Source organism: Sporothrix brasiliensis (assembly GCF_000820605.1).
Source record: "Sporothrix brasiliensis 5110 chromosome Unknown Cont15, whole genome shotgun sequence".
In the NCBI taxonomy this organism is placed as follows: Eukaryota; Fungi; Ascomycota; class Sordariomycetes; order Ophiostomatales; family Ophiostomataceae; genus Sporothrix; species Sporothrix brasiliensis.
In genome coordinates, this window is record NW_024467134.1 from 2,080,006 (window position 1) to 2,349,948 (window position 269,943).

The 269,943-nt window shown below is 55.9% G+C and overlaps 74 protein-coding genes across 74 annotated transcripts; 44 read left to right on the plus strand and 30 right to left on the minus strand.

Annotated features, from left to right (window-relative positions):
• Positions 1-6,892: 6,892 nt before the first annotated feature.
• Positions 6,893-11,253, plus strand: SPBR_05497 (uncharacterized protein; the record flags this gene model as incomplete). Its single annotated transcript, XM_040763761.1, has 2 exons — positions 6,893-7,260; positions 7,365-11,253. 2 exons carry the CDS (start codon positions 6,893-6,895, stop codon positions 11,251-11,253), a joined length of 4,257 nt encoding a protein of 1,418 aa, XP_040622352.1.
• A 4,532-nt stretch (positions 11,254-15,785) lies between these two features.
• SPBR_05725 (siderophore iron transporter) lies at positions 15,786-17,768 on the plus strand (the record flags this gene model as incomplete). The annotated part of the gene is made up of 2 exons (XM_040763988.1): positions 15,786-15,974; positions 16,056-17,768. 2 exons carry the CDS (start codon positions 15,786-15,788, stop codon positions 17,766-17,768), a joined length of 1,902 nt encoding a protein of 633 aa, XP_040622353.1.
• A 1,032-nt stretch (positions 17,769-18,800) lies between these two features.
• Positions 18,801-19,891, minus strand: SPBR_06038 (uncharacterized protein; the record flags this gene model as incomplete). Its single annotated transcript, XM_040764300.1, has 3 exons — positions 18,801-18,872; positions 18,941-19,717; positions 19,808-19,891. The coding sequence occupies 3 exons, from the start codon at positions 19,889-19,891 to the stop codon at positions 18,801-18,803; spliced, it is 933 nt and encodes a 310-aa protein (XP_040622354.1).
• A 7,189-nt stretch (positions 19,892-27,080) lies between these two features.
• Positions 27,081-29,990, minus strand: SPBR_05592 (ribonucleoside-diphosphate reductase subunit M1; the record flags this gene model as incomplete). The annotated part of the gene is made up of 3 exons (XM_040763855.1): positions 27,081-27,124; positions 27,195-29,894; positions 29,972-29,990. The coding sequence occupies 3 exons, from the start codon at positions 29,988-29,990 to the stop codon at positions 27,081-27,083; spliced, it is 2,763 nt and encodes a 920-aa protein (XP_040622355.1).
• A 1,147-nt stretch (positions 29,991-31,137) lies between these two features.
• Positions 31,138-32,683, plus strand: SPBR_05880 (TatD DNase family protein; the record flags this gene model as incomplete). Its single annotated transcript, XM_040764143.1, has 3 exons — positions 31,138-31,236; positions 31,329-31,506; positions 31,578-32,683. The coding sequence occupies 3 exons, from the start codon at positions 31,138-31,140 to the stop codon at positions 32,681-32,683; spliced, it is 1,383 nt and encodes a 460-aa protein (XP_040622356.1).
• A 195-nt stretch (positions 32,684-32,878) lies between these two features.
• On the minus strand, positions 32,879-34,696 carry SPBR_05771 (central kinetochore subunit Mis15/CHL4; the record flags this gene model as incomplete). Its single annotated transcript, XM_040764034.1, has 1 exon — positions 32,879-34,696. The coding sequence occupies one exon, from the start codon at positions 34,694-34,696 to the stop codon at positions 32,879-32,881; it is 1,818 nt and encodes a 605-aa protein (XP_040622357.1).
• Positions 34,697-37,230: 2,534 nt separating this feature from the next.
• Positions 37,231-40,329, plus strand: SPBR_05575 (uncharacterized protein; the record flags this gene model as incomplete). The annotated part of the gene is made up of 1 exon (XM_040763838.1): positions 37,231-40,329. One exon carries the CDS (start codon positions 37,231-37,233, stop codon positions 40,327-40,329), a length of 3,099 nt encoding a protein of 1,032 aa, XP_040622358.1.
• Positions 40,330-41,169: 840 nt separating this feature from the next.
• Positions 41,170-44,694, plus strand: SPBR_05538 (uncharacterized protein; the record flags this gene model as incomplete). Its single annotated transcript, XM_040763801.1, has 2 exons — positions 41,170-42,847; positions 43,070-44,694. The coding sequence occupies 2 exons, from the start codon at positions 41,170-41,172 to the stop codon at positions 44,692-44,694; spliced, it is 3,303 nt and encodes a 1,100-aa protein (XP_040622359.1).
• Positions 44,695-45,343: 649 nt separating this feature from the next.
• On the minus strand, positions 45,344-46,691 carry SPBR_05938 (major facilitator superfamily transporter multidrug resistance; the record flags this gene model as incomplete). Its single annotated transcript, XM_040764201.1, has 2 exons — positions 45,344-45,621; positions 45,866-46,691. The coding sequence occupies 2 exons, from the start codon at positions 46,689-46,691 to the stop codon at positions 45,344-45,346; spliced, it is 1,104 nt and encodes a 367-aa protein (XP_040622360.1).
• An 8-nt stretch (positions 46,692-46,699) lies between these two features.
• On the minus strand, positions 46,700-47,318 carry SPBR_06205 (uncharacterized protein; the record flags this gene model as incomplete). Its single annotated transcript, XM_040764467.1, has 2 exons — positions 46,700-47,172; positions 47,231-47,318. 2 exons carry the CDS (start codon positions 47,316-47,318, stop codon positions 46,700-46,702), a joined length of 561 nt encoding a protein of 186 aa, XP_040622361.1.
• Positions 47,319-49,641: 2,323 nt separating this feature from the next.
• SPBR_06245 (uncharacterized protein) lies at positions 49,642-50,129 on the minus strand (the record flags this gene model as incomplete). Its single annotated transcript, XM_040764507.1, has 2 exons — positions 49,642-50,034; positions 50,115-50,129. 2 exons carry the CDS (start codon positions 50,127-50,129, stop codon positions 49,642-49,644), a joined length of 408 nt encoding a protein of 135 aa, XP_040622362.1.
• Positions 50,130-50,911: 782 nt separating this feature from the next.
• On the plus strand, positions 50,912-51,336 carry SPBR_06259 (uncharacterized protein; the record flags this gene model as incomplete). The annotated part of the gene is made up of 4 exons (XM_040764521.1): positions 50,912-51,007; positions 51,075-51,106; positions 51,167-51,248; positions 51,310-51,336. The coding sequence occupies 4 exons, from the start codon at positions 50,912-50,914 to the stop codon at positions 51,334-51,336; spliced, it is 237 nt and encodes a 78-aa protein (XP_040622363.1).
• Positions 51,337-52,790: 1,454 nt separating this feature from the next.
• SPBR_05839 (uncharacterized protein) lies at positions 52,791-54,419 on the plus strand (the record flags this gene model as incomplete). Its single annotated transcript, XM_040764102.1, has 3 exons — positions 52,791-52,981; positions 53,078-53,105; positions 53,184-54,419. The coding sequence occupies 3 exons, from the start codon at positions 52,791-52,793 to the stop codon at positions 54,417-54,419; spliced, it is 1,455 nt and encodes a 484-aa protein (XP_040622364.1).
• A 1,758-nt stretch (positions 54,420-56,177) lies between these two features.
• SPBR_05916 (uncharacterized protein) lies at positions 56,178-57,601 on the plus strand (the record flags this gene model as incomplete). The annotated part of the gene is made up of 3 exons (XM_040764179.1): positions 56,178-56,304; positions 56,366-56,544; positions 56,864-57,601. 3 exons carry the CDS (start codon positions 56,178-56,180, stop codon positions 57,599-57,601), a joined length of 1,044 nt encoding a protein of 347 aa, XP_040622365.1.
• Positions 57,602-58,744: 1,143 nt separating this feature from the next.
• On the plus strand, positions 58,745-59,545 carry SPBR_09220 (uncharacterized protein; the record flags this gene model as incomplete). Its single annotated transcript, XM_040767346.1, has 1 exon — positions 58,745-59,545. The coding sequence occupies one exon, from the start codon at positions 58,745-58,747 to the stop codon at positions 59,543-59,545; it is 801 nt and encodes a 266-aa protein (XP_040622366.1).
• Positions 59,546-59,844: 299 nt separating this feature from the next.
• Positions 59,845-60,759, minus strand: SPBR_09217 (uncharacterized protein; the record flags this gene model as incomplete). The annotated part of the gene is made up of 1 exon (XM_040767343.1): positions 59,845-60,759. One exon carries the CDS (start codon positions 60,757-60,759, stop codon positions 59,845-59,847), a length of 915 nt encoding a protein of 304 aa, XP_040622367.1.
• Positions 60,760-64,542: 3,783 nt separating this feature from the next.
• SPBR_05893 (uncharacterized protein) lies at positions 64,543-66,048 on the plus strand (the record flags this gene model as incomplete). The annotated part of the gene is made up of 2 exons (XM_040764156.1): positions 64,543-64,573; positions 64,619-66,048. The coding sequence occupies 2 exons, from the start codon at positions 64,543-64,545 to the stop codon at positions 66,046-66,048; spliced, it is 1,461 nt and encodes a 486-aa protein (XP_040622368.1).
• A 1,068-nt stretch (positions 66,049-67,116) lies between these two features.
• SPBR_05686 (ATP citrate (pro-S)-lyase) lies at positions 67,117-69,277 on the minus strand (the record flags this gene model as incomplete). The annotated part of the gene is made up of 2 exons (XM_040763949.1): positions 67,117-68,142; positions 68,837-69,277. 2 exons carry the CDS (start codon positions 69,275-69,277, stop codon positions 67,117-67,119), a joined length of 1,467 nt encoding a protein of 488 aa, XP_040622369.1.
• A 3,351-nt stretch (positions 69,278-72,628) lies between these two features.
• Positions 72,629-74,623, plus strand: SPBR_05723 (ATP citrate (pro-S)-lyase; the record flags this gene model as incomplete). The annotated part of the gene is made up of 1 exon (XM_040763986.1): positions 72,629-74,623. The coding sequence occupies one exon, from the start codon at positions 72,629-72,631 to the stop codon at positions 74,621-74,623; it is 1,995 nt and encodes a 664-aa protein (XP_040622370.1).
• A 384-nt stretch (positions 74,624-75,007) lies between these two features.
• SPBR_06049 (ubiquitin-like protein) lies at positions 75,008-76,079 on the plus strand (the record flags this gene model as incomplete). Its single annotated transcript, XM_040764311.1, has 2 exons — positions 75,008-75,017; positions 75,283-76,079. The coding sequence occupies 2 exons, from the start codon at positions 75,008-75,010 to the stop codon at positions 76,077-76,079; spliced, it is 807 nt and encodes a 268-aa protein (XP_040622371.1).
• A 1,210-nt stretch (positions 76,080-77,289) lies between these two features.
• Positions 77,290-78,147, plus strand: SPBR_06133 (mannose-P-dolichol utilization defect 1; the record flags this gene model as incomplete). The annotated part of the gene is made up of 1 exon (XM_040764395.1): positions 77,290-78,147. One exon carries the CDS (start codon positions 77,290-77,292, stop codon positions 78,145-78,147), a length of 858 nt encoding a protein of 285 aa, XP_040622372.1.
• Positions 78,148-80,569: 2,422 nt separating this feature from the next.
• SPBR_05792 (uncharacterized protein) lies at positions 80,570-82,315 on the plus strand (the record flags this gene model as incomplete). The annotated part of the gene is made up of 1 exon (XM_040764055.1): positions 80,570-82,315. One exon carries the CDS (start codon positions 80,570-80,572, stop codon positions 82,313-82,315), a length of 1,746 nt encoding a protein of 581 aa, XP_040622373.1.
• A 530-nt stretch (positions 82,316-82,845) lies between these two features.
• Positions 82,846-83,850, plus strand: SPBR_06074 (Mediator of RNA polymerase II transcription subunit 8; the record flags this gene model as incomplete). The annotated part of the gene is made up of 1 exon (XM_040764336.1): positions 82,846-83,850. The coding sequence occupies one exon, from the start codon at positions 82,846-82,848 to the stop codon at positions 83,848-83,850; it is 1,005 nt and encodes a 334-aa protein (XP_040622374.1).
• Positions 83,851-85,434: 1,584 nt separating this feature from the next.
• Positions 85,435-87,000, plus strand: SPBR_05872 (uncharacterized protein; the record flags this gene model as incomplete). The annotated part of the gene is made up of 1 exon (XM_040764135.1): positions 85,435-87,000. One exon carries the CDS (start codon positions 85,435-85,437, stop codon positions 86,998-87,000), a length of 1,566 nt encoding a protein of 521 aa, XP_040622375.1.
• A 988-nt stretch (positions 87,001-87,988) lies between these two features.
• Positions 87,989-90,201, minus strand: SPBR_05679 (uncharacterized protein; the record flags this gene model as incomplete). Its single annotated transcript, XM_040763942.1, has 3 exons — positions 87,989-88,537; positions 88,639-89,030; positions 89,127-90,201. 3 exons carry the CDS (start codon positions 90,199-90,201, stop codon positions 87,989-87,991), a joined length of 2,016 nt encoding a protein of 671 aa, XP_040622376.1.
• A 2,498-nt stretch (positions 90,202-92,699) lies between these two features.
• SPBR_05542 (uncharacterized protein) lies at positions 92,700-96,176 on the minus strand (the record flags this gene model as incomplete). Its single annotated transcript, XM_040763805.1, has 2 exons — positions 92,700-94,944; positions 95,044-96,176. 2 exons carry the CDS (start codon positions 96,174-96,176, stop codon positions 92,700-92,702), a joined length of 3,378 nt encoding a protein of 1,125 aa, XP_040622377.1.
• Positions 96,177-97,410: 1,234 nt separating this feature from the next.
• SPBR_05579 (uncharacterized protein) lies at positions 97,411-100,401 on the minus strand (the record flags this gene model as incomplete). The annotated part of the gene is made up of 3 exons (XM_040763842.1): positions 97,411-97,995; positions 98,048-100,133; positions 100,223-100,401. The coding sequence occupies 3 exons, from the start codon at positions 100,399-100,401 to the stop codon at positions 97,411-97,413; spliced, it is 2,850 nt and encodes a 949-aa protein (XP_040622378.1).
• Positions 100,402-100,956: 555 nt separating this feature from the next.
• On the plus strand, positions 100,957-102,018 carry SPBR_06053 (uncharacterized protein; the record flags this gene model as incomplete). The annotated part of the gene is made up of 1 exon (XM_040764315.1): positions 100,957-102,018. One exon carries the CDS (start codon positions 100,957-100,959, stop codon positions 102,016-102,018), a length of 1,062 nt encoding a protein of 353 aa, XP_040622379.1.
• A 669-nt stretch (positions 102,019-102,687) lies between these two features.
• Positions 102,688-103,821, plus strand: SPBR_06022 (uncharacterized protein; the record flags this gene model as incomplete). Its single annotated transcript, XM_040764284.1, has 3 exons — positions 102,688-102,756; positions 102,836-102,982; positions 103,060-103,821. The coding sequence occupies 3 exons, from the start codon at positions 102,688-102,690 to the stop codon at positions 103,819-103,821; spliced, it is 978 nt and encodes a 325-aa protein (XP_040622380.1).
• Positions 103,822-104,406: 585 nt separating this feature from the next.
• Positions 104,407-105,698, plus strand: SPBR_05958 (galactonate dehydratase; the record flags this gene model as incomplete). The annotated part of the gene is made up of 3 exons (XM_040764220.1): positions 104,407-104,692; positions 104,766-104,881; positions 104,967-105,698. 3 exons carry the CDS (start codon positions 104,407-104,409, stop codon positions 105,696-105,698), a joined length of 1,134 nt encoding a protein of 377 aa, XP_040622381.1.
• A 285-nt stretch (positions 105,699-105,983) lies between these two features.
• SPBR_05758 (uncharacterized protein) lies at positions 105,984-107,844 on the minus strand (the record flags this gene model as incomplete). The annotated part of the gene is made up of 2 exons (XM_040764021.1): positions 105,984-107,722; positions 107,814-107,844. 2 exons carry the CDS (start codon positions 107,842-107,844, stop codon positions 105,984-105,986), a joined length of 1,770 nt encoding a protein of 589 aa, XP_040622382.1.
• Positions 107,845-109,425: 1,581 nt separating this feature from the next.
• Positions 109,426-110,744, plus strand: SPBR_09208 (nuclear protein SNF4; the record flags this gene model as incomplete). The annotated part of the gene is made up of 2 exons (XM_040767334.1): positions 109,426-109,936; positions 110,074-110,744. The coding sequence occupies 2 exons, from the start codon at positions 109,426-109,428 to the stop codon at positions 110,742-110,744; spliced, it is 1,182 nt and encodes a 393-aa protein (XP_040622383.1).
• A 1,814-nt stretch (positions 110,745-112,558) lies between these two features.
• On the plus strand, positions 112,559-112,864 carry SPBR_06292 (uncharacterized protein; the record flags this gene model as incomplete). The annotated part of the gene is made up of 1 exon (XM_040764554.1): positions 112,559-112,864. One exon carries the CDS (start codon positions 112,559-112,561, stop codon positions 112,862-112,864), a length of 306 nt encoding a protein of 101 aa, XP_040622384.1.
• A 50-nt stretch (positions 112,865-112,914) lies between these two features.
• Positions 112,915-116,684, plus strand: SPBR_05522 (uncharacterized protein; the record flags this gene model as incomplete). The annotated part of the gene is made up of 2 exons (XM_040763786.1): positions 112,915-113,314; positions 113,374-116,684. The coding sequence occupies 2 exons, from the start codon at positions 112,915-112,917 to the stop codon at positions 116,682-116,684; spliced, it is 3,711 nt and encodes a 1,236-aa protein (XP_040622385.1).
• Positions 116,685-117,090: 406 nt separating this feature from the next.
• On the minus strand, positions 117,091-118,698 carry SPBR_05849 (mitochondrial large ribosomal subunit; the record flags this gene model as incomplete). Its single annotated transcript, XM_040764112.1, has 1 exon — positions 117,091-118,698. One exon carries the CDS (start codon positions 118,696-118,698, stop codon positions 117,091-117,093), a length of 1,608 nt encoding a protein of 535 aa, XP_040622386.1.
• Positions 118,699-119,180: 482 nt separating this feature from the next.
• Positions 119,181-120,446, plus strand: SPBR_05972 (60S ribosomal protein L4, mitochondrial precursor; the record flags this gene model as incomplete). Its single annotated transcript, XM_040764234.1, has 2 exons — positions 119,181-119,267; positions 119,373-120,446. The coding sequence occupies 2 exons, from the start codon at positions 119,181-119,183 to the stop codon at positions 120,444-120,446; spliced, it is 1,161 nt and encodes a 386-aa protein (XP_040622387.1).
• Positions 120,447-120,865: 419 nt separating this feature from the next.
• On the plus strand, positions 120,866-121,334 carry SPBR_06254 (replication factor A3; the record flags this gene model as incomplete). The annotated part of the gene is made up of 3 exons (XM_040764516.1): positions 120,866-121,015; positions 121,078-121,180; positions 121,264-121,334. 3 exons carry the CDS (start codon positions 120,866-120,868, stop codon positions 121,332-121,334), a joined length of 324 nt encoding a protein of 107 aa, XP_040622388.1.
• A 622-nt stretch (positions 121,335-121,956) lies between these two features.
• On the plus strand, positions 121,957-122,245 carry SPBR_09228 (uncharacterized protein; the record flags this gene model as incomplete). The annotated part of the gene is made up of 2 exons (XM_040767354.1): positions 121,957-122,013; positions 122,090-122,245. 2 exons carry the CDS (start codon positions 121,957-121,959, stop codon positions 122,243-122,245), a joined length of 213 nt encoding a protein of 70 aa, XP_040622389.1.
• Positions 122,246-122,552: 307 nt separating this feature from the next.
• SPBR_05515 (replication fork protection complex subunit Tof1/Swi1) lies at positions 122,553-126,472 on the minus strand (the record flags this gene model as incomplete). Its single annotated transcript, XM_040763779.1, has 2 exons — positions 122,553-126,293; positions 126,383-126,472. 2 exons carry the CDS (start codon positions 126,470-126,472, stop codon positions 122,553-122,555), a joined length of 3,831 nt encoding a protein of 1,276 aa, XP_040622390.1.
• Positions 126,473-126,526: 54 nt separating this feature from the next.
• SPBR_05517 (AFG3 family protein) lies at positions 126,527-130,400 on the plus strand (the record flags this gene model as incomplete). The annotated part of the gene is made up of 4 exons (XM_040763781.1): positions 126,527-126,698; positions 127,019-127,488; positions 127,547-129,563; positions 129,625-130,400. The coding sequence occupies 4 exons, from the start codon at positions 126,527-126,529 to the stop codon at positions 130,398-130,400; spliced, it is 3,435 nt and encodes a 1,144-aa protein (XP_040622391.1).
• Positions 130,401-132,828: 2,428 nt separating this feature from the next.
• Positions 132,829-134,418, plus strand: SPBR_05859 (Major Facilitator Superfamily protein; the record flags this gene model as incomplete). The annotated part of the gene is made up of 1 exon (XM_040764122.1): positions 132,829-134,418. The coding sequence occupies one exon, from the start codon at positions 132,829-132,831 to the stop codon at positions 134,416-134,418; it is 1,590 nt and encodes a 529-aa protein (XP_040622392.1).
• A 1,206-nt stretch (positions 134,419-135,624) lies between these two features.
• Positions 135,625-137,908, plus strand: SPBR_05672 (acetoacetyl-CoA synthetase; the record flags this gene model as incomplete). Its single annotated transcript, XM_040763935.1, has 2 exons — positions 135,625-135,800; positions 135,841-137,908. 2 exons carry the CDS (start codon positions 135,625-135,627, stop codon positions 137,906-137,908), a joined length of 2,244 nt encoding a protein of 747 aa, XP_040622393.1.
• Positions 137,909-138,227: 319 nt separating this feature from the next.
• SPBR_05623 (cell division protein) lies at positions 138,228-140,864 on the minus strand (the record flags this gene model as incomplete). The annotated part of the gene is made up of 1 exon (XM_040763886.1): positions 138,228-140,864. The coding sequence occupies one exon, from the start codon at positions 140,862-140,864 to the stop codon at positions 138,228-138,230; it is 2,637 nt and encodes an 878-aa protein (XP_040622394.1).
• Positions 140,865-141,539: 675 nt separating this feature from the next.
• On the minus strand, positions 141,540-142,409 carry SPBR_06126 (Nucleolar protein 16; the record flags this gene model as incomplete). Its single annotated transcript, XM_040764388.1, has 1 exon — positions 141,540-142,409. One exon carries the CDS (start codon positions 142,407-142,409, stop codon positions 141,540-141,542), a length of 870 nt encoding a protein of 289 aa, XP_040622395.1.
• A 437-nt stretch (positions 142,410-142,846) lies between these two features.
• SPBR_05899 (FAD dependent oxidoreductase superfamily) lies at positions 142,847-144,334 on the minus strand (the record flags this gene model as incomplete). Its single annotated transcript, XM_040764162.1, has 1 exon — positions 142,847-144,334. The coding sequence occupies one exon, from the start codon at positions 144,332-144,334 to the stop codon at positions 142,847-142,849; it is 1,488 nt and encodes a 495-aa protein (XP_040622396.1).
• Positions 144,335-146,139: 1,805 nt separating this feature from the next.
• Positions 146,140-146,792, plus strand: SPBR_06195 (glutathione peroxidase; the record flags this gene model as incomplete). The annotated part of the gene is made up of 2 exons (XM_040764457.1): positions 146,140-146,179; positions 146,266-146,792. The coding sequence occupies 2 exons, from the start codon at positions 146,140-146,142 to the stop codon at positions 146,790-146,792; spliced, it is 567 nt and encodes a 188-aa protein (XP_040622397.1).
• Positions 146,793-167,497: 20,705 nt separating this feature from the next.
• SPBR_05600 (fungal transcriptional regulatory protein) lies at positions 167,498-170,276 on the plus strand (the record flags this gene model as incomplete). Its single annotated transcript, XM_040763863.1, has 2 exons — positions 167,498-168,584; positions 168,694-170,276. 2 exons carry the CDS (start codon positions 167,498-167,500, stop codon positions 170,274-170,276), a joined length of 2,670 nt encoding a protein of 889 aa, XP_040622398.1.
• A 1,284-nt stretch (positions 170,277-171,560) lies between these two features.
• Positions 171,561-172,541, minus strand: SPBR_06086 (dihydrodipicolinate synthetase family protein; the record flags this gene model as incomplete). Its single annotated transcript, XM_040764348.1, has 1 exon — positions 171,561-172,541. The coding sequence occupies one exon, from the start codon at positions 172,539-172,541 to the stop codon at positions 171,561-171,563; it is 981 nt and encodes a 326-aa protein (XP_040622399.1).
• A 3,844-nt stretch (positions 172,542-176,385) lies between these two features.
• SPBR_05929 (NAD binding Rossmann fold oxidoreductase) lies at positions 176,386-177,763 on the plus strand (the record flags this gene model as incomplete). The annotated part of the gene is made up of 3 exons (XM_040764192.1): positions 176,386-176,409; positions 176,474-176,636; positions 176,700-177,763. The coding sequence occupies 3 exons, from the start codon at positions 176,386-176,388 to the stop codon at positions 177,761-177,763; spliced, it is 1,251 nt and encodes a 416-aa protein (XP_040622400.1).
• A 798-nt stretch (positions 177,764-178,561) lies between these two features.
• On the minus strand, positions 178,562-179,647 carry SPBR_06042 (chaperone-binding protein; the record flags this gene model as incomplete). Its single annotated transcript, XM_040764304.1, has 3 exons — positions 178,562-179,075; positions 179,166-179,386; positions 179,483-179,647. The coding sequence occupies 3 exons, from the start codon at positions 179,645-179,647 to the stop codon at positions 178,562-178,564; spliced, it is 900 nt and encodes a 299-aa protein (XP_040622401.1).
• Positions 179,648-182,083: 2,436 nt separating this feature from the next.
• Positions 182,084-183,877, plus strand: SPBR_05778 (MFS multidrug transporter; the record flags this gene model as incomplete). Its single annotated transcript, XM_040764041.1, has 1 exon — positions 182,084-183,877. One exon carries the CDS (start codon positions 182,084-182,086, stop codon positions 183,875-183,877), a length of 1,794 nt encoding a protein of 597 aa, XP_040622402.1.
• An 842-nt stretch (positions 183,878-184,719) lies between these two features.
• On the minus strand, positions 184,720-189,451 carry SPBR_05488 (gata transcription factor; the record flags this gene model as incomplete). Its single annotated transcript, XM_040763752.1, has 3 exons — positions 184,720-186,293; positions 186,388-189,219; positions 189,319-189,451. The coding sequence occupies 3 exons, from the start codon at positions 189,449-189,451 to the stop codon at positions 184,720-184,722; spliced, it is 4,539 nt and encodes a 1,512-aa protein (XP_040622403.1).
• A 2,342-nt stretch (positions 189,452-191,793) lies between these two features.
• On the minus strand, positions 191,794-193,332 carry SPBR_05882 (3-hydroxyisobutyryl-CoA hydrolase; the record flags this gene model as incomplete). Its single annotated transcript, XM_040764145.1, has 1 exon — positions 191,794-193,332. The coding sequence occupies one exon, from the start codon at positions 193,330-193,332 to the stop codon at positions 191,794-191,796; it is 1,539 nt and encodes a 512-aa protein (XP_040622404.1).
• A 748-nt stretch (positions 193,333-194,080) lies between these two features.
• On the minus strand, positions 194,081-195,898 carry SPBR_05772 (dihydroxyacetone kinase; the record flags this gene model as incomplete). The annotated part of the gene is made up of 1 exon (XM_040764035.1): positions 194,081-195,898. One exon carries the CDS (start codon positions 195,896-195,898, stop codon positions 194,081-194,083), a length of 1,818 nt encoding a protein of 605 aa, XP_040622405.1.
• A 966-nt stretch (positions 195,899-196,864) lies between these two features.
• SPBR_05909 (mannan endo-1,6-alpha-mannosidase) lies at positions 196,865-198,308 on the minus strand (the record flags this gene model as incomplete). Its single annotated transcript, XM_040764172.1, has 2 exons — positions 196,865-198,156; positions 198,221-198,308. 2 exons carry the CDS (start codon positions 198,306-198,308, stop codon positions 196,865-196,867), a joined length of 1,380 nt encoding a protein of 459 aa, XP_040622406.1.
• Positions 198,309-200,408: 2,100 nt separating this feature from the next.
• Positions 200,409-201,112, minus strand: SPBR_06181 (uncharacterized protein; the record flags this gene model as incomplete). Its single annotated transcript, XM_040764443.1, has 2 exons — positions 200,409-200,995; positions 201,100-201,112. The coding sequence occupies 2 exons, from the start codon at positions 201,110-201,112 to the stop codon at positions 200,409-200,411; spliced, it is 600 nt and encodes a 199-aa protein (XP_040622407.1).
• Positions 201,113-201,801: 689 nt separating this feature from the next.
• Positions 201,802-204,528, plus strand: SPBR_05609 (uncharacterized protein; the record flags this gene model as incomplete). Its single annotated transcript, XM_040763872.1, has 1 exon — positions 201,802-204,528. The coding sequence occupies one exon, from the start codon at positions 201,802-201,804 to the stop codon at positions 204,526-204,528; it is 2,727 nt and encodes a 908-aa protein (XP_040622408.1).
• A 4,281-nt stretch (positions 204,529-208,809) lies between these two features.
• Positions 208,810-210,261, plus strand: SPBR_05904 (mediator of RNA polymerase 2 transcription subunit 19; the record flags this gene model as incomplete). Its single annotated transcript, XM_040764167.1, has 3 exons — positions 208,810-209,230; positions 209,413-210,089; positions 210,184-210,261. The coding sequence occupies 3 exons, from the start codon at positions 208,810-208,812 to the stop codon at positions 210,259-210,261; spliced, it is 1,176 nt and encodes a 391-aa protein (XP_040622409.1).
• A 5,536-nt stretch (positions 210,262-215,797) lies between these two features.
• SPBR_05692 (uncharacterized protein) lies at positions 215,798-217,930 on the plus strand (the record flags this gene model as incomplete). Its single annotated transcript, XM_040763955.1, has 1 exon — positions 215,798-217,930. One exon carries the CDS (start codon positions 215,798-215,800, stop codon positions 217,928-217,930), a length of 2,133 nt encoding a protein of 710 aa, XP_040622410.1.
• Positions 217,931-222,217: 4,287 nt separating this feature from the next.
• Positions 222,218-225,660, plus strand: SPBR_05546 (uncharacterized protein; the record flags this gene model as incomplete). The annotated part of the gene is made up of 2 exons (XM_040763809.1): positions 222,218-222,579; positions 222,690-225,660. 2 exons carry the CDS (start codon positions 222,218-222,220, stop codon positions 225,658-225,660), a joined length of 3,333 nt encoding a protein of 1,110 aa, XP_040622411.1.
• A 1,324-nt stretch (positions 225,661-226,984) lies between these two features.
• On the minus strand, positions 226,985-228,787 carry SPBR_05776 (c6 zinc finger domain containing protein; the record flags this gene model as incomplete). The annotated part of the gene is made up of 5 exons (XM_040764039.1): positions 226,985-227,100; positions 227,171-227,689; positions 227,788-228,044; positions 228,114-228,548; positions 228,618-228,787. The coding sequence occupies 5 exons, from the start codon at positions 228,785-228,787 to the stop codon at positions 226,985-226,987; spliced, it is 1,497 nt and encodes a 498-aa protein (XP_040622412.1).
• A 3,626-nt stretch (positions 228,788-232,413) lies between these two features.
• SPBR_06061 (protein CWC15) lies at positions 232,414-233,458 on the minus strand (the record flags this gene model as incomplete). The annotated part of the gene is made up of 5 exons (XM_040764323.1): positions 232,414-232,467; positions 232,548-232,721; positions 232,784-233,216; positions 233,291-233,367; positions 233,426-233,458. 5 exons carry the CDS (start codon positions 233,456-233,458, stop codon positions 232,414-232,416), a joined length of 771 nt encoding a protein of 256 aa, XP_040622413.1.
• A 335-nt stretch (positions 233,459-233,793) lies between these two features.
• SPBR_06097 (exosome complex component RRP45) lies at positions 233,794-234,749 on the plus strand (the record flags this gene model as incomplete). Its single annotated transcript, XM_040764359.1, has 2 exons — positions 233,794-233,957; positions 234,032-234,749. The coding sequence occupies 2 exons, from the start codon at positions 233,794-233,796 to the stop codon at positions 234,747-234,749; spliced, it is 882 nt and encodes a 293-aa protein (XP_040622414.1).
• Positions 234,750-235,100: 351 nt separating this feature from the next.
• On the minus strand, positions 235,101-235,964 carry SPBR_06129 (uncharacterized protein; the record flags this gene model as incomplete). The annotated part of the gene is made up of 2 exons (XM_040764391.1): positions 235,101-235,846; positions 235,916-235,964. The coding sequence occupies 2 exons, from the start codon at positions 235,962-235,964 to the stop codon at positions 235,101-235,103; spliced, it is 795 nt and encodes a 264-aa protein (XP_040622415.1).
• Positions 235,965-238,397: 2,433 nt separating this feature from the next.
• Positions 238,398-238,988, plus strand: SPBR_06212 (uncharacterized protein; the record flags this gene model as incomplete). The annotated part of the gene is made up of 1 exon (XM_040764474.1): positions 238,398-238,988. One exon carries the CDS (start codon positions 238,398-238,400, stop codon positions 238,986-238,988), a length of 591 nt encoding a protein of 196 aa, XP_040622416.1.
• Positions 238,989-239,800: 812 nt separating this feature from the next.
• Positions 239,801-240,200, plus strand: SPBR_06266 (cell wall biogenesis protein Ecm15; the record flags this gene model as incomplete). Its single annotated transcript, XM_040764528.1, has 2 exons — positions 239,801-239,860; positions 239,928-240,200. The coding sequence occupies 2 exons, from the start codon at positions 239,801-239,803 to the stop codon at positions 240,198-240,200; spliced, it is 333 nt and encodes a 110-aa protein (XP_040622417.1).
• A 330-nt stretch (positions 240,201-240,530) lies between these two features.
• Positions 240,531-242,109, minus strand: SPBR_05865 (uncharacterized protein; the record flags this gene model as incomplete). Its single annotated transcript, XM_040764128.1, has 3 exons — positions 240,531-240,903; positions 241,010-241,913; positions 242,037-242,109. The coding sequence occupies 3 exons, from the start codon at positions 242,107-242,109 to the stop codon at positions 240,531-240,533; spliced, it is 1,350 nt and encodes a 449-aa protein (XP_040622418.1).
• Positions 242,110-242,863: 754 nt separating this feature from the next.
• On the plus strand, positions 242,864-244,759 carry SPBR_05745 (uncharacterized protein; the record flags this gene model as incomplete). The annotated part of the gene is made up of 1 exon (XM_040764008.1): positions 242,864-244,759. The coding sequence occupies one exon, from the start codon at positions 242,864-242,866 to the stop codon at positions 244,757-244,759; it is 1,896 nt and encodes a 631-aa protein (XP_040622419.1).
• Positions 244,760-245,721: 962 nt separating this feature from the next.
• Positions 245,722-246,903, plus strand: SPBR_05997 (epoxide hydrolase; the record flags this gene model as incomplete). Its single annotated transcript, XM_040764259.1, has 1 exon — positions 245,722-246,903. One exon carries the CDS (start codon positions 245,722-245,724, stop codon positions 246,901-246,903), a length of 1,182 nt encoding a protein of 393 aa, XP_040622420.1.
• Positions 246,904-247,483: 580 nt separating this feature from the next.
• On the minus strand, positions 247,484-248,116 carry SPBR_06201 (uncharacterized protein; the record flags this gene model as incomplete). The annotated part of the gene is made up of 2 exons (XM_040764463.1): positions 247,484-247,573; positions 247,961-248,116. The coding sequence occupies 2 exons, from the start codon at positions 248,114-248,116 to the stop codon at positions 247,484-247,486; spliced, it is 246 nt and encodes an 81-aa protein (XP_040622421.1).
• A 1,505-nt stretch (positions 248,117-249,621) lies between these two features.
• Positions 249,622-253,960, plus strand: SPBR_05499 (phospholipid-transporting ATPase; the record flags this gene model as incomplete). The annotated part of the gene is made up of 3 exons (XM_040763763.1): positions 249,622-252,984; positions 253,050-253,717; positions 253,786-253,960. The coding sequence occupies 3 exons, from the start codon at positions 249,622-249,624 to the stop codon at positions 253,958-253,960; spliced, it is 4,206 nt and encodes a 1,401-aa protein (XP_040622422.1).
• A 1,174-nt stretch (positions 253,961-255,134) lies between these two features.
• Positions 255,135-257,152, plus strand: SPBR_05717 (uncharacterized protein; the record flags this gene model as incomplete). The annotated part of the gene is made up of 2 exons (XM_040763980.1): positions 255,135-255,588; positions 255,726-257,152. 2 exons carry the CDS (start codon positions 255,135-255,137, stop codon positions 257,150-257,152), a joined length of 1,881 nt encoding a protein of 626 aa, XP_040622423.1.
• A 159-nt stretch (positions 257,153-257,311) lies between these two features.
• Positions 257,312-258,746, minus strand: SPBR_05914 (uncharacterized protein; the record flags this gene model as incomplete). Its single annotated transcript, XM_040764177.1, has 3 exons — positions 257,312-257,798; positions 257,867-257,976; positions 258,060-258,746. 3 exons carry the CDS (start codon positions 258,744-258,746, stop codon positions 257,312-257,314), a joined length of 1,284 nt encoding a protein of 427 aa, XP_040622424.1.
• Positions 258,747-267,901: 9,155 nt separating this feature from the next.
• Positions 267,902-269,051, plus strand: SPBR_06016 (uncharacterized protein; the record flags this gene model as incomplete). Its single annotated transcript, XM_040764278.1, has 3 exons — positions 267,902-268,152; positions 268,366-268,425; positions 268,511-269,051. 3 exons carry the CDS (start codon positions 267,902-267,904, stop codon positions 269,049-269,051), a joined length of 852 nt encoding a protein of 283 aa, XP_040622425.1.
• Positions 269,052-269,943: the final 892 nt, after the last annotated feature.

Consider the following 269,943-nt stretch of genomic DNA (forward strand, 5'->3'; position numbering starts at 1 on the left):
TGATCTGCATCTCGCCCGCATCTCGATGCATATTGTCGAAAAGAAAACCTTTTCTTTTTGGTCTCCAACGTCTGTGGCATCCCTGCGGGTACGGTATCTGGCATCTCTCCGTTTGGTTGGTGCCACGAGCACTGCAGGGTTGGGTGTTTTTTCTGTTTTGGTCTTTTTGATGGCCGTTGCATTCCGCAGGTTTTTCTGTCCTTTGTGTCATTCGCCCTGTCGTTCTTGGTACACAAGAGTCATATTTCCCGATGACAACACTCACCAAATCAAACAACGCATCGCAGTACGTCATAGTCAGAGACTGTCCTGTCGACTCCTGTCGCTGGCTGTCTGCGCTGAGAAGGCGATTGAAAGAACGGAATGTGAACGAGAAAGACAATAGGACTAAAAAGGAATCACAGTCATAAAGTCATATGTAAACAATGGACATACCCAGCCAGTAATTACCTTATAACAAAGCGCAGTGACGTAGGCCTGGATGTAGACCCCGAGGTCCCCTGCACTGGCGCACGCACCCTTGATTGTGTCTCAAAACCTTTATTGTTTGTCGTGGCTGGCCCGGGGTGTTGATGTCATCGACCATGTCTTGTGTTGCTTTTCTTGTTGTCTTCCTGTAGTCCTACTACCTGTCACGTTTCTTTCAGGCCTTTCATGTTTTTCCATCGGAGGTTAAACGTGAGACACTGGGCGGTGCTTCGAGTGGCATCGGAAAATGGAATGTGGAAAGCGAAAGTGGATGGCACGACAAAGAAAAATGATGCCACTTACAGAGGGTCTAGAGCCACTCGACTAGCCTTTCTTTCATTGCATCGGAGCCATCCCCAAACGGAATAAACGGCTGATGCATTAGACTGTGGCGCGGTCCGTTGACGGTCCTCTGGGTAGGTCAGTGGACAAAGAGAGAGAGAGCGCTGAGAAGGGAGCGGAGTAGTCAAGAAACAAGAGACCACGGCCTAAATGTGAGCCAAGCCAACTGAGACGAACGATTGGATGGGGACCCGTTCACGATACATTTTGCTTTTTCAACTCACAAAATTGGACGTCAAACCCAATTTTGGCTAAAGGGTCCCCGCTCCATGGACCGGTCCAGGCCTGTGACACACAATAAAATGGCCCGAGAAATGGGCGGCGTGCCGCAGATTGAGGGACTAGAGGGAAACCCGAGAAAAAGAAAAGGGAAAAGGGAAAAAGGAAAGAGGAAAGAGGAAAGAGGGAAAAGGAAGGAGAGGACGAAAGATGCAGCATGCAGAAGAAGAGAGCAAGAGGGAAAATGGACGCGTTGTATTGGCGACAACGACATGGGGACAACCCGACATGATGCATCGTGAAGTCTGGACTTGGGCCTGGACTCGGATGGCAACTGCGATGTGTAAAGGCTACTCGTAATCGCACAAGCGCGCGGCGCATGTCCACAGCAACCGATCAGGCCGCTATCCGTCGGCAGCATCCAGAGCGGAGAGCGGGTATATGCACCGGTCGTGGCGTGTCGTCGTACGTCGCAGCGGAGCGTGCCTCGATACGTTGTTCGTCGTTCTGGCTGCACCTCCAGCGAGCTTCTGACCAACCAGGGGATGCAGGCAGCCAGATCGAGAACGACAGGCGGCAGGACATTCGACGGGGCAGCCAACCGTGTTTGTGTTGGCCCCGGCGTCGTAGGAGGGACAAGGGCATCCAAGGTTGGGCACCAACCCCAACTTGACTGTTCGTCGACATCGACTCGTGTATTGTGAGACTCAATTTGGACTCAGATGCAACATGGACGCAAAAGGATCCAAAACCCGCCACATCCAGCACGGCTGACGGCAGAGGATTGTGGATCATCACCTGCTGTTGGTACTGGTTTCGGGTGTCTGTGGTGGTTCGTTGTCTTTCATCGCGGTCCTCGTGTTCCTAGCCCAGCCAACGTTATCCCAACAACCTTGCCAAAGGGCCGTTCCGGGAGGCTGGTGGTGATTGGGAGCAAGGGATAGGAACAGGCAGCACAAACAACACAGGCCACAATCTACGAATATTGTTCGCTGTTCCTCTTGACGTCTTCCTCTGTTGCTCTTCCTTGGGATGAGCGTCGTCTCCCTCGCCGGATGTTCACCTGCACACAATGGGCGTAGTCACCTTTCTTCGTCGCCGTGGTGTGCCATTTGCGGGGAAGGGTCGCGACGGTCGTGTCGGGCACGCGAGAGACGTACTGTTGAAGATGGAGAGTCTCGTCAAGTCTCAACTTTCTCCAGTCTTTTCTGGTTCCTCTGCTTGCTGCACACATGGGGAAGGAACCAGGTTTGCTTTCCCCTTGCTGTTTCCCATATTAACCCATGTCTGTTGTTTGGCTTTGATCGCTCTTTCCCCTGTGGTAAGGTACGATGCTTTCCAAAACAGAACGGCGTTCAATGTTTCGGCTGGTGGAGACTCAAACGGCAGGAGCAGAACTGAGAAACACAGTGTGGCACAGTGGACAATGGCTGTGGACAGTGCAAACCTCGTTCTCCACTATTCTCCGTCTCTGTAAGTGTAGGGTTACATCAGCTTTTGATTGGCCAGAGTGCACAAGGATGGAAGGGATTGGTGGGTCGTCCGCTGCTGCACGCCGCAGGGCCGACTTTTTTTTTCTTTTCTTTTTTCTTTTTTCTTTTTTCTTTTTTTGGTGAGAAGCGCGTTGAAAGAAGAGGAATCCTGCGACTCTGTATAGCATGCCTTTCGAGCCTTTCCACTTCATTAGCATCCTGGGCGCTCTGCAAAGTCCTGTGCTGTGCAATTTGCACAGCACCATTTCATATACGACGGAGAGCAGCAAAGCAATGTCCTACACCCTCTTTGAATAGAGCACAGCCGGGCTCGTCTCCTCAGTGCACCCACAACCGTCACTTGGTTTTGTTGAAATTGTCGCCACGCCGGCCGGGGGCTGGTCGCCGCCTCTCAACCTGGTCGTGTGTCTTGGTTGGGCCCTGCGAAGCGAGATATCCTGCCCTCCATCGCGCCCCCAGGATAGATTTGCGGCTGCCAGCGGTCTTGGGCGATCATCCTGGCAACAGGCAGGTCTGTGCGGAGGAGTTGAGAGTTGCATGATTACGTCGACCGGTCGCAGGTGTGGTCGTGAGCGGAGATGGGTTGTGAGAGCTCTCCTACAATTGCCATCGCCCACCTTGTACCGGCGTGATTTGGGCCAACCTCGTGCTCTTGTAGATGCTTTCTATGCAACATTCCGTACGGAGTGAGTACTGGACTTGTTTGTTCGCTCCTGCTTCTTACTCCCGCTCTCCGCTCCTCGAGACTCTAAACGATGTTCCTTCTTGTATGGTCATGGCTGGCCTTGCTTTCCTTTGCCCAGCTACTAGAGCTCACCACACACACCACACCAAGAAAACGAGGTGTGCCAAACGAGACAGCACCGAGAGCACCAAAAAGAACCCCTGCTAGCGTGTGACAGTTTGGACATTCAAGACATGCGAGATACAAGACAACTGCTGTCTAAAGGGACACAGCGGACGACCGAACACTGACGACCAGGCAGCGCAACAGGCGACAGGAGCCTTGTTTGGTGGAGGACACCACACACCACGCCGAGAGGTCTTCGACGGACGGCGCAAGTTCAGAAAGAAGGAGGGATCGACAAAGACAGACCACCAACGGACACTGGAATTCAGGCCAGGACAGATTAGGGGGTCGTTTTGTCTCCAGTGGTCTGCAGCGCCAAGACGAGCAGCCTTCTCCGATTCTGCTCTTTGTATTACGTGTACATTTTTTTTTTTTTTCAATTGTGCTGACCTTTCAGCTTTCTCCTTGAGAGGCTGAATCCAACCTGTCGCCGTTCGGGCCGGACGACGGCCTGCCGCACATCCCCTCGCTTCTTGTCCTGTTTCTTCCCTCGTTTTCATTTCTGGCACAATCTCGCTTGTCCTCTCTCGTCCCAACCTCACCGGCTGCATTGTCGTGTTCATGTCCTCGCGTTCATTGTTCTTTTGTCATACGATATTGTCCCAGAGGTAGTTTCTCACGAACGCTGACAAGGCATGAACCATGTGTTCTTGCTGTTATGACGTGGATTCCTTTCCTTTCGTTCTTTCGCAAATGCCTTTTTTGACCAACAGGGCGCCTAACCGCTTTCGCGTTTCTCTTTCAATGCTTCCATGCCCAAAGTCGACAACAAAGAGCTGTTGGAGCTTGGTACGCAGACAATGGGCGCCATCACAGAGCTCACCCAACATCAATGTCGCATGCAATTTGAAGGCAATCGATCCAACAAAGTGTCCCCAAAGCTGCTCCATTTTTGATGCAGTGAACCATTTGCAGGGGCGAGCAGCCATGACCCACTCCACATGTAATCGAAAGATACGCCGCCGTGGACCAATCACAGCTCCGATGCGCAAGTCAAAAGCGAGACACAATTGGCGCGATAAGCAAATGGTGTGCACCCTTTTGCAACTAGGCACAGGCCACCGTTGGATGATGGCCACAAGAAACTGCGACTAAGTAATAGCGTGTCTGTCGTACCTAAAAAGTATTTGTCCCTAAAAATGGCCTAGATGGCCAACATGTTTCCCTCTATAGGGCCTAAATGCAAATAACTGATGCGCACTTGCCCCAGCGAGGTTTGCGCCTGAGACGGTGGCGTACATGAACGCTAGCAGTACCTCTGCTGCCAGCCATTTTCCACGCATGCAACAGGTACCTCGTCTGTCCTGGTCGCTGAAGACCAGCCCATGCTTTCACACTTTTTGGCCCCGCCCACCACCCCTTGCTGCAAGATACGTTCTTTTGCCCTTTTTTCGATCAAAGAATTTGACAAGAGCACGAAGAGGTACCATCCCGCAGGGGTTTCTCTGGGTGGTACCTGCGCTTTCCGTTTTATGCTGCTGCTCCGTGCGCTTTTGGCTTTTGGCAAGTGGGTCCCCCACTGTTGAGCACGTTCCCTTTGACCTTTGCCCGCTCCTTCCCTTGTTTCTAATGGGTCGAGTCCCCCCTCTGGTCCCTCTTTTTTGCACCCCTCTTTCCCGACGAAGTCCTCGTACGAAGTAAATTGAGTACATTCGCACTTGCTCCGTGCGAAATTTACCTGTGCCAAGCCGCCCAGCGAACACCTTTTCGCAGGGAGCTCAGAAGCGAAAGCCAATGTGTTTCTAGAGTACGAGTACGAAGCGACTTTCTTTCCTTTCCCGCAAAGTACAGAAGTCCCTGCAACGGTGATTGTAACTGGGTACGCTGTGCCTACCTCGTATGTTTTCCTCCGACAGAGTGTAGGACTCCCGAAATGAAGGAACCAGGCAAATCGAGAAAGTGTGCCGCTCGCTCTTACCTCGCGTGCCTTCCTTCCATCTGATATGTGACAGACGACACACGACACAGACACCCAGCACAAGTTCGCACGGCGCTCCTTCCCGGAGATCTTCTACTCCGAGCGGTAGGCACCATTGCCCCTTTCGCTTCCCAGCATCTTTGCCTTCATCGTCTCACTCCTCTTCTTTGTATCATTTGCGGCGTCGTCTCTCCAACAACAAACCGCCCACGGCTCATCGATTCGGCGGCTCAAACATACAATACTCACACCTTTGGGAGTCTTACCCCTTGCACTCCGTACTGTAGAAGGCGTGGACGCCGCAATCGATACCCTCTCCGAAGCATCGTAAGATAGATGCTGTCGAGACCCGCCAAAGACGAAACAAGTCCTGGATGCATTCGCTACGCTGCATGTCTAGCACAAACTACACTACGGTGAAACTGCACACCATCCGTCAGTGCCAAGCCAGAAGCCGTCGTTGTCCGCCTTTCCCGCTGGGGTTTTCGCCTTCGGCTCTCTGGCCCAATTCTAGCAGAACACCACAACACCACAACACCACAACAGCACGCAAAAGCCCGTCGTCACTGTTCGCCGCTGTCGCCCGCTAACCCTCCATGGGAACTGGCTTATCCTGTCGAGCCTGTCCGATCCCCTGTCCATCGCTACGAAAGGCGAGTCAAGACGGCCAGCCTGTCAGCCAGCAGAGGACACTCCGCTAACGCCCACCGCCACGCCCACTAAGCCGCCACCAACCCGTCACCACTGCCCACCGGAAACCCGCTGGCACCATCCACTGGAGCCACTCCTCCGCTGCGTCCACTGCTCCTCCACTGTATCGTCTGAGCCTCTGGTCGCTACTTCCTCCCTGTTCCGTCTCCTTCTTTCGTCCCTCCTTCCCACCCTTTTTCGACTCTCTGGCCGATCTTTGAAGAAGAGGAAAGACCGGCCCAGGGCCTCCGACCAGAGCAAACAGGGAAAAGGGAAAGCAGAGAAAACAAAACCAAGCCTCACGATCTTTTTTCGCTTTCTCCTCTCCATATTCACTCCGTCTCTCTCCTTTTATTGGACTCCTCTCTTTTCTCGACTTTCCCTATCTCATTCCCCCTCGTCAAGAAATCAGGGTCCCCTCTTTTTTTTACCCTGTTTCCGGCCCGCGCAAAAACGAAAAACGACCCTGCGCTCTTTTTTACGCATAAACACTTCACGTTTCTCGTCCGTTCCCTTCCGGGTCCCTCGACCACTTTCGCACTCCCGTCATTTCTCTTCACCACGCACTCGACACGAGGAGATTACAAACTCGCAAGACTCGCAATCTCCCTACAAACCTTGGACTCGACTGGCGCCTTTTTCTCGTCCCGTCTTTCGTCTGACGGCGCTTTTTCTGTCTCACGTCGACGTCTCTCCCAGACGACCTCTTCCCACGAGACACCACGCCGCCGTCGCTCTCCCTCGCACCCGGCGGTTCTCGCGCCCGCATCGGCCCGCAAATGTCTCTGCACTGACGCTTCTCGACGCCGATGGGCGCTTTGCCCTAAATAACGTAAAACGACGATAACCATCCGCCTCGACCGCTTCTTCACCATCCCTCAACAACCCTCCTCCTGAGCCTCTCCTCTCTCTATGGAGCCCGAACACCCGCGGCCCTCGCGGCCGCACCACCACCCGCACCTCCTCAACCTCCTCCCCGTCACATCCGTCTCCTCGCCCTCCTCTCCACAGCCTGGCGCGGGCCTCCGCGCGACCGGCATCACACCCGCCTCCTCCCCGGGCGTCGTCAGCCCGCAGCAGCACTCCCACTCCTCGCCACACGTGCCCACCATGGCCTCCATGCTCTCGGCGACCTCTGCCTCGGCAGCACTGGCAGCCGCTGCCGGCAGCTCCTCCGCCTCGGCCACCGTCAATCCTCTCCCCGGCACAGCCGTCTCTACTCCACCCAGCGGCTTCTCACACGAGCACTCCCCCGGCACACCGCGGCAGCCCGTCCGAGAGTGAGTTCAACGACTCTCCTGTTCTTGCTATGCTGACTTGCCTGTTGCACAACTCTCTTTCCGCCAGCAACTAACTCTCATTTTCTTTTCTCCCTTTTTTTTAGAACGCACATTGCGACCGTTGACCGGGACTTCACTACCGGCCGGAAGACCATTAACGAATACCAAGTACTTGAAGAGATCGGCCGCGGCCAGCACGGCAAGGTCAAGCTGGCCCAGGACAGACGCGACCAGCGCATGGTCGCCATCAAGATCATCCCGCGCCTGTCCAAGACCCGCCGCCTCGGCAAAGTGTCCGCTGTCGACCCCCAGCAGAACACAAAGCGCGAAATCGCCATCCTCAAAAAGATCCGCCACGAGAACATTGTCGCCCTCCTCGAGGTCATCGACGACCCGGAGCTCCAAAAGATCTACATGGTCCTCGAATACGTCGAGCGCGGCGAGATGACCTGGCGCAAGAAGGGCCTGCCCAACATTTGCTACTTTGAACGCTACCGCTTTGAGCAGGGCGTCCACGGTCACGAGCTCGCCCCCGGCGAGTGCAACTGGCATGCCGTCCTCGAGCGCAAAGCCACCATCCGTGCCCTCAAAGACGCCCGCGCCAATGGCACGCCGCTCCCGGTCAACGAGTGGACCACCGTCTACCATGTATCCGCCGACGACGAGGACGGCCAGCCGCCCTGGTGGTACGTCCCCAGCACCGGCCTGGGCCCGGACGCCTCCCTGCTTGAGTCCCACCCCATCTCGCGCGCCACCTCCCGCGCGCCCTCGCGCATTGCCTCGTCCGCCTCGGTCGCCAGCGCACCCACGCGCCAGTCCTACTCCTCGGACGCCTCCCCGCTGTCATACATGGCCCAAGACGGCGGCGATCGTCACACCCTCAACTTCGTCGCCGACAACGACGACGAGGACGACGACGCTTTTGGCGGCGACGGCGGCTCGCAGACTCCCGGCCTCCTGCATCCAGCCAACGCCATGTCCAGCGCTCTCGATGGCAGCATGTTTGGCGCCTACGTGGACGACAGCAGCCGCCCGCGCCAGCGCTCGCCTAGCATTGCCGACTCCGTCATGTCGCATCTCTCCGGCATCGACTTCAACTCCATGGTCCACGACCCCTACGCCGACGACTTCTCCTATGTGCCCTGCTTCAACATCCACCAGGCCCGCATTGCCTTCCGCGACACCGTCCTGGGCCTGGAGTACCTGCACTACCACGGCGTCGTCCACCGCGACATCAAGCCGGCCAACTTGCTGTGGTCTAAAGGCTTCCACGTCAAGATCTCCGACTTTGGTGTCTCCTACTTTGGCCGCCCCATCCGCGACGGCGAGCCCGACGTCACGGTGTCGGAAGCCGAGGCCCGCAACTTTGACGACGACCGCGAGCTGTCCAAGACCGTCGGCACCCCGGCCTTCTTTGCCCCCGAGCTGTGCTACACCGACATCGACACGGAGCCACCGCGTGTCTCGGAACAAATCGACGTCTGGTCTCTCGGCGTCACCCTCTACTGCCTCCTCTACGCCCGCATCCCCTTCCTCGCCGAAGACGAGTTCTCCATGTTCCGCAAAATCGCCACCGAGGAGGCCTACATCCCAAAACGCCGCCTCAAGCCTGTCGGCATCTACACCGACCCCACCGGCTCCTCCCTCTACAGCCGGACCAACGTCCACCCCTACCGCAGCGACGCCGATCCCGAGTACGAGGAGATTAGCGACTCACTTCTCGATCTGCTGCGCAAGATGCTCATCAAAAACCCCGACAAGCGCATCCGCCTCAAAGACATCAAGCGCCACCCGTGGGTCACCGAGGACCTCCCCAACGTCGCTGCCTGGCTCAGCGACACCGACCCGGCCCGCGACCAGGACCGGACCATCCACGTCGACGAAGAGGAAATCGGCGACGCCGTCGTGCCTCTCAACTTTTTGCAGCGCGCGCGCTCTGCCGTCAAGCGCGCCGTCGACAAGGTCATGCACGCGCGACCCGAGCGTGACGAAAGTGCGGCCCCCTCGTCCACGCGCGCTCGCGCTGCCAGCTCCGCTGCGAGCAGCTCCCGTGCCGTGGCCGGCGACCAGGCCGCCGCGGCGTCGTCCCAGCCCATCAACATTCTCCCTGCCACCCTCCAGCACCACAACAGCACGGGCAGCCCCGGAAACAGCAACCACGGCCACGTCTTTGGTTTCGGCAGCCATGGCCACAGCCACAGTCACGGTCACATGCACTCGTACAGCCAGGGCCACCAGCCGGCCTCGTCGAGCCCGCTGGGCTTCCATCACTACCATACCGGCAACAATCCCCGCGACGCCCGCCGCAAGAGCCTGCACAAGGCCGAGGTCAATGATTACTTTGCCACCGTTACCCAACTACCACCCGTACCAGGCGCTCCCGGTACTACCACCGCCTCCGCCGCCACCGCGACCGATTCGCCCCGGCAAGACCACCCACTGGCCCAGAGCCAGACTGCAAGCCCGTATGCGTCGCCAGACGAGAGAACCCCCCACTCCGAGTTCCCTCCGTCGCAGCTGCAGCAGCTGACGTTGCCAGAGACGTCAGCAACCGAGCCGGCAGTACAACTCCCGCCCGCGATGCCCGCGATGCCCGTCGCCAGTACCAACACCGTCTACAACTACAACATCGACGGTTCTGGCGAAGCTAGCCCCGCCACGCCGCCGTCCCGCACCATGACCCGACACGTCCACTCCCGGTCCATCAGCAACGCCATCCTGAGCCGCGCGTCGATACTGCGCGACATCCAGACGATGCCCCCGACGCCTACAGCCGCCCTACCCTTGGACGCCTCCACCAGTGGCCGCCGCACACGTGAAGTCCGCTCGGCTTCGTCCGCTGACATCACCTTCAATGCCCGCACCCGCTCGGTCGACCGCGCCGGCATCGTCTTTGCCAACCCGGACAAACGTGCTGAAGCTCTCGTCGGGCTGAGCGTGGCGAATGCGCCTGGTAGCATGCGGCAACCGAGCCTGCACCTGTCGACGTCGACCGTTGGCTCAGACGAGACCGAGACTGAGACGCTGACACAGACGCAAACCCAGACCTTGGTCGAGCGTCCTGCCACGGCACACCGGGTCCAGGACATCGTCGCCAACGACATCACCACAGCTGTGGGCCGCGGTAAGTCCAACAGCCTGTCGGCGTTGCCAAACACAAACACGTCTGTGGATGCCTCTGCGGTGCCTTTGACCAACGCCGGACTGGACACAACTGCTGCGCCTACCTCTGCCACAACCACTTCGTCCAGCTCTGCGTCTCTCGAGGAGGGCTTCAACCAGACGCCCCTCACCAGCCCCAGTGAGAAGACCCACCACTCGTTCGTGCATAGCACGAACAGCACCACCAGCGCCGGCAGCAGCCAGCCGGGCCACCGCAAGGGAAGCTCCAACGCCATGATGACCATGGTTTTCCAGTCGGACCCGTCGCTACCCGCCCTGCTGAGCGGTGCCTCCTCGGTGTCGAATGATGTGGAAGGCGAGTTCCTCGGCAACCCCGGTGTCGTTGGTGGCCCCGGCGACGTCTCGGACTCGCTGACCCCGCCTGCCCTGCTGGGCAAAGAGCCGGCTGCCTTCCCACTCGGCCTCAAAGACCAGCAAGGCTGGGGCAGTGGTGGTGCCATCCCCGTGGAAATCGACAACACGGCTGCGACGGCCCGCGCTGCCGCCACGGGCCGGTCTACTTCGACGTCGTCCCGCACCCCATTAGCCACACCGGTCCGCGGCAACAGCCGTTGCTTCACCGACGAGGACGATGACAGCGACTCGGACGGAGGCATCATCATGATGGCGAAGGCCAAGAAGAAGGTAACTGCCTTTGGGCCTATGCCTGGTAGCGGCGGCTCTGGGTTCGCAGGCTCCGGTGGATTCTCGGGCTCTGGCAGCCGCACAACGCACATGGCCCGTCGCCGGGACACCAGTACGAGCATCGGCAGCACCGACACGGCCAAGAAGGTGGGCCTCGGCACGACCACCACGACCGGCGACAATTAACGTTGGTCGGACGTGGGCGACACTGAAATCTCATTGTCTTGTTTTTTCTCACACCGTGTCATTTACAAAGAACATGAAGTCAATTTTTGGACGGCAAGGTTGGGGGTACTTTTTCAGGGCAAAGCATTTTTCATGGGAATTTGGGGACTGGGTTTATGAAACGCACGAGAAAGATGCGAAAGACGCAAGAGACGAGAAAGACGAATGAAAAGAGGGAGGCATGCCTCCATTATACCCGCAGAAGCCCCGAGGCGGCTTTGCACTCAAGTGGGAGGAATTTTATATAAATATTTGTACAAACACCACAGCGTGTGCTTTCATTTCATCTTGTTGACCTTTCCTGGCCACAGGAGAAGCAGCAAGAGCAGACAGCGGATCTATTTTGTATGTATACGCGGGTGTGTTGTTTTGTGCATTGATGGGAGGCTTCTATTAGCATATTTTTGCGCATTTTCATTTGTTGAGCGCCTCTGTCGCCAACACATCTTTTAATAGATTTTGTGCATTTTCTTGGTTTATCTCTCTTTTCTGTCTCTTTGCTGTCTTACCTTGCCATACATCATGGTAGCCATCCCCTTCGCGGTTTTAGCACTCAATATACACAAGACTCTCCTCTTCTAGGGAGACAAGCCATTGTACATAAACAACATTTTTACTTGGCCTTTTCCTTTCTTTTCCAGTTTTCACATGTGGCGACCTTGATCCGGAGTTACACACCAACTCGTCCGCGCCCCATACGCTATTAAAATTTGCATACCCGTCCCCAGGCGTGGTGCAGAGGGGGGGTCAATCTGGCAAACGTGGTCCCAGTCTATCTTCATTGTCTTTTGTGAATGATGTATAGTCATACAGTCGAACCCGTCGTCGGCAAACATGAATGTTTGTATTCTCGTCTACTCCAGTTATTACGACCTACCGACATTGCTGCCGCCTAGGGATGACATATCACGTTCCAATAGACATGATACAAAGAGCTGGAAGACAAATGTTGGGCAATCTCCCGAGAACTCTCTTGCTTGCTGTTGGCCAGTTGGTCAACCTCCTTCCTCAGCTCCAAGCGCCAGAGTTACTCCGAATAATACTGGTAACTCTGAGCGAGTTCGTCCCAGTCTTTTTGATCGGCGGCAAGGCCGGAATGGCAACTGGTAGCGGCAAGGATGGCAGCCGTGCAAGCTTGGTGCTTGGACACATGATCTCGTGTCATCCCAATGTACCGGGATTGAAGAACCGTTCCAAATGGAGCACTTGCAATCCTTTGTGTTTGTGGATTTAGACCATCGAACCTTACCTAATGTACGGAGTACATGGCTAGAGCCGTCTTGCAGGCTGAGCACGCCGTTTTCTTCGTCTTTGGTCTGCGTTATCTCTGTACGGCGTACTTTGTAACCCCAAGAGAATAAAAGCCTTGCTCTTGAAATAAACGCCTCAACAAAAACAGGAACCACAAATATAACCTTCTACAACATAAGCCAGAGGAGGGTGGTACCATCCAATATAGCCTAGTATGTTCTTCTGGCCCTTGTTCGTTTTACATTCGTTTCTGCGGTTTCTCTGTGGGACTCGTGTGTGACAAACGCCTTGTTGCAAATGTCTCTAGAGTCGATTTGGAAAGTAATAGAGGGAAACGTCACGGCACATGGCCACCAATCATTAGGCATTCCCCTCGTTGGCTTTTCCAGCCAGCTACTCGACTCCCCAGTAGGCTCGTATGGTAATTACTTTCACAAGACGTTTCTACTTTCGTGGCTTGTAGTGTCTAGCTTCTTGGCGCCATGTGCTTTTCCATGTCCCGACGTCTGCAGGGTCCATTTTCCCCCCTGCTTACCGTTGCCCGCTGCGATTCGCAAGTCGCTACCATTTCTCTTCTAGAAAACGATATCGGCGCCGGTGGTCATTCTGAGAAGTGATGAGGTCGTGCACTCCAACTCCTACAACGGAGCTGACTATAATCCGATCTACCCGTCTATAGGCAGGACCTTGGAACATCTGCAAATGGTATCCATATCCGATTGGAAGCCGGATTAGCACTAAACACTTGCACCCATATGGGCTACCACGTTCGCATTATCACCGACCCGGCGTAAATGTCTTCGCTTTCGGCGGCGGACAAGAATCTCGCAGGGCCAAGTTGTGACGCGTTTTATTGTTGCCTCTTTTGGTAGTAGGTCGAAAACGAACGAGCCAATTTGCAGTGAGAGGCTCTGTTTCTTGACATTGTTCGCTAGTGTATTGTCTGTGTCTCTGGTGTCTGGTTTGTCTTCGTTCTCCATTGTGTCTTCAGCACAGACGCACGGGAGACCTTTTCCAGACAACGAAGAAACATACAATACCATTGGCTGGTGGGAAATGGACCCGCTTAAATGCAGCTTCCATCATTGGCGCCCACATTCCCTATTCAATCCACCCCCAGCTTCCAGGCGGAGAGGGAGAGAGGGTTCCGCTTTTACGTTGGGGTCGCCAAGTGTGGAGAAGAGGTTCCTTCCCGAAATAAATGTTGTGCGTGCCAAACCGCCAAATAAAAGGAGCTGTCTGTTGGTTCCGTAGAAGGAAGGAAAGGGCGACGGAAGGGGTGTTAGGGAGGAAACAGCGACGGTTGGCTGACGGAAGGAGCGATGCATAGTTTCACTGTCCAAAGAGTCCCTGTTGTTCTGAAGTGCCACTGCTCATGTGTCTGATCCGTTTACTCACGGTTTCCGGGCACTTTTTTCGTCACCTCCGGCGCCGAACACTGGCCCTCGTGCGGTCTATTCCAGTGAATTGTTGCAGGTGCTTTAGGCCCGTGAATACGCTGTGCCTGCCTAGTCAGACGGTCTCGTCCCAGGCTCATGGCCCCGTCGCACCTGCCCAAAAACGGTTGCAAAAAATTCGTAGCGACACGTCTGTTCCTTCCTTTTGTGTCGCAAGTTTCCGACAGTCGAATGGACCGCCAAGGACTTGACAGGCTCTTTATGTCTTCGAAGCAAAACCCCTGCAAGTCCTACAAGTTGGGGAAAGTAGGGGCTCGTTCTTGGAGGCTCTCGTGGGCGCCTTGGGAGAGAAACACGGACACGTTGGCCGGGCATGAATCCCAAAGAAAGCGTTTTCCACGAGGCCGGAGCTCAAGGGGACCTCAAAGGAAAGGGGCAGGTGCGCCGTTGCCAGATTTTAGAAACTAAACAAGGAAGGAAGGAGCAAACGAGGCACAGAAGGGCAAGAGGTCTTCTGCTGGGGAGCGAAGAGCAACCCCTTTTACTCCTTGTCAACAACAATGACGGAGTGCTCACGTACAACGTCGATGAACCCTATCTATTGCTCCAGACTCTTTGGAATCGACTCCAAAATGGCTCAAGAGGCCAGCTCCATTGTCTCCATCATTCTGACCATCAACCGCCTCGTTCCGCCCTTAACAACATGGCGCGTAGCCATTTCCGGCCAGGCGAACTAACTTAGCCAGCACACGACTTGTCACAACAGAAGACGACAAAACACATATCACAGCACATAGCTGCCTTGTGTGATGATGCTCTGCTAAGGCTACTTTGATTCGAACGGCAAGTGTCGCACAATCTGACCGTTTTAATACTAATATTGCTTTCTACCAACAGATCTCCCTGTTTTTCACGGCCCTTGTGGCTCTGGTCTGGCCAAGGCTTGGCTCTCTCCCACGGCCTTTTTTCTCTCGTCATTACGATCCCAGCCTAGCGACCTGCTCTAGCCCAACTAGCGTTCCAGGGTGGTTTGCAGAGGCCGCGTGTTGTCCAGTGAAAGGAGGGGAAGAGTGAAGGAGATACAGACGATACGACTGCAAAAGAAACAGAGAAGTCACCCTCCGAGACAACCTGGTTAATCTCATCCTTGGGGCTCGGGTCCGTGACAAGACCGTGCAGGGTACATGAGCTCGTGTCCCCAGAACATGGCTTTACCTCTTGGGGTTGATGCAACCAAAAAGGAGAAGGAACAAAGACAAATGGACAACAACGATACAAACGCCCCAATGCAATGACCAAGATTCATTCAAACAAGCGACTCTGCGCCCCGTCTTTTGGAGTAGAACTGGTCACGCTCGAAAACAGACGCCTTTTCAACCCGTCCTGTTTATCATCTTCCTCAGAATCGTCCCCAGATCCCGCCTCTATTGGTCCCTTCCTCCAACCCCGTACTCCATACGGATGCTCCATACTCCAGACCCCATGCTCTTACCTCATTCTCGTCCCCATCCTGTGTTTGTTTCGCCTCCCCCAGCCTTGTCTCTCGTAGAAGCCTCCCCTTTCTGTGTTTGTTGGTTTGCATTGACTACGCACACGGGTTTGTTTCTTTCTTTTGTGTTTGTTATCGTCTCTCGCAGGGATATACAGAATATAAGAACAAACTGCACACCCGTCCTATTCTGTTGTGCCGAGTGACGATCTTGTCCCTTTTCTTCTTTTGTATTTTCTCATCTCGTCCCCTTATTCGTTCTTGTCATTTAATTCATCCTCTCTTGCTTTGCATCTCGTTTCATCTTTGTTCTAACTTCTTCTTCCCATCCTTTTATTCCACCCTCCCCCCTCAAAATGTCGGCCGACAGAAACTCGGTCCACGATGGCAAGGTGGTCCACGAGCTCATCGACGGCCAGGATGTCGCCAAGGTCGCTCACATCGACGGCACCGTCGACTACATTGACGCCAATGCCGTCGGCGGTGACCTCGAGGACATGCCCAAGGGCTACTACTACAGTCCGGCTTTCCTGGGCACCATGGTGGTAAGTACAGACAGAGCGTGAGCTGTCGTCCAATCCACGCCACATCACCATTGCATCTTGCTTCTGCTGACACCTCCCAAGGCCATCTGCTGCGCTTCCATCTGCGCATATCTCGGTTGGGTGCTGCCCGCCAACACCCTGTCCCTCATCAACGCCGACCTGGGCAACTCTCCCGACATCAACTGGGTCGCCACCGTCTGGACGCTCGGCTCCTGCATCGGCTTCCTGCTTATCGGCCGTCTCTCCGACATCTTCGGCCGCAAGTGGATGGTCATGGGCACCACCGTCCTCTCGCTCGTCGGCTGCATCGTCGGCGCCGTCGCGAAGAATGTCAACACCCTCATCGGCGCCAATCTTCTCAACGGCCTCTCGGCCGCCGGCCAGCTGTCGTTTGGTATCACCCTTGGCGAGCTCGTCCCCAACAAGCACCGCGGCGTCGTCGTCACCATCTGCTTCCTCTCCAGTCTGCCGTTTGCCGTCTTCGGCCCCATCATCGCCCGCTCCTTCATCAACAACACTGCCGCTGGCTGGCGCTGGAGCTACTACATTGGCATCATTCTCAACGGCATCACCGCCATCCTCTTCTTCTTCCTCTACCACCCGCCCAGCTACACCCAACTTCATGTTGCCGGCAAGACCCGGTGGCAGGCTGTCAAAGAGATTGACTACGTTGGCATCTTCCTTTTTGTCGGCGGCTGCGTCCTCTTTCTCATCGGCCTGTCCTGGGGTGGCACCATCTATCCCTGGGCCAGCGTCCAGACTCTGTGCACCCTGCTCATTGGCTTTGCCACGATTGTTGCCTTTGTCATCTGGGAGGCCTACTTTTGCAAGGTCCAGCCCCTCATGCCGCCCCGTCTCTTCAAGAACAAGGGCTTCGTCGGCATTGTTATTGTCGCCACCATTGGCGCCATGATTTACTACTCCATGACCGTCCTCTGGCCCACCATTGTCGGCACCCTGTACACCACTGACAGCCTCCAGATTGGCTGGCAGTCGTCGGTCGTCGGCGGCGGCATTCTGCTCGGCCAGGTCCTCGGTGGTCTCGCGCTCGGCTACGTGCCCCGCGTCAAGACGCAGGCCGTCATTGCCTCTATCTGCGCCATGGCCTTTATCACTCCGCTTGCCTCCATCACCACCGGCACCCACAACATGTTCCTCGCCCTCGGCATTCTCGGTCTCGTCTCCATCGGCTACGTCGACAACATCACCTTCCCCGGTGTCACCCTTGTCCAGGAGTCCCAGGACATTGGCCTCGCCACTGGTGTCATGGGCTCCATCCGCGCGCTTGGCGGTGCCGTCGCCCAGGCCCTGTACGTCTCGGTGCTCAACAACAAGCTGACCACCAACATCCCCAAGTACGTCGGCCCCGCCGCCACCGAGGCTGGCTTGCCCGATTCTTCCCTGCCTGCACTGTACGCCGGCATCACTGCCGGCAATTTTTCTGCTGTCCCGGATATCACCCCCGCCGTCGAGGCCGCCGTCGGTGCCAGCCTCCCCACCGCCTATGCCGAGAGTTTCAAGATTGTTTTTTACTGCACCATCCCCTTTTCTGTCATTCTCATTGCCGCCGCCTTCCTGGTGCCCAACATGGAGCCGTACCTGCACCTCAACGTCGCCAAGAAGCTGCAGACCCGCGCCAACATCCAAGCCGCCGAGAAGAATGCCACCATTGACCAAGAGAAGGCAAATGTCGTGCAAGCCGAGACCGCCGCCTACGTCGAGGACGCTGCCTCCGCGGCCACCGTGCCGCTTGAATCGGTGGCTGTTCCTGCGGCGGCTGCCGAGCGGACGTAAACCGTTTTCTCTTTTTTGTTTCCTTATTTCCCCTGTCTTCGTTTTCTAAGTCTTCTGTTGGCAAATTTAAATTTACCGTAATGAAATGACAAAAGGATGCGTTTTCTCGTCCGAGATTAAGTCTTTTTTGTCCCATAGGATACCAGGGCATGCTTTTTCATAGTCCACTCAAACAAATATTTTTAATCTTTTTTACCTTGACTTTTTACTTTACTTGTCAGTGAGTAATCGCATCGGCGAAGAGATCACATGAAGGTTACTTTTACAAGTGAGAAATTTATACAAGACATCGCAGTATTCAGGACAAGATAAATAGGTCCAATATGAGAAGCTAGCAAAATATGTATCAATCATAAGTCTTGCCTAAAAAACAATCATACTTAGAAATTAATGTAGACTTTGAGTGTGTTATGACCCTTTAAGTCTTACAGTATGAAATCGTTTCGCCTCCTTTTCTTGTTTTGTTTTCTTTTCCAAAGTAAAACTTTTTGTACAGTTTCAAATCTGTGAATGACCTCGCTGTACGGAATACGTTAGTACCAAGAAGACCAACATCGGTTCTAATCACTAACTTTGAGCGCCCTTTCAGTACTGGTTTCCAAAAAAACTAGACGTTTACTTCACTGTGTAAATTTATTCCCACATCCACACACGGTTACTTGTATCCTTGCAATTGAGGACTGGTTTATTTACTTTTTTTAAGACGTTCGTATTATTCGTATTAACTTTCGGGGCCTCGCCGGGCACCCTGGGACTTTGGTATTGTGAAAATGAACGGAAGAAATGAAAAGGAAAAAGTCATCAAATCGAACGTCAAGCGGAGAAACTTATAAAAAAGAGACCATCCCGCCATCAAACACATTACATTCTCTCTCAACTGTTTTCTTTGTCTTGTCCACTGCCAATAGGTCTTACGACCAACTCAGTTTTATAATTGCGTTCGATGATTACACCCGCCTTTCCAGCGGGTGCAGCATGAATAGACCGTGGATGCTAACAATGTTTGCGCCAACTGAAAGTGCATTCGGCACATTACAGCAGGACGGCAGCAACACCGGCAGCAGCGGCCAGGATGCCAACGGGGGCAGCAGTAACGATGGGAGCCTAGAGAGGTTAGAAAGGCAGTTCAAAACATGATGCGCTGTAGCAATGGTGGAGAAGGGTGAACTCACGAAAGCCTTGCTGGAAGAGGTCGAGCCAGCAGCACCGCCAGCCTTGGAGGTGGCCGAGCTGCCAGCCTCACCGGCCTTGGAAGTAGCAGAGCTGCCAGCCTCGCCGGCCTTGGAGGTGGCCGAGCCGGCGGCACCGCCAGCACCGCCAGCACCACCAGTGCCGCTAGCACCGCCGGCACCACTGCCGCTAGCACCCGAGGCACCAGCGCCCGAGCCGGAAGCACCGCCGGCACCGCCGGCACCGCCAGCACCACCAGCACCACCAGTGCCCGAGGCAGAAGCACTCGTGCTAGTGGCGGTGGCGCTACCGCTGCCACCATTGCCAGCACCAGCGCCGCCAGTCTTGCCAGCGCCAGTTCCAGAGGCACCCGTAGTGGCAGAGCCACTCGAGCCACCGGCACCACCGCCGGCACCACCGCCGGCACCACCGCCGACACCACCAGCACCGCCACCGCCACCGGCGGCCGTGGTCGAGCCAGAGCCAGCGCCGCCGGTCTTAGTGGGCTCGCTGCCGCCGGTGGTGGTGCCAGTGTGGCCGCCAGCACCGCCAGCACCACCAGTAGTAGTGGTGGTCTGAACAACGACGCCAGCCGACGAGCAGAGGGAGACACCGTACTTGACAACCTCAGCGGCGTTGGAGTCGCTGCCGCAAGACTCGTACGAGCAGTCGCGGATGCCGAAGATGAAGTTCTCGTTGCTGCACAGGCACTTGTAGTCCGAAGACGAAGGGCAGCCCAGGGCGCTGCTCTGGCCGGCCATGTTGTTGATACAGGTGGTCTACACTGGGTGTTAGCGTTGAAGGAATTTTCGAAGACGGGCATATGTCCGGCCGTATGTCCATGTGGATTGACGAGGGTCAAAACATACACCGCAAGCAGGGAAGTTGGCGGGGAACTGAGCGTTCACGACCGCAGCAGCCACAACGGTGGCGAGGACAGCACGGGAAACCATTTTGGATAGAGGGTTCTGTAAGAAAAGAAGGTTAGTTTTGTGCAATTCATGTCAATGTACCGGACTCTTGGCTACCGTCCACAAGGTGAATGAATGCGAGCTGACTTTAGATTTAGTTGTGTGCGTGTGGCTTGCGCGCGAAGCTTTTCTGAAGGCGAAAATGGGTGTGAGAAAAGGGATAGAGTAAGACGAGGATAAGGTGAGGAAGGAAAGAGAAGAGAGAAAAAAAAAAGAAACATCAAGGGAAACAAGATTTCCAAGAAAAAGTTGGCAAGGGATCACCCGAGGTTGATATATATTCCCTCGCAAATTCTGGATATGAACCGACTCATTGACTGCAGGTCATGGGTTGAGTTCAACACAGAGCAAATATGGGGGCGTAATCAAGTGGCAGGACCCGCTCCATGACAGATCTGAGCTAAGCCCAACCGATCGTTCGACGAAAGAGTTCGGTATGATGAATAAAGTGAAGGTAAAGAAAAAAAAAAAAAGGGGGGGGGGGGGTGGGAAGAGAAAGAGGGTGGAGGAGAGTCGACTGCCAAGTGGAGAGAGACACTGGACGCGGACAAATAAAACAAAGCTAGGGAGTTGTGATGGTCTGAATGCAATTTCAAAAAAAGGACGGAGACGAAGCGGCGCGTCTTTCGTTGACCCTTTTTAAAATTGAAACTTTGGCGTACATGAATTTCGGTGTAAAATGGTTGGCTAGAGGTAGTTGCCCATGGTGAAGACGGTGGTATCGGAAAGAAAGTGAAAAGGAGACAAAGGGTAGAAAGGAGGCAATATGGAGAGCCAAAGAGACGGGAGAGAAGAGAGATGCCACCCAAGAGAAAACTGAGAGCATTGAATCTGCTTCTCCCGTCTGCCCCGTAGCATGCAAACACCCGTGGACGTGGGCCTTGTGGAAGCCAATGCAACAGACGATGTCTCACTTACAGAAAATCAGGTACCGTTGAAAGGTAGGCTGGACGGAATTGTCGTTGGAGACGAGATTGAGACTGGTCTTGGTAGGAGTTAGCGAGGAAAATGAGGGATGTTGACGATGATCAAAAGGAGACAAGAGGAGAGGGCAAGGCCTTTGCTGGAGGGAGGGAGAGAGGTAGCGAGGGATAGATATATTTGTGTTTTTTTTTTTTTCTTTCTTTTTCTGGTGATGGAATGGACCTGGGGCCTGGGGCCTTGGACCTTGGACAACGGGAGGGAGCCATAGGGACATGAGCTAAGACGACGGAAAAGTACATTTGGCATACGTCTTTGACAGACGGATTGCAAGACACAGCTGCCAGGACTCAGAGCGGGTTGTTGCTCAGCATGACGGCACGGAAGAGGGAAGAGGCAAAAAACAATATGTGCAAAGCAAGAGACTGGAACGACCAGGATGTGCTGTACGTACCTTACGCGAAGAGGAAAGTGGAGAAGATGGAGTATGTTTTGGTGCTGAAAAAAGGAAGCATGAAAGATGGAGAGAGAAGATGGAGAGAGAAGATGGAGAGAGAAGATGGAGAGAGAGAAAAGATGGAAAATATTTTGGAGCGAAGAAGATCAGGAAGAGATGGGTGACCGGAGAAAAAAAAGCTGGCAGGCGCGCGCGGGGAGGCGAAACGAAAGCATTACAAAACAGAAAGAGCGATCATGGACGCGTCAAAGACAGATACCACTACAAAATGGAAAGAGCGTCTGGTCAACAGATGGCAACTTGAGTAGCTCTGTGTTTTGGGAAGGTACGCGGGCTACGTGGGGAGCACAGAGTTTCCAAGCAGGGAAAGTGCGATGCATCGTGATTGGGGGGAGGGGGGGGGGCAAACCTGTCCGAGGAGAACAAGGAACAAGAGGGAAAGAACGAACAAACGACCTAAAGGGTAGCTCCATGACTGGTGCATACTTTTTCTTCTCTTTCTCTTTTTGGCTCATTGGTACTGGAGCCGGATCGTGATCAGACGACGCAGCAGGGAGCCAGAGAGAGAAGGAGACTCAGCAATGGACTTGTCTCTGTTCTAGCTGCCGATCGCAGTCCCCGACCACGCTAACCATGCGCGTTTGATGTGAAGGCACACTTGTCGTGCGAATGTAGGTGTATACAGAGACACAATGCACACAGCCGTTTGTTGGCAGGTGCAGCTGCTTGCGGATGAAGAAACGCGTCCGGCTGCGACAGATAGAGAGGCGAAACATGGCAGGAGCGGCCTCCGGTTCTTCCCCAAGAAGCCAAGCCACAGACACATATCTTGCGACTAAAGGAAGCTAAATCGTGGGCAGGATGGCCGTGTGTGCTGAATCGAGAGCTGCTGTCTGTCGTCTGTCGTCAGTGGCGCCTGCCGTGGTTGGTAGGAGGTAGGCACCGTAGGCAAGTGAGAAGGGTGGAGATGGCGGACTTCGAAGCTCAGATACTGCGGCCCCCCCTGTCAGTAAGATACAAGTAATTGAAGTAATTGCCTCGTCTGGGAAGCTTTGGACATCCAGCCACGGCCAGCCACCGGTCAATTGGCCTGCCATTGGCCTGCCAGTGCGTTCCGATGGAGTCATTGAAGTTCAATTGGCCGTGCGCATCAGCGCATCTATCCCGGATCGTTCTTTCCCTGGCCCAGTTTGCGCCTGCTCCGGGTATCGTCTGAGCTTCTGAGTTTTGAGCTGGACAGGGGTTTGTTGGGGTGACGAGCTAGGGGTGTTCGCCCCCCAGGTCAGGCCCCCATGCTCCTTCTGCAGGTGAGCTCCGCGCAAGATCCCAAGGCCGGAGGCCCAAAGGGTTAAAAAAAAACAAAAAAACACACACAAATCGAAAGAGATGGCGGACAAGAGTGGGTCTCTCCACTTTTTGGGGCCTGGCCTGGCCGCAACCATGCCCAAGACAGCCGGCTATGACGAAATGGGGCCTGAGCGGTGTGGTACATGCACCAAGCCGGTCTTAGCATTACGGAGGACCATGATGACCTGGCCAAAACAGCAAAACAGCAAAACAGCAAAACAGCAAAACAGCAAAACAGCAAAACAGCAAAACAGCAAAACAGCAAAACAGCAAAACAGCAAAACAGCAGCAGGCCAAATTGACCGTGTGCAAAAGCTATTGGTCGTCGAAACACATTCTCCATTCTCGAGAAAGCCAGAGTGCCAGAGAGCATCCCGGCTGCGAATGGTTCAGGATGACTTTGGATGATTTGGTCATTATGACATCGTTGGGGCGGCTTTCCGGACCGTTGGTCGGCTCGCCATGTCTTACTAGTTGCCCCCTGGTGCTGAGTGAGAGCCTTTCGCAAACGGTCCAGGCAGTCAGGAGATATCTCACCGGTCAACAGGCTAGATGGCGTCGCCATTGAGCTTCGATATGACAGCAAACTGTGTCGGTCTTCTCATCACGTGGCAGCATAAGAGGATTAACTAGAAGAGCTCTTTGGAGATGGGAACAAGAGGAGAGGTGCAAGGGCCACGTAGGATGTGGCACGTTCAGTGCACAGCGCCAGCAAGGTTCTAGACCGGACGCACGAGGCAATTACTGACCTGGGACGTGGAGGAGGCTGGTGATGGCTGACCTTATTCGGAGCCATCAACGTGGCTGTGATTGTCGACACGGACGACAGTAGCGGTCAAAATCACCGGACCCAACGATGGACCACCGATGGAGTCGGCAGGTAGTTGTTGTCACTGTTGGCATGAGGTGTACGGAACAAACCAGCTGAACAGAGCTGAAAGGAAAAAGGGTTAAATGCGACGGGAAAAGACCCGCCGAGCTGAAAAAAGCTGCGCAGACTGCACGTTCGGCTTTGGCTAGCGTGGGCCACCTGAACTACGATACCATCCCTGTGGCTGCGTCGTCTCTCTTCTGTCGCTGTTGCCGGGGCAGAAGCAATGCTCCGGTTTGCCGTAGTGCGTCGGTAGCATCTTACAACTGCGTTGTATTGCGGTCATACTACCACTCTCCCACTCTACGAAGTGCTCGCATTCAAGTTATCTCACGAAATAACAAAAAATGGGGACGGGGTTAGTCGATTGGGTTTCCCGCCGATATCTCCCACTGCAACCTCTGATCGAGCGGCCCAATCGCCGCTCGAACGGGGTGCAATCTCACGTCGCGCTGGGGAGACCCCTGTAGCGCAGCCAATAGGCGATGGCCAACAAGGGGACGAACCAAGAAAAGAAGACCCAAACAGGCTCCATTACAAGCATAATCCATAATCGCACTATGGGAGATGGAGAGCAGGCGCCGATCGTGGGTGGCCGGTCGCCAGTGGCCTGTCGCCCCCCTGCCATTTCCGGTGTGATTGGGCCTGGCCCGGTTGAAGGCACTGGCGGCCAGGCCCAACCTGCTTAACTGAATATGGCCTTTTTCGATGCTGCGTTCCTTTTCAGATTCATGTAGCCGTCGACCCGTCGTTGCCGTCCAGCACAACAACAAGGCCCACCAAGCACACCGCATCAAGAACAGGAAAAATCGCGCTGCTGCACGGGGTGCCGGGGGGGTTGTGGCTGCTGCTGCCATTGGTCCAGGCACGCCCAGCTACCTGTTCTCGTTGACTTTACTGGGTGTTTCTTGTGACGAGGAGCGCGGAGACGCAGACTCGCTGCAGGGGGATTTGGGGATTGGGGAAACTGTCTGAGTTGCGTTGGCGTTGGAGCTTGTCGACGTCGGCGAGTCATACATTCAGAATTAAGCAGGGGCGTTGTGCGGCCCACGACGTATTGCCTGCTTGCTTGCTTGGCCACAGGAACAGGGAAGGAACCAGCGCTTGCCACGGACCAAGAGACAGAACAGGGAAGGCACAGAAAACCTACTTCGTACGCTAGGCAGCCGACGATCGCTCCTGAACGAGCGTACTGTGTAAACAGTTGTCCCACACCCCTCCGGAAGACGATCGCTCTTGCAGTCTGCAAAGTGGAAAATGAACAAGGGCCGCTGTTGCAGGCACAGGCACAACGCCCCGAAGAGGAACTGTTGTGGTAGGAACGATCGACAAAGTATCGTTGTTCTCCCTGACCACCAACCGCAAGTCGACCTGTCGCGACCGCGAAATTGCGAAACTGGTGATGCCTTCATTGTTCACGCTCACGCTTCCCTTATTCTTTTCTTGACTGGCAGAAATTCCACTTGCCCTGTTTCGTATCTCGCCGTTTGCGTCCGGTGTCGACTCGGTCGTCTTTGCATTCCCTCCTCTCTTCTCTCTAAAGCCTTGCCCCTGTTCTTTATTCGCACGACAATCGACCTTCGTTTTACGATCTACTCCATTTCGTGCCAAGACAACAGCTCCCGCCAAGCGATTCTACTTCAGTCCATATTTTGTGCTGTGTTTCCACAAACTACTGCGTACAAACCAACAAGCTACTGACACACTGGTAGCGGAATCCTTGCCTCCATATGGTGCTCATCATCCTAATGCAATCGTATGTCGTACACAGTTGCAGCCTTGATAACACCACAACAACGGTTTCATGGCTGGTGGTGTCCTGTGGCTGCACAGGAAAAGTGCGAAGCGAGTTGGGTCCCTTCTCCCTTGACTGCAGCTATGTTCCTCTGCAATTTGTTTTCCTTTCCCTTTTCAGGCTGTTTTTTTTTTTTTTTTTTTTTTTTTTGACTCTCCTATGTCTTTCCTTTTTCTTCCGTTTGTCCTCTACCCGCCGCAGTTTGGAAATTGCTCGTCGAGGCCCCCTTTTTAAATCGGACGGCGTTGTGGAGTTCCCCATTTCTTTGTGTGTTAATAATTTTCTACTTTTGTCTCGCTGTGTAAAATTGCCATCGACGCAACCGGGTCCTTTCCATCGGGCTCCGGCACATGGATTGGAGACGATGCGGTAATGTAAATTTTATCAACTCGAAAACGCTTTAAAAGTCCATGGCGCCGGCACAAATCTACTTCGTAATAAGCATGAGATGAATGAGATTGTCCCCATATTATTCTGTATTTACGTTTGCGTTGACGATTTGGCCAGCCCTGACATCGGAATGCAATCCACAACACACGAGAACAAAGTGACCACAAAGAGTCGAGAACAAAGGAGCCAAGTCTTTCGCGATCGCAAGACCACCTTTGGCATGTCTTATGTTTATACCCACTTCCCACTTTTCCCATTCCCTCGTGATATTCTTTTTCCAAAATGCCAGTCGAGGCAATGAGGTAATGATGCGAGTCCGTTTCTTAAGCTTGCTTTGCTTTTGGGCCGGAAAGCGGTCTCTCCCTTCTCCCTCGATCCCCAGACGCGTCGTTTCCTCAGTTTTCTGGCGCGGAATTGGGAGACACAGGTTCAGAGGTCCCATCGTGGTCTTTATTGCATTGTCATGAAATGAGGCATCTGTGCGATGATGACAGTCTGAGAGCCAAGCGGTGTAAAATAAGAAAACAAGAGAAAAAGGCACGAGCGCAGGAGTCTCATCTCGTTCCCGAATGACAGACTATCTGCGTAAATACTTTGTGTCGGTCTGTACAACGCCGGGCCATTTTGCGGTGATTGCAGTGCCATGAGAAACTGTAAAAGTGAAACGACACAACATGAATTGCAAAGGCATGTTTGCCGATACGTTGGTTGATACGGCGTCCAATACTCCGTTACCAGACCAAACAAGACATATTCGAGTCATGTTTTATTGCCATACCACATCGAGACATTGTGAAAAAAGGAAGGAAAAAACCTAACAAACTGACATCGCTGACAAACGAAATGAGAGTCAAGTCACAGCAAATTGGTTAAAGTAAGAGGCAAATAGGGCATGGCAATTATGCTGTGAAAAACAGGCTGCAGTACAATATGCCAAAAAGAACAAAAAAGACAGCAGTAAACTCATAGCGCATCTTTCTTTCTATTCCGTCGTCTCTTCTGCCTTCCTTCTTTCTCGTCTGTGCAGTCCCAGACGGAAAGATGGCCAATTATTGCTCTCCCCGTAAACAAACCTCTCGCAAGGCCGAGGGGAGCATAGTGATAAAAAACAATTCCTTCATAACAAATAGTGTGTACCCGTGAAACAAAACAAAACAAAACATAAGAGAAATGGAAACATGGCAAAAAGGCAGATATGGGAAAAGTACCCCAAAAGATACAAATCGTTGTCACAGAAAGCACGTAAAGAGGCACATCACAGAAAAACAAACCCGAAAAACGGCAAACCAAATCACAGCAGATGCGGTGTTCGATGGTACAAATACAAGCCTCGAAGGAGTGCATCAGCACACACAGAACAGAGATCACAGATCATAGTAGAGCTCTCCGTCTAACCGCTGCACATGACGCAGGCCTCGGGGTTCTCAATGCTGCCTACAAGGTGGTTAGTAAACAGGCCACGGCAGTCAAGGCTTCATTACATGAGCGTGAACTTGAAACTTACAAGCAAGAACCGCGTCGGCGTAAATGTCGTGCTCGCGGTCCTGGGTGTCCTCGTCGCCGTCCTCGCTCTGCGGCTTCTTGCCGCTCAGCGCCGGGTCCGCCAGCTCCTCAATCTTGGGCTTGCCGGCCGGCTCCGTTGGCAGTGCCTTGGGGGACTCGCCCTCCTCAACGTCGGCCTTGAAGGGGATCGGCTTGGTCGGCGACGCAGCCACACGAGGAGCCGAAACCGGAGCGACAGGCGGCGGTGGCGTCGTGCTCGGCGTCGGGATGCCGTTATCAATACCGGTCGCCGGCGCACCGTTCTTAGTGCTGACACCGTTGGTGCGGCCGTTGCTGTACGAGGGCTGGGGCATGCCGCTCGACAACGACGTGGGGTACGTGCCGCTGGGCGGCGCGCGCTTCTTGGGCGCCAGAGCCGGGCGGTTCGTATTGGTATCAGCAACGCGCAACGCCTCCTGATCCACCGTGAACTGGATCGGCTGGGCAGCCGCCTGCGTGCGCAGGTAGTACATGCCCGTCTTGAGACCCAGCTTCCAGCCCGTAAAGTGCATGCTGGTGATCTTGCCCATTGTCGGCTCGCGCATGTGGATGTTGAGAGACTGCGACTGGTCAATGAACGCGCCGCGGTCGGCCGCCATCTGCACAATCGTGCGCTGCGAGATCTCCCACACCGTCTTGTACAGCGCCTTGGTCTCGGCGGGGATGTTGGGAATGTTTTGGATCGAACCACCCTCGGCAATGATGCGGTTCTTCATGTTGTCCGACCACAGACCCATGTCGACCAGGTCCTTGAGCAGCCACGGGTTCACGACCTGGAACTCGCCAGCCAGCACACGGCGCTGATAGATGTTGGACGTGTAGGGCTCGAAGCACTCGTTATTGCCCAGAATCTGCGACGTCGACGCCGTCGGCATGGGTGCCATCAGCAGACTGTTGCGGATACCGTGCTCCTTGATCTTCAGACGCAGCGCATCCCAGTCCCACAGGCCCGACGGCGTGACGTCCCACATGTCGAACTGAAGGATGCCCTGCGACACGGGGCTACCCTCGTACGACGAGTAGGGGCCCTCGATCTCCGCCAAGTCCGACGACGCCGTCAGGCAAGCGTGGTAGATCGTCTCAAAGATCTGCTTGTTGAGCTCGCGCGCCTCGGGCGACTCGAAGGGCATGCGCAGCGCCAAAAAGGCGTCTGCCAGACCCTGAACACCGACACCAATGGGACGGTGGCGCAGGTTGCTGTTCCGGGCCTCGGGCACGGGGTAGAAGTTGACGTCGATGATGCGGTTCAGGTTGCGCACAACGACCTGCGTCACCTCGTGCAGCTTCTTGAAGTCGTAGACCTCGTTGGTGTAGTCGACAAACGACGGCAGGGCCAGCGACGCCAGGTTGCACACAGCGACCTCATCGGGCGCAGAGTACTCAACAATCTCCGTGCACAGGTTGGAGCTGCGGATGGTGCCCAGGTTCTTCTGGTTGCTCTTGCGGTTGCAGTGGTCCTTGTACAGCATGAAGGGGTTGCCGGTCTCCGTCTGGGCCTCGAGAATGGCGTACCACAGCTTCTGGGCCTTGACGGTCTTGAGGCCACGGCCCTCTCTCTCGTACTTCTCGTACAGGGCCTCAAACTCCTCGCCGTAGCAGTCCGCCAGGCCGGGGCACTCGTTGGGGCACATGAGGGTCCACTCGCCGTTCTTCTCGACACGCTTCATGAACAAGTCCGGAATCCACAGAGCCAGGAACAGGTCGCGGGCGCGCACCTCCTCCTTGCCGTGGTTCTTGCGCAGGTCGAGGAACTCGAACACGTCGCCGTGCCACGGCTCGAGGTAGATGCAGAAGGCACCGGGGCGCTTGTTGCCGCCCTGGTCGACATAGCGGGCGGTGTTGTTGAACACACGCAGCATGGGAATGATGCCGTTGGACGTGCCGTTGGTGCCGGCAATGTAGGAGCCCGTGGCGCGGATGCGGTGGACGTTCAGGCCAATACCACCGGCCGTCTTGGAGATCATGGCGCACGTCTTGAGCGTGTCGTAGATGCCCTCAATGCTGTCGTCCTTGATGTCGACGAGGAAGCACGAGGACAGCTGGGCCTGCGGGGTGCCGGCGTTGAAGAGCGTCGGCGAGGCATGCGTGAAGAACTTGTTGGACATGTAGTTGTACGTCTCAATGACACGCTCAATGTTGTCGCCCCAGATGCCGACAGCCACACGCATGATCATGTGCTGAGGGCGCTCGACAATCTTGCCGTCGAGCTTGAGCAGATAGGAGCGCTCGAGGGTCTTGAACCCAAAGTACTGGTAGTTGAAGTCACGGTCGTAGACAATGGCCGAGTCAAAGTCTTCCTTGTGGCGCATGACGCACTCGTAGGTCGCCTGGTCGATCATGGGCGAGGCCTTTTGGTTGCGGGGGTTGACGTAGTGGTACAGGTCGCTGATGACCGTCGACCACTGTTTCTTGGTCTGTTTGTGGAGGTTGGACACGGCAATGCGCGCGGCCAGCACGGCATAGTCGGGATGGGTGACGGTCATGTAGGCGGCGGTCTCGGCAGCCAGATCGTCCAGCTGCACGGTGGTGACACCGCCGTAGACGCCCGAGATGACCTTCTGGGTGATGGCCACGGGGTCGACGTGGTCCATGTCCAGGCCGTAACACAGCCTCGAGACGCGGGCCGTGATCTTGTCGAACTGGACGCGCTCCTGGCGTCCATCTGGACGAGAGAAAGGCATGTCGTCAGCACGCTGGTCACGAATACAGTAGATGGGGACAGACACGGGGAGAACTCACCACGCTTGCGAACAAACATCGCGTGTTGTGTGTGTCTGCAAGAAGCCCTTTACAGGGGAGGAATGGAGAGAGGAAGATGCGGAGAAAACGACGACGACGTCGTTTGGGCTGCCTCTGATAGAGAGGCAGGGGAACGTGTGGATGCAGACAGCAGCTGCAGGAGTCAATTGGCAATGGGATGATGCAAGAGAGACGCGTCAAAGGAGATGGGATGTGGTGATGGTTGGGCCTGGAGAGGAAATGAGAGGAGGAGAGAAGGACGAGCAGAGGGCAGATGCAGAAGAAAAGTCGTGTACCGCGACGGCCACTTTAAATGCGCTACGCGATGACAGATGACTTAACGCGTCGATGGAAAAAGCGGGGCGTTGGTGGCGCGAGGAAAACAAAGACCCAGCAAAAGTTGAGGGCAGGCAGGATTAAGTAAGCTGAACAGTCGCCCTTTCCACAACAAGGCCTGTGCAACCCCTGACATCTCCCCGTCGTACCTGCCCTCGCTGCCCTCACTGGCCCGCCCCTCCCTCCACAGCGACGCGACAACAACGCGTTCACCGCGGAGCCTCCAAATGCCCCTCTTGCTCCATAATCAACGCTCTGCACACACTTTATGCTTTACAATCCAGTCGCAAGCAATCCGCCCGTCTTCCGAGACAACGCGCCTACACTGCACCGCTTACCTCCCAGGTCAATTGCATCCTGGAACGCAAGGCCGCCAGGCTGCAACTAGCCGCTTGCCCGTTTTGGTACCAATCGCCTGTGACTCGACCCGCTGGACGGCCTCAATCTCATTCACAGACTTTCTGGCCTCATCTCGGCGCCAGGATCACCATCGCAACCGTGACTCACGGGATGGCTTGAACTCATTACAGTGGTGAACAGCGACGTATTTATTCTGCGAGCCACCTCTTTGGCACTGCCTATTTGCTGGGGAATTCTCTTGGTCGGCAAGGTCAACATTCACGCATCCGCCGAAGACGGACAAACATTGCCACTTTTTATAGTCCAACACACCCCAGATGACATCCCTACCCAAGGGTTTGACAACGAGATTGGTTCCCACTTGGACGCGCCCCGCTCGCTTCAGCTTAGCAATACACACACCGCGTACACCAAAACACAAAACACCCGTACCTGTCGTGGGCCTTGTCCCAGCAACAGCCGCCCGAGCCATGTCCACTGCAGCGGATTCGGCCACAGTGCCAGCCCCGCCAGCAGCTTTGTCCAACGGCGTTCCACCTCGCCCGGACTACAGTCCCCGATATATTGACGTACGTGGCAGACATGCACAGAATTTATATCGGCTAGTGTGTTGTGTTGTCGTGGCAGTGTCACCGTGAATGGGTGCTGACAACATGGGTAGATTGGCATTAACCTTGCAGACCCCATCTTCCGCGGACGTTACCGCGGCAAGCAGCAGCATCCCGACGACCTTGCTGGCATTGTTCAGCGTGCTCGTGATGTCGGCTGCTCACGACTCATTGTCACCGGTTCCAGCTTCAAGAGCTCCCGTGACGCCTTGAAGCTAGCCGGGGGATTTCGTACGTCTTGCGCGTCCCTTGACGCCATGGACGTCACCATGTGCCTTGTAGCTACCTGCTAACAATTCCAGCCAACACTGTTTTTACAACGGCAGGCATCCATCCCTGCAGCAGCGCCATCTTTGAGCGGAGACATACACGACACCATGAGGTCGACGACGACGACGACACCGAGGAGCACACGCCCGTGTGCGGTCCCGACCCCACAAAACCACATGCAGAGGACAGCGACATCGACCTGGCCAAGTCGGCACAGCTCATCGAGGAGCTGCGCAAGCTTGTGCTGACGGCCGAACCCACGAATGCGTTGGTGGCGCTCGGCGAGATGGGCCTCGACTACGACCGGCTGCACTTTTGCTCGGCCAGCACACAGCGGCATGCCTTTGCCGCGCAGCTGGCCCTCGTGGCCGACCTCGCCGCGGCCGGTCACCCGCTGCCGCTCTTTTTGCACTCGCGCGCTGCCCATGCCGACTTCTTGCGTCTGCTAAAGGACCAGTTCGGGCCAACGCTCGAGAAGCTTCCGCGTGGCGGCGTCGTCCACAGCTTCACGGGCACGATGGCCGAGGCCCAGGAGATGATGGACCTTGGGCTGTACCTGGGCGTCAACGGGTGCAGTCTCAAGACGGTGGAGAACTGCGACGTGGTGCGCGCCATCCGTTTGGACCGGCTGATGCTCGAGACGGACGGGCCTTGGTGCGAGGTGCGGCCGACCCACGAGGGCTGGAAGTACCTGGTCAAGGTTGCAGAGGCGGCGCGAGCCAAGGCTGAGGAGGCCGAGGAGGCGCGGAAGGCTGCCGAAAAGGCCGCTGAGGATGCTGCACGGCAGGCGGCCGAGCAGGCGGCCCAGGAGGCAGCTGCAACTGCGACGGCCGACGGTAATGCCACGCCCGACGGGGCGGCTGCCGGCAATGGCCGGCCGCCCCGGCCGCCTCGGCAGAAGAAGCAGAACAACAACGCTGCGAATAACAACAGCAAGAAGAAGGAGCCGGTCGTGCCTGAGCGGTTCAAAGTAGTGAAGAAGGAAAAGTGGGTAGAGGGCGCCATGGTCAAGGGCCGCAACGAACCGTGCACCATTGAGCGCATCGCCACGATCGTGGCCGCAATCAAGGGCGTCCCCGTCGAGGAGGTATGCGAGGCGGCGTGGGCTAACACAGTCAAGGTGTTTGGTACCGCATAAGATGTTCGAGGTGTAGAATATAGAGGAGACATAGAAATATAGACCAGCATATCATTTTGGAAAAGAAGCAAGTTGGCATTATAACAGTTCACGCTTATCCAAACGCCGTGTGCGTATCTTCTACGACCATGAACCAGAACTACCAGAACAACCAGAACGCCATAAAACGCAGCCGTCAAACCATACAACACAACCTCAGGGCATTCCCGAGCCCTTGTGCCCACGTATGCGACCGTGCCGCACCGCACCCACCGTGACGCCCTCCTCGCCCGTCATCCAGCCCGGCATCTTCTCACCATCAATGACTCCCGCCTCCACCAACTGCCTGATGCCAGCAAAGACATGTGGTCCATGGAAGGTGAACGCCACGCGTGGTCGCCACGTTGACTCACTCGAGTCTCCTCCATTATCCCCCTCGTCATCCTGATTCTGACTCTGATCTTGATCCTGATCCTCGCCAGCCGCTCGTCTTGCTTCGTCTCGCTCTTTCGCCTCGTCTTCTTCGGCCTCCTCCTCGTCTCGAGCCAAGACCGCATCAATCTGACTGCGTCTACCGCCCTTGGATCGACGCCGGTCTGCCATTGGCGGTGGTGGAGGTGGGGCATCTGCATCCACATCCACTACCGGCTCGCCGTCTGTCTCGCCTGGCTCTTTCCGGTCGAAACGTCGTCCGCCTGGGAACGGGTCTTGCATGACGATATCGACACGTTCGACGCCGCAGCCGTCGCCCATCTTCGCCGACAGGCCAAACCGGGCCGCCGCAACGATCTTCCGCCGCTTCGCCTCCTGCCGACTGCGCTCCGTTCCGGGGGAGAGCGGTCGCTTGGTGCGACCCACCACGGTGGCTGTGCTTCTGCTGCTGCTGGCGCTCTTGTCACGGCCTCGCGTCCCCTCCAGCCGCGATGCGACCGATTCCGGCAGCGCCGTGCTCAGGGGCGACTCAATCGTCGTTTTCTCGTCTGCATAGATGCCCCAGCCGCCGCCGGCCGTGTTGGTGCGCCCGGCGCCGCGGCGCTGCAGCAGCTCGGCCAGGTTGCGTGTGGCCAGGTTGGTGGGTTTCAGCGCGTAGCGCTCGCGCGGCTGGGACAGCGCTTTGGGGATGGCCTCGACAACGAGGCTGCGCAGGGACGCGGCGCTGCCGCTGGCCCCGACGGCCGGAGCACCCGGCGCGCGCTCGCCCGCCGACGACTGGGCGCTGGAGAGGTAGACAAACGGCGACGCGTCGGGAAAGGCCACATAGACGGTGCGGGAGGCCTCGACAGTGGCGGGGCGGCTCTCACCATGGCCGGTCGATGGCCCTGCTGCGGTCAGCGACGTGTTGTAGGGCGAGTCGAGAATGAAAATGCGGAGCAGCAACAGTGGCAGGTGCCTGTGCCGGTCAAAGTTGTAGTGCACCTTGATGTCGGGCAAAATCTGGGCCTGCAAGTTCCGCAGGAAGGACGACGGGTGGAATCGCGGCACGACGAGCGAGGCCTTGTCGACGACGGCGGACGCCTCGCTGTTGGCGGTGTCGGTGTCGTTCGTGTTGCCGGTGCCGGCCCCGCCGGCCTCGGCCTTGGCCGTCAACGGCACCACCTGAAAGGCCGTCCACTTTTGGCTCGTCGGGTGGTCGTAGAGGTGCTGCAGGTCAGCCATGGCCAGCTGGTATAAACTGAGGCCATGCCGCCAGTCGCCCTCCAAGATGCGGTCGAGCACCTCGCGTTTCGAGCCCCTGCGCGCCTGTAGGTCGGTGTAGTGTTCTCGAAGTGCCTCGAGCGACGCTGCCGGTGGATAAAAGTCCCCATCACCGTCAATGTCGCCGTCGTCGTCGTCGTCGTCGTCTCCATCTGGATTCCGGTGTCGCAAATAGGGTGCCGTCAAGCTTTGGTTGCCTTCGTCGAGCCAGTCCAGTGCCAGCGACAGCAGCGCCGGCCGTGAGAGGCGGCCCAGCACACGCGTCACAGTAGCGTTGTTCGCGGCAATGCGCAGCGACGACGGCAGCCTGGACGTGATCGGAACGGAGATCGGAGCCATGGCAGTGTGTGTGGGCAGTGGCTGTCAAACAGACGGTGATGCCCTGCGTTTATGCGGCAGGTGCTCACCGCGCTGACGGACGCGGCTGGGCGGCTCCATGGCGAGTTGACGCGTCTTGATGGAAGTGGCAGAAAACAGGATTAAGTGGGGCGCGGGGCTTGTGTGCCATTGCCTCTTTGGGTAAAAGGCGGTGAGCGCTATTCTGTCTCCACTTTTTTTGCTTGATCCGAACCAGGCACATTGTGCTCAACGGAAGGTGCATCTCACCTGGGTACGACGTATAGCCGCTCTTCTTTCGCATGGCGGTACACCGTCAGACCGTATTCGTGCCAAAACCAGCGACCGCAGGAGATTGGGAAATGTGCCTCGTGCCCCATTAACCAAATCGCTCCCCAGCGCCAAGAACCACGTGGAGTTGGTTGTTGTCTTCCCATCTGATAAACGGGATCTGATAATCGTACGTGGAGACTCTGTTAAGGAACATAAAAGCGGGACCCATAATTCTTTTCGTTTGGTGACAGCTCGGAAGTCCGAGCCCCTGGCATATGCAGTTGAGTTGACTCATCGCTGTGAGTTGAGTGCAGTTCTACTTGGCACCAATGACGGCTGTCATTCTTACCTCCGAACGACGTTTCCGTTGATCCTGATAATCTGATAACGTCTCCTCACGGCCTCCTTCCGTGTTCAGTCGATGGGTGAAATAGGCGGGCAGGAGCCAATGGCCGTCAGCGTTGCACTCTTCTCCTTCCTTCGTCAACCAGGCGCTTGATCCCTTCCCTCCTTCCTTGTGCTGTCGACGACGCCAACCAGGCAGAAACGGAAAGTGTTATCCCAACAAGGAAAGTTCGTATACAAGAGCGGCTCAATGTCGGGACGGAGTTAAGCCGTCTCACGAGTCCACGGGGAAGGAACATGGTAATGGCAACAAGGTGCCACGGTAAGTCCGTCATAGTCGTGACTTTCATCCCTTGACGTTGACTGCGGACCTCCGATCGCAGACCACTGCCGCGTCACTATCGAGTGTCGTCATCGCTCTATGTTCGTTGTCACCGACAGCAACCCAGAAACGAGGCTTTGTCGCCAGGCTAGAACGGAGGCCCAAACAGCTTATACCGAGGTACTTGTTTTAAGAGTGTATAGCATTCGTTAACTATCATTTATATTTTATAATAGCTTCTAACAAATACCGACCTCTGATGTTTTGTATTCGATGTTTTCATTCAGCCACTCTTCTGAGATGTACGCTGGCTTTTGGATGTTCAATGTCCGCGGTACACGACAAGCTATATATATATTTCATGCAGAAGGCTAATCCCATCAAGCCAATTTGCTACCGACGTATTCGTGTTTATTATGAATAGCCTCCAAGCCCCCCAACATAGAGCCAACGAAGCGAGATATATTAGCTATTCATTCTTTTCGCCCGTCGTGGACTGCCAGGCCGCTTGTGCCCAATTGAAGGGATTACATATCTTACAAAGCACATTTACGGTGCTGCCCGTTTCACTGGGTTCCGTCAGCTGCAGTTCTCCGCAAGTTGAAGCCTTGGCGTCTCATGCTTATTTTTTCTTGTTTCTCAAAAGCAAAACAAAATAAAAGAACTTCACATCGACTCATCCCACTTACACCATTTTGCCGTCACAGCTTGAAGCCCTGGACACACTAAATGCCCTGAAAGACAGGCGCCAGCCTAACAAATACGCCCTGAAAAACTCACGACGGGTGCATTGGGTGGAGCTTTGTGGGTCATTATCGGCGTTACGAGCTTATTCCGAAGGGCGGCAATGGAAGGCATTTTTACGTAAGCCCTCTTGAAGAACACCTGCCGGGAACGGAGTAGGAAGTTGCTGGCGTGCGCGCATATCCTTGTGGCTGGCTAGGCGCTAGGCTGCCCAACAGCGCACGGAGTGCCCCGTAGGGGAAGGCGCCGCTCGTGCAGCGCTCGTTGCACCTGCCCCATTGGCACTACATGTCTGTCCGATGCAGAACAGGGTTTTTGTGCGGTCATTTCCGTTGCCACAATTGCGGTTCATGATGTTTTTTTCTTTTTGTTTTCTGTCAATTTGCGACGAACCTCGATTTTTTTGGTTTCTCCTCGACAATTCTGGTTTTCTCCTTTTATGTCTACCCTCATTCGTTGCATCTTCACATATACCACGCCGCCTCTGACCTCAGCGTCAATATCTTCATCTCAACATGGTCCATTGAATTGAACCCCCAATCTACGCAAATCCACACAACGATAACAGCGCCTCTAGCACCCTCACCTGGCACACAGGCAGAGCAACGCTTAGCGGGGGGTGCTTCTACGGCAATAGCAGATACACGCGAGCACGCGCAGGTCGAACAGGTCGACAGTCCGGGGGGCTACACAATCCACGCTGTGCGACCTCAGCCAGCGAACAGCAGCAGCCCTTGGACAGCGAGTCGGGCCACATCACGCCTCACCTGTTTCCTTTAACACGCCCGCCGGCCGCTTCTTACCACCTCCTTCACCGCAGCCACCCACGTCGCCTCGTCGTTCACAGACAGACATGCCACAAGCTGCTGCAGGGAAGAGACAGGGCTCCGAGCCGCCGAGCAGCCGCGGCTCGTCGCCGGACAGCGACCGCTCGCACGCCGACGACCACGACCGCGATCGCAGCGAGAGCCATCCCGGCGACGAACGGGGTGACCACCCACCGCGCAAGCGCCAGCGGGTGCGTCTGTCGTGCCTCGAATGTCGACGCCGCAAGCTCTCCTGCGACCGCGGCTTCCCCTGCGAACGCTGCATCAAGTCCGGCACGCCCGAGCGATGCACCTACGAGACCCGCCCCGGCCTTGCACCACCCGCCAAGAACGGCCTGTCGCAGGGCGCCCTCGCCAACTTTGAATCACGCATCTCTGCGTTGGCCGGCGGTTTGGGAGGCGGCCCCGGCGGGCATGGCGGCAGCGGTGGCATTAACAGCATAGGAGGCGGCGGAGTCGGCGGCAGCTACATGTCGGACACCGGCATTGTCCCTCCCTACCGCCGCGACTCGCACCGCTCAGGCTCCGGCCCGTCTTCGCTCGTAGATGGCGAGCGCATGCGCCGCCTTGAGCTCGAGGTTGCCCAGCTGAAGCAGCTGCTCGCATCTGCCGCCGGCGCCGCCAACAACGGCAACAACAAGCTGCTCCTGGCACCTTCCGACGGGAGTGCTACGTTGCACGACGACGACTCGCCGCAGGACAAGGAGGGCGGCCGGGGCGCGCCTTCGCCGCCCACTACCTTTGTTGAGACCATTTATGGCTCCGGCGGTGCGGCCGCCATGCAGGTCGGCGACGAGCTGCGCTTCTTCCGCGGCAAGGAGTTCAAGACGCGCTACTTTGGCCCGCACAACGCGTGCATGGCGTTTAGCGAGCTGACGGGTCTGTGCCCCTTCATGAAGGAGACCGCCGAGGAGTGGCTGCGCCCGCTGCACGTCCACCACCACCACAGCAAGGACCGCCTGAAGCGCAAGCAGGACCGCGAGGCGCGCTTCTTGAAGCCCGACCCCGAGCTCGAAGCCCTGCTGCCCGAGCGCACGGAAATGGACGTGCTGGTCAATATTTATTTGGACCAGTTCGAGCAGGTCCACCGCATCGTGCACATCCCCAGTTTCAAGCGCGACTACGCTCTGTTCTGGGAGCCCGGTCACGCGCGCACACCCGCCTTTACGGCGCTGCTGCTGTCCGTGATGTCCATCTCGAGCTGTCTGCGCGGCAACCCGACCGGCAAGTTTGTCGGCATGGTCTCGCAGTCGCACCACATGGCCGAGAAGTGGATCAACGCCTGCGATGCCTGGAACCAGCGCCAGAGCCAGAAGCACCGCAAGCTCGTCCACTACCAGATCGCCTGCCTTCTCTACCTGGCGAAGCGCGTCAACACCGTGAAGAAGAAGCGCTTCTGGAAGTCGTCCGGCGCCCTCACACAAGACGCGGTGTCCGTCGGCCTGCACCGCGAGCCCAGCCACATCCACGACTCCGTGTCGGTCTACAACCAAGAGATGCGCCGCCGCATCTGGGCCACCATCCAGGAGTTTGACATGCAGGCGTCCTTTGACCACGGCCTGCCCACGCTGCTGAGCGCCTTGCGCTTCGACGTCCACCCGCCACGCAACCTCGCCGACGAGGACTTTGACGAGGACACCACCGAGCTGCCCCAGTCGCGCCCCACCGACGAGTACACCTTTTCGTCCTACCAGCACCTGAGCCGCCAGAGCCTGCCGCTGCGTCTGCAGCTGAGCCGCGTGCTGACGGGACCGCCCGACGACTTGGACTACGACCAGGTCATCCGCTACACCAACGACATCACCCAGGAAATCGACGCGCTGCCGTCGTGGGATGTGCGTGCGATCGCGGCGGCCAGCGAGAATGAGGCGAACGACGGCAATGGAAAGGGAAATGACAACGGCAGCGGCAGCGGCAGCGGCCACGGCAACGGAAGCACGGCCAAGCTGACACCCCTGCTGGCCTACACCCTGCTGCATATCCAGCTGCGCCAGTACATCATTCCGCTGCACCAGCCCTACCTCAAGCTGCGCAAGACCAACTCCAAGTACCAGTACTCGGAAATCATCTACTACAATGCGGCGCGCGACATGGTCCTGTTGCACGACAAGCTCGCCGAGCAGGGCGTGCGCACGCTCAACTTTTTGCGCGAAGACGCCCTGACCCTGTCCATCAACCTGTGCAGTGTCACCATGCTGCAGTCGCGCGGCTCCACCAACATGATCATGGTCAACTCGCAGCACACCAAGAAGCTGCTCGAAAAGTGCCTGGCGATGAAGGAAGACCGTGTCCTGCGCTGTGGCAACAACGAGCCCTGGGGCTATTCGATCATGTGTGCCGCCACCGGTTTGCTGGAGGCGCATCTGGGTGACAAGACGCCCGAAGCCGCCAAGGCCTCGTCGGCCGAGCGCTTTGTGAACCTGCACTACAAGCTGCTGGCGCGGCAAGAACAGCCGCAGACGACGAATAGAGACGGTGTGCAAGGCCAGCAAGGCCAGCAAGGCCAGCAGGGCTCCAAGGATCCGCAGGAGGACCAGACCCCGCGGCAGGCTCTTCTTCAACAGCAGCCGCAGCCGCAGCAGCCGCAGCAGCCTGCCCAAGCCCAGCAACAACAACTCTCGCAACAGCCATCACTGCCATCACCACAGCAGCAGCGGAGAATGCCGCCGCCCCATATCCAGCAAGCACAGGCCATGCGGCAACAGCAAATGCTCCAGCAGCAGCAGCAGCAGCAGCAGCAGCAATCGACACCACCACCGCCGCACTCCAGCGGCGCCAATGGTGTGTCGGATCTCACAAAGGTACGTCGAACGCCCCCGACGCCGTCGCCGCCACCTTTCACTGTCTCTCGAGACCAGCCTGCTAACACCCGCCAGCAAATGACGCCTTTCCTCGCAATGACCCAGGCCTCCGCCACCCCCGGCGTCATCGATGCTGCGATGCCGGCGCCGCCCGCCGCCTGGTGGATGACCAACTTTGCCAACATGTCGAGCACCGCCAACCCCAACGCCGATCCCACCGCCCTCCAGGCCGCCCAGCAGGTCGTCAACCCAGACTTCAACTATGAACTGCTCGGCCTCAACCTCGGCGACCTCTGGGCCGATTACTCCTGGGAGGACATCTAAATTCGACGTGTTTCCGGTTTCGTTTCCTGTCTCAATAGTTATGCCATTTGTATCCTGCATCGCTTCTACCTACAACATTTACGATATCATGTTTGGAGTATGACCTTGTCGGCGCATCTTGTCTTGTCGCAGCGCCATGTCTACCTCGTCGTTTCATATCTCGTTGTACATACCCGGGCGCATTCTGTTTATAATTTGACATTCATTCATACATGATGACGTGTTGGCTCGATGACGTGACCTTTTGGCTTTCGTCGCTGTTTCCTTGATCGAGGCATAGTGACCTGCGTGTGCGTTTCGTATTTTGTGCTACGTTGGGAAGGAACGACCCAGCACAGCAGGCCAACCTCTCGTCTGGTTGGTGATCCGCCATGTCAGGGCAGGTGCGACTGTGTAAATCGGGAAGGAACGAGGCCGCCCTTGCCCTCTCGTACCTTCCAATCTTTCATTTCAACTGCTCGCCGCAAGTAGTTACCAAAAGCCACGCACAGCCTTGCCTCCTTCCTTTCCCACATCGCGATGCACCTTCCATCTCTGTTGCGCCTTCAACCACGTCCCATCGCCTTTGTTGTCTTGCCATGTTCGCCCATCACCCATCATGGGCTTCTGTCTCTGTTTACCCTCTTCGTCGCCTCACCTCTCACTCGCACAGCATCTTCCCTGATCAAACACTGCTTCTGTGCTTCGGTAGGACACGATCTTCTCTCGTCTCCCTTACCCACCGTCCTCTTTTTCCCTCCTAGTATCTTGACAGCAAAACTCCTTTTTTTCTTCCTTCATTCTGACCTTTTTGTCACAGCATCCTCTTCTCTTCTCCGGCTACCACGCACCCTTCTCAAAATGGGCCTCTGTTTCTGTAACCGGCACTCCATGGGCCTCTCGCCCGATGCCGAGCAGCGCCATCCGCTGCCGCTGTCTCTGTCCTCCCTGCCGGCTGCGCCGCGGCCCGCCAAGCTGGCCCGGCCGGTCCTTTCTGAGACAACCTTTCCTGTCCCACCGAGCACCCCTCCACCACCTCGTGCGTCATCCCGTCTGCATGCTGCACTCTCGCCGCGTCGGGGGGCCGGCCGCTGCCCCATCCCCAAGATTCCAGACTTTGAAGGCCTTGCCGACAGCGAAACCGACAGCGATGACGAGCTTTTGAGCCACGCACGGATGAGGGCCGCTGGCCTGGGTGCCACGCCCGTCCCCAGCACGCCGGTCAATTTGGGCTCTGGAGGTGCTTCTGGCGGCGTTGGTGGCTCAGACGGCGCAGGCATGAGCCCGCTCACCAGCCTCATCAGCCGCATTGGCATCATTGGACGGACCCCGCCCGCCCGGACTGCCAATCAGGGTCGCACACCCGAGTCTTCGTGCAGCACCGACGATCTCATCGCGGCCGCACGCCGTGCTGAAGTCCGCCGCCTGACTCAGAAAATGATCCAAGAAGAGCTGCAAAACGAGCAGCAGCAGCAGCAGCAGTTCTTGTATCTCCAGCAACAGCGTCAACAGCGTCAACAGTACCAAAAGTTCCAGCAACAGTACTATCACCAGGCACAGCCGCACCAGCCGCGCACCTACAAGAGATCCTCCATGTCCACCATCAAAGAAGACCCAGCGGACATCTCAAGTCTCGATTTAACCCATCCTCGCAATACTGTGGCAGTCATGGACGGCAGTGGGTACCGGACGTCTCTCGAGTTCGTATTCACGCAGAGCCGCGATGACCTGTCCGTCCCGCCCGCACTGTCCAACAAAGGCAAAGAGTCGGACACGTACCTCCTCCCAAAGCCGCCCATGCTGCCGCCCTCCGTCTCATCCAAGCACTTTGCATCGCAGGCCGGAAAAGCTGGTCTGCCGGAGGGACCCGGCGAACGTATTCAAGATCATGGAGGCGGTAATCTGGGCAAAGAATTCGGTGACTTCATATCAGCCTCCTTTGCGACTGATCCTTCGGCAAGACGCCCTCTTCCTGAAGGGGCCTTGTCTTTTGTACCGACCTCAACGCAAGCCACAGTGGCCGCTGGAGTAACGACTGGAACAACTGGGAAGACCGTGGCCTCCAGCACTCATGTGGCCGAACCAGGTCAGAAGAGCCTCCGCGTCAAGCACGTTGCATCAAATGGTGGTCCGGCCCAGAAGAATAGCAAGGACAAGATAAAGGGCCAACAAGATGACGCCGACATTTCTGAAACAGCACAGGCCGTATCGGACTCTCTCAGCTCTATGGATGAGGACGGCAGTATCCACGAAGCTCGTAAGGCCCGCATCGTCGTGTCCGGCCGAGCTCGCAATACTTCCAATTATATCGGTAGCACGGACGACGCCGTCGAAAAGGCCGAAGCGGATACCTTTATCGCCACGCATAAAGATTCCCCTCTTCTGACTGCCGTGGCCAGATTCAGGAAAAGCAGACGCAAGACCTCTGAGTCGTCGTATGTTAGTACTCTGGATCTTCCTCCGCCGCTCGTCAACGACTTGTCCAACTCAAACAACTCGGCTGCCGCTCAAGCCGAAACCATTGCCTCCAATGACGGTGGTGAGGCTGACACGCAGAGCCTTCCTCGTCGTAATGGATTTAAACGGCTTCCGTTGCTCTCCCTGGATCGTATGTTTTACGTCGACTGCTTCTGCCTTATCCCTTTTCCCTTCCCCGTCCCAGAACATATGTGACCAAAGCCCCCTAACTAGTATTCTCAGAGGGTACAATGCTAACTACGAACAGGTTTCACCTTCGGGCTCAGAAAATCTTCCAATTCAGCCCAGCAAGCTTCGGAGCTTTCATGCATTGAGCAAATCCCGCAATCGAAGTCGGTTGCGTCCGTCGACAAGACGGTCGCTGCCTCTGTTGCCTCGTCTGGTGCCCAGTTTGACAGTCAGCGCAAGGAGAACACCAACCATGACGATAAAGACTCCATCTCCACAAAGTCACAATACCATTCAATGTCGGGTGCCTCTCTCAAAAATGGTGTCAAGGAAAAGCCTGCTTCTCAGAGCGAACCAGCTTCCATGATGTATGGATCGTCCCGAGCCTCCGCCCGTGCGACTTCAACCGACATTGATAAAATGGCAAAGGAGTGGCACAGACAACTGCAAAATCTCGACCATAACAGTCCTCTTCGCAGTGGAGCCACTGCAACCACGCAGAGAAGAAGCATGTCAGACACCTATCCATTGAGCCACCAACAGTCAGGCTTCCGGGATCTACCGCCGCCGGCTTCTATCATGGGCCCTTGGAGTGACAACCAAGCTCATAACACCGGTGGAAAACCAGGCATCCGCCGCCAAGCGTCCTCGCTTCATGCGCAACAATTGTCTGACTCGTGGTGGGCAGAGCCGAGCTGGAAAGAGGGGCTCGAGAACAATAAAGCAACTGATCCAGTGAAGACAACGGGTCAAGGTGCCGTTCTTCCACCCTCCAAAGAAGATTCTGTCACTTTGCCTCGAGAGGCGGTGGGTAACGACGTCCAACCGCCGGAGCCTGAGCCATCCTACTCCAGAGTTTTCTCAAGTGGGATCGAGAAAGCCATCCTCGCCGGTATCAAGAAAGTCATGTACCGAAAGCAGATGTCAACGCCATCTCTCACCACCCTCACACCTGCCGCCGCCGTTTCAAGCCGATCCCTCGGCCCAGAACGCGCTACCGCAACTACTCATTCCAAGGCATCCAGCTTAAAACTTGAAAGGAGTACGCCCGAGTCTCGGGCCATGGGAACGTCAGAGGAGAAGATTGCTACTTCAGCTGCATCTGAGACGCCAGGCCTCAAGGACGAAGTTGTGATACAGGGCATTGATAGTATATTTGGTGTTTTGGTGGACATGGAAAGCAACCAGCGAACGATACCCACGACCCCCGTGAAACCTAAACAGGTAAATAATGCGGATGGTTGCGCTGCGCTACCAGAAAGCGACATCGCATCCCCGGAAACAGTGCCCTCCACACCCATTGCCAATGCATATGCAGAGATGCGAGCATATATTTCTGCCGTTCTCCCGAGCACGCCCGCCCCCAAATTCGAAGACCTGGAACTCCACAACAGCCCCTGCTCGTCGCACCAAGAGTACCAAGAGTACCAAGAGACCGCTTCCCATCAAAGCAGCGACGCCGTTCATGCTGTGGCACAGGCAAACGCTCAAGTCACAACTCAGAAGTCAGCGGACTCCATGTCCGTCAAGAGTGATTCGGCTCCGGTCAAGAAAGTAGCCGAGTTCGATACCGCATCGGCCAAATACATGACGTGGAGCGGGCATACTAAGCCGAAGACACCGTTACTGACGCGCACGGTTCAATCCGGTGACGACCTTGAAACCATCTTCCAGGGCAGGAAGGAGAACAGAAAGTCATTCCAAGGCCGCACTCTGCAACCAGCTTTGAAGCAGAACTAGTAACTAAGCACACGCACACGTACATTCTACGACACACTACAACAAATGCAAGCTGTTCCGGTTTCATCTACTCCACAAACCAGTGCTCTACTCTCGCGGGGAGAGTCCTCTTTTCCTTTCATGTTATCATCGTAACGCTCTAGTTTTATGCCACGTTTTACGTTCGGTCTGGGTGGCCGGTTTTCTGTGCACAGTTTTGAGGTCCTGGGTTGTTTTGGGGTTCTAATAGTATTTACTACCATGCCTCCATTGTATTTGGCTACAGATTTTTTCGAGGATGGAGACGGACTGGGTTGGCAAGAAGGCACAAGGATATCAACTTGCCAGTCACATATACGGCTAGAAGTCGGTTGAACTGCCATAGGATGCGTAAAATTAAGGTAGAATTAATGCAATAGTAAGTCGTCTCTATATGTCAGAAATTTCCATCGTAATGTAAATACACAGTGCGTCCGTCTTTTCTTGCGCTGATAAATATTCAAAATTCAATGTCTCATATCTTCCTCAGCCCAGCCTCATTCGAGGAGACATGGCTCCGGTAGCTATTATTTTGCCTCATATTTCGTCCTCATTGTCTTTACTGCTTCAATTCGCTTTGTGTTTGTTTGGATTTGGTTGATAAGCCAGAGCTCGAGCCTCGGTCGGTTGTTTACACGGTCTCCTTTTGCAGCTCGGGATTCATCGGCTGCTGTAGAGGTTGCCCCAGGCGCTGTTGTGCATGTAGAAGACGCCGCTGTCGCTGCTCCTCGACTTTCCGCTGCATCTCAACCTTGCGCTCGCGCAGGGCAATGCAAAACTTGCTGCCAGCCCGAATCTGCTCACCCTTCCAGATAAACACAAAAGGGATCGCACACATCAACAGGCTCAGGCCGCCCAAAAGACTGCAGGCACCGGGAATCGTCAGGCGCTTGAACATGGCCATGGCCGCTAGGGGCAATACGGTGGCAAGAAGGGACCGGCAGCACGAGGAGGCAGCATTGGCAGATGCCGCAAAGATTTCGTAGGCATCTATAGCGAGTTAGCAAGGTCCTCACTGTAGAGAGAGGCGAACGGAGCATACCGGTCAAGTAATTCAAAAGAGCAATAAAGATCACTAAACGGAAGAAGAACATACGTCGAGCGTTAGTTTATTATCAAGAAATTGAGAAATGTCCGGGTGGGGAGTACGCACACATGAATCCTAGGCCAAAGGGGATGCCAGCCAGCATGGGTGCCACGAAGGAGATGTCGGCCCTGGCTGTCCAGCCTAGCCAGAACAAGCTGATCACAAAGACGGGTCCACCAAGACAGGCCAGCGGCAGGCGGCGGTACTCCTCTTGCTTGGTCCAGGCCTCGCCACGGTCAATGGCGTTCAGCAAGTAGTTGTCGTAGGCGTAAAAGATGGATATCGACAGGAGGGTGCCGGCGCCAATGGCCAGAAAGATGAGGCCCTCGACGCCGGGACTGAACTTGTAGATATCCACAAAGACGAGGGGAAAGGCGGTAAAGGTCATGTAGAAGATGGCATACAAAAGGGCGAGGTAGATGCAGACACATGACACAATGAGCTCCGAGGCGATCATGCGCAGAGGGCGCGTCAGGACAATCGTGGCCAGTTCGCGCAGATTTTTCTTCTCAAGCTCGTGCGGCGCCACAATGTTGGCCTTGGGGTCCTCTTTGCGCATGCGGACGGCACGGCGCTTTAGCAGAATCGGCCCATACGTCTCGGGCAACAGTGCGAGCGGGACCAGGGACACACCAGCATAGATGAGTGCAATCCAGAAGGTCCAGCGCCAGCCAATGGTGGCCGAGCAGTAGCCAGAAATAATGGGGGCAAACAAGGGGCCGAAGACGGTCATGGCCATGAACATGGACATGGCGCGGCCGCGGGTGCGTGCCGAGCCAAAGACGTCAGCCAGAATGCCCGTGACAACGGCGATGGGGGCGCTGGCAAAGACGCCGGTGAGCAGGCGGAACACGAGGAAGCCGGCCCAGTTGGGTGCCAGGGCGCAGGCCATGGTCCAGATCATGAAGAAACAAACGTCACAAGAACCAGTGCGCGGCGGCCGTACTGCTCACTGAGCGGCGCCCACACGAGAGGCCCCAGAATGTAGCCGACCAGGTACGTCGACACGGGCAGCACCATTTGCGTGGACGACGTCACGCCCCACTCCTTCGCCATGTAGGGCACAGCGTTGCTAGGAAGCGCGCTGCCCATTGTGCTGTTGATGATGGACGTCATGGTTGTGATGAGGAGGATGATTTTCCGCGTCTTGGACCAGTTGTAGGGGTTCTCCGGGTCATTCTCCTCCCAGGCCACGATCAGGGTCTCGTTCTCGCTGTTGGACAGGCTCGGTGTCTGCTGGTTGTCTTCGGGCCTTTTGGTGCCGTCGTCGTCCAGCTGTATTCGTTCGCCGACGGTGTTGTCGGCTGCCTCCTCGCGGTACCGGTCTTTTGCGTCTTTCTCGTCAATGGCGCTGATGATCTGATAAAGGCCATCTATTTGTGTTAGCTACAACGCATACACCGAGGCAAAAAATTCTCTTTGCATACGTACCATGTTGCTGTATCCGATCGGTTTCATTCTGGCCGATTGCCTGCTTGTTCTGGTGAACTGCGGCTGTCGACGATGATTTGTCGTCCATTTTTGTCGAGTCATGCCCGTCCCCAGGCAGTGGGTAGTATTCCGTACGACCGAGGTCTGGTCGTTCCTTGTCCCAGGGCAATAGAATTCAAAGAATGGCTCCCACTTATAACAATGGAAATCAAAATGAAGCGAAGCAGAGACGGAATGGCGGTTCTCAGATATCAAGCAAAGGCCCAGCAAACGGAGTTGGATTTCCGACACACCTTGTGATTGTAACTTTCGAGCAAGCAGACCGTGTTGTGTTACTCGTCGAGGTCCAGTGCGACTATTCAATACAGGTGGGAAGTTTGAAAATGGAACAAGAGGAAAGGATCGTCAGATTGAAGGAAGTCAAGGACCGGAAGGTCCAATGAGAGAAGGCGACCGTGGAAAGAACAGAAAACATGGCAAGCGGAAAGAGCGAACAAGAGAAAAAACGAAGTAACGGAGATATGGGGGACCAGGCAATTGAGAAGGGAGGAACAACCGAGATAAAAACAGAAGGAAATAAACCGAGTCAAATTTCAAAAAGGAAGGAGCAAAGCAATGGGGAAACAACAAGGCGGCGAACGATACACAGCGACTAACACGCAGGATTATGGAGCATGCTACTCCATTTCCACAGTCTGTCGGTCATGTTCTTTTATGATTTTCATTGGGTGCAACCTCCGTAGTCTTGTTCTATGCTTGGGCACGGTGTCCTGCACCGGTCCCAGGACCAGAAGAAAAAGGCGTGCCCATCCAACCCCCCTCTTGCCCCGGAAATCGCAAATAACACGCCCAGTGCCTATGCCCGGCCCGGGAAGGAGCTCCACTTTTTGTGAAGGAACGCAACTGCGTCCACTCTTTAGGTGGTTTCCTGGCTCCGTAGACAGAGCACAATAGGCGAGGCCCCGGTCCCGGCTCTTCGTTTCGAGACTTGCTTCCGATTCCTCTACGAAGGCAACTACGACAGGGACCTTTATTCCGCGTCCGAGAAGGTGCGAGCAAGCACGGGTATGTACAACGGGGGCACCGCAAAGTCCACACATCAACCGGGCCCCGAACAAGACAAGATGTACGGTGTAGCAGCGGCGTGCATTGGTCACATCAGCATCGGAGTCGAAAATAAAGCGTGCAAGGTGGTCAGCGCGCCCCTCAAAATGGGCTCCGAAAATCGCCCGGTGCGGACCAGAACCACTCTCTGCTCGTCACATTAGGCGCGGCATAAGTGCGGCACTCTTGCGCGTGGCAAGCTGGAGACGTATTCATTGGAGGTAGCTGTGGACGATCGACATGCGACGAGAATGACTGGCGAAGAGCGTGCTTGGACACTGTGAGCTGTTGTACGACGCACGGAGTAATACAGAGAGACCTATCGACTGCCTTCAGAGCATTACCGAGAGACAATAATTGGAGAAGGAGGAGGTGGGCATCGGCCGTGTTAGCCGGAGGGAAGGAGCGATAGCGAACAGAATACAACACCCAAAGAGGCAATGGCTGCCGGGGGACATGCGGGCCGCAAGAACAAGGGCGGCAAGAAAAAGGGGAATCAGTGCAACAGTTGTCGCACGTTGTAGGATGTGTGTTATCTGACCACTTATTGAAAAGAAGGAATAATCAAGGACAAAATAGACCAAAAAGACAAAAAATGGCAAGCTTCACGACGTAAAGCCGTACGCCCAAATACATGGAAGTCCTTTGGCCGGGGTCGGGGCTAGAGTGGAGCACCAACAAAATGGACCCAAATCCAAAGTGGCCACAAGGACGGAAGGCGGGGGCGGATAGAGAATAAGAGAAGGAGCCAAGCACCAAAGCCGCCCGACAGGCTTGATCTCGCGGCTTCGCGTTTAAGAGTTTGGTGGAAAGGGCTAGACAAACAGACAAGATGGCCGTATGGCCGCAAGGTTGCAAAGAACGGTCGCAATGGTGGGCTCAGTCTCGGCCAGCTGGGCCCGTTTTTGTTGACACTTTCACCTCGTACGAATCATGGACGTAGACGACAATATAAGCTTCACAAAAGCTGATGTTTTCGGCTACAAAGCACAGGCGTCACAGACTGCAGTTGGTTCTGTTGAGTAGGCTTACACGTTTTGAACCGAGACCATTTCGCCCAAAAAAAAGACATGACAGACGAAGCCCGGAAACTGGAAACACAAAGCCATTATTTTCCACAAACAGACGGCGGCGACGCAAAGGACCATGCTTCAGAGCAAGTGCGTGGCTGTTGGTATAAAGGCTGCATTGAGATGCTAAGATGGAAACGCTGCAGGAAACAGACCCAAAATATACAAGAGAAAAGGGACGGCAAAGGTAAACGCGCAATAGAGGAAGAAAGGCGGCAAGCAACGGCCCGCCGCTTCTCACGTCTCCAGGTTGATGCTCCGGCCAAACCGTGCATACAGGTCCACCTTGAGCTGTGTCATATCCTCCCGCACCGAGCTCAATGACTCCTCCAGCGACCCAATCTCCTCCTCCATCTTGGTCGAGGACGCCTCGACCATCTTGAGCGCTTTTGCCGCCTTGACCTGGAAAAAGGCGTCGCCGACCTTGTACGGCACCTTGTCGTCCTCGTCGACCAGCTCCAGCTCTGTGCTGATGTCGTCCAGCTCCTCCTTGGCCTTGTTCTTCGCCTTGAGCTGCTCCTCCAGGTTCAGCTCGCGCTGGTGCAGCCGGCTGAACTTGTTGATCTTTTCCTGGTCCTCGCGGCGGACCTCGGCCTCGGGGCCCGCAGCCTCCTCGTCTTCTCTGCTGAGCTGGGCATGGTTAGCGGTGAAAAATAAGAAGAACCAAGTAGAGGGTCTGTGAGGACGTGGGGGCGGTGCAAGAGACTGACCATCCGCCGTTGCATGATGCACTTCCGTCGAGATGCTATAGGAATGCTGCAGGTGATGCAAACTGTTGTCACGTGTGCTGTGCACTGCGAAAGGTGCGCAAGAAATCCCGTATGGCGCGTATCGTTTTCGTCACAGCTCCGTGTATGATGAAAAGGTGTGCAGCAGCGTCGTCGTCGTTGCGTAATGAGGTGTCGTCGCGGTCGTACAGAATGGTGTCGTCGTGAATGGCAAGCTACAAGATCAGACCAAAGAAAAGGAGAAGCTTTTCACTCTTGGTGCTTGGACTGCCCCACCAAATGGCGCTGCAAGTTATGTGGGAGCGGGGCGCTGTAGGTAAGATACTGTTATCGACCAGATAGGCAAGCACCTATATGCCCTAAACCAAGCAAAGAGACAGCCGTATGTCAAACACAATCATACCACGTCGGTTGACACATATTATATTCAAACAACTACAACTCAATGCCAATTTATAGTCGGCGTTGCCCATCCTATTGTGACAATCCCCATTGGGCGGTACGATTGTCCTTGCACAGCAACCATTCTCCAAACTGTGGCTGCCAGCTTCCGCCACAAGTTGCCGCCTTGCCCCACCCTATTACCTAATGTTCAGTGCAGGCACGACGCGCCAAACGCGACTCCGCTTCTGAGTACAGGCGCCTAGTCAACATCTAACCCCAAACTGCGTGACGACAAACGGACGACAACAACACACGACGACCTCAATCACGAATCCGAACAACATCATCAACCGTCCAAAATTCTGTCAAAATACCCCTACTGCACACTAGCAGCAATGGCACCCGGACAGAAATTGTACCCGCGCGCGACGGTCAAGAAGATTGTCAAGGCGCACGCAAACACGAGCCTCAGCCGCAACGCCGATGTCCTTGTGAGTGATGCAATGCCGGACCAGCAAGCGAACTACAGCTAACAACTCTTATTTTCTCACTGTTCAGATCTTCCTCGACTATCTCCTCTTCATGCAGACGTATGTGATGGCAGCCTTCCCTGGTCCACACAAACAGGCACAGCCCAGCTAACAAGACAGCCTTGTCAAGGAAGCATCGATTGAGTCGAAGCGCGGCGGTGAGCGCGGCATCACGGCACGCAGCGTCAAGAAAGTGACGGCGGTAAGTCGCTTTTTGCACCATGTGGTCCAACATGTCGATGCGATATGCTAATTTTCTAAAGGACACTGTTCTCAAGTTCAAGGGTTGACGTGCGCAGGAGACCATGGCAATATCGACCGCGACCACGAACGCGACCACAACAGCAACGGCACATATTGGCATCAATACCCGCACCGTTCGAAACAAACGAGAATGCCTAGCAGAATCGGTATCAGATGACACCCGCCACCAACGGCCCGGCTCTGCGACAAATCGACCGTGCTCGACAATGCGTGGATTTTCGAACATTTGTCGAGGTGCTGCACACAACCCTGGCAAAAGCTTTCTAGAAGCAGCCGCATCGGCAATGCGCAGTTCACATTTCTGGGGAACGGTCCAAATACCGTCGGCGCGCAACGTCGAGACAAACCGTACTTTGGCGGACAAACCAAGATGGGGGTCAGTGTCGAATGGATTCTACAGCTGCGCACAGATCAGCCAGGCCTCCTCATAGGAAGGAGGCCAGATGGGAAACGTCCGGACCTTTTCGCTATCAAATTGTTTTGCACAAGAAGTTGCCAATGTCACGACAGCTGGACCCAGGTAGGGAGACCAAGCCAACAGAACGGGAACAAACAAACAAAAATATAAAAAAAGAAGTTAATACCAAGATGAACTTTCGCGCTCAATGCTGTGCAACCGTCGTTGTGTCGTGTCGTGTCGGTCGTTGCCTCAGGCCGTGGTATCCGGTGCAGCACCAAAGACCACGTCTCGTGCCCAGTTGCTCGTTTGCTGGTTGCTACTGTCCAGTCTTCGTTTGTGGGTACAGGGGGCTGTAGAACCAAACAGTGCCCGTAGAATCCTCCCAGGCACCACTAGCAGTGCTAGCTCCAGGCCCTGGCCCAGCTGCGCGCTGATTGGCCCAACAGGGAAGACAGTCGCGTGGGTAGAAGGCGACGGAAGGCAAGAGCGCACCAACGCACCTCTTCAACCTGCCTGCAGGAGGCAGAGACAAGCGGGTGGTTCCTGCCTTGTTGCGCTGGGGGATATCAAAACACCAAACGGTTTTTTTTCGAGTCACTCCCACGGCACAAAACAAGAAGGCACTGGTTTTCTTAGCTCACCAAACAAAAACACATCTCGAAATAATCAAAATTCAAGCATCTTCACTGACCTCTCCGTCGTCCACCACTCCAAAAGCATTCACAGCCTCACCCGCATTGCCAATTCCTGTGTTCTTTCCTTCTCCGTCCCGTACCCGATTTGTTTGGAGCAGCTATTTTAGGCCACGCACCCCATTCTTAGCTGTCCTGCGTCCTTTTCCCTCTTTTTCCTGTCTTCCTCTTCTTTCCTCTTCCTTTGTCCTACTTGTTTCTCCAATCTTTGCTTGCATCGTGCAGTCATACTCTGTTCGTCATTCTCCTCTTCATCTCCTTCGTCGACAACTTCTTGCGTCCAACGCTCTCGTCGTCGCTCCTCCAACCCTCGATCTTCGATACCAAACCCAATTCCCAAAACGAGGCTTGCCTGACCAAGCAACCAGCACAAACCCAATCAAACACAATGGCTGCGTCTGCTGTGCAAAATCCTGCGGCTCCTACCGACGCCAAGTCGGCCAAGAAGAAGAAGGCCAAGGCCAGCCGCACCGAGTCGCCTGCTCCGACCGCTTCGTCTGAGAAGGCTGTGTCGGTGGCACCCAATGACGCCAACGGCGATGACTCGGGCGAGCCTGCTTACCTGCGGGAGCTTTCCAAGTGCGTTCCAGTACCCTATCGAAGAAAACGGCTGCATGTCGGCGCCAGATGGCCCGAGGCGGCATGGGAATGCTAACATGTCTTTTTCAATTTCAGGAACATCCGCAACATCAACAAGAAGCTCGTAAGCTGACCTCAAGACTCCCCACAGACCCTCTAATCTGAACACATTTGCTCACCCAAACTCCTCTCTTTGCTGTAGATGAACGCGTCCAAAACCGATGGCCTGATTGCCGAGCACAAGGACAAGAGCCTTGACCAGCTCGTCGCCCAGAAGATTATCAACGCCGACCAAAAAGCCCAGATCCTCAAAAAGCCCTCCCTTCAGGCCCAGCTTGCCCAGCTCGAGGAGCAGCACAGCCAGTTTAAGAAGCTCGACTCGGAGTACCGCCAGCGCCTGGTCTCCGACAAGACCGAGGTCACCAAGGCCCTGACGGACAAGTTTGAGAAGGAGAAGGCCGATGCTGTGCGCGAGGCGTCTGCGGCAGCCGCTGCTGCCGCCGAAAAGAACCTGCACGACAGCCTCTTGACCGTGTCCCAGTTCCTCCGCCTCGCTGCTGCTCGCCGCGCCGACGACCAGAACCAGCAACAGGACGAGAACCTTGCCCTCGAGGGTGTGCTCTTGCAGGTGTACTCGGGCGACGAGAACGGTGTGGCCACCATGCTGAAGCTCGTCCAGGGCACCGACGAGACGACCAAGGGTGTTTCCAACGAGCCTCTGCAGACGACATTCGCCCAGGTAAAGGCTGCTGCCGCCGCTAACGCCGGCGCTCTGGTCGTGTCTGAGGCCTCGGAGGAGCCTGCGTCCGAGGCTCCCGCCGCCCAGGTCGGCTCCGACCCGACCCTCGTGCACGCCAGCCTGACCGAGATCGAGGCCGGCACCGATACCCCGCTCGTGGAGGCTGCGGGTCTCACCAACGGCCACACTGACGAGTCGGCCGATGCCGCCCCGGCCGCTCTTGCGAACGCCAATGTCGGCGACGATGCCGCGAACTCGGTGGCCGAGAACCAGTGGGATGCCACGAACGGCGCCAAGGACCTGACCATGTCACAGGAATGGGTGCAGGTGCCCCGCGACCTTGCCGAGACGGAGACCGGCATCGCTGCTACCACTGCCGCGGCCGGTAACACGCAGTCTTGGGCCGATGAGCAGCCCGACGTGGCCCCGCCGGCCGCTGCTCCGGCTGCGGCTACGCCGAACGCGGCTGCGGACGACGGTTTCCACCAGGTGCAGCGCCACAACCGTGGCCGTAGTGAGCGCGACGGCTTCCGTGGCGGTCGCGGTGGCGGATTCCGCGGTCGCGGCCGTGGCGGTGACGGTCGTGGCCGTGGCCGTGGTGGCCGTGGTCGTGGTGGCGGACCCGGTGGTGAGAATGGCGGCAGCGGCGGCAACGGCAGCAACTTCCATCGCGGCCCACGTCGCAACGAGGAGTCATAGGGTGGCTCTTGCGGCGGCTGTTATGGCTCCGGCATGAGCGAACCGCACTCTCAATGGTAGTCCCTGTTTCGATGGTTTGGCATCGAACAAACTCCAACCGCTTTTCCTCTTATCTCGAAGATTTTTATATCTCAGCCTTCGACTATACCCATTTCTATTTCTACCTATGCGGTGGGAACAACCAACAAAAACCACAAAGACTAAAACTACGACCGTACCCAGGCACACGCTGTCTTGCGAGCCTCGGTCCCATACTTTTCATAATCTTGTTCATCTAGCATTTGCTCGGCTTTCTCTGCGTGTTCTTTCTACTTAAACTTCTTTGATGTCCTTTGTACCATTTTCACCTTTTCGTCTTTTCACATTTACGCCTTTCCGCCTTTTTCTTTGCATTGCATTTTGAACGAGCGCATATCCACATCGGAAAGGGAAAACAAAAACGGAGGCCATCCACAATATCCACATATATTTGACGGCGGGAAGAAGAATGGAACGATGGGGACGGGAAGAGAAAAGGAACAGGAGGGTAGGAACAGTGAGCGGGGAAATTTGACGATTGAATGTCTTGTCAGTTTTATCTTGCATGGCGACATCTGGAAAACAGAAAAAAAAGAAAGGAAAAAAAATGTTGGCATGCGTGGGGTGTGTCATTTTATTATCATCACCATGATGCGGAGGAAGAACATAGAACGAAAAGGAAGAGAATGGGAAAGACAGCAGTCAGTGGACGGGGGGTGAACGCTTGAATAGGTCATCAAGGACCAGGACGGTAAACAAAAATACAAATAAAAATCTAAACAGCTTTCCAAAAGGGGGCTGGCCATATGAAAACTTGCAAGACTGGACCAAATGCCTTGTGAAGTCACTGCGAATGTGCTGTCTATGGTAATGATGTAACTGATAAAGTGCACGGATTATGATGGGCGTACAAAGGAGGCCTGTGCCTGTGTCTCAAAGCATTTGTGGGAGAACCGCATCCCGTGCTTTATTTGTTGATGTATACATACATGAAAATCAGGAAAACACAATGATAGAACGTGGGCCAGTCTTGTTTAATTTTTATATATATACGATCAAATGATATCTTCTCACTCTTTCTACAAAACTAACTCGATGAACGGTTCTTTTATTAAAGAAGACTTTTTCTATAATTTGTATCAAAGTGGTACTTAATTTTCTCCGTAGTTGAGCGCAAGATTACACACAGATCCAAACTGAGATTACCTCGTTGGATGGCCTCTTGACCTTGAGTGACAGCCCTTTCGGTTTGACATGTGTACGACAGAGTACCATTAGACTTTTTAGCGTTAGGCGGAGCAGCAACTTCGGACGATGACGTGTAGATGATTGTGAAGACAACAGAAATCCATGAATATGAATGATATAAGGGCCGCGGTCCTGTCTTTCTCGTTGGTGAGGACCGCTGCCAACAATGAGAAATTGTCGAGATACCGTCAACAATTTCCACGACAACTCCTTCGTTTCGGCCTCGTCCCTGAATTCAAAATGGCCAAACAGGGCCGTCTTCAAGATGCCTATTTCCTGATTTTACTGCCACTACTTTCCCTGTCGTTATTGTGTATTTCAGTATCAACAGCCAGCAAATTCGACAGAACATCTACACGCGCAATCAAAGTGGCCCAGGTGACCACGTCACCTTGGCCGTCATGTGCGGTAGGAACGAGCAAAAGTGTGAATATACGAACGAGACGCATTGCACACAAGCTAACCACTACCCAGACTATCTGTTTCGTGAAAATGGCCGAGGAGCTCGCACCGCCGATGACGGCTTTTCCACAACTTTGTGCTGCCAGCCAAAACCCATCGCTTGTCCAGGATATCGGAAGTTGCCTTCAATCGCACTGTTCCCCGGCGGATGCTCTAGGTGAGGCTCCCGTTTTTCTGTTGACGTCTTGCTCATACTGACACCGTCCGCGTTCCTTCAGACACCTTTCGTACGCTGTCTCGGCTTTGCCAATGGCCTACGCGGTCCCGCAAGGCCAGACTCGTGGCTCTATTTGCCATCCAGGTGCCGGCAGTTATCTGTCTTGCCCTGCGGCTGTTCGGGCGTATAAAGCAGGCAGCTAGGTTTGCCATCGATGACTATTTGGTGACGCTGCTGACGGTGAGTGGGAAGAGTCGCTTCTGCCGTTCTAGAGCTCTATGAAAGCTTGCTGGTGTTGACGTTGTCGCAGCCTGTCTTTATCGCGTTTCTGATCGTCGGCCAGTACGGCAAGTAGCACTGTCCTCTCTGCAACAAATGGGCTCGGGAAGCTCCAACTGTTTCTAACGTTGGTCTACTTCGCAGCCGCTGTAGTTGCATTTGGCGTCGACATATGGACTCTGCCGAACGACACGATTGTCCAAGCTATGCGAGTGAGTCTTGCACGTTCTGCTCCGGGGTGTTGACGTACGCATTTCGCGTTAAATAGAGCTGACCACAGGACGACCTCCGGCAGGCATTCTACGTTGACGAGATGCTGTACCTCGCCATCTTGACCTTGATTAAGCTGTCCCTCCTCTTCCTGTATCTCCGTGTGTTTGCACCCCAAGCACCACCGACCACACGTGATGCCCGCCGCTACAGAGGCCACTACCGCACGTTCCGCATCGCCGTATTTGTGCTCGCCGGGCTTGTGCTCCTGCCAAACATTATCTTCCTCGTTCTCGACGCCTTCCAGTGCCGCCCCGTCAGCACAGTCTGGGCACGGTGGACGTCATCGTCTGTCCCCCAGCACCAGCAGCGCGCCTGCCTCAATGTGCGTCTCTTGGCATACGTGGCTGCAGCGTTTAGCATCGCCCAGGATGCGGCCATCCTGCTGGTGCCCTGGCCGCTGTTGTGGCTGCTCCGACAAAGCCTGGTCCGGCCGTCGCCGGCGTCATCCGTCAGGACGTCTCCTGCCGCGACGGCTGCCATGGTCACGGCTTTTGCCATGTTTGGTCTCGGCGTCTTCGTGCTCGTCACCAGCTGCGTCCGTCTGCACTTTCTCGTGCACTTTGCCACGACCTCGCTGAACCCAACCTGGGACAACACCGACAGCCTCATCTGGTCCGGGCTCGAGGTGTCTGTGTCGGTGATTGTGATGAGCCTGCCCACAGTGCGGGTAATGGGCCAGCAGGCCTGGCGACACTGGTGGCCAAAGGGAAAAGCAAAGTCGAGGGCGAGGCAGAACGGGAGGTAGCCGTTGGTAAAGCGTGGCAGTCGGCGGCAGTTGGTGGTAGTCCTGCTGCGGCACAACCATTGTGCCGTATTTTGGGGTCATGGTTGGTGGCAGGCTTCAGACCGGCGACAGTAAGAGCTAGAAAACGAAGATCACCAGTGCTGCAATTATTTTGCGTCGGCGGGCGTTCCGGGACATCTCGGGCAGGGGAACTGCGGCGCACCTTGAGAAACGAGATTTGGAGGAGGAAAACGAGTAATACAAGAAGAAATTCTAATGGGTACACGACCACAAGAGCAATAGGATTGCATCGCAGGATCAACGCACGAGTCCTGGATGGAGTTGAACGACCCGGTTCCTGCCGCGCAGGGCCTCGATACTGCAGTCGGTGCAGTCGGCGGTGGTCTTACGAGGTGAACAGAAACGTCGTCATCATGAGTCCGGAATTCCGCAGAACAAATGTTTTGAAACCAAAGTCTGGCTAGAAAGTGGCGAGGAAGGAACGAACGGCATGGTGGGCTGGTCTTGCTGTTTACAGTACACTGGATGAGAACTGTGGTATTGCAGCGCTCTTGGGCGCTCTATTTTGCCCGAATCCCATTCGGCTGTTATTTGCATATTGACGCTGTTTTGCTGTAGAATTTCGTATGACAGATCTTTAATTCGTACGTTTGAACAAATTACCCACCTAATGCATGGCATTGTCACACCGTTTTTCTGATGTGATGTCAGCTTTGCTCTTCCATCGCACCTACCCTTTTTATAAGTTTGCTCCAAGTCAGATCGTCCCCACCACAAATGCTTACCACGTCAGAAATGGGAAAGCACCACGCCAAACCGACCCGCACCTCCCCAAAGCAGGTGCTATCCGTAAATCGTACCTCTGCCGAAAGAAGCAGTTCCACAACAGCTCCTTCCGATCTAAATACAAACACCATCGTCCCTGCTCGAACCGCATCCTCTTTCCCGTCTCATCCCTCCTACGTCTCGATTCTCTCAACATCACCAAGTCAATTATTGGATTCAATTGAGAGTCTGCCCTAGACCCCTTCACACCCCTTCACACCCCTTCACATCCCTTCACACCCCTTCACATCCCTTCACACCCCTTCTACATTCTTCTGTTTCTTCTCATTTTCTTCTTTCCTCTACCTACCCGCCACCATGGCGTCCATCGACGACAAGTCCAAGCAGGCGACCATGGCCCACATGAACCGCGAGCACACCCTTGACCTCGGCCTCTATCTGCGCTTCGTCAATGGCCTCTCTGCCAAGCAGCTCACCGCCGAGGGTGCGCCCGAGCTCGTCGACATTGACTTGAATGCCCTCTACATTCGCACGGCCACCACGGGCACCGTCCACGTCGTACCCTTCACCCCACCCATGACGTCCTGGGACGACCGCCGCCAGCGCATCATTGCCCTCGCCATGGATGCCCGCAAAGCCTTTGGCGTGCCTCTCCCAGAGCATAACGCGCGGCCTTCTTCTGCGTCTACTGCGTCTTCTTCGTCTTCGCCACCAACGGGCTCCCCTGCTGCCGCCACGAACGAGCCCGTCAGTTTCCAACTACCAGGTGTTGTCCAATTCCTCGTCATGTTTGGTGTGGTCCTCTACTTCGTCCTCTGCGGCCTTATGTATACTGGCCGCGACGAAACCACCTCCAACACCTGGGCCCGCGTCCTCGGCGCGGTCGGCGTCACCGAGCGCAACTTCATCTTTGGCGGCGCCGACGGCTTCCGCCTCATGCTGCACCTGACCGCCGTACCCATCCTGGCCATTCATATCGCCGAGGCCTGGTGGATGACCCGCACACGTCTCGCGTCCCGCGGCATGAAAGTGCTGTCGCAAGACGGATTGCTTTGGACGGGCCTGACCTTTCTGATCGGCTTCGGCTCGTTCTTGCACTTCGACCGCCTGGCGCGGCAGCAGGCGCGTGCGGCCGCAGGTGTCTCGAAGCAGATGTAAGGCTCTCAAGGAGCGATCCAATTGCATCCGAAGGTGACACAAAACGTGGATAGAGCTCCGGTTTGGCCATATCCGTCCTACAAACGTGCTGCTTCCTGTCTCCGTGGTGTCTGATTCTCTCAAAAGTGCCATCTTCCCTCCGTCTGTGTATCTCTCCATCTCCACGTCACATCTCATGCTTAACGTTATCCTCTGTACAAAATATGAATTTCTTGTTTTAGTTTATTGTTGAATGCACGTGCTATACCAAGACCACTACCGACGCTACTCCCCGTTTCAATCCACCCAGCATTTCACTTTTACAGATACATCAGCCAGCCGACTGCCGCCAGCAGCAGTGCCGACTCCAGCAGCGACGACTGGCGGCCCAGCAAGGCCGCTGCGCCACTGTTCTTCTTGGGTGCATTGGATTCCGTTGAGTTGCTCGCCACCGAAGCATTCACGGCCGCCGCAATGTTGGACGCCGTGGCCGCGTCGAGGCGTGCCGCGCACGGGTTCGGCGTGGGCCGCAGCGCCGGCAGCACTGCGCATGCCGGTGCCGTTCGGTTTTCGGTGCCATTCTTACCGTGCTTGCCGTGCTTTCCATGCCCGCTGCTGCTCTCAATCGTCGACACGTTCTGCACGGCTGTCACGTTGTATGTCACAGCCTCGTTGCTGCTTGCCGAGCACAAATCGTTGCTGGCGGCGTCCGCGGCAGCCGCGGCCACGAGGTCGGGCGGGGCTGCGTTTGTGTTGGTCGAGAACGAAACGATGCCGGCATCGGTGGCGCTGTCGTTGTCGCCGCCGTCGTCCTCCGCGCCGGGGGTCGACGAGCAGTTGCTCGCCAGAATGGCCCAGCTGATGGTCCAGTCTGTCGCCGTCGTGCCCTGCAGCTTGTCCGTGGCAAAGTGCCAATAGAACGTCGACGGCGCATTGGGCGCAAACGCCGCGGCGTGGCTGGCGTTGCTGGCGTCCAGTGCAGCCAGGTGTTCGAGATGGAAGAGCCCGCGCGACGAGTTGTGCAACAGCACTTCGATGAAGAGGTCGAGAGAGGCTGCGGCCGGCGCATTTTGCACGGCAAACACGACAGGGAACTTGGGTCCGGGGTGGAACGTGGAGCCGTTGCGGGGAAAGACAAGGTCGATTTCGACGGTGGCCGGGAATGTAGGGTCGGCGGCAGCCGGCGTGGCGAACTGGAGCATGGCGACACCCGCCATGATCGACGAGACCAGCATGCTTATGGAGCGCACTGGGAAAGCTTAGTAGCGGAGGGAACGATGTTGTAAGAAGAAGACAGTGGGCTTTGGTATTCGTTGAACTCCAATGTTTGGCGTTTGGACAAAACACAGGGAGAGGGCACAGGAGAGACGATGGACGTGAGACAAAAGACAATATATAGGCAAGAGAAGGAAGGAGGCAGCCTTGCCTATGAAGGCCAATCTCGCCGGCAACAATACCTCCTGCGTCTCCGCGAGAAGGATCAAAACAGGCATTAAGGCGGGAGGGTGCGGCGGCGGCACTGGCTAAAACGGGAAGACAAAACAATGCCCAATGATTGTCTCTCAGATGTTTATTCAGTAAGGGGCAGACTTGGTGCCGCCGCGGTGCGATGGCTGCGGCGTAGCGAGGCAGACGCAGCAGAATGGGACAAGCGAAGAGCAGACGAAAAGCATAGGAAGACGTCAAGGGACAAAAGCAGGGTACCCCATCACAAAGATCTCGTCTCCTGCACGGCACTTGGTTGGTTGGCAGTGCAGTTTGCAGTCCATGCCGGTCCAGACCTGGACTCTTCTGGCCAACATTATGCTTACCCGAGGATCAGGATCGCCATATATACGGTGCTGCGCAAAGAGGATTGCAGGGCCAAAGGCGCTTGCAGAGTTTCGGCTGATGTGGCTCAATGATAGTCTTCTTTCATGTTTATTGTGCAGGACGGAAGACGCCGCGTTGTGACTTTCTTTATGTTGTATTTTCCCTTTGTCGTTTGATTTTCTCACTCTTCGATCCTATTTAATCTATTCGGAGGTTTCATAGGGCGCAGCCTTCACTGCATTCCGTGTGGATCGAGACCAATCGTGCGCCACGGCCATGGCCGATCAAGGCGGCACAGCCAAAAGGGCAAAAAGAGACAAGGCAAACCGGGCCGGATAAAGGGCGGTGGTCACAATAGAAGGCGCATCTGATCGAAATATCCGAAAGTCGGGTATCGACTTGCACTCGTTACGTCCTGGAAAATGTGTATGTTTCAGCTCGGCAAACCAGGCACGACGAACGCGGAGCTCCATGCAATCGTCGGCTCCGGTCGTGGCCGTCGGGTGTGGCTTCTGAAGGAGAGACTCGCGATTTGTCTGAGACTCATTTCTTTTCAATGAATCGGGCTATTTATCTACCTTGGCTATGCTTGGCCATGCAACTATCGGGGCGATCGGCAGTTAATTTGTGCACTGCCTCTCTTGGAAGGTGCAACCCGAACATCAGCGGTAGGGACCCTGACTTTTTATATTGATCACCTTTGAATTGCATATGACACTGAATGGTCTGAACCATGGGATCACGGGCAGAAATACAGGCAGTGACCGTGACTACGCCGCTCTCATGTTGACACGTATGGAAGTCTCGCGATCTTTGTAGGACGTGTCGATATTCGAGTGAGATTAATCATCGTCATCAAAATATCTTGTTACTGTTGGTGTTGAAGTTTCTTCTTTTCTACTTATGCTACTGTCGCACTCCTTTATCTCTTTTGTCCTTGTTTTCGCCAACTTACCCTGGATGACTGCGTCTTACGACATACACATACATACTCCGTATTCAGAATGACAAGTGGAGATGCACCGACGTCGTTTGCTGTACTTCGTATGTACTCCGGAGGCGCGGTCGCACTTGCCCCTTTATTTGAAGAATCAACGGCCGCTAATTAGCTGCACAATATTGGCTTCCCTGCTGCCTTTCCTGTTTCGGACTAATCCCGTCAAACCAGGTACGACTGCCCCTCAACGTCAGGAATGGAGGGGCGTCAAATCCAAAATGGTTGGCTTTAACGCTCTTGCGCAACCTTTCAGTGGAGCCTCTGGGTAGACAGCGCTGTTTGTTGACACACGACAAAAGTGGGCCGTATTTTAGCGGAGCCGGTCGTGCCTTCCACCACCGCATCCAAAATTGCCCACAGATATCGTGAGATGCCTCATTTCCAGCCTCAAAATTAAAAAAAAAAAAAAAAAAAAAAAAAAAAAAAAAACAACAAGACCCGGAGTACGTCGTACTGCTGTATTGCACCTGGCAAAGTCACAGAACCCAATAGGAAAAATTCGAAACTGCCATATTGACTCCAGTCCTTCCCATCCCTTCTCAATTCTTGTGCGTCTTTTGGCCTCCTTATTTCGCTCCCATTCTGACGGCACACGATGCTTTTGTTCCATGGGACTTCCGTTGCATCGTACTCGACCCGGTAGATATGGAGCGCGCGTGTGCCAATGCGCCAATTCACCAATTCACCAATGTATGCCAATGTACGCCAATCCAGGCGACGTCGGGCACTCGTGTCCAGGAATGACGGCACACGCCACCTCGTGTAGTTCGTTTGGTCGGCCTTTGTGCTCGGCGCCGTGCTGCCGCGTGTCTCTCTTTCACCCTTTGTGTCTTGTGTCTCTGCGCCTTTGTCGCAGCGCCTGCCGTGCCGGTTGGCGTTGTTCGAATGTCTTGAGCTCCTTGTGCTTCACGTATGTCGTACTCTTTGTGCTTCTGCCGTTTGTTGTATTCTGTACCACAAACCTGTCAGTGGTGCATCGCACATCGCGCCCCCCTCTGTGTTCGTATCCGTGTGTGTATCCCATACGCACCACGTCGTATTCCCCTGGCTAGTTCTCCCTCTTTTCGAGTCCAAAACCACGGCCATTCCACAGGCCGATTTGCTTGATGACATGCCCCGGCGCGCCATTTGCCTCTTTTGCCTCGTGCTTTCTTGGTCCGTTCGCTCCTTCCCTTTTGTTCACCCCTAGCCGCTTTTGATACAATGCCGCCCCGTAGTTTCCACACTTGAGCCTCGACGCCCACGAAATTGTCCTTGGCTTGGGTTGCTTTTTGGTCTCTTGCGGCCCTTGGCTCGGTCGCTCTTTCCACAACAGCGTCTCGTATTGGCAAATGGGCAAGCACGCCCAGCACGCCCCTTCCCTCCCCTGAGACACACGTCAACGAGCCGCCGGCCACACTTTCCGTCTAGGTGTTACTGGGCATTGTTGCTCCTTCCTCGACGTCGCTTCCGTGCCTTCTCCTTCGTGCGCCTTTCGTGCGCCTTCCGTCTTTGTGGACCTGTGTACCTGTTTCGTCTTCTCATCTTTCCCCCGTCTCTTTGTCTTCGCTCTCTCTTTCTTTCGCTTCTCCCTCCCCCTTAATCATCACTCTTCTCTCACCAACTCTCTATCTTGAAACTGCCAGGACACCTTTGTGTTGTGTTCGTTGCAGCTTTCGTCCACTCATTCGTATTTTTGTTTTGTTTCAGTTCTTGTTCTTCCTTCTCTTCCCTTTCCTTCCGCAGGCCACCGTCGCCCATCTCGACACCTTTTCTCGCCAAAATCACGTCTCGCACAAAACAGAAAAAGTCGTCAACGTCATTTGCGTCTTCTTTGTCCACTCCTTTTCGAATCTTTTCATACGCCTATATCAGTTTGATCTGGTGTACTTTTTGTCTTGCTTTCTCTGCATCTGCCGCTCCTTCGTCGCCGACCGTCACTTTCTCTTCGCTTTTTCAGGACTTCACTTTCGCCTGTTTCTCCCAACATCGTCACCATGCGTGTAAGTTTGTGCTTTTTGTAGCATTTGTTTTCAATTGTAGCCCTGTTTTATTCTCTAGGCGACCATATTGCCCCCTTGAGCGGCCACAGTTTTGCCTATTGGGACGTGCCGAGATATAGATATTGGTTCCTTGTACCTGAGCCGGTCCTAGAGCGATCTCCGAAACAAAAACACCAACTACCAAAACGGCAAAAGGCAGATCACCCGAACATAAGGCACGGCGATCTATGCGCCATACGACCACCGTCTTTGTCGCCCGTGTTGCTTCAAAACCAAGATGCTAACGCTCCCAGCTGTCTGCAGCACTCGTCGCCCTCGGCGCGCAGATTGCTGCTGCCGTCGTCTCCCTGGAGGTCAAAGGCAGCGACTTTGTCAACCCCAAGACCGGCGACCGCTTCCAGGTCGTCGGTGTTGCCTACCAACCCGGTGGCTCGGCCGGCTACAACCCGGAGCTCGGCTTCGACCCCCTCAGCGACGGTGCCAAGTGCCTGCGCGATGCCGCCCTGATGCAGATTCTGGGCATCAACGCTATCCGCGTCTACAACCTGGATCCTAACCTGAACCATGATGAGTGCGCAAGCATCTTCAACGCCGCCGGCATGTACATGATGATCGACGTCAACTCGCCTCTTGTCGGCGAGTCGCTCGACGGCACCGCTCCCTGGACCACTTACACCTCAAGCTACCTGAACCGCACCTTTGCCATTGTCGAGGCCTTCCGCCACTACCCCAACACTCTGCTGTTCTTTGCCGGCAACGAGGTCATTGCTGATGCCTCCAGCGGTGCTATCGACCCTGCTTACGTCCGCGCAGTGACTCGTGACATCAAGAACTACATTGCCAAGCACTCCGACCGCGTCATCCCCGTCGGCTACTCGGCCGCCGATGTTCGCACCGTCCTTTTCGACTCCTGGAACTTCTTCCAGTGCGCGGAGAGCGGCGACGCCAACGACAACAGCCGTGCCGACATCTTTGCCCTCAACAGCTACAGCTGGTGCGGTGACAGCAGCTTCACCACCAGCGGCTACAACACGCTGGTTGCCGGCTTCACTGGCACCTCCATCCCCGTCTTCTTCTCCGAGTACGGTTGCAATGTTCCCGCGCCCCGTGTCTTCACCGAGGTCGGCACCATCTACAGCGACCAGATGATGCCCGTCTTCAGCGGCGGCGTCGTCTACGAGTACGCCAACGAGGTCTCAGACTTTGGTCTTGTCAACATCAGCTCCGACGGCTCCGTCGACATTCTCCAAGATTTCTACACCCTGCAGAACCAGTACGCCAAGGTCGACTTCAAGACCATCCAGTCCACCACGGCCAACAGCTCCGTCACGACCCCGCCTGTCTGCAGCTCTAAGCTCATCACGACAAAGGGCTTCGAGACCAACTTCACCCTGCCTGCCCTGCCCCCTGGTGCCGCCGCCATCCTGTCCAAGGGTGTGAGCCCCACCCCCAGCGGCAAGATCATCTCCATCTCCAACTGGAACGTCAACTACACCGTCCGCAACCCCAACGGCACCGTCCTCACCAACCTTGCCGTCAAGCCCCTGTCCAGCGACGCTGTCAACTTGCCCGGCAGTAACACTGCCTCGAGCACTGGCACCGCCACTTCTTCCTCGGGCAGCTCTTCCTCCTCTCCCAAGAAGAACGCTGGCCTTGGCCGCACCGATCTGATCTGGGCCCCCGCCGTCGCCCTTGGTGCCGCTCTGCCCGCTCTCTTTACTCTGCTCTTGTAACGGTGGTCACAATGATTCGACGACTAGGTTGTGTTGGTAGTGGTTGAAGTTAAGCTAGCGTGAGGGCAAGTTTCTTTTTCAGTGCCTTGGCTGTTTTGTGCCTGTTTTCCATTTTCAAACCCTGATCCTCCTTGCGTTGTGTTGCCTTTCGAGAAGTAACCTCACATTTTTCGCATCTGCGACGAACGATCGCTTTTCTCTCATATGTTTTTACGGTGCTCTTTTTATTTCCCTGCTCCCTTTTCTCGTCATTTTCATGTTATCCACTTTCTCTTGTGTCATTACTTTATATCCCCATTTCATTTTCTCTCTAGATCGTTGTCACAATCTGTGATGGATGTAATAGAAAAATCTTGCAACCTTTTAAGTCTCGTCTTTGCCCCGAAATGACTGGGTGTCTAACTAGAGAAAAGTATTGGCCACACGTTTGTCGATGCAGGTACTTATAACATACGACACAGCTGTAGACCTGGATAGGTTTTCCAGTGATGGGTAAAATGAAAAAGAATGCAGGCAGTTTTTGTAAAGAAAAAGACGTAAGTGGATAATACGCGCACATATATATACTCAACGTTCCTGTTTATTTATTATTTGTTATTTTTATTTGCTGCTATAATTCTTTTTTTTAAAAAAAAAAAAAAAAAAAAAAAAAAAAAAACTTAACCTCAATTCAAAGATGACATCGCAAGCTTTGTACGGAGTTCTTCTAAACATATTCAAAGCTGGACAGAAGGTGAAATAATGACACGAAAAGCTGCAGATCACGATAAAAAGAAAAAAAGCCAAGTACTGTTACGACTAGACCTCATATCCCTGGTCACATGTATCATAACACAACTCCAAGTAAACTCAACATTGCAAAATCGCATATGCCTCTTTTTGAATTGAAAACTCAGAACATAATACAAAGATTAAAGTCTAGTAGAAGCAGCGCCCACAGGACACATATCATGTCTCTTTTCTCTTCTTCATATTTTGCCATTGACCAAAGAAGTCAACTTCTCATACTCGGCACACACCCACACGCACACACACGCACTATTCGTCAAACACATAGCTGCTCACAGCTTAAGCCTTGAACTCCTCCAGCTTCGACTCCTCCCACCGGCCCGGGATCAGGGCCAGGGGAACAATGCCGGACACGTGCGTCTCGGGGCCGAAGATCTTGGCGTTCAGGCCAAGCTCCTGGGTCGCCGCCTTCATGTTCTTCAGGCCCTCTTGGTAGTTGGGACCAGCACGGCGCACCCAGATCTGCACGTTGTGCTCGTTCAGGGCCTTGGCGTACTCGCGCAGCGCCTTGATCACACCCTTGAATGTCGACGCCACGTTGGTGAAGTTGGCAATGCCACCACCGATGAACAGCACTTTGCCCTTGGGGCTCATTGGTGCGCGCAGCATCAGGTCAAGGACAGTGCGTGCGTAGTGGTACGTCTGCGACTCCGTCGGCGCACCCGAGTACTCGCCGTAGTTGGCCAGCTCATCGGCGAAGCCGGCAGAAGCAATGGCATCGGCGTAGACGACCGAGGCACCACCACCGGCAACCAGCGTCCAGATGCGGCCGTTGGCGTTCAGGACGGTCAGCTTCAGCGAGGCACCCGTCTTGGCGTCCAGCTCAGCAATGTACGCCTCCTCCTTGGTCATCTCACGGCCGAACGGCGCGGGGAACTCCATCGGCGGGCCGGCATCGATGTTGACGCCGGAGCCGGAGGGAGCAATGTTGGTCAGGCCAAGGGCAGCCGGCGAACGGGCAATGGCCCACTTCACACCGCACTCGAAATCGGCAGTCTGGTCCAGCTTGGCAGCCAGATCCAGGAAATGAACAGCGGCAGAGGTAGCATCCTCGTTGGGGATGACCACCAGGGGGTTGATTTCGAGGTAGGTGAACTGGCAGTCAACGTAGACAGCATATAAGCGGGTGATGAAGTCCACTAGTACGTTGTGCAGGCCCTTGGGGATGTGCTTGAGGAGGGTCGCGGCAATCTCCTCGTTCGACGGGTATTCAGACAGGTCGACGGGAATTAGCAACTTCTCGGCCTTTGCGTCGACATCACCAACGTCAACACCACCCTCGTGGGTGAAAAGGATCCAGTCGCCCTGTTGTGGTAGAAAGTAAGGTGTTAATACTCCATAATTTTATCCAGTTGTAAGTCGCCAATGGGCCAATTGTGTGGATCAGATAAGTAGGAGACAGGGGACGCAGTGGCTAAAAAGACGACTTGTAGCGGTGCAATGAAGAATCGGTAGGGGCGCAAAAACGGAGACCAAGTAATCTCAGCTTAGCCTCCGCTCGTCCGGAGTGCCAAAGTCTTCCCGAAAAAGAAAAAAAAATACACAAAAAACACCGGTGTCTTCAGCCATATAAGCAGAAGCGCCCGGAAAGCAGCCCGAGACAAAACAAAACTCTCCAGATTTTTTTGTTTTGCTTTCTTTCTTGCCCACTCGGGACATTGCATTTGTATATTGTCTCATACAGACAATAGAGCGTCGCCATACAAACCAGATTTTGATTTGTCGCTCGCCATTATTCGTTTCTTCTTTTCTTTGGACTTTTGCCAGTCTCCAAAACCGCACGATTGTGGCTTATGCAACCGACATTGCCAACTTTGGCTTCTTGTCTACCAGATTCCCCCGTCTCATCTCATCGCATCCAGTCGACCCTCAGTGGAATGAAGACAGAGCATGACTTTCTGGTAGACGTGTCTTTGTGGTGCGGAAAAAAGCAACGCATGAAACACTGAAAACACAGCAACCGCAAGAAAAGGGCAATGAAAGGGGATTGAGCACTCACATCACGGACGGAGTTGATGTTGATGTAGTACTCCTCGTTCTGCTTGTGCGGGACAAACGGCTCAACCAGGAAGTGCCGCAGGACACCCTCGGTGCTCTCGACCTTCTGGACCTTGCCGGCACGCTCAGCGACCCAGGCCTTGGCCTCGGCCCAGGGCTTGTTCAGGCACAGCAGACCGCTCTTCCCCCGTCTCTTGATGAGCTGATCGGGCTTTGCGACGAACTTTGCGCCGGCCTGCAGCAGCCACGGGTAGGTGACCTCGGCCTGGTCCAGGACGGACTCGACAGTGGCATCCTCCGGGAAGTGCAGCGATGCCAATCTCGGCGGCGGGTTGTGCGTCGTGGAGGCGGGCAGCGGCGAGGGCTTGATGACCTTGGCGCGCGTCAGGTGGTAGTTGAGGATGGCCTTGCCGTCGGCCTCGAAGATGGACTTGGCAGACATGCTGGGCTATGTTCTGTGTCTGGTCTATCTGCTTCTGGTGCGTCTCCTGTCTCTCCTCTGTCTTGTTCGCGTGCTTTGTGCGTTTCTGCTAGGTTTGCAGAGACGATCGACTTGGTTCGTTGTGCCTGTCACAAGTGGACGGCCAGAAGGATCAAAAGGTCAGTCATTGCGCTCATTGTTCGAGTTCGAGTTCCAGTTGGGCCAGCCTGGCCACACCGGGAGAACTGTGAAGCTGATCCTGACAAGATCCTGGGAAGCTGCTCTTTTGCGAGCGGCGAACATCTTCATTTTTTGGGGGGGCGCATTTCTAGCTGTTGCCAGTGCTGCAGCAGCTCGTCTGGATGGTACAACTCACCTTTGGGCAATTGAGCAACGTGGATCGTGGGGTGGAGATGAATTGGTTCTCGGATTTGTTCTTGCGCAAAGGGGAGGATAAACTGCAAAGAGATGCAAAGGAGAGAAAATTATTTACGTTCGAAGTCGATCTGAATTGCTCCTGCCGAAAACTATTGGCGTAGCTCGTTTTTGGAACGGAAAGGGGGGGCGGTTACTCTTTCCTTGGAGCAGGGCCAGAGTGGCAGAAGGAGGGGGGCTCGGGGGGGCAGCAGCACAGGCGAAAAGCGGTCGGCTTGCCTAGCAACGGTGTGCAAGGCCCCATCAGCTTGCGGAAAGGGAAATGGAAGGTACGCATCTCGGCGGAGTAACACGACTACTCCTTGTGGCTGCGACTACGAAATACAAGGTACGAATCCAGGAACCACCCAGAACAAAAAAAAAACGCGGGAAGCTTGGATGGGGCAACAGCGACCTGCGGCACGACAAAGAAAACCTCGCAGAAACAGAAAGAACGGTCGAGACGATAAAAAACCTTGGGGAAATCCTAAAGTGGCAGGGTTTCGCACTGCAGCTATCGGCGGTGTGCGACAGGAAGTACCTGTACATGGCAAGCGCTATTACCGAGTGCAGCTCTTGAGTTTTCCTCCTTTCCCTCCTGTTTTCCCTGGTCGCAAGGTGTTTTGGGTGACGCCCCAACGCTTGGGATCTCGGGCAGCCGTTGGGGTTATTTGCGCCTTCCCTAGTGGGGCAGGGGTACCTTCCAGCCTCCATTGGTGGTCAGCGATGGAGTCAGCGATGTAGTCAGCTCTCTGGCATGCGCCACCTCTTCCTGTCACGACCGAGTCTGGTGCGCCCCAATTCCTGCTGCTCCTACGTCGCTCGATGCTGGATGCCGGATTTCAACTGCCATTCTCGCCAGAGACTCCCAGGTGACCTCAACCGTGATGCGTGAGAAATGGGATGGGTCTGGAATATGGAGAGACTGTCGCTCTTGCCTTTCGGAGATCTCTTTGGGGACAACCGAGACAGCTCCAAAAGGGGCAACAGAAACACGAGGCAAGAGCGTAGGACTTTTCGACACCTGGCATCAGCGGCTTGCTAGTGCGACCGCCCCTCACCCAACAAATCAAAGTCTCCTTTGTTTTCTGGTCGCTCCGGTGGTTTTCTTATTTTTGCTTCGTACGGTCTCCACGGCGCATTTGCTTTTCATTGCTTTTCTCTCGATTGGGTTATGACGGCCTTTTCCCTGCTCTTGACATTGCTTTCGCCCGCAATTTTATGAGCACAAACTCGCTGGATCTCAGAGGACATGAGAGGACACTTTATCGCATTCCCCACCCTCGCTTGCCAAGTTGATTACACCTAAATTTAGTGGAAGTACACTAATATGACGGGCCCTGAAGAGCTTTCGTCCCAATTCAAGTCAATTCAAGGCAATACAACTTTACAGTATTACTTCTGTACCTTCGATTGCGCTGCCCGTCCCGGTTCTATTTTCGGTGCATTTCTCACCATTCTATCAGCCGCGGCCGCCCAGCCTCTTTTCTGGGTTGTCATTCTGTTCTATATTTGTCTAGGTTCATGAGTGGCCTTTGCCTGGATACGATACCCGAAAACAAGCTGTTTGCGTGTTCACTTACACGGCATGGACGGACGTTCTTGCTGTTTTTGCCATGGCAATGTCACGCGCCTCGGTTGACTGTGCACCTTCCTCGTCGATTCTCTCTCCGTTGCTGGGAAGGCGCATATTGCACTCACCGCCGCGTACCAGTACCTGTCGCAACCCCAATTTACTAGCGCGAAGTCCAAGGGTAGTACAGCTGGATCGGCTGTCCGTGCCATCGGTGACACGCACTGCGAGAGCCGCCTCAAAAGTCCTACGACTTGTCGAGGCGCTATGGGATCCCCAATTGCTTGCGAAATTCGGTCTCAGTGACCCCCCAATTCAACAAAAATCTCGGTGGGAACCCCCAACTCCCATGCCATATGCCATTTTTGCCTCCTGCGATTGAATTGGCGCGCTGCTGCAAAGACAGCACTTTGGCACTTGGGGAAGCAGAAGGAGGAACTCCGTGAGAAACTGAGTACAGATGGTCTCCGTGGCTTCCAATTTCGACACTGGTAGCAATGACGGGCAGTCGGCGGCCGTTCACCGATTGTTAGAACAGCGAATGGGTTGCCAGGGCTGCTGCGATTCAGGTAGTGGGGGGAGAGAGAATGCGAGGTACCGCTACTTTACTCGCCAGGGGCCAATTGCGACCCACACGGCACCTTCGCTCGCTGGAAGCCCCAATCCCTCCTGCACCACTCACTGCGACACAGGCACACCCGCGCCACCACAAATCCTAGCCGCAACCTCCCCCGAAAGAGCTCAGCAAAATGCACTACCCGCCAGCCGTTGCTCCCCCGTCGCTCTTTCTCCCTTGGGCTTGGCCCAATTCGACAAAGGTGCATGAGAGCAAACAGCCCGGCAGGTGTGCGCCCAAAAAAAGAGAAAAAGTTCTCCGAAGCAAGAAAGAGCGACCACCGAGCAGCTCCGTCGCTTCTTTCTCTCTTCTTTTACCCGCTTTGCTATCTACATTTTCCTTTTCATCCCCCAAACAATCACATCGCGAACTTTGATCGAACACTGAGTCGACAAGTCCAGACGAACACTTCGAGAGGAACACCGCGAGCACATATCCCTCGGACACCAAGGTACATAGCTCCAATTGAGCAGACACGTCTCTGCTGCCCCCCTCACCCTTTTGCCCCTTTCCTCGCCGTCTTCGCCCCAAGTGATTTCGAGCTTGCAGGACAGAAAAAGGAACCGGCAGCGTCGTTTCCTACTCTTGTTGGAAATCATTTTCTGTTCCCATGCTTGATTTCGACAGAAAGCGGCGTGTACACAAGCTTCCTGTCCCCGAAATTTCGTTGGCGTGGACGCTTCTTTGCCCACCGTTGCTCACACAAGTTTCTATTTAGCTTCTTCTCCTTGCGATACAAAGCACCGCAAACTTTCGCACAACCGCCACCATGCCTGCTGCCACTGCGCCCGCTGGCACCAACGGCACCAAGACGCCCGTTGGCCTGTCTGCCAATGACAACATCACTCGGTTTGCGGCGCCCAGCCGGCCGTTGAGCCCGCTCCCCGCCCATGCGCTCTTCAACGAGAAGACCCGCTGCTTCGTCTACGGTCTGCAGCCCCGTGCCGTGCAGGGCATGCTGGACTTTGACTTCATCTGCAAGCGCCCAACACCGTCCGTCGCTGGCATTATCTACACCTTTGGTGGCCAGTTCGTCAGCAAGATGTACTGGGGTACCAGCGAGACCCTCCTGCCCGTCTACCAGGAGGTCTCCAAGGCCATGGCCAAGCACCCCGACGTTGACGTCGTGGTCAACTTCGCCTCGTCCCGCAGTGTCTACAGCTCGACTCTTGAGCTGATGGAGAACCCCCAGATCCGCACCATCGCCATCATTGCCGAGGGCGTCCCGGAGCGGAGAGCTCGTGAGATTGCCCACATCGCCAAGAAGAAGGGCATCACCATCATTGGCCCCGCCACCGTCGGTGGCATCAAGCCCGGCTGCTTCAAGATTGGCAATACTGGTGGCATGATGGACAACATTGTCGCCTCCAAGCTGTACCGCAAGGGCTCTGTCGGTTACGTCTCCAAGTCGGGCGGCATGTCCAACGAGCTCAACAACATCATTTCCCAGAACACGGATGGAGTCTACGAGGGTGTGGCCATTGGCGGTGATCGCTATCCTGGCACCACCTTTATTGACCATCTGCTGCGCTACCAGGCCGACCCCGAGTGCAAGATTCTGCTACTGCTCGGTGAGGTCGGTGGTGTTGAGGAGTACAAGGTCATTGACGCCGTCAAGAAGGGCGTCATCACCAAGCCGATTGTCGCCTGGGCCATCGGCACGTGCGCGAGCATGTTCAAGACCGAGGTGCAGTTCGGCCACGCCGGTGCCTTTGCCAACTCCCAGCTGGAGACGGCTGCCACCAAGAACAAGACGATGCGGGAAGCCGGCTTCTTCGTTCCTGACACGTTCGAGGACATGCCCGCCCTCCTGAAGACCGTGTACGATAAGCTTGTCAAGGAGGGTACCATCAAGCCCAGCGCTGAGCCGATTGTGCCCAAGATCCCCATCGACTACTCGTGGGCGCAGGAGCTGGGTCTCATCCGCAAGCCCGCCGCCTTCATCTCCACGATCTCCGACGACCGTGGCCAGGAGCTGCTGTACGCTGGCATGCCCATTTCAGATGTGTTCAAGGAGGACATTGGCATCGGCGGTGTCATGTCGCTGCTGTGGTTCCGTCGTCGCCTGCCCGATTACGCTTCCAAGTTCCTGGAGATGGTGCTGATGCTGACGGCCGACCACGGTCCGGCTGTGTCGGGTGCCATGAACACCATTATCACCACGCGTGCCGGCAAGGACCTGATCAGCGCGCTGGTGTCGGGTCTGCTGACTATTGGCTCGCGATTCGGCGGTGCCCTGGACGGCGCCGCTGAGGAGTTCACGCGCGCCTTTGACAAGGGCCTGAGCCCCCGCGAGTTCGTCGACAGCATGCGCAAGGCGAACAAGCTGATTCCCGGTATCGGCCACCGTGTCAAGTCACGGAACAACCCGGATCTGCGTGTCGAGCTGGTGAAGCAGTACGTCACGGAGAAGTTCCCCAACCACAAGCTGCTCGACTACGCGCTGGCCGTCGAGTCGGTGACGACGTCGAAGAAGGACAACCTGATTCTCAACGTCGACGGCTGCGTCGCTGTCTGCTTCGTTGACCTGATGCGCAACTGCGGTGCGTTTAGCGCCGAGGAGGCCGAGGATTACCTGAAGATGGGTGTCTTGAACGGTCTGTTCGTTCTTGGCCGGAGTATCGGTCTGATTGCGCACTACCTCGACCAGAAGAGACTGCGCACCGGCCTGTACCGTCACCCTTGGGACGACATCACCTACCTGCTGCCGCAGCTCAATGCTGGCCCGCCGGGTGCCGAGGGCCGTGTGGAGGTGCAGATGTAAGGGTGAGAAACCGAAGGCGTGTACGTGTCAGTGTCAGGCGTTCTTTTTTTGCTGTACTCCTCCCGCTTCCCGCTTCCCTGTGGTGGCTTGGTTTTTTACGTTTTACGTCCTATTCTTTTCTCTTGCCTGTCGTTGTTTGTTCTGAAACTGCGCACGCCTAGTTGCGGAAGGGGGCAAAGAGCACACCACACAAAGAAAACGAAACACGGCCTCCTAAGAGAGCAAAAACGTTGTAATAGAATTTCCGGTATCTAGGTCGCAGTGCATTTTATGTGGAGGTCGACAAAGTGTTACGAGTAATATTAAGATGTCACCATTGTGTTTCATGCAACGACTTTTGGGTGATGAGAATGGCTGTGAAATTCAGACAGGCCGAAGTACAACATGGCGCGTGGTAAGTCGTATGAGGAGAGTGAGTTTGAGTTTTGATTACAATATGTCATGGGATGAAATGAAATCCTCACGTGACCGAATTATGTTTTGCGCTGAATTAAACTAGAGCTTGCTGCCCCACGCTAGCTCCAGCGCTCAACGCCAGCCTTCAGCCTTTTCGTTGCCTCGCGACGGCCCAGCGAGCTAACCTGGACGTTCCTTGACAACCATCCTTTCTTATTCCAACTCCCATTTGCACACAATCAACTACATTCATTTCATGGGAGATACGGAGACTTTGCGACCTCGGTCGCCCGACCCGGAGCGTCGAAAACGGCCCAGCCGCAGCCAGTCACCAGCCCGCGAGCGCAGCGATCGCTACGACAGGGACAGAAGCGGGCGCAACAACCGCGATCGCTACCGTGACAGCCCCCGTGACGACCACTACCGCGATCGGGACCGGGCTGACCGCTACGACCGGCGCGATCGGGGCAGAGACCGAGACGAGGACCGGGATGCGCCTTCGAGACAGGACGATGGTGGCAACGCCGACGTCGACGCAGACTATGGCAAGAGCTGGGCAGACGACCGGCCCAAGCCCAAGAAGCGGTCCGGTGGCGGGTTCAAAGTGAAGGAGAAGAAACGGGACAATGACGGCGAGGGCGAGGGCGATCGTGGAGTCGACCGTGGATTCGATCGCGGGTTTGACCGGCAGGAGCGCGACCGGTCGCCACGACGGGATCGCGACGGTCGAGATGGCGAAAAGAGCAAAGACAAGGCTACGTCGTCTGGCGGCAAGGACAAAGAAAAGAAGAAGAAAAAGCCACGGGCACCAGCTCCACCACCAGAGTTTATGATTGTGCACGTCAACGACCGCCTGGGATCCAAGACGGCGATCCCGTGTATGGGCTCGGACCTGATCCGGCAGTTCAAGGTGATGGTGGCAGCGCGGATCGGTCGGGACCCGAGTGAGATCATGCTGCGGCGGCAGGGTGAGCGGCCCTTCAAGGACCACTTGACGCTCGAAGACTATGGTGTCACCAACGGTGTGCAGCTCGACCTGGAGCTGGACACGGGAGACTAAGGGCCAAGGGAGAAGGTCGAAGCAGGATTTTGTTTGGCAACTTGGAGAACACATTGTATTTCGCGTTTTTGAGCATGAGGATACCAAATATACCACTGTGTCAAGACAAACACGAAGTCGTCTAGACTGTTCAGAGGTGCAGTTGACAGGGATCCAAAGGCAACCCGTAAAGAAGTCCCACAAACGACGTAAAACACCACGAGAAGAGGCATGTTATCGTGTCGTCTGCATCTTACATCTGGGATCAAAACGTCTGATTAATCGTCACTATTCTACGACTTTGCGCTGCTGCAGCCATGGGTCTTCGGGCGGCTGCTTCGGTGTGGGACGATCCTCGGGCGCCATTGCAGCATTCCACCCTCAACCTCCTTGTGTAGTCCCAGGATGTTCTGGGCCGTCCTTGTCAGGCATCTCCGGAATGGAGTCAACTTCGATGAGGAACACGTGTGTTATCCGCTGTGCTGTCAGTATGCCGGCTATGCCAGCGACGGCGAAGCGTGGGCAAAACTGCATGTGAGGCGGAAGTGGATTGCGCCAAAATGGGTTGGGCCCAAATCGCTTGAAGCATACTGTGGTGAAAGACGGACGGGAGAGACTTAGACGACTGCTTTTGAAGAGGAAAGTGCGCCTCGGGTGACGTCTACAGAGGAAGAGGAAGGAGGGAGGAAGGAGGTACTAGCTCTAGGCATTTATACAGCGGAGGCAATGTAAGGATCGCACCTCAATAACGCTGACATATAGCCTGAACAAAGGATTATTGAAACTCATCCTTTCTTAGATCAAGAGCTCGTTTTGTAATACGACATACGTACAACAAAGATTGATCCCCCAGTTGTACAGAAACCAAACGAGGCAGAAAACAAGCATAAGGGAGTCACATGACGTATCACGCGACCACGCATCACAAGAACTACGTCTGGGCGTTAAGAGTAGCTCGACGCGCCAGGGTGTCCCCAATACTTGGGCGCGCCGTCGGCAGCGACTTACGACACTTCCATCCAATTTGCGACGTAATTTACCAATTAGCCATCTGCACCACCCCGGTTTCCAAGATCCCAGATTCCGCCCGTCCACAGCTGTTCCTTGCGACCCGGAAATCTTGTCCTCTCGGCAGAGTGTCACCCTTTTGTTTACGACGACCCGACCCGTCTTCGAGCTCCGTTCTCCCATTCGACTGCTCGTCACCCAGACTACACGCCCAACTCCCACGATGGACTCCGTTCGGTCCCTTATCCAGCCGGTGACGCACAATCTGCCGGCGCCGATCCGCGATATTGGCGTCGGCCTGCTTGGCGACACCTGCTACAAGGCGCTCATTCTCGATGTCGACGAGACCAATGTCGACTGCATCAAGCTGGCCGTGTCCAAGGGCCTGGGCGTCGGCATCGTGGCCGCGTCGGCGGTCGTCAAGGTGCCCCAGATCCTGAACCTAGTGCGCTCGCGCTCGGCCGCCGGCGTCAGTTTCCTGTCGTATCTGCTCGAGACCACCAGCTACCTCGTGTCGCTGGCCTACAACGTTCGCAACGGCTTCCCGTTCAGCACCTACGGCGAGACGGCCTTCATCCTCGTGCAGAACATTGCCATTACGCTGCTCGTGCTGCACTACAGCGGGCGTGGCGCCGTGGCGGCGCTGCTGGCCGGCGTTCTCGCCGTGGCCGCCACGGCCCTCTTTGGCCTGGCCGAGGGCACCGCGCTGTCCGTTGACGCGACCCAGCTCGGCTACCTCCAGGCCGGCGCTGGCGCGCTCGGCGTGGCCAGCAAGATCCCGCAGATTGTGGCCATCTGGCAGGAGGGCGGCACAGGCCAGCTCAGCGCCTTTACCGTGTTCAACTACCTGGCCGGCTCGCTGTCGCGCATCTTCACGACGCTCCAGGAGGTCGACGACAAGCTGATCCTCTACAGCTTCGTGGCCGGCTTTGCGCTGAACGCGGTGCTGGCCGCGCAGATGGTGTACTACTGGAACGCGCCGTCCAAGTCGGGCGTCAAGACGGCGGGCAGCACGTCGTCCGCCTCGGCCACGCCGACCCCGTCCAAGAACAACAAGGGTAATAAGTCGTCGAAGAAGTGAGCGTGACGTGGGCGAGGGCTGTGGGCAGTGCGAGTTTTATCGGAGACCGGTAGACGGAAGACGGAAGTCGGAAGAGGGCCGAGAGATTCGGGGTTGGCTAATGCGGGGGTGCGAACAAGGAATGGACAACCGGGTACTGGGACATTAGACACAGGACGGGCCTGGACGGGAGAGGACTGGACTGGTCATTCATTCGTTATTGGCAGCAGGCGACACGGGCTCACCAAATTTTCCTATGTGTCATATTTATTGTACTTGTAATAAAAATGTGCTTTCGGGATTTGATATTGTTGCTCAACCTTCTTTCGCCGTGGACGCCGTCTGTTGTCTGACACGAAGTATCTAAAGGCATGCACAGAGTATGCAATGTCATACTGACGACGCCACGGCGTCCAACGGCATCAGCTGTTCTTATCCATCACCAGGCGAAGAGGGAATTATGGCTGGTTGCATATCTGCTTTCATATCCCCATGTGTACACCGGGCTGCGGTGAAAATCTTTTCGCTTCCACCCCTTCATACCCACAGGCTTAGCACATCCGACGGTTGTTACGTTAAATGAATCGTTCGCACCCAATGTCCGCGTCGATCGGTCTTCGAGTTGATGAGCAATGCTTGCAGGGCGACGGGAGACGAAGTGGGTGCCAGTCCGTGAATGGACCCTGGATCATACCTAGTTGAGTCTAGTTGGGCGACGTCGTGCACATTGCCAGAAAAGCCCCCGAGGAAATCATGTGGTTGCGATTGTGTTGGGGGAGTCTGTATTTCGTACGTCGCAACGGTCCGCAAACTTCTCCGGTTAGAACGGCGTTCATTTTTGTGTTCGCTCTGTCTTGGTGTGCGATTTGTCCAGGAAAGAGAGTGGCGGACCGCTCCTGCCCAGACCAGACCCGACAAGGAAATTGCTCACGGGCTGGTCGGCTCGGTCGCGTGTTCACATTTTTGCCCTGATCGCTCTTTTCTGGCGGTGGCTGTTTGGTCTGCTTGGCTGCCTGCCAATCTTTTCTTTGTTTTCTGTCACCGAAGCCAGTTTGGGCAATTTGCATCGCAAAATTTTGAAGTCCACGTGAGCTCTTTCCTTCGGTAGACGATCACTTCACCGTACGTTCTCTTCGGCGGCAACTGCGATCGCCATCAGTTGCTTCCTTCTGTTTGTGCCTCGTGATGTCCCAGTAGTACTATGTGTGGCTCTTTCCGTTCTCGCAGTTTTGCTGGCATCACCTTCTCTAGACAGTCTGCCCATGCCCCTCGTTCTCCACCTCGTTCCTGCCCGATACAGAAACCCCAACCGACTAAGACAACATAAACAAACCCTTGCATCTGGCAAACCCCAAACATCCCCTCCTTTTTATCACGACTCATACACACCAAATAACACGCTACACTGACTCGACTCTTTTTTTGCCCGCCACTTGCGTCCACAATGCTACTCTTTCCGAGCCTAAGGGGCCGCTGGCCAATCGTCGGACGTTCCGGGAGAGTTTAGCGTTCCAGCGATTCCTCGCAGCGAGCCTCCAGTGGGTTGTGGGACCCTGACAATCGGCCTCAGTGTCGTAACACCCCTTCTTTGTCGGCGTCTAGCCGCTCGTTGGCGTCCTTCTTGGTTTGTCCTTGAGTGTGTCACAGTACGTATTTATATCCGCCGCGCCGCATCCCTTGGGCCTTATTTTTTCCTGTCTTCCTCCTGCTAGTGTCGATTGCACCATCGCTACACCTACGATCCCGTCGACATTGCGTGCTTGTGATTACTTGTGGTGCAAGCTGCATTGTATTGCAAATTCGGATTTCTTGGACTATACGTTGCTTCCTGCAGCTTATTTGCTTTGTTGTTACATTCGTGTCGACGTCGTTGGTAGTTTCGTCAGACCTTTCGACGTCTATTACGAGTTCCATTTTTTGTGCATTCTGGGGCTCAGCGGTCAAGGGATTTGTGGTTGTGGCCAAAACGGAAAAAAGGGACAGGGAAAAGGTCTTGACATCTATTTTGTACAGATTACCTTTCCTTTCTTCTTCGTTTTCTTCTGTTTCTTGTTTCTGTATTACACATTCGCCCATCGTCTCCTTCCTATCCTTCTTCATCTATACGTCCCCCGCGTTATTCCATCACGTTATTTTTTGTACCGACGGCGGCAGACTCGCACCTCTTCCTTCTCTCACGCTCGCCTCTCACCAGTCTCACTCCTCTTGTTGCTTTCCGCATTGTTTTCTCGTTTCTTGTCTTGCCTGTTCACGTGTGGCTCAGTTCATACATTAAAGAAAAGAAAACATTTTATATTTCTGTCTTCGTGACAGCCTCGCTATTTTTATCGTTGTTCTCGTCTGACAGGAGGCAACGAGACAAGACTTGTTACTTACACAGGACACACCCACGCTCAACCTCAAACCCATACTCATACGCAACGACAGCGTTCGGGGAAACGCCATGGCCCCGGATCTCAACTCGATGCCTGCGTCGCCGGCCGTCGGCGCCACCGCACCCTCCGCCTCCGCGCCCGTCGCCTCGTCCACGGGCCCGCAGGCGCCGCCCAAGCCGACACGTAAGCAGCCCAACATTCTGTACGTCATGGCTGACCAGCTGGCAGCGCCCCAGCTGAAGATGTACAACCCGAACTCGCAAATCATCACGCCCAACCTGGACGCATTGGCAGCCAAGTCTGTCCAGTTCGATTCGGCCTACTGCCCGTCGCCCCTCTGCGCACCTTCGCGCATGAGTATGATCACTGGCCGCCTGCCCATGGGCATTGGCGCCTACGACAACGGCGCACAGATTGGCAGTGACATTCCGACATATGCGCACTACTTGCGCCTTCAAGGCTACCACACCGTACTCGCGGGCAAGATGCACTTTATTGGCGACCAGCTGCACGGTTACGAGACGCGGCTGACGAGCGATATCTACCCCGGCGACTTCGGCTGGGTCGTCAACTGGGACAAGCCGGACACGCGGCTCGAGTGGTACCACAACGCCAGCTCGATTGAGCAAGCCGGTGTTTGCGTGCGCAGCAACCAGCTGGACTATGACAATGAGGTCATGTACCGGTCGGAGCAGTACCTATATGACTATGTGCGGGCGGACCCGTCGACGCGCCGGCCGTTTTGTCTGACGGTTTCGCTAACGCACCCGCACGACCCCTATACCATCCACCGCAAGTTCTGGGACATGTACGAGGGCGTCGACATTGACATGCCCAAGGTCAACATCCCCAAGGAGGACCAGGACCCGCACAGCAAGCGTCTCCTCAAGGTGTGCGACCTGTGGGACAAGGAATTCACGGACGAGCAGGTCAAGCGCGCCAAGCGCGCCTACTACGGCGCTGTCAGCTATGTCGATGACTGTCTCGGCCGCCTGCTGGGCATCCTGAAGGACTGCGATCTGGCTGACGACACCATTGTTATTTTCAGCGGCGATCACGGTGACATGTTGGGCGAGCGCGGACTTTGGTATAAGATGTCGTACTTTGAATCTTCGGTGCGCGTGCCCTTCCTCATCCACCACCCTCCCGGCATCGGCGTCAACGGCGGCGAGGGGCAGGAGGCCAACGCCAACTCCATCAAGCCCCACCGTGTCTCGCAGAACGTGTCGACGCTCGACATTTTGCCGACCATGTGCGATCTCACGGGCGCCACGCCGCACCCGGACCTGCCGATGGACGGCCAGTCGCTGCTGCCGCATCTGCAGAACCGCGACGGCGGTCCGGACACCGTCATCGCCGAATACACGGGCGAGGGCACTGTGGCCCCGCTCATGATGATCCGCCGTGGCGCGTACAAGTTTGTCATCTGCCCGTCGGACGGCGTGCAGCTTTTCAACCTGCAGACCGATCCTGATGAGCTGATCGACCTCGCCAAGGCGCTGCAGAAGAAGACGGAGCTGGGTGCCGTGCTCACGGCGGAAGAGGAGGTAGCCCGGCAGGTTCTCACCGCGTTTGAGGCCGAGGCCGCCGAGCGCTGGGACATGGACGCCATCACCAAGGCGGTGCGCCAGTCGCAGCGCCAGCGGCAGCTGGTGTGGCCGGCGCTCAAGACGGGCAAGTTCACCAGCTGGGACTACGACCCGCACGACGACGGGCGCGAAAAGTACATTCGCTCGCACATGGACTTGGACGATCTGGAGCGCATGGCACGCTTCCCGCCGGTTGATCGGTGGGGCAAGGATGCACGTACGTAGGCTAATGACTGAGCTCTGAGGCCCAAAAGCAAGTTTGTCTGATCTGTCAACACTTTTGTCTCCTACCTTTTTATTACCTTTCTCGGCATGGCCTCTGCAATGTTGCCTTTCTTTCATTTTATCAAACGCGACACATGAGAAATGATTAGTTTAGTTACAAATTCAATCAAACAATTGTCATATAAATACTATATATGAAGGGAAATGCGAATGTTGTAAGCCATATATATGGGTGTACGACAGACGTTGGAGTAGTATGTCGTGGAACTGACGTTGCAAGGTGATGTTAGTGCAACGTCAGTGGTTGGTTGAGACGTGCTTGATGTTGGTGGTGGAGGCGCCCCACTATTTCGGCTCCTTCCCCACCCAGCGATGAATGGCCAATTCAGTGCTTCGTCGCGTAGCTTCCTTCTTCGGCTCAACTCTACACGACTCTACACGACTTTCCCTTACCCTCACGACTCTTTTCTCGCTACGATACCCTCCTCCACCCGCCTATTCCTCTAGTCCGCTACTCCTGCTTACCCACGATGGACTCCGACGACACGGCCCTCGGCCTCACACAAGAGGACCTCAAGGCCATCGACACGGTCCGTGCGCGGCTCTACCAGCTCACCAACAGCGTGCAGCGTCTCAAAGGCGATGTCCTCATGGGCGGCGGCCGCGGCGACGGCGTGGACTCGAGCCTGCTGCCGACACCCGAGTCCATCCAGGCATCGTCGTTTGTCCTCCAGCAGAATCTGGCGTCGCTCAACGAAGTGATGGCCCAGCATGCCGAGCTGTTCCGGCGCATCGTCGTGCACCCGGACCCCATGTACCCGGGCCGGACCGAGGAGCAAATACTGACGTCGCTGCTCCGCAAGAAGCTGGAGCCGGATGTGGAGCAGGTTGCGGAGCGGGCGCGCGAGACAGCGGCGGCGCGGGGCATTGGACGGACGAGTTTTGCCGAGTCGCTCGGGGCCAAAGGGCGGCGGCGAGGGCGGCGGCACGGCGGCATGGACGGCGACGAGGACGAGGACGAGGAAGATGAGGACGAGGAAGACGAGGAAGACGAGGAAGACGAAGACGGCGACGACTCGGACAACGACAACGGCCCGCGCGAGCCGTTTGGGCTGGGCGACGTGTGGTACGAGACGCGGCGGTGGTGCATGGACCGCCTGGGGCGGTTTATCCGCGAAGAGGCACCCGATGTGTACACGAAACAGGAGCGAGAGATGGGCGTGGAGAATGTGCGGACCGGGCTTCGGCGGTCGCTCGAGGAAGACGAGGACGAGGACGAGGACGACGACGAGGACGACGAGGACGAACCAAAGGGCGATGACGACGAGGTCATCATGATTGACGACGGTGCACCACCGACGAAACCGCAAACACAAGCAGCAGCACAAGCAACCCAGCAACCACCAGCGGGCCCGGCCGCGGAGCCTGAAGTGCTGCTGTGGCTGGCGGCGCGTGGCGACACAGACCTGCCGCGGTACGTTGAGATTGAGTCGCAGCGGGCAGCAGCAGCAGCGGCAGCCCAGCGACGAATGTGACGGAGAAGCAGTACGGAAGACGGGAAAAGGGCAGAAGACTACAGGCTGTACAAACAATACCCAATGATTCGATGTTCGAGTTGAACATGCAGTTTTCTTTACAACCGCTCTAACAGCTTACGACGTGTCTCCTCCCTCTGCTGGTGTCGTATTGTGTGGTTCATAAGTGCACCTGATTCGAATACCAAAAAGTCGTACTGGATGTAATCACGGAAAACCAAAAGACGTGTGTGAGTGCTGTGTTATAGGGCAGTTGCGTCAGATGCATAACGCATAATTATCGAAGGTACGACGACCGACGACGTGGGGACCTGTATTGGGAAGGAGTGCAAGTCGAGCCGATTTGAACTGCAGCGGACGTTGGGCGCGGCAGGCACTACCGGGCACTCTCAGGCACCTACTAAAACAAGACTTATATGGCTTCAATATGCTTGGAAAGAAACAAGCCGCATGTGCATGTAAGTTCGTTTGAGAGTGTCTCGCATACCGGCAAATTGAGATTAATGTATCTTGTTCCCGGCTTCGACAGTACCAGGCCGTCCGTCGTAGTTATCGGGTCTGCACCTTTGCTGGGAAGGGAGGCTTTCTTTCGTCCTCCGTAAATGATCAGACGTCGTGTGCTTGTGCTTTTTCTCCTCGGCCAAAGTCGCAGGCGCCCCCTTCCCGTTGGTCTTTTTCGCCTTGGTTCCAAGAATCTTCGGCATTGAACTTGTCAAATCGCTGATTGGGACTCTCACTGGAAAATGCTGTCAGCCCTGTTCTCGTGCGTGATGTCAGAAAGCAGTGCTTATTTGGCTCGCAATCCCTGGATCGGTCTTTCCTCGCCAGAGCGCCCAAGCGCACCTTCCTGCAACTTGACGAGACTTTGCACCTTCCTCAGCCGCATTGGGGGCAACTACTCGGACAATCTCGTCCCAGAATCTGACGCCAACCGCCATTCTGCCCCTTTTCTTCTCTCATCCACTTTGGTGAGATGACGCGCAAAACAAACCTCGCTACCAACGCGTGCGATCAGTCAACAGCCACCAGGCGTCTATCCAAATTCGATAGTTTGATTCCCCTCTTCGCCTCCACCACCTGCTTCCCCCATCTTCAGCCCAATGGACCCATACAGCACGGATGATGATTCTCACCCGCCACTGCTGATTGAAGAAAGTGACAAGTTGGCGTTAGACCCGTCTCTGGTCGTCTTTCGTCGAATCAGATTTGGTTTGGGATGACGGCCATGGACCTTAACCCGGTTCAGACTACCTGACGGGGTGTGAAGGGAGTGAGAAGTGTAAGAGTTGCAGTTTGGCGCAGGCGGCATAACTACATAACGGACAATTACGACGTGCAAAATGGAACGAGAAGACGTCAGACGACGACGACGACAATTCAAAGCGAGAACTTGGGAATCTCACTGTGCCGCTAAACAAATCAACAGCGCCCCAGTCGTGGCTCTTTCTTGCATGTTGCTCAATCATCTTTCTCGTACCCTCCCCCTTTCCCTTCCTTCTTTCAACAGCATCGTCTTGTTTTCTTCTGCCCATTGCTTTTTGCCCGATTTTCTCGCAGGCTTTTGTTTACACCCCGCACGACACAATGGGCGAAATGCTGTTTGCTAGTGCTGCCTATGCCGAGGAAACCCGGACTGGCGGCGGCCTCACAACGTCTCAAATTGTGACGTCGACGCCGTCAACTGCGTATAAGATTACTGCCGCTGGTGACGACTATGACGAGGCCACGGGAGTACGGGTGAAACGAAGCGCTTCTACCACACGACGGAAATCCCAGCCATGGAAGTCACCGGATGGGGACTACACGGGAGAGACGGACGTCAAAACACTGACTTCTCATGAAGCATCACTGCCTTCACATACTGAAGCAGACACGCAACCACAAGAGATTGGCAGCTCCTATACTAGGACACAGATATCACCAGCACCCTTGGTTTCGCAGGAACACGCGCCACTGCTCCACCTGCCCCTCGAAATCCGCCTTCAGATCTACCGTTGGGTTCTGCTGCTGAGCACGGTTGACCGAAAGCCAGGCTCGACGGCCACTGCAGCAACAACCACCAACGACTCTGCCATGTCCGTCTCGAGCACGCTCTTCCACTGTATGCCGCCCTACTTCTTCGACAGCCCGCAGCACTTTGGCCCGGGTGACGGTATCATGTTTATGAACATGTTTGCCAGCAACGAGCACCAAAGGCCGCTGCACTTTCGGCGGCTAAGACCGAAGCCGCCGACCAACGAGACCCCGCAAGAAGACCATCGAGACCAGAAGAGTACAGTCTTTGACGACGTCCCGTTGCTCGCCTCGTACCGCCCCGTTGGCCGTGCGTTGCCTGTCGGCCTGCTCGTCAGCTGCCGCCAGGTCTACCGCGAGGCCCGCACCATCGCCTTTGAGACGAGCGAGTTTGTGTTTGTGCGTCTCTTCTGCTCGGGCCTGTCGACTGCTCACTCCTTTATTGTGCTCGGTAGTCAGTCCTACCCGGGCAACGTAGGTGGCGGCATCCCGCTCCTGCAGCCCTGGCAGCGCGACTGCCTGCGCCACGTGCGGCTGGAGCTGGACGTGAGCGTTGCCGACATGGGCTGGACGGGACCCGAGCGGGATCCCAAGTATGTGGCGGCCGAGGGGTCGGACGCTTCGAAAGACGGGCCCAAGATCATGGATGGGCCCAAATGGCTCGCCCTCTGTGACGCCCTGGCCAACGGCCTGCACGGCATGCGCGTCCTCCTCAACATTACCGAGGAGCAGTACGACATGAACGCAGAGCGGGACGAGGGCACCAAAGAAGACGACGAGTACACGTACACTCCGGACGAGGCCGCTGCGGCTGCCCGCAGTGTCTTGGTCGAGGGGTTCACACGCCTTGCTGCCCTGCGCCAACTGGAGATTGAGCTTGCCTGGGTGCTGCGCGGCCGCTTCCGCAGCCGCGCCGCCAACTTGACCCCCGCTGCCGCGCGCGACAACCTCATGTGGTGTGCCGCCGTCGAGACGGCCATCCACGCGGCGAGACAGGCACGACTGGAGACGACAGCGGTATCTAGAGCATCAGAGTCGACGCGCCGCCCTGTGTTGACCAAAGTCGTCTGCGTGGAGCGCATCTACGACGAGGAGTTGGAAAAGGAAAGGGCTTTTGTAGAGGGTTCTGGCTTCTAAATTTTCTGGAACCTTGGGCTTACTCGGTGGTCATCATAATGTGTGCGTTTTTGTTATTATTATTATACGGGCAACATTCAGAGCGGGCATGTCTCCATTTAACTAGATTTGTTTTTTTACTCCCCGCGCTATAATTCACTTCATACGTTAAAGGATATCCATGCACCACATTAGTCTGGCAACAATAGACAAAGTTAAAAGGCAACGCTAATATCCATTGTGTCTAAAGCGTACACATGGCCCCCTGCCTTGTAATAAATCACCTACAAGGCCCAGGCTTTGCTCCCCCTGTCGATGAAGGATAGCACGTGAAGTCTGGGTCCTCAGTATGAGCCCAACGGCAGTCGAATGCAGTCAAAGCGGTGGAGAAGGAGAGAGAGCACACGCAATCGTGAAAGGGTAGCTTTTGCCATTCGTTTCGTCATTGTCGTCGTGTGTATACGCGATAACCAACCACAGAAAAAACAATATAGAAAGAAGAAGAGAAGAGTTGAACAACAAGAGAAGACAGCAGGAGGGTGTCATGGGAGACAGGGACAAGGAAAGATGTTTGACAACAACAGGAAACTTGGTTGGCCGAAGCCAAGACGGCAAACGCCCTTCTTATAACAGCTTCGTCTCTCTCCTTCAGCACGTACTGTCGAATCCACCTTCATGCTCTTCCTTTTGTCACCGCCCCGAAATAACCATGATTCGTTCTCTTCGAGCCGTAGCAAGAGAAGCCACAAGACAAAACAAAACGGGAACGAGCCAAAAAGTAGTATATGTATGTAAAAAGAAAACATGAAAAAAAAAACAACCCAAGAAAACCGCACCGCCAGACACCTCCAATGGGGCCAAAAATGATGGTAATGAAAGATGAAAGAGAGCAAGAATGTAAAACACAACCCATAAGAATGGATACTGCTTTTGACAAGGGCGCTTGGGTATGCAATGTTGCCTAGAGAGGTCAAATCGATATGCCAGTAAGAGTGGATGTCTTGCGCAACTATAACTCCTCTTCGTCCTCTTCCTTAAGCGGCGGTGCTGTTGTGGCCGAACCGGCTGCTGCTGGTGACGGTGACGTGCCGAGCGATCCACTCAAAGCGGCTCCCAGGCCCGATCCGCTTTGGCTGCCGGCCTGACCAGGTCGGTTGTATGCCGCCTCAGCCTTGGCCAGGATATCACCGAGTGCTGGTGGGAAGGCACCCGAATTGAAGACCGATCTTGGGTCGGCTTCGGAGCCCTCGGCTACACTGGCCCGGTGTCGCTTGAGCGGGCTGCCAATCACGGAGTCGTCTGGCAGGCTCTTGCCATACAGCGACCCTGAATTGGCCGATGTGCCGAGCACAGAACCGTCGCCTCCTGATACGCTGCCGCCTGCGCCGCCCGACACAGCCGAGGCGACGCCAGATGCTAGGCCCGAGGCGCTCGGCGTGGCACCGCTTCCCTCGGTCGGTGTCAGCTCGCCGCCAAAAGGCCCCGTGCTCGGCGATTTCCGGGCGGTGTTGGACGAAGCCGCTGCGCTGTCAGGGTCGACAGAGTGTTGCCGCTTGAGCTGGAGGGGTTGTTAGCAGGGACCCATTTACATTAATATGCTTACAGCCGAAAGGGGAAAAAAAAAAAAAAAAAAAAAAAAAAAAAAAAAAAAACTAAGACCCGAATGCGGTTGACACCGTCAGCCAGCTCACCCGAGAATTGGGCGTCCTCGGGCGCCAGCCTGTCTGACGACTTGCCACCATCCTTATCGTCGGCATCGTCCATCTTGCCCAGAATCTTGTCGTCGTCGTCATCGTCGTCGTCACTGTCTTCGTCCATGGTGTTCGTGGTGGCGTTTGTGTTTGCCACGCTGCCGTTCCGTTTGTGGCCCGTCTTCTTCTGGCGTGTAGGGTCGGCGTCGTTGTCGCGGAACGTCGAGAAGCCGACGGTGCCGGCTGTCTTGAGCGGACCAATACTGGAGAAGTCGAGCTGGGCAGACTTGCGCTTGGCGTCCGGGGCCGTCTGTTGCGCGCCCTTGGCGGACGGGATGATGCCCATTTTACTTAGTTGGCCTGGGCGGGACAGTTAGCAACATTGTCAAAATTTATACCACGGGGGGGCAATGTACACCGCAGGTCCGGTTTTTCGTTTTTGGTGGGTTGACGTACGCTCGCCGCGGTAGAAAAAGGTAAAGACGGCGTAGGGCTTGTCCGGGCCGTCGATGCCAGTCACGGTCTGTGTCGAGATGGTCTTGGGGTCGAGGGTCTTGGGCTTGGCGAAACTCGTCGTGTGCTCGACGTCGGCATCGACCCCGCTCCCGCCGTTGCCACCACCCTCGGCATCGTCATCATCGTGTGCGTCAAACTGTGGAGAGTACTCTCCCTTTTTGATCTCGCCGGAAGCCAGCACACGGAACATGGCGACCTTGATCTGGCCCGTCGCCTCGGGGAGCTCGTCGTCGGAAGATACAGAGTCGTCCGAAAGGTCGTCGTCCTCAAGCGCCTCGACAGGTGACTGCGCATCGGCGCCGCCGTACCGCAGGTCACGGCTCGTGCTGCTCTTTCGGCGATGGTTGCTCGTATTTGTGGAAGATCCATTCTGCTGCTGCTGCTGCTGCTGCTGCTTCTGCTGCAGCTCTTGCCTCCGCCGGCGCTTCTCGAAGCGCTGCCGTCTCTTTTCCAGCTTGGCCGCGGCGTCGTGTCCCTCAAGATCCAGGCCGTTAAGCCAGCGCTCGAGGCCGACTTCGCGGAACAGGAACTCGCGCTCAGCCAGGCCGCCGCCCTCTGTCTCAGGAACTTGGACCCAGCGGCTGTTAACCCATGTTTCTTCGCCAGGCCGCAACAACGTGGCCACTTCTTCCTTGGCGCGGCCGTCAAAGTAGATGTAGGCGGCAATGGTCTCGTTTTCGGAGTTGGTCATGGGGATGTAGGGGGTGACGATGCCGGCGAACTTGCTGTCGCTGCCGGACGAAGGCAGCTCGCCGACGACGTGTGGCTTGGGATAGGGGTTGGCATCGGAGGCCTTGGGCGTGGAGTATGGAATGGGCAGGCCCGGTGTGAGGAGGGTGATGGAGATTGCGAACTTGGCGGCCTCTGGTTTGCCGGAGTCGGTGGACAGCTGGGGCTGCGGGACGGGGATGTAGCTGTTGATGCGGGAGACACGCGACTGTTTCTGGATGCCGTGCTCGGGGAGCGGCGCACCATTTGCATGGATGCTGACCGCGATGCCCTTAAAGCAAGGCATCGTGGTGGACGGAGGGGGGGGGGATAGGGAGAACCTCGAGAGGATGGGCCCGAGAACAGAACTGGGCAATACAGCAGTTGATGTACGCTCTTGCTGCTGTGTATGAGTGTAGGGGATGCTGATGCTGGATGCCTGGAGATGAAGAGCAGCACGGAGTTGGGTAGAGGTCGAGTGATGCGGCCAATGGCGAGAAAACAAGGCCCAAGGAGAAATCGATACTGTGCGAATCAGAAAATAATAAATAAAATCGAGCTTCCTGGAGGTCGCTCGAGAAAAGATTCTTGCACGGCTGTGGCTGGTAAATTGGGACAGGAGAGTCTGCGTGGGTCTCTAGTGCGTGCTCAAGCTGCGTTGGTCGGCGTTGCGGCTAGGAAGCTCGGCTGGGCGGCATGGACGACCAGGGTTCGGTATTCGATGCTCACTAAGCTGTACGGCAACGATACAATAGCCACTGACGGTGCGATCGTGATCGTTGAGACAACGTGCTGTAGAAAGAATGTCGGGATAGGAGGCAAATGGAGACGAGGCCGTGGTTCGTGGGCCAGCAAAACTCGACGTTTGTTAGGGACCGGGGTGGTCTGCGACAGCGTCTCGAATCGTAGCGGTCGAGTCGAGGTTGGCGGGGCTGAGAGAAGACGCGAGGCAGAGACGAACCACGAAAACTCTCGAGCAAGATTGAGAGATGGAGTTGCTTGCAGCAACAAGGCGGAGAGCGGATTGCCGGTGAGGAGAAGGAGACTGCAAATTTCGGAGGGGAAGAATATTCGGCCTGCGTTTCCCCAGGGAAGTAGTGGAAGGAGGTGAGTCGAGGCGATCGTAGGAGGCTGGGGACTTCCTTCCGCCTGGAAACAATTTGCGCTTTGTTCCTTCTCTAATACCGGGCGTTCTGTCTGGAAGCTGATCCTGTTCCTTGTCTAGGAAAGGGCATTCGTGGCGTCATGCAGTCGTGCAGGAAAGAAAACAAACAAAAAAGGGAAAGAGCAAAGAGCCACAGATCGCAGGACTGGCTTGAAGACGTAAGTTACAGGGGCGCGGGACACGGTCAATGAGGGGCTTTTGGGCCAGCGAGGCAATGAGGCACCGGGGCACACCTAACGGCGTAATAAGGCGTCGACAACGGGGGCAAACTATGCAGCACGCGCGCAGCCGTTAGTGTGTGCGGGTGACTGTCGGAGCGCAGCTGGACAAGGACAACAAACAGCGAATCTTGGGACTAAAGTTTGGGGCGGTTAATGATGTGGCAGATCGTTGTCATGCAGCGTGGCTGCCGGATTTGGGACGTGCTTTGCTACTGTGACACGCACGTTCTTTCACGTTTGCTGTTCCTCTCAGATCTATTCTCATATCTATTGTTTGTTCCTGTGTTGTTCGTTGTCCCTGCCGTTCCATTGTTGCACTTTAGTTTATTCTCTTTAATTGTCATTAGCGGTTTCCCTACGCCAACCGGCCGTGACTTCTCCCTTCTAGGATGGCCACATGCTCCTGCTTTTGGGAGCGGGACTGTCGCGTCGTAATGCAGAGAGGCACCTTCCGAAGCTCGCAGTGAACGTCGTACCTGCCGGGGCTAAATCACTCGTAGGCAGCAGACACTCCTTTGACGAATATCACTTTCTATACGATACACGGCTTCTCCCGTCAGGAACAGACCTAGCAAGAGTAGCCATTCTTTTTTGTTTAATAAAAAAAGTCTGTTCCTGCGTGATCAGTAAGATATGGGTTGTATCAAAAGCACAAAAGCGAATGAAAAGTGATGGGGAAAAGGAATGTGCAGTTCTGGCGGTGAGCAAAAACATGGTCGCTCTTTCTAGTTTTGGCGTAATCACGCCAGCTACAGAGTGGGGGAGGGAAAGAGAAAGAGCATCTGCTCAACAAGTGAGGGGAGAGGGAGGTCGGTTGAGGAAAGTAGGAGCGAAAAGCATGAAAAGAAAATGGCGGGGATTTGACCAGGCAAGAGCGACCAGCAGCCAACAGCGCACATCAACAACAGGAAAAGCTCTGTGGTGGGGCATAGCTGGCGCCAGGGCTGGGACTGGACAAAAGCTTTGGCGGCAAGTGGAGTCCTGGCAAGGTGGAGCGGCAGGAACAAATGTGAAAGCAATTTTTGAAATTGGTGGTGTGGTTGCCGTTTGTTTTGCATAGTTGGTTCTCGGATGTACAGATGGGAAGGCACGCTGTCGCGTACATTGCTCTATCCGCACAATCTCGAGTCCCATGAGGTTGAGCGCGGTGTGACGAAACGATCACATTAGCAGGCATTGGGTGAGCCGGTGACAACGTGTGCCTACGAATTACACGAGGAAGACAATGAGGTCATAAACAGCACGGTGCATGCACAGTGCACGTGGCCTTCGCAGTGTGCGAGCTACGAAGTAAAGTTGTATGTCTTTTCGATAAGTCCAGTAGTCTCATATTCTAATATGCGAACTGTCTACGAGATACAGACTATTGTTCACTTGCTTCGAGGGAATACGCTACCTGCCCCGTCTCTTCGTAACACTTTACCACTGCGTCTTCCACCAGGACACCATCGTTGCTACCAGCCCGCTCCCAATGACGTCGAAGCCGGATTGCACGGTGGCACTCGCTGCCTCCGTCTTGTGCGTATCGAAAACAAGGCCTGCGCGTCCAGGCCGGTCGTTGTCGTACTTTCCAGTATAAAAATCAATGAGCTTGATGGCTGGGTTGCGGCGTGGGTCTGGGTCGGAGGCGCGAAGGCGAGCCACCCATTCGCGCTGCGGGACAATCTCAAATTCGAGGCCGGCGGCACGCAGAGCCGGAAGCAGGTCGTCGGTCCAGCGGAACACGTTGCGGTTCTGGACCTGGTAGACCGTGGACAGATCGACGGTGCCGCCGGTGTCGGCGTCGTCTTCTTCAGGCCGCCCCGTCAAGCCAGACAGCTCCAAGACCGCGCGTGCCATGGCATCGACAGGCATCCACGACGGCGTCTCATCCAATGCCGGCAGGGCGCCCGTGGTACGGGCGCTCTGGAAAATCAGCGGGATGGCCTCGGAGGTGTTCCAGATGCCACGCTCGGCGTCGCCAATGATCTGGCCCAGACGCAAGACCCGCGCGGTCATGCCGGTCTGCTCGGCGGCAGCACGCACAATATGCTCCGTGACGACCTTGGAGCGGGCATAGCCCATGGCCTGGGCGTGGTGGAGATTGGTAACGTATCCTTCGGAAATGGTGGCAGGGAGGGGCGCACCAGCGGCGGCCGAGATGGACGAACAGAAGAAGACACGGGCGGCTGGCCGCCCGCCGCCCACGTTTGAGAGGGCGACGTCGAGCAAATTGCGCGTGCCGCGGATGTGGTGGGACTCGAAACTGCGGACGCCGAGGCTGAAGTTGACGGCCCAGGCGGCGTGGACGACGGTGGTCAAGGTCTCGCGGAAATCGGCCAGCACCGTATCGTCAAGGCCGAGCGAGCCCTGGCTAAGATCGGCGGACAGACAGACAACGCGCTCGTCCCGTGGAAGCGGCGATAGGCCCTTGGCGACAAGTGTCACCTGGACACGCTCTTCGGCAGCGGCGCGTGACGGGGCCCGGACAAGACAGTAGACACGTGCCACCTGTTGTGCGTCCTTCTGGACGAGCTGATGCAGTATGTGTGCGCCCAGAGAGCCCGTGGCGCCGGTCAGTAGCACGGTCTGTGGACCGCCGTGACGTGTTTTGGTTGTTGTCGAGTCGAACTTGGCGAACGCTGAAAAGTCACTGTACTTGGCAATCAGCTCGTCCATGGCCTTGATCTCGCTGGTGTCGTTGCTGTCATGTTCGCCATTACTACCGGTCCGCAGCGCCACAAAGTGCTGGGCGAGCTGGCGGATGCTGGGCAGCTCAAAGACGACATTGTGGCCTGGCTTGCGGCCGCCGAGGTCGATCTCTCTCAAAATCTGGGCACGGGCCGTGATGGCCTGCAGACTGTCGACGCCAGCGTCAAACAGGTCTGTGTCGGCCTGCAGACGATCAGCAGGGACACCAAGAGCCTTGGTGAAGAGGTCGAGGAGGTATCTCTCGACCTCGGTCTCACTTAGAGTGAGGAGAGGCTTTGACGATGCGGTCACTTTTGCGCCGTCGCCGGCCGCACCCTCAAACCGGACGTATGCGGCCTCAATCTCAGCGGCAAAGCGCTGGTAAAAGGCGGCCCGGATCACAGTGCCCTTGTCGGTGCACGGATACTCAGTGTCAGCTGGCAGGATCGCGACCATCTCGCGCGAGATGCGACCAAACGCCTCAGTCTGCGCGTTGGTGGCCTCAATGGCGGGCATCAGCGCATCCAGCAGCAGCTTGTTGTTGCTCTCCGAGGCCAACGAGGCGGCCTTGTCGCTTGGCACGATCATGATGCCCGGAACGGCGCGACCGACACCAAAGACGACACACTCACGCACAAGACCGTGCTGGCGGATCTGGTGCTCGTAGGGGATGGGTAGGACCTTCTCACCGTTGAACAGAGTGACGCGATCGTCGATACGGCCGAGGTGCTTCCAGGCGTCGTGCATCGTCGGATGCTTGGCAAACAGGTCACGCGTGTGGAACGAGTTGGGCGGGTCGTCGCTATTGGACAAGACCTTGGACGGCAGGCCGTCGAGCACGACGCACTCGTAGGTTGTGTCGATGCCCTCGGCACCGGCACCCAACGGTACCATGCGCAAGAACGGCTTGGCTGACGGCACGGGTCGCATATACGCCCACTCCTTGTCCATCTCCGGGTCGCGGAAGGACGTCATTAACTGGCCCATTTCGGTACTGTCGGTCAGCGTCAGCGGGTTCGTTTGGGAAGGCAACTGAGCAGAAAAGACAAAAACAATAAAGGAGGACGAAGACATGCAAGGACGGAAAACGCACGCTCCGTAATGGCCCGCAAGGTAGACACCGGCAGCGACGAGCCGGTCGCCCAGCTCGTCTGGGCAGCTGCTGCCGCCGTACAGGACCAGCTTGAGCGCGCGCAGCGCGTCGATACCGCGCGGATCCTCGGCCATGAGCTTCAGCGCGTAGGGCACACAGTGTAGACTCTCGGGCGCGACGGTGCGCATCGACGCCACCAGCGTGCTGCCGGCAAGCGGCAGGTTGGCGTTGTAGAGGGCGGCGGCTTTGCCGGCACATAATGCGCGGAACAGCGTCGAGAGTCCGTGGTTGTGGAAGAGCGGCAGCGTAATAAAGGCGCGGTATGGAATACCGCTCTCGTAGTTGGCGAGACAGGCCGCGTGCGTTTGGAAGATGGGCTTGGGAAGGCCCGTCGAGCCGGATGAGTGGATGACAAAGGCAATCCGGGTTGCTAGACTGGCTGCCGGCATGGTTGCAAACGACGGCCAAGCGGCCTCGACCAGTGCGTGGTTGTCAGCAGCAGCCGCTGCTGCTGCCGTATCGGTCGGGGCGGACACCGTGGTGTACTGCCCGTACTCGCTGAGACTAAAGACAGAGACGGGACCATGCCCTTGGCCGTTTGCTGTTGACGCGGTAGCTGCAACTTCAACGGCCGCGGTCACATAATGAGGCGACACGATGATCTTAGTACACTGCGTCTTTTGCAGCAGGTTAACAATGGCCTCCGTGGCCAGCCTGTTCGACAGCAACAGCACAGCAAAACCCAACCGCGACAGTGCAAACATCGACACAACGTAGTCTACATTGGAAGGTGCCAGGAGTGCAACAACCTCGGCCTTTTGCGCACTTGGATGCTGCGGAACAACGCCAGACTGCAGATACAGACTGGCCGCGGCATCTGCATAGCGGTCAATGTCTCCGACCGTGTGATGAACGTAGTCGTCTTTGCCCCGCGGCGTGGCCGGGTAGGCAAAGAAAGGGGAATGAGGACCCTCCCTCACGCGGCGGACCAACAGATCGTTGACGACGCGTAGCGGCGGTGTCGGGGTCGAAGAGGATGCGTCGTTCTCGACGGCAGAACCCTCTGTGCGAAATTGGCTGTGCGGTGACAAGGGGCTGGCGGCCGACGACGAGACCGGAGCAGCAGTAGCCATCATTGAAGAGTGACGGGCGCGGATGGGTGCAATAAATGGTCTTGTGGACTGGTTGTGCAGAGTTGCTTTGGAGCAGACACGTGAAGAGAGGTGTAAAGAAATAAGTGAGATGAGAACAAGATGAAAGCAATATAAAAACAATGCGAATTATTGGAAGGGAGTAAAAATAATGAGTAGATGGGCCTTGGAGAAATACAGGGGCGAGATGCAAAGTCCAAATAGTAACTGAAACGCCGAGAATCAAGATGTCATGGGATGCCTTTCGTCGTCTGCGACATCCTGTTTGTTGTCCAATAAATGCAGACACAGATGGGCACGAAAGGTCCAGAAGTACTTCACAAAAACTCTTGCAGACACTCTGCACAGTCCTCGATGGCGCAGTATCTGTTGTGAGGAGGTGTCCAGGGAAGACGGTTGTGGGAATAAGTGGCCGTTGGCTTTTCCGATGCGTGTACCGTAGTAGTGGATGGATATTTTGGTGGGTTTTGCCGGAAAAGCAGCATCGTATTAGTGGGCGGGGCCAATGAACAACGCCAGTTTGACCTGCCACTGTCCTTTGTTGACTTTTGACTGAAAGAGGTATCTTTGAAAGATCACGGCCAAGCACGACCGCATTGTGCGTAGAAGACCACTTGTAAAGTTCAAACTAGCCGCAGAATAGTGACATTCTGCGACTTCTTAATATCCAACACGACCCAACACACTCACGGCGCCGCCGCTATACCAGTCTTTGGCGTCCTGGAAACATCTCAGGCGCTGTCCATCATATTTTTGTCGCGCTGACGGCTGGTCTGCCTCGACAGACAAGCGGATCGATCCTCGAATTCAAAACATGGGCAGTCGCGTCTGAAGCGTTCTTATACTGGCAACAGGCGACACCAGCACGGCAAGGTGACCGCACACTAATGGACATTTGTGCGTGCTTTTGAGAGCGGAGATGTGAAACGAGCAAGCCTGGCAGTTGCACTTTTCCGAGCTAAGGTGGGCATCGAGGCTACCAAGGGCACGAATGCGTCACTGGGCCGTTCAATGTATGTAGAGGCATCCAACGGTGAGGCAGTACCGGATCTAGATGCGGAGTGTGTGCTGGCTATTCTCAAAGACATCGTGTGGGCTATGTCCTTGATGAGCTGGTGAGGTAGATGATAAGTGGCAATCAAATCCAAAATGTAGATATAAACAAATAGAACGAGCAATAAATTCTTTTCTGGTTTTGTATTGTAGATCGTCGTGATCAACCTCGTAAATGGTGGTCTTCATCGGGCAACGAATCGAGTGGCCAGAAGCCTGACGACACCATGGAGTCAAAGCAACCCCAGCTTGTGACGTAGGCAAGAGAGTTGCTCGGGCTACCGTTCCAGTCGGCAAGATTGCCTGCGAGTCCGCCAATCAACCCACCGGCCAACGGCACAGCAGAGAGGTCGAGGGTTTGTGGTTGTAGCTGCTGTTGCTGTTGAGATTGAGAGCGAGGTTGCTGGGTATGGGGATGCTGTTCCTGGCGATGAATGCCTGACTGATCATTCGGCAGCTGATGGTTATTAAGATTGCTGTAGCTGATGCCGGTTGGAAGCCTTCCACTTTGGGCGTCCACAGCTGGCTGGAAAGCGTCTGTTTGCTGCAAAGTGACAAGTCGTAGCTCTTCGAGGACGAGCGAGTACCTTTGAGCCAGCGATCCGCTCTCAGCCAGGCGATCAATCTGGCCCTGGCATACGACGGCGGCGGCGAGGTAAACTGCGTACGTTTCCTGTGGTGCCGACTGATGCTGGATTACGTAGACGTAAACGACGACAACGGCCGAGAAGGCAAAGTACATTGTGAACTGCGTTTGTTAGTGTTAAGAGACGGACCAGGGTTTGAGGCAACAGACGTACCCAATAGGCTCGAAAAAGCTGGCCGTCCTGGAACAAATCGTCGACAATCTCGATAATGTGCATGGCCGCACCGACGCATTGCTGCATACTGGCCTGAGCCTGGCCTCGCACATCAGGGCCGCGTGCATCCGCTTGGAAAGAGCTGAAGTTATCGGGAGCTGAATTACTGCCACCACCACCATTGCCGACACCAGTGCCAACGCTGCTGCCACTCCCTCCTTGTCGGAGGTAGGCAAAGTTGCTCAACAAGATGGGGCGATGCGTCAGCAAAAGTGCATGCCAGTATGCGAGATTGAGGACATGGCGCTGCCTTTGAAAGATGGGGATTAGGAGAGATGCACTGACGCGGTCGGCGTCCAGGAAGCGGGCAAGGCTTGAATCGTGCTGTCGCCATGCTCGTAGGGCGTCTGTGTGCTTTTCGGTGAGGCTGGCCCGGGCCGTCGACGAGATAGGCCGGATAGCGTAGAGATCGCGTAGGATCAGGCTGACGATCTTGGATAGGCGGACATGGGCAACTGGTGCTAGCATGACAGACATCCCGCGAAGAGCGCCTCTGCCACCGCTCCCACCGCCTCCACTGCCATCGCTGCCACCCTCTGCCACATTCATTCCAAGGCCGATACCAACGCCCTGGTCAACACCCTGGCCCAGGGGTTGATTTCCTTTACTTAAACCAGCACTCGGTGTCGACCGCCAGATGATCTCGCCGTGCAGAATGTCACGGTCTTCGGCAATGGATGGCAGCTCTTGATCAATGTCTTCGTCGTGGAAGGTGCGTGGGCGGCCGAGGGCCGCACTCAAGTAGTTGTCGAGACTGTAGGCACACCAAAACGTGCGGCGACGGCACTCCACGTCAATCTGGCTGAGACCGCCGGCTGGATCGGCGCGGCGGTTGCGGTTGAGGCCAATGGCGAGCGCAAGATGGGCGGTGGTGCCAAACAAGCTCCAGCAGTGGTTGATACGGGACTGGGACAGCAGATAAAAACACTGGCATAAGCGGGCCTGGACACTGGCAAGACGGACTGCGCCTTTTTCTCGGGCGAGCTGCCGCTCGGCAGCGCAGTAGAAATGAGCACTGGAGTCCATGTCTGCGCTGACATCTGACGCGGGGAAATAATCGCGTGCCTGGGCGAAGACCATGAAGAGCACGGCGGCCTGAGCACGTCCATCTTCCCGGGTATCTCGGCCGTTGCCACCGTTGCCATCATTGCCATTGTTGTTGTTGCCCTTCCTAGTCGTGTTCGTTGTCATGCGACCTCGTGTGGCATAAAAGGTGGATAGCCAGGACTCGACCGTGGGCCGGTGTAAGAAGCGATGCGTAGGCACGGCAAAGTCAAAGTAGCGCGCAAGCAGAGCATTGGCCTCGGGTTGTGTTAGGAAGAGCAACGACGTGTCAGAGCCAGCGAATACATCTAGGTCGTCATGTCCCTGTGCAGTCGGCTGGAGTGGAGCATCGCCAAAGGTGAAGATGGATGATGATGGCTGTTGGAAGGAAACATTATCGCGGAGTTTCTTCTGTACGCGGAGAAGAAACGAGACTCCGGAGGCTGGGCCGACGTAGTGACCTTGAAGATCGGTCTGCAGAGGCTCTGGCGAAACGCGGGATGAAGCAGCCTGCACCTCCGCCGTCGGTGGAGGAGGAGGCGGTGTCGCCAGCGGGATTGCAGACCCCGGCACGGCGAGAGTACATGGGGATGCATCGCCTGGCCGCCGGGCCATCTCTGCGGCTGCGGCTGACAAGAACGACAGACCTTCGGGCGGCGGCTGGGTAGACTGCTGGGTCTGGCTCTGGCCGTGCTGTCCTTGCCCTTGCTGCTGTCCATGTTGCTGTCCATTCTGTGTCTCGTGTTGTTGTTGCAGCTGGCTCGTCGACTGGACACCGTCACCATTCGTATTATGGACGTCCGACCGCTCTATTGGCACGACGGGAGAGGCTAAGCCTCTATGCGATGTCGCCGGGACGGGCGACGTCGATGTTGATGGTGATTTGTCCGTTTGGGCCATCTGGGCCAGTGGAATCGACGGAAGTCGGCCACGGGCGTAGGACAGATCGTAGGTACATGTCGCCCCGGCATCGATGCAGTGCCTACATGGCCGTATACCTGTGCATCGGACCTTGCGTCTGGGGCTGTCAGCGTCCTGACCGTCGCCGTCGATATTCCTTCAGTCACTCACTTCTTGCATCGGTCACAAGCACGCGTCACGCGTTGCCGCAAGTCGTTGCCGTCTCTTTTCCGGCGCTTGGCTGTCGACCTGTTGTTATCCGGCTCCGAGTTGTGGACATTGGGATGCGGGACTTGAGAGACCCCTCTTGGGGGCGGTGCATCTACATCGGAACGCGGACTGGAATTCATGCCCCTTGTGAATCGTGGAGGTGTGGATAGTTTACTTATCGTGCCGTATCCGTGAATCTCTCTCGCAAAGTTTGCGGGTCGGAGGGCCTTGCCTTGGGTGCCCAGTGAGGCTGAGAGGGAAGGAAGCTGAACTGTGAAGAGCGAAACGGCAGGCGCAAACGTGCAGAAAAGTGGTGCTGTTGTAGAGGGAAAGCGCGATGGAGAGTGCATTTCCGAATTCGGAAAGTACTTTTCCGAAGGCCTTCCCCGCGGTAGCTCCCCACGATCGCACTAGCCGATCTCTTCGAAGATCGGCTGGGCAGATGGTTCGCCTATCGTTAACCCGAGAAGAGGACTCACAGGCCCACTGCATGGCCTGGTTGCTCCTTCTCCAGTGCGAAATGGTGCATGCTTGAAAGAAAGCCTTGAGGGAAGTGCAAATCACAAACTATTGCCGGTTTCCATTTAAATCTCGACTCACAAGTATTTGGTACGCCTCGTGACCGTTCACAATCCAAGCGCACGCTCAGTTTTACCCTTACCATCAACCTCAAGACTCCCACAACTGTTGTGACCATGGCCTCCAGCACGCTCGTCGACACGCCGGTGCCTGAGCGGCCGCCTTTCGACAGCCTGCCGCTCGACCCCAGCGGCCCTCCTGGCAACGCCTGGGGCCTGTACGGCGACGACGACCACCTCGGCGCACTCAACATGCTGACCCCGGCCGTCGTGGCCGCGGCGGCGCGCCAGGAAATCCAGACGGGCGAGCGTGTGTCGCTGGACTGGTCGCTTAACAAGCCGTCGCACCCGAGCTTTGGACGGCCGCCGTTCGAGTGGAAGCGTATTGTGAAGAAGGACGCGCACGGCCGCGACCGGACGGTCAACGACGACTACGTGGCGTTCAACACGCAAGGATCGAGCCAGTGGGACGGGTTCCGACACTACGGGTACCAGCAGGCCAAACGGTTCTACGGCAACGTGACGATGGACGAGCTCGAGGGTCGACCGGACGTGATTGGCATTGACGCGTGGGTGGACAAAGGCGGCATTGTCGGGCGCGGCGTGCTGCTGGACTACGCGGGGTACTGCAAGGCGCACAGCATTGACGCGCCGCCGTACGAGTCGACGGCGTTTACCGCTGAGGATCTGGACAAGGTGATTGCCTGGCAAAAGGGGCCCGAGCTGCAAAGCGGCGATATTTTGTTTATCCGGTCGGGCAGCACCGAGGCCTACGAGGCGATGACCACCCAAGAACAGCAGGCCATCCCCAAGCGGCCGGCAACCAACTTCATCGGCCTCGCCGCGACCAAGTCCAGCTTGCGGTGGCTGTGGGAGCACAATTTTGCGGCCGTGGCGGGCGACGCGTCGAGTTTTGAGCAGGCACCGCTGGCTGGGCCGCACGTGGTTCCGGGCCACACCGAGCTGAGCGCGGAAGACGAGGAGAAGATGAAGGGCGGCGGGCTGATCCACCAGTGGGTGCTGGCGGGCTGGGGGGTACCAATCGGGGAGATGTTTGACCTGGAGGCGCTGGCACGCAAGTGCGCGGAGAGGCAGCGATGGTCGTTCTTTGTGAGCAGCGTACCGCTCAAGGTGCCAGGCGGCGTGGCCAGTCCTCCGAACGCCATTGCCATCTTTTAGAGAGCGAGGCAGCAGATATGTACAGCAAATACAAAAGTGTTGAAGGAAGCCAAAAACGAGAAAGCTCTTCTTTATATGTCAAAATACAAAATGTAAATGTTCATCTAAAGTTTAATGTTTTATTTGTGGATTTCTAACGTAGTTTTCTGTATGACTTATACACCAAACTGTCCATCAGTCATATACCATGTAGATTTAAAAAGAGTATAAGTTATCGGCCCTTTATTCAAGTGTATTTTAAGCGCAGATACTCTGATATCGGGACAGCAGCTCGACGTAAAATGACTGGCAAAAGTGTGCGTTGAACGGACATGCAATTAAAGAAGCAACGGACGGAAAAGTGTACCCACTCACTCGGTCTTTCCCTGTCCGACGGCGGCACTAGCAACTTGGCTCCGTCGCGGTGTCGGAGCCTGCCCCATTTGCACCAAGGGCAAGAGCGTCATTTTCGGGTGTATATCTGGGGGAGAGCGGGGGGAGAGAGGGGCCCGAGGGGAAGGCACGATGGGAAGCTTTAATGAGGTGAATGAGCACAGTTTTGTCGCTGCCCCTGAATACAGTCACTCAAATCAACAAGGCAATTCAAACCGCAAACAATTCGCCAGCTCCAACTTACACCCAACAAAATCCACCCGCCTCTGCAAGATCGTCGGTAACAACCACACTGCAATGCCGCTCCAGACGTCCTTCAAGCTCAACTCGGGCTACGAAATCCCGGCGATTGGTCTGGGCACATGGGTAATGAGGTGTTCCAATCCGTCCCGCTCTGCAGCTTTCCAATATTCTCTCCAGCTGGCCAAATTCCTGACAAGTCTAGCAATCCGAGCCCAACGAAGTGAAGAACGCCGTCGAAGCGGCTCTGCGCGCCGGCTACCGCCACATTGACGGCGCTGCCGCCTACGGAAACGAGAAGGAGGTTGGCGACGGCATCAAGGCCTCGGGCGTCGACCGCAAGGATATTTTTGTGAGTTTTCCGATCCCCTCTCGACCGGTATCTCTACCTCTTCGGCGCTTCTTTCTGACACCCTTCCCAACATGCAGCTCACTAGCAAGCTCTGGAACACGCACCACGCGCCTTCGGACGTCGAGGTGGCGCTCGACAAGTCCCTGGCCGACCTGCAGACCGACTACCTCGACCTGTACCTGATCCATTGGCCTGTCGCCTTCCGCAACGTTGACAATGTCGAGCGGTTCCCCGTCAACGCCGAGACTGGGCAGATTGACGTCATTGACGTGCCCGTTGCCGACACCTGGAAGGCGCTCGAGGCCGTCGTGCGCTCGGGCAAGGTCCGCTCCATTGGCGTGTCCAACTTTACGCGCGAGCGCATCGAGAAGCTCTGGGAGACGGCCGAGATCCGCCCGGCCGTCAACCAGATCGAGGCGCACCCGTACCTGCAGCAGCCTGCATTCCTCAAGTGGCAGCACGACAACGGCATTGTGGTGCAGGCCTACAGCCCCATGGGCAACAACATCTACGGCAAGCCGCGCGCCATTGACGATCCCAAGGTCATTGCGCTGGCCCAGACGATTGGCCAGACGCCCGCCCAGATGCTCATCAGTTGGGCCGTGCAGCGCGGCACCGTGGTGCTGCCCAAGTCCGTGACGCCGAAGCGTATTCAGCAGAACCTCGAGGTCAAGGAGCTTCCGCAGAGCGCGCTCGACACGCTGGCCGCGCTCGACAGCCACTCACGCTACAACTTCCCCAAGCGTCTAGGTGTCAACATCTTTGGCGAGTGGAGCGAGGCCGACCTCAAGGCCGCTGTTAAGGAGTGGGTGGAGTCGCAGCGGAAGCTGAAGCAGTAACACGACGGGGTTGAACGACCACAGAACGGAGTGTCGGAAAATCTTCATAGAATATAGACGGTATTGTTTTTTTAAAAAAAATCACCAACAAAAAGCCTAGAAACACCAGACTTTCTTGTCCAGGCACTGATGCGTCGTCGCCGCGTCGTGTCATTTGCGCATTGGAGGCTGTTAGTAGGATAAGCAGGTTGGTTGTTTTTTAGTGGCATCTGTTGACCGGAAAAGCGTCGGAAAAGTACACCTTCCCAAAAGACCACAGCGGCGTGGCCGACCCCGCACGCGCCAGGAGCTCCGACAGTAGCCCGACAGTAGCCCGACAGCAGCTCCGACTCAGTCCCGACCCCAACTGCCGTTTTGCATGAACTACAGGACATCATTGCCCCGGATCGCCGACATCGTCCAATAGGGACCTTTGGCAGCTTCAAAACGTGTGGCTAAGTCCTATCGCATTTGTGCTCACCTTACAAAGATGCTCATCTGTGGCCCATCTTCTTCCGACAGCAAAACACTTCAAGCCGCAGGTAGCATCAATCATCACCGACTCCCTTCTACAGGTCAACCCACACATCCCACACAACCGACATCATGGGAAAGATCGCCACCATGGAGTGGTTCCGGGTACCGCCCCGCTGGCTGTTTGTCAAAATCACCGACGAGGCGGGCAATGTCGGCTGGGGCGAGGCATCACTCGAGGGCCACTCGCAGGCCGTCGAGGGCTGTCTTGATGCCTGGTTTGAGCGCTACAAGGGCATGGAGGCCGACGACATTGAGCACATCTGGCAGCTGTCATGGCGCACGAGCTTCTACCGGGGCGGGCCCGTCCTGATGAGCGCGCTCTCCGGCATCGACATTGCCCTGTGGGACCTGAAAGGTCAGTCGCTGTTGGGCCGTCCGCTCATCCTTTGTCTATTGTCGTTTCAGGACTGCCGTTGACACCTTGACAGCTCGAAAACTTGGCGTCCCGATCCACCAGCTGCTCGGCGGAAAGCTGCGCACCAAGCTGCGCGTCTACGCCTGGATCGGTGGCGATCGGCCGGACGACGTCGAGAAGCAAGCGCAAGTGACCCCCTTTTCCCCTCCTGCCCCACCCTTTTGAATGACGCCTTCGTGTTGCTAACATGAGGAGTACTGCTCGCCGTGACCAGGGATTCCGCGCCGTCAAGATGAATGGCACCGAAGACCTTGGCTGGCTCGACGCCCCCGCGGCCCTCGACGGCTGCGTCGCTCGTGTTCAGGCCGTCAAGAACTTGGGCATGGACGTCGGCGTCGACTTCCACGGCCGCGTCCACAAGCCCATGGCCAAGCAGCTCGCCAAGGCCCTCGAGCCCCATCGCCCCCTATTCATCGAAGAACCACTGCTGTCCGAGCACCCGACGGGCATCGAAGAGTTGAAGGCGCTGACGACCATCCCCATTGCCCTCGGCGAGCGCCTGCACAGCCGCTGGGACGTGCGCCCGCTGCTGCCACACGTTGATATTTTGCAGCCCGACGTCTGCCACGTCGGCGGCATCTCGGAGCTGCGCCGCATTGCCGCCCTGGCCGAGACGTACGACGTGGCCCTCGCGCCGCACTGTCCGCTGGGCCCCATTGCGCTGGCGGCGTGTGTGCAGGTCGACCTGGCGAGCCCCAATTTCGCCATCCAGGAGATGAGCCTGGGCATCCACTACAACGCGCAGAACGGGTCACAGCAGGACCTCACAAGCTACACGCACAACCCCGAGGTCTGGGCCGTCGAGGACGGCTTCATCCAGATGCCGACAGGGCCCGGGTTGGGCATTGAGATTGACGAGGAGCAGGTGCGCCGACTGGCCAAGGACGCCAAGCCCTGGCTAACGCCGGGCTTCATTGGACCCGGCGGTGAGATCCGTGAGTGGTGATCTGAACGAGGAAAGAAGAGGAAAAAACGGGAAAGAACAAGAATGCGTGTAGCAATATCATATTTGATCGGCTGTAAAGGACATGTACACATAGCGACAGTAGACAAGCAACGCAAAAGGATATTAGCTTAATATAATATGTAACCAAGGACACCAAGTCATAAGGTAAAAGAGAAAGCAACCAAACCAATAAACGGTAGTTCCTTTACAAGTTAGTCCACGGGACGCCCTAATACAAAAGACAAAACATGAAGACAGAAAACAAGCAAGCTAAAAGTAGACACGCTAGGTCGCCTTTTGCTGAATGTCGTTGACTGACTGCGACATTCTTTTCCTTGCTGGGCTGCCATGATCGCCCGAGGCTGTGCTGGTTGTCGACAAGTTGGACGCTTCTTTCTTGGGCGGCTTCTGCCGCACGGGAGTGCCATCTGCCGGGGGCGTGGAAGACCGTCCCGTAGCCCCGGCCGAGTCCTTGTTTTTATTCGACTTTTTCGGTGAAGCCGGGCTACTCGTACGCGACTGTGTCTGCGATTGCGGCTGCGGCTTGTTCTGTTTCCGCGAGGGCGACGGCGGAATAATGGGTTCGGCATCGCCTTCGTCATCATCGTAGTCGTCGTCATCGTCGTAGTCGTCGTTGAAATCGTCGTCGCCATCTTCGCCAGGCTCGTTGGTGATGCTCTTCCGGTTATTGATAGTCTTTCCGGAGGAAGGAGTCTTGTGTGAAGGAGCTGTGGGTGAGGCAGCCTTGTTGTCTTTGCTCTTGCCTTTGCTGTCGTCCTTGGTGCCCGTGCCGTCATCAGCGTGCTTGGTATCTTTGGCCACAGTAGAATCCTTTTCGGCCGGCTTCGTCGTAGTGACAGCCTCTGGAGGGATGGCTGCCAACTTAGACGTCTCCTTTCCAAAGCTAACATCTTCAGGCTCCTTCTTGATGCTCGGCGGTTCACTCTTGACACCAGAGTCACCAGCCTTTTTCTCGGGCGCTTGTTTCGCTTCCTTACCGCACCCTTCTTCCTTCTTGGGCTCGATTTGCTTGCTCGGTTTATGGCCTGGCGTCTCAGCAATGGATCTTGCGTTCGAATGGCCTCTATCGTATCCGTCATCGCCGCGGCTGGCGCCAAAGAAGATACCGAACGCAACAAATACGGCCAGCATAAACACCACTTCGATCAGCCACCATGTCGTCGTCAGCAGCAGGAACGAGAAGACCCGGTGGTGGTACATGAGCCAGCGCAGGCCACGCAGCTTGGCCGAAAACACAACCTCAGCACCGTACGTCTGCAGCTCGTGCTCTCCGCCCGTGCGGAGCTCGAGGTACAGCACCGCCGGCAGCACGGCGCTCGGGCCACCCGATCCAGAAAACGCCAGTGACTCTGCCATGGGGACGATAAGGCGAGTGCGGGAGGCGGCTTCCGGCGAGAAGAAATGCACCGGAAGCAGCGTGAGGCGCGTCGCCTGGGCCACCAGTGGATCCGTGTAGGCCATTAGGCCGGGGCGCGATGCAGCAAAGAGCAGACGTTTGCCGCCCGACTCGAGAAAGTCACGTGGGTTCGCGGGCGGAAGGCGTGTCGCGGTAGTGATGGCCGGCGATGCGCTGCTGACACTGCTGGCCGCCAGGGCGAGCTCGACCATGAAGTTGCCGACTTGGAGATTGTTGGGCGAGCGTGGCACCGAGAGCACCACAGACAGGTCGTACTCCTGGTCGGTCTTGAGGCCAAGACCACGAAGGTCGGCGAGCGCAAACGGATGGTGCGGGTGGGCGCCTTGCAGATGCTGCTGCAGCGCCGATTCGGCAGCAAAGAGACGACTGCCGGCTTTCGTACTGGCGGCTGAGGGCAGGGAGTGGGCCGAGGCGTATTGCAGGTGGACGGGCGCCGTGCGCACCTGATGCGGCACATATTCGCGGTAGAACCCCAGGTAGCCGAGGATAGCGATACCGTAGAGGATAGAGGATGTGACTGTCAGGAGCACCGCGTAGAAGTACGTACGCTGGGCGGTTTTGGACGTCACCGTCCGGTAGGCATCGCCTACAGTAGAGAGAATGGACTGCTTCGAGAGTGAAAAGTTAGCGCGGGCAAGAAAAACGAGCGCAGAGTACACTAGAAGCTGTAGGATGACTCCTGCCCGGGAGGTCGAAAAAGCTCACCATTTTAAAATCGCGTCCTAAAAGTGAAGCTCGAAAGCTCAGTTTGGCATGATCATCAAACAACACGGTTTGCGATAGGTGGGCACGAAGCGATTGGCAGTTGGTGAGATCAGCGGAAAAGTAGTGAGAAGCACAAAGTGAGCCGTTCCATTTATACGTCGGAACCGACTGGCAGGCTGAGCGAAGACCAGACAATAGGCGGGAGAGAGGGCGAAAAACCTGTTGGGAGAACGCGCATTGAAAGAAAGAGAGGGAGGGATGCACGACAACGGCGCAAGCTTGTGACTGTCACTAGTGCCAGATGGAAGGAACCAAGCTTCTGGAGTGGCAACTGGCAGGTGCAACGGGCGCTGGTAGTGGGTGGGGTGTCGTCATACAACAGGACGGGGTGGGCAGCTGATTGAGCCTGCCCTGCCCTACTTGCCCAGCACACCCAGTTCACATTCCCCAGCTGCCCAGCACCATCTTCGCGCCTTCCCTGTTCATTCCAAGAAACAGGCCGCGAAAGAATCCTTCCAAATTGTGTCGTTTTGAACAGTCGGAAAGGAATGACGGCAGGCGCGATCTCGATGGATGGCACGCTGTTTTGGCTGTATGCATAACAGCGAATGTGTTGAAACGGCTATGATTGAGGGAACAGCATCTGTGGGCTGCAATTACTCGTGAGGCTGCAGAAGGGTTTTTGCGGCGGGGCCTCTCTTCACGTAAACACTTGTCGTTCAGGTTGTTACCACGTGCGTTTACGTATATGCGATGCAAGCTGCCTTTTTGTCAATATATTAGAAGCTCTATTTTAACGGTGTATATGACCCAGTGCCTTCAACGAGCAGCGGTTGCACCTTCCCCCGTAGCATCTCGAGTTCTACTCCATACCATCGCCCAACGTAAGAACACGCGACCGTCAGTCACTCACAACAGCCAATTCGCAGCTCTCAAGTAAACTCGATAGTCACATTTGTGCAGTTTCTGTTTGGTTGGCGTGCTGCAGTGAACCGATAAGAGCCCGATAACAGCTTCAGTCTTGCATTGTCCGCCTTTCAGTGCGTTGTCGCCGCTTGTCACGCTAGCACGCTCGCCCCTTCCCCGCCAATCCCAATCGGCGGGTCTCAACCCACACCTCTTCATCTGGAAAGGCCGGCGGCTACTGGCCATTTCGTTAACCTGCCTTGTCCGCCGGTGCACTTTTTGCCCTTGATTCTCAGCCTCCCAGATCCCGGCCTCCCGCATTCAACCACCATCGGCCCTCCGCCACGCGACCCCGGCTTATCATCGCCACTGCATCGACGACCACGTTTTGTGCGCCCCCTCCGCTTACACCGCATTCGTTGCCCCACAGTCTCTTTTGCGTGGCTGTCAAGCGTCATTCACGTCCTCTCCACCCCGCCTTCGTCTCGCCAGCCTCGACAACAAACCCCTGCTCGACGACCAGATTGTGAACACCACGACTACGTACGGCCGCCGTCGTCTGTCTGGGCCTTTCTAGGTTATCACGGAAGCACCTCGGGCGCCACAGCCGGCAGCTCCCGTCGCAAACCTGTCTGCTCGGCCACAGCCTCCTCGCCGTTCTCGACACGTCTGCCACCGATGGCAGACGCCCAAGCTTCAGCAACGGCCGCGTCGCCTGCCGAGCACAGCCAGCCGGCGGAAGTACAACCACAGCAACAAACGTCAGCAGCGGCACCGGGTGCAGGAGTGGCCACACACGAACTGCCATTCGTCACACCATCGTCTTACCTGCGACCAAACCCTGATACCAGCGCACGCGCCATGGCCGATGCCCGGACGTACTCCGCGATAGATCGCGAACAGATGCAGGGCCTTGAGAACATCCGCGCGTTTCTCAAGATTCGGACAAGCTACGATGTCCTGCCGCTGTCGTTCCGTCTCATTGTCCTCGATACCGACCTTCTTATCCGCAAAAGCCTTACAATCCTCATCCAGAACAACATCGTGTCCGCGCCGCTGTGGGACTCACACAACTCGACCTTTGCAGGTCTGCTTACGAGCACAGATTTTATCAATGTCATCCAGTACTACTGCCAGTACCCGGACCGGCTCCACGACATTGACCAGTTCCGCCTGAGCGGATTACGAGGTATGACGCCAGTGCTTTTTTTTTAAAAAAAAANATATATATATATATATATATATTTTTTTTTTTTTAAAAAAGACCTATTGAAAAGCTGTACCTGAATCACTGTACCTGAATCAGACCCCTAACCGTGCCCACAGACATCGAAAAGGCCATTGGCGCACAACCGCTCGAGACCATTTCGGTGCACCCCATGAAGCCACTGTATGAAGCCTGCACCGAGATGCTCAAGACCCGCGCGCGGCGCATTCCGCTGGTGGACGTGGACGACGAGACCGGCCGCGAGATGGTTGTCAGCGTCATCACGCAGTATCGCATCCTCAAGTTCATCGCCGTGAACAACGAAAACAACACCGTCATGCTCAAGAAGCCAGTGCGCGAGATCGGCCTCGGCACCTACAGCAACCTGCAGACGGCGCACATGAGCGACTCCGTCCTCGACGTGATCCACGTCATGGTCGAGCACAACATCTCGGCCGTGCCCATTGTCGACGCCGACAACCGCGTGCTCAACGTCTTTGAGGCCGTCGACGTCATTCCCTGCATCAAGGGTGGCGTGTACGACGACTTGCAGTCGAGCGTCGGCGAGGCCCTGTCGAAGCGCGCCGAAGACTTTCCTGGCATCTACACGTGCAGCGAGGACGACCGGCTCGACTCCATCTTTGACACCGTTCGCAAATCGCGCGTCCACCGCCTTATTGTCATTGACGACGAAAGCCGCCTGCGGGGCATGATCTCGCTGTCCGACATCCTCAAGTACGTCCTGCTGTTCGGCGAAGAAAACGACACCGTCACGCCGGATGCAGTATAAATGTTTGGGCAGAAGGAACGGTCGATGGATGTAATGTGATGTGTGAATTGGTGTACGGCGTCTGGCGGTAGCTGCCTGGGACCTGAGAAAGGACGGGGCCCGGACAACTTGATCGGTCGACTGCTTTTCTCCTTGTACGTTCCCCTGTTGCCTTTCGATTTGCACAATGTCGACCGAGCACATGCCATTTTCTTCTCTTTTATATCCTTTTTTAGAGATTCTGGAGTATTTTGCCGCGGCTTCGCAATCTGTCATCATATTTCACAGCTTCTTCGCCCACCTCGATCTTGTGAATGTTACATTGGAGGTATCGTGTCTTCGGCCTCAATCCTGTGTGGTTTTACAAGCAGGACCACCTGCCTGTTGCAGCTGCCCGCATAATCGTCGTGACATCGATGTTGTGTCTGTAGCACGTGAGTTTGTATTTTTAGCCGACCAAACGCTCCTTCTGCCAAGTCTGTCATTTTGTCCTTGCCATTCTGCAGAAGTACGACGTAATTACTCCGTAATTACATGCTCTTGTCGTTCGCACCTTCCATGTTCTGCTCCGTCATCCTGTTGCTTCAGAATGAATCCTTTTCTGTGCTTCACGAGCCTCATTGGCTGCGTGCACAAATTTGGCGAGTCCGTATCGGATCTCATTTGCTGCTCATTTGCTGCTCGTACTCCGTACTTTGTGCTCAAGCGGAGTACCCGTTTCCTGGTCACTGCAATTTATCCTGCTCAGCCGCTTGCCTCCATTGTCGCGTGTTCTGACAAGCGAACGGGGGAGGAAGGAGCGAAGAGGGGGAATACGAGGTGGAGGTGGTGAATTGTCGTACAATGCGGCCGCTAGGAAAAGGAAAAAAAGGAGGCGAAAACATTAGCGTGTCTACAAAACGGAAGGAGCAATGGACACCTCAAAGGAAAGTGTCGAAAGTGTCGAAAGTGTCGAAAGTGTCGAAAGTGCCAAAAGTGTCAAAAGTGTCAAAAGTGTCAAAAGTGTCAAAAGTGCCAAAAGCGTCAAAAGCGTCAAAAGCGTCAAAAAAGCCTCGCCAACAAGAGCTAAATAGCGACCGGTCACTGCCCTTCCAACCGTACACCAGAACAGTCAACCAACACACTTGTACGAAATACTCTGTACGATATTCGACATACGACATACGCGGTAATACGTCGTCGCTTCCCGTCCGTGCGACATCAACAGCGCCGCCGCTACGCCGTAAATACATATAGGGCTCCTGCCCAGCGAGCAACCGCAAACACTCTACTGTGTACCCGAAATCGACAAAAGTAAACAAACCCACTTTTTTCGCATCCAGCCGCATCACAACACCAAAACAAACCCAATCCCTTCAGTCTGCATCTTTCCGCGCGACGCTGTGCTGACCAGCCTCGACTTCGGTTGCCATTTTGGCGTGTGCTTTACAGAAGTAGAGCTTGGCCCAATCGTCGAGCCCTTGTCTCGCTGCAACAGCCAAAACTTGACTGGAACCGACTGAGGCGTTCAGCCGTGTTTTGATCGCCCGCTAGTCCAAGCAGCCTCGATCGTCCTTTTGCTCTCCCATCCTTCTCACAACCCGTCCCGCATTCCACCTTTTCTCTCTAGTCTTCCCCATTCTTACCGTTTCTCCATTTCTAACCTTCCCCTCCCCCTTCCCCTTGCATTCCTCTCATCCGTTCCCACCACACCACTTCTTCTCTTAGCTTGCCTCTAATGCAACATGCAACGGCCCTTGACCCATGCTGGCCATGACCTGCATCGCCGACCGCCGAGCCCGACTTTTATGCGATCATCGTTATCAACAGCCGGACCTGCTGGCCCCGTAGCCACGATGGATGCATCTGGTCGGCAACCGTTTCCAGCATGGCCGCACTCTGTCTTTGGCGCCGACGACGACCGATCAGCCGACCGAGACCAGATGGACATCATGCCTGCCCGGCCGGCATACTACAGCGCCACACCGTCGTGGACCTCGAACGGCAGTGAGGCCGACGATCCGTTCACAAGCAACAGAGGAGACAGTTCTTCAATGCTACCGCGACAGAATCTGTTCCTCCACGAGTACAACCGGCTTGCAGAAAAGGTTCGCTTTGATTCCACAGTACAGGCTGCCGTGACTGTCACGAGCATCCGCTAACGATTTCTTACAGCGTGGTCTTCGACCACTATCCCACGCCGGAGACGAAGATGACCAAGACGGTTCAGTATGGCTTCTCTTTTATTTTCTGGGCTGTTAGGGCAGTACTAACAACGCAGATCGAACATGACAGCCAGACAGGCGACAGGCGCAACTGGTTTGCGCGAACGTTTGGAAAGCCTTCTGCACCGACATCAAGGCGGTCAAGCAGACACTCCATTGGCGGTGGAAAGCACAAGCGAAGCGATAGTGACCCGTCAAACCAGCTTCAGCCTGGATCTGGAAGCGGCTCCAAGTCTGACGTGCTGGACACGTTGAAGAACCAGTCACTCCGAACACTTGTCCGCACCTGTGGCAAAAGCTTCCTCTACCTCCCAACAGACTACGGCACTCGCTCCCTGATGCTGCCAACGTGCTTTCGCGCAGCTGCCCAGTACCTTGTCCAAAATGGTCGGTCGTACCTCTGACTTTCGTGTCTCCCTTTTGCATCCAGCCTAACTCGTCTGCAGGCCCAGAGACTCGCGGCATCTTCCGGATCTCTGGCTCTATGAGAGTCGTCAATGAGCTTTACGATTACTATTGTGTCAACCTCGACAATGACGACGACATTGCCGCGACCGTCCGATCGCCGAATCTGCCTTTCCACATCAAAGCCGGTGTGCACGACGTCGCCTCCATGTTCAAGCGCCTCCTGGCTGGCCTTCCCGGTGGAATCCTCGGCGACCTCCGACTCTTCGAAGCATTTGTTGAGATTATGAAATCGGATGGGCATGCCAGCAACGAGGTCGTGGAGTCTGGGAGGGCAGACCCGGGACAAATGAAGGCCCGTCTCATGGCTCTTGCCATTGGATCTGTCCCTGGACCGCTCCAGCGCGAGCTGATGTGCGCCGTATTCGGCCTGCTTTCTCTCATTGGACACTCTGCCGAGACGGCAGATCCTGCCCAAGCTGTCCAGGGGAGCTCCTTGCCTCGCTCCGAGTTGATGGGCTACGCAGCGCTGGGAATCATTTTCGGCCCGCTCTTGATGGGTGAGCTACTCGACGCGTACGCCCCGGAAGCCAGTCCTTCAAATGACTCAGGCACCACTGCGTCACCGTCTGGCGGTCCATCGGCTCACGGCACACCGTCTCCCCGGTCGAAAACAGATAAACGGCGCAAGAGCATGGCGTCTGACAAACAATCGCTGGCCAACCTCCCATCCACGTTGGACAAGATCCTTCTCGCCAACGATGTGGCGGAGATGCTCATCACAAACTGGCGCGCCATTGTCTACGAGATGAAGCACATGGGCATCATGAGGAAAGAGTCAATGCTGCAGCATCCACACCAGTTGGCAGCCCGTGCTGCGCAGCCTATGCCGCGGTCACTCCGTCCTTCTAGGTCCGAGACGTTCACTGACCATAATATGGGTGCAATGGTCCAGCAGGCCCCAGATCTGTATAGCGCAAATTTGCGCAAGACGCGCAGCGCCTCGAACACCCGAAACGCCATCTACGCAATGAGCGGGAAACAACCTCCCGTCAACAATGTTCCTCCACAGCGACCGTCAGACATGTCGTTTGAAGAGTTTGCAGCGCGCAAAAAGCTCAGAAATTACGCTTCCAACATGTCAATCGCTTCCGATTCTACCTACTCGGCAATCGAGCCGCAGCCCGTCAAGCCTTTGTCTCCACCAGTGGAGGATCCCTTTTACGTTCCGGGCTCCATCGCCATATCAACTCGTTCTGGTGCCGCCAAATTGACAAAACAGCGCCGGGCGAGTGGTGGATTCTCGTCTATTTTTGGAGGCGACAAGGCGGCGTCGTCGCCGACGAAGGACCTGCCAAAGGTAGCAAGAAAGGCAGTCAACGGCCACAGCGATGGCCGTTCTAGGACCTCGGAAGGGGACGACAACGTGGTCCCGCCGTCGAGTCTGTCGCTGAGCCCAACCAAGGTTCGAGGTGCTGTGCCACACCAGACAAGCGATTCCAGGAAAGCATCGGGGTCGCGTAGGAAAGCGACACCCACGCGGTCGCACCATACGATCGATGCTGTTGATGCCTGCCTGTCTGAACCTGCTGGGCGTGTTGGCATTGGAGGCACCCCGCAGTCAAAGACCGCCGCACTGATCGCCAAAATCATGAATACCAACAAGCCGCCACCAACACCAACACCGGTTAAAAGGGCCGACGGGACGACCGGTGACTTGTCTAGCCGCAAGCAGAAGGCCGTAAGGGCATCGCACGACACACCGAGAATCTTTGACTCAAAGTCTGCTGGCAACAGTCCGACCAAGACGCATGGACAGTGGGTGCGAGGAAACTCTTCACCAGCCATCAAGCCGGAGAACCGGCCTATCCAGTCCACTGCTATTGTTTCACCGACGCCTAGACGGCCATGGAAGGCACAGGCCAGTGCAACGGTCCTTGCCCATGGGCGTGAAAGTCCACCGTCGAGTAGGGTGAAAGGTCTACCGCCGCCGGCCACACGGCTGATGGACACTGCAGGAGCCGTGGGAAGGCAGTCGCCGAAGTCGCGATCCTACGGCACTGGAAAGCCTCCTTCGACGCCACAGAAAAAGCCTGTTCGTGAATTAGGAGCTACATCAGTGAAGGGCGTGAGTGTGGGACAAAAGAGCGAGGACAAGCAATCCAGGCACGCTACACAGGAGCAGCGTGCCATCGAACAGCTGGTCAACGACGCCACGTCGCCTCTCTCTGAGATAAAGAATGACGCCCGCAACATGACGCGAGCCAACTCGACCAGCTCTCGGGCGTCAAAACGGACACAGCCAGACAGGGTCCATGTGGAAGAGCCCAAGTCCCCTGCGGCTGGTAGCTCTGTGAAGGCGATGGCGGCAATGTTCGACACGGCAGCCTGGCAATCATCGGAATCGTTGCCCCTTCCTCTGACCAGCCCGCAGATGGCAAAGCCGCGCACGCCGAAGCGAGGCTCGGCTCTGTCCCAATACACGAGCAACACGTCGCCTTCCAAAACGGCAGAGTTTGTGACACCACCACACTCTACGGTGCAGCCAAGACAAGCAACTCTCGACAAGACGGAGGGCCGGGGAACCGACACGTCAGCATTGCAACGGACGGCTAGTGAGCGGAGACGGCTGCGGCTTACAAAGAGCGAGGGCAGGAACGGTCCTCTTGGTAAAGTCGGCCGGCTCGCCGCTACCGAGCGGAGAGAGCTGGCGCGGTCCGTGGACCGAAACGAAGTGAAAGCCGGTACAGGGCATCAGACACCATTCGGTATGGCAAAGGACAGTACAGCAAAGGTCTCTGGGAAGAAAACCACAGCACCACCACCGCCGGGCAACACGTCATTGCTCGCACGAGGCGGCACACCAGTACTGTCCCGCTCCAAAGGAAGACCAGTGTCAGTGGTGCTTTCGTCTGAATGTTCAGCTTCGGCGTTGGAACTGGAGCTGCAGCGCCTTTTGGACAGTAAAACGACCGAATGCAACACTTGGAAGACGAGGGCTCAGGCGGCCGAAGCCAAAGTGGCAGAGTTGGAACTGGCACTCGCCCGCACGAGTGTTACAGACGCGTCCAAGGTGGAATCGTTTACTTCAGTATCGGATCAGGGTGGAGACCTGTCGTGGTCATGGCAAGACTTGCTCCCGGAGACAGCCGCGATCCAGCGGGCACCAGAAAAGCTGGACATGTCGAGTATGGTGCGGGAGATTCGGGCCGACGGTGCAATGCCTGCACCGCTGAGCACGGTGTCCCGTCTGCGGAAGGATTTTGAGACGGATAACAACAACGGCTCGGAAACCAGCGGTGGATCGGGTGCGCATGGTCGGTTGATAAACAGGCGACTTCTGCCTTTTTAATGTACGATACGAGAATCATGTTTATAAAGAACGGGGAGGAGACAAAAGGGGGCAACAGGGAGGGTCAAGAGAAGCGAAGAACGGACAAAAGACGAAGAAGAGTGTACTTTGTATTCTAGAACATGATGATGGCTACGAATAATGATTCAAGTCCAAGTTACGCCCCATACATGCATGCAACCACGACAAACATGGCAATTCTCATACATAGATACACTTTGTAGAATGCTGGCTATCTTACACATGGCAGGCCGGACATGCTCGACGTGCCCGACGTGCTCGACATGCTGTTGAAAATAATAACTTTTGTATGCACAAACAACAGCCAAACGACCTTGCTCCAAATAGTAAAGAAATAAAGGTAAGAGTCTGTCCGTCGACCCGCTCCTCCCACATACTACCGGCCTTAACGCACAAACTTGCGGCGCGGGGTGGCAATGCGGTGGGTGTACTTCCACAGGTGGCGGTACTTGGGACCCTGGTGCTTGGCCTCCCAGCCGCGGGCTTTGCGCGGCGGCTTGAGCGACGGCAGGCGCGTGGCCTTGAGCTCGAGGTCGGCGCCGGGGACACCGAGGCGCTCCATGACGCCCTCGGTGCCGGCGTCCCACTGGGTGCGGAACAGCGTGCAGCCGACGACTGTCAGGTCGTGCTTGTCGACGAAGCTGCGGAGGGAAAAGTTGTCGCGGTTGGCCGTGGGCGACAACGACGAGGAAGAGGAGGAGTCGGCGCCAGCGGCAATGGCCGAGGCCGGGTCGCTCGCAAAGGCCTTTTGCAGCGCGGCGGTGTCGATGCGGCTGCTGTTCTTGTCAAAGGACTCGGCGTCGACGGGCGGCTGCTCGAGGACAAAGACGGCCAGGCGGTGCGGGGCAGAGCCCTTTTGCGCAAAGGCCGGCAGCCAGGGCAGGACGACCTGGCTGGCGGGGTCGAGGCGGGCCAGCGGGACCGAGGGGTCGGCGGGCGCGACGGGGATGTTGGTGGCCAGAAAGTGGACGCGGCGCGAGAAGCCGTCGGACGCCAGATCGGGCACATCGGGGTCGACGACGACGACGGACACCAGGCGGGTGCCGCGGTCAAAGACCTGGATGCGCAGGCGCGGCGTGACCTCGGAGATCAAGCTGTCGACGATGGCGCCGTGGGCGACCTTGTAGGTGCGGAAGAAGAGCTCGACGTCGGCGGACGGGTGGATCTGGCTGGGGGGCAGCAGATCGGGGGCCAGGTGGAACTGCTGGATGCGCTGCTGGATGAGCCGCAGGGGACGGCCGCGCCAGCGCTCCTGGGCGAGGTGGCGGTAGATGGGCTTGTTCATGTCGCCGAGGCCGTCCTCGAAGCGGCGCTTGACGAGCGGGTCGTTGATGTCGGCCAGGACCTTGAGGTGCTCGAGATGCTTGCGCAGGCTGCCCAGGCGCTTCTGCAGGTAGGCCGTGCCGCCGCGCGACGTGACCTTGGACGGGTCGCCGGCCGCCAGGACCTCTTCGAGCTTGCGGATCTTGGCCGTCTCGGCGGCAATCTGGCGCAGCTTCTCCTCGCGGTCCGCCCGCAGCACCTTGCGGGCCTCCTGGAAGCACTGGTACGGCATCAGCTCAAAGGGCACCGGCCCGCCGTCCTGGCCAGCAAGCGTGTCGTTGCCGGCCTTGGCACGGTTCAGTGCCGTGGCCGTCTGCAGGGCCGCACGTCGCCGCCGCGAGCCAACGGGCGGCGTGCCGCGGCGCATGAGCTCTCGCTCGGCCCAGGGCAGCGTGGTCAGATTGGGATCCTGCTGCCAGCCCTCGAGGTCTTCGAGTCGTTGTGGTGGCGGCGGGGGCGGTGTTGCTGAGGAGGACGAAGACGAAGAAGAAGTAGAGGAGGTGGTGGGAGCCAATTGGCGAGTCGATGTCGAGAAGAGAGCCGGCGTCGAGGACTGCGCGGCAGCAACAGCAGTGGCTGGTCGGAGGACGAGACTGACTTGCTCGCTGCGGCGGCCACGGGCCCGCAGGCATTGCACGAGCGGCCGTGCTGCCGGCGTGTACCGGGACATTGTGGAGGGGTGGCTGAGAACAGGCGGGGTGGCCGGTCCGTCGGTCTGGGTGGTGTCGTGTTGTGTTGGTGTGGTGCTGCTCTCAAAAAACAATGAAGCTATTCACAGCTCCCATAATTTACCACGCGACAATTTTTTCCGAGTGCAACGGGCAGGGGCTCCACAGCACCTTCCGCCCGCCAAAGTGAAGTACAGCGTGCGCACGTGATGTCCATTTATGGTAAGTTCGCTAAATCTGTGGGTTCTGATTGGCTAATGTCGAGCCCGCACCCGGGGACTGTGTCTGTGCGCTAGCGACTGTTTTTTCTCCCATCACGACCTCCAACCAGACATCAATCGAAGCTTCAGTTGTGCCCGTGCCATCATTGCCGTCGTCTGTCCTGCGCCCGCACCGACCCCCATACCCACCACTCTGGGCATTCGACATCACTCTCCTTGGACTGCTACGATCTCACTCGCCTGCTACCGCCTAGCGCCTCACAATGGCTGCACGGCGTGGAGCGCAGAGCCTCTCGGAGGCCTTTTATGGCCTGACGTTGAGCTCCCAGACCGGCCGCAGGGCTCTCGTGGTGCGTACTTCCTGACACCTGTATCGTCTGTTTTGCTTGAAAGCATCCTCCTAACACGTGCACCTCCAGCCTTGCTCCTCCGCTGCCTCCTCACCACCACAACAGCCTCGCGCGTTCTCGACATCACCATCACAAAACAAGCCTTTGGCGACAACACCGCGCTCCGCCTCGCCCGCCGCCTCCTCCTCCGCCTCCTCCTCTTCCTCTCATTCAAAGCGCATGCCGTCCTCGTTTGCGTCCACCGTCCCGCCGGCTGCCACGGCCCCGACCACCGTCCAGAGCATCACCGAGCGTACCGTCCCCGTCACTGTGTTTGCCTTCCCGAGCCTCGAGCCCCGCGCCCTCGAGCTCTGGCCCGCCCAGCACCTGCAGCTGCCCCTGCGCCGCGACCTGCTGCACTTGGCTGTCGTGTACGAGGGCGACAACACGCGCCAGGGCACGGCCTCGTCCAAGACCCGCTGGGACGTCCACGGCTCCCACCGCAAGATGCGCAGGCAAAAGGGATCGGGCATGGCGCGCGTCGGCACGCGCCAGTCGCCTCTGATACGCGGCGGTGGCAAGACCTTTGGCCCCCACCCGCGCGACTTTGGCACCGACCTCAACCGCAAGATGTACGATCGCGCCTGGCGGACCGCGCTGTCCTACCGCTACCGCCGCGGCGAGCTGATTGTGTGCGAGGACGGCCTGGAGCTGCCGCTGCCCGACGCCTTTTTGCGCCTGGCCCAGGCCGGCACGCTCGACCGCTCCCTCGAGGACGGCTTTGTCAAGCGCTATGTCCGCTCCCTCCTGAACGGCGAGATGGGCACGGCGTCCACGCGGTCGACGACGCCGCTGGTCGGCGGCACCAGTGATGTTGTCCCTGGCATTGCGGCAGCGGCCGGCACGGGCATCGGCAGCATCGGCCAGGCATGGGGCCGTCTGGCCGGCCGCACCACGTTCATCACGACCGACCGCCGCCCCAACCTGTTCACCAGCCTCGAGACCGCCGGCGAGGACGGCCGCGCGCTGGCCGTCGCCGACGTCGACGTCAAGGACCTGCTGGAGACGGGCCGCATTGTCGTCGAGCGCGCCGCGCTGCACGAGATGATTGATGCGCACCAGAGCGATCTGGTCAGCCGCATCTACATCCAGGGCGCAAAACCGAGCGGTCTGGCTACAGGTCAGACAGTCATTGGTTGAGTAGTTGAGGCGGACGATGAAAAAAAAGTACGAAAACAAAATTACCATGTACGAGTACGACTAGGACAGGATTCAAATTTAGTAAAGCATTTCCGTATTTTTGGAGCAAGTTACATATGCATATTCTTCAGAAGACTAGAAATCAATCCGCAACTTGTCGTGATACACCCAGTTTGGCCAACAGCCTTCCTATGTGGGCCTAATTGTTTCTCACACGTGATGCATCACGTGGTTTTAATTGAGAACGCGTCTTTCTACTGTAACGCGTCAAGCTCATCTGCCCCTCCAAACATTCCCAGCGACATCATCACTTCACAGCCCGCGTTCCGCACCGACGATACCGCTCCTTTGCTGGCATCCATCTTCGTTCTCCATAAACTCTCCCACGCGCCTTCTTCGCCCCACCACCCTTGCCCAAGATGGCCTCCATGGAAACGCCGAGGGTCTCGTGCTCGTACCTCAACAGCTACGTCAACCGCAACGTCCTTATTGTCGGCAAGGTGGTCCAGCTGCGCGGCGAGAGTGCTATTCTCGACGCCGATGGCCATATTACCGTCAACCTGAACCGGGTGCGTATGCAAGCGATCGATGGTGTGGCAGGAGCAAGTTCACCTACTAAATCCCTCCTTAGGAATCACATCTCGTTGGCGGCAATGCTGCTCAGATTGTCGGCAAGGTCATGCCTGACCTGTCGGTCAAGGTGCTGAGTGCACAAGATTTGGGCGTGGATGTCGGTACGTGCAGTGGCGATGTCTGCCGATCAGTATTCATGATTCACAATTGGATTGTCTGCTGACTTTCGCGATTATAATTATAGACCTCGATCTAGCGCAAAAGGTTGTCGAGATATCACAGGAGAACAAGGCCATTTTCGGCGGCGCCGCATGAGATGTCGACTGAGACATGGTGTTGAGACAAATGCCAACTCATACTGGATGACAACATGATACCTTGACCATATGGGAATGTGATGATGTGAATGTAAAACCATTAATTATTAAGCGCTTCGCAATAGGAGGGGTATTCATTACTTCATATATTTTGTGCTGCCGGTGACGACGTCGGAATGACGCTTTAAATGAGCTGTTTGTCGGATAACATGTATAGTGACAAAGGTGCATTGTGCGCAATATCACGGACTGCGTTTCCTAACACTTCTGCTGCCTCACGCTTAAATCTCACGGAGTCAATCATCATGAAACAGTTGATGGTAATGTGAAGCATTGCCTCTTACTCACGATAGACACCCGCCATTGACACTGCCGTTTCTTACCTCACGATTACTACGACAATGCACATTCACTACAGTCTGCCTCGTGTGCTACTTATTCACTACCTCCGATTCGTGTCTCACTTTTCTCAGAAACGACTATAAATGTCGGGCCCAGCCCGCTCCTCACCTCGACGATTTGGACTCGAAACCACAGATCAAACAACCAACACAACCAGACTATTTCCAGCTACAAACGGAATTACCCAAGCAACACCACCGCCAACAACAACCATCACAATGGCTCCCCCTAATCAAATGACCAGCGGTGACTCGTCGCGCATCCAGTCGAGCCAGGTCAGTCGAAAACCGTGTCCTTGGCATGTCTGTGTGCATCCAGTTTGTTGCTGACGATTCTTCTGCTTGTGAATAGGCCCGCAGTGGAAAGGACATGTCCTCGGGTGGATTTGCCGCGCGCGCCCAGTCTGCTGCGGCAACCAACACGAACAACGCCAATGCCGCAAACAGCGGCGGCAACATGGGCTCCACGGGCACCAAGGGCAGCGGCGCTGGCTCTGGCAAGAAGTAGATGGTCTGCCCATAAAGGCATGACCTTCCGGGGGGGAGACGTCGGAGCAACGCAAGGAGCACGGGGCGGAAACAAGGAGACTAAGAGAAGAGAGGCAGGAGACAGCAATGGATCGTGATTGGATTTCATTCTTTCTCACAGTCTATAAGAGTGAAAAATTACCATAAAATTTGACTAGCCGTGCCCAAACAGTGACCATTGATATATGCCAAACAGCGCGTCGCCATGAGAAAACAAACCAAGAACAAAACATACCCACATAGAGCCGCCACAGGTCATAACCCTTTCATGATATACGTGTCCCTCTCTACTCGTCATCACTGTCTGCAAGAAAGCCCGACTTGGCCCGCGCCGTCCGTTTCTTGCTGGCGACCGGAACATCGTCGTCAGCATCATCGTCCACGTTGTTCGCCCCATCGGCGTTGGTGTTGCCGTTGAGCTGGATCTGTCCGCCCGTCTTTTCAGACAAGACGGCAGGTGATGATACGTCCACGTCCATGGCGTCACCACTTTGACTGGCCACTGGGATTGGATTCTCGACTGCCGCCTGCTTCTTGTTGTCATCCTCATCCTCCTCGTCACTGCTGTCAACGAAGCCGGCATGCGGTCGTCTCCTTGGCGGCGCCTTCTTCTTGACGACGACCTCACCGGCATCGCCGTCAGCATCGTCCGTGCCCGACGCCACCTCGCTCGACTTTCTCCGCTTACGGCTTCGCCGGCCTGATGCTAGCAGGTCTTGCGAGGAGGCAAGGTCCAGGTCGCTGCTGTCATGGAGGTCATCGTCATCGGACAGCACGGTCGACGTGCGCTTGGCTTTGGTCGGCTTGCTCGGTGTGGTGGCCAAAGCATCGCTGTCGTCGCCCTTGCTCGACAGCAGACTCTGCTGCACAGCACGGTGGATCCGCTTCCTTGTCGCCTCCTCGCGCGCAAAGAACTCGCGGTCCTTCTCGTCGTCCGTCTCATCGTCGCTCGCGTGCACATACACGTCGCTCTTGATGCGCCGCGCCTTTTCGAGCTCCTTGGCTCGCCGCAGCCGCGCCCTCGCATCGAGTTCTTCTTCCGTCGGGCCCTCGAGCTCGTTGCCGTCCTCGTCCGTCTTTTTGCGGCGCCGCCGGATGGTTCTCCTTTTGCGGCCGCCATCCAGGCCGTCTTCGACGATGTTACGGGCCGTCGGACCGCCGGCCGGGAACAGCATCTCGTCGTCAATCCTGCCGTCCTCGTCGTCGCCGTCGTCGTCGTACACCGCCTTCTTGCGGGGCGCCGTCTTGCGCTTCAGCTGGTCCTCGGCCGACTGGTTGTTGTCAAAGGTCGGCGGGTCAAACTCGGCCCGGTTGATAAACTCGAGCGACTCCTCAAGCTCGCCGGCGGTGACGTGCGACGCGAAGATCCACGTCGAGTCAGGCGTCTCGTCGATCGAGGGCGCCAGGCGTTCCATGCCCACCAGCTGCATCAGGAGACGCAGATGCGAGTTCTTGAACATGGCCTTCTTGCAAGCGTCGTCGCTGGGTCGAATGCTAATGGTGGGGGCGTCACGCCTGACAACGGAAGCCGTAGAGGGTGTGTCGAGTGGGGTGGACTCGTCGCCGTCTGCTGCTGTGGCTGTCTCCGCCGCAGCGGCAGCAGTCGCGGCAGTCTCAGTCGCCTTCCACGCCCGCCGCTCGGCTGCGGCCATGCCAACCTGGTTCTTGATCCAGGTGAGCAGATCGTGGTGGTTTTTGTCCAAGAGAACGCCCACCAAGATGGCAATCTGGCGGTCCTTGTCCAGCTCCTCACGGAACTCGAGCAGCCCGCCAGGCTTCGGCGCGGACGACGACACCGTCTGTTTCTCGTAACCGTACTCGAGGAAGTGTGCCGTCCCAGCCGTCTTCGAGAACAGCATCTCAATGATCAACACGGGCCGCTCCTCAATCTTCTTGAAGCACTTGCGCAGAATCTGCCTCGAGAGCTCCTCCCAGTCACGGTACATGGCGTTCTGCCGGTCGAGAGGCTCGGGTCCCTTGATCATGTTGAAGAGCAGCCGAACAATGTCCACGCGGAAGAGCATGACGCTCATCTCCTGCTTGAAAGCCACGCGGTAGAAGAAGCGGTGCGCGCGCTTGAGCTGGGCGTCGCTGAGATCTCGGTAGTTGTGGAGGAGCTTGACAAATGTGTTGATGACGCCCTGCACCGCAAAGCGGGCGGAAAAGCGCTTGAAGTCAAAGTTGCGCTCTGTGCTTGTTTTTTGGGCGGCTGCCTCGTCGTCGGCGGACTCGTCATCGTCGTCATTCTGTGTGTCGGGGGCCAAGTGCTCGGCGTCACCGCCGTCCCCTGCAGCATCGCCAATGGCAGCCCGTGTGCTCGCCGCCGCCTTGGCTGCCTTCTTCTTTGTCCGGGTTCGCCGACGCGAGCGGACCTGGAGGTCTACGTTCTGCTTCGAATAGGCTTCGAGTATGCGCAAGTAGGTGTGCGCAAGTTCTGTACAGGCGTCGAGGTACTCGTAGCCCTGGTCCTTGAAGTTCTTGACAATGTTGGTGACGGCGTCGTGGGTCGTTTCTTCGTAAAAGAGACGGCTCAAAATGTTCTCGGCAATCTCCTCGTCGTCTTCGCTCTTGGACTCAGACATGTCTTGCACGGTCAGAAGAATCTGCGTGAAACAGCGCATCACCACCGTCAACTCGGGCCAGTCCTTGTCGTTGTTCGACCGGTCGAGGGCGCGCCCCAGGAAAATGAACATTTCTTGGTTCAGCACGCCGGCCACGAGGTTAAAGCTGCTGACCTCGTCCGTAGGAGGTTGAGTTGGATGGGCTTTCTCTTGGCCCCGCTGTGCCGTCTGGGCCGTTTGTGCCTTTTGCGCCTTTTGCGCCTTTTGCGCCTTTTGCGCCTTTTGCCGCATGCGCTCGGCCTCGAGGAACCACGACACCAGGTAGAAGAACTGAGCGCGGTGGTGGTGCTGGACGTGCGGGGCCTCACGGTCAATCGACTTGCGAATGTGCTGAAACAACGGGTTGAAGCCGGCGTCCAGAAACTCCTCGACAAACTTGCGCAGCTGAGCGTTGGCGCGCGCGTTGAGGGACACGGGCGCGCCAAGGCCGACGAGCTCCTGCTTCTCGTCGCGCTTGCGGCCTCGGCGGGGCGGCCGAAACTTCTTGCTGTTGTCCATTTTGCGTTCGCGGGCGGCAGAGCCCATCAGCGCGTCCTGGCCCGACAGCGTCGACATCTTGCCCTCGCCGCGGTCGACCCAGACCATGGTGCCGAAGCGGCTGTGGCGCGTGGGGCCGTTCTTGTTGAAGGCGTGCAGCATGGCCGTCTCCTTCTGCATCATGTCGGTCAGCTCGGAGGCCTTGGTGTGGTTGAGCTGCGTCGCGTCCATAAACAGCTTGGCGGTGTCGACGCGCTTGACGAGGTGGAAGATGACCTCCATGACGGTCGTGTCCTCTGTGCGGAAATCCTCGCCCATGTTGGAGGCCACGGTCAGCAGCACCAGAAAGATGTCCTGGTACGAAAAGGCGTCAATGGTGGTGGACCGCGAGATCTGTGACTCGTCGCCGTCATACTGGACGCCGGGCGGCGGCTCGATCATGGCGACATTGCGCAGGAAGAACAGAACCAGCTTGATCACGCCCTGGTCGCGCAACGAGCGGTCGCCGAGGGGGACAGCCATGGACGGCAGGGCCGCACGCACGGCCGTGTGCAGGATCTGGGCGCCGTCGTAGTTGACAATGGCGCGCTTGTAGGCCAGCTGGGCCAGCTGCAGCACGGGCAGGTGGCGGTGGTGGTTGACGGTCATGGTCTCGGGGTCCTTTTCGAGCGGCCAGGTCAACGGCGTGAGGATCTCGTAGCAGGCGAGGGCGACACGGGCACGGAAGCGCTGCAGGTTGGCGTTCTCGTGCCATGTGGCCAGAATGGCGAGCAGGTCGCCGCCGACCAGGTTCGTCTCGGCTAGGCAGCGGGCCACGTCCATGCGGTTGAGTTTCTGGTCGTAGAAGCGGATCCATTTCTTGATGTCGCGCAGGACGTCGAGGGCGTCGTCGCCCAGCTGGTACGTGCCATCTTCGTCGAAGCCGCCGAGCTGCCGCGTTGGTGAGAATGTTAGACCAATGACTGCCACAGGCTCCTGTCCGCCGGTGCCGCACACGCCCCCGCCCTCATCAAACATACCGCAGACACAAGACTCGTGATATGTGCTCGAACTTCGGGATGGACGACGTCCACCGGCTCCATGGTCTCGTTTGCTGCCGTGGCGTCCATTGTCGCCGAAGTGAAGAGAACCGCTTAGAGTCGGCGTCGGCTCTCAATGCTCGAATGGTCCGGCAACAGGGCGCAGGATCGTGGTTGTTGGCGGTGGTGATGCTGTTTGTGCGCTTCAATGGCACGAAGTACACAAAAAACAGCCACTTAATGCGCTTTACGCGGGCAGACGCGTCTGGCGCGTCGCTGCCACAAGGCCGTGAATTGTGGGGCTCCACTGTGTTGGGTGCGTCACCACACGTGCCATGCCATGTGACTTTTTGATGTTAGTCAGCAACGATCGGTGGGGCAGTGGCGGCCACCCAATGGCTCATAATCGTAATTTTTCCCACAGCCTAGAATCGATCACCACCACCACCTTGCCAGCATCCTCAGCCCACGACCCCAAGCAATCCCGGGCGAGCGACACACGCACAACACATCCGCGCCTCCCCTCACGCCTGACGTGACCGACAAGGCAGACACGGCGCGCTGCACGCCCGCACCCAATTGACCAGCAGCGTGAGCAGTCGCTCCGCTGAGCATTTTCGAGATTTCGGAGCCCAGCTTTCTTTCGGCTTCTGTTCCCTTCGAAAATCACGAGACCGTTTTCTCCGCCAAGGTCCGCGCCCGGCAACGCCACCTTTGGTTCGCTCAACACACCCGCATCCGGACTCCGACGCATCCTCGACACCGTCGACACCGTCGACACCGTCATCCATGCCCCTGTAGGCGAGCCGGTGCTTCCTGTGCTTCCGAATCCCCTCATCTTTTCTGTCGTCCGCCGCGGCTTCACGTCCTCATCTGCCTGTTCAGTCACAGGCAACAATGAGCAGCACGACACTGCTCCGGCTGCGGCCCTCGCCGTCGGCCTCATCGGCCACGACTGCAGCAACGCGGCTGGCGCTGGCACGTCGTTCGCCGAGCAGACAGCAGACGGCGTTTGTCCGGCTGCATTCATCCGCTCCGTCTCCCTCGTCCTCCTCCCCCCTTCGCCGGCTGGCGTCGGCCGCTGCCTCTGCCGCACCCAAGCCCCGGTGCATGCTCGCCTCTACACCGTTACGAGCTACGCTGTCTCCCAGCGCTGCCACACAGTCCGCGCTGCAGCAGTCGCTGCGATTCTACTCGGCCGGACCGACCCCGCCGCCGTCCAATGGCCGTCGGAAGAGAAAATCCGACAAGGAAGGGGAGTCGGCTGTGCCGAAGAGCGAGGAGAACAACGCGCCCACCGAGCAGGAGAAGCTCGCCGAGCAGGCTGACCGTCTCGAGGATGGTGGCAAGCTCGGCAGCGAACAGTCGCCCCAGGACAACCAGCAGCAGACGCAGCAGCCCCAGCAGTCGCAGACAGACGCCGAAGCATCGTCCGACAAGACCAGCCAACCGCCTGTGGAGGAGCGGCCCCTGCCGCCGAACTGGGTCCGCCTGAACGACGAGGAACTGGCCATCCTGTCGCGCATCCTGTCTTTTTCGCCGCCGTCGCGCCGCGACAGCATGCTCGAGGTCATTGAGGGTGTGCGTCGCTACGGTGCGCCCGTCGAGCTGCGTGAGCTGATTGCCAAGCAAAAAGCCGGCGGCCTCAGCCTGGCCGACGGCATGAAGGTCGTCAAGGTGGCGTTCAACATGGCCAAGCAGTTCTCGGACGACGAGGCCGGCATGCACTCCGCCAACCGCCCACCCAGCGACCCGGCCAACAAGGACAGCCAAAACGACCAGCACAATCAGCACGGCATGTTCAACTCCAACGACCCGCAGCAGCCCGGCTCGCACCAGCCGGGTGCGTCTGGTCAGCCGAACCTGAACAACGACGGTGGCAACAACAACAGCAACAACAACAACCAACAAGGCCAACACGGCCAGCAACAGGGCGGCAACAAGGGCGGCGACGGCAAAAAGGGCGGCCCCAAAAGTATATTCGAGGGCAACGACTGGGTCGGCTGGGCGCTCGGAGCGGCCATCTTCTACCCAATCTACTCCATCCTGTTCCCCGGCGGCCAGACGACCGAAATCACGTGGCAGGAGCTGCGGCGCAACTTTCTTGACCGCGGCCTTGTCGAGCGGCTGACGGTCACGGGCAAGCGCGTCCTTGTCGAGCTGAACCGCGAGGCCACGCAGTCCGCCTACCCCGACTCGGCCGCCGCCAACCCGTGGCAGCAGTACTACTTCTCCATCGGCTCGGTCGACAGCTTCGAGCGCCGCCTCGAAGAGGCCCAGGACGAGCTGCAGATCCCACCGTCCGAGCGCCTCCCCGTGAGCTACGCCTCAGAGGGCATGCTCGGCAGTCTGCTGATGGGCTTCGGTCCGTCGATCCTGCTGATCGGCCTCATGTACTGGTTGACGCGGCGCGGCGCCGGCGGCATGGGCGGCTCCAGCGGCATCTTTGGCTACGGCAAGAGCAAGGCCAAGCGCTTCAACCACGAGTCGGCCGTCAAGGTCAAGTTCTCGGACGTGGCCGGCATGGACGAGGCCAAGGTCGAGATCATGGAGTTTGTCAGCTTCCTCAAGCAGCCCGAGCGCTTCCAGCGCCTGGGCGCCAAGATTCCGCGCGGTGCCATCCTGGCCGGTCCGCCCGGTACTGGCAAGACGCTGCTGGCCAAGGCCACGGCCGGCGAGTCGGGCGTGCCCTTCTTCAGTGTGAGCGGTTCCGAGTTTGTGGAGATGTTTGTCGGCGTCGGTGCGTCGCGTGTGCGCGACCTGTTTGCCACGGCACGCAAGAGCGCGCCCTGCATTGTCTTCATCGACGAGATCGACGCCATTGGACGCTCGCGCGGCGACGGCAAGTTCAGCTCGGGCGGCAACGACGAGCGCGAGGCCACGCTCAACCAGATCCTGACGGAGATGGACGGTTTCAACACGTCGGAGCAGGTGGTCGTGCTGGCCGGCACGAACCGCCCCGACATCCTGGACAAGGCGCTCATGCGCCCCGGCCGCTTCGACCGTCACATCAACATTGACCGCCCCACGATGTCGGGCCGCCAGGACATCTTCCGTGTCTACCTGGCCAAGATTGTTACCAAGGAGGACATTGACTACCTGGTCGGCCGTCTGGCCGCGCTGACGCCGGGCTTTGCCGGTGCCGACATTGCCAACGCCGTGAACGAAGCTGCTCTCGTTGGTGAGTCTGTTTGTGTACTTTGTTGATCTTGTTTTCCCTTACTGACCATTCCACGCTTTAGCCGCCCGTGCCAATGCCGAGACGGTCGAGATGAAGCACTTTGAGCAGGCCATTGAGCGCGTCGTCGGTGGTCTCGAACGCAAGTCGCTGGTGCTCAACCCCCAAGAGAAGCGCACCGTCGCGTACCACGAGGCCGGCCACGCCATCTGCGGCTGGTACTTTGAGTATGCCGACCCGCTGCTCAAGGTCTCCATCATCCCCCGCGGCCAGGGCGCGCTGGGCTACGCGCAGTACCTGCCCGTCGGCGACGCCTACCTGATGAACGTCAAGCAGCTCATGGACCGCATGGCCATGACGCTCGGCGGCCGCATCTCGGAGGAGCTGCACTTTGACACGGTGACGACGGGCGCCAGCGACGACTTCAAAAAGGTCACGCGCATGGCCACGACCATGGTGACCGAGTGGGGCATGTCCGACAAGGTCGGCCCGCTGCACTTCCGCCAGGACGACCAGAACCAGTTCCAGAAGCCGTTTGCCGAGTCGACGGCGCAGACGATCGACGCCGAGGTGCGCCGCATCGTCGACGCCGCCTACAAGCAGTGCAAGGACCTGCTGACGGCCCGCAAGGCCGAAATTGGCCTCGTCGCCGAGGAGCTGCTGCGCAAGGAGATGCTGACGCGCGACGACCTCGTGCGCCTGCTGGGCCCGCGGCCGTTCCCCGACAAGGACGAGTTCTCAAAGTACTTTAACAACGACGCGCCGCCACCATTCCCGCCCTCCAACACCGACACAGATCTGGGCCCGGCCCCGGCCCCGGCCCCCGCGTTCAAGGGGTAGTCGGTCGTCGGCTGTCTTTGGATCCCTGTTTCATTGTGTTTGTTTCTGTCCTCCTTTTTGGTCATTTCTGTGTTAAAAAATCCCCATTCCTCTCTCCCTTTGTCTAAACTAAAACATACGGCATGCATACTGGGCCATGATCTCTTGATGGTTTTTTGTGTTGGACTTTTCATTCGGAGGTGGAGGCGTTTTCTTTGTTTTGCCATTGTTTTTTATGTTTTCTTATTTTTCTTATTTTTCGTCTTAAAAGCCACATCACAAAAAATAAGAAAATCACTTCCATCGGCATGACGGCAACGAGAGGAACGAGAGCATTGCAGCGCTTGTGTGTCTGGGTCGGTCGGGCAATGGGAAACGAATCCATGGACGAGAAGCACCCTACTCTATTCTTTTTTTGTTCCTGTTTAATTTCCCGCTCTTCTTCCTATTTTGGGCTTTCTGCTTCGTGTTTCTAATTTTAGATGGACAAAGCCAGATGGAAAGAAGACCTCTAATCAAGGACTTGGGGCAGTCGCCGGAAGCAAGACTGTAAATATGTACAATACGATATATACACTTCCAACGGTAAATAATGGTGCACTTCTGGTGTCCGTGAAACGACGACGTGTGCAACAAGCAATCTGTTGATAACGCATCACCACTGAGAGCGTCTCAATAATTATGTGCAAATGTGCCTTCAGCCTCACGTGTGAGTTTTGATAATTTGTCGTTCGGGTTTGAAAGGAAAGCGTTTGGCATGCAGCCGGGTTTTCTTTTTTTTTTTTTTTTTTTTTTTTTTTTTTTTTTTTCTTTTCTCCCCCATGACAACTCCAGCCGATTTCCGCCACATCCGTCAAAATAAGTCCCGCGTCTGTGCCGCTCACATGCATGTCACACTGCGTCTGGGCCAGGAAGGAGGTTGATCGCTGTTCCAATCACCATCTGCCGGCTGCTTTTGTCAGATAAAGGGATCGCCAAGTGAGGAGTATGTTGTAGCGAGCCAGTTTTCTCGGGGCCCCCATTCCCCCATTCCCCCTCCTCTTCTCTGACCACCCTGCCACCCTGCCACCGTGCCTTTCTCCGCACTTCTTACCTGCAGCTCCGTTGTCCCGCCTGGCTAGCCAAAATCGGGCAAAGCCACAACAGTAACTTACACCTGCTCGAGGATCCAGCCTTCCGCCAAAACATGCGCTGCTACCATAACAGGATATGGGGCAGGGGACTGTGTAAATGGTGACAGCAACGGTCGACTAGCCTCAACATCCCAACACTGCAAAGTCTTGTTGTTCCTCTTCCCCTCATTTGGCGAGCCGACCGCCCCTCGTGGGTTCGGGGTGACTAGCAGGGAATAATATGCCGACGAGAAATACCGGGGATGGCGAGGGGGTAAGTGGAGATGCCATGGTAGCAAGACGGAGCCTGAGACGGAGAACGGAGTAGCAGCTAAGAACGAGTTATGAAGCAACAGCCGCATAAGGAAAGAAAACAAAACGTGTGGAATTATGAATTAGAAAACCAAAGTAGCGCAGGCGAAATAAACAAAATAAGGAAAACAGAAGTAAAGACGGACAGAAAGAAAAGAACCGAGAAAGGTAAAAAAGAAAAAAAGAATGGAAGAAAAACAGAAAAGAAAAACAGAAAAGAAAGGAAAAAAAAGAGCAAAAAGAGGAAGGTCGAGCCCCTTCTGTTTCTCGCGTCCTCCATTTCTGGTTCAATGCAACAATGACCCATTCGCAAGCCCATATTTGGCAGGTATCGACAGAGAGCACGGTGCAACCTGCCCGTCTTCTTCGGCCCTGTTGGTTTTGCTGTCGTAGTATTGACGGCCGTTCCAGGAAACTGCCTCCAACTGCGGTGCGAGGATGGTGTCCATGATCGTCCGCCTGCCTGAGCTTCACCCGCTTCCACCTCCTCACTTGGCACACTGCTATTCTCTTGTCCCTCCACTTTCTTTTCTCCGGGTCCTATGATCGTCTCCGCATGCCGCAAGGACCGTGTGTGTCCTTGTCTACCAACTTTGTCGCTTGTTGTCCTTCCTATTCCGGGACTGACAAGACGGTTGCTGGTCGTGGAGTTGGGTCGCCGGGGCGTAAACTGGGGGGCGGGTGCCGTTGTGCCCCCTTCGTGCCTCCATCATGTAGAGTCGTGACTGGCCTGTGACTCTCAAATTAACACACAACGCATATTGTCGTGTGCGGTCCTTTCGCGGCATATCGCTTCCTGCGACCCACGCCGCGCCTCCCAGAGTCCCCCCTCACTTCATTCCTGCCCGTCAAAGCATATAGCCAAGCTTTTCGGCTGTCTTTCCGAGATTTTGTTTTTGGTCTGGGTTCCACCTGTTGTCATCTCGCAACTCTTTTTTGTTCTGTCCAAGACGCTCATCTTTCAAGAATCCTCACCCTCATTCCTCCAACTCACCAGACAGAACTTACCACCAGCGACCGACACAATGGCTGACAACAACACCGCTCGGGATGTTGAGAACGTCGATGCGGACAACGATCATGACCACGGCCATGACCCCATCGACGAAAAGTCGGCAGCCGAAGCCGTCAGGGCTGCCGGTGGACTCCGCACTGTGGACGCCGGCCTTGGTGCCGACCAGGTCGTGCTCGCCCTCGACAAGGAGCGCGAGGCACGCATCCTCCGCAAGATCGACTGGCACCTCGTGCCGCTGCTGTCCTTCCTCTACCTCATCGGCTATGTCGACCGCAGCAACATTGGCAACGCCAAGATCGCCGGCATGGCGGACGACCTCAAGCTGCAGGGCCTCATGTACAACACGGCGTTGACGCTCTTCTTTGTGCCGTACGGGCTGTTTGAGGTGCCGAGCAACATTGTCCTCAAACTCATCCGGCCGTCGATTTGGATCTCGGTGTTGCTGTTCTGCTGGGGCCTCGTCATGACGCTCATGGGCATCGTCAAGAGCGCTCAGGGCCTCTATGCGGCCCGCTTCTTTTTGGGCTTTGCCGAGGCCGGCTTCTTCCCTGCGTCGACCTTCTTGCTGACCATCTGGTACAAGCGGTACGAGGTCCAGACCCGCATGGCCGTCTTCTATGCCGCCGCTTCGCTTGCCGGCGCCTTTAGCGGTCTGCTGGCCTTTGCCATCCAGCACATGAAGGGCATTGCCGGGCTGGACGGCTGGAACTGGATTTTCATCTTGGAGGGCATCGTCCCCGTGATCATGTCATTTGTCGTTTGGAAGATCCTGCCCGACAGCCCCGAAACGGCCAAATTCCTGACCAACGAGGAGAAGGAGTTCATCATCAACCGCCTGGCGCTCGAGACCGGCACCGGCCGCGGCCGTGTCACCAACTCCGACCCCATCCGCTGGCACCACGTCGTCGAAGGCTTTTCTGATTGGCGCATCTGGTGCGGCGTCATCTGCTTCTGGGCCTGCACCATTGGCACGTACGGCTTCTCCTCCACAGCTCCCACCATTATCCTCCAGTTGGGCTACGAGAGCGCCAACGCCCAGCTCATGACCGTGCCCATCTATGTCTTTGCTCTGGTGTTGGTCATCCTCTTCGCCTGGGCCAGCGACCGCGTGCAGCAGCGCACGCCCTTTATCATGGCCGGCTTCGCTCTCGCGAGTGTCGGCCTCATCGCCGAGCTTGCCATTCCCCACCCACGCATGACCGGCGTCTCGTACTTTTTCTTGTACCTCATCGCCGGCGGCCTGTTCTCGCCCTTCATGTGTGTCGTCTGCCTCATCGGCAACAACTTGGCGCCCAGCAGCAAGCGTGCCGTCGGCCTGGCCGTCTTGATTTCCGTCGGCAATCTCGGCGGCATCTGCGGCAGCAACATCTTCTTGTCCAAGCAGGCGCCTCGCTACCAGGCCGGCTACGGCACCTGCCTGGGCATCTGCTTGGCCGGTATCATCGCTGCGTATGTGTTGCGGGTCGCCTATGCCCGCGAGAACGCCCGCCGTGATGCCATCGTTGAGGGTCAAACGGAGGAGCAAATTAACGCACAGTACACCGAGCAGCAACTGCTGGATCTGGGCGACCAGAATGTGTACTTCCGGTACACTCTGTAGGTGGGAGATGTAGCGAGGCTCCAGGAAACGGTCTGGTTAGGTCAAGGAGGACGGAATCGATCCGGAATGGACGAAGAATTGGTCAAGAGAACGGTCGAAGGGAGCATCACAACAGGTTCGACACATTGGAGGAAGGGCTGGCAATATGCTCAAGGGTGATCTGACGATGGGCCATGATGGCGAACATGTGAAAGGTCGGTCGTCAAAGGGGATGCATTGATAAGATAGTGCCGGAATACAAAGTTCTTCTGTTTATGTGGCTATTCGTAAAGAGTCTCGAGGATCAGAAGATGCAAATTTTGCATTGGGGAATACAGGCCAATAATGCTACGAAAAAGTTCTGGAAGAAGGGTTATTGCTCCTTCCAATTCCTGCACTCCCTCCTTCTTCAATTGGTAGTCTAGAAAATGAACGCATGACGAGGGAAGGAACGAATGAGATTTTGATTTTTGTCTCGGACACCGATTCCCATGCAATTGTGCGAACAAACGATACCGAGAGATGCCGGCAGAAACATAATTCAGACGTACGAAGTATGTCGTACATGCCAGACTGAAACCCGGCCTAGAGCTGTTACGTTTGTATTCTCCAGGCCGAGGTTCAGGTCAGGCCCACGTCCAAGTCCACACTTGTCGTGGGGAAAGAGTGGAAAAACCGATGCACTGTTGGAGAAAACCCGGGGGAAGTGCGATCAAGGCGCCTTCCCCTCTGCGACAATTCGGCATGCCGTAAACGGAAGGGTCGTAAAAAGAGGGCAAGGGCGACATGGATCCGAGAAGGAAAATGGGAAAGAGCAATCGCTTTTCAAAAGGAGGTGACCTTCCTGGAGGAATGCAAAAATTCAAAATGTGTAAAAGCCTCCTTTCCAAACAAAAACACAGTCTCTCCAACTGACTGCGACGATACGGATTCCCTCCCACTCTGTTTACTCAACTGCCGACAACGACAGATCAAGACCAATCTGCCGTCCGTCGTCAACAGCGTGCCCCGCAACCTCAGGCAGGAGTCCTCCCTGGGACGTCCTTCAGCTGTGGTGAAACCAACATCGCTGTCGTCCTTATCTCGCTTTGGTCGTCCAGTTTTTGTCTCTAAAGAAACTCCTGGGGTCCTCTCATTGTCTCCTAGCATTCTCCTCAGCTTCTCGAATCCCTTCTTTTTTCTCGAATCCGATCTTACTCTAAAACGGTGACCGCAGGTCGAGCAGCCATGGCTGTTTCACAGACCCAGGCGTTGCCGCGAAAGCTCTGGGAGCACCCTGATCCTACGAGTACGGAGATGTACAAGTTTCTGCAGAAGATCAACAGCAAGCATGCGTTACATCTCAAGGTTCGTGCCGCAAATCTACCAATTTCTCCCACCATCGGCTGGAAGCGTCGTATCGAGTAACTAATATGCGTGCCAGACGTTTTCCGAGCTCCACAGGTTCTCAGTTGAGCGCCGCTCCGACTTCTGGTCCATGCTCTTTGACGACGCCAACCTGATCCATGAGGGCACCTACCGTCGCGTCGTTGACGAGGCCCTGCCCATCGACGCCGTGCCGCGCTGGTTCGACGGCGTGCGCCTCAACTTTGCCGAGAACATGCTCTACACGCGCTCACGGGCCCCAGGCGCCAGTCCCAGCGCCACCACGACCGTTGGCAAGGAGGACGACCGCATCGCCGTCACCGAGGTTCGCGAGGGTGACGCCCGGGAGCATACGTGCCATGTGACGTGGAGCGAGCTGCGCCGTCGGGCCGCTCAGCTGGCTGCTGCCATGGCTACGCATGCCGGTGTGAAGCGCGGCGACCGTGTCGTTGTGGTTGGTGCCAACAGTGTCGAGACGTTGCTCGTGTGGCTGGCTACCTGCTGGCTCGGCGGCCTTTTCAGCAGCAGCTCGACGGACATGGGTGCCAGGGGCATTCTGCAGCGCACTGTGCAGGTCAACCCCAAGCTGCTGTTTATGGACGACGTGGCCGTCTACAACGGCAAGACGACGGACCTGCGCCCCAAGATGAAGCAGGTAGTGAGCGGCCTGCGTGCCGAATGCAGCGCCTTTGCGGGTGCCATTGCCATCCCGCGCTTCACAGATCCGCGGGACGTGACAGACCTAGATGCTACCCGCTGGACTGATTTTGTGGGCACGGCCGTGGACCTCCCGCCGCCGCCGTTTGCCCGTGTCGACTTTGCCGACCCATTCCTGATCTGCTTCTCGTCGGGCACCACCGGCACCCCCAAAGCCATTGTCCACTCTGTGGGCGGCCTGCTGATCAACTACTACAAAGAGGCCATCTTACATGAGGGGATGAGCCCAGACTCTGTCACGATGCAGTTTACCACTGTCGGCTGGATCATGTACGTCGCAACGGTCGGTGTGCTCGTTTTTGGCTGCCGCACTGTGCTGTACGACGGCTCACCCTTCCAGCCGGACCCAGCCGTCCTCGTCCGCCTCGCGGCTCGAGAGCGTGTCACAAAGCTCGGCCTTAGTCCCCGCTGGATGCTCGAGATGGTCCGCCACAACATTGCGCCCCGTGACATCGCCGACCTGTCTGCCCTCCGCGTCGTCACATGCACCGGCATGGTGCTCTCCCAGGAGCTGCAGAACTGGTTCTACGACACCGGCTTTGGGCCCAAGGTGCATCTAGCCAACATTTCGGGAGGTACTGACATTGCCGGCTGCTTCGGCATCTGCAACCCGCTGACGCCAGTGTATGTGGGAGGTGCCCAGGGCCAGAGTCTGGGTGTTGATGTGCGCCTGTTTGACACGACATCGGACGTCGAGAGCAAGGACTCCGCGTATTTCAAGGGTGTCCAAGTGCCCAGCGGCGAGCCCGGCGAACTCGTGGCGGTGAAAGCCTTCCCCAACATCCCCTGCTTCTTTTGGAACGACAAGGGCAGCGGCCGCGTCGAGATGGATGCCAAGGGCACCATGGTCCTGCGCACCGACCGTGCTGCTGCACCCGAGGGCTCGCGCTACCACGATGCCTATTTTGGCCGGTTCCGGCACGTCTGGGCCCATGGGGACTTCTGTTCGATCCACCCAGTCACTGGTGCTCTGGACTTTTTGGGCCGCGCCGACGGCGTGCTCAACCCGTCCGGCGTGCGATTCGGGTCGGCCGAGGTCTATGCCGTGCTCGAGCGCAACTTTTCCGACCGTGTGGCTGACTCGCTGTGTGTGGGCCAGCGACGGCCCGGCCGCGATGGCGATGAGTCGGTCCTTTTGTTCCTGCTGATGCGCCCCGGACAAATTCTGGACGCGAAACTGGAGACCGACGTCCGCGGCGCCATTGCACGCGACCTGTCGAAGCGTCATGTGCCCAAGTACATCTTCACAACGCCGGCCATCCCGACGACGATCAACATGAAAAAGGTCGAGCTGCCAGTCAAGCGCATTGTGTCGGGCGAGCGCATCACGCCGAGCGGTACGCTGGCAAACCCGGAAAGTCTCGACTACTTCTACCCTTTTGCCGAAATCGAGCAAGTCGTGGGCAAACAGTCCAAGGCGAAGCTGTAACGGGCTTGCGAATCGACGAGAGCAATCAATTTCCGCACCATATGCAGCCAATATAGCTTCATTTTGGGTTCATAAAATAAACTAGATATTATGTGATGTCCCTGTTTCCGTCGTGACCGCAATGCAATGTTGATTATCCCATGTTTCCTTTAGACGCCGGGTGTCCACATGTCGTCCGTTTCTTGTTCGTCGTAAATGCTCTTCCTGTCCATGCATGTCCTGTCGTAATGCTACCAAGTGATGCAACAGTAGCTCCCGCTCAAACAAAAGTCGTTATGGCATTAAACGCAGTACCCACCCCTGTATATGTGCGGCCCCATTATTCACCACCACCACCATCACCGTCGCCTGGATGTGCGCCAGATCCACCTCCACCCCTGGCAGCTGCCGCTTCATGTACTGCTCGCCGGGCCTCAGCAGCGGCCGAGCGCATCTGTCGCTGCTGCTGTGCCGACATATAGTGGCTGCGCGCCGCTCTCTGTTGCCGGTGCCGAACCGCCCCGTCGTTACCTTCGGAGGAGCCTGCTGCACCGTCAACACCCCCTGGATCGCCGCCCTCCATGATGCCCTCCATCAAGCCTGTGGAAGCGGATTCGTCACCATCACCTGTTGCGCCGAGGCTGTTCCCTTTTCCCTTGCTCTTTCGCTTTTGCTTCAGCCGGGTGGCGCGCGCTGCCGCCGCGGGCCCACCGCCGACGGCATCGACCAGTTGCTGCCGTGCTGCCAGGCGCTTTTGGAGCAGGTCGTTTTCGAAGCTGGCCGCCGTGGCCGCGTCCATATCGTCGTCCACGGCTGCCTCGAAACCGCCACCCAGGCCTTGGCCCATGTCTATATCATGGCCGAGGCTGTTTTCCTGGTCGTCTGTGCTGCCAGGCATGCCGCCGGAACCACCAGCACCAGCACCCGTGCCGAGACCGCCAGCTGAGCCGCTGTTACCGCCCGCAAGCTGCAGCACATTGTTACTGACTGACATCTCAAAGAGCGCCTTGTTAAGCAGATCGGTGGCAATGGGATCCTGCGGCCGAATGGCCAGCGCCTCGTGCAGCACGACAGCCGCCTCGTCTGGGCGGCCCCGCTCGAGCAGGATAAGGCCCTTGGCCGAAAAGACGGCCGAATTCTTGCCGCCCAGCCGCAGAACCTCGTCAAACTGGGCCAGAGCCTCGCGGAACAGCCGCATACGCCGGTAGGCATGACCGAGGTTGATGCGCGCACTAAGCCATGCCTGCGGGTCACAGTCCATGTCGTCGGCCACCTCGAGAGCCTTGCGGAACAGCGTGGCGGCGTCCTTGGCCCGGTCCTGGTGGTAGCACACGACACCCATCTCATTGAGCAGCAACGGGTCCTCACGGCACAGACTATAGGCCGTCTTCAAAAACTCCTCGGCCACGGTCATGTTGTTCATGGCGTGGTGCTGCATGCCCAAGAAGACTTGCGGCAGGTGCGTGCCCGTGAAGAGACGAGCGGCTGTCGAGTAGGCAGAGATAGCCTGGTCGTGCTCGCCCTCGGCGGCAAAGGTGTGCGCAAAACCGATCCACGCCGGGCCGTAGTGGGCATCCATCATGCTGGCCTTGCTAAAGTAGCGGCGCGCCTCGGCGATGCGGTCCGTGGCAAAGTAGTAGACGCCCACAGCCAACCATGTACAAGGCTCTTCGGGGTGCTGGTCGGCCAGGTCGTGGGCCACGAGGAACAGCACGTTTTTCATGCGCAGCTCAAAGAGACATGCCAGGTGCAGCGGGTAGGCGCCAAAGTTGTAACGATCCTCCTCGAGCACGGCACTCGTGAGGGCCAGCGCGTCTTCGTAGCGGCACTGTGTGTAGGCCAGGTCGGCACGTGCCAGCAGCAGGTCCGCGTTGTTGCCCAGGCGGTAGTGTGAGGCGAGGGACTCGGCCGCAGCTGCGAACGTTTCCGGGTTCCGGTACTTGGACAGGCGCGTGCTGTACAGCATCCGGGTGAAGTCGGCCGCCTCTTGGACGGTGTCTTCGGCGGATGTGCTGCCGTTTTCGCTGGCGGCGAGAGGGCTCATGGCAATGCTGTCAAAGTTGAGCGACTCGAGGAACTCCCACTCCTCGTCCGGTGCCATCAGCTGGTTCTTGGTGAGCTGTTGGAAGGCCTCAAAGCACTGCACATCGATGCGCACGGCGTCCTTGTAGCACTCCTTGGCTCGGTCAAAGACGTTTTGCTTGGCGTAGCAGATGCCGCGCAGGTAGCACATGCCTGCCTCGTAGCGCCGGTTAGATGCCTCAGCGGCAGCCACGGCTGCGGCGGCTGCGGCGGAGGCTGCTGCTGCTGCTTCTGCCGCCGCCGCTGCCGCAGCAGCAGCCGCTTCTGCCTCGATGCTGGCCTCGCGTTCCCTCCGCCGGCTCTCCAACGACGACCCAGCCCCAGCCCGGTCTCCTCGGTCTGGGGCACCACCAATGGACCGGCTGTTAGCATGGCCTTTTGCTGTTGTCGACGACTTGCTTCCTGCTCCAAATGCTGTTGACTTCTTGCCACCGTGGTTCCCTGGCGGGTTGGCTGGGCCGCTCCCTGCTCCTCGTTCGCTGCTAGGATTGATGTTGCTACTGCTGGCAGCAGTGTGCACCTTCTCGCCACCACCGCTGCCGCTGCCCGCAGCACCCGCTCCGCTCGGCGCTTTCCGCTTGTTCGCCGACGTCGGGATCAGGTGTGTCGGGTTTCGCTCGCCAAGGACAGCGAGCGCGTCGTCGAAGCGACTCTGCTTGATTAGGCAGTGGGCGGCGAGGTAGCGGCACGACGCGTTGCGGGCAATCAGGTCGGACTTGGACAACAGGGCCTGGGCACGGGTATAGTTGCCCATGGCAAAGTGAACCTGGGCGAGCCAAAAGGCATCTTCGTCGGCCCCCGTCAGGGCAAGGAGCTTGTCGCCGATGAAGATGGCCGAGTCGTACTGGGCTTTGTTGAGCGCGTCCTGGCGCCAGTCGCGCAGGAAAGGCTCCATGAGCGGTGGTCGTCGTCACGGAGGGGAGGTGTCGAAAGGTGTCAGGATATCAAATGTATGTAGAAGGCGTCGCGATGCGGCGAGAGCGACGTCGTGAGGGGAGTTGGTCGTGAGGTCAAAATTAACGTGGCGATAGACGGTTTGTTGACTTTTGGCGGCAAGCTTACTGATTTTGGGCAATGACGGCAGGCAAGAGTATCAATTGGCAACAGCGACGCGTCTCCACAGGCTCTGCAGTGTGCCTGCCGTTTGTGTTCGCTGGCATTTAGCGCCTTGCGACGCCGCTAACGGCGGCTGCACCTGCCACTACTCAGAGCGTCGAGCCTTGCGCGTTGTTTCATAAGAGGAAGGAGCACTCTCGTCGCATTCACAAAATAAAATATTTATAAATTTAATTAAAAAAAAAAAAAAAAAAAAAAAAAAAAAAAAAAAACCGTAACCACACGTTTACAACACAGAGTTGACAATGGTTTCAACGCAAAGAGTGCATAGACAATATGACTTGTAAATTTTTTCCAAAGAATTGTAAAATATGCACGGCCCTTGCCCGAGAAGAACAAATCTAGCCAACGAACAAGGGACACAATAACGCCTTGCGCCGCGTGAACTATGCAGGTGACAACAATGAAGACAGAATAATGAAATCGGGAGACAAACGGAACGCTTTTTGATCGCCTATACCTTCACACCCACAGCACCGCCCTCGGCCCGGAAGGTAGCCAGCCGCCGCCGAATGTCGTTGGCGGTCCGCTGGAAAGGATTGCGCCGGCGGTCAAAGGCCATGGCGGCCAGGGTCGAGTCGCTGGGATCAGTCTCGCCGTAGTGGTCAACGAGGGTCTGGAGCCAGGCGCGCTCGGCCTGGCTCTGGTGGCGGACGTGCTTGGGGCCGACGGGCCGGTTGGCAAGGTGCTCGAGGGCGGCCACGACGGGCGTCGCAGGCTTCCCTGTCGTATCGCCCGTCTTGCCCTTCTTTCCCTTCTTCGGCGCATCTTCGATGCCGCCCCACTCCTCGTATGTCGTGGCGGCGGCCTCGGCAGCCTCGGCCGCGTCGGCTTCCTCGTCGTCCTCGAGGTCGTTCAGCAGGTCGTTCAGGGGGTTGTGGGCGGGTGCGGCGTCGCCGAGGACACGCACGATGCGGCCACGGGCGTCGCGCTCGACACGGACTTCGCGGATGGTGTTCGAAGACGAAGAAACAGCGGAGGATGAGGCATTGGCAGGCGCTTTGCGCTTGTCGCCCAGAATCTCATTGGCCGTCTTGTTAAAGGGGTCGATGTAGTGCTCGATGCGGGCGTCGGTTTTGGAGTTGGCAGCGGCGCGCTCCTTGACGGCGTCGGTGCCCAGACGCTCGATACCACCAGTTGGGACCTTGAGGCGATTCATGAGGCCAAGCCGGCGGTAGTTTTGCGACAGAGTCTGTTCCTTGTCCCAGTTCTCAGCAATGATGGCGTTGCCCGTGGGGTTCACCGGGCGCCGGCGGTTGTTGGACTGCTTGACGACGGGCCGCGAGGACCGCGCCTTGCGTTTTTGGCGGACCGAACGACCCATTCTGTGTGCGGCGAGGTGGACGTTGATCGATAGGGAAGGAGGACAGTCGCCAAACGAAGCAAAGCGTGTGCGTGCCGAGTTGTTGATACGATAAATGTCTCGGTGGGCAGAAAAACGTATTGAAAGAGCAAAATTGGCGGATCCCGAACAGAAAGGCTGGCTCGCTCGCTCGCTCTCGCAATTTTTTTTGTTATCGCAGTGCTTATCGACACGTGGGGTTATCGATAAAGAATTGGGCCCACTTCCGCTGTATTAGTACGAAACAACGTGGAGAGTGCAGTATGATGTATGTCGTATTACTGTTGTAAATTAGGTTCAGACTACAGAATATGCTGTCGTCGCTCAATATGCACTAAATTTTGGCTGTAAGGAGTACATTGTATGCTATCTCGTCCTATTCGTATGCCGTCCGTTCGAGTGTTTTCTATCCAGTCCTCCTAGACTTTGAATTTTCGCGGATCGAATTTGGACACGTCGGCACTCGTGGCCTTGCCGTCCAGCAACATCTCGGCCATCAGGCACCCCGTCGCCGGACCGTTCTGGATTCCCCAGCACGTGTGGCCCGCGGCCACCCAGAGGCCGGGCGTATGCGTGGGGCCGATCAGCGGCGCCCGCTCGTCGCCGAAGCGGATGTGGCGCGGGAGGTAGCACGCTTGGGTGGCCTTGACGGGCGCCACAGCCAGCGCGGGGCTAATCGTGCTGACGTAGGCGACGAGATCGGCGCACTGCCGGTCGTCGACCTGGACCAGGTCGGCGGTGGCGGGTAGCGGCACGCTCGAGTCGGGCTCGCCGCAGGCATAGACTTCGCCAAAGGGGCGCGCATAGATTTCCGGGTCGACACGGCCCCGGTGGCGGCGGCGCTTCTGGCCGGCCTGCAGGCGGTACTCGGGTATGTAGGTCGAGGGCAGGCCGACGTCGGTGAAGACGGCGTAGGCAGAGACGTCAGCCTCCCAAACGACGCTGTGGGCGCGCAGGCCCTCGATTTTCGCTCGTGGCAGGACAACGCCGGTCCACGGCCCTGCGGCGACGACAACATCTGTGATGTCGTCGAGGGTCTGCGTTGTGTGGGAGGCGGTGCGATCACGGTACTCGACAGTGTGCTTTGCGGTCGCTCCATCGTCGCCTGTGGACGCAATCTTGGTCACGTGTGCATTGAGGCGGATGTCAACGCCGCGCTCGGCGGCCAGCGCGGCCATGGAAGTGGTAAAGTGGAAGGGATGGACCTGGGCGGTGTCGTAGGCACCAGGCACGCCCATCTGATCATAGGTCTGGACAACGGCCGGATCGATCCAGTCGAGGTCGGGTGGTAGCACCGTAGGGGACAGGAGACGGGCCGCGTGCTCGTCCTGCTTCGGCAGCTTCTCCCAGTCCTTTTGCGCTTCAGGCTGTGCCTCTGGCTGTGCCTCGGACTGTGCTTCGGTATTCGTCTTTGGTGCGTCCGTTATGTTCCTTTCGGGGGCCGCTTCTTTCGTATCAGCATCGCTGTTCTGTCCCTTGGTCTCTTTGGCCGCCGCGGTTTCAGCTGCTCGCCGGACCAAGTCGTCTTGGCTCACCTCCGCCTGAACGTGACCGCATCCAACCCGCCGGTAGCCCCAGCGCTGGGCGCCGCCATGCTCGTCGGCCAGCTCGCAGTGCAGGCGATAGGAGAGCGGGACAAGCTCTTCGGGGTAGGCCCAGAGACCCAGCAGCCCGCCGGCCTTGCCCGAGGCACCAGCAGCAATGGTGGGCGTGGCCTCCAGCAAGGTGATTTGGTGCTGGTCGCGGTCGTAGCGAGGGTGTCGCGTCAGAAAGTAGGCTGTCGTGGAACCAATGACGCCGCCGCCCACAATGACAATGTGTCGTCGCCGATCTTGTGGCGGCTGTGGCGGCTGTGGCAGTTGTGGCGTGCCGTCTGCAGGGGTGTCGACTGCTGTTGGGACGGCCATGTCGTCCTATTGACAGGCGAGTCGTCTGGACCAAGGACGTCCTGCAGTCGAGTCCTACTAGTAGTTCAGATTGTTAGTCGGTTCTGGACGTCTTGGGTCGTCTGCTGTTTGCTGGTCTCAGCACGTTGTACAGAGAGCGTCGTCGTGTAATTGACGTAGTCGGGTCGATGACGAAATGGGAGGGAAGACGTCAGCAAAGTGTGGGGAGTGGGTTTGAGGCGCGCAAGTGCCGGAGGCGGGCAAACGGGCGGGGATGTGCACCTAGAGCCTCGTCTGAGCTTACGAAGTATGACACGGGAAGGCGCGAGGGATGGAAGGCACCAGGGATGGAAGGCACCTATCGATCGCGGAACAGGAAGGCGCAAACCGTGTCGAACGGAAGGCTTTGATGTGGCAGAAGTCTGATGACTAACCCGTGACACTGCACAGCACAACATTGATTTCACATGGCTTGCAGGGCTGAAGTGAGCTAGACGCTCCCGACAAGATGATCACCTCTAGGGTATGCCCTTCAGGTCGGCCTGTATCAAGCGATGTTGCACACAGGTGCCTGAGTTGGCCGTTTGAACTTGACAGGGCATACGACAAATCATAGAACTGATCCAAAAATAAAATAAAAAATAAAATAAAATATAAAATAAAAAAACAATTACATTCCTCGGCTTGATTCCATAGCGACATCGCCGGCCACAGTACACGGCCGACGGAGCAATTCAGCGATCCGTTAAGCGAGCAAGTCAGACAGCCGCGGCTCGTCCAGCCACGCAACCCGATTCCAAATACCAAAATGTGGAACCACTGGAGCTCTTTCGATGCTTGACAGGATCGGGCCAATTGCTGTTCCATACATGAGAAACTACCCTGGATCACGTCACTGACGGTCGGACCTGTCACGTCCCGACAGCTTCAGGTGAGGGGCAACTCCGTGCTTCTCAGTGTTCTTGTCGGTCGTGCGAGTTTGTGTCGCCGCATTGTGTGTTAATAGCGTCGTCGTCGACTGAGTCGCAACATTTTGTTGAGTCGCTCCTGCTGAACATGTCATAGAACAACGCCGCTTCCAGCGCTTAGGTACGGAAATGCACAACGCTTCAAGGCCAGGATCTCTCCGCACACACAAGCTCCATCGCCACTTCCCAAACTCGGCAGAGAGGCGATGAAACACGTTGTGGCTCGCAACATCTGGAAGGAGCGACCGAGACAAAACGATAGCAGGACGGTCTCCCGGCCAAACAGGACACAGGAAGCCCACAATTGCTTGTCGTTTGGTATTATTCTTCAGCGATTTGGAAAAGGACAAGGCGCCCTCCGAGGAGCGATTTGCCTCCCTTCTTCCGTCGTCAAATTGGTGGCATGTGCGCCGCCCAACCGGGCTAGCTGGGAATAGTAGGATGCGAGGAAGGTGGACTAGCTGCTGGGTCCGCGATTGCCTCGTCCTGGCACGTAATTGTTCTCTACTTGGATGCGCAAAATAGGCAGTGGGGAAAGACAAGACACGGAAGGAAGGAGAGAAGACGACGAAGAGGAGAAAAAGGGAAAGAGCTGCCGGCGTCGCAATTCCACAGGGTCCGTCGCCAAGATTACTAAATATCGGAAGCGGGCCACAGGGGCAGGCGGCGAAAAAGGAAAAAGGGAAAAGTGTAAAAGAAAGTCGCTGCCCGCCATCATGTCGCAACCGTTTGTTTCGACTTGTCTTGCGACAAACCAAACCTACTCACTTGCACAACCGTCTGCTACCTACCAACTCTACATCTCCATATCTCCCGGCAACATTTTTATCGCCTCTGAACAACCATAGAAACACCACAATGGCCGGCAAGTCGTTTTACGATTTCAAGCCTCTCGACAGTAAGTACATTTGTTTTGTTATTTTGTTGTAGACCTCGCTTCGCGTTGGTCCTCTCTTTCGCGCGATGCTGACTCAACATACCCAGAGACCGGCAAGGAGCTTGACCTGCACAAATTCGAGGGCAAGGTCGTCCTGGTTGTCAACACGGCATCCAAGTGTGGCTTCACGCCGCAGTACGCCGGCCTCGAGAAGCTCTACAAGAGCCTGCGCGCCAGCTACGGCGACGAGGTTGAGTTCCTCGGGTTTCCGTGCAACCAGTTCGGCGGGCAAGAGCCGGGCTCCAACGACGACATCCAGAGCTTCTGCCAGATCAACTACGGCGTCTCGTTCCCCATCCTGTCCAAGATTGACGTCAACGGCGACGACGCGGCGCCGCTGTACAGCTGGCTCAAGGACTCCAAGTCGGGCCTGCTGGGCCTCAAGCGCATCAAGTGGAACTTTGAAAAGTTCCTGGTCGGCCGCGACGGCGCCGTCATTGAGCGCTGGGCCAGCACGACCAAGCCCGAGGCGCTGGAGAAGCCGATTGTCGATGCCCTGGGCGGCAAGCCCACGGCCGCCCCCACGAAGACGGAGGAGCCCGCCGCTGCCCCGGCCGCCACGGCAACGGCATGACTGTCCGGTGACGACAAGGGAAAGTTGTGAGACTTGCGGCGGGGCGCGGGGGGTGTATTAATAGGGGCGAGGTTGAACTTTCCCCTGGGGCCTAAAGAATGATACCAACCTTGGCATAATATTATCTGGCATTTCTTCTTGGATTGTTTGCCTTGCTTTCTCCACGGGGCGGCAGCGGTATGGAGAGCAATTGCGTCCGCGTTCGTCGACTGTGTTCTCTGGCTCGTAGTACGCTTCTTGGATACTACACCGCGTTTTTGTTTGTTTCAGGGTAGAGGAATGAACTAAGATTGTTCACTTCCCTTCCACCATCGTCTCACCATTTCGACGGATCTGAATCAGACTTGCTTACGTCCAATCCGGAGTTCAGCCATCGCGCTCCGGTGGAGCAGGATTTATTCAAGGGCCGATCCGCTGGGCCCTCCCACCGGTTGCATCCGCCGTGAGCTGAAGCAAGTCTGCGATTTATGGGTAGAGTTTTTGTAGGTGACACTATCAGGTGGTATGACAGGAATAGGCTCAGGTTATACTGACAACTCAGTGCCTCACAATGTCCCGTCAGTCGTGATACTTGCCTGCGGTGTCTCTTGACGCTCGATTTACCATGTGATTCAGCGCCTGGTTAGTTGATGTGAAGCAGTGGATTTTTGTACAATATTTTACACAGTACGTACGCGCGAAACCCTTCCCTTGTCTTCTTACATGGACAAATTTCTTCTTAAAAATGGAACTGCTATCTGGTTCTTGGAGGGCTGTGCTAATATCGTATTAAGCGGTAGATATCCCGGTATGCAAACGTTAATTAAAATTGACAATTCTTGTATTTTTTCAGCACATGTTTATTTACCTCATTTTTTTTATAAACAGGTTTCTATTTTTAACAAAGCCACACCTCTCATCATAACTTGCCTGCCTTTACAGGTCACGTCTCAACCCGGCCCTCGCCATGAAGGTTTGTTTAAGTGGATGCTTTCCTGTCGTGTCGTCGTGATAGAAAAATGGGTTTGAGATTCTACATCATGTTCACCTCTTCGACTGATTCTAATTTTGGAAGCCACCGTCGGTCTGCGGCACTGCTCTGGGGGTGTGCGCGATAAGAGACCCTTACGTATCCCGTTCTGTTACAAGGCCGTGTTTTATTTTTATCGGTGATCCTGCCGAGTAACGACTGGCCGAGACCACAGTCACCCTTCACGGGTAGCAATATCAATACGATTATGTAAATACGGCAAGGATGATGTGTTTGGACAGTTTGTGGGGAACATGCGAAACAAGTCGTCCCAATAAATTACGGTGCAAAATAGAAGCACCTCACGGGATGGTCATTGTCCATTCGGCACGGGACGGCAGCAGTCTGACGAGGTAGAAGGCAGAGTGCAGAGTGCAGCATGGGGGTCACGGGATTTACCAGCAGAGCCGTCGACTGTTCAATGCCAGCCAGCTCGGCTGGTTATCCGAGACGTAGAGGTGTGGGTGCAAAGTTGGATGTTGGATGGTGTGAGTTGAATATAATAAACAAATAAAATAAAGAATAAAGACATTTTTTTTTTTTAAAAAAAGACACAGAGCAACACAGTACAGCACAAACAGCCATTCTGGTATTTCCCGACACCGCCTTGGTTCATTTCTACATCGTATATTCTTTCAGCATAAATGAAGTTCCCTCCTCTACCAGGTTTCGCTGTTGGTCCTATGCCCACGCCCCTCCACAAAACAAGAATATAGCCTTCAACGTTGACAGAAATTGGCCGAGACCAGCAGCACAGCCTAGGGTCATAGAGCGCTGTCCACGTATGCACACCATCCGCGTGGCGGGAGAAATAGATTAAAATGACGACAGGACGGTCGTCTGGCAGAAACAGAAAAGGAAGCGGACAGAAACCGCTCAGCCAGGAGTGTGGGGTTTAATATAGCCGGAGAAGACGAGGAGAAGGACGAGGAAGAGGCATGTGACGCTGTAATGTTGGTCACGTTGGTCACGTTGGTCCTGTTCGCCGTACGTCGTCATTCTCTCTCTCTCTCTGCCTCGCTCTCTCTCCCTTATCTTGTTTAGATTGACCACCGCCTCGCGGTTTCTCTTCTCTCTATCCATGGCACCTTATTCGCCTGTTGCTGCCAGCTGCCAACGTCCCATGGCCCCTGTTGGCTGTCTCATCTGCTGTGCACTTGTGTGTGGTGCAAGTCTGTTGGTCACAGCAGGTCTGTTTTGCAGATGATGTCGTTCTTGTCGCTCTCCTCCGTCCGTATGTGATCAGAATACTGTCGTATTGCATGCGTTTCTTTTCTTTCCTCCTTTCCTATTCTTGCTCGACTCCATGCCACTGGTCGGAGAGGCACTTGGCCCAATATCCCGCTCCCTAATTGGGGGTCGGTGCGCCTCTCGTGATGTGCAAGGACTTTACAGTGTCGCCAACTCGCCGACGATATTGCCTCACGAGCCTTGATCCTTGCATCTCGTGGATGCTTTGCACAATCCAACAGGGTCTTTTGTAAAGTCATCTTGTATCGTCTTGTATCGTCCTCCTGATGGTTTCTTTCTCGTGTCCTTTTGCCGACGCGGCCGCCGGATCAGCAATATAATAGCCCACGCAGCCGAAATGACATCATTGTGCGTTGGTCGAGCACGCACCCCCAACGACCGCAATCTAGGCGATAAGGGAAAAGAAAACAAAGTCCCTCTTTGTACAAAATGTTGTACTTCTCTTCCCCCGGTGCAAGGCTGTGGGTTGCCATCGTGATGCTTGCCGCATGCATCGCACTTCTCAGAATGTCCGGGTCTTGTGCCGAGTTGCTCGTGTCCGGATGCCACTTGGTCCATGAATGTCCAACATTCGTCCGCTATGACGAGTGAAGCTGGCGTCATTGTCCTGCGCTTGTTTCTGGATTCGTCTTCGGCCCAGCGCTTGCCGGGCAATGTTGACAGGACGCGTAGCCTGGAAGCATCACCAACTTCGTCACCAACGATGTGGCCCGCTGAAATGGATCCTTCCGTGGCCGTTCCACCATATGTCCAGATCCCCTTCTCGTCAACCCTTTCGACGATATCCATAAGGCTCCAGGTGCTGGGACAGCAGATGGGGCGAATGCAGGCTAAGCGAGAGGCACAACACGGCCTAAGAATATATTGCCATTCTTTTTTCTTTTTCTTTTTTTTCTTCTTTTTTTGCTTTCCTTTCTCGCGCCCTGTCCATCTCCGTCACTGCCCGTCCCTGACCTCTCGCACAGGACGAGTGTACACGGCCCAGCCTCGAAGGCTCCTAGAAATCCTCCTGCAATCCTCTCCACTAGGCTGATGCAGAATAGATTAAATACGCAAGGGCGTGATGTCGGGCGTGAGAACGGGCATGATGGCGGGAGTGGTGTCGGGCAATATGCCATCAAGGGACGCCGAGTTGTAACCAGGAAACTCGTCCAGGGCGTCATGGCGTCATGGCGTCAGGGAGTTGCGGTGGCAACGCGTCAAGGCGTCGCTGGGAAAGGAAAGGAAACGTTTGGTTTGGTCCAAATAAAGTGCAGGAGTCAGCAATATACGATTTCCAGAGAACGCATAAAGACAGGACGACTGACGGTTGGACGACAACACGGGATGGGCAGGACGTGACCGGTCCGTTGCGTCGCTTCGCACTGCCTCGTTGTCCTTTGTCTTTGTCTTTCCAACTCGCGTCTTCAGTCTTCCGTCTTCCATCGTTTGTATCTCTCGCTTGAGTGCAGTTGGCTTCATTTATTTTTCTCCCGAAATGCGAAATGCGAAATGCGAAATGCAACCGCCGATGTTCGGCGGAGGCCCTTGCGCCCCTTTTCTCTCTGTCCTAAATCTCCTCTTCCCGATGCCCTCTGACCAGGACCGTGGGACTCTGCTGATCGATGGTGAAGCCGCTGTAAACAAAAGTACGAGGCGACGCGTGACGGGAGACGGCAATCTATTTCTCGCCACAGTTCCTGCCGCCGTCTGGTCATCTCCCGCTCTTCGTTTCGTTCCGGCGAGACCCTTTTTCTGCTTTTCTGTCTGGGGTAAACGAGCCGGGCCATGGGCTGGAGAGGGTCGAGCAGGACCCTGCACATTGTGGGAGGTTGTCTGGTCAGGATGAAGGCGTTTGTCGTTTGAGGCTCTGGTTTCTTTTGATTATCGTCAGCGGAAGGCAAAGACAGAAAGGCAGGGACAACGGCGAGAGGCAGAAAAAAAAACAGAAGCTGTGTTCGCAACAAAACAGAGACGGCTGTGCCGCAGGTTAAATACCCTTGACCTGCGTCTACTCTTTTCGCTCGTCATCGTCATCGTCCTGTTCTTTCTGTCGCCGCCGCCCCTTTGCGATCCTTCTCTCGATCGCTCGTCTACGCACGACATCGGGAGCATGAGACACTGCAGCTGAGGTAGTATTGTCCCATGGTATCATGGCCACACTGCTGTCCTCCTTGATAAGGTGCCGAGCTCCAGGACGATGAAAGACGCATGCCACGGTCTTCCCATGAGGGTAGACGAAGAGAAAATCAACAAAAAATGAAAAAGAATTAATATCAGAATCCCCCCACGACGAAGAGAGACGGTCATGACCTCAGCCACCTGTCAAAAGCCCTCAAGCCCTCAACCGCTCATCGTCAACCATGGCTCGACAGAAAAAAGTAGCATCAAGCAATCAAATCCGGGGCACGACGCATCACCACATACTCGTCGTGCGACATCCACAGGACCAAAGAGGAAGCCACAGAGGGAGGACCCATCCTTTTTGGGTGTCCCATACCCACCTTGAGCTTCTACCTTTTGCCTTTTGCCTTTTACCTTCTGCCTTCTGCCTTTTGCCTTCTGCCCCTTTGAACGTCTGCCAGTCCAATGGTTGCCTTGCCGTCCCATCCTGATCCTGTGCAGCCCCGGAGCAGCAGCTAGGCACATGTGATGAGACTGTGCGCCGTTGTGCATGCATACGACGTGCAGAGGTGCGCTGCAGCAACAAGCAAGATACCGACGGAACTGGACCAGGCTGGGCACTGGGCCTCTCAGCCTTTTTTTTTCTGCTTTGCCTTGTGGACATTGACCGTTGGATGGATCCCGCAAAGCCCTGAGCGGCACTTTCCCCGGCACTCTTCCGTAACCGTCGGCCCCCTTTGGCCACGGCGGGATGTGGACTCGAAGCGGAGCCTGGCTGGCTGCCTGTGTACGGAGTAAACCGTGTCTGACGTTGTCACGATGCCCGTGACATCCTCGGTCGTCCTTTGATTCTTTCTTGCATTGCTTGCTTAGTTGTCGATCGTCATGACCCTTGCTATCGCAGCCAAGAGTTTCGGTTTCCTCGAGTTTGCGCCTCGTGCTTTACCGAGGGTACTGACCGGTCAAGAGGAGATTTTGTCGAGCACGCTTCGTCGGTCGAGCCACGACAACGTCTACATCTTATTTACCCCCCTTTGTATGTCCTCCTGCCTTGTGGGGTGCTGCCAAACCAAATTGCGAGTGCGCCATGCGGACTGAGACTGCTTTGGTGTTTTGGATCTAGACCAGCAAAGGCAACTGGCAACTGGCAAAGTGGATGAAGAGTGGAGGCGTGTCGGTGGGCAAGGCGTGGAATATATACAAAGTACAAAGTGCGTTTGTTAATGAAAAAGTGTAATCTATTTGTGTGTGCGCGTGCAGCTGCAGACGAGGGCGTGCAATGTCTCATGCAGACCGTCGACGCATCGTACGTTTTGCGAGCTTCAAAGTACTTCGTACGGAGGAGTCCTTTGTATTTTGGGCTTTATCTCGTGTCTTCCCCGCAAAGATGCCTCTGTTTCGTCGACCCAGGCGATGCATTCACGCGAAATAGATAAACAAGGTCCATAAGTGAAAGGAGTGCGTAATGGAAACGAGATATGCAAAGGGGGTGACGAGATGATCTCCACCCTGGATGGCTCTCGTGTATCACTCACGAACATCACTCATTCGCCTCAACGGTGTCGACATCGAGCCTCGTATTGTGTCTGTTTGGTGGCATCAGCCAACAGGACAAAGGATCAAATGAACCAAGAGTAGCCTTCTCGCGTTGCCCTGTCCAAACTTTATTGTTTACCAACCGTCTCGTCCTGGGCCGTTGATTGGGTAGTATTGCCTGTAGGAAGGCTGAGCAGCATCCCGCAGCATCCCGTAGCATCCCTCCCACCGCAGCAGCCGTCTTCGACTCGTAATTGCCAGGTTCTGGACTAACTGCGGGATCAGAGCTCTGCGAGGGAGGATCCGTGAGGAGGTAATACGGAATACAGCCGCCGCTCTGGCCGTCCATCGTAAAGCAGACAGGGCAAACACAATCCTCAATCATACTCTGCATCTCACGCCCATCCCCGCGTCTGAAACACGTCTTTGTGTATCGTACTTCTCCCCTGGCATGTGAGCATGTGAAGCGACTATCGACAAGGCAGAGGCTGGCCAAAATGGGGAGCAGAGGCCACACGACTGAGGCAGAATGTATTCTGTACCCATACTGGACATCTTGGAGGTCATTGAAGAGGGGAAGGAGGCAAAGGTCAGGGCGTGCATCCTCCTCTACGCTGTACTTACACTCCCGTAAACGACAGACAACGTGTTTAGAGCGCGACGATCGGGATTACGCATTTGTATTATTTTATTTGGCGTTGTATAGTTTGTCTGGTCTTGCCCGGTCTTTTTCTGTTTCCTTATTTCAGTTATCAAATTTGCCCCATTTCAACCCCCGGTTGTTCCCTTACCGTTCTCCTGCCGTCCCGCTGCTCGTCCACAATTCGGATGGTTGTCCGGTGTCTGTTTTCCTTTTTTTTTTTTTTTTTTTTTTTTTTTTTTTTTTCTTCCTCTCCGTAAATCACAAGCACGGTTTATTCGTAGACATACAGTATCTCTTCAGCGATGGCCTGCTCTTCAGGAGGCAGTCTCCGGCACCGGTGCAATCGCTCCTCCGGCGTCCAATGCTAGGAACTCACTTGTATACTTTACTCGCGAAAGCCGTACTGTTCGAGGCATTTGCTTTCATATTGCAGAGTAGTTTTGAGTTGTTGTGTCTTCTCCAGCAGACTCGCTCCGCTTCACGTTTTCGTTTCTTTACGACCCTTTACGGCGCACTGACAATCCGTGTTCCCACGGTTGCATTGACCAAGAAGAGAACCACAGGTGGCAAAAGCCAGAGAGCAGCACAAAATTATGAGAAACAAAGGAATTAATTACGTCGTAGTCACAGAGTTCGTTGTACTAAACTACGACCTGTAAAACAGGTAGGAAACACTTGCTACGATGGACAGGCAGGAGAAAGACGAGGTCGAGATTGCCCATTTCATTGGCGGACTTTGTGTTTGCAAGGAGAATCCTCATAAAGGGGGGAACGGATCTCGGGGGGGGAAGTTCAGTGTCTAAGAAAAAAGACTGGTGGCTTCCGCTGGAGGGTTGTTCGGATTGACCAAAACGGGCGCCCGGCCGAGCCAGTCTGTCAGTGCACTGCAGAGACCAGCAGGGGTTGAATTAGTGGCCGCGGAGCTCAAGGAGGCCACTGACGCATACCAAAAAAAAAAACATGAAGAATAAAGACAAATAAAAACAAAAAGACACTAAAATAAGCCATATAAATTAAATCAAAATTTAAATACAAAATTGCTCTCTCCTCACCAAAAGGGGAATTGTGGAGATCATTGTAACGTTTCATGCGACGATAAAATCAGGTACTTTTTTATTTTGTGCGCGCGCACCCAGAGGACGAACACCCTGCACCGTCTGGTCCGATCTTTATCGTCTTTATCTTTGCGACATCAGCACCCAACACTCCCACCTCCGTTGTCAAGACAAAGTGAAGGACAATGGATCCATGTCAAGACCATACAAGATATATCGTATTTCGTATCTTGCACAATGCATCAGACGTCGTAGACAGATGCGGGCGACTGTTATCATCTTATCATTGCGTTTGAAAGCTGTGGAACGGCCAAAGTCAAGCGCATTACCCGGGCAGCATAGCCCTAAAACGATGGCAGCCCAAGGACAACAGACAACTTGCCAGGAACGACACTGCACCATCAATACGTAACAGAAAAAAAGAGATTCTAGCGTACGGAGTACTTTCTGTCACGGGCAGCTTGGCTGCTTGTTTCCTCATCCCAGACTTGGCCAAGTTGGGCCCGTTGGGGGCTGCTTGGGGTTGCTTTTGGCGTCACAGTGGCGTTGAACCGTTGCGACCGCCGGGAAAACTTGGTAGCAGGAAGCAGGAAGCAGAAAGGGAAGCAGGGAGGCTCGGACGCGCCAGAAAAGGCCCGAAACAAAGACGGGAGTCGGTGAGGGGAACCAAAGAGGAGGTGAAGACGAGAAGAGATGGGAGACAAGGCGACAAGGAGACAAGGAGAGGGAACGACGGCAAGATAAAAGATACAAATGGCGAGACGATAACAACACCACATCTCGTATCCGGAGGACCTTGAGTGCCATGGACAGCCTTCCACGTCGCACATCGCCTATTGCCGTTTATCCCTTTGCTGTTATCGCTTTCTCATGAACCGCAAACTGCAATGTGTCAAGAATGTGGACAAAATACATCTAGAGAACAGTACTTGAGCATCATTGGTTGCTCATTTCGCCGTTCCTTTTGTCCTCGGATATTCGAATCGCTGCCAATCACAACGCCGCTCGTCACGTTAAGAGCCGGGATTGTCACAAGCCACAAGATCAAGCGACATGGGCCTAGAAGCCATGGAATACGAAAAAGAAAAGACCCAAAGAGGAGAAACTCAAGAAAAGTGCAAAGTATGCACACATGAATGACCACGACAACGTACGTAAAGACAAAGCAAGAGACGAATGACCACTCCTGACTGGCCTTGGTTTCGGTGCAAAACTACCGGACAAAGGACGGACAGGTGTAAATAATAAAAGGCCCTCTCCAAGAAAGAAGGGTACAAGCAGGTACAGCGAGGTTTAGCGGGCCTTGGTAGCCCGACCTCCCCCTGGTCGTGTCCTCTTACTGGCGTTGGCTGTTGCAAAGAACTTGCAAGCGGGCAGTTCATCTATTGGCGCAATCAGACGGCGGCAACTTTTGGTCCTCCCTTCTGTGCCAAGGACGGAGAAAAAGAACAAGAGGAAGATCATCTGTCTGTAAAATGGCTGGGCCAAGACACAAAACGAGCAACGGCGGATGTTGGGATGGCGGTCTGAAGGGAGAGAAAACAGAAAAACGGAAAACCACACTCACAGTACTCTGGGGAAGCTGGGAAGGCCAAATAGGTTGCAAACAAGCACGGCACTTTGTCTCCGAGACAGAAGGTCTCAAGGTCAGTGCGACTCCATAGATATTTAGGGCTTGTTGCCTGCTGGCGTGTTGTACTGACTTGAAATGTCTTGTAGAACCTCGCCCTTGACGGAGTGCTCCGTGTACTTCATGCTTTCGAGGTCGATATTCCATTGTGTTTCGTACTGCAAGGTCTATGGAGTATATATTCCGTAATTAGCCCGCCGGTTCGTTTTGTCGGAGAATGTTTTTCGGAAGAGCCTTGGGGCCAGTGTCGTCGATCACTTGCGCTTATTTCTGCATCTGCATTTGCTTTTGCTTTTGCTGCTTGTGTCGTGCTCTGTTGTCGAGCTTGTCTCCCTCGTTTTTATGGGTCACCTCTCTTTGCCGCCGCAGCCAACTTCCTCAACGTCGCCTTGGACGGCACTGGCGGGAGAGAGAGGAGAGAGGGGACAAACGGATGAACAGACAGTCGACGTCCTTCCCTCCCCTCTTCGCGTCTCCTCTTGAGCCTCTGTCGTCCGTCTTTGCCCCGAGCGCTCCTGCCGACAGGGAAAAGGGACGAAATGCAGCGCCGTGCATTTGTCTCGATGACAAGGTGGTTGGGTATTTTGTTTTCCAGTCCTGTTGCGTTGGGTTGGGTGTACGACACATTTTCCCTCCCTCCCTCCATTTGAGATTAACCATGCATGCGTACCCGCACGCCACAGGCGCTCACACCCAGAGTCAGGGGGGACGGTGGATGGCGGATGACGGATGACGGAACGGTTGATGCCATCACATTGCGTCTTCGGATTTGCCCCTGTTTTTTGGTGTTTCTTTCTGTTTCTTTTCTGGCGTGACTCGTATTCCTCAGTCAAACGCATTCATCATGCCGGTGGCTCTCATTGAATTGGCAGCCTAAGTCGCATCCATCACCGACTTGAGTTTGCTCTGCGTGGAATGAACCGCAGACAATTGCGATTCTCGTGGAACAACGCCAAACGCCGAGAACCCCCCACTCATGCATATCTTGCGTCAACCGACAAGGGCTGGCCTGGCCGCGCCTGGTTTGGCCTGAGTGAGTGTTGTCCGATTGCGAGTGTGCCCTCTCTATTTCGTGTGAAAGTAAACAGACGGTATTTCGGAGACGTCGCATGTCTGGAAGGTTTGACGGCTGCTGGCTGCTGGCCGGCCCTGTCCTTTATCACCAGGTGCTCCTCAGTCAATGCCCTTTCTGAACGTCCCCCTCGATACACCCCTCCTCCCCTGGCTCCCTTGTCAAAACCAAGCCAACCAATGGGACGTGAGAGGAGACCGCCTTTAGTCAGTCGTCTTGCGACAGATCTGACCACCCACCTCCAAAAACAAGGACAGCACGCAAACAGCAGGCAAAAGCGGTGCTATTCCCCTCCCTTACTCTCATTGTGGTGACGTCCTCGAGATTCCGTGGAAGTCGAACCAGCCAACGCCTGATTCTGAGTTGTTGTCTCCCGCGCCCCGTCTTGAAATCATGAGACATAACTCATCCGTCATCCGTCATCCGTCATCCGTCATCAGATCGTCCTGTCAACAACGCGAGAGGCGAGATGGTAGGTGAGACGCCAAAAGTCTAAATCATAACTTCAGAGGCGGCGAGCGGCCGGACCGCCGGAACCGAAATCGTGAGACTGTGCACGCCATACATTTCTAATCCTATGCGGAGCAGTGCAGTTCCAAAACATCCGGCCAAGCCAGCCGGGCAGGCTGCAAAAGGACGATGTTTTCGCGATATTTTCCAGTTCTCACCGTCTCGAGTGAATGCTGCGGGTGAGTTTCTTGTATTCGCGCGGAGACACGCAAAAAGACAAGAAAGGTTCGACAGGCTAGGGCGAGACAAATCGACAAAGAGATATGCGGGTCAAGCAGCGACCACTAAGGAGGAATGGGGGGAGGGAAAAGCTTCCATGCAGACTTCTTCGGGCCTTCTAGCGCCCTAGTCGAGGGTGTGGGAAGAAAAAAATCGAAAGGATTGGATGGGAAAGATGGGCAGTCCTTGCACCAGTGGCGGCGGCGGCGGCGGTGACGGATTTTTCTGTTTTTTTTTCTGTTAGCTGTCCATGTCCACCCATGTACTTGTAATGCTGCATGATGAGATGATCTAGCGCTGAGGGGAGAACATAACAAAAGGAGACAAAATGACCGTCGGCCAGTAGAAATCCCAGATGAAATCCCGATCTCGAATGTTCGCCGTTTGGAATTGCAGGCACAAGATAAAAGAGCAGACCAAAAGATATGATGCTGGGCTTCCTATCGGCTGATTGAGCGGCGCTGGCCGGGACTTTCCTCTCTATCTCTCTCTTGCGTCGTTTTCGGGAAGTTTCTCTCCCTGGTCTAGCGATTGCAGCATCTTCGTTGGGCCTTGGGTCTAAGACTTTGGCCGCGAGGCTAAGTGGATTTGGGCAGCATCCGGAGCCGAATCTGATTCTTTTGGACCACTCCGTCGTCAGAGCGTCGCGACTGATACGAACTGCCAACAAAGCCATCGTCTTGTGTCCGGTCGAGTGTGTTTCTGCCTCGTAGAGTTTTTAACCAGACGTTGAACGACGGTGAGCTACAGGGAAAGGGGCCAAAAAAGAAATGAAAAAAGAGAAAGGAAAAAAGAAGGCACAAACAGAACTGAACAATGGACAAGATACAAGGCGGTGTTGAACAAAACAATGCTCAATGGTCTTTAGGCGGTAGCAAGGGCAGTTCGCATCAAAGCCTTGAACCCTGTCCGGTTCCCCACGTCTCGACAGGGGATGCAGTACTCACCTCTCTCATTCGTCAAGGTGTAGAGACGCGGACTAGGCTAGTGTGCGACCAATTCGTTTCCTTTCAACTGTTCTTTGTCCGGGTCCATCGAGCTACTGTAACAAGATGCAATTCCCAACATGCAAAGTGAAGTATATGGTCTTCATAAGAGAGGAGCATATAGGCGAAGCACATTGCTGAACGAGTTTACTTTCCCTATCCCTGGTCGCGATCGAGTGTGGTCGGTGTGGTCAGCGCACGGCGTTACTTGCAGAGTGCTTTGTTTAGGTCAGCGTCATGCAGGTTAACGTATTTGGTGTCCTTGGGTGCCGAGGCTCCTCTTCTGGGTTTGGCTTGTGAAGACAGTGAGACCATTTTTGCAAGGCTGCAAAACATAATCATCAAAAAAGTAATACGCCCCCACGATCAAAAGCTCAGACGCAAAGGTCAAGCAAAAGAAAGACCCATGCCGCTTGAGTGATTGAGATTCTGGCATCTGTTTTTCAGTCGAAAAAAAAGCACAGGCCGTGTTGTAGATGTCGATTCGGTGAAGAATGGGGGGAGTCAAAACATTGAAAAGGGGGGGTGTATGGGGACGCTTGTTCGAATAAACGCTTGAGTTGAAAGAGAATAGCCCCGGCAAACATGGTACAACGCACGTCCATTTCATTCGTACTTTCGTAGAGAACAAAGGTACCCAGCGGTACGTCGTACGTCGCACTCAGTCCTCTGTTTCTTGTCTGAAGTGGTCTAATGTACGGAACCGTTTAGCGTCTGAAGGGGGGCTCGTTGTGCACCGGCGAGACATGATCGACATTGGGACGAGCCTGACCCTGGTTCGAAGTTCTGAGTCGACGGCATTGAGAAAGCGAAATGAACGCCAAAGAACAACAAGTGGTGGTCGTTGAGGTGGATTGGCTGAGCCGAAGAAGAGTGATAATTACTGAATACAGTACAAGACATCGGGAATAAGCAAACATTAACTGGCGCAGTGTCGGACGGTCCGACAACACAAAGTTTGAAAGGACGGATACTTCACAGATGTTAACACAACGAACCGCGGAAAGTGAGGGGAAGCACAGCGGGGAGTAGGATGCCTTGTTCCACACGGCATCCACTTAAATGCAGAAGTGTCAGGGACGAGAGGAGCAACATACTTTTGAGAGGCACGAAGGGATAGGTCTGTATGAAGACGCATTTTCAATAGTGAAGCTAACCCGACAGTTGCTTTGATGGACGTGACGCTCTCCGAGCTTCGTCGTCAAGTGACCGAGTTGTTGTGCTCACCCCTCCCCGCTACACCTGATATGCCTTTGTTTCTGTTGTAATGGTGGCTTTGTGGTGTATCGGGGATCTCAGCTATCAGGGATCGCCACCAAAATTAAGAGGCACGGGACGAGAGCTGCAAACCCACCAAACCTTAAAACCAGGAATAGAAATAGGACCTGCTGATATGGGAAGATACACTCATGCCAAAGAGGATTGGCAATGGTGGGCCAAGGGACGGGTGAGGTCACACTCGCGAGGGCAGGCGAGAAGAGCAAGACTGCGAGCGGCTCAATTTTAGAAACTCTGAAGGCGGTCAATTTATTTATACAGGGTTGCGAGCGAAGATTGGGACGGATTTTGGTGATATGTCGACTGGCATATTGATGTGCTTCCCGTGTTGACTTTCTGAGTCCGAAACAGTGGTTTGTTGATAGTAACGTTCTTTTTATATCTTCAGATTCGATATCGCCAGTGCGTTTCCTTCTTTAATTAGAAGGTGGGTTGTCGTTATGGCCTCGCTTTGTGCCGCCCGCCCTCTTTGGCGTGTCGAACTGTGATGGAGATACCATGCCTTCAATCTTCGCGGGAGCACAGTATGGCGCAGCATGTAAAAGCGAACTGGCGAATAAGCTGGCTTTGGCTATACCTGCGAAATTCTGTCGACGATGTGTCACCGTCGATGATGATAAATGTGCGTCCTGCCTCATGCATGCACCATTTCGGCTTTTCGAGGCTTTTCAAGGCGTAAACGAATGCACTGTAGGGGATACGTGCCAAAACAGGACACCTGCAAAGCTAACAACAGACAACACACCGCCGAGAACACCATTCAACAACGCCCATCCTAGCTGTTCGGGGGCAGGATGGCGTCACATCTGCCAGGATGGAAGCGAAATGGAAGCAGAAAAGAACGATGCGGTGCAAAGGGTTATCTCCCTGTTTGTTGGCGTGCTTTCGAATGGGGCATAGGACATCGCGCTAGGGGATTTCAAGAAGGAGGAAAGAGATGCTGTGGAGGTTTTGTGGATGCTGGATGTGCCAAACCCAGCGAGCCCAGCCGGAAGTTCGTTGTAATCGAGCACCAACGGCTTTGCCAATGGGAAGCGCTGAACATGAGGCCGACCCATAATTGGCCTTTTTGGCCCTGGTTGCGACGGCGAACTTCCTTCTGCGATGTTCAAGTAGCTCGCGGGCGTGTAAATGGGAGCTGCATTAGTGCCATGCACCGCCATGCAGTAGCGCCCCCCTTTGCGTCCCCTCGCCAGCTGCAGCCCGAGCTTGTTTCTTTGCAATTGCGTCTCGTTGCGACTTGCGCCTACGACGTCAAAAATGCCCGATCTTGCAAGTATGCGTACTCCGTTGGGTGTCCAGTGGCACAGGAGAACTCATTTGTCTTTTAGCGGTCGTTAGACTGTGCTACAGCGCTCTCTTTTGGCCGCTATGCGTCTCCAACTTCCTTCTTAAGTAGCGGTCCTTGTTGCTGATCTTTTGTGTCCGTCGTCGTAGGTTGCGCGGGGTGGGTCATCGAGGTACTCCGTGGCCTTCATTCTCTTCACTGCAGTGTATCTTCTGATATATGTGTTGTTATATGCTGGTCAAGATGGAAAGACATGGTCGAAGAGAGAGGCCGTCCGCCGTTGCGCCAGGTCGTCGCCGCCCCAGCAGCAACGGCAGCAGTATGTTGTAGCAGCAGCAGGAGGAGCAGTGCGCCGTCTCCTTTCCAGGAGTGGTTCCCAAAACGGTGTCGGTGAAGCCAAAGCTTCTCCTACCAAGCAGCTTGTTTACCAGGCCAGCAGGTCTCGTAGGAAGGAAGAGAGGGAGAGGGTGCTAGCTCTTGAGCAAAATGAAAAGGACCAGCCAGGAATGTGGAACCGTCCTTCCAATCGACTGCATACTCCCCAGGGTAAATCACCTAGAAAGTGAGCGCGGTGGTGGAGGTCGCCCTGATATGGTATCTTTTCGCTGGTACACCCCAGCTAGCTCTTCGTCGTCTTTGCGTTTTCTTTTCTGCCTTCCATCTTGGGTGTAGTCCCGGCTGTTGATGTGTGAGGCTAGCGCAGTTTGGCTGATTGCGTGTGGGTAGCATCCAGCCGTTCTGCTTTGCCTTTGCACCCCCCCTCTTTCGTTTTGGCAGCTGTGCTTTTCATCCCAGAGCAACTAGCAAGCAGGCCGTCTTTGCCAGCGACTGGATTAGAGATGCGAGCTGAAGACCTTGGAGAAGCAGTCGAGGTATCGCGTAAACGACGCAGCCGAAGACATCGGGTTGAATAATCGATGGGACACACTCCGCATCTTCGAGGTCGGCTGCTAGACTGTGGTCAAAACAACCATGTGAAAGCGCTCTGACCAGCTGCTGGCCTGTGCTCAAGTCTACCAAAGACAAAAGCCGTGGAGCAACCAAAAAAAAAAGTCTCGAGTCCCTGAATAACAATATCAAGGTCTGGGATTGGTTGAAAGAGGATTGAGCAAGTCTGTCGTCAGTTGTAGGTAATTACCATTGTTCCGTGAAAACTTCAAAGATTGGTTAGCACTGCCTGTGAAAAGGGAACATCCCCAGCGACTGGCTACAGTCGTTACGAGAGGTATCTTATTGGCAAATGGTGGATGCTCCTGCTTTTGGGGCTCGTCTTTCACGGCGGCCTAGCCCAGTCGGTCAGGACTGCACCCCCCTTTTGGTTGTGGCAGGCCAAGACGCTGTAATCTGACATACATGAAAGAGACGTTGTTTACCTGCATTGTCGAGTTTCCGGCCACTGTGCTGCTTTCGCATTTTAGCGTTCTACTCCAGTGTCATTTGTTCGTTTTCAACTTTGGCAATTTAACCGAAATGTAACTGCGACACTACGTTGCGAGGCTGGAAGGCAAGTTGTGGGCGCTCAATGCAAGCTTTTAAAAAGAGTGAAAAAAGGACAGAAAAGTTTTGTGTTGAAGGGCCACTTACACGAAGGGATCTTTCTTCTTTTGGCTGGTCGGCGATCTTGGCAGGCTCAGATAGCAGGGCGACTTAAGGTTTGACGACCACTCATCCTGAGAGATGCCTCCTGAAGGCCCTGGCTTTGTCGTGGCCCCGAAGGATCGCAAAGGCCGCTTCGGCTTGTCTTTGTCGTGTCGTGACCGACCATACAGGATATGGGATTTGTCGATGGAATGCTATGCAATGAAGATGACACAGAGAACACTCTTTAGAGGCACTGGACTCTAGTGAGCGCCCACTTGGTTTAACGAAAACCTAGCCTATCCACTCTGGCTGGCACATCCTTTCTTCTTGTCCGACCGCTTGGGATTGTCCCCACAAAAAAAAAGATAAGAGGGAAAGAGTGAAGCATCGTGTAACTGCTCACCGCATCCCAAATCCAATGCTACATTGTGATTCACGCAGAGCAAAAGTACGCGGCGGGGCCAAGTCCAAACGACCTGGGGTCTTTGCGGCTTTTTCATCGGGCTTTCATCGCTGTCTGTGGTAAGATGCTGTACAGCTTCGTATAAGGCCGTTGCGTACGAGTGATAGCGGGCAACGACAACGTAGCAAGACAACGAAGTGCTTCGTTTCGGTCACTCACAGTCGGAGTTAGCCGGGGAGGAAGATGCCAAGCCCCAGATGAAGCTAGTATCCTGCGCCTGTGGCTTGATGCCAACGACCCAAAATCTTCCTTGCACAAAGGTGGCGTTATTGGCTGACTGGCATTCGTCGAACACGAGACACAAGACCCATAGAAGCCTGTGTAGAAAACCAAGGAAGCGCGGCTCGAAGCAACTTTGCCTGGTTGTCGTTAGGAATCTGGAATTCAGTCAGTTGTCCGATCCAGCAAAAGCCAATGGGATCGAGACAATGAACGACCCTAACCCGATCTTGTTGCAGTGACATCAGATCAACGACTAACCGAGAAGTGTCTTGTGTGGCTTGTGCATGTGCCGTGTTTTGTGAAATAGGAATTGTGTTTTTGTAATTTCTGGCGACAGACCAAAGAGGATATCGGGGCGGCGATATGCAATGTGTGCCTCGTCTTTAACAGCAGTGGGCGGTTCATATTCGTAGGTACGAATACGGCGCGAACTAAAAACTGACACTGTGAGAGTCGAGTTCAAACATCTTTATTCAGACCCAGCTATTTGCCGTCATATTTGCTTTTTGACGTTGTCATATTCGTGTGCACCGCAGTGCGCTGTGAGTGCCTCGGTTCGCTCTAACCGTCAGTAGCATTTGCTCGCGTGCCCCTGTGGCCAGGGTACTGGTAAAGAATTCACCGGAACCCTTCCTGGCGGTCATCGCAGCTCTTTGACAGCCTGCACAGGCGAGCTTAAATTAATAGGGGTTAGGTCAAATTAACGTTGCTCTGGACGCAGGGAATCCGTCAGCGGGAACGAGACATGGAGGAAACGAGCCTGGGAACAGAAAATCGACAGCCCACCGACTTACTTGGAGCGCCCACCCCACGTCTGCCTCAAATTGGACGGGTCCCGCGTCATCACTTTTGCTCTCATCCCAGCCCTCATTTTGGTGTTCGCATCCGACTGTTCACATGCTACCACATCGTCTGACAGCATGTTACCCCATTGATGACTCCCACTGGATGGGAAATATATTGCCTGCTGGTGGCTGTGTGGCGTCGCTGCCTATGAACAGGTCCTTGAGTCTTTGCCCTTCTCTTTTTGTACACAGTAACTCGTATTTTCGCCTTCGGCCGTTACGCCCACCCACCGAGCTTTCCGCACTCGAGCACTCGCCCAAGTGGAACCGAAAGTGTCGATACTCTAAAAGACTCGAATGGGATGAGAGGAGAGGTAGCGAGTGATGAGCGTCGCTCGAGTCCCACCGGATTGTCCGTCAATGCCGTCCGATGATTGGTTGTGTATTTCTGTTCGATGCGCGTCGTGTGTTTTGGCGGTTGGAGACGGACGCGATGTCGTTTTAGCCCCTCGTGACAGGAGCGAGTGCCGCGAGATCCAGGATTGGCTGCACCAGGCATTGCTGGTACGGCCCAAGTTCAGATGTATGAAATGAAGGACAAAGGTGGGAGACGCATCGTGTTGTGCAAGAATCTTACGGGGGAGCGCACCAGAGGTGCGTGCCCTTGCCCTTGCCTTGCGCAACACCGTAGCCCCTGCTGCGAAACGGGCTGACCTGAAATAAAAGGGCCGTCTATTTGGAGGAAGGCACTGCTCAGTAGGGAAATTGACAGGGTTGCCCTTTCCGCGTTGAATCTCGTCCAGTCCCAATATCCAGACAATGACGAACGCACGACATTGGGAAAGCGCCACGGGAGGAAAGAGCGAGCAGATTGGTTTGTGTAACTGCTGCTGTCTGAGGCGTTTGCCATGACGGCATCTCCGCGTGGCTGCGCCGTGAGGCAAGAGCGTCTGGAACAGCCGTCCGCATACGGAGAAGTACGTACCAGTCGTACTCCGTACTCCGTCGAGCACGATATAACGACTTGAAGCAATCGCATCTGGCATGTGCTTTCGCTATTATGCGGCCAATTTGGGCGCACAGATCAGCTACAGAGATTGTTTACGAGGGCATGGGGTAGGGGCCAAGCCTATGGCGCAAAGCCAGGAAGGCGCAAACTACGGTCCAGGATTGAGATATCTGGACGGGAAGCGGCGACGCAGCCTGTGTTTGTTGTTGCTTCACTCTTTCATCCGACACAATTTGAACCAAAACGCACAAAATGGAGTAGCCCATAAACAGGTCACGCTAAATCTGTATCAACCATCCTTAGTTTCCCCAAGGCAATTGTTGTCTCTTGCCGCCTCTCACCCTAGTCGACCCATCTCACTGTCCAACCCAACCAGACGGAAGCTACAAGCTGTCCGCCAACTGTACTTTGCCCCTCTCCGCGGTCAATCGCTTCGCACCATTCGAGCAAGAACGCACTTGCCATGAAGGCAACTTCCACTCTCTGTCTCGGCGCTCGTAGTAAAATTTTGCGCCTTTTCGGCAATGCCTGATATTATTCCACAAATATTACAGAACCTTGATTATAGAAACTCGCAGCTCCGGCGTTTCCAAAAGGTAGTAATTACTGGCCAGGAGACAGGTGTGGCCAGGTATCTATTTATCGCCAGTCTTCCGCTGTCCACCGCTTTTCCATCGTGCCTTCCCGAACGAGAACATCTTCGTCCACTTACACGGCAACCGCGCGCCTTGCTGTTTCCCCTTCATCTCCCTCCGTGTGTTCTCTCCCCCCACTTCCAGGTAAATCCTTCTTTCCTTTTCTTTCTTCTGCCCTCCTGCCCCTCTCTTCCAGACAAAGCAGCAAACTGCAGGCATCTTAACCACCCCGCCCCTAAACATAGAAAAACAGTTAAAAAAGAACAGAAAATAAAACCCACACCTTTTTGCGTGCGCTACATTAGCGTACCCCCCTCCCCCTGGCTGGGCCTGCGTACACCCCTCCCCCTTTCCTGGTGCTGTCGACTTTGTACCCCCTTGTACCCTCCCGGTGGATGTGCTGGAGGAAATGCAATGTGCTCTCTGAAGGCAAGCACGACCCAGAGATCACCTGCTGGACCTTTGCCCCATCCTCCCCAAACCTCACAGCACCAAACGCGGGCGGGTTTGTTGGCGCTCTCCTGCTCCTGCCTCCAAGTCTCTCTCTTGTTTCCTGGCTCCTTCTTTCTTTCGCCTTTTTAGCTTTTTATTAAAACAGGACCTCTCGTTCTTTCCTTGTTCGCGCAGTGCTCAGCTGCCCCCTTTTCCAACCATCACGCCTTCTCAATCTCGTTTCTTTTTGAGTCTCCTCATATATTTTTTGTTTATTCTCGTCACGCCTCTGGTCATAACTGCTACCCTGTACACACTCATGGGCTTTCTCGTCGTCGTCTCATACGCTCTTCATCCTTGACCGTCTCAACCCTCTGTCGAGCTTTGGGTCTTCTTGTTGCGTCCCGTGTCTTCGTTTCTGTCACGCATCCTACCCAACGGCTGCGTCGTCTTTACGATTTTTGCTTGTGCTCGGCGACACCCTCATCTTGCTCGTCGGCCTTCTCGTCCTTGGTCCTCACGCCTCTCGCCTTTGTCGTCATCCTGGCACCCTCCACGCTCTTTGCCTTGGCCCTCCCGGTTTCCTCCTCGTGCTCGCCCGTACATCTCGCATTTTGAAGTCATTTCTCCCTGCTATGGGCCGCCTCCGTTGCCATATTAATACCGCCCGTCTTCCCACGTCCCGACATATACGTCTTGTGAAGGCCGAGCCGCCAGACGATTTTTGAAAGCCGTTCTTGCAGCTTTTCAGGACGCCGACGACACTTGGAGCTCCAGATCTCAGCATCTCCGCCTCCTTTGTTCTGTCCTCTCTATTTCTTCTCTTTCTTTTTACTTCAAGACCCGACCTCCTCCCGCTCTTTCTACCCCTCTGCATCTCATCTACCCCTCTTCTCACTCCCTCCTATGTTCTCGTTGCTGAGTCCTCCCTCATCCCGATATCATCATCCAACTTTGTCTTCATCTTCATAGCATCTGTCTGCTCAGCTCTCGACACCATGACCGTCCCCATGAACGTCCAGCCTCCCAAGGCTGTTGAGGTCGCTGCCGCCGCTGCCTCTGCCGCCGCTGTGCGAAAGCGGAGACGGCGCACACCGGCTGGCGGTGCTGCTGACGATTGCTTCACCTGTTCCAAGAGGAATGTCAAATGTGACCGGAGACGGCCGTACTGCTCACAATGTCTGGAAGTGGGCAATGAGTGTTCAGGCTACAAGACCCAGCTTACTTGGGGCGTCGGTGTTGCCAGCCGTGGCAAGCTCCGTGGCTTGTCTCTGCCCATTGCAAAGGCACCGCCAGTGGCTCCCGGCTCAGGCAACCGCACGCCGACTAGCCTCAAGAAGGACTCGATTTCTTCGCCAGCACGCCAACGGTCTGAGTCCACCGCCGGCAGCATGAACTCGTGGATGGACCGAGAGGCCATGGCAGCAGCCGCTGTTCTTTCGTCCTCTGCCAACTCTGCAGTCTCGCCTCGGAGACACCACGCACATGACGATGGCGACCTCGCCTACGAACGGTCTCCCTCCGTGTCTCATGCCTCCTACTCGGGTTACGAGTACTCGCCCATGTCGGGCGACCATGCTGCTCCGACGTCCGGCTCTATGAATGTCAATGGCATGCCAGTTCAGGTGCCCATGTCCCAGCCGGACTGGGCTGCGGCGGCTGTGGCTTCACTCTCGCCCTTTTCTGGCAGTCTTCCGACCGAACCGCTTTCATACCACCCGAACCAGCACGCGAACCAACACCACCAGCACATGCAGGCACAGCAGCAGCACCTTTCTACATCCATCGACTCGCTGAGCGAGGTAGACTACGTGTCCCCGATCCACCACACACTTTCCCGCGAAGAGATTGCGTTTCTGCCGACTTCCACCGGCATGATGTACGACAGTCACCTGGCCGGAAACAACTCCCCGGTGCCTGAAAGCCCCATCGCGGCTATGATGATTGAGCAAAGGGCAGCTCCGACGTCGTGCCCTAGTCTCGTCTATGCTCCCTCCGAGCAGGACTCGAGCTTGACATCGTCGCACCCAGACAACTTGGACGTGAATCTCAGCGCCAAGCTTCTGCGGGAATGTGACTCGATGGGTGAGTTCTTCTACATGTATGCTCTTCCTCCGCTCCCACACGGGTCAACCGAGGAGCAGATGAGGTATTTTCCATTTAGAAAATTAGCCTGACCTCAAAACTAACCTAGATCTAGGGACTCCTTCGGACATGGACACCTTCAGTACGAGCGCTCATTCCACGAGCCAGTTCTGGGGTCCCTTTACTGAGGGCGAAACCTCGCCTCAAAACCAGGCGTCCGCGGTCGCTGGAGCCTGGCCGCCCATGATGGAGGACCAGAACACTGTGCCGGTGACCTCGGATCTGCTCGTGAAGATGCCTTTCTTTATGGACTACTACGAAAACACAATGTGCCCGTCCATGGTTTTCATTGACGGCCCGAACAACCCGTTCCGCTGTCACATTATGCAGCTTGCCCGCTCGAGCCGCAGCCTGCAGCATGCTATCTGTGCCCTGGCCTCTTGTAATCTGCGGATGAAGCGCAGGCTCAGCCTTGGACAGCACGGACGCGATCTTTCGGATACGTCGGACGATTCGACAACCCCCGAGGACCTTTCTGTCACCGAGGAATACCAACACCGCAACCTCGCCGTACACCTCTTGAACGAACAACTGAACGACCCCGTTAAGTCCCGCCACGATTCCGTTTTAGCCACCATACTTCTTCTTTGCCACTACCGCATGGCAGAGTCGGGCATTGCACGTTTCCACACGCATTTTGCGGGCGTCAAGAAGATTTTGAGCCTGCGCCGTTCATCGCCATTCCCGCCCTCTCGCGACTGTGCTTGGATGGAATCCGTTTTCACCTACTTTGATGCTATTTCCGCGAGCATCAACGACCGCGAAGGCCAGCTCAACACGTCATTTTATGGCGTTCTGCCCGACACCCAGCTCCTGTCACAGGGCGCAGAGAACCTGGTTGGTTGCGACCGCGAGTTGTTTCGGACCATCGTTAAGCTCGGGCGTCTCAACCTCCTTTCGCAAAACCGCCCTGTACAGGACCTCTTGAATCCCAGCGGCGGCGGCCATGGAAACGGCGCAATGGGCCGCCGTGGCTCCCGGACTCAAGGTTCGCGCCCTGACAGGTTCGTCAACGGTTTCGGGCCTACGCTGGAGGAAGAGGATATTCTGTTGCCTGTTTCCAACCCCACCCCCTCGTCTCTGAACGACCCTCGCATGTTGTTTTGGAGAGAGTGGAAGGAGGCACGTATTGCCCTCCAGTCGTGGGAGTTTGATCCCCAGCGCCTGATTGCCTCGCTGCAGGACTCGACGCCGACCAGCAGCACTCAGGTTCGCGACCTCGGCTCGCTTTCGGAAGCCTTCCGCTATGCTGCGCTCCTCTATACCGAGCGTCTCGCGAGCCCAAACGTGCCATCGGCACACAACAACTTCCGTAACTTGGTTAGCCAGGTCGTCTATTACGCCACGAGCCTCGAAGCCGGGTCGTCTGCCGAGAAGTTCTTGCTGTGGCCTCTTTTTGTCGCCGGAAGTGAGTGCGTCAACGAACTCCAACAAAACATTGTGCGCTCCAAATGCCGCGAGATCATGTCCCGTTCAGGTTACATGAACAACTTGGCCGCCCTCGACGTCCTGGAGCGCCTCTGGGCTAGCGAGTTCCAGGACCAGGACAACATCACCCACCGGCGGGGACCTTTCAACTGGGCTCGCTGCATTGGCGGTCCTGGCGTGGACGTCGAGTGGATCATGTTTTAAGGATACTTTCATCTATTCTCCAGGCGTGACTCAATGTCTTCTCTCAATCTTCCGCTATTTCGCTCTCCCGACCGCTTTCATCACTAATTCCCCCTTTCCTGAGGTGCTGATTCACGGCCTTCTATGTCAACCAGCTTATTGTATTTGTATGGGTTTGTTTCTATTCTGTTTCCCTTCCTATTTTGTTACGGGTCACATCATAATGGTAGGCAGGCTTGCCTTCCTAGTTATGTTTTGTTTCGGCGCTGCTTTTTGATTTCCTATTTTAAATTGGGTCCGCCACTGGTCTGGTTGGGGTGTTTTATTGCTTCTACGGGTATGATTTCCTTTTTTGCTTCTTCCTCCGCTTCTCTATTTGTGCGGTCTCATTCTGGGAACCTCGTGGGTTCTTCAAGGGCGGTAGAAAAAATCACTGGTTTTCTGGTCGCCATGGACGGGAAGATATGCACCAAACATAACACGCAACGCAACACACATATACGCTCGGGAAACACGATTCCTTCAGGGGTCATGAATATAACGACTTCTTTACGCCTCTCTCTATCAAACTACACGTACCATCTACCGTTTACCATCTACCATGTCCTTCGTTCTAGCAATTGCAATTAGCTCTGCAGAGACAGTTTACAACTCAATGCTCACGAAGAAAATCCCCCAAAAAAGGACTTTGTCTTTTGTGAAAGCCGATGTGATATGATGTTAGGCGGCCGATATTCTGAAAGAAAAATAAGAAGGCGATATGTAGTGGTGAGACTTCGCAGTGCTGCGAAAGTGGGGACACCTGCGAAAAGTTGCGTGTTAATGTCCCAAAAAGGAAAGAGGGCATATCAGGCCTGCGTTTGGGCTTTGCAAATGACATGGGCGCATAACAAGGTGAACGGGTCGCTTGGAGTGATGCCCTACAAATATTTCTTTATAAGCGACTTTTGCCTACTTGGAGATTTCTCTTTTGGAAATATTTCGCTCCGCGAGCTTTTTTTGCTTCCATTTTCAAAAATTCATCATGTACTACGGTGATAATCCAGTGTTGAACAGCGTCTGGGACAGGCCGTCCGTTTATACCGGTGAAAGGAGACCAGTCACAAGAAGCACATAAATACAAGTCAAAAGGCAGCCGGGTTGCAAACGGATCCCCCCACAAAAGGCAAAGAAATTCATAATATGTTAATAAATGCAAATTATCGCAATGCAATCCCACGGCAGTCCGTCCTCATCTATAAGAGGCCTGGACCAAGCCAGTCCTCGGCCATGTGTCTATGCTCCTTGGCACGCGTCGTTTCCTGTTTACAGAGACTTCTCCACGGCCATCACCTCGGCGATACCCTCTGCGATGGCGCTAACACGGACGTCGTCGATGCGCGGGAGCGGCCGGCGCGGGTAGCCGCCGTAGCCGAAGTACGACTGGATAGCTTGCTTGGTGCCGGCCACGGCGGCCTTGGTCAGGAACCAGTCACCGCGCGACAGCACCTTTTGCAGCGCAGCGGCCTTCTCGGTCTTGCCCTCGGCATACAGGTTCCATACGCGCGCGCACACTTTAGGCATGACGTTGGCACCGCCGGCAATAATACCGCTGCCACCGCTGACGAGCGTCTGCACGGTGAAGTCGCACATACCGCCAAAGGCCATGTAGCCCGAGCCCTCCGACGAAGGCGTCTTGGCGTTGGTCGCCAACGCCACACGGGTCAGCTTGCCCGTGTTGCCGCAGGTAAACTTGGTGCCGACGATGTTGCGGTGCTTGGCCAGGCGGATGAGCAGGTCTGAGTCCATGTCGATGCCAGACACGGCACCGGGGTAGTTGTACAGGACCAATGGCAAAGGGCTCGCGTCGGCGACATCGATAAAGTAGTTGTAGACGGCGTTTTCGTCCATCTGGGCGCGGAAGTACGAGGGGGGCAGAAGCAGGGTGTAGTCAGCACCGGCCGCCTGGGCCAAGCGGCTGAGCTCAACGGTGCCTTTGACGCTGCCCTCGGTTGCGCCAATGATTATGGGCGTGCTGTTGAAGCCCGCCGCATCCAGCGCCTCTCGGGTAGCCTTGGTAACGGCAAGCTTCTCCTCACGTGTGCAGTGAGCAGCCTCGCCGTTCGAGCCCATGGTCACGAGGCCGACCAGACCGTCACGAACCAGGCGCTCCGCGTGCTTCTTGATCGTAGGGATGTCGAGCTCCTCGGTCTCGGGGTCGAAAAAGGTCATCGTCGGCGCGTAGATACCGCACGGGAGCGGTCGCCGATGTTCGGTATGGCCGTTTGTGCCGTTGGTAGCCGACATTGTGAAGAATGTGAAGGGCGGAAAGCAGAAAAAGGAAGCCGAGGGTGCGAGACGAGCACGTGTAGAACGGAACAAGGGTATCAGATATGCAAGGGTGGTATGAAGCAGAAGAAAGGTACAGAGAGTGAACGAAAGAAACAAATAATTAAGATCCGAAAACAGAGAGAGCGTGAGAAGTAACAGGGAAAATGCCGAACAGTTATAAGTCAAGGGAATAAACCCGAAGAAAATCAGAGAGACAAAAAAAAAGAAAAGAAAAGAGGTGCTGGCCTTCGGTTCACTCTGTTCCAGTGTCCTAATAGTTTCCACGGTGGCTGACCGGAACACGCTTGTGGGAAACGCAGTGATGCAGGTTGGCTCGCAAGGTAATAGTCCGAGGGTTGGCGACTTTTTGCCCCGTGTGGGATTGGTTTCTCCTTCTTTTTCTTTGGCGTGCGCCGTCGCTATTTTGGCGTGCCTCTTGTCGCTCACTCTAGCAATTTGTGCATTTCCCCATACTACCCCTCTTTCCCCGGTTTTCTGACCGATGCCTTTATTTTCTTAACTGCCTGCTTTGACGCGTGTCTAGTGGTATCTTGTGGCATCTCATGGCTTTTCGTGGCATCTTGCGGAAACAAAAGGTGTGCTTTCTGCCTTGCTTCAGTTCTCGGCTTGCTGTGTTGGCCGAATAGAAAGGCTTCTATTTGGCGACAGGGTGCCAGGTGGCAGACCGTCTGTTTCCTGATACGACGCTCAACTTTTGAGTCTATGCCGCCGTTGTGTAGATGACGGCCATGTCCGTCTCTCACTGCAGGAAGAGGTCTCAAGGGGGGCCACGATATAGCCCGGGATGGTTGTGTTCTATATGATAATCGGCATGCGATACGCGAGGAGCATCCTCTCTTCCGTTTCTTTTCACTTGCATGCATTTCCTCGCCTGCACTTGATCTCGCGTCTCGCGTCTCACCGTAATCCTTTATGTCCTCGCCATGCTGCCGGTTCCTTGGCACGGGTCGCAATGTAGCAAGACGTGCAAGGTAGATACAGAGAGAACCATGACCAACACGGTCGTCGTCGTCATATGCGCCACCACTGCATCACGGCCGTCATAAAGCTCGTATATCCGGACGATAAGAGATCTCGGGGCTGGAACAATATAAAAATGTCATGGTCACGACGCTGTAGATAGAAAACAGTAATGGTGGTGGATGAAGTTGGTTCCTGTAATCAAAACATTACCCACGGCAGGCATGCAATATCAAACCCGCAGAATAATTTAGAGCGATGATCCCAAAATAAGAACGGGAAATGGACGCGGCCGCCGACGAAGCGGCACTGGGGCCGTGAAAGCGGTGTACGCTTCGACTCTTGGTGGTCGTAAAAATGTTGAGAGCGGGAAAGTTAGTACCAGTACGACAAATAAGCAGAAGACCAAGACAGGTTCATGGCATATTGGAAGTTGAGTCGGGGACAACAAAGCAAAAGAAGCATTCAAAAATGCGAAACAACCAAGAGTTACACATCCGAAAGCAATTGCTGTGCCCGTGACCTCAGTCTAGGGTGCAGCACAGGGGCCCCAGGATCAGCGGAGCTGCACAAGGCCGTTTTAGGACACCTATTTCCTTGGGGCCGTCGTTTAATGCGTCAATTTAGCTTTCTTCTCCTGCTGTATCGTCTGGTTGTGCTGCCATGCACACATCAAGGTGGGATCAGAGTTTGGGTGTACACCAATCCCCTCTGGACGGGTGCCGCAAATGCCACAAGAGAAACATATGGTGGATACGTAGCACTCACCCCATACGTTGCGCCATGTTTCTTGGGGCCAATGATATGTGAGAATTCGGATTGCCATCGGGACTTCATACCATTGCTTGTCGATTGCTTGTTCGGCATCCGGTATATTCTGCTCGTCCGGATGAAAGTTCTCCGGCGCGAGTCCGTGATCCCGACAGGTCCGTTTCGTATCAATCACTAGCAGGATTAAACAAGTATTTTGGACAGTTAGATTAGTAGGCTGAAAATAGGAAGCAATTTCTGACGTTGATGTTGATGTTGTAAGAGAACTTTCTCAAAAGGAAAAGGGGCAGACTGGAAGACTGCGGCTGTGCCTGGTGGTGCACAATCCGAGTCTGGTAGGCGCGGCCAGGTTGCGCCTTCCTCGACGCATTTGATTATGTGCAAGAGAACCACCACCGGTGCAACATAGGCAATTGCGTGTATCGGCAAGAGCGCGTAACTGAGGTGCATCTGCGATACCCGATGCTCCTTCCAGGTTTGCTTCTTTGCGATACGACACTAGAATCAAGCACGGCAGGAGCGCGTCTGGGCTACCCATCTTCATCTCCCATGTGCGTAACGAGTCGAGTGCGCACCTGCCAACTGCCTCAAACAACTCCCGCTGCTCCGGTACTCGGTGAGCGTTGGAGGGCAATGGAAAGAGGTTCTCGAAAATCCGTGCCATGCAAGGAGCGGCCATTAACACGGTCCGCCTATTGCGACTTACACGATGTAGGAATCGATGTGCGCTAGTGACGGAAAAACATGTTGGTGTATTTTTCCTCCAATCAGCAACAGTCACTGTCACCCACATTAAACCAAGGTGACAACACCACCAGCAAGCCCAAGTGCCATAGCGAAACCGCTTCTAAAGGGTATGGGCGTGTACATCGCCGTCAGTAAAGGCTCGTTGTCGATACTGTGCTTTTGTTGTTGGAGGTCGTTCGCACCTTCCGGCCGCCGAGGGTTCTAGCCTTCTGTTGTTTTACTCGAAGGACCGACAACTCCTTCCCAACTCAGCCAAAAGATGCACAGCACTGACTGCGGGGCAGCCTAACTGTCGGGCAACACTGCAGGAGAAAAACGTGGGGGCGGGGCATCGACAACCAGCACTGAGACCCGGCAGCGTCATGAGAATGCCGTGTAGGGTTCCTCCAAGTACAGATATTGCATTACAAAACATGCCATTATGATCTCTCCTTCCGCTTTTCGGTTTCTTGCATTCTGGCCTGATATAACTCTCTGGGAAAGAACGATGTACTTAGCTTGCCACACAACATGCACAAACGGCAGGTGCGCGCGCATCCTAGTCGGGCAAGAAAGCCCGACTATTCACGCTGATAAATGCCAACTGCCCCCCAAAGCTGGCAATGTAGATATAGACCAAAAAATAAGAAGTCTGGCCTGGCAGGTTTACAACTCCAAAATGCTGTACTGTAAGCGGCTATAAGAAAGCAAGTTCCGCCAGCAACGAACCCGTAATGAAGCGACGATGCTATACGGGAAGGCCACTGCTCCTTCCCTGAGCCCCTTGAAATATCCAGGAAAGAACTCGCGGAGGCAAGTCCCTGCTTCCTTCCTCGCAACACGCAAACAATGCAGTGAATTGGATGGCCAAAGTGTCGCTCTTGCCCTGACTAGCGAAGCAAGTCAACTGGCGGACGTCATTAGGCCGAAGCCTGAGCCAAGCGCCGTCTTTCCGCTCCTACAGCCGTCGTTCCTACCCCTCAAAACCATCTCCACCAAAGCTCCGCCAGCCTCCAAGCTTCTACCATTGTGTATTTTTCCGTCATCCGACACAAATCTGTAGCGGGAACGGTTTCTCCAATTGGCCTCTTGGTTTGTTGGAGAAGCCAAGCTCGCAGAGACCGCGAATCAAGTATGAAGTAGAGCCAGACCCGCAGCAAATCGACCGCACCTATAAGACAAAATCCGAGGGAAAATCGACCTGCATCGAGCGTCTTTCGAATCTTAACGGTTGCAAAGAAGCCCAGAGATACGAACTGCGACAGAAAAAAGTGTTTCCAAGGCTTCATTATACCCCGTGTTTTTGTCGTCTTTGTCCAATTCACCAACAGCAACCGAAATTATGGCCACTCTCAATGTTCTGATGGTACGTGGAGGACTGGGTGAAAAAAGCTTCAATCCGCTCCGCCATATACTAACAAGTTGCATAGGTCGGTACCGGCGAGTACACGACCGGCTTCGTCGGTGGCGGCGCCTCTGGCTCGGACAAGAAGGTCGGCGTGGTGGGTCTCAGCCTTTTCGACCTGCGTCGGCGCGGCAAGGTCGGCGATCTGTCCATGGTCGGCACGACAGGGTCCAAGTTCCCAGCCATTCGTGAGTTTTCTTGGGGTGCCACTCCTTGCCGCCTTGCTTGCCATACTAACAAGACTGCTGCAGGTGATCACCTGCAGAAGAACATTACCGAAGCGTACAACGGACTCGACACCTCCTTCACGTCGTACCCGGCCGAGGGCGTCCGGAATCCCGACGCCTACAAGGAAGCCATTGATGCGCTCAAGAAAGGCGACGCCATCACGATTTTCACTCCCGACCCGACGCACTTCCCCATTGCCCTCTACGCCATCGAGCGCGGCATCCATGTCATGATCACCAAGCCGGCCGTCATGACCCTCGAGCACCACGTGGCGCTGATCGACGCCGCACGGGAAAACGGCGTCTACGTCTACATTGAGCACCACAAGCGCTACGATCCGGCCTATGCCGATGCGCGCCACCGCGCGAAAAAGCTCGGCGACTTCAACTACTTTTACAGCTACATGTCGCAGCCCAAGTCGCAGCTCGAGACCTTCAAGGCCTGGGCGGGCGTCGAGTCTGACATCTCCTACTACCTCAACAGCCACCACATTGACATTTGCGACTCCATGGTCGCCCAGCTCGGCTACGCCCCCGTTGCCGTCACCGCGTCCGCCTCCACGGGCGTGGCTACGGCGCTCGGCTGCGCACCGCAGACCGAGGACACCATCACGCTGCTCGTGCGGTGGCAGCACAAGTCAGAGCCCGGAAAGAGCGCGACAGGCGTGTACACGGCGTCGTGGACGGCGCCGCAGCGCGCTGGCGTGCACTCGAACCAGTACTTCCACTACCTGGCCGAGAAGGGCGAGGTGCGCATCAACCAGGCGAAGCGCGGCTACGACGTGGCCGACGACAACGCAGGCCAGCTGATGTGGTACAACCCGTTCTACATGCAGTATGCGCCGGACGAGGACGGTAACTTTGCAGGCCAGTCGGGCTACGGCTACGTGTCCATGGAGAAGTTTGTGGACGGCTGCCGGGCGGTAAACGCGGGTACGGTCACGCCCGAGGGCCTGGACGCCAAGGCGCTGCCCACGCTGGCCAACACGATTGCAACGACGGCCATCCTGGAGGCCGGCCGGCGGAGCATAGACGAGCGCCGCGAGGTCGGCATCGCGACCGAAGGCGGCGTGTGGAAGCTGGTGTAATGAAAAAAAGAAAACCCGATTCCGGTGTCCTTGTGCTAAACCCCGCGTAGGACAGAACTGCGTATTATCTAAAATTTTGATTTTATAACCAAAGGTACTCGCGTATTGTTGGGATATTTTTTATATTGACTATTGCTGCACGACACAAACGTCTCCATCTCAAGCCGCTTGGCGTTGTCGCTGTGCCGCCACAATCGTACGACGACGGAATCAGTGGGCTAGACATTTTGGTGATCTCATGGTGGGCGGAAACAACCGTTATCAGATGCTTAAGTATTGTTCTATTTTATGCCTTTCAGAAAACGCTCCCGCACGCAATGGTATGCTCAGACAGCTTAAAAAAGATTTTTTTTTTTAAAAAAAAAAAAAAAAAAAAAAAAAAAAAAAAAGTAAATAGAAAATACTGGGCCAAGAAAACAATGCGACATACATGCAAAGACGTAAACAAAACATCGAATACCATAACAAGCTAGAGTAGATGGCCATCCTTTCCAAAAGATATCGCTTCTGCCCAGTAACCTCTAAGCCCTGTAAAAAAAAACGCCCACGACGAACAAGAAACGAAAGAGAGAAAAATGAAAAATGAATGGCAATACGCATCAACGTTGAAAAAAAGTGAGCTCTGGACGTTAAACAGTTCCATTTCGTGGGAAGAAAAGTGTGAAGACCATCGAACGAGTGAATAGGAACGCGAACGGGCCAAAGCTCCCGCATAAGTGTGGTCCGGTCGTTATCAATCTTCTCCGTTCTCAGTTCTCAGTCAGCATCACCATGTCTGGATCATAGCTCGTATCGCGTTTAGTGGTGATCGTAGTTGGCATCAGGAAAGTGCACGGGGCGGGTATCGTCGTAGGCATCGTGCACCGTGGGCGGCGCATAGCCCGAGTGGGCAGAGGTGCCTATTGACGCCGAGCTCGCAGCAGGGCGCAGGCCATGGTTGTCGTCAAAGGGGTTGTCAGAATGCGAGACATTGCCACCACCGTAGCTGCTGCCGCCACCACCCAGGTAGGTGGTGTCCATGTGGCTACCGGCGTTGGCGTAGCTGCTGCCACCCCCGCCGACCGTTGAGCCGCCGCCGTAGCCGCCCATGTCACTCTGGTAGTCGTTGTGATCGTAGTCGGGGTCCATGTTGTTGATGCGGGCGTAGGGTTCCTCGTCATGCGGGGCAGTCGAGAAGGCGGCCATGTCGGGGTCGATGTTCTGGCCACCCTTGGCGCCGGTAGTCTCATAGCCGGGCAGGTGGCCGTTCATCTGGTAGTACTTGAGAGAATAAATGCTCAGGAATGTCGTGATGCCGAAGAAGATGCTGGGGCTGGTCAGTATACGCCATAAACAGTAAAAAAGGAAGAAAGACAAAAAACTAAACAGCAAAAAAATAGGAAGCCGCGTTTGCCGGACATACGTGTTGAAGACACCGAGAGCTACGACGGCCTTGCTGGCGCCGCAGCCGTCACCGCACTTGCCAGCCGAGTTGAAGGAGGCCTGTGCGGCAAAGGCCGACAGCCAGAGGATTGTGTAGAGTGAGTCGATGGCGACCATGACATGAGGTTCGGCAAAGCGCCGTGTCCGGGGGAAGCGCGGCGCGCCAATCAGGTAGATCCATGCTGGTATTGAGAGGAAGCACTGCGGCCGTTAGATTTCCATGTTTGACAATGTTCCACTGGCGCCTCGCGCCGCAGGCTCACACCCGCCGCCATAACGCATTTGTGTCCGACGTACCACAGCAAATGCCCAACCGTTCGGGCCACTGACGGACGAGTCCTTGGCGCGGAACACGACAATAGCCAGGACCCAGGCCACAAAAGAGAAGGCAATCTGGGTGACATGGAGGATGAGTTTGTAGAGCGGAATCCTGTCCGTGTTGATCTGCAAGTCATCCAACATGATGGGCGACTCTGTCAGGGTTGGTTGTCAAAGGTAGAGGTCGAGAAAGTGAGGCCGGTCGGAGGATGCAGCGGAGGTCTGTTTGCCAGAAAATTCGTGCCGAAGCTGGTACGGTCGAGACAGCTAGCGACGGCAGTCGAAAACGAGACTGAAAGAGTCGATGTCGAAGCTCAAAGCTCGAAGATAGCAATAGTCAAAGGGGTGTCGGCGGTTGGGAGGAGCTGTTCGACAAAAAGAAACTGAAGCTCGTTTCGACCTTAGGGGGTTCGCGCTGTTCCAAAAAAAAAGAAGAAGAAATCGTTGCGGTTAGAGGTAGAGCCGTGACGAGAAATGCGAAATGGAGAAGCAAGGCCCAGAGTCGAAAGAGATTAAGGAGGTGGGAAGATGATGACGAAAAGGAACAAAGACGGAAGCGGAAGAAACAGAAGACAAGGCCAGTCATGCAACTAAAGGTGCATCTGGAGAATGGGAAGGCGCGTTTGTTCCGTCTGATTTTGACGAAAGAGGCAGAAGCATAAGCAGGAGCAACCCAATCGAACGCGCGGATGGGTTCGTAAGGGTGGTTGCCATCGCCCGCTTGTTCTTTCCAGGCCCGTTCCTCCCCTGGATCTGGATTTTTGTTGCCCTGCGCCTAGCCTGGGCTGTGTTTATTTTAGTCTTTTCCTCGTTGATCCCGTCACCATAACCTATTGGCGCTCTCTATTGGGCCGTGGGCCTGAAAGAGATCTATTTTCCTTTATTTACCGTCGTGGTCCCTGTTTTCCGGCACACTATTGTTTTACTTTGACGCTATCCGTCGCCAGGTGTAACGGCCAGGGGTCGGCGGCTCTTTCCTGGCGTTGCCTAAGAAAGATGCTTAGGCGGGGCTAAATTTTCGCGAATCAAGGGCGCTCAGCCGCACAGCTCTGAGGCAAAGAATCAGCAAGGAGCGAGAGCCTGAGAGAGTAGGTGCGTGGACCGCACGAGGGTCGCCACCAAAAATCTGGCGAAACAGCCTATACGAGCTCAGCCACAGCACAGCAGCAGGCACCTTTGTTTCCTTCACTTTTGTCTTGCGCAGTGGGGCGCACCTTCTCTGTGGGTGGCTGTGGACACTCAAACGGCAAGACGAGGCGGACGTGAAGTAAACGGCAAGAAAGAAAAGGGAAAGAGCGATGGAACAGTCTTGTCCGGAGCAGGAGACGATCCCATCGCAGGTCGTCTGTGCGACATGGAGCGTACGATATGCACGTCGGGTTAAGAAGCCCAATGACAAGGCAGATACGACGCTGAGCTGAAAGAGATAAGACCGCAGGTGGTATGAAAAAGCGACCACGACAAGGCCAGCGAGAAGGGAAAGGCAGAAGTCTCTTGAGACGGCCAAAAAGGCGCAACAGGACAGGCAACAGCATAGCAAGTGCCACTTTTGGGGCCGCAGCAAGTTCCTTCCTCCATTGTAATATGCAGTTTCCGTGTTCGCATGTTGGCTCCTGTATTGGGAAGTAGTTGGTCGCCTATCTTATTTCCTTCCTTGTACGAATGTAGTCGTGTCGTCACTCTTTCCCAATTTCTCGCTACTCTGCCGCCCCGCACCATTCACACATAATGCTGTCCGATCGCTCTTGCCGTTACTGTGGTGCCTTGCAAAAGATTGCGCGCTCTTGCCCTTGGCACACTCCGCATAGAATTACTGAGCCTTGCGGAGCGGTGTTTAGCTCGGCGCAGTCGCGTGGGAAAGAGCGATCGAGTATTTGGAGCAGTCGCCCCGTATGCACCTATGCGATCTACAAATCGGTCCCGGCATCCTGTCACCAGAAACCTCATGAGTGGCTGTGGCTGCCATCACAAGCATGGCCAGGCGTTTGCATGTTGGGATAAGATGCCGTCGGCTGGTCCATTCTCAGGAGTCGTCACCCTGTAATTACCCCGTACGATGCGACATCGAGCTCACTGGTAAAGTGATTAAACTAGCTCCAGCAACAAATTTGCTGAGACTCCACAAACCATACTTACTTGGTACCCAGGTTAAATCCCACGCTTTTGTTTTTATTTTATCTCGAGGTCATCCTCGTGATTATCGTGATAGCTAACCCGCCGTTAACATGAGCATATTCTGTTATGCAGTTACGCGGGACTCGCTCTTTCCCGAACATAAAAACAGTGATGGGGGCAAGCACCTTCCGATCTAGCACAGATTGGTGGGGACGCCGATAGCGCAAGACGATGACAAAAGCAACCCATTGCTCAACGCTCCTGCCGTGAAGGCGACATCAAAGAGCCACAATCGACGTAGTCTCCTGAACTTTGTCGTTTCACATCCATTACACAAAAAAGGAGGCAACACAGTGAGAGTCTCGTGTACTTTCTAGCACAACTCGCACGGCGCACACGCTCTCTGTTGAGGCTCTGCGTACTGGTTTACAGACATCTTGGCATCCGGTTGTCTGCCTGTACAAAATGCCAGACGCTGAGTCCGCCCCGTCTGCAGCCGCAGCTTCGGCTTCAGTCTCCGAAAGAACACCTCTTCTGCCCAACAGCAATGGCAGCACAAGCAGCGTCTTGTCGACGCCCAAGTATGCCGCAAACGGCACAGTCGGTGCAAACGGTGATGCTACGGCTCCCGCGGGCAATGACGACCTCGAAGACGCCACGGCCGGCGGCGACGAAGAGCAGGTCGTTGTCGTTCAGGAGACGCGGACGCGCATCTTCGTGGTCCTCGGCACCGTCTACGTCGGCGTGTTTGTGGGCGCCGCCGACGCGAGCGTCATCGCCACGTTGTCGGCCCCCATTGCCAGCGAGTTCCGCTCGCTCAGCTTGTTGTCGTGGCTAGCCGCGGCGTATCTGGTCGCCAACGCCGCCTGCCAGCCTGTTTCGGGCCGCATCACCGACGTCGTCGGCCGTGGCCCCGGCCTGGTCTTTAGCAACGTCTTCTTTGCCTTGGGCAACCTCATCTGTGCCTCTGCCCATAGCGCCAGCACCATGCTCGTCGGCCGCGTCGTGGCCGGCATCGGCGGTGGCGGGCTCATGGCCATTGCGACGTTTTTGGCGTCCGACCTGGTGCCTCTTCGCCAGCGCGGCGTCGCCCAGGGCATCGGCAACATTGCCTACGGTACAGGTGCCATGCTGGGCGGCGTGCTGGGCGGTGCGACCGAGCACGTCTGGCAGGACCGCTGGTACGGCGGCTGGCGGCTGGCCTTCTACGCTCAAGTCCCCGTGTCGGTCGTGTCTGCCATCCTGGTCTTCTTCTTGGTCCGTGTCCCGCCGCACCAGCCCGCCGACGACGTCGGCCTCGGCCACAGCAACTCGGCCCTCTCCCAGCTCGGCCGGATCGACTTCCCCGGTGCCGGCTTGTTGGTGGCCTTCCTCGTCACGCTTCTTCTCGGCCTGAGTGCCGGTGGCAACATTGTGCCCTGGACACACCCGCTTGTTCTGGCTTCGTTGCCCCTGGCCCTCGTTGCCTTTGCTGCCTTTGTGGTGTGGGAGGCGGACTACGCCCACCACCCCATCATCCCCGTGCGCCTGGTGGTGACCCGCACCGTTCTGGCTGCTTGCGTCGCCAACCTTGTCTGCACCGCCGCCATGCTCGCTGCCGTCTTTTACATTCCCCTCTACCTGCAGGTGCGCGGCTACTCGGCTGCCGAGGCCGGCGTGCGCTTGCTGAGCTCGCCCCTTGCCGTGTCTTTCACGTCGGTCGGCAACGGCCTCGTCATGAAGAGCACGGGCCGCTACGTCAGACTCGGCGTCGCGGCCCTCGTCATCTTTGTCGGCGGCTACGCTCTGGCGGTCGTTGGCCTTTCGTCTACCGACTCGGCACCTGTGTTCCCCTTTGCGTCGCTTTTCTTCATCGGCGGTGGCTATGGCGCCATGCTCACCATTACGCTGCTCGCCTGCATCGCCTCCGTCGCCCATTCGCGCCAGGCCGTCATCACGTCCGCCACCTACGCCTTCCGCTCCGTTGGTGGCACGCTCGGCCTGACGCTGGCCTCGGCTGTCTACCAGAACATTTTGCGGGCAGAGCTGTGGGCCCGCTTTGGCCATCTGCCCGGTGCCGCCGAGGAGATTGCGCGCATCCGCGACGACCTGGGCGAGCTGCAGCACTTGCCGCCGGGTTGGCACGATGGCGTCATTGCCAGTTTCATGGATGCCTTCCGCGGCGTGTGGCTGATGGGTCTGGGTCTCGGTGCCATTGGTCTCGTCGCCATGGCACTCATGAAGCAACATACGCTGCACTCGACACTTTCGCGGCCGTAGAAAAATTGTCCCAGCTCTCGTACGCTCACACATCCGCGCGTATTTGGCTCTCGGAGTACCTCAAGCTCTTGCCATATCGATAGTCCGGCCTCGTATTTCTGGTTTGCCTGAAAACCATTTGCTCGTTGATGACGGTTTTCTATAACTGGTTTGAATAGACAGATAGTTTTTTTCGTAGAACTTTAGACTATATTATTCAGGACACTATTGGTTTATTTTTATTTTATTTTATTTATTTTTTGGAAAATAATTCGTGCAGTTCCTTCATATCATCTGAGAGCACTTCATGTTTTTAAAAATATCCATCTCAACCAAAGAATATTGTGGAATTTATAGTATAAGTACGGCGTATCTGTCACGCAATCCGACTCAACTTTCAGGTATCGATTCTTAAGTGTAATGACATAACATTGCATGTTCCTCCTTTTGGGAGTGTCTTATGAAAGCTCTTTTATACTATTCTACAACCCAGCAAAGGCACTTCGCAACCAAACAACCGAGTCGTGCAGCCTGTCAAAGTGCATCGTCGCCTTAAAGGCAACACTCGCGTTCGAAACAAATAAAAAAAGACGTCAAAAGTCTGGCACCGCAAAGTAAAGATGTGCATCCGATCCCATGGCAGGCAGCCATGCCGAGCCTAGTCAAATGCTAGTAAAACGCCACGGGTGGTATAATGAAACAAGCAGATGTTTAAATAAGAAAAAAGAAACGGAATGATGGAAACGGGACAAAACGCTGTTGGGCAAAAAGCAAAACAGGTAATCGAGAGATACAAAGCAAAGGCGCCTCAACAAGAGGAATGCTGCGTCCAGGCCGTTCTGTCCGACTAGAGTTTTTCGACATCAGACATCAGCATCCATGGCATCGTTGAAATCGCTCCACAGGGACTCGCTGGCCTCAAAGGACATCTCGCCGCCCATAGACACGAGCTGGTCGCTGTGGTGCTTGTGGCAGCCGCCGCCGTTCTTACGGTTGACCAGCGGCGACGAGCTCGGCATCACCAGGTCCGTGTCCAAGTACGAGCCAAAGTCGAGGTCGTCGGCCACACTGCCAAAGTTGGCCGTCAGACCATCACTGTCAAGGTTCGCAAACGTGGCCAAGTCCAGGTCCGTGAGCCCATGCGACGGAGAGCCCGTCGTGAAGTCGTTGGCCTCGGACAGCAGCTGGTTCAGCGTCGAGGTGAAGGGTGTGTCAAACGGCACGCCGTCTAGCTGCAGAGGCACGTGGAGAGACTGCTGCTGCTGCCGCTGCAGGCGTGCAGGCGTGACCGAGGCCGTGCGACGCTGCCGGCTGGCGCTGCCAGGGGCAGGGACGGAGCGAGGCGTTTTGGATGGCGTGCGCTGCGCCAAGAGCATGAGACCCTCCAACACAGGGGACTGGGGGCCAGCGCCGGTAGTGGCCGTCGTCGAGCGCGCGATGGATTTCGAGACGCTTCTCGTAATCGGCCGGTGGCTGGGCGTCGGCCGCGTTGGTGTCTTAAACGGGCCCGAGGCAAACACGGGCGATTCCCGGCTGTTGCTCGTGTTGGGTGGGGGGGTGGAGGGTCGTGCCGTTGGCGGCGGCGGCGTGCCAAAGAGGTCCTCCATGTCGTCGGCATCCTGAGCGCCGTCGATCCTCGTTTGAGCCTCGCCACTCAGCTTCGCCCCGGACCGCGCAGTGTCTTCAAACTTGGACGGGTTGGCCTTGGCCTTGGGCGAACCGAGAACGGTTCCTATCACATTCACGGCCAGCTCGCCGAGCACTTTAAGAACGCCTTCTTTGCGAGGTGAGGGGAAGAGGAGGCGACGGGTGGTTCCAAACTGGTCGTCCACAGCAATCGGGCTGTCGGCTGTGCCGCTGCCTCGCGAATGCGTCGATCCAGGTCCACCACGGCGTCGCTCAGCAGAGCCTCCACCGCCCGAGGCAGGTTCCTGGTTAGACCCTGCCTGAAAATCCGGCTGCTGCAACGACGCTGCATTGGAGCTGTCACCGCGGGAGTGCTCCTCGCTCAAGGCCGAGTTGTTTGGGTTCTCGTTCTCGTTCTCGGATCGCTTGTTCGGCTCTGCAGTTATCGCCGGCGGCTTCGGGACAGTTGTCGTCGATGCTGGAGGCGGGGGAGGAGGTAGTAGTGCTGCAGGCGGTGCGGGTAGGAGCTTGGGCAGCTTTGTGCCATTGGGATCCGTAGGCGGGGGCGTGTCAAGAATTTCAATGTGGGAGGCCTGCGCGTTGGCGGGCGGGCCGTTGTCTTCGGGGCCTGCCGGATCCGTAGTCAAGTACGCCTCGGACGTCAGCTGCGTCTGCGGGTCACTCTTGGCCCGAGACTTGCGCGGGCGAGACGTCTTGAAATTCGTCCGGGTCTGTTCGAGGCGGTCCAGATCCTTGTCCCACCGGTCGCGAGGCCGGTGGCTCCTAAATTTGCCGACCCAAATACCACAGGCTACAGAGGCAAAAGAAAATATGTTAGAAAGGACTGTTCATGTGCACAGACTGTGCTGAAAGGACACGAGGGGTGCCAAAAGAACAATACGTACGGTTGCAGAGAAGCATCTGTGTCCAGAGCTTCCCATTTTCGTGGCTGTTCAAGGATTTCCGGACAAGACGGTACCGGGTGGATCTGCCCTCCGCGTCGCGCTCGAGGACTTCAATAAACGTGATGGGGCAGTTCTGGTCTTGGAAATTGTAATAGCCCGGCTCGCCCTCGTGCTCCTGCGTCCACATCTTGCGCCACGTGGGCGTCTCGATGGCACCACAGTTTTGGCAGTATGGGGGCATTTCACCGCTCTGAATTGCCTTTTTGAGCCGTTCGCGGATGGCAGCCTTGCGAACGAGGTTTTTGTTGGAGCGCCCGCTGGGCACGTCTGCATCACTAGGCGGGCACGGTGCTTCGGAGAACGCAGTCGGTGGTGGCGGCGGCGCAGGAAGAGCCAACGGCGGCAGTCCCGCAGGGTCGCTAGCCGGCACGGTCGTGGGCACGGAAGGGAAGGGCAGGGGGGGCAGTGAGCTCATAAATCTTGCCATTTCGGCAGCTGGCTGCTGGGGCAGAGTCGGCTGTGTTTGAGGCGACTTTGGCGCCTCGGATGGTGTCGCAGCGGGACTCTCGTGCGTCGCAGTAATCAGCTTCGACAGCTCCTTGATGTCATCGTGGATGTCAAGCTGCGAAAGCTGCGAGGTGTCAGTCTTGCTGGCATCGGCATCCATGTCGCCGTCCGTCGGCAGCGAAATCGATTGGTGGCGAAGCTGTGACAGTGGCCGCTGTTCGGCCTGGGCATCGGCCTGCAGCTGGTCTGGCAGGGAAGGGGGGTGCGCAGGCTCCGAATGGGACCGTTCCAGTGGCCGAGGCGGAGCTCGTGCAACCATGCTGTTGGCTCGCGGGGGTTTCGCTGCGCGTGGCTTCGGCTGGGGAGGGTTATACAAGACGGTGGTGGGGAGGAGCTCCGGCGGTCCTGGGATCATAGCCAAGAACGGGTACTGCTCCGAATTGTTCGCGGTGTTTGGCGCGGACCGTTTGTTGGAGGTCCGGTTCGTCCGTTTTGGTGACCGCGTCGAAGAAGAGGCTGACGACGTCGAAGACGTCAAAGACGGCACAGGCGCAGCTGCTGGTGGCAGCGGGCCCGTGTCAGCGGAGCCTGTCGGTGGCGGCAGGGGCAGCGAGAACTCCATGTTTGGCGTCGGCGCGGCGGTCGCTATGGGCGTCGGTGGTGGCAGGAACTTGTCGTTCAGCATCGAGTTTTCATCATCGCCGAAGAGGAGATCCTCCATGCCGCCGCTCATAAACCCGGAATCAGGTGGTGGCATGCGCATAGCAGGCAGGGGCGGACTGGACGGGATGGGGCTCGACTGCGGTACGTAGCTCGTAGTACGAGGGACCGGGGGCGACGAATTCATCTCAGGCGGGCTGTTCTCCGGCGTGTAGTTCTCTGGAGATGGAGCCATCGAGTCGGTGGGCGAGCCTGCGGGCAACGAGCGAGCATACGAGTCTGCGAACGAAGAGGGCTCGAGGTTGGCCAAGGACTCCCGCCGGGCCCTTTGGGCCATCAACTTGCGCGCATGGTGTTGGCCCGGGGCCCCGCCGCCCTGTGGCACAGGAGTGGGTGCACGCGGGAGCTCCTGAAGATGGGAGCCTGGTGCGGAGGGGCCGTCGGTCGAGGGAGGCTGCGGCAGGACCGGCCGCAGTGTGCGCAGAGCGCCCGACGTGCTCGCGGCGACGCGAAGCGAGTCGGGTGCTGAGTCGAGGGATGTCCGGGTGGGGTAGTCCGCCTTTGTCGTCTTGACGCGCTTCTTCTTATGCGCATCGTCACCGTCGGCATCGGTCGGTGCCTCCTCAGCAGCCGACGTGTTGCCGTCCGTCAGTTGCGACTTGCGTGGACGGCCGCGTGGGCGGCCGGTGGGCACTCGTACCCGTGAGCGGGAGCGTGGTGGCCGGGCAGGACGTGCTGGCCGGCTGTTCGTCTCAGACGGCGGGGTGGAGGCCGACATGACTTCGTCGTTTGCTATGGCAATTGGTGGCGGTGAAACCGACGGGAAGTCAGATCTAGGCTGCTGCTGCTGCTGCTGCTGTGACGAATGCGGTGCGAGTGGTGGAGGGCCAGCACGGACAGGAGGATGAGAGGGAGCGACGGCGGATTTGGAGGACTGGCGCGAGTTTGGCCGTGAGCCGGGCCGCGACATAGCACGGGGCCCCATGTCAAAGGAGCCAGCAGCCATGCCCGTGGGCATGCTGGGCGGATAGGCAGACATGTCGGGGAGCACTGGGGCCAGGCTCGGCGACTGCATGGTCGATATGCTTGCAGACCGGCCGAGCATGGGGTTGGCCTGGAGGAAGGAGTTCCACTCGGAGGTGTCGGTGGGCGTCGGGGCGTTGTGCACCTGGCCGTGGCCCTGACCCTGGCCCTGGCTGGTGGCATTCATGCCGTTGCCGCTGCCCCGGTGGCCGCTGTTGCTGTCGGTGCGGGCCATGCGGGAGACCTCGGACAGCTTGAGGCGCACCTCGAGGGTCTCGCGCACGCCCTTGCCGAACAGGGCCATCATGTTCTTTGTGACGCGGCCGGTGACCATCTTGGGGCCCTCGTCAAACTGCTGGGCGGCCACGGCAGCGGCGGGGTCCATGACCCACGACAGCATGCCCTGGCCGACCAGGGGCGTGTCGGGCTCGGAGTAGTCGACGGCGTAGATGGCGTAGTCCAGGACGGTCTGGGACGCGAGCTCGGGGCTGCCTTGGGCAATAGCCTGGATGCAGAGGCGGAGGTCGACGATGCCGATCCAGCTCTGCTCGTCGAGCGGCACGACCTGGACCTGCAGGGTGTGGGGCCAGCGGGCGAGGCAGTTGACGCGGCTGTCCTTGTCGAAGGTGTAGAGAACTTTCACTGCGAACGGAGTCAGTCGACCGTCACCCATCACGAGATGCTTTGAAAGGCTGATGCAAAACAAAAACAGAGAAAACAGGCACAAGACCAAGAACGTACAGGCCATTGGCCGCACTTGCATGCCCATCTCGTCGGCGTCGTTAGCAGGCATGGGGCCCTGCGGCTGCTGGTTCGGCGGTGCCGGCGGCCAGCCATAGGCGGCCGGGCTGCCAGTTGTCATGGGCGACGCCATGGTCTGGGAGGTCGACTTCAGCAGAACGATGCTGGCGGGCAGTGCGTTTCCATGGACGAGCAGCGATGCGTACAGTCGAGGGGTCTGCGGCGGTACGACGTGTCGTCAGAAGAGAGACGAGGGGCAAGACACTGGGAGTGTGGGTAGAGTGAGGGGAGGGACGAGAGAAAAGACAAGAGGAAGACGAGCGAAGATCGTGAGATGTGACAACGAGACAAGAAAAGGAGGTCGAAGTCGGTATGATGGGATCGTGGGCGGAAGAAGAAAATCGACGACAGCAACAATGCGAAACGAAAAAAAAAGAAAAGAAGAACCAGCAAAGAGACGGCGGGTTCGCGAGGGCCACGGTGCGGAGCGTGGTCCAATTGCTCGTCACGAGTGGAATTCAAGAGGCTGGACGTGTCGACGCTTTTTGGCCGTTTTGCTGGCAGCGGGTGCAGTGCGCGTGAAGTACGCGTCGAGACCTGCTGTGGTGCTCACGGCCGGGCGCTAAATTGGGGTGGAGCGCTGGGTGTCTGTTGTGGGGCAGAGGGCAATCGCTCTGAGACGTGGTTTCCGCGGCAGAGGCACGGGCCCAGCGCAAATGCGTGCAAGGGAGGAAAGAGCGACAGGGAAGTGGAGGCAGAAGAAGGGGCCGGTAAAATGAACGAGAGGGCGGGAAGGTGCGATGCCAACTTGGGAAGTTCTCAAAAGAGAAGCAGCGACACACGAGCAAAGATCGTGTACGATGTACGCAAAACACGCGCGAGCTGTCAGACAACAAAGCGGTCGAGCCGATCGGTGGAGTGCATGCGCCGGTGAACAGCGACTTTTGAAGTGGCCCCGGCCTGGGCCTAGCAGACGCGCTGGAACACGTGAACGCGCTGTGGTACACGGCAGCTGGCACGAATCCGGCGTGCTAAATGTGCTGCAGGAAGGAGTGGGGCATTGGAGACTGGCTACAGCGCCTGGGCCCCAAAACGTGAAGGACCCAAGGAGGGAAGGTGCGTTGGCGGCCGGGCAGGGCAATGGCGTAATGGCAGCTTGACGAGGTACAAGGGGAGCGCAGAACGGCAAGACTGCTGGTTGGATCGTCCTGTCGGTGGCTGGCGAATCATGGCTCGAGCTTCGAGGAGGCAGAGAGAAAGAGCAAACGAAGTGCGAAACTCGCTCTTTCCCCAGCCAAAACGGCACTTCGTCTTTTCCTTCCAAGAGGTGTCCAAAACCGAGGCGACCGGGGGGGTGAATGCAACTTGGCAAGGACACGAACAAGGAGCAAACAAAGAGGGAAAAGGATGTATTTCGCTCGTGGCCCTTGACGGAGGGGGCCGGGCATGGTATTTATACTCCCGGCGTCAGATCGCTGCGTTGTGCACGCCTTCCTCGTGCAACACTTCCCGATGCCGTTGGGTCTTTCCGTTTTTGGGATGTTGTTCATGCCTGGTCCTTCTTGCCTCCCATCCTCCCATCTTGTCTCATCGTTCGATGTCTCCCAACTCGGCCAGCCGCTCCTTCTCGGGTATGGCGCTTTCTGTGTACTTGCCTGTTGAGTCCTTTCGTTGCATGACTGTACAGTTTGAGTCCCCCAACCCATCTCCATCCTTACGACGCACTGTCTCACCCCACCTTTGCACACATTTGCTCCTGCCCCCCTTACACCGTCGATGCTGTTCGTTCGGATTACGCAGCCCGTGATCTCCGTAAACACCGATGGTAGTTGCCCACCGCTCGTGCCTTCCGACTTCTCCCCCACTTGCACCACACCACAGTAAAAAAAAAATGACGCTCTGATTTGCCGCCATTTTGCTCGCCCTATAGCCAACATCCAACGATGAGACTTTGTGATGCAAGCAGCCAACCCGATGATTTTTAGGCAACCGCCACCCCCGCTGTTCCCCCTTTCACCGCTTTTCGCCGCCATCTTGCCTTCTGTGACCCCAACAAACTGCCACACCGCACTGAATAAAAAAAAGAAGGCGCGATGCAGCCGTTCCCGACCGCCCACTTTCCCAAAACGACCATTTCGCCAATCACATAACACGATTTCGCGACGCTGGAGAAAAACGTGACTGCCACCTACGAGGCTGGCAAACTGCACATACATCCATTGAGCCACCCATTTTAAAAGTGAGGCTGAAACTGGACACAAATTGATAGGAAGTGACGATTTCACAGAACTCGCATCTCACGTACGTCGATTGTTTGCCCACCAACATGTGTGTTTTCTTCCACATCCTGTCGTGTTTTGTGATTGAATCTTTTTTTTTTTGTACAAGAGATCTATGCTCGCATTTTACTGTTCGTTGTGCATCACAAAATCCCCCGTCCTATTTGTGCACCTATGCATGCCTCTGTATGCGGTTTTATGCCTCGTCCAGCCAGACGGCCTCGCCCCGCTCGCCCTTGGTCGTCTTGCGCTCGATAATCTCCGTGACGACCTCCTTGACGCCCTGCTTGCCGCGGTACTGGCCGACAATCTGGTTGATGATCTCGCGCTGCGACTTGACGCCGTCGTTGACGAGCGCAGCCACGTGCGCCTCGCTCGGCAGGCCAATGTTGAGCTCGCCGTAGGGCCGCTCGCGGTAGTCGCGGGCGTTGAGCAGCCGCAGCGCGGGCGGGTCCTCGGCGCTCCGGTCGGGGGCAAAGTAGGGCTCCGTCAGGTTGTCCGACGCGGCAACGTCGTCGAGCGTCGACGGCTTCCACGCGGGGCGGCCCTTGTCCTTGCGGATCAGCAGCGACGAGACACCCTCGGTGAAGTCGGGCTGGCGCATGAAGCGCGACGCAATCAGGTGCTCGCGCTGGAACGTCTCGGCAATGCTCCAGCGGCCGCCGATGCGCATCTGGCGCAGGCTGACGTGCACGGCCGTGGGCGAGCGGTGCTGCAGCGTCTTGAGCGTCTTGGCGGCCCACGTGCGCGTGGCCTCGCCGGCCGCAGCGCCGGCCTCGCTCGCGCTCGCCCCCTCCCCCTCCAGGGGCGCCGACGCCTCGGCCTGCAGAGCCGCGACAATGTCGTTGACGCTGTCGTGGCCAAAGCAGCGGTCGATGGCGTTGCGCAGGCTGCCGGCCAGCAGAATGGGCTGGTCCCGGGGCAGGCCCGTGGTGAACTCCTCGATGGTGGCGTTGATGGTGGCGAGGCGCGTCTCGACGGGGTCGTAGTCGTGGAAGCGCAGCTCGGCCAGGCGTGCCTCGAGGCCGGGCAGGCTGGTGGAGTGCAGGTAGTGCGTGGCCAGGCCGGCGTAGAACACGTTGGCGCCCGTCAGGCGCTCGCTGGTCAGGGCCAGGTAGGTGCCGACGGCGCCCGGCAGGCGCGGCAAAAAGAACGAGCCGCCGACGTCCGGGAAGAAGCCAATGTTGGTCTCGGGCATGGCAAACACGGTACGCTCCGTGGCAATGCGGAAGGGCGCGTGGATGCTGAGGCCGACGCCGCCGCCCATTGTGATGCCGTCCATGAAGGCGACGTAGGGCTTGTCGTAGGTGGCAATCAGGTGGTCGAGCTTGTACTCGAGGGCAAAGTAGTCGGCCGACCACTGCTGGCCCTCGAGGCCGCGCTGGTTGGCCTCGGCCAGGGCCGTGACGTCGCCGCCGGCACAAAAGGCCTTGTCGCCCGCGCCCTTCATCACAATGATGTTGGCCATGTCCGACTTGGCCCACTCCTGCAGGCGGGGGCCGATCTTGCGGATCATGGACGCGTTGAGCGAGTTGTACTTGCGCGGCCGGTTCAGCTCGATCGTGCGCAGGCCGTACAGGCTGGTGAACAGCACATCCTCGGGCTCGTCGCCCGGCTGCTCCTTCCAGAGCCGGTCCGACACATCAGTCGCCGCAGAGACCGGTGCCGAGGCAACCGTCGCCATGGTGCGGGCAGAGGGCGACGCCGGCGCCAGGATCTTGGCACGAAGCGGCATAGAAGAGGACGAGAGGGAGGACTGGCGTGAGGAGAGGGACGCGGAGCGGAGGGAGGACGATGGGGAGGACGAGGAGGACGAGATAGACGAGAGTGTCGTCAACGTGCGGCAGGCAGTGGCTGTAGGGCCAGCGCGGCGGAAAAGCGTCCGGGACAACATGGGCTCAGGGTATCGGTGGACAATCGACAGGTGGTAGACGAGACGACAAGACGAGATGTCAAAACGAGATTCTTCGAGTCGTCTCCCGTCTTCAGTCTTCAGACCGTCGGGGCAATTCGCACTTCGCAGTTCGCAATTGGCGCTTGCAGCAGCTGCCTGGTCGTAGAGGGCGTCGCTCTCGCTGGTGAGTTATAGCGAGGATCAGCGTGGGTGCCGAGCGTCGCGTGCGTGGGTTGTGTCGGCAATAGTTTTCCCTCGGCCACTGACGTGGAGCATCCAGAGCCGCTGGCACTGGATGGCCGAAGAAAAAGCTTCACCCGAGGTCGTGGGACCCACCTGACAGAGCTTGGGCCAATGGGGTTTTATACAGTGCGAAATACGTATGCACCACGTATTGTTACTGTTTATTTACACTGTACGTCTCATTCACCTACCTCCTTTCTCCTTTGATTTTCCAACGTGAACCGGTCGACGTAAATGTTTCTAATCATCATGTTGATTTTGTTTCTTTCCCTTAATTTGTGGTTTTATCCTTCACATGGCGGGCTAAACAATCTGTATAAAATACACTGGACATCATCCCCCAGCCTCACTCTGCCAGCCCTTCAAAGAAGCAGGCCAGGCCCCATGCACCTGGGTCAGGCACCTTCTCGAAGCCGCTGCCGCCGACGTATACCGTGCGGCCCAGGCTGGCCTTCATGCCCTTGGTGTGCTCGGCACCCGCGCGCGACGCCGCCGCAGCATCGGCCACCGAGCTGCCCGACGCGGCCAGCTTGTCGACAAACGGGTAGAGAGCATCGACGAGGGTGCGGTCGCCGGGGCGGGCGGGCGTGTACCGCGAAAGCGTGTCGCAGCTATGGCGCAGAGCGGCCGCCCAGTCGGGCGCCGTCGAGCCCGATGCCGCCGCAGACTGCTGGCGCAGCGCGTGCACGAGCGCGTTGAGGAAGATGGCGTAGAGCGCGCCCGACGTGCCGTCCATGGAGCGCTCGACGACGGGGACGATGCCGGCCACGTCTGCCACCACGTCGCCCGTCAGCGGCGCGGATGACAGGTGCTCGAGGATGGCCTCGGCGCCGCGCTTCATGCCCGTGCCGCAGTCGCCATCGCCAACCACCGTGTCGTACTGCGTAATCTCCGGCTCCGCCGCAATCACGCGCTGCAGGCCGCGCTGCAGGGCTCGGCTGTATGCCGCGCCGTCCGCCTTGAGGTTGCTGGGCGCCGTGCCGGAGGCCGCGTCCACCGCAGCAGCCGATGCAGCCGACGCAGCCGATGCCTTGTCGTCCGGTGTCGCCTTGGCGGCCGCGTCCCAGGTTGCGGCCGGGATGGGTGACGACCAGCCCGTGGCCTCGGCCGGGTCATCGAGCAGCTGCAGCAGGGACGGCACGTCGGCGCCCAGGCCCGTGTCACGCGGCACCTTGAGCAGGCTGATGCTGAAGCCTAGGCCGTTGAGGCTTGTCATGTACGTGCCGCTCAGCACGCGCCGCGGGCGCAGCTTGTAGTCGTCGCGCAGCTGCTCGACCACCTCGGCTGCTATGCCGCCCATCTCGAGCACGCTGACGGCACCCAGGTTGTTGACGAGCAGCACCACGTCCTCGCCCTCGCCAATCGACGCAAACGCCCGGTCGCTGTCCTTGGCGTCCAGCAGCTGCCGCAGCATCGTGCGCACCAACGCCGGCAGCGCCAGGCCCTTGGCCCGCTCCGAGCCGGGCTCGTTGTGGATGCCCATGCCAATCTCCACCTCGTCCGCCGCCAGCGCGTCGTCTGCCGTGTCCGTCACCGACCGGCCCGGCACGTGCACATGCTCCAGGCTGGCGCCCACGCTCACGAGGTTGTCGGCCACCAGCTGGGCGACGCCCGCGACCTTGTCGAGGGCAAAGCCGCGCGCTGCCAGCGCGCCGCTGATCTTGTGCACGAGCACCGTGCCCGCAATGCCGCGACGGCCGACCTTGCCCGCCTTGGCCCGGCCCACGCCCACGTCGTCGCCCACGACCACCATGCGGACGGGCACGCCCGCGGCGCGTGCCTTCTCGACAGCCATGCCAAAGTTGAGCACGTCGCCCGTGTAGTTCATGACCGTCACGAGGACGCCGGCGTTGTGGCCGGCGGCGGCCGAACGCGAGGCGAGCAGCGTGATGGCCGTGCGGATCTGCTCGGCGGACGGCGAGGCAAAGATGGTGCCTGCAACGGCACCCGTCAGCAGGCCCGGGCCGACCATGGCGCCGAAGCTGGGCTCATGGCCGGAGCCGCCGCCCGAGACAATGGAGACATTGGGCGAGGTGGCACGCTCGTAGAGGATCTTGTTGGCCTCGTCGAGGGCGACGGCCGGGTTGGCGTAAGTGACCGAGCGCAGGCCGGCGTGGACGAGGGCCGTCGGGTCGTTGACAAAGTGCTTGGCGAGGGAAGCCATGGTAAAGTGAGTTGTAGTACCCTAAGAACTGTAAGAGACTGTAGGGAAACTGTAAAATTGGCGTGAGTATAGTGACTCCAGGCGATCTCGCGATGTGTTGAAAGAAGGGGAGGAGACGGCCTACAAAATTAAAGGCGGAAGAAAGATGGACGAGACAAGACGAGAAGAAACAGGACAGAAAACGAAGCGAAAAGGGCCGGCTTCGGGGATGACAAGGGAGACGAAGAACGCAGCCCACGATAAATGCACAGGAGTATGACAATCCACACTGCGGAGCTATCGTGCCGGAATGACTTCATTCGGGAACATGGCACTGCCTGAAGCTCACCTTCGGACCACGAGGAAGCTACGACCTGCAGAGCTTGGGGCACTGCGCAGGGCCAGGCACTATGTGGGCGGGGGTGGGGTACCGCTGATGGTGTTCTGTGTCTTGGGAAGGAGCGACAGGCTCCAGACGTTAGGTGTTTTTTATTTTGTGGTGCGGAGTAGCCAGACTGGGGAAGAATGCCACCAAGGAAAGAGCGACCTGCAGCGTGAGCTTTCCGTTAGCAGCACGCTGGGTCACGCAAGTCGCACCGGGGGAAAGACGCTTGGGCGGAAAACGGAATAGTTTTCGGGGGAGGAGCGACCAAGCGAGCGCCAAAACACCGAAACGACCGAACAAAATGGGGAAGGAACACCGAAAGACCGAATATCTAGGGTCCCGACGAGGCCGATTTTATGTCGATGGAATGATGGTACAACGAATTACCACGTACGATATCGGACAATGCCATCGGAGAAAGAGAGCAACATGTAATACAGAAAGAAGTCGATTGATATTTCCTAACGCCGTCGCCATGCTGAGGGAATCAATCCCTGGTCATAAAAAGCAAATATCCGGTCTTATGTCACCGTTTCTGCCTTTGTGGGCTGCTCGCACCAAACAACTTGCTAGACTTCACGTCCCCACATCCAGAACACCCCCTATTTCAACACAAACACACTGCCGCCCAAAATCGAAAAGACAATTGCCGTCGTCGCAAAGCCCGCGGCCACGCGGTCACCCGTCGTGATGGGCTTCAGCGTCAGCGCCGTCGACGGCTTGGTGCCGGCGTTGGGGTTGCCCACCGACGTGCCGCCCGACGACGACGTCACCGCCGCCGCCGTCGTGGGGTGCACCAAGGAATACATGAGCGCCGACAGCGCGTTCATCTGCTCGCCCACGCCCACCAGCCCGTCGAACCCGCCCGTCGTCCACTTGAAACCGCACGCCGTGCCGGCCATGCCTTTGAACCCAGACGCGGGCGACCCCGTGCACGCCAGCGCCGCGGCAGCCGCGTTGGCCTGCAGCAGCGGCGTGACGGTCGGGAACAGGTACGGAGCCATCTGCGCAGCGCCTGAGAGCCAGCGCAGCATGTAGCCTTTGAAGCTCTGCTGGTCGTTGTCGCACAGCTGCACCGTCTCGCAGGCCTGCTCCACGAGAATGTTGCTGCCGTTTGTAAAGAAGTGGCCCGTGGTCGCCGCCAGCAGGCTGTCGAGGCGTGTCTTCCACGTGGCCGAGTCCTCGGTGATGTTGTACATGATGGCCGCGCCGTGCAAAAAGATGCCGGCGTTGTACGACCACTGGAAGGTGTCCGGGTTCGTGCAGTTCTGTGGCGAGTCGGTGGCGCCGTCCAAGATCCGGTAGTCGGACGTGATCAGACCGACGCCCGTCTCCCAGTCCCAAATCTTCTCTGCCCAGTCGGCATACGTCTGGTTGCCCGTGTACCGGGCCAGGCGCGCGGCAATGTTGAAGAAACAGCCGTTGGCAATCGAGTTCTTGTAGTCGAAGCCGTTGTTGAACTGGAAGATTTGCCAGCGCAGGCCGCCGTTGCACGTCGTCGTGTCCCAGCGTGTGGCATACTGGTTAAACACGGCCTGGGCCAGCGCGAGCCACTGCGGCTTGTCGGATGGCGGGTTGGGGTAGTTGTTCTCGGCGGCCGACATGGCAGCCATGCCCCAGAAACCCTGGTCGTCGTTGCCTTCGGTCCGTGTCTGGTTGATGGGCATGTAGTCGTTGTTGTCGCCCACCTGGTGCAGCATGGCCTCTGTGGTGATGTTGTTGTACGTATCGTCACCCGTCAGGAACCAGTAGTCGATGAGCGTGCCGAACATGGCGCCGGCTTCCCACCAGAAGTACGGCGAGGGCAGGTTGCCTGGCGTATCGCCTGTGTTGTTGCCGGTATAGTACTTGACGAGACCGTAGGCCACGGTGCTGGCAGCCTCTTTGACGGAATCTACCTTGTTAGAGACGCCCAGTAGACCGTTAGGCTGTGCATATGTCACCTAAGGACGACTTACTGGTATCAGAGAGCGTGACCTGCAGGGCATTTGCTGCTTGGGACAGCAGGCAGGTAGCCCCTGCTATGCGGAGGGTAGAGAACCGCATGATGTGAGTTGGGAGTGTCAAGGTAAAGGTATAAGTCGCTAAGAAAAATCGACAACAGCAAAGAAGAGAACCGGTCGGAGAAGAAACAAAGTCTCGTCCAGGAGCGAGGAAAAGAAAATAGTCAAAGATGATATCAACAATGAAGGGATACCGGCCGATATATGGTAAAAGATAAAACTCGTCAGTGGCGAAGTTGCGGCGTCGAATGGCTCGTGTTTTGTAGGAGGCTCCGAGATACGAGAGCTGGACAATATGACCAGCAAATTAAAGACGTTGGAAGACACACTGAAAGCAATCCAAAGAGGCTCAGCCAAGAAAGAAACAAAGGGACTATAAAGAAAAGCGAAGCGTAGAGTAGAGAGATCCTGTTGCCAGTTAAAGTAAAAGAGTCGAAAGAAAAGGGGGAGAACTCGGAGAAAATCAAAGAAACTGTTGTGAAAAGATGTGAATAAGAATGTGAAAATGGAAAACAAAAAAGCCAACTGGGGCGTCGTCTCACACTTGGCGAGGAAAAGAATAGACAAAAAGGCAATGAGAAGCGAACAAAAATAACCAAAACTGAGGGCGATGATGAAGAAGACGGATGAACAAAAAGAAAGGGAGAAGAAGAGAGACAAGAGACGATCAAGAAAATCAGAAAAGAAACCAAACAAGCCAAACACACAAACACCCAAAGAGGAGGCACCCACGACACCCGCGACTTGCCAGCCCTGGACCAAACGCCTCCCCCGGCCACCCGCTGGCCTGGCCTTGCGTCTGGGCCCTGCACCGAGTATCACACAGCGCGCGTGCTGCAGTCTGGCTGGCCATTCGTGGTTGACCCGTTCTCCGTCGTGGAGGCTGTGTTGGCCGGCAGCCAAACCACCTGAAACACTTTGAGTTGGATGTTAAGCAATGCCCCCCGGTTCGTCGAACAAAAGGGGTCCGTCCATGTCTGCGACGCTCGCTAGACAAGGCAACGTGTTGGCATGTTGGTCGTATTCCATGCTCTTTGTCCTCTTCTTCACTCACTTAATTTGATTTTGAGTCTTGTGTGTTTTGTCTGGTATTTCTGTCATCTCGTCTCCTGCGCACCTTCCCACATTGTCCCTTTGTTGAATTGACGCCGAAAAGGGAAAGGGCCAACCTGCCCTGGTTAAAGGCCGCCATCGCCCGCCAGCCCCCTGGTCTCACATTCAGTGACACATCGACAGCCAATCAACCCTCTTGGAATGCGCTGTAACACTGCCGCCGCCACTCGCTGCGCCCAAAGACCGAGACCAATGGCGCTTCTGCCATCTCGCACCAAGTAACACATCTCGTATGCTCTCACTCGTCATGGTCTACGTTTGCCTCTTCATCTTCAGGTCGTGGTCGGCCGTACCGCGTTTCTGCCCGGTTGCCAACAGTACAATGTTGACGGTGACATATCCCTGTCTATTTTCGATAACGGTGCAAATAGCTCTCCGTGTACAATATACCCCGCATATTCCTAGATGCACAGCATTAAATATAAGTACCTTTACAAGACACTGCTTCACAAATCAACCACGGTTTCGGATATGGTCCCAGCCTCTCGATCTCGCTCTCGCCTCGCCCAAACGGCCACTGCTGCTGGTTTTGCATAACAGCTGATCCCTGGCGATCCGAGACGTGGAATGGCGGAAGGATGTACCTTAATTACAAAAATATCTCTGCCACTGCAGCGTGCCATTTTGTCAGCATTGATTCTACTGTTATTCTGGCCCTTTTGTTTTCGCTGACTTGGCACCGCCATCCGAACACTCCGTCATGTGAGCTGTAAGACAAAGTCAGGCGCATGGGCGTCAGTCGACTTTTGTTAAGTGTGCCATTCGTGAACTTCGTGTGATATCGGTTCTATATCGAGAACAGCATATGCAGTGTCAAACGACCCCAAAATCCAAATGAAAATGGGTGCTCTTGCCAACGTGGTGGCCATAGAGTCCTCGCCGATTTTCCGCTTTTGTATAAACCGAAACAAAAACGCCACATAACGCCGAGACCAAAAGACCAAACGACCAAATACGATATGCCGACAACAAGAGACGAGCCGTCATTAAAGACACCAAGAGAGTGCAGAGACTGTGGTCAAACAGTTGGTCACAGAATGTCGTCGTCGTTGGCCAGCGCGGCCAGTGGCACCGACGCCGGGATCGACTGCGCGGCCGTTGCCTCGTCCATGTTTGCGTCCAGGCCCTCGTCGTCGTCACCGTAGAACGCACGCACCGCCTCATCACCACTGTCAACGTCTTCGAAGCCGTCGTCCTCGTCCTCGTCGTCATCGTCACCGCTGGCGAGCGCGCCAAACATGCCCAGCTGCTGCTTCTTCTTGCCGGCCAAGCCTACCTCGCGCTCCGCCGCCTTATTGATCTCCGTCCACTCCTTGCTCCGGCTCTGGATCGTCCGTGCGCTCGACTTGCTGCGCTGCACCTTTTGCGCGGTGCGCTCCATCACCGCCGCCGCCATGTCCAGGCCGCGCTCCTGCCGTCGCCGTGCCTTGGCGCTCAGCACGGCCTTGCGGCCCTGCTTCTTGACCCGCTTCGAGACACCCGCCGCTTGGTGAATGCCCAGGATTGACGGCCGGAAGTCGACCGATGTTTGCGGCGGCTTGGCGTTCTTCAGCGACTTGTCGAGGTCGATGCCCGGCGAGGTAGCCCGACGGGCTTCGCGGGAGTGTTTTGAGGGAGCTGGAGTGGCGGAGTGGCGTTAGAAGAAAGAAATATCTTGTAGAAATCAGACACGTCCTACGGAGACGAGCAGAGCAAATTGTCCCATATCTTCGAGTACACACCTTTTTTGCCCATGTCTTCTGGTTTGCTGGTCGGTATGCTGTGGTTTGTTCACCGACACTGTGATTTTTCTTAGGCGTTCTTGAGCGACGTTTTCTGCCAATTCCAACTTTTTGGTGGGGAAATGGGAGACATAAAAATTCTGCCGTTATCCACCGCCTCCTTATCGCCTCTCCGGCCGTTTTATCAGCGGTCTAATATAGCAGGCGCCCCGTGCCTCGCGATTCCATCACATGCAACGTTGTCGTAATCTGCTTTCTGTCTGTTTGCCTCCCGCCGCCATCGTCGCGTTTACTCGACAAGGAAATACCAGCACCTTTCAGATGCCCGTTGCGCCGCACACCGACATCACGAAAACGACAGTCCACATTCATAGCTGCGGCCAGCATTACAATCGTTTTTCGCTCGCTCCTTCCTCACTCCGACACCGAACACAAGTTCGCGCCTTCCCAACAAGTTTGCGCATCCCCGTCGTCGTCCTCCTTCCCGGCCATGGCCGTTGACCAGGGTGACAACCTGGCTCTTTCCTTTGCTCTTCTTTCTTGACAGGCTCCTTCTTTTATCTCCTTCTCCTTTCAAAGTAGCACGCGTCTCGACCACTCTTGCATGCCTCATCTCCACTGCTGGCCGGTGAACCACCTATTTTGTTACGTCTTGCTCTGCATCTACGCCCATCCCGACAAAGGTCCTGCCACCCAGCCACTATGAATGTACACGACGAGTGGTTCGCGAACTCTGGCGCCCGGTCCGATCACTTCCATGCCCACACCAGCCCGCGCCACGCCCGAACGTCGCCGTCGTCGTCCTTCTACGCCGAGCCGACATTGCTTTGGAACCGTCTCATCGAACCCAGTATCCTTGTGCCCTGTCTCGTTCTTCTCGCATCCATCCTTTTCAGTGCTAGCATCCTCGACGTCGTCGTCGCGACCTTATCCGCATTCATACCCGCCGGTCTCCGCCACCACCTCTGGGACGCCGTCGTCACTGTGGCACCCGCATCAGCGATCTTTGCTATCGACGACTGGCTCAGCCCGTTCCCCGTCCCGCGCCAACCTTTTGACCGCCTTGGCCCTGCCGCGGCCCACGACGCAAAGAGTGCAGCGCTCGCCCGCGTCCTTGGACTTGGCCCTGGCGGCCGGCGGTTCAGCCCCCAAAACAGTGCGAGCGGCAGCAGCAGTGGCGGTGGCGTTGGCGGTGCCGGCGGCTTGCTTGCATCTGTGACGCACGCCGGCAAGACGGGCTTCTCGCGCCTCATGCCCAAACGCAATATGGACCAGCCCGCGGGGCTAGGAAACATTAGCAACTCCTGCTACCAGAACAGTGTCCTGCAAGCGCTCTCCGCCCTCGAGCCGCTGCGCCAGTTTCTCAGCCGGGTCGCCGACGAAGAGGCTGCCGGCCACCTGTCCTCTGTGCCGGCGGCCCACACACTCGACGCATTGGTACGGACACTGTCCACGGAGGCGGGCAACGGCGAGACATTCTGGACGCCACCCGCACTCAAGCGGATGAACACATTCCAACAGCAAGACGCACAGGAATACTTTTGCAAGCTGCTCAGCGAGGTCGAGGAGGAAGTCCAGAAGGCGCTCAAGGCTGTGCGGGCCAAACGGGGCCTCGAGTCCAATCTGAACCTTAACGTGGGTCTAGAAGCGCCGTCCGTCCTGGGCCTCCCACCAAAAGAGCAAGCCAATGAAGAGACCAACGAAGCAACAACGTGCCGCACATCCCCCACGCCAGCGGACAGTACTAACAGCAGCAGCAGCAGCAGCAGCAGCTTGTTCAGCGACGACAGTGGCTACAACAGCGCCTCAACTGCATGGTCCCCCTCCACTGCCTCTCAAGCAGCAGCCATCGCTGCCGCGTTCCGCATTCCACTCGAGGGACTGCTCGCACAGCGGATTGTCTGCCAGTCGTGCGGCTATTCGTCCGGCTTGTCCATGAGCCCCTTTTACTCGATCACGGTCAACCCGGACGTTGGCAGCGCCGAGTATTATCTCGAAGAAACATTGGATAACTTCACGGCTGTCGAGAACATCGAGGGCGTGCAGTGCGCCAGCTGCACCCTGCTCAAATTCCAGCGACTGATCAAGACGCTGATTGAACGCTTCGAGAAGAGCGAAGCCCAAGAGGCGGCGGAGAAAGTGGAGGGTTCAGGGCTGGAAGAAGGGACGACAGTGCCGCGTAAGAGCAACCCGATCCCATACGAACGACTGGCGGCTGTCGAAGCGGCTCTAGAAGACGAGGACTTTGAAGAGAAGACGCTCGCGGACAAGTGTAAGATTCCGGACAAGCAGCGTGTGCAATCCACAAAGTCGCGGCAGGTGGGCATCGCCCGCGCCCCGGCCAGCATTGCCTTTCACATCAACCGCTCGCGCTTCGACGAGCGCACCGGCTACACATTCAAGAATCCAGCGGCGATCCGCTTCCCACTGCGACTCGACCTGGGCCCCTGGTGTCTGGGGAGCGCAGCGTCCGCCGCCTCCCGTCTCAGTATGCTTTCGTCTCCGACCGGCATTGGAAAAGGCCAAGACGCGGAGTCTTCTGAGCCTGGCGACGATGCAGAGCAGTGGCAGCTGCCTGCGCAGTTACCCATGGTGGCCGGGTCACAGCACAATCCAAGGCTCGAAGGCCCGCTCTACGAGCTCCGTGCGGTGATTACACACTACGGCCAACACGAGAACGGCCATTACGTCTGCTACCGGAAGCACCCTGCACGAAAGGAGGATGCGGAACAGCAGCCTCGACAAGCCGCAGACGACACCGATAAGGAGGACCAGGAGGATGCAGCTATGACCGATATGACGGACACGGATAACGACGACAGCCGCAGCAGCCTAGCTGATGACGAAGCAACACTGCGTGCGACATCCGAAGATCTTGTAGACGACGATAAGACGATTGTCGACGACGATGCCCCTGACGGTGGCGACAACAACGCCAGCGCCGACACGTACATGTCCGCCTTCGATGAGGACGAAAGGAAAGACGACGGAGCGTGGTGGCGGCTGAGCGACCAGAACGTGTACCGCTCCGACGAGGCTACCGTGCTGTCGCAGGGCGGCGTGTTTATGCTGTTTTACGACAGGATCGACGCGCGATCCGTCTTCCACCCAGCCGGCAAGAAGAAGCCGCTGTCGAGCCTTTACAGGATGGCCAACGATGTGAACAGTGAAGACACCTTCCATACCTTCCCGGTCCAGGCTGTGGGCGGCCAAAGGAAACAGAGCAGCCCGCCTGCCGCCGACGATCAATCGACCAACAGCAGTGGCGATCGATCATCGGACGAGGACATGAGCGACGAGTCGACCTCGACAGTGGACTCATCTCCATCGTCATCATCGACAGAGGGGCCGCTTACGCCAGACGACGTGTCTGCTAAGAAACCAGTTGATGGCGCGAGAGTAAGGCCGGTGATGGCGGCCGAAGCGTGAACGCGGCCGCAGGCGGCGGGCGATGTCACGTTTGTCTGTTTTCTTTTTTATGGAATATGTTTATGGCAGCAGAATTTTCAGCATTTTGTCTGCACCGCATCAGGGCATCATTATCGTGTCCCCCCAACAAGCGCAGGCGTCTCTGGAGCTCCATCATGGGTTTGGCACGCCGTTTTGTAGTATTTCGTTCTTTGTCTTTTCGTGTGAAGTTGGTGCTTTCACTTTACTTTTATCTGTGTTTATAATCACACAATACAAATACGAATAGCATCATAACATCAGGCGGGAAATATCTCTATATTCATTATCGTCCAACAGTTGTCTTAAACAAAACACCTTGTTCCCTTTCCGGTCCAATTGTCCCCCAAAACGTGGTTGAAGAAGTGCTTGTCGGCGACAAAAAAAAGTTTGGAAAGAAAAAATTCTGCCGCTGTGGATCGTGACGAACTGACGCGTTTAGCGGGCGACACCCAGCTTTTTAGTGGATACCTCCAGGGCGGTCAGAGCTGTCGCCCCAGCGGTTTCGTCGAAAATTTTGCAGCACGCTCTCGCACGGACCAGGCACCAGCAACTATATAACGTCGCCTTGCCCGCCTCTCCTTTCTAAATCTTTCTTTCTTCTTTTTTTTTCCTCATGTCGACAATACTTCAGAGAATCATTTCTATAGTTATTGTCCTCTTCTTGGTTCCTAAAAAGAGCCACAGATCCCAACCGGGTTGATGACTTTTATATCCTCGACTGGCCCAATTTCTTCGCGAAAACGCTTCTTGGGGGTTTAGCCACCCCCATCTTTTGACCCTCGCTCTGCCTGCAAAGGCGGCGGCCCAGGAAGCTCAACAGAGAATGCCGCAGTCTTCGGACGGCGGCCTCTTCTCTGGTTTCCAGGGGCTGTATTCAGAGGGTGGTGATGAGCTATACCCTGGACTGGAGGTCTTGTCTTGCTTTTGCGAGCGCTCTGCCAGGGTGGGTGTCGATGGACGTCTGACCGGCCAACGCTTTTTTTTGTTTCTCTTTTTCATTGTGCTCTTGGGCTTGCCCGCGATGCGAGGAAGAAGTGTTTGGTGTTGCCTGCGATTCAAAGTAGTGAGCGATTGTAAGGATGGATGGAGACGTTGATTTGGGTTCGAGAAAACCGATGCATATTGGATGTGTTAGTAAAGAACTCGCTCCATCGTGACTACCGCAGAAGTGAACCGAATGACTCGTGATCTCGTGATGCGTCGATCGTTCTTGCCACCGGGCGTGTGTCTGTTTAGCGTGACTCAAGTGAACTCCATACCGCGTAAATCACAGTGACTACACGAGAAACGGAAGCTCATTCCATGTCAACCTTACGTCGTCCTCGGTAGGCAGGCACGACCGACGACATGAAGTTTGCTTCCTTCGGCTGCGAATCTTGGATGGGCTAGGCAGACAAGGTCACGTGTCGTACCTTTGTTGTCGTGCAAACGAGCACGGCGCTCACCACTGGACGACCTGCGAAAAAATTTTGCAGGCTCGCACGGACCATTGCGCCCCTGCCCCAGCCTAGCCAGCACTATTTAAATCCCGCCGGGCACCCGCACCCCCCTCCAGCATAGCTGGATTCTTTTCTTCTCTTTTCCTCCTTTCTTCCCTATCCTAGTGCAAGGGCAGTACGCATTCAGTGAGGATTCGTCCGAGAGTGTGTTTTTGCTGGTTGAAAACTATACCTTGACCACTTCTATTGGGCCTCTGGCCCGGTAGGGAATTTTTGGCAAAAACACGTTTCGTCCTCTCGGGGATGGATTCCTTTCTTTTCATTGCAGCCGTTTCTTGACGAAGCGACGCGAGGGAGAGCAAATCACAAGTGGTGAAGGAGAAGGCAGTGTGAGGGCTGAGGACTGCTGCTGACAGCTCGACACGGTGGAATATGCACCACCAATCCCTTCTACGAATCACCGTCAAGAAGCAAAGGCTGCCACCTGCCTGACGGGGCGAAGCAGTCGCGACGTGGCAGACGTGACCGACGCGTCGCAGCCCAACTATAATGAACATCCATCTCACCGCTCTCTATCGATCTACGACAGCTTGGCATTTGGGGTCGCCGCAGTCTTCTTCGGATAACAAGCAATGGGCGGCTCTTCATCTACTGGCTGCGTTTCGACTGGAGCAGTGCTGCTCGGCCTCGGCCTCGGCCTCGGTCTTTGTTTATTCTGGCTTTTCATGAACATCGTGGCTCGCGCAAACGACCACTGCACTACACGCGTAGAAATAACAAAACCTTGTGGGTCGTCGTCTGGTAACACATACAACACCTCTCTCTACATGCAATTCGTGTCATAGACGCACTCCAGTACTGTATCAGCTGACTGCTCATCACAACCGATTTATCACAATCGATTTGCCAACCTCGTCGTGCGCTACTGGATGTGAGATCACGTGCAACTATCAACGCCCTCTGCAATGCATAGTAATTGCTCCGTATCTTACAGACTGCTACCGTTTCATGCACATGTCTCGTCCTCGCGCATTGCCCCGCAACATACGACATAGAGGCACCGCTATTGTAATGCTCGTTACCGTCGCACTCGACGGCTTGTCCTGCACGGTTTCGTCCCAAGATACTGACGCTGTAGTGAGTGGCCAGGCACATGTGCCATTATGCGTCCCAGCTTCCTCAGTCGCTCCTTTGTTGCCTCCGCTGTGTCACTTCGGAAGGCGCCAACGGCAGGCCTCAAAGAGCAAGTAGCGAATCAAGCAATACGACGAACGTCTGCATTTTTCCATAGATAAAGCAGCAAGGCCTCGTTGAGCTGGCCTCGCACGGCGGCGGCAACCATAAAACCTTCTGAATCGCAGCTGTCCCAAGTCACTAAATGCGTAATAAATCGTTGCTGCGACATCTCAGCTAGTACCCGTATCGCTCTGCTCTACAGTTCCACGGGAGGCGTGAGACCGCAGCCTGTAGTGCTGTTTGTTCCTTCCTCAACACCTGCATCGTGCCTGCTTTCTCCGATTGGCTGCGCTGCGTGACGGAGCATCCCTACCGTGCTCATACGGTATTCGCACAGGTCTGGGTACTCCAGTTGCCCACACAACACACGTGCCACTGAAGGTTTCTCTGGCCGTATGACCAACCCAGCGGCACCACGACCCTGCACCAGACACGCCCTGACGCCCTCACGCCCATCCCTCTTCCCTCCGTTCTCTTTCCAGCGCTGTCGCCTCGCTCTTTCTGTCTCGGCTCCCTGTCTGCCCTGTGTGTCTGTTCATACACCCACGCTCACCCCCCCTCCCCCTTCCCTTCAGTACGCTCCTTCCGCCCCGTCTCGCGCTCAGTCCACCGTCCACCACCACCTGCCGCCCGCCTTTCTGCTCTTTCCCCCTGCCAGACAAACCGTCAGGAAGGGCGAAACTTAATCATCACTGACTTCATTTCCCCCTGCCAACTTTTTCCTCTCTCTTCTCCCTCCGACATCTCCAGCCCCGATTTCCTATCGGCCACCGCAGACAACGAGCTCACGCCTTTTCGACATCCTTTTTTGCTCGATCCGCTGACACTGCCGACACCGACCCGACGACTCCGATCGCCTGCTGTTTTCTCGCATCGCTTTTGTTGTGTCGCCACACAGTCTCTCTCCGACGACCATTTCTCACCCTCAGTCCCTCAATCCTTCACTCTCACGATCACGACTTTTACGACCTCCCGGCAATCGAAGACAAAGGGCGACCAGGCCACATTGTCCGTCTCGCTGTCGACTCTTCTTTTTTTTTGCCATCTCTGTCTTGTCAACATACGGCTGCGAACACCGTATTCTTGCGACCTTTTGTTTCATTCGGCATCGGCTTGCCCTCGACTCCCAGCAACGGACATCGCATCACCGTCGCTCCATCCGCCCGCCTCCTTCTGCCTCTCGCGACCCATCCATCGAATCGCGTGCTCTCTCTTTTTCTCGTTTTGATCGCCGTTGGATTCTGAGGCCACCCCGGTGCCTCCCAACCGCTCCCTCTGGCGCTGTTCTGGTAGCCGGCCGTCCGCCTCTCCGGCGTGGCGATTGCGCATCTGTTCGCTCGCGTCGCTCCATCGACCCATCGTCTTCGTCGGGCCTCATCGCCGTATCGCTTTGTGGCTTTGTCGCTCTCGAGTCTTTGAGTCGTTGAGTGTTTGTTTTTGGTGGCAATCAATTCGTCCTTTATTCTGGTCGTTTCGCCCTGCCGTTTCGTTTTCTTTGTTCGTGATTGATTGCGGCTTTGTCGCGTTTCGTTCTCGTGCTCGCCCATCACCACCCGATCCAGGCTCAACAAAAACCTTCACAGCCATGTCCTTCCATCCCCAGACCCCGCAGAGTCCCTCCCAGTTCTCCCCGATCACCTCCGACCCGCTGTCCGGAACGTCAAACGCGTCGGTCGGGACAACTACAAACTCCATCAACACCAACATACACGGCGGCTCCTTCTCGTCCACCTCTGCGTCGGCCGCCACACCATCTACGCTGCCGACGCCTGCACACAGTGTGAACGGCTCCGGCTCCGGCTTTGGCTCCGGCTTTGGTCCTGCCGACGCTGTTCACGGCATGAGCCCCGGCGGCGCCGACTCCCCGCACAAGCGAAAACGACCACTCGACGACACAGGAGACCTCGGCCACGGGTCCAAAAAGGTCCACATGGAGGGCCAGCAGCGACTGGACTTTGAGGCCCTGCACCAAGATGTCGGAGAGAAGTATCTTGTTTGCAATAAGCGTAAGACTTTTCCTTGTCCATTCCTACGCCACCCATCCCCACCATCCCCCCATCCCCACCATGCCCGTACACCCCGTCCTGTCCTTGGCAAGCACGCGTCCCTCTTGGTATGCCTTTACAACATTCAAAGAAAGACCTGTGTTAACGCTGAGCTCTCTTTGTTTCTGCCTCTCGATATACAGCTCATCGACCATCGTTCCCTCCATTGTCGGAAGACCTCTTTGAAATGTTCAACCTGACGAGCATCGCCGCCGAGGTCGCACGAACGCTACCCAACGGTGAGAAGAACGCGATGCGCAAGACATACAAGGGCTACATGAAGAAGCTGGGCGTGTCTGGCCACTTTGAGCCCTTGAAACGGGACGAGGGCGACGAGAGCGATTTCATGCGTCTGATCAGCGAGGCCGACGACTCTTGGCAAGCGCGACAGGTGAAGACAAAGGACATCCACTACGGTTTGCTCGACGACGTCGAGGCCGATTTGCGGCAAGCAATGACCATGAACAAGGGTCCCATTCCCAAGGCCATCTGGGACAGCTCCGTGCTGGGCGACCTCGCGCCGGAGAAGCTTGTGTCCATTGGCGCACGGCCGTCGTCCGTCCGCGGCACAGCGCCCAACACACCGCTTCACCCGGCTGTTGCACGGTCAAAGGTACAGCCGCCGCTTTCCGCGGCTGCCGGCGGTGCTGGCAGTCCGGGCAGCCTGGACACATCACGGCCGCGTCGCGTGAACAAGAAGCGGAGCTACGGCGAGAACAGCTTCGAGGGCTATGGAGAAGGTTTCCCTGACGATGACGGCGGTGACGGCGGCTATTCCACAGGCGACGGCGACGGCCCGAGCCACAAGCGGAGAAAAAAGGTAAGACACTTTGTTTCTTGCCTGTTGGCTACCGGTGCATCCGTGCCTCCAGTGGCGGCCATCATATGAACGTTTTGGCTGACTTTATATTCAGAATGGCACGCCGACTGCCCAGTACAACTCGGCACCTGTGCGGCAGCAGAGCTATGGACCTGGCATGGTCGGCGCCTAAGTAACCAAACCCAAGTACCTGGGATATAGCTTTCTCTTTTCAGATTGGAGGCCGGCACCCGTACACGCCACTGGCGCAAGGGAAGTAGGAAGTTGCCGGCACCGCCCAGCACCTACCGAACACCTTCCGAACCGATCCAGACAGGCCCTCTCCACTTGCAGAGACAAGCAACGCAGAAACATGTGCTGTGCCGTGGTCCAATCGAGGTGTTATTACAACGCGGCCCTAACAGGCACCATACAGGCATGTCTTGGCTGGCATTTACATTTGGGGTCTTGTCCGTGTACAATCCACCTGCAGATACAGCGCTATGACCAGTCGCGCGACTGTGGCAGGTTGCTCTACCTCCGCTTCGCGATGCCGCACCATCCGAACGCCTGTCTACGGACAAGACATCCCTCGGTCATCCTTTCTTGTCCAGTCTTTGTCAGTCACGTGCTGACACTGGCCGACGGTTTCCTCCGTTGCCTATTTGCTTCAAATTTTTCTGTTCTCTTTAATCATTTTCTTGTTTTGGATTTTTCACAGCATGGCGTTGGGGCAAAAAAACTACTCATACCTACCCTACATTACATTTACACTTTTACTTTTCTTTACTTTCAGTCTGGTTTCGTTTTGGCTCACTGCCTCGTTCTTGACGCGGGGGCTTTCGCGCTTTTTTATTCCTACTGTGCTTTATTGTTTACCAGTCATTGTTTATCACGGTGGGCCGTCTCTTGTCTCCTTCGTCTCGACCAATCTACCAGGGAAAGGAGGGACTGGAAAAAGACTTACGAAAGGGTCTGGCTCACGAGTATTATATCTTTTTGTTTTTCGTTTTATGCGTGAATGGTGCGGAGGGACCCTATGGGGAGCAGAAACACACAAAGGAAAAAACACGAGCATACAGCCTTGGGCAAGCAAGACACAACGGTGGCTCAACAGAGACGCAGTGTGATGTGTTTCGGTTCTTTTTAGGGGGGGGGCTGGATGGCCGCTTTCCCCCGACGACGAGGAATGTGAGATCCAAAGCCACAGGCTATATCAATCGAAAGGGGAAATGGAGATTTTGGTTTATTTCTGCCTGTTGTGCTGCCGTGTCATCGTTTATTGTGCTCTTTGTACGGTGCACTGCTTGATGGCCAGAAAGCTCTCTGGTCTTCTTTTTATGGTTCCTTGTTCTCTTGTTCTCCTTTTTTCTCTACTTCACTTGACGACGGGCTTACGCTCCGTCTCGGTGCTGTTCTGGTTCGCTTTTTACAACGGTTCAACAATCGTTCCCTGCTCTATACAGAGAGACAAGGCGAGATATAAATGACTTAAAAAGGTTTCAAACTATGCATTATTGCAAGGTGTCTCCTTACTGTGACAGGTGACAGAATGAGCATGGGTAGAACGATGTAGCTTGTGCGATTGGATGTTTACCAGGCGGTTGCTGTCCTCCAAAGTAAAAAGGGCGTAAACTATTACATCGACTTGATGATGTAGGTCACGGTGTATATCCCTCATAAAATGTTGCATGGATGCTGCGTATGTGTTGGTATTGTCTACGGTTTTGACGTAGTAATAGAATACAATGCGCCCCCTTTTTTGCAAACAAAAAAAGATGACACGAAAAAATCATACGTACGAAAATAAGAAAAAAAAAAAAAGTAAAGTATAAAAATTAAAATCAAAATCAAAACCTACCGACAAAGGCAAAAACACACATTTCAACATCCACAGTTCATGATACTTTACATTGTAAAATGCGGTTGAATGACAAGATGCTGTTGATTGATGTTTTTGTCTTTTCTTTCAGAGGGCGATGATGGTCTGGATTATTGCCGATCTGGGAGGGTCCTATCCAGCAACTGGGGCCTTGGACGTCGATCTCCTATTCCCGGAACAGTAAAGAGCAGTCGAAACATCGTAATCCAAAATAACAGACGGTCGATCAGCACCGTACGAAGTAGAAAGTCTCACTCGGCAGGATGAGCAGCCCAAAAAAAAAAAAAAAAAAAAAAAAAAAAAAAAAAAAAAAAAGAAGATAAAGTAAAATAAAACTTAAAAATTTAATATTGCTAGAAGCGATAACAACTTCACACATTGAACAAGCATTACATAAGTCCACAGCAGGGCAATCAGAACAAATTCATTTTTTATTTTAATGGCACGAAACGCATGACAGCGTGGCGATGACGAGTCCTATTTACTCTGTAAGGTGGGTATCAATACTCAAGATACTCGCAAAAACCCTCAAATGTCCCTTGCTAGTTCGCGTCTGAAACTGGCCATCCCCCGAACCTCATACAACGGTCTTTTTGTTTAGAGAGCAACAATGGGAGCACTTTGCACGGAAAACTCTGATGACTGGGCGCTGTTTACCCGCACTTGCCCACATGGAGAGAAAAGCCAAGCAAAAGAGTCCAGGGTACAGACGCTGCCCTGGCTGCATTTCAAGCCGAAGCGAAAGGCGCAGACGGTTGACGTGCAGAGAGCGACGTGGTGGACAGAGAGGCAGACACGCCATTTCGGCCAGAATCGAGTGCAGTTATGGACGTTGCGACAAAATGTACCAACTAGAAAAGACCTTTGCCATGTCCTCAGAACACAGCTCCGAATTATTCAATGCGCATACGAATCGGGCGAATTCTCGCCAAGACGGCCATTCTCAGGGCGATTATGTCGTCCTCGTATCGAACGCGTGTTCCTCTTGGATTTTAATACGGCCTGTCTCCTTTCAAATGGCATTCCTTAAAGGTTGCAGCTCGGGAATAGGACAGCCATGCGGCAAGAGACAAAAACAACGCGAGAATTCTCAAGACGTAACCACACAAACGGGCCACGGCGGCCTGAGCCGGACAATTTATATACCCTGCAGCGAGAAGCAGACAACCATCGGTTCTGCTTTGCCTGAATGCAGACGAGGACGGGGCAGGGAAGAATGACGCAGGATCCAGACAGAGTTAAGTGCAAACAGGCTATAAAATCAAAATATGACATGGCAACAATAAAAGTAATATATTTTCATTTCGGACCACCCGCGCCAGCAAGCAGAAAAACCGCGAGCGCTTTGCACCCTTTCCGGTTACCCTTTGCAGTTTCGTTTTTTGTTTGTCTGGCCGTTGGCCGTTTTCGGGTTGTTGCCAGTCCCTCGTCTTCCCGTCTCTCGTCCCTCGTGGCAAATGGTCGTGCAGCATTTCCCGTTCCACCGCATGCGTGACTGACAGCAGAACACTCCTATTTCTGTCCTCTTGTCCTCCCTGTTAATGCCTCGTCGGTCTCGCTGTCTGTCGTCCAACCAGCCGGATCAGCTTGCGAGCTCAGCTCCGTCATGGTCCTGCCCCATCCCTCATCTCATCTTATCTACCAACCCACCCAACGTCGCACCAGAACAAACAGAGAAAAGACAAAGACCTTAGATACGTCGTACGCCGGACGGACACTGGCTGGGCACACTCCATCTCGCTTGATAGTGTGGCGTTGCCCAGGACGCACTGCCCTGGTGGAGAGCAATGCTTGCAGGTAATTGCGTCTTCTCAGTTTGCATCTGCATGGCGCACAAAGGGTCCCTATTTTGGTCGCAAATGACTGGGGCATCGGAGCGTATGTCGTACCCATCGGTTGTACTTCGTACATGTGCTCGCATTGTCGTGGGCCACCGCTGATATGTAATTACTTACCGTTGTCCGTCGCATCTTTCTTTTTGGTGTTTGTCGTAAATAGCGCCATGCGCCATGCCTAGCTGCGTGCATTTTGTGCGCCAGCCGACGTCCAGGCCACTCGCTCCTGCCCCGCCCAATATGGGTATTCTTTGCTTTCCCACGAGCCGGCATTCTGTACCTTCTTGGCGAGCATTCCTTCATTCCTTCCCGTCTTCGCGTTCCTTTGGTCCTTCCTCGCGACAACAGATCAGACGGAACGGTCTCGAGGAAGCTGCCTCGTGCTTTCCTTTGTATTTTCTCTTCTTCTGGTCTGCAGCACGTAAGATACTGTTTCCTTCTGCTGTTCCTTCCCCCTGGCATCCATCCCATGTTGGCAAGAACCTCCCCACCACGCTAGGCCCATTCTTACTGTGGCCCAATACGACACCAGACCCTGTCCTCCCAAGCATCAAATTTCCTTTTGGTGTCCCCGGTCCTACGCAGTAGTGACCTCGTTCGCTCCTGCTATTTTTCCTCTTATTTCTTCTCGAAATGACCCACCTTTTGGACCAGAGACCCACTCATAGAGTCCCGTAATATTAATAAAAATAAACCTTGGCTGGCAGGGCCTCCGTGGTTGGGTTTCCAGAACAGTGCAGAATGGTGCAGAAAGTGCAGTATGATGTCGTATTTTTCGAGAATTGAAAGTATTTTGAAATGTTTTCAGGCAGTTAACTGGCTCTGAGAAACGCGAGCTCGTTCCTGAAGGAAACCCACTGTGATTTGTTTCCCAGAGCACCTTCCTACGTTTGCCCGTTTGCACCTTCCTGCACATCCAGTCAACCACCCACACCACTTTCTTCGGTGCATGCCTCTGTCTGTGCCTGTGTGCCTGCGTCCTTCTGCCGCGGCTGACATCCCATTCGCTGCTTCCCCTTTTGTTCTCCGGTTTGTCGTTTCCTCTTTTCCCTTTTCGTCCTGATTTTCGTTTCCTCGATCTTTGTTTCCCTTCTCTCGTACGCTCTCTCTTTACCTCTCTCTCTCTCTCTCTCTCTCTCTCTCTCTTACTCTCTCTCTCTCTCTCTCTCTCTCTCTCTCTCTTCTCTCCCTCCTCCTCCCCTCTCGTCGCCTTCGCCCCCCAGCCTCACGAAACTCACCCCCTATGAGCGAGATTGAGCGGCATCTCCTCTGACGATGAGGAGCTGGAGAGGGACGCCGACGAACGAAGACGACACCACCGCCGAATAGAAGGAGCGCGACGATCCTTCACATCTAAGCAAACCGACATTCGCGACAACAGCCAGGCGAGCACTGGACAGCGACGACATCATCCTTCGCAAGTCGACGACAAACAACGACCATGAGAATGGACTGTGCCGACCGAACCACCATCACCTTCATCACCTTCTCTGAATAATACACTTGCCGCTCGAGGCTCTTCCACGTTCTCTTTTCTCTGCCGTCTTTTGTGGCATCCACGCTCTTTTTGGGATTTTGATTATTGAATATTCGATTCGGAATTTCCGAGGCCTCTGCGAGGATTCAATTAACCTTTCACACCTCTCTGGCATTGGCAACGGACTCGACGCTCCATTTCAAATACAATCTTCGAAACGTACAAACAAAACACATCTTGACTCCTCCCAATCGTGGGAAACCATCTACGTTCTTTTCTTTTTTTCTTTTCTTGGGAAACCCCGGAACGGCCAACCCAACATACACTCATTTTACAACTCTTATACACATACGGCTTTCGTCCGTTTTTCATTCGTTCAGTCTTACGGCACACTTTTGTATTTCCTTATCGCACCTCTTCTCGACCGCGACATCGTATCTGTTGTCGTATTTTCTTTTTCGTCGCCATTTTTCAACACGCAATATATCAAAATACGGACGCTAGGCCCTCATCTTGCCTGCTCCGCCCCCTTACGATGACGCCTCACGCCCGCAAATTCTCGCTGTCTCAGGCGTCATCTCGTAAAGCCTCGACTGTCGCCGCCGCCGCCGCTTCCTCCCCGGCACCAGACACCGGAGCATCTTCCCCTTCAACTGGTGCTGCTGACCACGAGACGCACCAACAACAGCACCACCAGCACCACCACCACCACCGGCATGACCACAACGAGTTCCACGAGAACAACCATCCCCAGACCCACCGCCACAGCCACGATCTGCCTTCGTCACGAGGCAAGAAGGGGCAGCACCGGGGAAACGACCATGATGGTGGCGCTCAGGTAGCCGAGGCTGTTGAGCTTCGTCGCAGACAAAAAGCCGCCGACGCCGGACCGTCCGTTACCGAAGTCGTCCAGACCATCTCTGTTGTCCAGGTCATTGACGGAAATGGCTCCGTTGTCACTTTGCATACTCTCTACTCACCAACAGTCGCTGGGGCTACCAATACGCCCGACGGTGCCGTCCACACGCCTGCGGCAGGTACACCAGCTGCCAAAGGAACAGCAACAGTGACGCAGCCGTCTGTACAATCTGCAGCAGGAAGTGTGGTCCCCGCAGCTGAACCATCAAGCTCCTCGAGCTCGTCAATGTCTTTGTCGCCAACTACTTCGACAAAAACGACAGCGGACACGGGTTCGTCGGATGCCACGGGTTCGTCTGAAACGGCTGCAGCACCCACACAGTCCACACAGTCAACTGGTGCCGCATTGCCTGCTGCTTCGTCCTCGAGTGACACCACATCCACTCAGACAAGCACGTCAGCCAACGTGGCTACAAGCGCATCTGGTGCGACTGGTGCGACTGGTACTCCGGAGACGATTGACAGCTCAAGAACCGCCCCAGCTGGGACGGCCTCGACAACGGCAGTGCCTGCATCGGCCAACACCGGCGCTACCGAGCCGTTCACCAACGGCACCACAACTTCCACACCCATCGCCATTCCTCTGACCACGGGCCCTTCGACTACCCTCCTGCCTGCCGCGCACAATAGCACCCACACCCATGCATACACAAACAGCTCTTTGCAGCGCACCCTTTTCTCCAACACAACCCGCACCTCAACGTCTTCCACTCGCCTCTTTACTTCGTCTACCCTGTCGAGTTCGCTCATCGTCGTTTCCCGGTCGTCCTCCTCGGCGACAGAAGAAGCCACTGCTACTGACGGTGCTGGTGGCGCAGGCGGCGCCCCTGCAGGCACGACACCTACGGCTGCGTCCTCGTCATCCAACGACGGCAACCCCCCTGGCCCACCCACCAGCGTTCTGGTCGGTAGTGTCATTGGCGGCTTGGCTGGCATTGCATTGCTGCTCGTCGTGGCCCTGTACCTGCTCAAGTGGAAGAAGAGGAGAGACGCCAATGGCCACAAGCTCTTGGACGACGGCGACGATATGCTTACTGCCATGGCGGCAGGCGGCGCCACCCGCGGTATCATGGCGGGCGGCACAGGTGGTGCTAGCGGTGGTGGTGGGGACGGAGGAGGCAGTGGTCCAGTCAGTGGCCCCAGCAGTGGAGGTCCGACCAGCGGTCCCGCCGGAGGTATGTCGGAGACCCGGACGGGCTTTCTGATGCCGTTTGCCGCTGCACTGGCCTCGGGCCAGGAACGTCTGTCTCGCGGCACGACGGGCGGACACACATTCACGTCTGATGTGAGCAGCAGTACGGGCGGTGGTGCAGGCAGTGCGGCCAGTGGTGGTGATGCCAACCGTGGTTTCTACCGCGTCTCCGGCAGGAAGCTGCCGTCCGTCTTGTATCACGGGGGCGATGGCTACGCTGATCCGCGCGAGAGTTTGATGAGTGTCAACCCGTCATTGTATCGGGACTCGCAGGGTTTCTTTGGCGGTGCTGGTGGACCTGCCACGACGCCCGTGTCTCGGTATGCGGTCGGTTCTCCCATGCGGCCCGAGAGTGGTGTGCCCATCGTTCAGCCTGGTCCTGGCAAGGCGGTTGCCATGCGGGTGCCAATATCACGACACGATTCGTCCATACACGACGACACTGCCTCGATTCGGAATCTCACACCGCCGCCGGGCATCGACCCCATCGGTCGGTCGCTGGCCTCGCAAGACGACTCCCGAGGCTCTGGATCGCGCTTCACGGAAGATATTTTCTGATGAGTCGAGGGCGTGGCCCACAGCCAGTTCTCGTCTTCTCGCATATAATGTCTAAAACCGATTCCTCTTTCGCGCCTTGGTTCTCATTCTCTAACCTCCGCGGCAAATCGAAGACCTACCAACTATCCTCAACATCTACAAAAACTACAATATCTACAGTATAAAGCATGGCTTGGCGTTTGAATTTCCCACTTCTCATATTTTCCATGTTTTTATTTTATTTTATATTGTGGCATAGACTTGCCGGCGCCTTTAAGTCACGAGGCTTCCTGTTCAGCATGCCACGCTTTCTCGACACTCGCTCACTCACACGTTTGCCTTTTTGATATTTTATCCCGTTTTCGTCTTTTTTGATATATCCAAACTGGCCTCCGGCCCTGTTTTCAATTCTTTTCTTATTGTCGGTCGTGTTCTGCTTCTTTGCCTCCCTAGACAACCATAATGACTATAGAGGTACCTTTTTTATACATAGCTCAGCGGTATTCCATTTTCTTGTCAAAAAGCCAGCTATTCCAAAGAATGAACCGTTCTTTCGGTTTGCTTTTAATTGTCCTGATTCAAATCTTAGAAAGGCGGTCCCCTACAGACTTAGTGAGGTGCATAGACTCGGGCAAGTTACCATGAAGGGTTCACATCTCAACATGAGGTCCGCCGATGCCTGGTGCGTTTTAGATTCTCTTTCTTTCGCCTACCGTAGACGTGTAACGTCGACAAGAACCAAGGAATAATTCGAATGAAAGCAGAGTCAGCCCTGTGGGTAGCAAGGGTTGGCCATCTCGTGAATTTCGTCCCACGTGTCGCCCCTCGCATCGACCAACTGCTGCCCATGCACCCTGGCAATTCCAAATGTCGGACAAACTGCAGACAGTACGAAAGACACAAGACAGGGAAGGCAGTGGGAAGAGCAATAGTATGGACAGTTTGCAACAAATGTTGTCATCATGACATTGTTGATAACTTGCCTGTTTTATTTTTGGGTCGCAGGGAGTTGGTAACTCAAATTACGCGTGATCGGCGAGCATTGGTACGTCGTAGCCAGTGATTCATACCATATTTTGCATACCGTCGAGACTTCTTCCATTCCCCTTTTTTGGAAACAGTTTGCACCTTGGCTGTACCAAGCTCTTCCGAGTCGCCCGCCGCCGTGAGCAGAAGGGGGACGATTGTGAGGTAGGGGAAAGGGTCGCAGTGCGCTGTGGTCGGGTCCTTGCATCGGTTTGTTGTGAGACAGTCCTGAAACATGAAGAAGCAGCAACTCAGAAAAGTAGACTGGGCGAGACTGAAAAAAAATAAAAATAAATAAATAATAATTTAACGCAAAAACACCAGACCGACACGACAGAACCAAGAAAACATGACAGAGCAACCCCGATGCATCTTACGCTCAGCGAGTATTTGTTGTGTGAGTCTTTTGTTCTTTTTCACAAACGCGGCGTATCCCGATCGCCTCCTGCCCGATCCTCGAAACGTCACTAATTCGCAACATGGCAACGTCCAACTACGCTTGGACGACTGCGGCGTACTCCGTGTCTGCCTTTTTTTTCGTTTCCTTTTGTCTATCATTGTTCTTGCGTCGAGAGGACGTGATTTCTCCCGTCTCCTGTTTGCGATGAGATGGTGATTGGCGAGAGGATAAAAGACGAGACAAACGAGGAAACACTCGACCGTTTCGTCGTTTTCGTCGCTTTACGACGAAACAAACTGAAACATGGGGCGACAAAAGCATGCACAGCACGACGTCCAGCATATTGGGCCCTGCAGTAGTGAGAGAGAGCAAAAACGGAACATCACTTCGTCTTTTAATTCCGTATTTTATAGAAAAAGAACGAAAACGGAAAAGAAACGGCAAATCCCGCCGTCTGGAAGGGCACCTTGTACGAATGTCCGTTTACTCCATTCGATTCATCTCCACTCTTTCGCAAAGTGATGTTCCCAGTCTCCGTCCAGACCGACCGGCTCTGGCACATCCCGATCAGACGTTAACCCACCCCAAGGCGCCCAAGACCACCCCTCCACTTTGGCCCAGCCTCCATGTACTTTCACCCTGCAAGTCGTCCTCGGAATTTGTTATGATAGAATTACAAACACGTATGGGCGCATCCCATATAGAAAGCTCTGTCATATGACGTACGACGTCCGTAATTTGATCTAATACATATAGAGCGTATTACTTTGGGCTTGCGCCGTACCCAGTGCAGAACTTGCAAAGTATGTCGTAAGATACTTGTTTTGCTGCGACGGAGAGTTCCGCCGACCATATGGCCACGGACGGCAAAATACAAACAGTCCTTGTATGGGTTCTGTCACAGTCCACATTCTCAGCTTCGTACCGTTTCTTCCTTCACCCGTCAGCCCTTGGCACTCGGCGCCCCTGTCTGTGTGGCGCGCCGTTGCATCCCCATTTCCTCCTGTCTCCTTGTTTTCATCTCTGTCCGTTGTTGTATCGACTCTGTACGACATACACGCAACCGAGGCTTTGGTTCATTGTTGGGACTGTCCGCTAGACAGCCCGACAGACTTCGCGCCGGGAATCCGTCTCAACTTTGACAGTCTCAAGTTTGAGGCAGCCCGGTGCAAGGCAAGGGACTCTGCTGGACAGAGCAGAAACTGGGCGATGAGAGAAGCATGCGATAATGACCAGATGAGGTTTGCGTTGAAGATGACGCACGCCGATGATAATGTCGGTCGCCGTGTGAACGTCAACTCTGCGACCATGACATGCGACAACTCACAAGTCGACATTGCATTTCGTCGACACACACATTTGCCTTCTGCCCTCCGTCCTCCATCTTCAAACCCCGTTCCCAAACGCGCGGAATGCTCGGCGTTGCGCTTTGCGCCACGATGGAACGGGGAATCGGCAGGTCCTTTCCCTTTTGGTCTTACTCCACTGCTGTCGCGACATGTTCTGGGCCATGCTCTGCGCTACCTGCCGCGCTAACGGCGTGTCTCTTTCCCCATCTCCGAATCGTCCCTTCCCCCAATGGCCCTTTTGTTTGGCCGACGCAGCGTCGCTCTTGCCCTCGATTTCTGATATCGCCCTGCGGGAACTGTGCTTTGGAAACTGCCGCTTGTATCTCTGGGATACACCAGACGGAAGGTGCTGTGACGCCAGGACGCAGTCTCTTGCCCCGTTAGTGGAGACGGACCAACAAGGTCAAGACGGAGAAAATAAAAGGAAGGCGCGAGGGTAATTACGGGGTACGCATTTTGGGTATGGATGGAGTAATACCACAACAGCAGTGCCCCCTCTTTGTAAATCTGTTAAACGGCCCGTGGTAGTAGGCGTCTGGCTTCAGGATTTGTAACGGCACTTGTAAAATGGTAGTATCTGACGTGGTAGACAGGCTCAGAAGGTGTAGCACCGTTGCCCTTCAGACGGTTTGAGTAGCATTAGACTGCCTGCCTGACTCGCCCGAAAACCAGTGCCTCGAACTGCACCCGTGCTAGCGCATTCGGGAAGTGCGCTTTGCACGCTGGCACTGTTCATTGTTCCTGCCGTTTTTACGGTCTTACACTTGCAGCAAGAGGAAAGTGGAGCCATTGTCTGAATGCGTGAGGGGGAGTGACCCGCTAAACCCCCGGCGGACTGGCTGTAACTGGAACCAATCCAAAACTCGACCAGGAAGCGACGACCTTCTGTTTGCGTTTCTGTGCCTGCCTCTCAGCACTGGTCTCATCGTTTTGCCAGTCGCTACTGCGACTTTCACCCATTTGCGTTGCACGTTGCACTTTCCCGTTGTAGCCAATGCCTTCCCGCCCTGCTCGTTTCGATTCTCACGAACCTTCCTACACACATCGTCTTTTGCCTCCTTTTCTTCATTTTGTTCCCATTCTCCTTTTTGGTATCTCGCTTCCGCCTATCCCCCATTCCCTCCACCTGCGGCGCTCACGTTGTCAATGATGACGTGCTGACACTATCTGACTGCCTTCCATTCCTCGCTTGCCTCCCCGACCTTTGCCCACGACATACGATATCACCGACAAATACCGACAGATTAAGAGTTCAGATCAAGAGATCAATCCATCGTCTTCAGCTAACGAACGGCCTCGACGACGCGGGCATTTCCGGCCTTCCCCGTACGACCGTCTCTGACCGAAGACGACAGGCGCGTACTCACACTCGCTGATCGATCCGCGCATCCCGCCACGACGGCCGAGCCCTTCTCTGCGACGCTCCCCATTTCCGGCCGTGAACTGACCTGGTAACCTGGCAACGCGTTGATTGACACCACCGCTCCTTCTCGAAGCCTGAACCGCGGGAGACGAGTCCTTTTCCCGTCCCACATGGACCAATCCCACCACATGGGCAGCCCCGACCAGGGCTTCCCGCTGCCGTCTCTGCCGCCCATCTCCGCTCCGCCGCTGCTCAACCGCCAGCCCCAGCTCTTCGGCAACACATTTGACCGGCTGCCTCCCATCCACATGCCCTCCGACATGGCCGCCGCCCACATGTTTGGCAGCGACCCCAACGCCTACATGGACGACGCCAACGAGGCCAAGCGGCGACGCATTGCCCGCGCCTGTGACATGTGCCGCAAGAAGAAGATCAAGTGCGACGGCAAGATGCCTTCGTGCACCCACTGCGTCAACTACAAGACGAAGTGCATCTTCACCCAAGTGGAAAAGAAGCGCAGTCCGCCGAAAGGGTAAGTGGATCCGGCGGGAGAGGGTGGAATATACGCTGTTGTGCATCTCGACGATTTCGCTAACTTGACCTCTTTTCTCTTTCTTTTTTGTTTCTCTCTCTCCCCTCCAGCGCCAAATATATTGAAGGTCTCGAGAACCGCCTCGTCCGCATGGAGAGCCTGCTGCGCCTCTCCGGCCTGCTCGACGAAGACGACGGCGCCACCGATCTCGGCACCCTCGAGAAACGCCTGTCTGAGAAGCTCCGCGAGTCGCGCCGCGACTCACAGGCCGCCTCCAATCCGTCATCGCCGTCCCAGACCACATCCGGCAACGAGTCCACGCCGCGCAGCTCCATCACCTCGCCAGAACCCGGAAAAGAACGCGACTCTAGCGGGAATGCCAACGACAACAACGGTGGCAGCGGTGAGAGGAGCGGCGAGAAAGGGGGCGAGAAGTCCGGCGAGAAGTCCGGCGAGAAGTCCGGCGAGAAAAGCGGTGGCGGCAACCACAGCCACAGCAACAACAACAGCAGCAACAACGGCTTGAGCAGCAGCAGCAGCAGCAGCAGCAACAACACCGGTAACGGCAACAAGAAGTCGTCTTCTAGCGCGTCCGACAAAAAGAACGGCGGCCGCAAAGAAGAAGAAGAAGTCGAAGCCCTGTCCGAGATGATGTGCTCGCTCGTCACTAACCACGAGGGCGAGACACGCTACATCGGCTCCTCCTCCGGCTTCTCCATCTTCTCGCCCAAGGGCATGCAGTGGATCAACGAGCGCACCGGCGACAACTCCTTCCAGCAGATGATCTCCAATGTCACTATGGACGACAACAAGTGGACCAACTGGAAGCCCGAGATCTTTTCCGACCTCTTCCGACGCCCCGTCTTCCGGCCCCTGCCCGCCAAGCCCGAGGCGCTCTCGCTCCTCAAGGACTTTTTTGAAAACTTCAACTGCATGTTCCCGCTCTTCCACCAGCCCACCTTTATGCACCTGGTCGAGCGCCAGTACTCCAAAGATCCCTACCAAGGCTCAGGCTGGTGGGCGTCGCTGAATGTGGCCTTGGCCATTGCCCACCGCCTGCGCGTCATGAGCAACCTCGTGCCCCAGGAGGAGGACGACAAGGCCTGGGCCTATCTGAAGAACGCCATGGCCGTCTTCTCCGAGCTGGCCATGCGCAACACCGACCTGCTCAGCGTGCAGGCGCTGCTGGGCATGGCCCTTTTCATGCAGGGCACCCCGAACCCCCAGCCCACCTTCTTGCTCATTGCCGCCGCCATCCGCCTGTCGCACAGCATTGGCCTGCACAAGAAGGGCACCGGCTTCAACCTCAACCCCATTGAGATTGAGCAGCGCAAGCGCGTCTTCTGGATCGGCTACATGCTCGACAAGGACCTCTGCCTGCGCTCGGGCCGCCCGCCCGCCCAGGACGACGACGACATGAACGTCGAACTGCCCGACGCCGATCCGGCCGACAACATTGGCAACATCCCCCTGGGCGACGGCAAGGGCAAGATGAACCTGTTCCGTGTCATGTGCGAGTTTGCCCTGATCGAGAGCAAGGTCTACCGGCGCCTGTATTCGACCAAGGCCACCAAGCAGACCGTCGGCGAGCTGCTCAACACCATTGGCGAGCTCGACCAGGAGCTGGAGGACTGGAAGGATAGCATCCCCATTGACTTCCGCCCGGAGCACGAGATTAAAGCGTCGCACACGCCCCTGATACTCCACATTGTCATGCTGCATTTCACCTATTACAACTGCCTCACCACCATCCACCGCATGTGCGTCCACCACGGCTACTGGACGAGCCGTCTGTCCAACTACGCCATCCAGGGCCTCAACGCCAAGCCCCTCAACCCGCGCGTCTATTCGTCGGCCGCCCTCTGCGTGTCCTCGGCACGCGCCTCCATTTCGTTGTTGAAGTACATTCCGCAGGGCGACTTTTCGTGTGTCTGGCTGATTCTGTACTTTTCCGTGTCCGCGCTCGTCACGCTCTTTGGCAATGCCCTCCAGAATCCCGTCGATCCGCGCGCGCGGTCCGACACGCGTCTCATGAGTCTTGTCGTCACCTTCTTGTCCATGCTCGGCCAGGAGGCCGAGAGCGGCGGCGTGCACCGCATGCTGGGGGTGTGCAGCGAGTTTGAGCGCATCGCCAAGGTCGTGATCGACAAGGCCGAGAAGGAGCAGTCCAACCGCCGCAAGCGCAAGAACTTGGATGCCCACGAGGCCGCGCCCGCCAAGTCGGCACCAGGTGCGTCATCGTCATCGTCGGCGGCGTCGTCGGCGATGGCAGCATCGGCCACCAACGGTGGCAACGCATCTTCGTCTGGATCCGGCAAGGCCGGCAACAAGCACGGTCAGGTGTCCTCCTCGTCCTCGTCTCGCCCGCCATCGCGGTCCCAGTCATTGGCGCCGACGACCTCCCAAACGCCCCGGCCCACGTCGTCGGGCAGCACAGCCACAACAGCCTACCAGAATACGCCGAGCGCCACGCCTGCCGAAGCCGCCGCCGCCGCGCACACCGCCGCCGAGATTGTCAACAGCCATAAGAACGCTGGCTCCAAGCGACACAACCTACACCACTTGAACAATGCCTCTGTGGCTGCCAGCATGTACACCAACAGCTCCATGAACCCCAACTTCAACCACAATGCCAACCCTAACGGGAACCCTAACGGGAACCCTAACGGCAACCTGAATGGTAACCCGAACGGCCACGGCCACGGCAACACGCCCTCGCCCGGCATGCCCCCCAACACTTGGTCGGGCGACTTTGCCACCATGGCCGCCACATCCGCGCCCTGCATGGACGGTTCCACCATTACCGACATGAACGGCGGCATCATGGCCGAAATCGACTTTATGTCCTTTTCGGATCTTACGGGCTTTGGGTCCATTCCGTCAGACATGCCCCCGCCGCCACCGCATGATCTGGGTGACCTGCAGTCCCCGCCCATGATCGCAGATGGCATGGCCGGCAACCAATTCCTGCCACAGGATCTGTTTAGCATCCCGATGACGCTGGACTGGAGCTTTTCTGGCATGGGCGACGGCATGTACGCCACCATGGAGAACGGCGGCTTGGACACGGTGCCATCATAAAATATAGTTCCATGTCATCTCCCTACTTTTTTGTATTTTCTTGTTTACTTTTTTTTTCTCTTTTTTCTTATGATTTGCAATTTATGACACGGCGTGGATTTGGATATCTACATTTGATTTGAACACCTCCTATATATTTCTGTTTGGTATATTTTTCTGGATGTTTGTTCTCCCCCTTTCACCCCCATTTTGGCTCGTCTTGGCTCACCTCATCCTGTTAAGTGCTTTGGAAAGGCGTTGCACTTTGCTGTTGGGTTATTCTCATTTACCACAATCTACTCTCTTGCTTCTATCTTTTTTTATTTATGTTTTCTTTATATACAATGTTTGCAATACACCTCTTTGCCGCGTCTTTTTGTGTTTTGGTTTTCTTTTTGGTCTCCAACTTTTGGGTTTTAGTTGTATCAAATTTAGGAAGCCAAAAGCAGTATTAATACCAGTACCTTTATTTCATTCTCATTCTATTGCGATGTAGGTCATGAGTGAACTTATTTCCAAATGGGCATTTGGACAAATCCAAGTCGTCCTCAATATATATGGTGTCTCCTCCATATTGACGGATGGAAATTATATAAACAAGACATATGCCACACCTTCCAACTGTCACCCTCCTTTTACTCCTTCTTTCTCTCTTTCTCGAGGTGCTCACCACCCGAGCCTTGTCTCGCAGATTGTACGCAACAAAAACCAAACGAAATCCAATTTGGAAGTCTCCAAAGATATCAAAAAGGCTCATTTTTGTCGCGCATTATTTTCGGCCCCTGCACAATGAAACCACCGTCTCGAGCCCGATGCAAGTGCATCTCAGCCAACGGGCAAGCGGAAATGATGCTGTCTTGCTGTGGTTTGCCGTAGGATTCGAAAATAAAGTCCCGCCTCCCGGAGGGCAACACAAATTCGCTTTCCGTCTCAGGAAAGCATACTTGTTTTGCCAGAATATAGGGAGGCTTTACCATCGCGCACGAAATAAGAGGCCGAAGCTGTACCAAGGATTCGTACACCGTAGGCCGCTGCAGCAGTCGAACGCCGCCTCCGCTAGAGAGGACGACTATGCCCAGCTTTGCAGAAACGGCCTTGTCGTGGCTGGAGCAGGTACCATATATTCCTTCATGCGACGTGGGTTTGGCATGTTGCCGCCTGTTCCAAGGCAGCTTGCAAGTAAAGGAAGCGTGGATTGGTCGAGATGATCGCTTTGGTAGCTATTCGGCGGAGATCGCGACCGCCATGTCCAAACATCCCAAATATATAAAAGAACATGACGCAAAAATCACAAAAAGGTATCAAAGAAGGCGAAAATTAAGTCGTAAAAGGTACTGGCCGAAGGCTATGCCGGGTTGAAGTAGTCTGGAGTGAAGCTCCAGTCAAAGTCGTCCATGAAAGCATCCCAGTCGATGAGCTGTGCATTCTCGGGCTGGATCGTGGAGAGGTCGATGGACGCAGCTATGATTGTTAGTTGATCCGTATTGCATGTTCCTGCTGGTGCAAAGACCGCGTAGCGTAATAAACGTACCTGGAATTCCAGTTGCCTGTCTCTTCCCATTGACATTGGTGGCCGAGGACCGGGACGCTTCAATGTCTCTCTTCCAGCGCCGAATGTAGTCAAATGCAAAGCTCGTTCCAAGGCGGCTCGAAAACTGCGAAACATCCTTCATGGGGATTTCCATGGGAGCTTTTGTGTGATGGACCGACCAGTAGGACTCGATCATCTTGGACGCCCGGGATGGGAGATCGCCGTCGTGCACAGAACACGTCTTGATTGCAACAATGGCGTCGTGCATGAGAGCATCCTTGGCGTGGACGGGCATGTCCTGAATGTACGGTGACAACAGGACGTTGAGGGTGATGCACGCTGACGCGAGGAGCGTTCTGCAAACAAAGTGCGGCGCGTAGTAGAGGAATCCGACTTCGTCTTGCAGCTTCAGTGCCTGGCGCAAGACGAGTTGGGACGTGCTGTAGGCCTTCAAGACATTGCGCTTGAAAATCTCGGAGCTGAAGCCCGCGACCGGCATGAAATAAAACGCTTGCACATCTTGCAAGGTGGATAGAAGCGTGAAGTAGTCAACCTCTACATATATTGTTAGACGACCACAAGTTATACCGTCGGGAGGAAAGGGGGACAAAGCGTACCGGAAATTCCTGGGAAGAGAAGTCTCTGAACTTTGTCAAACTCTTCTTCAAACATGTCCACGATGTGGTGAGAGATGCCTCGATTCTCCTCTAGACTCGCGCACGTTGTCTTGCTCACGCGATTCGAAAATCGTGCGCACTCCAAAAGGATGATGAAGTTGATTGGGACAGGAACGGGCGAGGACCGGTCGAGTATATTTTCGATTGTCTTGTTGAAGAACTGCCCCGTAGATGGAGACCCGGTGTACGAGGAGACCCTGTAAGGCAATAGTTAGTAAAATCCCCGAGGCCGATGTAATTATAAGTAGTGGCAGCCGTCAACGAACCTCTGCGAGATGATGTTAAATCCCGCCCAGGTGAACGTTGCCTCCTCGTCTGTGTTGCGAATCTGAAAGTTGGGGTTCGCAAGTTCCGGGTGCTCGCCGCGTCCAGTGTGCAGACCAATCATGAAGCAAGAGCTCATGGCGATGGAAGAGAAGATGGTGGACGGATCGCGCAAGAAACGGATCGTCGTGAAAGGCCAGGCGCACAGCAGAAGCAGCGCGTTGATCATGCCCAGCGGCAGGGGCGGGTTGCCCATGGCACCCCACACTTCGGACGGCAGCGATTCGGTCAGGAATGGTAAGACACTGTCATCTTTCGCGAAGCGCCGAGCGGATATGACCATGATCGTCCAGAAGAGTATCGGTGCCGATTCATAAATCTTGTCGGGGTCGCGGGTCCGGATGATTGGGAAATGCGGATGGAAGTATTCAAAGTACCTAAAGTACGTTAGATTTTGGATAAAGAAATGTCTCTAGCATAATAGACAGAAATTGGATCGGACGTACTTGTCAAAGTAATGGCTGATATCTTCTCCGGAGAAGGCGCGTGACTTGAGAGCCCGGGGCTCGGCGGTCCTGCCACCGAGAGAAGAGAGAACGGTCTTGGGCGTCGGCGTTGTTGTCACGGACGGGGTCAGGACCGGAGGAAGCATGACCGGCGCATCAAAGGGACGCATCGGAGGCAGAGTGTGGGAGAGTAGGCCATCTCTCGAGTTGATTGGTGGCAGCGTACGGGTGAAAACAGGTGATGGCACGTTGGACTTGCCAACGGCTTCCTTGATGCTTCGCACCTCCTGCTGGAGCTCTTCCAGTTTACTGAGATGCGACGTTAGTCGAATATTCCCTCTGGGCTTCCCGTCCTGGCTTGTGGACACAAGACGGGAATCGTCCGTGACGTGGGCCTCTAAAGGCAAGCCTATTTTGTATTTCCGAGGTCGCAAAGTGAAGGCCGACGACGTTGTGGATGCAGAAGGCAGGTAAAAATACGAAACAAAAACATGGTTTGCTCACCTTCTGCGACTGACTCTCTTGTGACTCTTGTCGACAACACACTGGAGCTGCAGCTTGGAGCATCGCATGCATGGCAAGTTGGGATCCAGGTTGGCGTTGCATTTCACCTCTGTGTAGTTTGTTAGTCGACATACCAAAGAAAAAAAATACAAAAACGCCCACACGAAGCAATCCAAGGGCATGTGAAGTCAAGGCCGAGGAAAGGCCAAAAAGGCCAGAATGGACGAAAGAGTTATGCAGACGAGAATAAGACGAGTGTTGGGATAATGCAAGTGGCGGCCGAGACGGAAGCCGATGCCATGGAGCGAGTCAGGCCCAGTCCGCGATAGGGCGCCGGCGGTCTGCCGAGACAGGGGCTGAAAGCGAATCGGTGCCGATGTTTAAGTGCAATGGCGGACGTCTCGCGTGAAGGAGACGAACGCCTCTTGCGGGGATAATGGGGGCTTTTTGGAGGCCAAGAAGGGGACGTCATACTACTGTCTCTGCAATTAACGCAAGCCTATTTCAACGACAAAATAGAGTTGTCAGCCTTTTAAAAATATTCTCGGAACGTTCCCCGCTGCGGCGCGGATGCAGACCATTCGTGCAAAGTGAAGAGGCCTGGCCCCGTTCGTATATTAAAGGAGCCGCACAGAGCATTGCATTAGGGATTAGGGCAGATGGGGCCAGCCACCACAGAATGCAAGCAGCACAACACACACGAGGGAGCCGAGCCGGGGGGCCAGGACCGGGGAATCAAACGAACCGTATTACGCTTGATGCGCGGAGTAGACTGTGCGGCCAACGTGGTCGGCGACCCGTCGGGAAGATCGGCCATGCGGCAAAATGCTGGAAGGATGTGCTACGCCTCGGCGAAAGGCGAAGCAAAGTCGGCCGGTCAAGCGGTAAATGCAACGAATAGGAAGCCAGGCGGTGGTGAGTGCCCTCAATGGTGTTTTGATATGGCTCGGAGCGGCGCTTATGCGAAACAAAGGCCGAAGTCTGGAACTGTTTGCTGAGAGGTGCGGAGAGGCGCGATTCAGGACGAGTCCTGGGTTTTATTCTGGGGATTTTATTCTGGGGATTTTGGTTGCCTCGAAAAGTGGTATGGCAAATGGATGGGAAGGAACGACGCAGCGGCATGTGCCCACCGAGGTCGCTGGGAGGTTCAGTGCGCCTGCTCTTTCCGGTGTCGCAAAAGCGCTGCCGCCATGTAAATGGCAAGAGACAAGAGACGAGTGCGGATTGACGAGGCAGCTGTCGCTGTAAAAGGAAACAGTGCTAGCAAGAGAGCAGTCGACTTGGGAACGTGGAAGGAAGAGACAATGGACAGGGAAGGAGGAAAATGCGAGAGAAATAACGGCAAGCACGAACCAGAAAGAAAGAGAAGGTGGGAAAGAGCGATCAAAGAGGCGCGCGACGACAGAAAATCCGCCCCTAGTAAGTAGTATTGCGATTGTGTGTTCACCAGCAGCGCCGGTTGCTGCATCCGCACCTGCCTCCGCCGTCGCAAACGATCTCCAGCGCATGGACAACTGCCTAAACAAGAAGGCCCCGAGCAAGACACCGGCGCGCGGCTTGCTCCTGCCCAACGACGTACGATCTCCGCAACTGGCCCAGGCTCCGTTGCTGCGTGATTCGTGCTAGATGCGCCGTGCGACCAAACCTCTGTTCCTACGCTGATTTAAGCATTTTGGAGCAGCTAGACGCCTTGTCAAAATGACGCAGGATGGAGAAAGTATTGCATTAAAGAACAAATTCTCCGGCAGAATTAAGTATGACGGGTAAAGACCCACAGAAAACACCCGGACACAATAGGCCATGAAAGGGGAAGCAACGAGTCGCAACTTCCTCGTGAAGTCCTGTCGTCTCGTTTTGTGTCTTTTCTGAACAGGAGCGACCATCCAGCAGGCAAGAGCCAATCATCAAGACCACAAATGTCGCGAATCGCCCCGTCACCTGACAGCATTCCCGTCTGGGATCGGCACTTGGTCGAAGCAGGCAAGAACTGGTCGTTCACCGTCCCCCACAGCGGCTGAGCGGTAAATTCGGGCATGCAAGTGCGCTGTGAACCAGTCCAAAGCACTGCAACGTTGGCCATCGAACATTCTCAAAAATCGACCCGTCGCTTTGCCCAGGGCATCGATTTCCAACATCACAGAGTGCCCGTTGCTTATACTGTGTTCTTTCTTGCTTCCACGCTCTTTATTTGCCATAATTTTGGCTGGCGGTACTCCTTGCGCGCACGATGTGACAGCTCGACCTTGTCCTTTCTGAATATCGGCACTCCATGCTCTGTCAGTCTCGATGCCTCGACGTTTCGATGTGTCGATGTTACCCTCCTTTGATCCCGCTCTATGCGGGACGAGGACCACGGGCGCCGTGGTTGCAAGACTCGTGATTGGGTGGCGGCCGTATTCATGCCCTCCGACTGCGGCACTTGCAGCCAGTCTTTTCTGATGTTGCATGATGCAAACGGAGAGAAAAGACGCAGTGGTTGGGCTAGAAGAGGCATTCGAAAGAAGAACAGCACTTGCAAGTCGAAGTAACGCTCGTTCCGTTTTAGCCGGTCATCTACGGGCGACCACCTTTGTTTTGTTGGTGTCGTTTGTTTCCTGTACCGTGGACAGCGCGCAGGTTCAGCTTTGCTGAGCAATGCTTGAACATATGTTTTTCGCCTGGCTTGTGGTTTCTATAAATGCACAACGTCAATCGATGTCCCGGCACTACAGACGTTCGAAAGATGTATATACGTATATGCTAGCTCCCCGGATCATGGCCTGTGCCTTGTCTGCTAGTCTGCCCATCTCTGCACCGTCTGCCGGCATTTGTGTCCACGGCCTGGGCGTTTGGAGACTTTGGCTTTCGCTTCTAAAGTGCTCGCGCCGTATCGAGTGCAGCTGCCACACACCTCCCTTTTACAAAGTAGGCAGTGACATGTACTCGCGGGCCGCGGCACGCCTCCCCCACGGCGCAAGCGGCCTGCCTTTCCTGGTTTTGGGGGATACGCGGCGTGTCAGACGCCTTCGGCAGTTCTTGGCAAGGCCATTGGAAGCGCCAGTGTATGCCGTGTGATGACAAAATGAAGGATACGGCGTTGCAACGGCAAGAGGAGGAGAAGCCGAACAGGCAGCTGTGATTTGCTGTAAGAGATAATAGATGGGGTATGAGAAGTCACGAGAAATGAAACCGACGAAATGACAATGTACAGACGGCTGGAGAATAAGAGACAACGACTAAAAAGCATGAGAAACCAAGCATCCCATCCAGTGATAACGCCCATGGCCCTTGACACGACGGTTGTGTTCACGATTCATCGAACATATTTGTTCATGAAACGCTTGTGAAAGTCGGAGCGGAGGAGATCCTGTTTAGAAATCGTTGTGTTAGCGGCACACTTGCGCGAGTGCAGAAAAGAAAGAGAAGCTCCTCCAGCTGGACACGCACATTGATAAACTCCTTTTGCTTGCCCTTGTCGTCGGTGCCGCGGGCCTGGTTCTTGAACACGACGTCGTCGTCCCAGCGCCGCTTGATTGTGAAATCCGGCTTGTTCAGCAGCGGATTGCCCCGAGCAATGTCGCGCTCACGCTCTTCGGCCTCGGCCGCCTCTCTCTCGCGTTCCTGGAGATTGTTAGCAAGGGATGCATCACCAAGACAGCATTGCTCAGAGCCGCCCATCGTACCTCTCGTTCCCGCTTTTCGGCCCGCTCGCGCTTGATCTTTTCCAGCTCGCGCTGCAGCGCCGCCGTCTCGTCTTCGTCGTCGCTCTCCTCGTCACTGTCGTCGTCGTCGTCGTCGTCCTCCTCCTCCTCCTCCTCATCATCGTCGCCATCGTCATCCTTGTTGTCGCCATCCTTGTCCGAGTCGTCCGAGTCTGAATCGTCATCGGCGTCAATGTCGCGTGTCTCTTCGAGGATTCGCCTTCGCTTCGCCTCGGCTTCGTCTGTGCCTTCGGTAATCAGTCGCCGCTTCGCAGCAATGGATGCCGCATCGTCGTCGGACGCCGACGGAGCAGGGCCGCCGCGGAGCTTGGCATAGTGGGCAGCCTCGGCTGCGAGCAGCTCGGCCTGCAGGTCGCGCACCTGGGAGTCGGCGGAGCCCCCCTGGCCAGCTTTGCTGTTGCAAGAGAAGTTGGGTTAGCAGCTGGAGGCACCGTCGACAGAGCCAAAGGACCATGTGAAGGAACATACCGGTACTTGAGCTGCGTGTGCGCTGGCAGCAGACGCTGGTGGTAGGCAGGGCCTTTGGGGGCCTCCTTGCCGCGAGCCTAAACAGAGTTAGCGAGATGTGTTGGTTGTTTGCTGTATATATGGAGGTCGGCGTACCGGGTCAAATGTCGGTCTGTGGGCGGTCGTCATCGTGGCAGTCGTCGGGTATGCAATGGATGGTGCTCCTGTGCAGAGAAAGACGCAAAATTAACGTAGGTTGGTTGAGTTGATGTGAAGCGCACGGCTCGCAATAGCACGTCGCGGCTGGCCGTTGTGCTGTAAATCTTCACCGCCTTTGGCAGAAAAAGTAATTCTGCCCGTCGCCGCCTGTATTTCAGGCCGGTTGTCAGTGCACTCTCACTGTTTGTTAGCTTATCAACTACGACGGAACCAACGACAGCGAAATTTTGCAGCACGTTTCCAGTCGACAACGAGCACCCCATACTAGCAAATCCCTTTCCACCTCGCGCAACAAGCCAATTGCGATGCCGCACGATCTCGAGCCGTCTCTCAATGAGAAGGCATTTGTCGGCCAGGCGCTACAGGACGGCCTGCGCCTCGACGGCCGCGGTTTCGAGGACTACCGCCCCATCAGCTTGAGTCTCGGCGAAGAATACGGCGTCGCCGACGTGCGGCTGGGCAACACAAGGTGGGTGCCGTTGGAAGGGGTGGGAGGGAAGGGGGACACAGAACGTGCACCTACTAAAGTCTTTGACTCTCCAGAATCTTTGCGAAAGCTACCGCCGAAGTGACCGTCCCGTACTCTGACCGGCCGTTTGACGGCATCTTCAACATTGTCACCGAACTCAGCCCCATGGCCTCGCCCGCGTTTGAGGCTGGTCGGCCCAGCGAGACCGAGGTGCTGCTGTCCCGGGTCCTCGAGAAGACGCTGCGGCGGTCCGGCGCCCTGGACACCGAGTCGCTGTGCCTGTCCGCCGGGCAAAAGTGCTGGTCCGTGCGTGTGGACGTGCACGTGCTGTCGCACGACGGCAACCTGGTGGATGCGTCGTGCCTGGCAGTCGTGGCGGCGCTGCGGCACTTCCGCAAGCCCGAGACGAGCATGGAAAGCGGCGTGCTGACGGTGTACACACCGGCAGAGCGCGAGCCGGTGCCCCTGAGCTGGCTGCACTCGCCGTTCTGTGTGACGTTTAGCTACTTTGGAGAGGAGGCCGAGGTGGCGCTGCTAGACGGCACGCTCCTCGAAGAGCAGACGCGGGTGGGCAGCTGCACGATCAGCCTGAACCGGCACGGCGAGATCTGCCAGATTGCCAAGCTGGGGGGCACACCTGTGGAGGCGGTGTCGCTGCTCAAGTTGACACAGGTGGCGCTGCAAAAGGCGAGGGAGTTCTCCACGATTGTGGACAAGGCACTGGCGGGCGATGCCAAGCGGCGAGACAAGGGCGGGCTGATAGCCGAGCTGTCGGCCGAGAACGAGCGGTAATGGTGTTGTGACCTGGCGGACGCGAGCAGAGGCGGCATGAGACTTGTCTTGGAGAGGCAAGGCACCATATACAACCACGACGTGATGATACCCTGTACAATATAGCACTTGGCGCAAAGGCATAGAATACAACGGAGTCCAAGGACAAAGATCCAAAAGAATAGAACCAAGCATTCTAGTCATAATCGACGTAATGCTCCAGTATGTGAAGCGGGATATAATACGGGGGAAAAGTCTTATGTACAGAGAGAATAGAGAGAATAGCAAAGGCGCTGGTACAGAGGAAAGACGGCTGGGCAGAGAGGAACACAGGGGCGGGACGGAGGAAAAGGGCAAACGTGATACAAGCGTCTACCGCATCACGGGCGGCCTGGATTCTTTGTTCCACTTGACGCGCGACCGCAGCCACTCGACGGCTTCCCGCACGCCGGTGCCGGTCAGGGCCGACACGGGCAGCACGCGCGAGTCGCGGATGCTCGACGCCTTTTCGCCCTCAAAGACCTTCTTCACCAGCCCCTCCTTGATGCGCACAACCTCCACGCAGTCTTCGCGGTCTTGCTTGTTGGCGAGAATGAGCAGGGGCACGCCCTCGGTGTCCGAATGCTGCAGCACGTCTTCGAGCACGGCACGGCACTCGTCGAGGCGCGTAGCCTCGCCGAGAGGGACGGTCGCGGCCGTCGCCGCCAACGCCGCCGACGACGACGACGACGACGACGCGGAGGCGGAGGCGGAGGCGGGTACCGTCGACGAGGAGGGCGATGCTGCTCCTGCTGCTGCGCCCGTCGATGCGGTGGACACCGCTACGCCGTCGTCCAGCAGGCCGTCGCCAATGTCGGTGCTATCGATGATAAAGACAATGGCGTGGCAGCTCTGGTAGTAGCTCTGCCACAGCTTGCGCAGGCTGAGCTGGCCGCCGACGTCCCAGAGCTTCATGTACATGTCCGGCAGCGTAATGGTCGACACATTCTGGCCGACAGTGGGCACGGTCTGCAGCTTGGGCGGCGCGGCCGGCTGGTCGGGCGAGAAGAGGGCCTTGACCTGCTCGTGGAAGGTGGTCTTGCCGGCATTGTCCAAGCCGAGGAGAATGACCGAGTACTCTGCCTGCGTGAGCGGGGGAAGACTGAAATCAGTAGACTTCTACTCCGATCATCGCTGAAGATACTCACCTTCTTTGCTCGTGGCCAGCATATAGAGGCCCTTGGCCAGGTGGTACATGTCGCACAGGCGGCCCCTGCAGATGCGAAGGGACCAAGGAATGCAGAGAGACGTTTAAGAAAACCAGATAGGGGGCGGTTAAAAGTGTACCGGGTGGCCAGAAGGGCGTCGGTGGGTCGGTGAGTCGGTGTGCCGGTGTGAACGTGTGAACGTGTGCGCAACCAGTGTTTCTGTGTGTTTCTGGCTTTGTGTCGTTGTTGGCAGGTGGAGCTCCGTCCCTGCAAAAGGAGGAGCAACAGCCAGTGCTGTTTGATTGGCGGTTTGCTCAGTGGCATCGAAAGGCTGACAGTGATACGGGGCAGCACCTTCCCAAACGAGCGGCTTCTGGTTTAGCAGACCTGAGCCAGGCCCTGGAAGCTTAGCTGGGCCTGGCCTCGTTCCAGCGCTCTTTCCCCAAGGGCCGTGCTGGGACTGGGCATAGTTCGTCAGCCGCATGGCGCCTCTTGCCGTTTTGAGCATCCATCGTCGTAACTGTCACTCATTGATACGGATAGAGAAAGAAAGCTGTAAACCAATCGCACAAAGGCCACGAGATTTGACATTTTTAAGTTGGTCTGTTACTGGGCAAAGGCAGCACGAGGAAGAGTAACAGTGGCAACAACCGTACGCATTCGGATACAGAGAGAGTGTCCACGCTTCAACACTGACTCCATACTTGTATTCTGTCTGCGCCAAAATGAATCCCATCTATAGAGGAGGGCGAAAAGACGACACAACTACAACATAAGACTCGCATTGTCACAGATACTGCGTATATGCAAAGGAACGATCCCAGGCACGCTGCCCTCGACAAAACGTCGCGTCCATGTGGTCGGCTTCTGTGGCGCCAAGATATGCGCTCATGCCAGGTCGAACGGGGAAGCCGGTATTTGTGTCTTTGTCGGTACTTTAGTAAAAAGGCCGTTCCTGCCCTGTTGGCATCCATTTGCCTCAAGCTCAAACTCTTAGCGTTGGAATTCATCTAAAAGAACTGTGAAAGAAACTGTAAACTCACCCAAGTTCCTCTCGTCCAGCCCTTGTTCTCAGTCAGACACTGCAAATGGAAGCATCTGCTTAGCAACGACTCTCCGATGCCCATCTCAAGGGTCCAACCGTTATCCCCTCTCTCCATCCGCCTGCGGCAATCATCAAGGGCAGGCCGTTGAGCTGTTAGTCTCATACTCAGGGCATTGGTCTCAACAAGAAGTGTGTGTTCTTCCACTCGCGTCTTATCGTATCCATACTTCGTATCAATGGTCCATCCACCAGCTGTGGCGAGCGCTTGATGGTGGTGGGGAGTAGAGAGGATGGTACATACATACATACATACGCATCTCAGAGGCGTCCTGCGCACACTGTGCCACCCACTCTGCCGACACTGTCTTGTCTCGGGGACACTCGACTTCGTCTGAATCTCTCTGAAGCGCCTGTCGACCGTTCTGCCGGCGTCACACCCGATCCACTCGGCTGCACAGAAGTACAAAGAAACCGAGCACCACCTGGTGTTTTGGTGTCCAGTCTCACCTATGAAGCGAGCGACACAGTGTACACACTACGAATATGGGGCAGCTAGATTCCAGATACCTTTAGGCGCATGGCGCGAGCCACGCAAGTTGCCAGCGCCGGCGTAGCCGCTACACAGTACGAAGCGAGGCCGTCGGTGAGCGCCCTTTGGCATGCTATGGCGTGTTTTGGTGCGCCTTGGTGCCTTTTGGTGGCTCTGGCTCGTCGATGGCCGCCTCCTTCTCTCCATTTTGCCTCTTTCCGGTCGTGGAGTCCCCACGTCTTTTCCCAATGGAGAAGGACCTAGGGCGTAATTCGTAGCTCGTTTCTCGAATGCGTGGGCTCTGGCCGGCGGTCCGTCCGAACAAGCGTGGGCGAAACTGGACCAAGATCGAGGAAAGAGCGTTGGGACAGAGGCCGAAGGAAAGTGCAAACCGTAAAACGATAGGAACTAAGACGGCGGGCAAGAGCAAGGGTGCAATTGTAGCACGCTCTTTCCTTTTTCTTCAAAACGATTCCTCCTTTTCCATCACATTTATATCCCAGACCTGCCCCATTTCCTGTCGTGCCGCAGATCGATCCAGATCTTGATTCTCTTCCGTCCCGAGCCTCCGAAGTCACATCAAGTCCTTGCAAGGTCTCACATATTGTCTTCGAGAGTCCGGACAGCACATAGGGGACCCGCGGCTGGTGTTATACAAGCGGCTTCCTTTTCTTTCGATGATCGTTCTTTTTCCTTTCTTCTTTTGGAAATACCACTTTTCTTTGTTGATTACAATTGCCTTTGTTTTGCCGTCATCATACGCAGTCGACATCGAACAATAAGCGACCATCGGCGATCAGCTCGGCCATATTTCTTCGTCTTTTCCTCCACACGTCGTTCAAATTCCGTTTTCCTTTCCTCTCCTCTCCTCTCCTCTCCTCTCCTCTCCTCTCCTCTTCTCTTTCACCATGACTTTCAGAGAGCGCTGGAGCCGCGTGGTCCGCAAGTCTGGATCAACCTCCACTATGGCCAGCAACGACACCAGTGTTTCCTCGTCTGGCAGGAGCTTTTTGGGCCGGACGTTTGGCATGCGCAGCAGCAAGACACCCTCCAGCACCGCCAACACGTCCCTTTCTAGCTCCAGCGGACGGGGCCTCGGAAGCAGAGGCAGCTCCTCCACCAAGGGCGTCAGGACCCTGCCCGGCGCTGTTGGTGCCGCTGCTTCTTCTTCGTCTTCTACTTCGTCCTCCTCCGGTAACAGAGACATCCAGCATAGCATCGGCAGCACGATTGACGCGGCTCTTGGCGGCCGGAGCAAAAAGTGCAACAAAATGCCGACGCTGGAGGACCACCACGACGAATCGTACGTGACCGACAACGAGACTGATTTCTACGACGGCGGCGACCTGCACTACAGCAACATGACCGAGGCGCAGCGGCACCAAGCCCGCCTCAACGCCTACCGCATCAAGTTTGGTGCGTCCCGGCCGTGGCGCGGCAGTTTCGACGAGATCAGCCCGTGCAACTCGCGCCGGGCCAGCCTGGACATGGGCCCTTGAGCGTTGCGTGGTTTGGGGACGTGAAGGCTGTGGAGGGTTCGGACAGACACGGCGGCGCCTTCTTGTGCACCCCATCACGTCGACCCATTCAGCCATTCAATCCTGTTGCCAAACGAAAGAAAAAAAAGCGACACGCGCCGCCGCTATTGCGGCTGATCTTCCTTGCATATCGTGTTCTTCGGCGAGCACTTTGCATTTTGCGCCGAGCCGAGAAAAGGCTTGATGACGACGTCAAGCCGGCCCGTGTTCGTTCCTCCACTATAGAACGACCGGGCACTTCAGAGCCGCGTCGAGTGGCTGCGAGCGGGGTGACCTCAGGGAATAAGGGTGACATGAAGGACCAGAATATTCCGGATATTTTAACGATGTATCTGTACCAGGTCATGACTATGTCATTCATGCCAGAAGATATTTAAGCAATCTGAGGCCTCAGACAGTTATTTAAACTGGTTCGAAAAACGGGATGATCGAACAGTACCAAAGTATTTCAAAAATTCAGAGCTCTTATAATTGGAAACAATTCCCGAAATCTTTTCTTCCGTATTTAAACGTATTCGAAAGAAAAGCCATTGCAATCTCACACGGTCCATCCACTTGGATACGTTTTGGAGAGTGGGTGACCACGCTAAATGCCTAGACGCCACATCTGAGTAAATTTCTCCGACGACCGGGGACCGTTCCCAGTCCACCAGGAACCTGCACGACCCGGTCAAACCATGTTTCTGGCACGCTGCCGGCTCCTACAAACGCACTTTGCTGCTTCTTCTCCTTATACTACTTCTTTTCTCACCAAGAACGCACGTTCTCTCGCCATGGACTACTCGGCTGTTCCCACGCCCGTCGCCTGCTATGCCGACTTTTGTCTGATTCCGGTGCGTCCCTGCAAGGTTGAGCGTCTCCGCGAAGTAGCTACTGATTTTTTGACTGCCTCTTTGACAGGTCGGCACCGGCAACGTCTCTGTGGCCGAGGACGTGGCGGAGGTCCAGCGGCTGCTGCAGGCCTCGGGCCTGACGGTGACGATGCACGCCAGCGGCACGACGGTGGAGGGCAGCTGGGACGACGTGATGCGGGTGGTTGGGCAGGCGCACACCGTGGTGCACCAGCGCGGCGTGCTGCGGGTGCAGAGCTCGATGCGCGTGGGGACGCGGACGGACAAGAAGCAGACGGCGGCCGACAAGGTGAAGCGCGTGCAGGACATCCTGAAGGAGTAGAAGGAGTAGACGGGACAGTGTGGGCATTTTATAACCAGTTTATTCTTTTTTTTTTCTTCCCGGATGCTCTCTCTTCCAAGAAGGGCAAGACTACAAGATTAAGGTAGTCCAAATCCGATACACAAACGACCAAAACAAAAGTAATACACATCAAAAGAACAGCCTTCCGTGCCTTTACTCTCACTGTTCCTGATTGCTCCCCACGATATAAACACCGGCTCTTTTCCACCCACTCCGTAAGCGCCCTGAACGTCTGTGCAAAGCACAGATGGTGTCCAGTCGAAACGCAACCCCACGCCGAAGCCTTTTAAGGATGCTTGCTCTCTCAGTCTACCCGCGGACCGTCGACTTCTTGGCCGCCTTGCGCAGCTCCTTCTCGCGCTCGCGCTCGAGGTACTTCTTCTGGGCCTTGGCGTCGAGGGCGTTCAGCTCGGCATCGCGCTTCTGCTTGCGCAGCCGCTCGCGCTCCAGAGCACGCTCCTCGGCCTTTTCCTCCTCGTCAGCCTTGCGGATCTGCTTGGAAATCTCGTCGCGGGTGTTCTTGATCTTGCGCAGGACCTCGGCGCGCAGGTGCGCGGCCTGCACCAAGACGTCGGCGGAGCGCACAAAGTACGAGTAGATGGGCAGGAGGGGCTCGTAGTCGTTGTTCGAGGGCAGGCGGTACTTGAGGAAAACGCGCTTCCGGGGGGCGGTCTCGTCCAGGCTAGAAACGTTGTTAGCAGCCACAAAAAAACAGAAAACAACTGAAAAGAACAGAAAAAAAAAGAAAGAAAAGGACATGGAACTTGACTGGAACGAGGGCAACGCACGTAGTCGGCTTTTCAATGGGCTGGTCCGAGATGATGAGGTAGTCGAGGTTCTCGCCGGCAGCCTCGGCGGCCTTGATGAGCTCCGGGGTGAGCAGGGCCTCGGTGATCTCGGCGCTCTCGCTCATGACCGTCAGCCAGGGAGGCAGCTTGGCGTGGTCCTTGGTGAAGGTGATGGACACGTCGAAGCGCTCGTCGCGCACGTTCTTCATGCGGTCCTTGTTGACAATGGCCCAGACAAAGCCGTCGTAGCCGCTCTTGTAGGTGCCGGCGCTCACGCCAGCCACCGTCAGCGCCTCTTTGCCGTCAAAGGGGTACAGGATGGCCTCGAGCGTGTCCGAGGGGGCGGGCTGGCTCTCCAGGAAAAACGACACAATGTACTCGGCAACGATGACAAACGGGTTGAAGCGCTTGATCAGCTTGAGCTTGGTGTCGACAAAGGCCACGTTCTGGCGACCCGACGCGTACGCCGCAAACTCAAACAGCGAGTTCTCCTTGACCAGCGTCGACGGGTCGGCCGACGTCGTGGCGCTGGCCAGCGCATCGAGCGCGGCACCCTGGTCCTCCTGGGCCGCCACCGACGCGGGCACGCGACCAAAGCCAACGAGCGCAAACTCGCCCGCCAGCAGCTTGGCGTGCGCCGCGGCCCAGGCGCGGGCTTTGCTGCGGTTGAGGCGCGTGCCGATAAAGTGCACGACGAGCACAATGGCCATCAGCCCAAAGATGATGCCCTCGATCTTGAAGTCGCTCAGCGAGTACCGCTCGTGCACGTTGTACCACTTTGTGTAGGGGCGGGCCGTGACCGCCGGGGCGGCCGCACCAGCACCAGCACCAGCACCAGCAGCGGCGCCGGCAGCAGCGAAAGCATCGGGAGCCGGGTCGGGGACGCCTGCGAAGTCGGCAAAGTCTGGACACGAAATGCTGTGAGCGGAATGTCGCGCGCGATACACGGGGCTCCTTTCCTGTGGGCTCTCTCCCCGGTCTGCACCTCCCTTCTCTCCCCTATTTTATTCTCGGCTGCAAAACATACCCGCATCGCCAGAGGCAATTGGCTTCTCAGCGGCCTTGCCGCCGCCAAAGAAGCTGTTGAGAACCTGCGCCATGATGAATTCGCGGTGTGGATGGCGATGGATGGGGAAAAGGTCGTCGTCGACGGGGATGGAGGAGAAAAGGAGCTCGGGGAAAGCGAGAGGCGAGCTTCCCACTGATCAAACGAAAGACGACGCCGGAGCAATACTGACTGGGGTGAAGGGCACGCTGGGGCTGGACTCGATCTGGATTGGCTCAGATTGCTTCGTGTGCGTCCGTTGTGGAATTTCGAAATTGGCGTGGTTCCCAAGGCTTCGACCAATTTCTCTGGCGATTTGTCGGCCCTTTTAGCGCATCTCTGGCCTGCTCATTGTGCACTTTACGGGGGAAGGAGCACCAAGCCGTTCGCTGGAACCACCGACCCACTGGGACCTTCCCTCTTCAGTTTGCTGTTCAGTCGGTTTCGTGTCCTGCGCCTTCCCCAATCGATTGCCCCTAAGCTCCACTAGCGTCACAAATATGATCCTGCCATTGTGGGCGCCGCCATGTGCTGGAAGTGTGTGGAGCGGTAATAAGTGGGGCATCTCGAGGCTGCTACTCACTAGGGAAGTAGCAAAGGTTGGGGTTGCCCTTGACAACTTGGAGCTGTTTGGTCGGTGCTTCTTGCCGCGAAAATGCAACTATTCACAGCTGGAACGTCCGATGAAAATACTCGCCGCGGCGGTAGTCACAATCTAGAAACTGGTAGACTCAAACTGCAAACGACGCGTGTTGGACCGGCAAGCTCTCGAGAATGGCCATTTTATGACACGAAGCCCATCGCACACCATGTCGCGCACATCGACTACACGCAGCTACGGCGGTCGGAGAACAACGGCGGGCAGTCGGACGAAGCCGATGCTATTCCAGACGGAATTGCCCATCAGCCCGACAGACAGATGGCGTCGGAAGCTGTTTCCGCCCAAGATCGACCTCGTTGGCGTTGATGACCTCACGGAGCAGCTGACGTTTGTGTCGCTCGACGATGCACTCACGCTGGACCACTTCGACGTTGCGCCGCCAGACGACATTGTCTTGGAGGCGAAAGAGGAGCGGGTGCCGGTGACGGATAATCTATCATTGCAAGAAAATACGACGCCGGCGAGGACGGAGGATACGGAAACGACAGAGAAGGAGCCTACAGAAGAGGCGGTGCCCGTCGACGAACCGCCGTCAGTCGACGTGTCGAGACACGATGACCCAACACAAACAACGGATGAAAGCCATGCACCACCTGTCAGACGCTTGGACGACCACATCGATGGCCACCACCCTGACGACTCGCTGCTCGACGACTCCTACTACCACGAAGACAGCATCGACTCTGGTCTGCGCGTGCTCACCTGGGCCGACTTGTGTCCGCCGGGCGACCGCATCGAGAAGATCGCCGAAGCCTCCTACGCAGAAGTGTACCGCGTCACCAACGAGCGCGGCACAAGCATTATCAAAACCATCCGACTGGCGTCGCCCATCAAGGCGCAGACCAAGGCCCAGGTACGGTCGGGGCTGGTCGACGAAGAGCCGCACGACGAAGAGGACCTGCGCGGCGAGCTGACCATCTCCGAGTGGCTGGCCGACATTCCCGGGTTTGTCGTGTACAAGGAACGCTACATTGTGCGGGGCCGCGCCCCCAAGGACCTGCTCGAGACGCACCAGACGTTCCACCGGCGCGCCAAGCGTCAGGACCCCGACCGCCTGCAGTTTTACCCGTCGCCGAGCCGCTACCTCGACGACACGCGGTTTCTCGTGATTGAACTGGGCGATGCGGGCCGGGCACTCGAAGACACGACGCTGGACTCGGTGTCGCAACTGTGGGATGTGTTTTTGCACGTCGCCATCGCCCTGGCACGAGCGGAAGACCAGATCAACTTTGAGCACCGCGATCTACATGAGGGAAACCTCTGTGTGCGACAAGTCTCGCCGCCGCGCTGCAAGGACGATGCGGACGACTCGCCCGTTGTCTTTGGCTTTTCAGGGCTCGACATTACGATTCTGGACTATGGCCTGTCGCGCGGCGAGGACGTGGACGACGACGAGCGGAGCGAGCCCATCGCCTGCGACCTCGAAAAGGACCTGAGCCTGTTCACGAGCACCCATGCCGAGCAGTGCAAGGTGTACCGGCAGATGCGCTCACACCTCCTTAAAGGCGACCGTGTGCACCTGCCGCCGGACTGCCACGGCACGCCCTACGATGCCGGGCCGGACGGCGCGCCCATCTCGTGGAAGGACTACCATCCCTACACGAACGTCCTGTGGCTGGCGTACCTATATGGGTACCTGGTGCGCCATTACTGCGGCGACAAGTCCGAGCTGGCCGCCTTTCGCCGGGCCACACGCGAGCTGTGGCTGCACTTGAGTCCCGACGCGCCGCCGGCTGTGCCGTCGTTCCCGAGCGCGACGGACATTGTGCGCTTCGCCGTCGAGGCCGGCTGGCTGACGGAGGCGCAATTGATTGGCGGTGGCGGCGGCGGCGTCAGCACGGAGGACAGCTTCTTCAGTCGGCGTGACCGGACGGGGTGTACGACGGTGGACATTTCCCTGCTTCTCAGTGAAGGCTTGGCGGCGGACGAGAGCACATGCGGCGGCAGCGAGAGTATTATTGAGGCTCAAATTGTTGAGCGTGACGAACTGGAGCCCAGACGGTCGCCGCGTCGACGGCGGCCGGTCGTGCGGTATGGTGATTAGACGGGTGTTTCTGTGATGCGATGTGATGTCAGGAGGTCTTGTTCTTCTGCCGGTTTGCGTTTCGAGGCGTATGTGGATCTTCATACATAGACGGCGGCCTGAACGACTGCTCATTGGGATGGCATAGTTGGTTAGCAAGCATAGCGTTTGTTTATTCTATTGACTCGTCTGTCTTTTCCCTTTATTATTGCTTCGTTTTTTGTCTTCTTCCTTTTTGTTCTCCACCCTTGTCAGTTGTGTTCGTTTGACGTCTCCCTTCCTCTCTTCCTTGATTTCCACTGTGAAAGGACTCGGCATTATCCAATGTATTTTCGAGAAACGGACCTCTTCTTGCAGAAATGCCGTCTTATCATTATGGCATGGAGCTGAAAGCACGATACGCCGCCGACGCCATAACCATGACGTGTGCCCCGCAGCGGCCCCCGCCAGAGGATGCCGAGGCAGCGAGGTTTCTGTTTCAGCGCCGAACAATAGCGCTGCCCACTAACAAGCGCTCCACGCAGCTTCTTTGCCTTCACCCAACATCCAACCCATCGCGAAACATCTCATAACTCGTGAGCATAACGCCCACTTCATTCGACCCCCGGGACGGATATCACCTTGTTTGGCATAACCGCACTATTTCGAGAAGCTCCACGACGTGCAGAGCCCCACTTTTGAAGCTCCCTTGGCAAATAAGTTATAACTCGGAAGCCTCCATTGATTTGGAACGCAGAAGGTCAAAGAACAGAACTGCCCCGGAGATTCTGCGATATTTGTTTTACTTGTCTTTTTGTGACAAGAACAACCGAGAAGCTGAGACGACTAGATGACTATACGGTGACAAATATACCAAGCTATCTGGTAGCTCTACCTTGAACATCGCCAAACTTCCTTGAAGCTCTTTCTTCTCTTTTCCTTACTTCTTTTTCGTCTTTCACTTCACTGCTTTGCTTCACCCAACACTCCTCACAGCCGTCACAATGGCGTCCAAGCTCACTCCTGACGACGCGCGCGTCACCCACCACACGGCCCCCATCCGTGGCAAGACCTACCACTACATCGTCGCCGTTCCGCCCGCCGGCCAGACCGCCAAGGGGACCATCATTCTCATCCACGGCTTTCCCGACCTCGGCTTCGGCTGGCGCAACCAGATCCCAGTTCTCGCCGAGCAGCTCGGCCTCCAGGTCATTGTGCCCGACATGCTCGGCTACGGCCAGACGGACGCTCCCCACGAGCCCGCCCCGTACGCCTACAAGAGCGTCTGTGAAGACCTTGTGGCCATCGTCGACCATGTCGGCGTTGTTGGTGGCAGTGGTGGTGGTGGTGGTGGTGGTGGCGGCCCGGCCGGCGAGGCCGACGAGAGCAAGCGCTTCTTTGTCGGCGGCCACGACTGGGGCGGTGCCGTTGCCTGGCGCATGGCCCTCTGGCACCCTGACCGTCTGCGCGGCGTCTTCAGCGTCTGCACGCCGTACTTTGCGCCCTCCAAGAACCCCTTCTTGCCGCTCGACGACATGGCCAAGCTGCTGCCCAACTTTGGCTACCAGAAGCAGTTTGCCGGCGACGAGCTCTGGCGCTTCATTGACGCCGAGCCGCAGCGCGTGCGCCAGTTCTTGCAGACCATGTACGGCGGCAAAGCGACGCTGTCGGAGGCCGACGTCGCCGCCAAGAAGAGCCCGTACCTCTTTGACACCACCAACGGCGTGCACATGGACCGCATCGCCGGTGTCGGCCCCACGCCGCTGCTCAACGAGGCCGAGATTGAGTACTATGCCAAGGAGTATGCCCGCCACGGCCTGCGCGGCCCCACCAACTGGTACCGCACACTCAAGTACAACTACGACGACGAGCGCGAGATTGTCGGCAGCGACGACGACGACGACGACGACGACGACGACGACGACGACGACGACGACGACGCGGACGCTTATAAGAGGAAATCCCGCTCCGTGATCCGCGTGCCCTCACTGATGTTGGCCGCCACCAACGACCAGGCACTGCCGCCGATTCTGAGTGAGCAGATGGGCAGGCACTTTACCAATCTGACCAAGTCCCAAGTGCCTGGTGGCCACTGGGTGCTATGGCAGTCGGCGGCAGCAGTCAACGAGCATATCAAGAACTTTTTGGCCCCGCTGCTGAACGGCACGACAAAGGCGGCTCTGTAGGGGAGCTGAAGGAGGGACGTGCGAGGCACAACTCAGACAACCGGATGATGGTGATGACGAGCAAAAATGGAATATCGCCGAGTTGAATTGGTTCAGGGTTGATTGTCATGAATGTTAATGCTATTCTCACCGGCTTTGTTATCGTGGTCGCTTTTCCTGTGGGCTGCTTTCTGTATTTATGTATGTCGCCGCCGCGTGCGATCACGTATCCATGATTCCAAACTCTCTCGAACCTTAAGATGCTCCCACTTCACCTCGTGTTGAAAGCAGTAATATGAAGGCTATGTTCAAGGCTGGCGACAACCCAGTTGTGCACCGGGCTTTCTATTGTCGATTAGACAAAGGGAACATTGTCTTTAATGCTGCATCTGTCGGCTGCATGGCCCTTGTCCCACATTTGTCCGTGAGATACAAACGTGGCAGACGACGCGCTGTGGTTCATACGGTGCAACGGCCGGTGCAGAAGGGTTCGAGTGGTCTCGGAGGACCTGAACATAGCCGTGACGTTGTTGATAAGACTAAGAGACCCCGGCTCGGGCTTAAGTCTCGTGTTGGATCGTCGTTATCCCACGTCAAGACCTCATTTCAGAGTGAACTTCTGTCCTGTGACCGACGGTGCCGACGATTTGGCCTTTTTGTTTGGCTTGCCACACATGGCGCATACTGTTTTCTGTGAGCTGGTGAAGTCGTCAATGCAAAAAAGGCCAATCAAGCTCACCATCTTCTTTGTATGAACACTGCAACAAGTTAGAAGTCGATCCACAACAAATGAGGGCGGCTCTTGGCGAGACAACTCACATTGTGGCAGTACTTGTGCCCTTGCGCAACTTTGACTTTGCACTTGTCGCAGGAACTGGAAGGGCGGTCAGACAGGCGGTTCAGATGCATTTGTTGCGCGGCAGCAGATGGAACTCCGTAAGGCTGGGCTAAACCTCACCTCGAGTATTGCGCGTATGGATTCTTGGCAGCTTTTGAAGTCAATTTGCTCTACTCCGTGTTAGTTGCAACACGAGTCCACAGCACATCACAGTACAGCACACAGGACACAGCAGCTCACCTTGCCAATGCCGTTCTGGCCCAGCGTGGCCGACTTCTTAGCGCCACTGGCCGAAGACGAGGCTGGTGACCCATAGTACATGTCATTCTTCTTCTTGACGCCGGGCGTGGCCAGCGACGTCCCAGTGACGAGCTTGGCACACTTGCTGCAGACCATGGTGGCCAGGTGGATGTGTGTGTGTAAATAAAATGGCCGTAGGATGCGTCTAGGTTGCTTGCTGCGTCGTGAATGATTGCGTTGTATCCCGACGGTGCAGATGCGATGAAAACATAAAGTTATATAGTGGGTGTTGGGGAGACTTGATGTGCGCTGTTGTTCATCTCAACTCTCAGTTGGATGCTTAAGAAGTTGAGGTTACCACTGTTGATGCACTGTACTGTGGCTGGAGTGTGGCGTAAATGCTGGCGAATTTTAGCAGGTCGCCCCTCCCCTGCTGCCAAAGTGCCAAGCAGCCAAAGTTGTCAGGGGCCCTGCCTCTTTCCTTTTTTATGGAGCACATCTGAGACACGAAGCATCCGCAACGGTCGAGCCTTCCCATGCTTCGGCTTCTGGAGTCGATTTCACCTTCCGTGTTTCTGCAATCGAATTGCCGTGGCTCGTAGAAGGCGCGCCAGGCACGCTGTAAGGAAACACGGGACATTGGACGGAGTACGTCGTAATTGCGTCGCAGTTTGTGCCGTAGCGAGGCTGTGGTGCTCCTTCTTGCGCCGTGCATCGTGCGCCGCACTTTCCTCGAGCTCACGTATTCATATGACGAAAGGGGGCTACACTGAGAGGGATTTCCTTGGCGCGCGTCTCCTCTCATCGCACCTGCTGCGGGCCAAATACGAGGCAAGAGAGACGGCCAAAAAAAGAAATAAGAAACGATGGACGAAGGAAAAGGTAAAACAGGAAGCCGCGCCCTGGCCGTCAGACTGCTCCTGCTGGTGAGCCCCTTTGCGGCACCCACTACTGCAGCCAATAGGACGCGGCGTTTGTTTCAGGGAGGCGGAAACGCGCAGTTGAATGGGGCACAATGGGGTCGCTCTTGCCTCTGCTGTAATACGATATAATTATTCTGTACAGAGGATTACAGCGCTGACCAGTCGCTACTCCACTATCGAAGTTGCCCAGCTGCAGCGACAAGGCCGCCTAAAGACAGGAAGGGGCAGGGGAGGATGATTAAAAATAATAGCATCTTTAATACCTAAAATCCCACACCACCAATTACGTCCCCAAAGTGGCTGTGCCAGTGGGCCAAAGGCCAATTGCTCTAGGCAGATCTCCAGGGGCCCAGCCCAGACTAAAGAGCAGGAGCAACCGCTGCCAAAACGAACGTGGCAGTCGCCTCGTCACCAAACACGGGAAACACAGCCAGAAACACGGGCAAAAGCCAAAAGCAGCCAACCTCAAACCAACCTCAACCAAACAGCCACATCACCACACCGACGCCCTGCATCCATCACGACGTCGAATTCGACAAGCGCGACACGCACTGCTCTCTCTCCCCATCAAACACCCATTCTTCGTGCCGTCCCTGTGCGTCCATGATCGCTCCGCTGCTGCCGTAGTCTTCCGCACGACGGGAACTTCTCCCCTTTTGAAGCAGCTGTTGACTGGCTTCGCTTTTTGCGATAACCACGTTCCTCACCCTCTTCTCGTATTCCCTTCGATCCATCTGAATGACAGGGCGACCACCACCGCCCCCGTCGGGTGGCTACGGAGGCGCGCGCAACAACGACCTGCTGCTCGACCTTGACGACCAACCCGTCTACGGCGGCGGCCAGCGCTCTGACCTCAACGACGACGACCTCATGCGCACCTACACGCTCGACCAGGACGAGACCCTCCCTACACGGCCCTCTGTGTCCTACGACGACTTTGTCGGCGCCGGCGAGACCACACACCCCTCCGTCAAAACGAGTCGCGGCGGCGCCAATGCCTTCTCGTCTGCCGCGGCCGGCGGTGGCAGCAGTGCCTCCCGAGGCGGGAACAGCAGCGGCGCCGGCGCCTACGACTCCTCCTATGCCTCTTCGTCCTCTGCGCGGCCTGGCGGCCCCTACTTTACCGAGGCCGACCGACAGTACAGCCAGACATCGGGCCTCGGCAACTACCAACGGTACGCCGACGACTTTGACGACTACCCAGAAGATGGCCAGTCCTACTACCACCAGGGCGGCCGCATCAACTCGGGCGACTCGCCGGGCCACGCCAATGCTCGCAACCGCAACAGTGTTCTCGGCCTCGGCGGCGGCCTGCTCGGCCGCGCCAAGAACATGTTCGGCCTGGGACAGGCCGGTTATTCCGAGATGGATCTGCCTCTGACGGAATCGGCCGCGGGACCCGCAGGGCAGCGTTCAGGTGGCAGCGGTGGAGGTGGAGGCGGTGGAGGTCTGGCACCGGGAGGCGATGGCCGGCGGCAGAAGAAGTCGTTCGACATGGGCAACTTCAAGTTCGGCTTCGGCCGCAACAAGGTCGACCCGGCCACGCTGGGCCCGCGCATCATCCACCTCAACAACCCGCCCTCCAACGCCGCCAACAAGTACGTCGACAACCACGTGTCGACTGCCAAGTACAACATCATCACCTTCCTGCCCAAGTTCTTGTTTGAGCAGTTCTCCAAATACGCCAACATCTTCTTCTTGTTTACTGCCGCCCTCCAGCAAATCCCCAACCTCTCGCCCACCAACCAGTACACCACCATCGGCCCCCTCATCGTCGTGCTGCTCGTGTCGGCCGGCAAGGAGTTGGTCGAAGACTACCGCCGCAAACAGGCCGATCGCGCGCTCAATATGTCCAAGGCGCGCGTATTGCGCGGGTCGTCGTTTGAGGAGACCAAGTGGATCAACGTCGCCGTCGGCGACATTGTCCGTGTCGAGTCCGAAGAGCCGTTCCCTGCGGATCTGGTGCTGCTGGCGAGTTCCGAGCCCGAGGGTCTTTGTTATATCGAAACCGCGAACCTCGACGGCGAAACAAACCTCAAGATCAAGCAGGGTCTGCCCGAGACGGCGACCCTCGTCAGCTCCAGTGACCTGAGTCGCCTCGGCGGTCGCATCCGCTCCGAGCAGCCCAACAGCAGCCTGTACACGTATGAGGCTACCCTGACGATGCAAGCCGGCGGCGGCGAGAAGGAACTGCCGCTCAACCCCGAGCAGCTGCTGCTGCGTGGCGCCACGCTGCGCAACACACCCTGGATCCACGGCGTGGTCGTCTTCACGGGCCACGAGACAAAGCTGATGCGCAACGCCACGGCCGCGCCCATTAAGCGCACCAAGGTGGAGCGTCAGCTCAACATGCTGGTCCTCTTGCTCATCGCCGTCCTTTTGGCGCTCAGCATTATTTGCACCGTCGGCGACCTGGTGTGGCGTAACAAGAGCGGCAAGTCGCTCGACTATTTGTATTTGGCCAAGACCGACTCGGCCGGCTCGGCCGTTTCGACCTTCTTCAAGGACATGGTCACGTACTGGGTGCTTTTCTCGGCGCTCGTGCCCATTTCGCTGTTCGTGACGATCGAGCTCGTCAAGTACTGGCACGCCATCCTCATCAACGACGACCTGGACATGTACTACGACAAGACGGACACGCCCGCCAACTGCCGCACGTCCAGTCTGGTCGAAGAGCTGGGCATGGTCGAGTACGTCTTCTCAGACAAGACGGGCACGCTGACGTGCAACATGATGGAGTTCCGGCAGTGCTCGATCGCCGGCATCATGTACGCCGAAGACGTGCCCGAGGACCGGCGCGCGACGGTGCAGGACGGCGTCGAGGTGGGCGTGCACGACTTCAAGCAGCTGCGCCAGAACCTCAAGACGCACGAGTCGGCCGGTGCCATTGACCAGTTTTTGAGCCTGCTGGCCACATGCCACACCGTCATTCCCGAGCAAAAGGGCGGCGAGATCAAGTACCAGGCGGCATCACCCGACGAGGGCGCCCTGGTGGATGGCGCCGTGACGCTTGGCTATCGGTTCACGGCGCGCAAGCCGCGCACGGTCATCATCGAAGCCAACGGCGTCGAGCAGCAGTACGAGCTGCTGGCCGTGTGCGAGTTCAACTCGACGCGCAAGCGCATGTCGTCCATCTACCGGTGCCCCGACGGCAAGATCCGCTGCTACTGCAAGGGCGCCGACACGGTGATTCTGGAGCGGCTGAACGACGACAACCCACACGTCGAGGCGACGCTGCGCCATCTCGAGGAGTATGCCTCCGAGGGCCTGCGCACGCTGTGTTTGGCGGTGCGCGAGGTGCCGGAGCACGAGTTCCAAGAGTGGCTGGGCGTCTTTGAAGCGGCCGGGACGACGATTGGCGGCAACCGCGCCGACGAGCTCGACAAGGCGGCGGAGCTGATTGAGCACGACTTTTACCTGCTGGGCGCGACCGCCATCGAAGACAAGCTGCAGGACGGGGTGCCCGAGACGATCCACACGCTGCAGCAGGCGGGCATCAAGGTGTGGGTGCTGACGGGCGACCGGCAGGAGACGGCCATCAACATTGGCATGAGCTGCAAGCTGCTGAGCGAGGACATGATGCTGCTGATTGTCAACGAAGAGACGGCGGCCGCGACGCGCGACAACCTGCAGAAGAAGCTCGACGCGATCCGCACGCAGGGCGAGGGGCTGGCCATTGAGATGGACAACCTGGCGCTGGTGATTGACGGCAAGTCGCTGACGTTTGCGCTCGAAAAGGACCTGGAGCGGCTGTTTTTGGAGCTGGCCATTATGTGCAAGGCGGTCATCTGCTGCCGCGTGTCGCCGCTGCAGAAGGCGCTGGTGGTCAAGCTTGTGAAGCGCTACCAGAAGCAGTCGATCCTGCTGGCGATTGGCGACGGCGCCAACGACGTGTCGATGATCCAGGCCGCGCACATTGGCGTGGGCATCAGCGGCATGGAGGGTCTGCAGGCGGCGCGGAGTGCCGACGTGTCGATTGGGCAGTTCCGGTACCTGCGCAAGCTTCTGCTGGTGCACGGCGCGTGGAGCTACCACCGGGTCAGCAAGGCGATTCTGTACTCGTTCTACAAGAATATGACGCTGTACCTGACGCAGTTTTGGGTAGGTTTCCGTCACCATTCTTTCTTCCTCTTTTTTTTTTTTTTTGCCTCCCACTGACAGTCTAGTACACCTTCCAAAATGTCTTCTCCGGCCAAGTCATCTACGAGTCGTGGACGCTGTCGTTCTACAACGTGTTCTATACGGTGCTGCCGCCGCTGGCGATGGGCATCCTGGACCAGTTTATCTCGGCACGCCTTCTCGACCGCTACCCACAGCTGTATGGCCTGGGCCAGCGCAACGAGTTATTCAGGATCAAGATCTTTATCGGCTGGATCCTGACGGCCACGTACCACTCGATTGTGCTGTACGTCTTTGGCGAGCTCTTCTGGTACGACGACCGTATGCTCAGCAACGGCCAGACGGGCGGGCACTGGGTGTGGGGCACGGCGCTGTACGGCGCGGTGCTGTTGACGGTGCTGGGCAAGGCGGCACTGGTCACGAACAACTGGACCAAGTACCACATCATTGCCATTCCCGGCAGCATGGCCATCTGGCTGGGGTTTATTGCCGTGTACGGCACCGTGGCGCCGCTGATCCGCATCTCGACCGAGTACGAGGGCGTGGTGCCGCGGCTCTACTCGAGCGCCGTGTTCTGGCTGCAGATGTTCGTGCTGGCGATCATGTGTCTGTTGCGCGACTTTGCGTGGAAGTACGCCAAGCGCATGTACCGTCCGGAGACGTACCACCACATCCAGGAAATTCAGAAATACAACATCCAGGACTACCGGCCGAGGTATGGTCTTCCGGTCTATCCCCCCGCCCCCCCAAATTGTTGTCGAGCCATTGTCGCTAACTGTCTAGAATGGAACAATTCCAAAAGGCGATCCGCAAGGTGCGGCAGGTGCAGCGGATGCGCAAGCAGCGCGGTTACGCCTTCTCGCAAGCAGACGAGAGCCAGACGCGCGTGCTGCAGGCGTACGATACCACCCAAGTGCGTGGTCGGTACGGCGAGATGGCGTCGTCGCGGACGCAGTAAGGGCGACGGGTGTGGAGAAGAAAAAGATCGCGAGGAGGCAGAGGGAAAATATATGCGAGAAGAGAGGCCGCCAAAGCATGGCCGCGCGTGTGGAGGCGGCGTGGAATCTAGGGCGTCGGTGTACCAAAGTTATTTTATATTTTTTGTTTTCTGTTCCTTCTTTTAAACTCTTTTCGTTTTGGGCGAGCTTGATCTCTATATTTCGATCCTATTGTCTTCTCATTCTATTTTTTCTTGTACAATGTAAAAAGGATCTCCTATTTTTGCAATGTCTGTATTCTGGACACGGGAATGGAGGACAGGGGGCTATGTGGAATTTCAATAGTGCAATGATGGATCAGACAAAATATGTGCTCGAACTATGACACAAAATATCAACACAGTATCGACATGCTTTTGCGCTCTTAGCGGAGCAGTGCGAGAAGCGCAACCGGTGGTCGTTTACGTTGATGTCAGTGCCGTTGAGGTAACGTTTTGGCCATATTCTGAGCCCCGACAACATGTCATGCCATTTTCTTCCTCGCACTTCTGATCGTCCCTAAAGTTGGGCGCAAGACAGAAACACAGTTGGCAACTTTGATTCTTGCCAACACTTGACTTTCACCTCCGTTAGAGACCCGTCTTCTATGTCCCTCAAAAGAGACTGCATGTGGTCTCGAGCACTGAATCAGCTATTGCACTTTAGAGATAAAAAGTGGATCTTCAGTGTAAGTGGACGAGTCGTCGTCGACGTCTTTGTTCTTGTGCTTCAACTGACTGGCGTGTTGTGTGCAATGAGAGCCGTTTTCCACGCTAATTCATGTTCCTATGACATCTCTTCCCCGCACGAGACAACATCTCCAAGTTGACAACGGACGAGGCGAGAGGAGAAAGGAGAACGATTCCCGATATAGTGTTGGTCTGGGGAGAACCGAGACGAGTCAAGCAGACAACTGTGGAGTCAATGTGCTACCTCAGCCCTCCAGGAAATACATCACTGAATAAGTGACAGCCGCGGATCGTGGGGTGCCATATTTATATTAGGAGCACATATTCGCTCTTCATATATTGTTATATATGCTGTGCTGATCATGTCGATGGTGAGCCTAATTGTTGAGTCGTGCTGAATTCGGCCTCAGAAAGCTGGTAGCCTAGACCATAATCCGACAGTTTCCTCGACTCCGCCGTCCTCATCATGGCCACTAACGGAACAAACGGAACTCATGCCGGCAACGGACCCCGCCGCCCCATCCGCATCGCCGGCTGCTCGGCCGGTGTCTACGACCGCAAGCGTGCATTGCACGACCTCGCCAAGAACGACGACCTCGACGTGATCACGGGTGACTGGATGTCCGAGTGCAACATGACCTGGCGCGGCGCCGACAAGCAGGAGCGCCTGGCTGGTGGCGACACAGCCAAGGTGTCGTCTACCACTGGCTTCGAGCCGTCGTTTGTACAGAAGCTTGACCCTGCGATCCCTTGGCTGGCAAGGCGCGGCATCAAGGTGGCCGTCAACGCAGGCGCCAGCGACGTGGCTGGTCTTGCCGACGCTGTGCGCAGCCTGTGCACCAAGCACGGTGTTGCGCTCAAGGTCGGTTATGTCGACGGTGACGATGTCACTGAGGCATTTATGAAGCTGTATAACAAGGGTGCGCTCTTCTTTATTTTCTTCGTCTTTTTGGTCCTCGCTTCGCTCGAATTTTCATTCTCGTATTGCTGCTAACTCGTATCCTTGCTTCGGTCGGATGTTCGGATGCAGGCGAACCCTTCTTAAGCCTCCCCCAAGATAAGGCCATCCAAGACTGGGGCTTTCAACCTCTCGCGGCCCAGTGCTACCTCGGCGGATCGGGCGTCGCCGCCTGCCTTGCCGCTGGCGCTGATATTGTCGTCTGCGGCCGTGTCTCCGACGCCAGCCTTGCCGTCGGTGCCGCCATGTGGTGGCACGGCTGGACGCGCGAAGCGCATGTCGACGAGCTCGCAAGTGCCCTCATGGTCGGTCACCTTATCGAATGCGGCACATACGCCACTGGTGGCTATTATTCCGGGTTCAAGGCGTTCGGCAAGAAACGCACAGATTTCGGGTACCCCATTGCCGCCATTGACCACAAGGGCGAGGCCGTCATCAGCATGGAGCGCGGCCGCCACGGCACGGTCAATACCGGCACCATCACGAGCCAGCTGTTGTACGAAATCCAGGGCCCGCTGTACTACAACTCGGACGTTACCGCGCAGATCGATGGCATCACCTTCACGCAGGTAGGCGACAACCAGGTCCACATTGGCGGTGTTAAGGGCCTGCCGCCACCGCCAACCACGAAAGTTGGCGTCACCGCGCACGGCGGCTACCAGGCCGAGTTTCACTTCTACATCACGGGGCTGGACGTGGCCGAAAAGGCCGCCATGATGGAAGAGCAGATCCGTGAGCTGATTGGCAATGATATCGACAAGTTTTCGGCGCTGAAATTTCAGCTCGCGGGAGGCGTGCCGTCTGACCCGGAGTCGCAGGAGGCGGCCACTGTTGATTTCCGCGTTGTCGCCCAATCGCCGCATGCCGACCTCTTGTCCGGCGACATGGTCGGCGCCGACCGCGGCACGTTTGCCAGCTACTGCATCGAGAACTTGTCGCAAGGATACCCAGGTAGCACCATGGCGATCGACATGCGCGCATCGGTCGGCCGGCCGTACTTTGAGTACCGGGCGTGCCTCATGTCGCAGGAGTTCGTGACGGAAACGGCGCACTTACCTGACGGTACGGCCGTCGTTATTCCACCGCCAGACCCGGCCACAATACGGGAGTATGCGCGCGAACAGCCCAGCGGCGACACGGCCAACCCCGTCACCGACCTCGTCGCAGCTTTTGGCCCAATGACACGTGCGCCTCTCGGTTACGTTGTGCTGGGTCGCTCGGGTGACAAGTCGTCGAATGCCAATGTCGGCTTCTTTGTGCGCAACGATGACGAATGGGACTGGCTGCGGACGCTGCTGACTGTGGGCAAGCTGTGTGAGTTGCTCGGCAAGGACGACACCGGCAAGCAGATCGACCGCTTTGAGCTGCCGAAACTGCGTGCCGTCCACTTCTTGTTGAAAGACCATCTGGACAGAGGCTTCAACTCCACCACAGACTTCGACAGTCTTGGTAAGAACCTCTGCGAGTATCTGCGTTCCAAGCACGTCGACATCCCCAACAAGTTCCTGGAGCGTGGGCGTATTTGAGACGATGGGTGTCTGTAGACTCCGTAGGATCAAAAAACGTTTAACAAATTCGAAATAGTTCGTTTCTCTGGTTGAATATCAAACCCAAAATACGAATCGCAAATTGTATTTTATCATGTTGCCACATCGTAGAACTGGCCTGCTCTTGGAGTCTCAACCTCATACTGGTAGATAGTCCAAGCCGGATTCCATGGGCATGGCCATGGGCATGGAAAGTGGTTGTACTGGCGGTGCAGGTGAGGACGGCGATGTGGTCGTCGACACTGTCGTTGACGGTGATACTGGTTGTGAGGCTAGCTGTTCGCCTATAAGCGTCTGCGTCTGTCCATCCTCATTCAGATGCAGCGACTCATCGATCAGCCTGGCCATCTCTGGAAACCGCGCCCGAAACACGTCGCCCACTTCCCAGTTCGCTAGTTTGGCAATGTGGTGTGCAAACACAGGGTTGACTAGGTAGTCGTTGACGTCGCCATCGCCATCACCGTCTCTGATGAAATTGTTGTTGCTGCCCGGCGCACTTGGCGCCACAATCACCACCATCGACGGATCGTATGGCCAGCGGATCTGTACGCTGGTGCCATAGCTGGCTGCAAATTGATCAAGAGTGATCTCAGGATGGACGACGAGGTAGTCGCGTGCAGCAGGCCTGAAGATCAGTGTCAAACAATTAGCACAGGACGTGCCGCATCATAACGAGAGGGAAGGGGAGGTTACCAAGGAATGCGGTCGATCCACGGTGGATGCTCGATGGTGCGCTGGGCACGGGTAGGTCGAAGCCAGACGGGGACGCTGTTCCAGCTGGGTTCGTCGAGGAGAACGAACCACTGAAGCGAGTGTGAGTAGTGAGAAAGCGACGAAAAAGGTACCAGAATAGCAGAGCCAAAAAGAAGGAGACAACAAAACACACCGTTAAGAGATGCGTCATCAGAAAGTGGACGGCAATTTGCTTGGGTAGCGTGTCAAGCTCGGAATATGTGCGCACGACGTCACTCGCGAGCCTTGAAACTTTGTCTGTGCCACGGCGACGGCTGTCGAGGAGAGGTGTGATGTCAGGGGCCGAGCTTGTTGACACGGAGGTGGCTGACGGAGGCGACAGGGCCACGGTCCGGCGCTGGACGTCGACAAACCCCTGGAAGAGCTGATCGGCGATGCTCGTCGGCGGACTGTTCAGAGGTGGCGTCTTCCACAAGGGGGAGGGCGAGGAGGTCGCTGCTGACGTTCCATCCGTCGGTTCAGACGCTTCGGCGGCCTTTTGGCGTAGCATGGCATTCTCTGCTGACACGGCATCCAGCCGGCCCCTGACGACACTCAGCTCCTGGCTCTGCCGCTCGACGACCCGCGTCAGCGTCGACACCTGCTCCGACAGGTTGTGGATGGTGGACCGCGTCCGGTCACGCAGGGCCTGTTGGGCCCGCCGGTCGCGGGCACGCTTCTTGTCGAGTGGACGACTGCCTTCAGGCGGTGGAACCCGGCGACCTGTGCCTCTCTTGTTTTTAAGAGGTTCCGCCGGTGCTTGTGGTTGCGGCGGTGCTGTCTCCGCCACCGGTGACGGGCTCATCAACCCCGGGTTGCCGTCGGTCGCGGGCAACGTCATGATGTGACGTTGCGATGCTGAGTTGTTTACTTGCAATTTCTGAGAAGTGCGCCGTCAACAGACTGCGCTCTATGTCGTACTTGTTCTTTCCGTTTTCAATGCCATCCACAAACGGCAACATCGCCATGTCCCTACGACACACTACGCTCCTTCTTGATGCTGTCTCGCACCTGCCCTCTTCATCTCCACAGCGTCGTGTGGGGTAAGAACCACCAAGCTACTGCACTTTTTGGGAAGGCGCCGCTTGGTCTCGCCTGCCCCGGATTATCATTACCGGTCATTTTCACAAGTCGAGAGGGGAGGCCGGCTAGGAAGGCACCGCGATAGCCGCTTCTTTGTCTAGTACGAGTGCAGTCACGAGTCTCGTGATCTCGAGATCATTCGTTTGTAGTGCAGCGATAACTCCGCAAGCCCAACTGAAGAGGATCGAGGATCGACAATCGCTGCAATCATTCGAGATAAGGACCAAGACAATCACCAAAGGCTGCCCATCTGTTATCTGCTTTCGGCTTCATCCCCGGCTCGTCTCGATTGGCCATTCATACTTTGAAATTGGCAGCTGCGACTTCGTCGTCGTAAGTACGGAATGCCTCGTATATCCTTATGGGTTATCGATTTGAGGCAAGCGATGATCGGCGGCGGCCTTCGATGCCAAGGCCCGTTTACTTTCGGCATCCGATATGATATCGATGTCGGACGACCATCGTTTCGATTTGCGTTGAGCCACAGGCCCACAGGCCAAAGGTGACCGTTTTTACCATGGAGGATGACAATAATGTGAGGCTCACAGTTCTCGTGTAAGACGGATGGAAGGTAAGCTGCGCGGTGTGAGGTGCCGATGTCGGCGTCACCTCGGTTTAAGATGCGCATGTCCACTGTCGCAAGGCTGGCCCGTCAACGGCACAGAAGAGTCATGCACAGAGCAACATGGCCTGAGAATTGCCATGCAGGACGAGTCGAGGCCTTGTCCAAAATAGACATCGGGCACAAGAGGTGATAGTGAGTCAGGCTCCATGTTTCTCCAGACAGTACTCTTGTTATCAAGGCCAGGGAAGAAGGCGATATCGGGCGGAATGGCGCAAGGCAATTGGGTATTTGCAATAGAGAACCTCGACAAAGACAGAGACGAAAGCCGCAAAGGGATGACTCTTCAGCCTTATGGTTGACGAGTGAAGGAAGCGTTGTGGAGAATGCGGCAGACGAAGACGAAAGAGGTTGGCGGGAAAAGTCGGGAAATCCGAATTGGCAGCGAGGATTTGGTCCAGCCATTGATAAGGCCAGCAAAGAAACGGGACAACTCGAGAGGACACAGGAGACAAGGAGAGACAAGCAACGAAGAAGAATAGGAAGAGGGCGAGAAAGAAAACTAAAAATAAAAAGACCGTCGGCTTGACTGACTTTTGTGTCTTATTTCGTGACGTAAGAGAAGGGGACATTTCGAGATGCCATGAATGTCTGCCGTCTCTAGTCCCTGGCCTAGACGTGTCTGGTTTGTTGACCGGGGTTGAAGACACCAATCGGCCCTCTTGTTGCTTGCCACATGTATGGCCAGGGGAAGGGGAAAAAATTCATGTCTATTTCATTGCCTACCACGAGGAGCGCGACGTGAAGCCGTCATTGGCAAAACATAAGTCGGGCAAATGGCACCCTGCCTTGCTTGGTAGTTTGTACGTAAAGTGCATACGTCGGCGGACAAACATGTAAGGGAGATGCCACTCAGGTCGCAATTGGTCTCTACGAAGGAATGAGGGGCTTTCGACGTCGATCGAGAGCTCTCCCTTTCAGAATGTCGATTGCAGGCACCATGTGGTTGTCTTGTTTGTGCGTATGTCTCGGCTGCATGACAGTGCCGACATTCGTGCCAAGTATTTGCCTACTTGTTCCAGACCAAGCAACACAAGAGCGTCTTAGTTTTCAATCTAAAGGTGGTGTGGTTTTTATGTTCGTTGCCGGCGGTAGCGTGATCCAACCGTGTTCATGGCGTGTTGATGGAAAAGTGATCAGCAAACGTCGTAGCGTGTCAATTTGGTGTTTTTTTTTTTTTTTAATGAAAGATGATTTTGTTATTTTTGTCGATTGCATGAATGGCGGATCGACAACAAAGAGCAATATACAAAAGATATGTTACGACATTATATCGAGATGGACTGCCACAAGTGTCTGGACCAAATTCTCGGCAAAAGAAAGTAAACAAGCAAGGCACAGCTTTTCGGTTGTGGGGGTCACATATGCTCACTCTCATCCGTCGCCCTGTCACTCCCAAGAACTAGTCGAGGGTTGTGCGATAGGAGAATAAAATGGCATACCACGGCATGCAACATGCAAGTGTTTCACATGAGGCAAACTGTCTTGTCTGCTGTCGGAAGAGAACATGGCGGAAGATGTCGTTATCTCGATTGCCCGCGACGACATACAAAGATCCGCACAGGCGACAGGTCGTGCAGTGGATGCTCCAGGCGGGACCGACCATTTGCATACAATGGCGGAAGAGGGACTGAATCCGACGTACGACATTTTATGGTACGAATGTACCGAGCGGACACGGGCTGCGATGCATATGCAAAACCATGGAAAAGGGCTGGTACGTACCAATACACAGTGTGGGTTACGTTGTAATCCAAACCGTCGATTACCGCGCGGCTTTGCGACTTGGACAGCAGGGACACAGATCAACAAAAATAGAGGAATTGAAACGGAAAAGAACGGACAGGGAGATTGTGGGATGGGGTTAGGCGACCCATGCCTCGATCCTTGGCGGACGATAACTCTTGACTACAGCAGCGTATCGCTGTGAGTAGCAGGACAACCGCAAAGGGCAAGCCGAAGATATTGTTTGTTGCCATTTTGAGAGGGGAGAAGAGATCGCCTATTGACAACAGCGATGGGCCAATGAAACACGAAAATCAGACAATGGTCATAAAAGTCGACAGCCGCAACTACAAGGGATGATGGCAGATTCGACATGAATTGTCCAATGTTGCATGGGTCAACTGACTCACAAAGGGAGAATTGTGGAATGGAAATCATGTACGGACTGCTCGGTGCAGAGTATGGCCTACTCCGTAACGTTTGGCATGAAAGGCAAAGGCCTTGGCGACGTCCCTGTGCCTCTTCTTGCGTGACTCTTTTGCTTCTATTGATAGCAGCCCCCTCTTTCTGGGATTGTCTCGAAACGGCAGGTCCGGGATATGTGCATATGCAATATAGAGGACGACGTCGACCTCGAGAAGGGACAAGATACAACGTCGTAATTCGTAGATTGATTGTCCTCCTCCTGTCGCCCGTCTTCTCGCCCACCTGCAGCTGGACCTTTTTGGCCATTTTCTAGGAGGGTTGCATCAATGCCAATCAATGTGCCTGTCCCCCCCCCCCCGCGAAGGACCCCTCTCTTTTCATTTGATTATAGATGAAGCTGTCCGATCACACTCGTTGGATACGCTCGACGGCCGCGATCACAGCGTTCGCTGCGATAAGGTCTTTTATGTGCATACGAGTAAGAAAAGGCACCCCCACGTCTTTCCTCGATAACCAATGCCCTGCCAGGAAGTCGAGCACTGAAGACACATCGAATGAAGCGGGGGAATCGATGCGATGCTGCAGGCAGACGCGGCACGGGAAGCACAGAGGGTGGGAAAACAGGATACAAGGCAGGGATGGCAGGGGATGGAAAGAGTGGGAAGAGGGCAGCCTTGGGCAACAGTTGCCCTGGATGTAATTTTACTTGGCTGTTTCGACTTGACGTGACGCCGTCCGGAGAGACGGAGGAGCCAGAGCTTCTCCTTCTTTTGTGCCGTCTGCTCTCAGGGCAGGCAAGCCCAATAATGGAAAACAAATAAGACACGGCGCGTTGCAAGTCGGTGGGGGCGAGTTGTCTGTTGGTGATCCCGGAAAACGAGCACAGAAAAGAATGGAATGAGGGAGAACGCCCGTTGTGCAGATAGTGCAACCTGAGCTACAGCTGTGCGGCGTGACAAGAGTGGTCCAAAACCAGGGGTGCATCTGTATGCTGGTGATTGTGGACGACTGTGTGAAAGACGTGTGAAATCTCTTTGGCCAATCCTTGCAGCTGGCCATTGGTTTTTTTTTCTTCTTTTTTTCTTTATTGGTCCTCGTTCATTCATTTGTGCAAATTCATCTGAAACCCATCGCGAAAATTCTTCCGAATGTTTACATGCAAAGCTGAAGTGAAAAGCGAAAATACACTCAGGCTCGCATGAGAAGAAAACTCTTCTTCGTTGGCGGCTTTTCGTTTCTGTGCTGTACCAATCCAAAGAGGTTTCTGCAGCGCGTGGACGCCAACGATGGAGACGGGAGACTTGGACTGGAGACAGGAGACTGGAGACTCATGGCCCATGCGGCCGCCCCATGCCGATGGACCGGCAGCCACCCGGAGTACGTCGTACCTGTATAGTAGGAGGCCTGCAAGGGATCGAGGTGAATGGCTTGTTGGATCGTGAATGAAAAAATTTCAAGCCCTCGTCTTTTCGAAATCCTCGACTGTCTTGGATTTTATTTTTGTAAACGTCGAGGTCACTCTTCCGTCTGCCGGCCTCGTGTGGATCTTTCCTAGCTGCAAATCCGCATGGCATTACTACTCTGTAAATATAGAGAAACGTGCTCGGCTATTTTTCGATTCGTCTTGTCATAAACCAACGGTGAGCACTCCATACAGGCCTGCACGTTGTCCAAAGCGACGGCGTGCGCTCAGGGCTGGCCAGCAGCAACTAAGAGAGCAAAACCTGCACGGTCGGGCTGGTTCGTCTTCCCAAAGCGGAGAAATTCAGCAAAAGTAGTGAGCAGACGAGGCGAGTGAAAGGATCTTCGAGGAAACGAGAGAATTCCTGGGGATATGTCGGCACGAAACAAAGGCAACTCAACGGAAACGAGGCAGCAACCAGTGCTCCGAGATCAGTAACAAACCGCTCGAAACACTGTAGTAGGCAGTTGGGCTTCCGGTAACCCAGTGTTGATATCGACAGACGTCTTGTTTCAGTGCTTTGTTGGTTGTCTGTGAGCATCGTGCTGTGGTCAGGAGCGGTCCATCGGTCCTTCCTGCTTTCGCCATGGCTGCCCCAAATGGGACAAGGGCGTGGCGCCTTCCTGCAACGGGGTTCGCGTCACCACAGTCACCGCCGCCCGTCCCACACGTTTCCACAGGGCTGGTTCATATTTCGTACGGAGTATATTTCGTACGAATGTACTCGTATGAATGTGTCGTTGCCGTTGTGTTTTCCTCGCCCCGTCGCCGTCGACTATGTGAAAATTCTTCGAAACGCCATCACTTCCTTCCTCCCTGGCTGACGCTTACACCATTTGTCTCCACCTGCTCTTGCCATGTCGTTGCAAGCCATCGTTCCTTCCTCCCCAGGCTCACTCACCAAACTCCGTACACCGTGCCAGCCGTCTTTTCCTACTGTGCACTCTGTGCCTCGACGGAAGAGCAATTGCGCAATCGACCATTGCCATAGTATGTCGACGTAATGAATCCGTTTTGCTTTGCCTTGGCTACTTTAGCGCCTAGCACGGTGTATCTTACGTGTGATCATGCTTCGATCGCCAGGCCGTCTGACTCTGTCGTCGTAAGTCTGTGTTCGCGTTTCTTCCATTGGCATTCTTTCTGCTCTGTAATAATCCGTACTCCCTACACCTTCTTTTTACACAGTGTCCACCGGGCAGGACGGGAAGTGACTCGTGGAAAAGGCGCGGCCGCCCGCCCTTGCCCTGGCCTTGGCCCTGTAACCGCGCCCTTGCGCCCTGAAACGGTCTGGGCGTGCGGTGCCCTGTCCACCGCTCTTAAGATGCCTAAAAGTACTCTCATCATCGTTTTCGCCCATCGTTACGTTCCCTTCTCCCTTTCCCTTCGATTCTTTCGTCCCTTTAACCTTCCCCTCTTCTCTCTTCTCCCAACGGCTTCCTCGCCCCCCAACGGAAGTCTGTGAACGGGACAAACAGTGTCTGCCTACGTATGATATGACTACAGTGAAGTCAAACACGTCAACGGCTTTTACCAGCCGGCAACAGTTACCTCCTTCCTTGCCCCCTTCCCTGAATGACTAACAAAACTCCCAAGTCGGGAACGTGGATGGCTTCTAGACCCCATTTGTTTGTACTCCGTATGTCGTACCAATTTGTATCTTAGTTGACAACCCAGTCCTCAGCCTGGGCCAGAACCGTCTCTTTATCCACAAGGCCAAGATCCCAGTCAACAACCTGCTCACAATGTCATCCACAGTGCTATCCACAGTCGTGACCACAGCTGTCGACCACCATGCGCTGCTACGCGCTGCCATTGGCGATTCCAGCTGTCGACTTTTGCTGGAGCACGACTTGTCTCCGCTTTCGGATCGGCGTAGCGTCTCTGGGCAGTGAGGTGTGTGGTGACCCTGGCGAGCCTGAGGTCACAGTCGACCTTTCAGGCCACTCACAGCAACGTATGGTCTCCCCCAAAACACGCATTACTGCTGCTACACAAATCCACCAGGCCAGACATGTCCATACACAAAGTGACTTTTCACCCATATACAAACCACACAAAAGAGGCAGGTACCAGCCTTTGTCGCGGTCCATCAGAAGATGGTATCTTGATCTTACGTATCTTACCGCTCGATACCGCAGGCTGTCCCTCCAAGGCAAGGACGGTCCATAGATTTGATGTCTCAGCGGGGCGACCGCGCCGTCGCTTGTCGACCGTCGACCAAAAGGCCTACCGCCTCAAAGGCCTGTGGCCCTGTGCCTTTCGAGTTACGTTTGGCGCCATGCGTTTTACGTACGAATGTACGTCTTGCGACCGTAGGCTTATTTATTTTTAATTGTTTTGGAGGTCCTCGGCGCGATCACGCAAGAACCAGTCGTCCAGACGTCGCCCGCGGCTCTCTGATCTCGCCTTTTTCGCCGCGTCGTGCTCCATTGTGTACCTCGTGGTGTTGCGCTGCTTGTTGCTGAACGAGTATATCACTTCCCAAGGTCCCTCGTTTCGTCTTCGACTTGTCTTTCTGTCTTTTTGGAATTTCTTTTGCTCCGTCCTGTGTCCTTCCACTTTGCCTTTCTCAATCGACTCTTCTTAACTCCACCAGCACTCAATCGCCAGTCTCAAAAGCAAGGCTCCTTCCCCTTCTCCATCCCGGCCAGCCGCTCTTTCCCTTGCTCACCTCCACCCGCTTGCTCGCTCACCTCGAATCCCGCACCAGCAGTCTACGTCATTGCCTGCGGTCTTTCCAAATCTCCGTGCCTCCTTTCAACACCGGTCCATTGCTCTTTCCCGCCGGTTGCGCCAGCTAGTCAACAAACAAGAGACAAAAAGCATCCATTCCCCCTGAGTCTGCTTTCATTCGGACATCACCACTTCTTCACTCTTATCAATTCCCTTTCCCACTGATTTTACGCGCCACGTTGTCCTGGTCGTGTACTGCCACGTTCGTCCACTCCCCTCGTCCACATCCTCAGTACGACAATCCAGGCACAAGGCCCGACCACCACACCATCTTCCGCCAGCTGAGATACAAAACTACTTTGTATCAACCACGGTATCCCTCACGTTCTCCAGTCTTCGGATCCCAATACCTTTATCGACAAGTGATCAGCCACCGTCTCGGAACGCCCACGCATACCAATCTCTCCCATTCGGGCCCCCCTCACATCCTGGACGCCTTTGCGCTTTTTGTCTATCACACCCTTTAACCAGCCCTTTGAACATTCCTTTTTTTTTCGTCTGCTTCTTCGCCTCTTACTTTTACCTCCTCTTCTCGTGGATCACCAGCACCCTGGCCAACTTTCTGCCAGGGGTTCCCTTTACTCCTCTTTTTGGTCGCCTTCCCCGCCCCCAATCTCGAGACATCGTCGTCGCTTTTGCACCGGACGCCAGCTCGTGCCATCCACGAATACCCACCTGACACCCCCCCCGTTTTCCGATATCCGCTTGATTACCCACCACTACCACTGTGCACTGTGCTCCTATTTCCTCGCATTATCCTCTGCGACGTTTCGGCTGGATTTTGGCTCCTACTTTGGCTTGTCCGCCATCCGCTATCTATCGCCAGAACGAGTTCGCTTGCTTCGACGAGGCCTTTGATCAACATCCTTTACACCACCACCACCACCATCCCTGGTGCGTATCAATCCCAACAGCCGAGATAGCCTGCGACCAAATTCCACAGGTAAAACGAATACAACACAAAACAACACGTCCACGGAAAGGGAACACGGATGACAAGGCGCACAAGCGAGCTTTTGCACAATTTACGACAATCTACGGAGTACATGACTATCTGAACCAGCCTGCCAAGGATTCCCCACGATTTTTATCACGACCAGGGTCTCATTTTCTTCCACGGCGCTAAAGCCCTTTCTTTATCTGTGGCATTCCTCTCTTGTCCCCTCTTATTCTGGTCCCATTTTCCTGTCCCTTCTGACCTGTCTGCGTCACTTTGGGCATTGGACTATTTGACTCTCGTCGTTCGCCATCTCTTGTCGTTTTGTCTCTTTCGGCCCGTCCTGGTTTTAAACGTCAGAAAAGACCCTTCACCTTCCTTGTCAACATAAAGACCAACCAACCAATCAACTCTACCACGCAACGGGAATACCGCAGCACACAGCATCCCACGCACAAATCAACCCCCCCCGCAAAACAGCTGAAGGGATTAAACCCCCATCTTACACCCCATTCGCATCCCGAACAGGCAAGCGAGTAAATGCAGAAATTTTTCTTGCTGCAGCCCAGCTTGACATTTCGCCACCTGCGATAGCACGAACAAACCAATTTGACTTTTTTTTATTCCTCGTCATTTTGTGTTTTATTCACTTTTTTTACTTCGCCCTCAGATATTACTCACCCGTTACCCACCGTCTCCGTTTCTCACTATATAACGTCGCTGTTTATTTTCTTTCTTCTTACTCTCTTACTCTCGCCAAACATATTCCCATCGCTTATCATATAAGAGAGACAGCGTTTCTCTCATCACGACTATTTCAACCCGCCAATCTAAAATATACGACAACTGACAACACCTGACCACATTCACTGCGGTACGACATTTTACTTCCAACGCCTTTTGATTTATCGTCAAACGCACGGTCAAGCACAAAAGACAAAAGTTGTGACTGCGCGCCAACCGCCAGCAAAATCCATTTTCTCTCGACAGCCTTACACAACTCACAAAATGCACCACTCCCGGCGGAAATCTGGACACGGTTCTATGACCGATGTCCGAAAGGCGGCGTCCACTTCCGACTCCAAGCACAAAACGTCCTCCAAGCATGGCAACAGCAGTAGTAGCAGTCGCCGGACAGGCAGCTCCTCGCAACCCAGCTCAAAGTCCAGCAAGTCGGGATCTTCGAGCCGGGACGCAGAGAAGCTACGTGACGACGACTACTGGTACGACGACGAGAGGGAAAGCTTCCCGCAGTTCTGGTTAGTGACAACACAACTCTACACACGACCGTGCCCCCTCGCTTCTTGCCCCTCTTTCCTTGGCTCTCATAGCCGGTATGCCCCTTTTGGTCAACTTGCACCGGGCACCTGACGCGCAATTTGCCTCAGAAGGCGTGCGACGTGGCTGCACTCTATCAATGTCCTTCGTCTTGTCTAAATGGAATACCCCGCTGACTGAGTTTCTCAATATAGCATGACCTGCGAGAAGCAATTTGTCGCAAAGGATGACCGTTTCCTCTACTGTTCAGAAGCGTATGTCTCAACTTGCCGTACAACATGCATTTACACAGGCCATGAACCGAATGCGAAGACGCAGCTAACACAACACCATTTGCAGTTGCCGGGACTACGACCAAGAGCACGGCGCCAGCGTGAGCGCAAAAAGCTTCAAGGACACCTATGCCAGCAGCAGGATGTACTACACGGAGGCCCAGGAGCCGCGCGACATTATCCCCCGCGCGTCACCCTCCCGGCCCAGCTCCACCTACTTCTCGCTCCCGCCCACGCCCGCGAACATGTCCTCCACTGTTCCTGCCACCACGTCCTCCGCCATGGCTGCGCTGCGTTCCTTGTCTCTGCGCGACGCCAGCCCCCCATCGCCAACACTAGCGGCCTCTTCCTCTGGCATCTGGCCCTTCTCCACGCGCAGCAGCGCCACCAGCCCAAGCACATCCTATACGCAGCCCTCGGCGGTGTATGCATCGACGTATGACCAAGGTCAGGGATACTACCGCAGCTCCGGTGCACCCAACTACTACACCTACGGGGCAGGCGCATCTGGGTACCTGACAACAGAGCGGCCATTGCCTCCTCGGCGGCCCAGCAGCTACGCTCGCCCGAAAAGCATTGAGCTCGTGACGCCTCTACTTGGACAATGACTTATTACAGTGAGAAGTGGCGCATGCAGAGCATGCCCACTACTGATCCGATCTTACGGTTCAGCTCAGTGCTTGCCGGGAAAGCAAGAGTCGAGTATTGAAGGTGTGTGGGAGAGTCGGGTGACGCCAACCGGTGTCCAATCCGCCCTCGCACAACGCAGTCACCGGTGACAATAGTGGTGGGGAGAGGTTACCAATCTCCTCGCTCAGCCCCGCCTTGGCACATCATTCTTACCTCATCGACTTCCTTTCGGCGTTGCGCACTTCTCTTTTCGGCATACACCAGGCGGCACGACCGATTCATACAGTCCGGAATCGCAATCGAACATAATCAAAATTGGGGTGGCATAGGAAGTGATTTTTTTCTTCTGGAACTTTTCTTCCCGCGCGTGGGAATCAACTGCATGGGCATACGGTGTTACGTATTTTCTTTCTGTTTTTGGTCTTTTTCATTTCTATCTTCATTTCAGCTGAGCGTATCTCACCCAGCTGGTGCGATATCTATTACCCACCTCATTATAGCTTTGTTGTCACATTTATTGTTTACGTCATCTTCCTGTCTTTGGTTATCATATGGAGCTAGGAGCGAGCCGGATTTGGGTGCATTTGACGAAAACATTTTTAATTTCATTTATTTGTCAATTAATTTTTGACCTACGGTATGACAGTTGAGCGAGCAAATGACTTATTAATGGAATGCGATTTATTCATATGAAATGGTATATGGTATATCACCTTGGATTTGACGGGAATGAGATCATAGGTGAGGGCAGGACTGTCTTTAGGCAGCACGCATAAAAAAAAATTTACTTTTAAACCGTACATGTTTAGATATCTTATACTTTCCTTTAATGCTTGCACGTCCCACCAGAGGAATACGGTTCACGGTGGG